This window comes from Amblyraja radiata, chromosome 13 (assembly GCF_010909765.2).
Source record: "Amblyraja radiata isolate CabotCenter1 chromosome 13, sAmbRad1.1.pri, whole genome shotgun sequence".
Lineage (NCBI taxonomy): Eukaryota > Metazoa > Chordata > Chondrichthyes > Rajiformes > Rajidae > Amblyraja > Amblyraja radiata.
The window spans coordinates 23,719,726-23,977,009 of NC_045968.1; the positions used below are offsets into that span (position 1 = coordinate 23,719,726).

The 257,284-nt window shown below is 41.0% G+C and overlaps 4 protein-coding genes across 11 annotated transcripts; 3 read left to right on the forward strand and 1 right to left on the reverse strand.

The window, feature by feature from the left end:
* The first annotated feature begins 627 nt into the window (after positions 1–627).
* srprb (SRP receptor subunit beta) lies at positions 628–14,804 on the forward strand. Of its 2 annotated transcripts, none has more exons than XM_033031428.1 (7): positions 628–791; positions 2,547–2,641; positions 3,702–3,779; positions 6,934–7,016; positions 10,394–10,530; positions 12,444–12,498; positions 14,287–14,804. In XM_033031428.1, exons 1-7 carry the CDS (start codon positions 674–676, stop codon positions 14,501–14,503), a joined length of 783 nt encoding a protein of 260 aa, XP_032887319.1. In that variant the 5' UTR covers positions 628–673; the 3' UTR covers positions 14,504–14,804. The 2 variants fall into 2 exon arrangements, with proteins under 2 accessions (XP_032887319.1, XP_032887320.1); XM_033031429.1 differs by lacking the exon at positions 628–791 and adding an exon at positions 925–1,012.
* Positions 14,805–16,250: 1,446 nt separating this feature from the next.
* On the forward strand, positions 16,251–142,505 carry dgkd (diacylglycerol kinase delta). Of its 5 annotated transcripts, none has more exons than XM_033031423.1 (30): positions 16,251–16,439; positions 44,503–44,613; positions 51,212–51,292; positions 82,874–82,978; positions 86,679–86,811; positions 87,587–87,693; positions 93,064–93,189; positions 94,784–94,886; positions 97,086–97,248; positions 100,901–101,009; positions 102,158–102,297; positions 103,134–103,218; positions 104,153–104,247; positions 105,285–105,384; positions 106,605–106,869; positions 108,206–108,358; positions 109,866–109,994; positions 110,538–110,646; positions 112,060–112,170; positions 113,642–113,738; positions 115,991–116,098; positions 116,288–116,401; positions 117,843–117,977; positions 120,360–120,514; positions 123,152–123,263; positions 126,505–126,597; positions 128,710–128,829; positions 129,217–129,334; positions 131,632–131,762; positions 138,027–142,505. In XM_033031423.1, exons 1-30 carry the CDS (start codon positions 16,266–16,268, stop codon positions 138,114–138,116), a joined length of 3,672 nt encoding a protein of 1,223 aa, XP_032887314.1. In that variant the 5' UTR covers positions 16,251–16,265; the 3' UTR covers positions 138,117–142,505. The 5 variants fall into 5 exon arrangements, with proteins under 5 accessions (XP_032887314.1, XP_032887315.1, XP_032887316.1 ...); XM_033031424.1 differs by having other exon boundaries at positions 110,538–110,637; XM_033031425.1 differs by lacking the exon at positions 131,632–131,762.
* Positions 142,506–147,941: 5,436 nt separating this feature from the next.
* LOC116980141 lies at positions 147,942–200,998 on the forward strand. The gene is made up of 20 exons (XM_033032252.1): positions 147,942–148,077; positions 151,738–151,783; positions 152,078–152,172; positions 152,706–152,866; positions 154,939–154,963; positions 158,147–158,260; positions 160,965–161,105; positions 161,371–161,462; positions 170,175–170,292; positions 171,209–171,756; positions 172,436–172,513; positions 183,814–183,862; positions 185,533–185,610; positions 186,938–187,098; positions 189,204–189,228; positions 190,306–190,419; positions 192,009–192,143; positions 193,459–193,646; positions 194,679–194,796; positions 199,713–200,998. Exons 3-20 carry the CDS (start codon positions 152,106–152,108, stop codon positions 200,258–200,260), a joined length of 2,760 nt encoding a protein of 919 aa, XP_032888143.1. The 5' UTR covers positions 147,942–148,077; positions 151,738–151,783; positions 152,078–152,105; the 3' UTR covers positions 200,261–200,998.
* Positions 200,999–202,213: 1,215 nt separating this feature from the next.
* Positions 202,214–247,352, reverse strand: iws1 (interacts with SUPT6H, CTD assembly factor 1). Of its 3 annotated transcripts, none has more exons than XM_033031431.1 (16): positions 247,174–247,352; positions 235,309–235,424; positions 233,415–233,766; positions 229,108–229,170; positions 228,220–228,841; positions 222,299–222,365; positions 218,170–218,282; positions 217,471–217,621; positions 215,963–216,045; positions 215,055–215,184; positions 213,983–214,100; positions 211,930–212,041; positions 207,344–207,406; positions 205,792–205,848; positions 205,453–205,564; positions 202,214–203,000 (listed from the first exon to the last, which is right to left on the reverse strand). In XM_033031431.1, exons 1-16 carry the CDS (start codon positions 247,208–247,210, stop codon positions 202,875–202,877), a joined length of 2,322 nt encoding a protein of 773 aa, XP_032887322.1. In that variant the 5' UTR covers positions 247,211–247,352; the 3' UTR covers positions 202,214–202,874. The 3 variants fall into 3 exon arrangements, with proteins under 3 accessions (XP_032887322.1, XP_032887321.1, XP_032887323.1); XM_033031430.1 differs by having other exon boundaries at positions 235,309–235,427; XM_033031432.1 differs by lacking the exon at positions 207,344–207,406 and having other exon boundaries at positions 235,309–235,427.
* Between the last annotated feature and the right edge of the window lie 9,932 nt (positions 247,353–257,284).

Consider the following 257,284-nt stretch of genomic DNA (forward strand, 5'->3'; position numbering starts at 1 on the left):
AAGCGGAGGTTGGGCGATCGTTTCGCCGAACACCTCCGCTCAGTCCGCAATAACCTACCTGAACTCCCGGTGGCTCAGCACTTCAACTCCCCCTCCCATTCCCAATCCGACCTCTCTGTCCTGGGTCTCCTCCATTGCCAGAGTGAGCAACAGCGGAAATTGGAGGAACAGCACCTCATATTCCGTCTGGGGACCTTGCGTCCGGATGGCATTAACATTGAATTCTCCCAATTTTGCTAGCCCTTGCTGTCTCCTCCCCTTCCTTAACCCTCTAGCTGTCTCCTCCCACCCTCCCATCCGCCCGCCCTCGGGCTCCTCCTCCTCCTCCCCTTTTCCTTCCTTCTCCCCCCCTCCACCCCCCATCAGTCTGAAGAAGGGTTTCGGCCCGAAACGTCGCCTATTTCCCTCGCTCCATAGATGCTGCTGCACCCGCTGAGTTTCCCCAGCAATTTTGTGTACCTCGATATTCCAGCATCTGCAGTTCCTTTTTGAACACAGTACACTTCCCGGCGTGCCGTGCGGGCCAGTACACTTCCCGGCGTGCCGCGCGGGCCAGTACACTTCCCGGCGTGCCGCGCGGGCCAGTACACTTCCCGGCGTGCCGCGCGGGCCAGTATACTTCCCGGCGTGCCGCGCTCCTGCGAGCAAAGATCCGGCGGGAGCGAGCGGGAAGATGGCGGGCGCTTCGGTGCAGCTGTACATGGAATCACTCTGGGAGGAGCTGAAGGAGTATCAGGAGCCGAGCGCGCTCGGGATCGGCGTGGCCGTAGTGGCGGTGCTGCTCACCATAGGTGAGGCTGGGAAAGCGGCGCTGGCGGCCGGATCCGGGTGGACGAAGCCGCTCTCCGTGCTGCCGACGTGTCGCTCAGGCTGCACCTGGAGCCGGGTCCTGACCCGCCCCCGCCCGTCACAGCCATGTGTGAACTTCATTAAGCTGCTCCTCCGAGTCCACTAGTGTTTGGGGATTTGCTGTTATCGATGAGGCCAGTGTGGGATCCGCCGGCTGTTGCAGGTGTGGCGGTCGGGGTTGGAGACAACGTGCCCATCCTTACTTGACACTCTTTGCTTGAACACTGGGCCACCCCGTCCAGTAATTTGTTCTGTCTCAGGCTAGGAATTCTCACGTGGGTATGGATGTTAGATTTGTTGACGCCTGTGATAAGTTTTCCACGTTTCAGAATTACACGCTTGCCTGGCCAGAAATGAGGGCAGAATGCATATCGTATGACTACAGGGTTGGATGTAGAAATTGACATAAGGTCCATAGTATTAGGTGTTTCGGTGAATGAGGTGACAATGACACGGGGCTTGACTATCAAGTAGACACCTACGCAAGCTTCACTCAGTGGAGGTGATGAAGGCTGGACTGTTTCCCAGTTATCCTGTAGATGAGCTCCGCTGTAAAATAATATGACAGTGAGAACTATTTGTAATATTGTCTAGGAAAGAACTGCTGGTGTAAATCGAAGATGGTCACAAAATGCTAGAGAAACTCAGTGGGAAAGGCAACATCTCTGGAGAGAAGGAATGGGTGATGTTTCTTCAAACTCTCTTTATTTTGGAGTGTGTTTTAGCTGCTGCTGCTGCTCCAATCTGGTGTTGCACCTTAATTTGAATTAACTACTAAATTATTAGAGGAGCAACTGTCAAAATTGTTAAACTGATCCCGTTTATTTAGGTGACTTAAAAATCCTGGGAAAAGAAAGTCTTGCAGAAGGTAAACATTTTGTATGACTTTAAGATAACCTAAAGATAGTTGCATCCAACAGAGTGTCATTGCAATATGAAAGCGTGTCAATGTTCAATAAATACTTATAAAATATCTGATGAGTTTAATTGTTCATTGGGGGATAAACCCCGGCAACAATTATTTACTCCCAGTTCAGCAGGTGGAATGGAATATTACGCATCCACCTGAGAGGACAAAGATCAGCCTCATCTAAAAGACGTGGTAACACAGCCACATTGGTGCACCAGTGTGTTTCTGTGTCTGAAGTAATGCACATGTGCTAACTGCCAGGCCATTGACAGATATATGTAAAGAAACTGGTAGTTTTTCTGGTATTCTGGTCAGTATTTCACACAGAAGTGACACATTTTCTTGATAAGTACTGGTGTCAGAAGTTATAGGGAGAAGGCAGGAGAATGGTGTTAGGAGGGAGAGATAGATTAGCCATGATTGAATGATGGAGTTGACTTGATGGGCCTAATGACCTAATTCTACTCCGAACACTTATGATCTTTGCTGTATTTACACAGAGCAGTAAACCTTCATGTAGCTAGGATGATATGCCACTTGGCAAAGTGTGGATCTTGCACGATGAAATAAATGTGCTCAGCTGTGGTGGGATAGAAAATTGTTTTCCTTCCAGCCAAAGATTGATAAAGCCATAGGAAGCAAATGGAGCTAAATAGAGCTTTAAATATCAGCAGCTAAAGAATAACAAAACAGTACTAGTCTTGGGATTAGAAGCTGCAGGATAGATGTCAAAAATCAGATATGTTCAAGTTAAGATTATTGATCTATATTTATGCTTTTGTTGCAGTTATTTTCATTCTGCTACGGAGCAGAAAGAGTAGTCGCAGAGCAGTGCTTCTGACTGGTTTGTGTGATTCCGGGAAGACTCTCCTATGCTGCAGGGTAAGTCTCAGAATCTACGAGAAAATTGTGCCTGATGCATTGCTTTCTTGATGAAGTACCTTTCCTAATTGAGATTATCATAATTTTCCTAATCATGCATTTCCTAACAACTTTGGGGGGGGGGGGGGGGGGGGGGAGTGGATAGTACACTGTCATTTAGGTTAATTTTGCATAGATTGTTTATTTTCTTCACGAGTGATTCTATTTGATAAGGACAGTCGTGCTTTAGCCTCTAATGTGCAGTATTATTGGTTGAAAATTAATTGTATTGGATCAGTATGGATTTCTATTGAATATGGCATCCCTGAGTATAGTTTGTAAACATTTGCTTAAAACAATATTTAAATCTTGAGGGAAGCCTACATTTAGGGTGTAGGAAGGAATTGCAAATGCTGGTATACACCGAAGATAGAAACAAAATGATGGAGTAACTTTGCGGGACAGATAGCATCTCTGGAATAGATGGCGTTTCGGGTCGAGACCTTCAGACAGGGGAGAGGGAGACATCGAGATATGGAAGGGTAAAGTGTGAAATCGACAGATCGAAGGGGACAATGCTCAAAGAAAATGTAGAATGGTTCATTGTTTACTGAGGGAAGGTGACAATGAGGCATGTAAACTGTAAAATTTAATCAGGAGGACAGTGAAACTAGTCGGAGAACTAGGATGGAGGACGAAAGGAGAGAGGGAAAACAAGAGTTACTTGAAGTTAGAGGAATGAAATTCATGCCTCTGGGTTTGATGCTGATTATTTGGGGGAAATTCCAGTGTTACATTATATTCCCATCATCTGTGGCTTTATTTTTTGATATTCACACAAAGTAGGTTTTGTACTGTATAATGTTTATATTTTGGTATTTTAGTTATTTTTTCAGTAGTATATTGGCTCATCATCAGAGTAAATGGCAGACTGTTAACTCACTACTATAATGTCCAGTATAATTATTAATGAAAATGTTTGGAATATGTTTAACAGATGCATATAGTACAAAAAGTCTAACCTTTTTACATAAACAAAAAATGACCATCCAACCTCTAATATACTTGTTTCTGATTGCAGCTACTGTCAGGGAAGTTTAAAATGACACATACATCTATCACCAGTAACTCTGCATTGTACAAAGTTAAAGGTGACAAGGTAGGTATGTAATACTGATTTACCTGCATATGTTGTAGTACTCTACTTGCCATCATGATGGCATCCTAAACCATGCCTGATTCCAAAATAAGAGGGAAACATAGAATATGGTACCATTCTTCCCTGTAATACACACTGGGCATATTTCAACGGTTTCAAAGGTATTTTATTGTCACGTGTACCAATTAAGGTACAATGATATTTGTATTACCATACAGCCATATTTAATTTAAAAAAGCAACAAAACACACAACTACATAAGTTATCCTGGTGGCGGCGCGACTCGTTGCAACGGCTCCTACAGCCTGTCTGTCTTTTTTTTATTTTTTGTCTAGTTAAATGTAGTGTTTGGTGTTTTTTAAATACTGGTTTTTAAATGTGTATATGTGGGGGGCGGGGGGGGGAGGGGGAAACCGTTTAAAATCTCTTCCCTGTCCGGGAGACCCGACCTTTTCCCTGTCGGGTCTCCGTTGTCGTTGGGGCCTAGCACCGTGGAGCGGCCTCCAACCTGAACGACCCGGGGGCTCGGGAGACTGCGGAGGTGCGGACTACTCACCATCGTGGGGCTGGCCGGCCGCGGAACGTGGGGAGCGGTGGTGACTCGCTGCTGCGACTCGACTCCTGGGGCTCGGAGGCTCCAGCAACGCAGCCGCAGGTCCGGTGGACTGGGACATCGGGAGCTCGTGGGTCCGGGGGGAGAGAGAGACCGCTTCCCGGAGCCCCCGCAACGCGACTTCTCCAGCCCGTGTCGCGGGGTTTGGATCGACCCGGAGCGGGGAAGTACATCACCCGTCACGGCTTCGTGTCCGTGGGACATTACAGCGCCCGCCGGGGGCTCCAACTTCGAGACTTCTAGACCGGGAGCGGGGCCGTAAATCGCCCGGCACGGCCTAAAATGGCCGTGGGACTTATCATCGCCCGCCTGGGGCTTGGACATCGGGAGAGACATGGAGAGCAGGGGAGAGAAAAGACTTTTGCCTTCCATCACAGTGGGTTCACTGTGATGGATGTTTGTGTGAACTTAATTGTGTGTATGTCTGTAGGACATTGTTTTTGTTTGTATGGCTGTGGAAACAAAATTTCGTTTGAGTCTCACTGGGGCTCAAATGACAATAAATTTGTATTGTATTGTATTGTATTGTTAACATAAATATCCATCGCAGCAGATTCCTCACTGATGGAAGGCAATAAAGTCTAATCTTCTTCCCTCATTTTTCTCCCGTGGTTCGGCTAGTCGAACCATCCGTCGGGGCGATCGAAGCTCCCGAGTCGGGGTGGTCGAAGTTCCAGCGGCTTGGAGCTCCCGAAGTCAGTCTCTAACCAGAGACTGCGAGCTCCACGATATTGAAGTCCGCAGGCTCCTGCGGTTGGAGCTCCAAGGTCGATCCCTGGCAAAGGGATCGGGAGTTCCACGATGGTAAGTCCCGCAGGCTCCCACGGTTGGAGCTCCCGAAGTCGGTCTCCAGCAAAGGCTGCCAACTCCTCGATGTTAAGCAGCAGTGCGGACGGAGATACGATACGGGAAAAAATCGCATCTCTGTTGAGGTAAGAGATTTTTAAAACGTTTTCCCCAATTCCCCATAAAACAAGCTAAAGAATATTAAAACAAACATTTAACACATACTAAACAACAGAGAAGGAAGGGACAGACAGACTGTTGGCGAGGCAACCATTGCTGGCACCACCCGGTGGTATTCGGTGAAATTTTGGCTGAATAGTGGACAGAAAGGAATGATTGTAAAGAATGTTTCTCATTTGAATAAAATTAACACTATAATATATTTTTTACTCAACCATAATTATTTCAAAAATTGTGTTTAATTTATTGCACATTTTCATTTCTAAGTTCAAAAGGGAATGTGTAAATCTTTTATGGATTTTGAGTGTGTTGTCAAAGAAAAGCTTACATTTTTCTGATGCGTGTCTTGTCTCTTGCGATGCTTTGCAGTCATTAATCGCTCAATTATGTCACTTCATAAGTAGTCAAAACACCAGCCATTTCACACACTTTAAGATTCCAACAAATGTGATAAAGGTCATTTTATTCCCTTGTTCTGGGAGGATTATAAGCAGAGGAAAGGCTAATTTTCCTTATCCATGCAACACAGTAGGTTCATTAATATTTACCTAGAATTGGAGGGTATGAATCTGTTTTAACATCTCATCCGAAAGCTGCCGATTCTAGTTCCTTCAATTATTGCTAAAATTGGACGTTTCAAGGTCCTAATTTTTAGAGCATTTATCTCTCAGTGCGCTGTGGGTTTCGTGTGTGTGGACAAATCAGTAGGATATTTTCAATGTCCAATGGAGTACATGAATGACTATTTATAAACCTTCCTTAGATTGCATAGACTTTGTAATATACTTTAAATAATGTTAGTCAAATCTATATTCCCAATGTATATATTTACAATGGTACGAGACAGCCATAAAAATTTGGAACATTTCCACTGTTCTGTTCTTCATAATTTCCACCTATCTTTACTAATGCCAACACCACCCTTTCTTATATCTTCGCTGATACCTACATCCCTTATATAGCACCATCCTATTCAACTGCAGATGATGCAGCACATATTCTTTTACATGCTTTCTTTCCACCAGCATGTTCTCCAAATGCTCTTTCCACAGAAGCAAGGATGTGCGTGTCCTTTCCATTAAAAATCCTTAATTTCCTGTTCATAATGTCCAACGGCTATTACATTATTACTAGGATCTTTTAGTATTTTTCCTTTGGTGTTTCAGATAATGACTTCCTATTTGTAGTTCTTCAAGACCAATCTTTTGCTTCATTACATTCTATTATAATCCTTATTGTCTTACGATTTCAGAAGGTAACGGATCTTATCTATTAATCTTTCTCTGTCTCATCTCTACACCTTAACACTCGATTATCCTGAACTTTTCCCAGTTCTGGTAAAATCTCATCGGCTTGCATTCTACTTCTTTCTCCAGAAACATTGCCCATCATGTGATATTTCTTGCAATTTTTGCAAAATTGTATTACTAATGTATTACTAATTAGGTTTAAAAAAATTTGCAATCTAACCCAACTGATTTTGAACATTATGTATTTCAAGATTAGTTAAGGTAGCAAACTAACTAGTTCCTCGAGGGACTGAGGAAACTGCTGAATTTCTGGCTCTTTTCACAGGCCCCTGCCGTTACTTTACACGATCTTCCTGGTCACGAGAGTCTGCGTCATCAATATTTGGAGAAACACAAGAACGATGCCAGGTGAAACATTGTATGCCACCATTAGCTTTCTGTTTCTTCAATGTGAATTTAGATCTAGCATTTGCGACCTCTCGAGCGCAGTGTATGGTTTGCGTGAGAGCAGATTAACTTCATGGACCAACAGTTCACAAGAAGACCGGGTTTAGAGAATTGTCTGCTGATGAGCATTATTGTTGTTCAATTGGTGCAGTATTCTGTCTTTGGCACCAACTATATTATTTTACACTGCAAGGGCACATGAAAGGTTCTTTGGGAGTTGCTAGCTTTGAGGGCGTGGAGGTAGGGATATGGAATGTAGACTACTTGGGATTTTTGGATAAGAATAGGATCAACTCTAATTTCATAATTTCTGTCAGGCCTAATATTATAACTGTTAGGTGAACGATAAAGAACTCCCACCATTGCTTTTGGCCTTTTGCCATTTCTTGGGTAACCCCAAACAGAATCTAATTCTACATTTTGTGCCACCTGAAGATAGTTTCTCACCATTGTACTAATCTTATCTCTTATTTATATTGCTAACCCACCTTTGTTTTTAATTTTCTTGTGCTTCCAAAATGTCACATCTTTGAATGTCACAGCTTTGGCCCCCCTGTAAATATGTATGTGACAATTAGATCAAGCTTATTCTCTTGCATCTTTTACATTAGTTGAATGATTATCAGAGCTGCCAAGTAGTACGAATTTTCTGTATTTTGTACGGAAATGCGTTAAGAATACTGATGTACGAATTTGCGTTGTTAAATACGGATTTTTTAAAAATCTGACCATAGATAATCTAACAACGAGTCACCGCTGTACCGGCCGAGGTTCTGTGGGCAGGTGGGAACAACTGAGATTGGCCCGACTTCCTGTTTCATTAACATACCACTCGCCAATGGAAAAGTAATAACCTGGTGAAATTGACTTAAGATCTTGCTGCTTAATAAACGCAAGGATATAAAAAGTCATACTGTACCTCTAGAAATTATAGCAGATTAAATCTATTAGTATTTTAAATTTCAAGATCTGGATGATTTTTGTAAGTGTTAATCTACCACGGTGCTTGGGGTTAAGAGGCTGGAAACTCTCTCTCTCTCTCTCTCTCTCTCTCTCTCTCTCTCTCCCTCTGTCCCCTCTCTCTTTCCCTCCCCTCTCCTTCTCTCGCTGTCTCTCTTTTGCTCTCTCCCTCCCACTCCCCATCTCTCTCACTCCCTCTCTCTAACCCTCTTACCTTGGCATTCCTGAAATCATTTGTCGTTTTGCAAAGAAAACTGCATCTTCAGTTCCTTCCTATAGAAGAAGAACCTGGCCCGAAACAACTCCTAATCCATTCCCTCCACAGATGTCGCCTAGCCCGCTGAGTTCCTCCGGCACTCTGTGTTTTTTATTTAACTCTGAAATTAAAGATAGACACAAAAAGCTGGAGTAAGTCAGCGGGACAGGCAGCGACTCTGGAGAGAAGGAATGCGTGATGTTTCGGGTCGAGACCCTTCTTCAGATAATCACAAGTACTCTCACCGACGAGAGTTCAGTTCAGCACTTCACTGCCTATCCCGCTCCAGGTTTAAACAGAGTGCTGTCAGTTTAACGAGTGGGAATTTAAACAAAGAGCTGTTGGCTGCAGCACTATGGGTTCTAAATGTAGCGTTACCAGCTGGAGCGCTATGGGCTTTACACATAACGCTAGGGGCTTTATACATAGCGCTATGGGTCACAGACCTCGGGAAAATTATCGTATAATAATGAGTCTTTGGAGTTCTTTCTCAATAGAAGATGAGCCTTTGATTATTTTTCAGGCAGTGGTAGAATTCTAGATGAGCCTAGTGGTGAAAGGTTACCAGCGGCATTGCAGTAACATTGGGATTGGCTTTGATTTTACAGAACAGTAGTTGGGCTCAAGGGGGAGAGGGTGAAGAGGGGAGAGGGAGGGAGAAAAAAAGGAAGGGAAGAGAGTGGGAGGGAGGGGGAGAGAGGGGAAGGGATAGAGAAGGAGCGAGAGAGGGAGGCTTCCAAAATGGCTTCTACATCATCAACTGGTGCTAAAAGCAGGAAGCAGCCATTCAAACAGCAGTATACAAAGAAACAGAAACTTATAAAATAGGTGCAGGAGTAGGCCATTCGGCCCTTCGAGTCTGCACCGCCATTCAATATGATCATGGCTGATCATCCAACTCAGTATCCCATACCTGCCCTCTCTCCATACCCCCTGATCCCTTTAGCCACAAGGGCCACATCAAACTCCCTCTTAAATCTAGTAAATGAACTGGCCTCAACTACCTTCTGTGACAGAGAATTCCACAGATTCACCACTCTCTGTGTGAAAAATGTTTTTCTCATCTCGGTCCTAAAAGTCTTCCCTCTTATCCTTAAACTGTGACCCCTTGTTCTGGACTTCCCCAACATCGGGAATAATCTTCCTGCATCTAGCCTGTCCAACCACTTAAGAATTTTGTAAGTTTCTATAAGATCCCCCTCAATCTTCTAAATTCTAGCGTGTACAAGCCGAGTCTATCCAGTTTTGTAAAGAAATGGCAGTGAATGCACTGTCAAGTAAGGTGCGTAGAAGACGTCAATTGGTAGCAAAGTTATGCATTCTTGTACTCTTACATGGGTATGACCGCACATGAAAAAACAGCATTTTTTCCAGTAAAATGGCACTGTGCAAAAATACTGATTTCCTCAGCAAAATACTAATTTTCAGGTACTTTAATACTGAAATATTCTGACAAAACTTGGCAGTTCTGGATTATGTTGCAAAGACTTTGAGCATTTGGATATAGCACCTTTCACTTTGCCATTTCAATATTACCATGACCCTGCTTGCTACTTGCCCTTGTTCCTGCTGACTCTATTTTGGTTACTTTTGGTTCCACTTCCTACCTCTATTCCTTCCTGAATTCTGTTTGAGATTCCCATATCCCTACCTCCACCCCCTCAAACTTAGCAACTCCAAAAAAAAAACTTCCATGAGCCCTTGCATTGGTCAATGATATAGTTGGTGTTGAAGGTTTGCCAAATTGCAGTCAATACCGGTCCCGTCCATTTTTCTTTAATCAATGTTTCCAATGCAAGTTTGCATTGGTTTCAAGACATTACTTAACTAAAATATTGGTATGTAAGCTGATTGATATGTTGATTGATCATTGACCATTTTACTTGAAGCATTAGAAATATTGTTTGGAGGCATTAGTGAGCCACTTGATTTATCTTTTGTGCTGTGTTATTTGTGAATGAAAGCATAGAATTTAATTTGATTCCTACTATTTATTTCTGGTATTAAATATGTAAGTAGCCGAAGAACGGCAAAAATAAAGTAGGATTCTACCATTTGGAAAAGAGCCTAAACTGCTGAGAATGAGTGAGTGTGGGCATAATTCAGTGTTCTTTTCACACAGAGCTATTGTCTTTGTAGTGGACAGCGTGTCGTTTCAAAAAGAAGTGAAGGATGTTGCTGAATTCCTCTACATGTTGCTAACTGATGCAGTGCTTGTGAAGAATGCACCTCCATTTCTAATAGCTTGTAACAAGCAAGGTGAGTTGATATTTGTCCTATTCAAAAGATTCCATTCTGAATGTTCCCTAAAATGCTTTCTTCACTTACAACTTGTCAGTGCTTCAGATGTGAACGTTGCTTTCTGCACTAGTTTTGTGGTTGGGAGGTCTTGAATCCCAACCCGTCAGTAGGACTGCAAAGGTAATTCTATACTTACATGAAGGTTCAGCCTGCAAGGTATCGTTAAATCTGAAATGCATCTTGTATCTTCCATTTGGAACATATTAAAAATTGAAACCTGACTAGCCAAATAATGTCAACATGGATGTTGCAAGGTGAATCAAGCAGAATTATCTACCTGTGATCCCATACCATTGACACTTACTTGTGTTGGATGCTGAGGGCTGACAAGATAACCACTGGAGGTGTCGGGCAACTGGCATTGAGGCCTTGGCATTGCCTTCTGGATCAGGAGGGCTCCCACCTGACAAATCCACCACACATTGATTGGAGCAATGGGAGTGTGTCTCTGCTTTTCAGTAGTCTTCAAAATGACATGGAGTTCTTTCAGTAATTAACGTTTTAAAGTATTAAAATGATGGTAATTAAAATAGCCGTTAGCTTTCCATGTTTTGTCCCATTTAATCTGGTGTGGTTTTGTTTAGTGACTCAGCATGAAATTAGGCCCTTCAGCCCATCAAGTCTGTGCGGACCATCGATTACCAGTTCTGTTAACCCACTTTCTCACATTGGGGGCAATTTACAATGAACCTACAAAGTAGCCCATTTTTAGTATGTGTGAGAAAGATCACTTAGAGGAAACATGCGCGATCACAGGGCGAACATGCTAACTCCCACACAGACAGTACCTGAGGTCAGGATCAAACCCTGTTCTCTGGTGCTGTGAGGCAGCAGTTCCACCTGCTTCGCCACTATGGGATCTGAAATCCCTATTCAGATAAATGGGATTGCAGCTCCGTTGCTGTTCCCACTGAGATGGATGGGGAAAACGGATGCCCGCAGTGATACTGGAGAATCCCAGCGTGATTGGGATCTTGAATCCCAATGGAATGGACAAATAATAGTCGGTGGCTCAGCACATCAGAGGCACCCTGCGGCAAAGATACTAGAGGAGCTCCTCTTGTATCTTTGTTCTGCGGGTCACTGAAATTTGAGTGGCAGGGATAGCGATCCATTGGGTAGAATTCTGGGTATATGATCTTAAATTGCAAGCAATTGCAACTGCAATTCCTAGCAGTTACTATGTCAATGTTTTAAGTAATTTTCATCAAAATCCCAAACCAGCAAATGGCGTGTATGTAGAACCCTTTTAAGTAACTGCTGTCAATTGTAACATGTTCTGGTACATTTGCACATTCAATCAGGAGAAAGATGGAATATTGTCTTGTGGTTCATGCACCAATGGATTTCCTTGTACACTCATAGGATCATAGGAGATGGGGGTAGAATTAGGCCATTCGGCCCGTCCACCATTCAATCATGGCTGACCTGTCTCTCCCTCCTAACCCCATTCTCCTGCCTTTTCCCCATAACCTCTGACACCCGTACTAATCAAAAATCTATCTATCTCTGCCTTAAATATATCAACTGACTTTGCCTCCGCAGCCATCTGGGCATAAAGTTCCACAGATTCACCATCTTCTGACTAAAGAAATTCCTCATCTCCTTCATAAAATAATGTCCTTTTATTCTGAGGCTATAACCTATAGTCCTAGATTCTCCCATTAGTGGAAACATCCTTTCCACATGCATTCTTTCCAATCCTTTCATTATTCTGTACGTTTCAATGAGGTCCCCCCCTCATTCTTCTTAACTCAAGCGAATATAGGCTCAATGCCGTCAAACGCTCATGTTAACCAACTCATTCCTCGGATCATTCTTGTAAACCAGTAGAATTAAAATTTAAATTTTGTCCTTCTATTGAATTCCAGATGTGACTATGGCCAAATCTGCAAAATTAATTCAACACCAACTGGAAAAGGAGCTGTAAGTATTGTCTTCTCGCAGGCGCGATGTTGGAATAAAAAACGGTAAAAGACCATGTGTGATTTCAGAGTTCTGAAGGTACTACATATTCAGTGTACTGCTATGCTACAAATATTATCAGATTTATAGAATTAATTACAGTCTATGAAAGTAAGCATGCAGGTACTGCAGGCAGTGAAGAAAGCGAATGGTATGTTAGCCTTTGTAACAAGAGGAATCGAATATAGGAGCAAAGAGGACCTTCTGCAGTTGTACAGAGCCCTAGTGAGACCACACCTGGAGTATTGTGTGCAGTTTTGGTCCCCTAATTTGAGGAAGCACATTCTTGCTGTTGAAGGAGTGCAGCGTAGGTTTACAAGGTTAATACCCGGGATGGTGGGACTGTCATACGCTGAGAGAATGGAGCAGCTGGGCTTGTACACTCTGGAGTTTAGAAGGATGAGAGGGTATCTCATTGAAACATATAAGATTGTTAATGGTTTGGACACGCTAGAGGCAGGAAACATGTTCCCGATGTTGGGGGAGTCCAGAACCAGGGGCCACAGTTTAAGAATAAGGAGTAATAAGGGCTCTGTAAATTGGCCCTGGTGTGTAGGGAGTGATTTTCTCACAGTGGTGAGTCTGTGGAATTCTCTGCCTCAGAGGGCGGTGGAAGCAGGTTCTCTGGATGCTTTCAAGAGAGCTAGATTGGGCTCTTAAAAATAGCGGAGTCATGGAATATGGGGAGAAGGCAGGAACAGGGTACTGATCGGGGATGATCAGCCATGATCACATTGAATGGCCTACTCCTGCACCTATTGTCTATAATAACGGGTCCAGTTGAATACAATTGTGGCGTTCCCCTGGGACTTGCTTTTCTGTTTACATCGCTAGCTTAGGTTCCAGAAGATATATATTTCATCATCTAATTTTATATGCTGTATTTTAATTATACTTCTGAAGTTGGTATCTAAGTTGTTTTCTATATCTAGGCTGTGAATAATGTTTGTATGGTGAAAACATGTCACCCGTTCCATATAACTTTAAGTGATTTGCATTTGATGTTATACAGAACAAGTGAAATGCATTCAATAAGAATACGTAAAAGCACAAGAAAACACAGAGGGCAGGACACTCAAGCCGTAAACCATGTTGACTAGGTTTAATTGGATTAAACTCTCAATGACTAGTTATTTCTTTCTTATTATAGATCTCGGCAACATAACTTAAAGTTGCAGTTTCTTGCTATTTTTGCAACCCTCACTTTGTGAACAAGGGCATTGTGTATAGAGATGGCCAATCTGTTGATACCACCCTCGCCCTTGGATTTTTGATTAATGTAATTTCATGGATTTACTATCTGCAGTTACCTGGATGCAGACCATTGGGTACTGGTGACTTGTCTGCCTTCAATCCTAATAGTTTTTATAATTTATTTTTCCTATCGAGTTCCTCTTTATAATTGGGCTACATTTTGCCTGTGTTATTAAATAGAAGCATCAACATACATTATCTTCAACTTTGCCTCTTGCTGAAGGAATGAACAAGTTTTACTGTAGTGTGACTCGGCATATGCTCAACCTTTCAATCAAATGCAAAATTGTTGTTTTCTGAAATTCTTAAAAATTATATAATGTTTAACTTAACACAATTGAGGACGATCTGTAGAAGTCTGATGTCCAATATTTGTGCTTAGTTGGTTCACAGCTGTCCTGTGAGGAGGGTTAAATGAACTAATGTTTGCTTAGCCTTTTTATTGGCCATCAATTTTTATTATAATATTCAGAACATTTTTTTTTTCTCTCACAGAAACACTCTGCGGACAATTCGCTCTGGTGCACCCAAGGCCTTGGATGGATCTGGCATTGCTGGCTCGGTACCCTTAGGACGGAAGGGCAAAGAATATGACTTTTCCCAGGGACCGATGAAGATCGAGTTTGCAGAGTGCAGTGTGAGAGGGAACAAAGGAGATGAAGGCGAGGCAGACATTAGCGTTTTAGAAACATGGCTTGTTAAAGTAGCATGAAAGAATGTCAAAGGGAACGTGACATGCTGTCTGTGAAGACCATGGATACTTAATGTTGACCTGTAAAAGTACTGAGATTGTACAATCCAGAAGTCATACTTTTGATGCTGAGGGTTTGGGGAAAAAAGCAGATATTGGCTGTGTGGTGCTTGCTGTGTATGTCTACCTTGAGTTGATCATACTGATATTTCCTACATTTAGGAATATTGATGTTATCCGTGCTTTTGTATTGCTTGTTGTTAACTTGCCAACAACTCGTCTTGTTCATTTGTAAGCAAATAAAATAATGGATATAAACTGACCTTCATGGCAATGCATGCGTTCTGTCGGGATAATTTTATTTTGGAAAATGATTTATCACGTTGGTCAGGCAGCATCTGTGGAGGGACAGATGATGCTTCAGGTCAATATCCATCAGACTGGGAGTAGAGGGAAGAAAAAATGGTGATGGAGCAAAGCCTTGAAAGTGATAGGTAGATACATGTGAGAGGTGAAAAGGAGACGAAGGTATTGATAAGGTGTGAAACATGAAATCGAAGGAAGGGATATGTGTGAAAGGGAATGGGAGAGGGGTTAAAAGGAAATGTGGGATTTGGGGATCGGAAATGAGTATAAGGGAAGAAGGAGCAAAGAGTGGGTGAAATGGGTATGGAGTGGGGTAGGTATGGGGCAAAAAGAGAGTATTACCTTAAATAGGAGAATTCAAAGTTCAAATTGATGGGTTCTCACCTACCCAAGTGGAATACGAGGTGCTGTTCTTCCAATTTCCAAGTGGATTCACTCTGGCAATGGAGGAGGCCAAGCACTGAAAGTCTGGGAAGAGTTAAAAGGGTTTGCGACTGGGAGCTCCAGCCTTCGCAGACAGCATGTATATGGAGAAGCAGTGTCCACCCCCCCCCCCATCTACACTTTGTCTTGCTGCTGTAAAGGAGGCCACAACAGGAGCACTGAATGCAATAGACAAGGTTGCAAGGGAAGCACATCTCACCTGGAAGAGCTGCCGGTGACTCTGGATTGAAGTGAGAGATACAGGTACACATGTTGCATCTCCCGTGGTTCCAGGGGGAAAGTGTCTGGGAAGGGGGTGGACAAGAATGAACAAAGAAGTTGTAAAGAATTCCTCTGCCACTTTTTTTTGAGCAAGATTCCAGCATCTGCGATATCTCGTGTTGCTATAATATACCACATTATGGGTTTTTTTCCCCCAAGCTGTAAACAACTTGGAAAATGTTTGCAGTAAAACTGAGTGAATGCAAAGTTTTGTTCATTCAAATTAATATTCACTTGCTGTTGCGCACTAGACTGCCTGGTTAGAGTGTGGACTGATTCTTTGGTTAATCTTAAATTCACTTCATTTAGAAACCAAATAAATAACTAATATAAAGAATTGTATATCTTCTGAATACCCTCACTTACAATTGGCATTGAACTTGACTCGCAATGTCCGGTGCCTGGATCGCCCTGTGCTAGTCGTCTGAGAGTCACCCCGTTATTACCCGGCGGGGGGGTTAAGACTTTATACCGCAGGAGCTCATCTCCTTTGAGGGCGAGTCACGCTACCCTGGCGGCGGGTCGGGTTGCTGTGGGTTTGCAGCGCTCCTCCTGGCGGCGGGTCGAGGTACCGCAGGCTCCGGCGCTCCCCCCCGTCGGCGAGTCCTGGTACCGCAGGCTCCGGCGCTCCCCCCGTCGGTGGGTCGAGGTACCGCAGGCTCCGGCGCGCCCCCTGGCGACTGCGTTCAGCCGAGGCCCGGTTGCTGCGGTAATGATGGCGGCTCGGGAAGCTCAGGCCGCCGGGTCTGTGTGCGAGTTGGGGGCTCGGGAGCGGCTCGCCAGCGGGAGTACGGTGGGAGACGAGTCGTCCGACAGCGAAGCCGAGCACGAATCCGCGCAGAAACTGATCCGCAAGGTGTCGACCTCGGGCCAGATCCGCAGCAAGGTGAGGGTGAGGCCGGGGTCGGGGCAGCGGGAGAGGAGGCGCGGCCGGGACCCCTGCACTGCAGCCGATGCCGGGCAGGCCACACGCCCGCCTCAGCCTCGAGTGGAGTATCTCCGGGAGCTGAGCTGGAGGTGCAGCCGATGATAAGAGCAGCAGAAACCTGTTGCCAAGCACTGCCCGACCCCTCTGATCCCAGGGAATAGCCGGCCCCTGCCCCCTTGATCCAAAGCCTTGGGCACAAACCCTGGGAACAACCGACCCCTGAGTACAAACCCTGGAACAACCGACCCCTGAGTACAAACCCTGGAACAACCGCTCTATGGGCACAAACCCTGGGAACAACCGCTCCCTGAGTACAAACCCTGGGAACAACCGCTCCATAGGCACCAACCCTGGGAACAAGCGACCCCTGAATCCAAATCGCAGGGCATAACCAGCCCGTGTGTACAAATCCAAGGGTATTGCCAACCCCTGGGTCTAGTCCGGGGAACACGCACCCCTGCGCCCAATTCATGGGAGAAATCAGTCCAATTCCACGAATGACCATGGAATTGTTCATTCCCAGAGACGAACGGGTTCATCTGTACTTTCCTTAGATTAAATCCCTGGAATTTGTCCAATTTCTAAGAATCATCATTGTCTGGGTTCAATCTCTGGACAAGACCTGTGCCTGGCTCAAAAACCTGCTAATAATCAGCCCCTGGGTCTATTCCTTGAGTATTACATGTCTTTAGACCCAGTCTTTGTGAACGATATATCCTGGGGCAGAAGTGTCTAGATCCAATACCTTGGAATATTTTTTCCCCCATTTAAATCTCCAGATGAGAACTTTTCTCTGAGTCTTTTTCAGAAAACAATTTCACATATGTCCCTATGTCCTGCAGTAGTGGCTTTCCTTAAATGTTACTGTGCATCGTTTCATCAGGTGGACAATCTGTGGGAAACCATTGTCGGGATTTCATGATGTTAACTGTTTATTGGATAGGACTGTGATATTGCCGGAGATTGACTTCTTTCAATGTTAATCCGTGGTGGTTGACCTGACTTATTGAAGAGTGATGGAGTCTTTGATCAGCTGTCACTGGTCAACCTTCTTGTGTGTATGTGACAGGAAAATTGGCTGGGTGTCCTCCCGAAAGGTCCATTCAAACCGCAGTTTTCAAAATGTTATTATGAATTTAGCATGTTGTCTTTTTCTTCAAATGAATTGATTTCCCTTCCACTTCTGGGCGATGGGGAAGATTAGAGTAGCTAAGGAAACGAGAGTGTGCTGGGAATCGAAAATGTTGAGGCCCATCAATGGGGTATAGGCTTGATGTACTGGTTAGACTTCTCTGCCTGTCTTCTTCTTATGTTTCAAGATAATGTCAAGGACCACAACTTCATGTTAAGGTTGAGTGAGAAAGCAGTGTAGATCAGGGTTAGATCTGTCTTCCAAACATTATATTTCATGTTTTATTCAAGTCCACTTAAGAGCTGAAATAATTCTTAAAATATTCATATCACAGGGCATGTTTAAAGGTGAGCAAGTACACAGGTAGTTCTGCTATAATGTGATAGGTGTTATATGCAAGGAGTGCTCATGTTGTAGAGCATCAGTTGTAAGAATAATTGTGTCAATAGGGGGAAAGGGTGGCACAAGAGTTTCTGATTCTGACTAGCAAACTTATTTTTCTCCCCAAAAGGACACAAAGTGCTGCAGTAACCCTGACTTCTTATGACTCAGAGTCAGAAGAAAGATTTCAATCCAAAACGTCACCTATCCATCTTCTCCCGAGATGCTGCTTGACCTGCTCAGTTGCTCCAGCACTTTGTGTCCTTTTGTGTTTTGACCAGCATCAGCAGTTCTTTGTTTCTAAGTTATTTTTCTCTGTAGGATTTACAAATACAAAGTTTTTTTTAAATAACTATGTTTATTTTTGTTACTGCAAGCTAAAAATAGTAAAGGCCTCATGTTACATTGTTTAATAGAGAAATATTGTGCAAGTGTCAATAGAAACCATTGCTTGTCAATTCCAATAGCTCCCGGCAGTGAAAGTGACAGACAGTCTTGAGGGACAGTGGTTTCTGATTACATCCATTGGGCGGTTACGTGCAAACTTTTTTTAGACAGCATTTTTTTATACTTGTCAGTTTCCAAAATAACTTATGCAGTTCTCTAGTTCCCAATCGAAATCTCGTGATTAAAAAATCAACGGTTCAATGGTTTCTTTATTATCTGTACCATGGTACCGTGAAATACTTTTTTTGCATTCAGCCCACGTAATACAAATACTTGTCCCTAAATCATCGATCGCCTTATATCCAATTGTAGAAATGTACATTAGCAAAACTACCTGTCTGAAGCAGTGAGAAGAAGGGTGCCAACCCAAAACCTCCTCTATGTGCTATACTCTTTGGAATAGAAGGATCAGAAAAATGAGAAAACCATTGAAAGGACACTAAGTACTGTAGTAATTCAGCAGACACAAAATGCTGGAGTAACTCAGCGTGTCAGGCAGCATCTCTGGAGAGAAGGAATGGGTGACGTTTCGGGTCAAGACCTTTATTCAGTCTGAAGAAGGGTCTCGACCCGAAACGTCAACCATTCGTTCTCTCCAGAGATGCTGCCTGACTCGCTGAGTTACTCCAGCATTTTGTGTCTACCTTCGATTTAAACCAGCATCTGCAATTGTTTCCTACACACGTAGTAATTCAGTCTGAAGAAGGGTTTCGACCCGAAATGTTGCCTATTTCCTTCGCTCCATAGATGCTGCCTCACCCGCTGAGTTTCTCCAGCATTTTTGTCTACCTTAGTAATTCAGCAGGTCAGGCAGCATCTTTGGGGAACATGGATAGGTGACGTTTTCGAGTCCCGATCTGAACTGTCACTTATCTATGTTGTCCAGAGGTGCTGCCTGACCCGCTAAGTTACTCCAGCACCTTGTGTCCTTATGTGTAAACCAGCATCTACTGTTTCTACCTGTATATACATCCATTTACTTTCTAAACAACATGTACAATGTACGAGATATTACATTTGTTATTAAGAGAGGTGGGTAGGTGTGATTCAATAACATCATGTGGAATAGAGGCCCCCCTTTGTGATTCCAGGATGACTATTATTAATCAGCATGGATTTAAAGCTCAATCCTTGCTGATGTCAATGGCAGAGGTAAAACTGAAATGTTAAGACAAAACAGTACTATATCTCATCCCTGATAGAAACTGTCTCCAAATCCTAACGCGTTCATGGCTGAGTGGAACCAAGATGCTACTGTTGTACAGATCACAGCATTTCAGTGCTTCGGAATATCAATAGTGCTACAAATGTTAGGTCAATTTTCTCTCCCAGGTGTGAAGGAGGGTCGACTATCTCAGCTCTACACCAGCCAGTTTTGGAGGTTATCCAGTCGCGTGTCTGATATTCATTGTACATTTGGTCCACCAGCCACTCAGTCTATTTGAAGTGGACTAGCTCCAACTTCTAGCCAGGGCGACAAACCTGATAAATTGGTGTTAACATTGAACTTATTATTATAGCTCAAATGATCCAGACATTGCAATCCTCAATTCCTCTGTACTCTACGCCTAATCATTAGTATCGCAGCAACAACACTTGCCCAACTCTCCTTCCCCCTTGGAGAAATCACCCAATGCGCCCTTTCTTTGACGGATTCCCAACGGGTCTTCATAAAGATTTAGACAAGATGTCCCACATAACAAGTTACTCTGATATGTGTAGGAAGGAACTGCAGATTAGACCGAAGATAGATACAAAATGCTGGAGTAACTCAGCTAGTCAGGCAGCATCTCCAGAGAGAAGGAATGGTTCTGAAGAAGGGTCTCAACCCAAAAAATCACCCATTCCGCCTCTCCAGAGATGCTGCCTGTCCCGCTGAGTTACTCCAGCATTTTGTGTCTACTTATTCTGATAACTCTTCACAAAATTTCTCTGAACATATTGTGTGTGAGTGGACTCCCAAATTCTCCATGGGTAAGTATAATGGGGCAGTGTGGGAGTGGTGCGAAATATGTCACCTACAATGTCATATAAGGGCCAACTGTCCGTACATAAGCTTTGGCCTTGTGATCTAAGCCATGAATTTGGAAAGTAGATACTGCAGTAAGGAAATTTACAATAAACAGCAAATACGCTACAACAAACGAAAGAAACCAGCAGATTGTCCTTTTTCCTCACTGTAAAATTCTATTTGACTGGACCTCTGAAAGGTTGGTGAAGGCAGAAAACCTCATCACTTTTAAATGATGCTTGGGTGTGCAGTTGAAGGGCCATGGACGGTCCAGCGCTCTTCCTAACCACCTTGTCTCCATTGAAATATTTTCTGAAGCGCAGTCACTGTTACGGTGATAGAATGCAAGTGTGTAGAAACATCCTAATTTTACAACAAACACTGACCAGACCTTGGATGTCTTTGATAGCAACCCAACCATAAAAAAGCAACAGAATTTATGAGTAGCTTTTGTAATATTTAAGTATGATGAGCGGCAAAGTTGAAAGGAGATGTGCGGGGCAACATCTTTTACACAGAAGGTGGTGAATGCCTGGACATGCTGCCGGGGGTGGTGGTTGAGGCAAATACAATAGTGGCATTTAAGAAACTTAGGATAGTCATGTGGATGTGCAAAGAATGGAGGGATATGGATTGTGTGCAGGTAGACATGGTCTTGCCATCATGTTCGATATAGGCATCTTGGGCTGAGTGGCTGTACTGTTCTATGTTCTATTCATATTTGTGTGTGTTATCTGAGTCTCTGTGCCTGTGATGTTGTGGCAATTTTCACTGTACCAGTACTTCACCGTACAAATAACAATAAACGTACTTGACTTGAAAATTAGAAATACATTTAAGGGGTTTTGCTGAAACATTTCTGAAAATTTCCATATTTTCCTACAACATAGAAGGTGGCCATTCAGCCCATTAAGTCTGCTGGCTCACAGAGCAATCCCATTTTTCCATGAATTTTCCCTGTAACAAATTCTCCGCACAACGCATCTGCACTTGGGCCAATTTATATCGGACAATTGCCCAACTAACTCGGGTGTCTTGGGATGTGGGAGGAACCTGGGATATCTGGAGGTAACATACATGATTACAGAGATCCTGCAAACTTGACGTTGATAGCAGCAGGGGACAAGCACTGTGCTACTGTGTTCATAGGTTCATAAATCGTAGGAGCAGAAGTAGTCCATCGCGTCTATTCCACTCTTCAATCATGGTGGATGTATCTTTCCCTCTCAACCCAATTTTCCTGCCTTCTCCCCATAACCCGTGACACCCATGCTAATCAAGAATCTGTCATTCTCCACCTTAAAAACACCCAATGACTTTCCCTGCACAGATTCATCACCCTCTGACTAAAGAAGTTCCCCTTCATATCCTTTCTAAAGGTACTGCCTTTTAGTCTGAGACTGTGCTCTCTAGTCCTAGATTCTCCCACCAATGGAAACATCCTGTCCACATCCAATCTATCCAGACCTTTCACTATTCGGTATGTTTAAATGAGTGTCCCCTCATCCTTCTAATCTCCAGCGAGTACAGGCCCAGTAACCTCCTTGTAACCTCCTCTGGACCCTCTCCAACACCAGCACATCCTTCCCCAGATTAGGCAGCATGGTGGCACAGCGGTAGAGTTGCTGCCTTACGGCACCAGGGACATGGGTTTGATTCTGATTATGGGTGCTATCTGTACAGAGTTTGTACGTTCTCCCGTGACCGCTTGGGTTTTCTCCGGGTGCTCCAGTTTTCTCGCACATTCCAAAGAAGTACAAGGTTGTAGGTTAATTAACTTTGGTAATATTGTCCCTCATGTGTAGGATAGTTCTAGTGCACGAGGATCGCTGGTCGGTGTGGACTCAGGGGACCGAAGGACCTGTTTCCACACTGTATCTCTAAATTAAATTAAACTAAACTAATATGGGCCCAAAACACAATACTCCAAATGTGGTCTGACCATTGCTTTTTAAAGCCTCAGTATTACATCCTGTTTTTATATGCTAGTCCTATTGAAATAAAAGCGAATATCACATTTGCCTTCCTTACTACCAATTTGTGTGAGGTTATGAGAGGTTTAAGTAATAAAGAAAAAACTGGAGACATTTTTTAGCAGTAAGTTTACTCTAAACTGAGAGTTAGAAGTAAGTGTTCTTGTCATAAGAAGCATTGGTGTTGCTGCAGGTGATGCCTTTGGGATTTGGGATGTATGGAACTCGTTATCTGCCAAACGGTTTACATCAGCATGCACGCAGCAGGGAGTGTTATAATGGGGATTTCTCATCCGGTTATTGTTGAGAGACATGACCGAACAGTGATCCAAAAATGGAGCACGACTTTTAATATATAATGTGTTGTAGAGTTCAAAATTGCTAACTTATAATCATATGAACAAGCAACAATGTGTTAGTAATCAGTGCAACAACATATGGTATGAGAGTTTCATCTCCAATGGTCTTAAGAGACATTTAATTTATTTGGATGGATGTTCTTATTTTTTTCCACACATCCCCGACAGTGACCTTGTTTCGAGTTCAGTCTGTAGATCAGTTTTTAGAGAGATTGCTTGAGTTTGGTCAGTGTATACAGTTTTACCGAGACAGGCCTCAAAATATTCTTTTTTTTGTCCCATACTGATGTTAAGTATGAAAGTTAGTTTCCACAAGTGGTAATGTAATCCTCAGAAAGCAGACTAAAATAATTCTTCACTGCACAGGGAGGCCAAGGTTCCCTGCTCCAACTGATGACATGTGTAAAATATAGAGCCGTGTGGTTTAACCTAAATGAGCCCAACTTCCTGGTATTTCTCTGAAAATATTTAGTCTCTTGAGGGGTCGTGGCCAGCTATAAATAGCTCTCGCCGTCTGTTCTCACTAAGCATGCTGACTGATGCTGGCCAGATGGAATTCACCCACCAGAACACGCAGACAAACAACAAAACATTCCGTTTGCTGTATGTTTTTTTCCAGAGGTTTGTTTAATGATTTAAAAAATGTTACGCATGTATCACATCCTAACCTAAAGTTCAGATTTGAACTTGGGACCACACTGACTTGCCCTTACATCACCTCTTCTGTGTGTGCAACAATGTGGATGGGGGGGGACAGAGGGGACACTGAGGACTTAGGAGGTGAGATGGGTCTGGTTGTAGACCATTAAAGTTGGGACAAAGAAAATGACATGGAGGAGCAGGAAGAGTATCAACAGATGTGCGGGAAGAAGAGAGACGGTGGTGATTTCTGGCATCCAAAGTAGATGGGGCAGAGGGTCAGTGGGTGCAGATGGGAAAAGATTCAATGATGGGAGGAATCTGGTCTTTGAACAGTGTCCCACTCACTCCACACATTGTGATTTCTTCCTGGTCGTTTGGCAATCAACAATGGATGATCTTGGTGCCAGATATTAGAATTTGAGGAATGACCCTGTTTATTCCACACTAATCGCACTGTATTTGAGTTTAAATGTTACCATTCTTAGTTGGGCTGCACAGTGGGCTTAATCTTAGCCAGCATGTCCACAAAGAGAGGCCTTGTCTTTAGAGTCATAGAATCACGAAGCGTGGAAACGGGCCCTTCATCCCAACTTGCACACACCCACCAACATGTCCCATCTACAATAATCCCACCTGCTTGTGTTGAACCATATAACTCTAAACCTATCCTATCCATGTACCTGTCTAAATGTTTCATAAACGTTGGGTACCTGCCTTAACTACCATCACTGCAAATCTGAACTGCCAATTCTGCCCCTCCACCCGGTTCCTGCCATAACAGATCCCTCCTGCGTGCTCTCGGCCTCCCGTTTGACCTGCTGAATTTCTCACCGCACATCTTTCATCACTGTGATCATCTGTTCCTCCTTCCTGATGCCACCTGCCTCTGGCCTCGCTCAATCTGCTGAAACTTTCACCCATGCCTTTGAAACCTCCATACTTAACTCCTCTGACATCTCTGCCAGACATTCTGCCTCCACAAGAATCCTGAGCTCCCCTAGCGTTCTTCTGCCCCTTAGTGTGCCCTGTCCTGCCTTCGCCTCCTTGGTACCCAGTCTGCCATCAACTCATACTTTAAATATCCTCAATTCCCATCCTAATTTTGCTGTCCTTACATTAGCTAAGCTACATAAAATGCAAGTTGTTGTTGATATAATGTTTGTATGAGCACATCATACAAGTTGTTTCGCTGAATTCCCTAGGAATAAGTGAAATTTATTTTTACACAAAATCTCTGATTACTATTAGCAATGGATGCATGCATGCTCCATTAGGTGCATTGGCCTGTATTTTGATATGCATCATGTGCAATCAATCTTTTTTACTGATACCATTTGCATATTTATGTTACATGTTGTTTGAATATTAATACTGGATGACTTGATGTGTCATTTACTGTGACAAATTAGTTGTATGTTTGCACATGACATGGCAATTCTATACTTGTGATCTGTTTTGTTGCCTGTTCATTGATATGTGATATCCTCCAGTATATTGAAGCTGGATCCTTTTTCTTGATTGATACTTTATTATTTACTGTAAACTTACATCTGAAATGCCGTGTGATGTGACCTGTGCCACGGCATACAGTATATGTGACTTGCTACCTATGTATTTAAAGTGAGCAAAGTGAGCAAACAACAAAGTGCTTGGAGAACTCGGCAGTCCAGGCTGCATCCGTGGAGGGAAATTGCGACGTTCAAATGTATGAGTGTCAGAACCAGGTGAATTGATCATGGGGAACAAGGACATGGCAGGCCAATTGAATAACTATTTTGGTTCTGTCTTCACTAAGGAAGACTTAATTAATCTGCCGGAAATAGCAGGGGACCGGGGGTCAAATGGGATGGAGGAACTGAGTGAAATCCAGGTTAGCCAGGGAGTGGTGTTAGGTAAATTGAATGGATTAAAGGCCGATAAATCCCCTGGGCCAGATAGGCTGCATCCCAGAGTACTTAAGGAAGTAGCCCCAGAAATAGTGGATGCATTAGTGATAATTTTTCAAAACTCTTTAGATTCTGGAGTAGTTCCTGAGGATTGGAGGAGGGAGAGAGAAAACGGGGAATTACATATCAGTTAGTCTAACATCGGTAGTGGGGAAACTGCTAGAGTCAGTTATTAAAGATGGGATAGCAGCACATTTGGAAAGTGGTGAAATCATTGGACAAAGTCAGCATGGATTTATGAAAGGAAAATCATGTCTGACGAATCTTACAGAATTTTTCGAGGAGGTAACTAGTAGAGTGGATAAGGGAGAACCAGTGGATGTGTTATATCTGGACTTTCAGAAGGCTTTCGACAAGATCCCACATAAGAGATTAGTATACAAACTTAAAGCACACGGTATTGGTGGTTCAGTATTGATGTGGATAGAGAACGGCTGGCAGATAGGAAGCAAAGAGTAGGAGTTAATTGGTCCTTTTCAGAATGGCAGGCAGTGACTAGTGGGGTACCGCAAGGCTCAGTGCTGGGACCCCAGCTATTTACAATATATATTAATGATTTGGACGAGGGAATTGAATGCAACACCTCCAAGTTTGCGGATGACACAAAGCTGGGGGGCAGTGTTAGCTGTGAGGAGGATGCTAGGAGGCTGCAAGATGACTTGGATAGGCTGGGTGAGTGGGCAAATGCATGGCAGATGCAGTATAATGTAGATAAATGTGAGGTTATCCACTTTGGTGTCAAAAACAGGAAAGTAGACTATTACCTGAATGGTGGCCGATTAGGAAAAGGGGAGATGCAACGAGACCTGGGTGTCATGGTACACCAGTCATTGAAAGTAGGCATGCAGGTGCAGCAGGCAGTGAAGAAAGTGAATGGTATGTTAGTATTCATAGCAAAAGGATTTGAGTATAGGAGCAGGGAGATTCTACTCCAGTTGTGCAGGGTCTTGGTGAGACCACACCTGGAGTATTGCGTTCAGTTTTGGTCTCCTAATCTGAGGAAGGACATTCTTGCCATAGAGGGAGTACAGAGAAGGTTCACCAGACTGATTCCTGGGATGTCAGGACTTTCATATGAAGAAAGACTGGATAGACTCGGCTTGTACTCGCTAGAATTTAGAAGATTGAGGGGGGACCTTATAGAAACGTACAAAATTCTTAAGGGGTTGGACAGGTTATATGCAGGAAGATTGTTCCCGATGTTGGGGAAGTCCAGGACAAGGGGTCACAGTTTAAGGATAAAGGGGAAATCTTTTAGGACTGAGATGAGAAAAACATTTTTTACACAGAGAGTGGTGAATCTCTGGAACTTTCTGCCACAGAATGTAGTTGAGGCCAGTTCATTGGCTATATTTAAGAGGGAGTTAGATGTGGCCCTTGTGGCTAAAGGGATCAGGGGGTATGGAAAGAAAGCAGGTACAGGTTACTGAGTTGGATGATCAGCCATGATCATATTGAATGGCGGTGCAGCCTCGAAGGGCAGAATGGCCTACTCCTGCACCTATTTTCTATGTTTCTATGAAGAAGTGTCCCAATCCGAAACATCGTCTGTCCTGTCCCTTCCTCAGAGGCTGCCTGGACTGCTGAGTTCCACCAGCACATTGGTTTTAGTTTAAGATTACAGCATCTGCAGTGTCTTGTGTCACTATATATTTACATTTGGCATTCCACCTTTAAGTAACATTGTAATATTTTGTTGTGATATCTCATCTGTATATAACATCACTAAATATAGTTGATATTAATGATGCAGGTTATACATTAAAAAATAGATGATGCACAATCTTTTTATGAACGAGCATTTGCCATCTATGCAGATATAGGTAATGTGTTTTGACAATTAATGCGACATGCTGTCCTAATTTGTACATCTTAGCTTAGCATTCTATATTTTATGTCTTATGTTTATATGTGATGTGCTTTCTATATGTGATGCTCCTTCTTTCAACGTGAAATACATACTATTCATTTATTTACACTTGATGAGTTATCACTATATTTTACACAGGCATGCTGCCAATATGTTTATGCATGACTTGGGTCTGTATATTGACACAAGGATGTGGCGTCCATAAATTCACAAGTGACGTACATCTCTCTGTTTGCACAGGATATGCTAAAAGTAGATATTTATGCGCGATGTGGTATGAGCTATATGTTTTCATATGGCATTCCGATCTATGTTAACTTATGATGATCCATCAGTGTATTAGCACCATGAATTACTGTGGATAATTACATATAATGAAACCATCTGTGTGGCCTGTGACAATCCTTGAGCATGTGACTATTCATTCATCTATTTTAATGTGACTGCTTTTGTGTGCCTTGTGTCTAAGTAACATGCCTGTTTTCATGTTTCTCACTATTTCATTTCTTGCAATGCATAATAATATCTGCTCTTGCAGATGTTGTCAGTACTTTGTCAGTATTTACTCAGGGTATGTTATTTACTGGAATGAAGATTATTTGCCATGTATTCATGTATAAAATGGCACCTATTGTTATGGCTTCTGTATGTTTTCATATGAAATGCCATCGCTATTTACACTGGTGCTTGCATTATATTCTAAAAATATGATGTGCTATCTGTTCGACATATGAACAATTTATATTTGCATTCAATAATGTCATCTCCTGCACGATTGGTCTAATATATTTAATACATCTACACTTAATTTGGGTTGCTGTCCATAATTTACATGCCATATAGTTTCCTTCTATGCACTTTTATATAGAGGTTCTATCTGTATAGTTATGAACTTCTGACTATTCAGAAAATTAGTATTTGCCACATTTTGCAGTGCAGAATTTCCTTGATAGGTTTACTTGTTTTATGCTTCCATTGTATACATCTCTGCTCTCCAGAATATTGTGACTCTCTGGGTAATTTGCTAAGATTGTCCAAAAACCTCTTATTCCCAGTCTTCACAAACTGCTAAATAGAGTGTAAAAACTTATATGATGCAAAAATGTGCAAAGAATATTATGAGACTACAGTATGGTTACATTGAAGACCATGGTATGATCATCGAAAAAGGATTGATAATTCAAAATAGAGAGAGAATAGAATGCCATCTTGGTGATTGAAAGATACTGCATGGAAACAGGCCCTTCGGCCCATTAAGTCCAATTGATCACCCATTTCACACAAGTTGTATGTTATACCACTGTCATATCCACTCCCTACACACAATCAATCAATCAATCAATCAATCAACCTTTATTGTCATCTTGCAAGCAACAGTTGTACAGTGCAAAATGAAAAGACGTTTCCCAGGGAATAGCGGAGCATCGCACATGAAATTTAAAACATTTCACACATAATACTAAAAACAATCCAGTCCCTGATGGAACAGTATAAATAGTTAAAAGCAGGTAAAACACAACGTTAAAATACAATAAACCAATCATAAAATGTCCGGGGAAGCTGATTTGAGTGGCCAGTGCCAGTTATTAAAGTGGCCAGTGCCAGTTATTAAAGTGTCCGTGCCAGCCGCAGAATCAAGTGACTGTGAGTACAGAGTGACTGTTTAGCAGCCTCACAGCCTGTGGTAGGAAGCTGTTTAGCAGTCTTGTAGTCCAGGCTTTGATGCTTCGATATCTCTTGCCTGATGGCAGGAGATCCAGGTGTATGTGGAGGGGGTGCAGTTTGTCCTTAGCAATTCTCTGAGCTTTTTTCAGACAGCGGCTCTGGAACAGTTCTTGTACCGAGGGTAGGGAGACGCCAATGATCCTCTCTGCTCCCCTCACTACCCTCTGCAGAGCCTTCCTGTCCGAGCAGTTGCAGGTGGAGTACCACGTATTTATGCAGTACGTGAGTACAGACTCCACCGTACCCCTGTAGAAAGTCCTGAGGATGTTGGTGGGGAGTGAGGCCTGTTTTAGTTTCCTCAGGAAGTGCAGTCGCTGATGGGCCCGTTTGACGGTCCCAGTGGTGTTCCTGGACCAGGTGAGGCTGTCTGTAATTTGCACACCGAGGAACTTTATGCTCTCCACTCTCTCCACTGTAGTGCCACTGATGTTGAGGGGTGTATGCTTTGGCTGCGCCCTCCTGAAGTCGACAACCATCTCCTTCGTTTTGTCGACATTTAATTCTAGATTATTTTTGCCGCACCAGTCCACTAGTTGTTTTACTTCCTCCCTGTACATTGATTCGTCATCTCCGCTGATGAGTCCCACCATTGTTGTGTCATCCGCGAATTTTATGATCTTATTGTCCCTGAATCTGGCAGCACAGTCATGTGTGAGCAATGTGAACAACAGCGGGCTGAGCACACAGCCTTGAGGGGAGCCGGTGCTCAGCGTGATCGAGCCTGAAGTGTTCTTGCCAACACGGACTGACTCCGGTCTCTCTGTCAGAAAGTCCAAGATCCAGTGACACAGGGTGGTGTTGAGGCCCAGCAGGGTTAGTTTCTCCACAAGTCTCTGTGGGATGATGGTGTTAAACGCTGAGCTGAAGTCAATGTACAGGATTCTGGCGTATGTGTTTTTGTTTTCCAGATGCGTGAGTACTGTGTGCAGCGTGGTAGAGATGGCATCCTCTGTAGAACGGTTGGGGCGATAGGCAAACTGGAGGGGGTCTAACGATGAGGGGAGGCTGGCAGTAATGTGGGGTTTCACCAGGCGTTCAAAACACTTCATTATTATTGGGGTCAGGGCGACAGGGCGGTAGTCATTTAGGCAAGGAGCAATTTATACAGGCTAATTAACTTGTAAACTCCCATGTCTTTGGGATGTGGGAGAAGACCCACATGGTCACAGTGAGAATGTATAAACTCCATACAGACAGCATCCGGGGTCAGGATCGAACCTGGGTCTCTGGCAATGTGCATCAGCAATTTTTCTTGCTGTGGCACTGTGCAACCCTGATAGTTGCCCAGTATGTTATAACTTCTAAAACAATAATTCCATTGGTCTGAGCACACTATCTAATATGTGTGATTTTGCTGAAATAAAAACCACATTAAGTGTGAGCATTGTCTACGTTGGTGCTTGATTTGGCAGAGGGGGCGAATGGACACTTTAACCAACACACTCCGCACTCTACAGGCAGTTACAACATCCAGCATCTCCTCACCTGGGCTCTGTGTAATCCTCATTCAATCATCCTTCCAGTCTGTATTTAAATGAAGAATTAAATGGAAGCATTTCTGGAAAACAGTTAAATTGCTTCTTGGGTGGTTCACCTTGATCACTGAAATAGAAGGAACCTGATTGTATAGTTTAGTTTAGAGACACAGCACGGAAACAGGCCCTTCGGCCCACCGAGTCCCGCACATTTACACTATCTTACACACAGTAGGGACAATTTACACATACACCAAGCAACCAACATACCTGTATGTCTTTGGAGTGTGGGAGGAAGCCAAAGATTTCAGAGAAAACCCACGCGGTCACGAGGAGAACGTAAAACTCCGTACAGACAGCACCCGTAGTCGGGATCGAACCCGGGTCTCCAGCGCTGCAAGTGCTGTAAGGCAGCAACTCTGCCGCTGCGTACCACCGATTGGTTATTTGCACAGTAGCTCCAACTCTGCCGCAGACACCACATCACCTTGTACAGGGCAGCTGCTCACTCCAGATAGTTCAACTATGCTTCACTTTACAGCATCCCACTTAGATATGACATTGACAAGCAATTAACAACTGTTCGGCTAAAAGTGATTTGATATTTAATTTAAAAAGTAACTGGACTTAATAGCAAACAGATGGAAATGACTTACAAGTAAATTATGTTGTTTCTTCCTGTCCATCTCCAGGGGAGAAGCAGCTTGAAATAGAAGAGGCGACTCCTGAACAATATGTTCGGGGACACTTGTTCAGGAGTGGGACACTCTGCTATGCTGTAACATCAGGGCACTGAGACCCCTTACCTGAGACGCCTGTTATCAAAGGCGCTTGATCAAATTCCGAAAAAGATAAATTGGTTTGGTATTTTAGATACATAAAGGATTATGAAGGAATGGACATTTTTGAAGTAAACAACAAAATCAATTGCTTGCATGCTGAAAAGATTTCACAACCTTGTTTAATAAGAAATGGAAAATTTATGGAAAATATTGCTGTGTACACTGAGGTTGCCAACTTAAGGTTAAGACTGCTGTGAATAAAAGGTGAGATTTTAGATTGAGTGAGTACAGGGCAGACAGGAGAAGGTGAAATTGGAAGAAACAACTGAACGGAATGAGTCAATGACAGGCCGATATTTAATCCTAGTCTACAAATTGCCTTTGAGAATGTGCTGGTGAGCCACTGTGGTGTGTGTGGTGGAGAAAGTCCCACGGGACCGCGAGGTAAGATATTCTGGGATTTTGGCCCAGCAATGATATATTTCATGGAGAGGATGATGTGGGATTTGGTGGGTTCTTGCCCTCGCGCTGTTCATTTGAAGATTTCACTGCAGGACTGTGGCACAGAGCCGTAGCTAATGGAGCCTCACAGCTCCAGCAGCCTGAGAACATTTCTGAACTCAGGTGCTGGTGTTATGGAGTTTCCATGTTCTCCCTATGACTGCATGAGCTTCCCCCAGGTGAATCATAAAATCATAAAAATATAAGTTAGAAATTTCAGTCCTCCTCACGCACCAAGGCCATTCAATTTAGAATTCCTTCCAACATTCATTCCAAAGACAACATGGTGGCACAGCTGATATAGCTGCTGCCTCACAGCGCCAGAGATCCAGGTTCGATCCTAACTTTGGTGCTGTCCATGTGGAGTTTGCACATTCCCCTTGTGATCACGTGGGTTTCCTCTAGGTTCCCCGGTTTCCTCCCACATCGCAAAGACAAGCGGTTATTGGCCTCTGTAAATTGCCCCTGGTGTGTAGGGAGTGGATGGAAAAGTGATATAACATAGATCTAGTGTGACCGGTATGGACTCTGTGGGCCTAACGACTGTTTCCGTGTGGCCTCTGTCAACGATTCAGCCAATCATTGATTCAATGGCCTCATCCATGCCGACCGTGCTGCCTTTCTACACTAATCTCATTTGCCTGTCTTAGGCCTGTATCCCCCTTTGCCTTTTCGATCCAAGCACATTTTCAAATACTTTTAAACATAATTGGATCTGTCTCCACTACCTTCTCTGGCCACGTATTCCAGATATTTACCACACTCTTTGTAAAAAACATACCCCTCAGGTAATCTTTGCATTTCCCTCCCCACCTTAAACCTGTGACCTCAGGTTCTAGACTCCATGGCCAAGGGAAAAATATTATCTTTGCACGTCATCATTTTATAAGCCCCTATAGGGTCATCCCTCGGCCTTCTACGTTCCAGTGAGAATATAGTCAGGCCTATCCAATCTCTCCTTTTAACCAAAGCCCTCCATTCCAAGGTGAATCTCTTCTGCACTATCTCTGCTTCATGTAATGTGGTGACCAGAGCTCTCCACAATACTCAAAGTATGGTCTAAGCAATATTTTGTACAACTGCAACGGCACTCCCATTTTCCTTCCACATGCCAAAGATATGTAGGTTAACTGGCCACTGTAAATTTCCCCCAGTGTCTAGGTGCATGATAAAATGTGAGTGGAATTCAGGGGATTTTGGAGAATTAAATTGGATTAGTGAAGATTGGCGCTTGATGGTTGGCCTGGACTCGGTGGGCCAAAGGGTCAAATTCTGTGCTGCATGATTCTGTGATTCTCCAAACAGATGATGATTGTAGTGTCCCATGACATTGCTATTGCTCTGCTTACATTTCAAGAATTTATTATTTGAATATATTTTGTAATATTTGTTTTCCTGAGGTGGTGGTACAGAATGTATAACAAGCACAAACTTTTAAAATGGCAGGCTCATTGCACTGGTCTGGAAACTATCCTCCAAAATAGTAAATATTTATTTCAGAATGTTTTCCCTTACTTGAAGTTAAAAATGGGACTGTTGTTCCTCTACCACCACCGGGGAGAAGACGGCAGACTGGGCTAATTTTTAAGGATCTGAACATCATGGCTTACAGGGGCTCCTTGTGCAAAAAGATTCAATGGTTTTTGCAGCCATTTTCATTAAGCTGTCAGTAGGATCATGTGCCAAATGAAAGGTTTTTGTTCACCCTCACTGATGCTACCAATCACCTGATGAGAGACCACAGAAAGATGGTACAGCTGAAACTGGATTCATCGAAGTGTATACAAACCAGCATCCAAAACTGGTCCTCTGGCATGCCTTTTAGTCCCCAAATGTGGGAGAGGAAGTTGTGAATTTGTGACTAAACTTCCATTTCTTCAAGCTTTAAGACTATTACTCTCTATTCCTGAGGTTTTGTTGTTTCTCAGTTGGTTTATGACTTTCCAACTTTTTCTCCTTCAGGGACGGTGGCAAATGGTTAGGATTGCTTCCTGTGGGATAGAGTCAACAGTGATCAATTTGAGGATATAGCCATAGTTGATCAGTGCTTCAATATGTTATTTCTAGCAGGTCGTGAATACCAATCTGAAAAGTGTAAAGATGCCCTTGAAAAGAGTAAAGAATCTGTGAGCACCATGGTTATTAATGGATTGCTGAATTGCCTCTGCTCATTCTATTCAACATCAGGTTTATTGTTGGACCTCAGCCTTCATAGTCGAGTTAAATTAAGATTTCTGTTGGTTAGCGTGGGTCAAATGATTGACTGTGAGACACTGAAAGAGCCATCTTTGCAGGATCCTTGTCCTTCAACATTGTTTTTCAATTTGCATTGCATCCACTTGAGAAGCACATTCACCGCAGCTCAGCCATTGAGCTGAAATACACAGATGATTCTTGTGCATGGGCACGTTTGTAGACTGAGCTCCAGGTTATTGTCGACACATTCACTGAAACATCAAGTGAGAAATGTCCTTACACCACAAAATGAAAGTCCTCTACCAGAACTTCACCATCACCTTGAATGTGCCAACACAGCCTATAGCTGAGAAATGAGAGTTTGAAGATCAAAATCTTAAAAGGTGCAGCTTGTAGAACTGCTTCCTCACACCTCTAGGAAACGGGTTCATTCCTGGCTTCAGTTGCTGTGGTGTGGAGTTTGCAGCTTCTTCTTGTGTTTGGGATGCTCCAGTTTCCTCCCACATTCCAGATTGGTTGGTTTATTGGTAATTTTAAATCAAGGGTTGGGGAGGGATGAACAAATTGCATGTCAAATTAGTAAAGGAAGAGGATTGTTCTGTGAGCTGGCATAGCCTTGAAGGGCTGAAATGGCCTTTTATATCAAATGGATCCCTGCAGAAGTGATCCCTGCCCTAATGTGAGCTCTTGTTCTAGACTAGCTACATGGTGCATCAAAGAAATACCACCAAGGCTGACTGCACAACATCCTCCAAATTCACTGGTACGAAATGTGAGCCAATAAGCCTAGCATTGAAGTCCTAATCACACCGTCATTTCCTTTGGGCAGGTGCCATTAGTCCTGATATAGAGACTCAATGTCAACAGATGCTGCTTAACCACTGAAATTTGCCAGTAGTCTAGTTTTGCTCCAAATTTCATCGTCTGCAGTCTCATGAGTCTCAAACATCATTTGATGGCCTGACAACAGAGTCCCAAAACAGATCAAAAGCGAGTCTGCAGAAAGGTCCCGACCCAAAATGGGTCACTAGTCCATTCCCTCCCCAGATGCTGCCTGACCTGGTGAGTAAGTCCAGCACTTTGTGTTTTATCCGAAACATGAACTGTTCTGAGCTCTTATAGGCAAGTAGTTAACAGATGGACAGGGGAAACAATTCATGGATGTGTTCAAAGCCTTCTTAAAATATAGTAACTTCGCCACTGACTCCTGGAAATCCTTGGCTCACGGCTGCTCCGTATGGAGAAGGAGCTTTCAGGATAGAATTGAAAACTACAGAGACATACATCAGGAGCATATAGAAGCCCATCCTAAAAAGCAGTGGTAATGTAGCAGCTAGTCAATGTGCTCCTGTTCCTCCAGTGGCAGAGCTTGCAGTTATGACATGGTCTTTAATCGCCACCACACAACTGATTGGAGTGAACGCGTGTTACCCTCAAGAAAAGACACAGTGCTGGAATAGTTTGGCGGATCAGGCAGCATCTCGGGAGAACATGAATAGGCAATAATTCCGACACCAACCCTTCTTCAGACCAGAACATGTATAGGCGACGTTTGGGTGGCGACCCTTGTACAGGCTAGAACGTGAATAGGCAAAGTTTCAGGTAACATTTTGACTTGACCATCTGTTCTTCAGACTGGAATATGGATAGGCAATGTTTTGAGCCGGGACCTTTCTTCAAACTTTACCTAAGATGCTGCCTGACCCGCTGAGCTCCCCCAGCACTTTGTGTCTTCTTTTGTAACCCAGCATCTGCATTCCTTGTTCCTTCACTTTTGAGTTATCCTCAATCCTGTTTCTCGATATGTTTTTATGTGGGGGGGGGGGGGGAATATGGGGAAACTTTTTTTCAGTCACTTACCTCAACGGAGATGTGATATTTCTCCGTACCCCCCCCCTTTGCGGCCTAATAACTGGATTGGTGCGGCCTTTCCTGGAGACCAGCCCGGAGCTTCAAGCCGCAAGCACGACACGGACTTACCATCGCGGAGCGGGCGATCCTTTGCCGAGGATCGCTGTGGAAGTGTTCCAACAGTGGGGCGATTTTAACACCGTGAAGCCGCGGTCTCTGGTAAGAAAAGGCCGACTCGGGAGCTCCATGCGTGGAGTGTTCCGATTCGTCCCAACGCCGGAGCTTCCATCATCCCGTCTAGAGGGCTTGAACAGCGGATCGTCGGCAACGGCCCCGTTCAAAGGCACCGACCACCACGGGTGAACAAAGGAGGAAGATGACTGAACTTTATTGCCTTCCAACACAGTGAGGAATGTTGATTTCACTGTGGTGGATGTTTATGTTAAATTTATTTTGTATTGCGTTCTTTTTACTTTTATGGCTGTATGGTAACTCAAATATCACTACCTAAGGTGCATGTGACAATAAATGTGAACTTGATCCTGGAGGACTGCCTAAGAAGAAGGGAACAGGGTGAGTTTAGGTCTAGCATTCTATAACACCAGGGGGCAGCATGTTTACAGGTAAACTCCAAAAAGTGAAGCACGAGTGAATAGAAATGTATTGCCACGTTATAATGGAATAGGGTGTGGTCAATAAACCATCTACTGTATAGCAATCAAAGCATTAACAATGTTTGTAGATCTATTACTATACAACCTCAGTATTAATGTTTATTAGCTTGCAAAATGTTCTAAGAATATGATATGCTGGTCATGCACTGTGGTGAAACAATGGTGAGTGCAGGCCTGTCGATGTACAGCAGGCTGGGTTACTAATGGGTGCATCGTGGGAGGTAGGAAAGGCCAAGTGACCCCTCGTTTCTGATCATCTTGTCAAGTTGATCAGTGCTCATCCTGCATCTCAAAACTACATCCTTGGCTTTCCCCATATCTTTTGATTCATAGTATTCCTAGTTTGTCTTTGGTTTAAGTGGCTTCTGTAATTTACCATCAGTGTAGGTTAACGGCAAAACAAAAAGAAAATTGATGACTAGGTGTGAGTGGGAATTAATTAAAGGGCAATAAGGAAAGGGTCAATAGGACGAATGTGATTGCACCCTCGGAACAAGGAAAGACCGAGAGTGCCAAAAGGCCCCATTTTGTGTTTTTACAAGATAAGGATAATAACTTTACAACAATAGTGTTCAGTGCTGGCAGGTACAGAGTCTGTAGAACAGGTAGAAACAGTCTGACCTGGGGAGCTAAATATTAATTTGCACAAGTGTTTTTCACAATGACTTTTCATATAACACACTAAGTACCAGATTGATTTGTACTGATGACTGAGTGTTCTGGGTGCCATTAACTTACCACCTATGTTTGCATTTACCCTTCCTGTCAAATTGAAGAGTGGAAAATATATATTCCTGATGCTGGACTTATACAAATCCTATTCACATGCAGTTCATGAACTCCTAGGGCAGGCTCTGTGCGTTTAACTATTTAAAATAATGTTTTGCCTTTCAGACTATATGGTTTAGTATAATTCAATTTTCAGAATTGTGATTAATGTGCAAATGCAATAACACATTTGATTTTTTTTAAATAATTTCCTCTTCATGATTTTAGATTATTGTACCTGCGGTTTGGTCCCAAATATTATTGATTGGATGCAAAGTGGGAGGCCAGGGGTGGGACGAGGATGATTGTATCGTTGAAAGCTAAACCCTATCCCACAGAGCTAAAGCCAGAAAATCATTCACTCCTAACCACTTTGCCCATATGCTAAAGTCACTTTCTGTTGCAATCTTTGTTGAATCCATTTAAAGTTTTCTGCATCTTAAACATTTCTTCCAAATGAATTAAAACATTAAAGATAGACACAGAATGTTGAAGCAACTCAGCGTTACAGGCAGCATCTCTGGATAGAAGGAATGGGAGACATTTCAGATCGAGACCCTTCTTCAGGCTGAGATTAAAACATTATATCTCTCTGATCATTTTATGATTCACTATAACTGGATAGAAACATAGAAAATAGGTGCAGGAGTAGGTCATTCGGCCCTTCGAGTCTGCACCGCCATTCAATATGATCATGGCTGATTATCCAACTCAGTATCCTGTACCTGCCTTCTCTCCGTACCCCCTGATCCCTTTAGCCACAAAGGCCACATCTAACTCCCTCTTAAATATAGCCAATGAACTGGCTTCAACTACCTTCTGTGGCAGAGAATTCCACAGGTTCACCACTCTCTGTGTGAAAAATGTTTTTCTCATCTCAGTCCTAAAAGACTTCCTCCTTATCCTTAAACTGTGACCCCTTGTTCTGGACTTCCCCAACATCGGGAACAATCTTCCTGCATCTAGCTTGTCCAACCCCTTAAGAATTTTGTAAGTTTCTATAAGATCCCCCCTCAATCTTCTAAATTCTAGCGAGTACAAGCCGAGTCTATCCAGTCTTTCTTCATATGAAAGCCCTGCCATCCCAGGAATCAGTCTGGTGAACCTTCTATGTACTCCCTCTATGGCAAGAATGTCTTTCCTCAGATTAGGAGACCAAAACTGTACACAATACTCCAGGTGTGGTCTCACAAGGCCCTGTACAACTGCAGTAGAACCTCCCTGTCCTATACTCAAATCCTTTTGCTATGAATGCTAACATACCATTCACTTTCTTCACTGCCTGCTGCACCTGCATGCCTACTTTCAATGACTGGTGTACCATGATACCCAGGTCTCGTTGCATCTCCCCTTTTCCTAATCGTCCACCATTCAGATAATAGTCTACTTTCCTGTTCTTGCAACCAAAGTGGATAACCTCACATTTATCCACATTATACTGCATCTGCCATGCATTTTCCCACTCACCCAACCTATCCAAGTCACCTTGCAGCCTCCTAGCATCCTCCTCACAGCTAACACTGCCCCCCAGCTTCGGTCATCCGCAAACTTGGAGATGTTGCATTCAATTCCCTCATCCAAATCATGAATATATATTGTAAATAGCTGGGGTCCCAGCACTGAGCCTTGTGGTACCCCACTAGTCACTGCCTGCCATTCTGAAAAGGACCAGTTTACTCCTACTATTTGCTTCCTGTCTGTCAGCCAGTTCTCTATCCATGTCAATACTGAACCCCCAATACCGTGTGCTTTAAATTTGCATACTAATCTCTTATGTGGGACCTTGTCGAAAGCCTTCTGAAAGTCCAGATATAACACATCCACTGGTTCTCCCCTATCCACTCTACTAGTTACATCCTCGAAAAATTCTATAAGATTCGTCAGACATGATTTACCTTTCATAAATCTATGCTGCCTTTGTCCAATGATTTCACCACTTTCCAAATGTGCTGCTATCCCATCTTTAATAACTGACTCTAGCATTTTCCCCACTACCGATGTTAGACTAACTGGTCTGTAATTCCCCGTTTTCTCTCTCCCTCCCTTTTTAAAAAGTGGGGTTACATTAGCTATCCTCCAATCCTCAGGAACTACTCCAGAATCTAAAGAGTTTTGAAAAATTATCACTAATGCATCCACTATTTCTGGTGCTACTTCCTTAAGCACTCTGGGATGCCCTGGGGATTTATCGGCCTTTAATCCATTCAATTTACCTAACACCACTTCCTGACTAACCTGGATTTCACTCAGTTCGTCCATCTCATTTGACCCCCGGTCCCTTGCTATTTCCAGCAGATTATATATGTCTTCTTTAGTGAAGGCAGAACCAAAGTAGTTATTCAATTGGTCTGTGATGTCCTTGTTCCCCATGATCAATTCACCTGTTTCTGACTGCAAGGGACCTACATTTGTTTTAACTAATCTTTTTCTCTTCACATATCTATAAAATCATTTGCAATCAGATTATGAAAGAAAATTCCCTGCCACTTTTCTTTCATAATCTATTTTCCCCTTCCTAATTAAGCCAATTGTCCTCCTTTGCTGGACTCTGAATTTCTCCCAGTCCTCTGGTAGGCTGCTTTTTCTGCATAATTTGTACGCTTCATCTTTTGTTTTGATACTCAACCATAGTATGGTCACTCTTGCCCAAGGGGCCACGCACAACAAGACTGCTAACTAACCCTTCCTCATTACTCAATACCCAGTCTAGAATAGCCTGCTCTCTCGTTGGTTCCTATACGTGTTGGTTTAGAAAACTATCCCGCATACATTCCAAGAAATCCTCTTCCTCAGCACCCCAGCCAATTTGATTCACCCAATCTATATGTAGATTGAAGTCACCCATTATAACTGTTTTACCTTTGTTGCACACATTTCTAATTTCCTGTTTGATGCCATCCCCAACTCCACTACCACTGTTAGGTGGCCTGCACACAACCCCCACTAGCGTTTTCTGCCCCTTAGTGTTTCGCAGCTCTACCCATATCGATTCCACATCCTCCAAGCTAATGTCCTTCCTTTCTGTTGCGTTAATCTCCTCTCTAACCAGCATCGCTACCCCACCTACTTTTCCTTTCTGTCTATCCCTCCTGAATATCCCTGGATGTTCAGCTCCCAGCCTTGGTCACCCTGGAGCCATGTCTCCGTGATCCCAACTATATCATATTCATTAATAACTATCTGCACATTCAACTCATCCACCTTATTACGAATGCTCCTTGCATTGAGACACAAAGCCTTCAGGCTTGTTTTTACAACACTCTTACCCCTCATACAATTATGTTGAAAAGTGGCCCTTTTTGATTTTTGCCCTGGATTTGTCTGCCTGCTACTTTTACTTTTCACCTTGCTACCTATTGCTTTTACCCTCATTTTACACCCCTCTGTCTCTTTGCTCATGCTCCCATCCCCCTGCCACATTAGTTTAAATCCTCCCCGACAGTACTAGCAAACACTCCCCCAAGGACATTGGTTCCATTCCAGCCAGGTGCAGACCGTCCTGTTTGTACTGGTCCCACCTCCCCCAAAACTAGTTCCAATGCCCTGGAAATTTGAATCCCTCCCCCTTGCACCATTTTTCAAGCCACGTATTCATCTGCAATATCCTCCTATTTCTATTCTGACTAGCACGTGGCACTGGTAGTAATCCAGAGATTATTACCTTTGAGGTCCTACTTTTAAGTTTATCTCCTAGCACCCTAAATTCACCTTGTAGGATATCATCCCATTTTTTTACCTATATCATTGGTGCCAATGTGCACCCTCTCCCTCCAGAATTTTCTGCAGCCGCTCAGTGACATCCCTGACCCTTGCACCAGGGAGGCAACATACCATCCTGGAGTCTCGTTTGCGGCCGCAGAAACGCCTATCTATTCCCCTTACAATTGAATCCCCTATTACTATAACCCTTCCACTCTTTTTCCTCCCCTCCTGTGCCGCAGAGCCACCCACGGTGCCATGAACTTGGCTGCTGCTGCCTTTCCCTGATGAGCCATCTCCCCCAACAGTATCCAAAATGGTATATCTGTTTAGGAGGGAGATGACCGCAGGGGACTCCTGCACTACCTGTCTACTGCTACGCTGGATAGTGGCCACCCGTTCCCTTTCTGTCCGCTTAACTTTTACCGGCGGTGTGGCCAACTCACTGTACGTGCTATCCACGACTTTCTCAGCATCGTGGATGCTCCAGTATGAATCCAACCGCAGCTCCAATCGTTCAATGTGGTCTGCTGGACACAATTCCTGCACACGTAGTCACCACGGACACCGACCATATCCCTGATCTCCCACATGTTGCAGGATGAGCAAACCAAGGGGCCGATCTCAACTGACCTGCCTTACCCCCAAATTAAATCAACTCACTCACACTATAAAAATCTTAATCCTTTAAACTGTACCTTTACTAAAAAGCACTGTATCCTTAACTCACTGTACCCTTAACTCACTGAACCCTTAGCTCACTGTACCCTTAACTCACTGTATCCTTAACTCACTGAACCCTTAACTCACTGAACCCTTAGCTCACTGAACCCTTAATCAGAAAGCAGAAATACAAACCTGGGGTTGCTCCCAATCAGCTGCTCCCTCTAGTCCGCTTCCACCAATCAGCGGCTTCCTCCACACAACTTCCTTTGAAGTGTGATGGAACGTTGCAGAGTGGGTGCTCCTCCCGCTCCAACGGTTCCTGGGCCTCTGTGAAACAAAGCCCCAGGAGCTCGAATGTAAAGGACTTTCAAAAATTGTCTTCAGAACATAAAGAGACACATTGCCTTAAAAATAAATGTCCTGATCTGGGGTCTCAACGTGCATGGACAATTCCTTCCCATAGGTGCTGCTGGACCTGCTGAGCTCTTCCATCAGTTTGTTTTTTTGCTGAAGGTCTTCTTCTTCTTGCGTATGGCGTGCACAGCCTAAAGTTGTCGGACAACTTGTACTATTTGATCTTATTTGATTGTGCACGCCGGGTTGATTGCATTTGTCGAAACAGGGCGGACCTCGTGAAGGTTGCAATCTCGCACCCCTTGCTGAAGGTCAGTGGACCTGAATGGCATGTATCCTCACTATTGAAAGGAGATTGCACAAAGCCTATTTCCCCCAAGAAATTCACAAATAGAAATTATGCCAAGTGATAAGCATAAGTGATAAGTTTAAGGAATGTTCAAGAAAAGGGAACATGCCAGATAATCTTATCAGTTTTGTGTTAACGTTCAGAAGTCAAAGTACAGATTAGCATGACCTACTCAGAGACTGTATGAATTTGTTAAAGGTGTGTTATAGAAACATAGAAACATTATAAAAAAGTAGGTGCTGAAGTAGGCCATTCAGCCCTTCGAGCCAGCACCGCCATTCAGTATGATCATGGCTGTTCATCAGTACCCCGTTCTTGCTTTTTCCCCATATCCCTTGATTCCTTTAGCCTAAAGAGCTAAATCTATCTCTCTCTCTTGAAAACGTCCAGTGAATTGGCCTCCACTGCCTTCTTTGGCAGAGAATTCCATAGCTCGTGCTCGGGTTGGCGCCCGTTTCACACACAGAATATTCCATGAGCTTCGAGTGACGTCCAGGGGAGGGCCACACTTCCAGAACATTTTTTTAATGACTGGCTGATAGTCTAAATATCATATAAAAGAAAGGACGTGAAGGCTTTGGAGAGTTCATAGGAAAGTACCAGAAAAATGTCAGTGTTGAGAGATTAATTAAGAGACTGAAAAAATTGAGGTTATTTTCTTTAGAACTCAAAAGAGATTTCATGAAAATGTTCAAAGTCAGGAAGGATTTAAAGAAAATAAACTGTTTCTGATGGCTAATGGGCTGATAACTAGGAACATGCATTTCTGATCGGCATAAGAACTGGCACAATCATGAAAAAAAATCTAGTTTTTGATGCAACAAGTGGTTATAATTTGGAAGGCATTTGGATGACCTTGTCTCTTGAGTGATTGAAATCAATTTAATAGTAGCTTTAAAGGAAAATTAGATAAATATGTGATGATTTTTCTTTTACATGTTATGTAGTCCATAAACATTCAAAGATGATGGTAATTATATTCTTAAATCAATGTGTTTTAACTGAGCCATAGACTGGATTATGTAAATGCCAGAAGTTCTATAGCATCAGGCAATTATCAAATGTGCAAATATGTACCACTGACCCTAGTGAAACTTGGTCAATATGCACCCTACAGCATGATCTTTGATTGCAATAAAATATTTCTGTCTCTCCTCTGGTTCTGGACCCAGTATGAAAATCCCAAGAATTTTAATATTCTTTGGGGAAAAAAATCCTTGATTCACCTTGAATCATCTGAGAATTTGTCAAAGAAGATGTGACAACTTGTTACATGTGGAAAATGAATTAAACAACAATCAGGCTATGGTTCATATTCCAGTTCTAAATGATCATGAGCATTAGTTTAGCATCTGCCCATGTAGCCTCATCCAATAGTATTGAATGACCTCGGCTGCCAACTCAACTAACTTCTCAAAGTAGCAATAAACAAGAAGGAGATTAAGCAAAATTGCAGTCCCAAATCAGCCGTATGCAACCCACTTCATCTGCATTTTGTAAATACTCAACCATAACTTTCTGCTCTAAATTAATTTCAGTGTAATTTTCTTCCTGTCATCTGGTTTCCATTTTTGAAGAGAGTTTCCAGTGGGACATTTCTCGACCCGAAACGTCACCCGTTCCTTCTCTCCAGAGGTGCTGCCTGACCCGCTGAGTTACTCCAGCTTTTTGTGTCTTTCTTCACTTAACTGTTAGAATTTAACATGTTAGCTGGAGTAAAACGTTTAATATCTTTGTATGTGGGGGAAAGCTGGATTATTGCATGCAAAAAGACTCTTGAGAATTTGTTGATAAAACGTTTGTATGGAGCTTGAAAACAGGTATTGACTAGTCGGACCGCAGGTCTGTTTGTGTGGTGTGAACAATTGATAAACTGGAAAATGCTTACAATAGTATAAACCTGCACTCATGTAGCCCATTGGTGTTGTAAAAGTGATAGAAGTGGTTCACAGAAGATTGAATATGATGTAATATGAAACGGTTAACTGACCAAAAGCCTAGGCAAATAAGTAGGTTTTATATTATGGTTTGCTCAGCAGTGCCTCCAGCTTGAATGGTATTGCTTTATATAATGTGTGCATCTGTGGTTAGAGGTGGATAGTCGTTTGGGTTTTCTGTATTTGATTTGCATGTCCTGTGCTTTTAAAGCCTAGCACATTGCATAATTATGTAGGTTACCTCTATTTTCAGTTATAAATGCAGAGTTTTCAATCCCCACAGGCTATTATAAAAGAAGGACTTCTAATGAAACAGACAAGTTCATTTCAGCGATGGAAGAGAAGATACTTTAAGCTCCGCGGACGGATACTGTACTATGCAAAGAATTCCAAGGTAAAAATAAATGCTAAATTTTCATTTACGGTTTTATAGCAGCAGATGTGACATTATCCTATCCGAACTTTCCATGGTGTAGTTGACTGTGCGACACGGTTTCCCAAATAGTTTTTTTATTTTACACCATCTGTGATCTTTATGCCAAAATGTAAATGCTGGGAACCCTGGGATGGCGTGACTGTCATATGAGGAAAGATTGAAAAGACTAGGGTTGTATTCATTGGAGTTTAGAAGGATGAGGGGGCATCTTATAGAAACATATAAAATTATAAAAGGCCTGGACAAGCTAGATGCAGGAAAAATGTTTCCAATGTTGGGCGAATCCAGAACCAGGGGCCACAGTCTTAGAATAAAGGGGAGGCCATTTAAGACTGAGGTGAGAAAAAACGTTTTCACCCAGAGAGTTGTGAATTTGTGGAATTCCCTGCCACAGAGGGCAGTGGAGGCCAAATCACTGGATGGATTTAAGAGAGAGTTAGATAGAGCTCCAGAGGCTAGTGGAATCAAGGAATACGGGGAGAAGGCAGGCACGGGTTATTGATTGGGGACGATCAGCCATGATCGCAGAGAATGGCGATGCTGGCTCGAAGGGCTGAATGGCTTCCTCCTGCACCTATTTTCTATGTTACACAAAAATGCTGGAGAAACTCAGCGGGTGCAGCAGCATCTTTGGAGCGAAGGAAGTTGGCAACGTTTCGGGCTGAAACCCTTCTTCAGACTGATTTCCTTCGCTCCATAGATGCTGCTGAGTTTCTCCAGCATTATTGTGTACCTTCGATTTTCCAGCATCTGCAATAGCTACTTAAACACCTATTTTCTATGTTTCTAATGAAAGTAGGTCAGATGAGGGTTTTGAGGACTATTTTCAAAGAAGTAAAGCATTTTAAAATGTTTTGTTAAGTTTAGAGATACTTCGTTTCGAGTAGGTCAGGCTCAAACCCAGGTCTCTGGCACTGTGAGGCAGCAGCTTTACCAGCTGTGCTACTGTGTTGCCTTTGGAAGGAATATTGGAAAGAATTCTAAATTGAATGGCCTTTTCATTGGAAACATAATCATCAGTGATGAGGAAAATGGAATTGAATGAGTCAAAGGGATGGCAAGAGGAAGAGTTAATGTTTTTAAGATCTTTATACATGATGGTGAGAATTTTATGTTGATATTGTTGAGAGACCTATACCTAATGAGATCAACAAACAATTGGACGAATAAGCGGAGCCTTTTGTGGACAGAAAGTTTTGGTTTTGTTGGTTTACAGAAAACATAGATGTAGAATGGGATCCAAATCTATTACTTTCTTAGAATTTAAAACTGAATGTGATTTTTTTTTAACAAATTGTCAAAAGAAATGAATATTCCCTTTTGTGTGTTTTTTTTAATAACCCGCTGTATTTATGGCCAGATGATGGGGAAGTTAATTAACAAAGGGAAAATATAAGATCAAGGTCTTGGAATACCGGGTAAATTTAAAAGAAGAACCAATTTGGGTTTTTTCTTAAATTTCCTGCCTTTCCACTAATTGAGATGAAAAGCTACAAAGTTGAGAAAGCGGGCAGAACGCTATATTGAAATGCCTTTGAGAACATCCTTGGTACTGGGGAAGGTACAAGTGTTTAGGCTATATGGAGGGGGGAAAAGCAGTAATTGGAAATATTTAAGCAAAATGATAATGCTTGTTGGGAATAGGCAAAGATACGTGTTTTGGGAGGGAATCAAGTGAGTAGTAAGGATTTGTCAGGAGTGAGTAGGCATTTGGTAATGTTGAAAGGCTTTTATCAACAGAGAAAAATGGATGACGTTCTTAAAGGCCTTGGGATAATCATTCCTGCTTCTAATTCACATGGACTGAAGTAAAAGTCTAATGTTATTGAACCATCAAAACCTCTTAAGTTCATGTTTTTCAGAGAAACAGATACGGCAAGAATTAAATTTATATTAGGATCCAAATTGCACCCAGCACTTTAACCCCTCTCATAAAAATGAGTACGGTTGAGGTAAAGGCCCAGTATTAACTATCCTGCTGTCAAGGGATGGTTAATATTGAGGCCTACATCTTAAGCTTTGCTCATCAGATTTATTTGTGGTTATAGTCCATCTGTTTACTATATTTGTGCTGCTTTTAAATACATTCCCCAATCTTTTGTGAGTTTTTTCCCCCTCATCTTGCAAAAGTTATTGACTATTTATGGAATAAAACAGGAAACGATGGAAATGTTCAGCGTTAGATGACATTTGTGAAGAGAGAAACAGATTCAATATTTCCCGTCACTGATAAGTTGATGCGTATTGCCAAAGTATATTTGATTTCAATTTTTCAATTTCTTGGGTATTTTGCTTTGGGATTCTTGGTGGAGTCTTGTCAAGAGCCAGGTTTTGACAAGGAGATACTGTTGAAGGCATTAAAATACGGTTCAAGGCATTGGAAGGCATGAAATAATGTACAGGTCCTGATCATGCTCTCACCCTAAACACGGTACTTTCCATGAATTATCACTAGTTAGTGATCAGGAGTGCAGTCTTAAGGATGCCGAGACCATTTGTAATGAGTTTTAATTTCTAGTAGTTTCATTAAAGCCAAAAAGCACACAAAGTAGAAGATAATAATTTGATCTTGTATCGCTGATGTATTCCTGAAAGCCTGCTTTCTCCTTTTCCTCCTTCATTTGTGTTATTTTAATTGTCCTCTTCTTGGCATGCTTGGTTAGGGTTTAGCTGCAGTTCAATTCTCAAACTCTATAATCAATGTACAAAGTATTATAATTTTGTGAAAGCACATTACGAGTAGATTTCTTGGCTGAATGGTAGGAGCAGCTAACAAAACGGATTACTGCTCTAAACAAAATAAACTCACTCCACCAACATTGCTTCTCTCACTCCTAATCCTAATATGGTATAGTGCACAGTACGTTTTAATTCTCTTATATAATCCAATTTGTAGCGTGTTCAATAGCCTTCTTATTATTACTAAGTGACAGATTTGTTCTGAGCCACTGGTTCTGAAATGGTAATTCTTGGAGCGAACAGATTGTCCACATTGCCGCTATAGTTTGCAGTCATGAGAAATGTTTAAGAATGACACACACACTGGAAAATTATTTTCTGACTGTTTAGTGCCATCTACAAATTCACACGGTATAAATTTAGATTTCCAGCTCCTCGGGCCAAAGGCCTCAATAATTTGGCAGCTATCTAAAGACAAACAAAAATGTAATGTGCTCAAGCAGGAAGTGGTTAGAGGCACAGTGCTCTAGCTCAAATTTTCTTATTATTCCCAATCCAACATGTAGCAGAATAGCTCTCTTAATATATTAGTTGATACTATGATGATCTTTTGTTATATGAACATTATTATTTATTGTTATATCCAAAGGAACATGATTCTCCTTTCTCCCTAGGAGTGAAATTATAAGATGATATTGTACATTAAGCTCTCCTAATTAGATCTCCTGAAATGGGACAGAACTGCTTCCCATTTCACTCATAAATCTTTATAATTATTTTAGTTTTAATTCATTATAGAGATAGAGAAACAGGACCTTCAGCCCACCGAGTCCACGCTGACCATTGATCACTCGTTCACGCTTAATTCTATGTTATCCCACTTTCTCATTCACTCTCTACACATTACAGGTAAGTTACAGAGGCCAAGTAACCTACAAACCCACACAACTTTCAGATGTAGGAGAATGACCTGGAGGAAAATTCCACAGTGGATCTTGCAAAATCCACATAGACAGCACCCGAGGACAGGATCAATCCTGGAACTCTGCAGCAGCTCTACCAGCTGTGTGCCGCCCTCAGTGGGCTGGAGTTGGGTTCTACCTTTCATTAATCTTACTGTATTTTATCTTTGGATCATTGTACGGCTTAGTAATGTGACAAAAGATCAAATTTCCTCTCTCACCTCTCCAAAATAAGCCCCATCACTCTATTCCCACCTCATAGTGAAGAAGAAAATAAAAAGGAGTTTATCACTTTGAAAATCGATAAATCACTGGGGATAGATTACATTCAATGCTGTCAGAAGAAGTGAGAAAATTGCAGAGCGTTGACTACAGTTTTAATTCCTCCCTGGCATAAAAGAGTAATGCCAGAGAATTGGCGGACTCACAATTTTGTACATTTTTAGAAAAGGGAAAAACGGATTAAATTAATTACAGGGCAGTTAAACATCATTTTTGGATAGAATTATTAGTTTTCATTTGGACCGTATTAACCTTAATTTGGATAGGTATATCTTAAAGAAAGGCAGTCTTCATAGATTTGTAATGGGAATCGGACAAATGTGTTTGAATTCTTTGAGAAATGAACAAAGTTGACAAAAGCAGCGCATTCGATGCAGTCTGCATGACTTTTACAAGCTTTTTGACAAGGTCCCTCTAAAGTTAAACCCCATGGAAATGGCAGATTGGATCTAAATTTCTCAGTGACAAAAATTAACGGGTGATGGTTGATGAGTGTTATTTTTGTGACTGATAGACCTCAGTACTCAACGATTTTATTTTTGTCAGATAGTTCAGCCCTAAACTTATACGGTTTGATAAAGAACTTAGCAGATGATGCAAAAATTGACCATGCGAGTGGAAAGCTTTACAGCAGGAAGGACATGATAGTCTGGTCAGTTAGAAAGAAAAGTGCCAGTTAATGCATTTGGGGAGGTGCAACAAAGCAAGGGAATATACAATAAATGGGATCATAAAGGATGTGAAGGAACAGAGCAACCATGTAGTATATATCCACAGATAATTACAGGTTGCGAGTAGACAGGTCAAAAGGTGATTAAAAAGGATATAGGATTATTTCCTTTTTTAGTCAAAGCACAAAATATAAGAGCAGGGAAGATTTCCTGGAGATATATTCAGCCATCGTTAGGCTGCTCTGTTAAGCAGCTACTGCCCCATCTGTGGAAGGCTCAGCAACCCCCATATTATCCTCATTGAACATACAGAATCCAAGCGGAAGCAAGTCACCCTCAATCCTGTGCCTCTACAAATGTTGTGCTTTTATTAGCTCAGGATGTATCCCATCTGGACCTGGTGATTTACCTCTTAATTCTTCTTCATTTATTATCACAGTGGACAGGGCTGAGTTGGGGGGAGAGGGGGGGTAGTTATACAATTATGGGCTTCTTTTAGAGATATTAGGTGACTTTTAGCTTGATATAGTAGCTAATTCTACACGCAGAGATGATCGTCGAGAATGCTGCCTGGACTGAAATATAGCTATAAGGAAATAATAGATACGATAGTGTTTTGTTTTCTTTGCAACAGAGGGAGCTGAGGAAATGATTCATTGAAAATTATGAGGAAACTACACAGACTGATTGAGAAGGACCTATTTCCCTTAACTGAAGAGTCAAAAGCCAAAAGGCACAGATTTAATGTAATAGACAGAGGTTTGGGGGGGGGGAGTAGATTTATGGGGTTTTTATGATCCATTTAATGGATGGTATAGGTCTGAAACTCATTGCCTGAGAGGGTAGTAGAAGTAGAATGTGTATATGTTTTCGTATGTTTTCAGTTTATTTTTAGTTGTGTATATGTGTGTGGGGGGGGGGGGTGCAGGGAATTTTTAAACTTTTTAATTTCTTCCTTGAACTGAGACGCGACCTTTTCCTTGTCATGTCTCCGTTTCGCTGGGGCCTAACATTGTGGAGCGGCCTCCAACCGGAATCGACCTGGGGGCTCCAGTCGCGGTGCCTGCGGACTCACTTACTCACCTACCGTCGGACTCACTCACCATCATGGAGCTGGCTGACTCGGAGGCTGTGGTGGCACGGCGGCTGCGACTCGACTGCAGAGCTTCGGAGGCTTCGGCCGCAGGCCATGTGGACGGTTTAATCGGGAGCTCCAGGTCACTGGTGGGAGACTGATTTTCGGGAGCTCCCGCAATGGCAACTTTGCCTGTCCCGAATCGCGGGGTTTGAATCGGCAGTCGCAGGGTCTTACATCGCCCAGCGCGGCTTAACCGGCCGCGGGACTTACCATCGCCCGCCGGGGGCTTTAACATCAAGAGCCTCAATCGCCTCGACGCGGGAGAAGAACAAAGAACAGGGAAGAGATAAGACTTTTGCCTTCCATCACAGTGAGGAGGTGTTTGGAGATTCACTGTGATGGATGTTTGTGTGAAACTGTGATAGTTGTGTGATATGTTTATTTTAATGTTGTGACTGCAGGGAACAAAATTTTGTTCAAACCTCTGTTTGTTTGAATGACAATAAAGGCAATTTGTATTGTAATTTGTATTGTATTGTAGAAACCCTCGATGCTTTAGAACTGTGCTTGGATGTGAACAGCAGGGCTATCGAGTAAGTACTGGGAGGTGGGATTAGGTTGGGTAGTTCTTTTTCAACAGACACAATGGGCCTCCTGTGACGTAACATTTCTATGATTGATCACTGCGATGTAAGTTTCAGATAGGATCCTCCTATTGATCTCACTAATGGGAGTGTGGGGTCATCCCACACCATTAATCTCATTGCCAGGGGGTATGGGGCCAGTTTCACAGCTCGACCTTCTTTGATGTATTTCCGTCTATTTGCTTGGTCTCTTACGTACAGCACTGTGCTTTCAATAAGTCTTGTATTTTTTCCTTCCAGTCCATCATATTTGATGAGGTCGATTTAACAGATGCCAGTGTTGCAGAATCCAGCACCAAAAATGTTAACAACAGTTTTACAGTGAGTAGCCCTGAATTGAATGATATTTATCAAGAATCTTGTCCTATCTAATAATGTAACTGATTCGATTTTTTGCTAATAATAAGTACAAGTGGGATTGCTGCTTATCGAGGAGGTAGCTACAATAACTCCCATTTACATTGTGTTTTTAAGGAAGCAAGAATGTCCCAATGTACTTTTCATTCAACATCACAAAATTATATCATCGGCAGTTGTCATTTGTTTTAAGTGTAATGATTCCATTTGATTTTGCATCAACTGGGGATGTTCCATGCTACAGAGCAAACTGGTATTTGCTGAGTACCTATTATTATCCCAGGATGTCAATGCACATAATAGCCAGAGGAGTATTTCTGAAGTACAGCCGCTGTTGTAACTTCAGAACTAGTCTAATTTGTATGTAAAAGACACCCCATATGGGGATATAGATGAAGAATCAGTTAATTGTATGATGTTGGCCAAGGCATGTGTTGGCAAGAATTGCTGTTAATTAGGCCTGAATTATTTTCAGCTATAGATTTTAACTCCCTTTCTTGCTTTTTTTAATCATCCTGATCTATTAATTCCATTGTATAATGGAGTATTAAGTGTAAGTTAAGAATTCTGAACATCTGGCGCATAATGTTACATCTTAAGAGTTTGAGAGACTGGAGAAATCAGATGTTGTGAATTTGTATATTAAGCACAAAATGATGCAGAAGTTGGGTGCTGTGTTAGGATACAAGACGGTGCACTTCCAGGAATTAGGTGAAATGAGCTAACTTGTAGGGTCAAAAGTGTGCTGATGTCAGGTGAAGCAAACTATGATGTAGGAGCAAAGTGGTTGCAGAGCTGGATATGGAGTCTAATATGTAGACATGCAGTGATCTCAGTTCCTTCTTACACAAAATGCAGTGGCAGAAGTTAGATATAATGAACAGAATTGTGTGGATAGATTACAGAGAAATGAAAGAGCAAGGTCAAAGAAGAATTTGTGTTTTTTAACTTTGATTTATTGGGCTGAGTTTGTAATTTTTGTTTTGGCATTAAAGAGTGAGATCAATCTTCCTATTTCAAAAATATCTTTTTATTTAAAATAATAAAATGTACTGCTCCCAAGTAGAAAGAACCAGCTTGCAGGCTCCTCACACAGTACTAATCTGTTCCAGGAACATCAGGCATTAGTGGTGGAATTTCCTGTGTCAATAACTGCTACTCTCACAACTCTAACCTTGGGCAATAATCCTGATACAATGACACTACAAAACCAGCACATTCATCCTGGTGAGTGTTGGCAAGGATTGAATGCGAGCTACAATGATGGAAGGATGGTACACAAAATTGCTGGGGAAACTCAGCGGGTGCAGCAGCATCTATGGAGCGAAGGAAATAGGCGACGTTTCGGGCCGAAACCCTTCTTCAGACTGATGGGGGGTGGGGAAAGAAAGAAGGAAAAGGGGAGGAGGAGGAGGAGCCCGAGGGCTGGCGGATGGGAGGGTGGGAGGAGACAGCTAGAGGGTTAAGGAAGGGGAGGAGACAGCACGGGCTAGCCAAATTGGGAGAATTCAATGTTAATGCCATAAGGACGCAAGGTCCCCAGACGGAATATGAGGTGCTGTTCCTCCAATTTCCGCTGTTGCTCACTCTGGCAATGGAGGAGACCCAGGACAGAAAGGTCGGATTGGGAATGGGAGGGGGAGTTGAAGTGCTGAGCCACCGGGAGGTCAGGTAGGTTATTGCGGACTGAGCGGAGGTGTTCGGCGAAACGATCGCCCAACCTACGCTTGGTCTCACCGATGTAAATCAGCTGACATCTAGAGCAGCGGATGCAGTAGATGAGGTTGGAGGAGATACAGGTGAACCTTTGTCGCACCTGGAACGACTGCTTGGGACCTTGAATGGAGTCGAGGGGGGGAGGTGAAGGGACAGGTGTTGCATTTCTTGCGGTTGCAACGGAAAGTGCCTGGGGAGGGGGTGGTGCGGGAGGGAAGGGAAGAATTGACGAGGGAGTTGCGGAGGGAGCGGTCTTTGCGGAAGGCAGACATGGGGGGAGATGGGAAGATGTGGCGAGTGGTGGGGTCACGTCGAGTCTGGGTAAGGGTATGGTCGTACAGTTGGAGGGCAGGGGGGATCACAGAAGGTGTGCAGTTAGAGAGGAGGTTGTGAAACTGTCTCCGGAGAGAGGAGGAGAACTTCTTCAAAGTAGGCATACCTTGAGGAGATATCGCAGTGGAGTAGACAATGTGTTCAAAAGGGAACTGCAGATGCTGGAATATCGAAGGTACACAAAATTGCTGGGGAAACTCAGCGGGTGCAGCAGCATCTATGGAGCGAAGGAAATAGGCGACGTTCCGGGCCGAAACCCTTCTTCAGACTGATGGGGGGTGGGGAAAGAAAGAAGGAAAAGGGGAGGAGGAGGAGGAGGAGCCCGAGGGCGGGCGGATGTGAGGGTGGGAGGAGACAGCTAGAGGGTTAAGGAAGGGGAGGAGGCAGCACGGGCTAGCCAAATTGGGAGAATTCAATGTTAATGCCATAAGGACGCAAGGTCCCCAGACGGAATATGAGGTGCTGTTCCTCCAATTTCCGCTGTTGCTCACTCTGGCAATGGAGGAGACCCAGGACAGAGAGGTCGGATTGGGAATGGGAGGGGGAGTTGAAGTGCTGAGCCACCGGGAGGTCAGGTAGGTTATTGCGGACTGAGCGGAGGTGTTCGGCGAAACGATTGCCCAACCTACGCTTGGTCTCACCGATGTAAATCAGCTGACATCTAGAGCAGCGGATGCAGTAGATGAGGTTGGAGGAGATACAGGTGAACCTTTGTCGCACCTGGAACGACTGCTTGGGACCTTGAATGGAGTCGAGGGGGGAGGTGAAGGGACAGGTGGAAGGATGCTTGGCTGTGTTCTTCCTGGAAAATAGAAGGTCCTGCACAGGTAATGCAGCATAGTTGAGTCACAGGTCAGTCTCCTTGTACAAAGGGCATGATTATGGTAGAAACCCTCCAAAAATATAAATGTAAGGGAATGTGGGAACTCTGTGAAGGCCAGCACTTGGGGAGGCCGGCACGGTAGGCAAATACAAAAGTTTTCAAAAATGGAGGGTCCCTTACTCTGTCCTATTTGTCACTTTTCAGCGAGCAGCAATGTGCTATGTGAGGCATTCTACAATAATCCTGTTAAGGTTTCCAAGAGCAAAGGTAACGATGACAATGACTTTGATTTTGAGACTATTTTCAGACACTTGCGTTTGTTTGCTATTTGAGGTTTATCGAGCAAACTAACACAAGTGCAAGTACTTCTCTCAGAGTCAAATTCAAGGTCGCCCTCGCTCTCAAAAAGCTTTCTTCAAGACCACAAGTGATATATGAAATTTACGTGCTTAATTATTCATGTTATATTGCAGGAGTAGAGAATAGCTCTGCTGTCAAAGTGGATAAAGTTCAACAAATGCAACGTTTGCATTCACACCTGGAACACAACATTTGCATTCTCACCATTCACAGAGGATACATGCCTTCTAGACATCTCCTTAGTAATCTTCTGCCATCTGTCCAATGTTTTTTTATTTATTCAATTCTCATCTGATGAATATGAAACAATTTCTTTAAGGATTTCTTTTCACATTTCTGATTTTTTAGTTTTGAGGGAAAAGCTGCGATAACCACGAGAATGTGAGGACAGACATTCTGTTGGGGTCAGTTTATTTACGGATTTTTAGGCAGAGAGCTGTACAGCACTCTGCCTCTTGCTGCTGATGGGATGTGTCTGACTTTTAAAAGCAAGCCTTCATTGTTATTAAATGCTGGATCTTTGGTAACTGAACAGTGTCATCTGTAGTTCAAACCAGCATACTTGAAAATCTTGCTCAAAATTACTTTTGTATACTGCAGTATCTGCCATAAATTGGACGGATTTAGCACCAGAAAGCTTACAGCAAAATGTGCTTCCTTTATTAATGACTAGAGCCAGGATTTTACCATAAATGCAATGTGCCTTTTCATGCCTTTTTTGATGATTTCAGGAAGATAATGCCTTTTTCACACATTTTTTTGCCGTTTTAAAGTAACTTACAAGAACATTTACACCACCGGGCGAAACCTGGCTGTAAGTGGATGTAAGTGGTGATTGGAGAGGGGTGTGTGGGAAAGGGTCCAGTCTTTGCAGACTGGAGTCATACTTTAACTAGGTGTGAAGTGGTGATTGGGGAGGAGGAGTTGGGGTAGGGTCCAGTCTTTTCAAACTGGAGTCAAGCTGTGAGTAGTTGTGAAGTGTTGGTTGGGGATGGGGTGTGGGGCTACCAGGGTTAAGTTGTTGTTTATCGAACATGCAGTAGAACTCGTTCAGGTCATTGGTCAGCTGACGATTGTCCTAGGAACCGCGGTTTTTCCTCTTGTAGCTTGTGATTTCTTGCAAGCCCTTCCACACTGAAGAAGAGTCATTTGCTGAGAACTTGCTCCTCAACTTCTCAGAGTACCTTACCTCGGCAGCTCTCATTCCTCTTCTCAGCTTGTACTTGGCCTGCCTGTAGAGGTCTGCATCGCTGCTCCTGTAGGATCTACCCCTCCAAGCGTCAAAATGCCTAAAGTCAAGTCAACGTCTTGTAAAAAACTGAACGATTTGGTGAGAGTGTATGGGAGCAATATATTCTTTACAGACAACTGTGTGCTGTTTTGCAAAGCATGTGAGAGAGCAGTGAATCATGAGAAGAAATATTTCATCTCCCAGCATGTACAGACAGCTAAACACAAGTCGGCGGCAGAGAACTGAAGGTAGGTAAATACGCTTGTCTCCTCACATTTACTGCTGGCTCCAGTCATAAATCTGAGTTTTCGAGTGATCAGACAAGCAATACAAAGTTAAGTATTCAACCAAAACGCAATGAAAATAAAATCTATTTTATCTAAACATATTAGATTAAATGTATCCTAGAGACGGAAATTAGCTACTGATTGGCTACAATCTCGCATATTTACATGCAAATGTTCATTAATATGCACTGTCCCTATAAACAAATTATTATTATTATTATCCTTAAACCGAACAACTCAGATATATTCCAATCTTTGCGTGGATCAGTGACAAGACAGACCTGAATATTGGCATCATTGTCCAAACAAGTTGATAGATTGTAACCCAATTGATTCTGTACTATCCCCTTGAAAATATGATGGGTTTGTGCATTTCCTTTGTACTTCAGAGCAAACTGTGCCAGTTTACCCTCCTTACACAAATTGCTCTAGACTGACCAATTAGAATCCGCTTTGGCTGAAAAAGCATCTGTTAATGCCAGGAAGTCCACTTTGTAAATTGCTCAGATGACACAAATGTATGTGCCTTGAGTTATTGCCTGAGGCAGTCCCACTTCCTCTCATGCCAGAGGATTTTCATTAATTTTCACCACAAGGGGAACACAGGTTGTTTCTGCTGAGAAGTTCAGCATGCTTGCATTCTGAGCTCCTCCAGTCACCAGTCCAGTAAGATCAGAAGTCCTGCTGAATGTTTTTCTGAACAATGAGATATTGCGTGGTCTGCATTCCAATATCACTCTTTTTTTAAATTGCATCAGACGTGGTATTTAGACGTGGTCAATGCTTGGGAGATGGTGCCTTCCAACACGTTTGGAAGGCGTCTGCTTAAAAAGTAGCTGAGCAGCTGTCTTTGAGCACAATGCTCTGAATTAGTGTGCCTTTGCGCTGAGTTAACAGAAATGTTTGTGAGCCGTGGTTAAAAATAGATTTGAATTTATATCCAGGATATCAAGGATATAAATTCAGGATATCCCAAAGTATTTTGAAGTATAGCCATTGTTGTAATGCAGGAAAATATTTATGCATTCTTTTGATATAATTTTTATGCGACAGTTAGTCAAAAGAGAAAGATAATCATATATTAATTACACTTATAATTTTCATGACGATTTAATGCTAAGATGACTACTCTACTATATTTAAAGACTCATTTTTCTTTGAGTATGATTTAATTCCCAAGTATAACACTTGTCCTCTTTTGTGAAATGTTCACCATGTTCAAACACAACAACACTCATCTAGTTCCTTGTCATCATACAATTATGGATCTGACAGTGGTTGAATATTTCAAGAAAATGAATCAACACCAACGTTCATGACATCATAAAGACAAACAATGTGAAATTTAATTGATCTATTATAGCCTTTGATTCTCAGGTGCTTGAGGTCTACATCAGTTCCTGTGTTTCTTCCATCCCTCCCCTTGCTCTCCTTCCAATATTTTGGAGATTATTTCTGTTTCCCATTCTCGGAATCATCTCTAGTTGCACACAGTAATATCAAGAAGATAACTTAGAATTTTGGGGTGCTGCAGGTACATCTGGCATTATGTTGATTGTCCATTGTGCTATGTATGTTCATGACCCCTTTCACTCCCTGCACTTGAATTGATTTGCTTTCTTCTCCTGGGGAGGCAGACAGACAAAGTTAGGCATGTTTGTTAGGAAATTTAAAAAAAATAGTTAGAGGAATGGTAAGTGAATGAATCTTTGTTCATTATTTGTGCAGCCGCCATTCATGCTATGGTGATGATGCCTTACACTGCCACAGCCATGGAATACACATATTCCTGCCAGTGTGCAGCTGAATTGCCTTGACAGATGGGATTTAATTACTCATGTTCAGGTCACCAGGAAAATAAACAAGACCAGTTCTGACTTGAGGAAATCAACCAGGCTAGATAAATAGCCAGCCTGCCTCTGAAAAGTGTTTTACTTTGATTCCTGCTCTTTCCATCCTGTATCTTACACACTTCTGATATATCTAGCATATCATATCTTCTATATCATTTTGCTTCCTTTTCATGCGTCTCTCCTATTTTGTTGAGTTTCCACCCAGATTAATTAATTTGTCTCAACCTTGTTTCTCTGTCCTGTTGCTTATTCCATTTCCTGCTCTCCTCTGCTTCCTATTCCCTTATCCATCTTTTGTGCAGCTGCTGATAACTAGTGAATTTTTCTCCTTAACTTTCTGATATCGTAGTTCCTATTTCCTCTCAGATAGAATCAGTAATTTATTTATTTGCCCATTTCCTCCTATGTGTTTGTAAAATGCCTTTTTATCAAAAATAAAGACTTTACCTTTCCATGATCTCATCCTAGAGAAACTCATTCAGTCTGGCTGATTCAGGTCTTGCTGGTAGCAGGTTCCCTTTAACATTGCAACACCCTTACCAGTATGAACTATTTATTCTGCGCATGTGTGGAATTGAAATAGGCACTGTCACCTAAACCTTTTGCTATTACCTGTACATTCAAAACACTGCCTTCACAATTCTTTTTTTTTTACTACTTTTTAAAACAGACCACTAATCCTTGGTTACACAAAGTGAATGGAAATGGCATCTCATCCCCTCTTTAGTGGGAGAAATGACATTGGAAGAACAGTTCTAGTTGGACGTGGGAACAGTGAGAATTTTAGAATCATGGAATCAAGATGTATCACAGAAGCAGACACTTGGGACCACTTAGTCCATACCAATTATCAAGCACATACACAAATCTTACCGTAGCTCATTTTATTCTTCCAACGTTTCCATCATCTCCTCCCCCTTCATATTTTTACCTTGGGACAATTTACAGTGGCCAATTAACCTACCTAACCCACACATTTTTAGGATGTGGGAGGAAACCCATGAGATCACAGGGCCAATGTCCAAACTCCACACATTCAGAACTGACTACTCACCATCGTGGGGCTGGCCGGCCTCGGAACGTGGGGAGCGGTGGTGACTCGCTGCTGCGACTCGACTCCTGGGGCTCGGAGGCTCCAGCAACGCAGCCGCATGTCCGGTGGACTGGGACATCGGGAGCTCGCGGGTCCGGGGGGAGAGAGAGACCGCTTCCCGGAGCTCCCGCAACGCGACTTCTCCAGCCGGTGTCGCGGGGTTGGAACGACCCGGAGCGGGGTCATACATCGCCCCGCACGGCTTCATGGCCGTGGGACATTCCAGCGCCCGCCGGGGGCTCCAACCTTGTACTTTCAGACCGGGAGCGGGGCTGTAAATCGCCCCGCGCGGCCTAAAATGGCCGTGGGACTTATCATCGCCCGCCTGGGGCTTGGACATCGGGAGAGACATGGAGAACAGGGGAGAGAAAAGACTTTGCCTTCCATCACAGTGGGTTCACTGTGATGGTTGTTTGTGTGAATTTAATTGTGTGTATGTCTGTAGGACATTGTCTTTGTTTGTATGGCTGTGGAAACGAAATTTCGTTTGAGTCTCACTGTGGCTCATATTACAATAAATTTGTATTGTATTGCATTGTAAACTTTCGTCCCACATATCTTTCGTTATAGGGTGACCTATTTCATTTTCCCATTTGTATCTATATGGTTCGGTCGGTGGTACCTCGATGTTTAGTAGGGTGTTATAAATATAAGCTATTAGTCTTTCAGTATTAGGATGCTTGTTCAAACATTCATCAAGAATTTCTGATTCCCTACTCCTGTAGACTTGTGTATTAGATTTAACATAATCTCTAATTTGTAGATATCTGAAGAAATTATTTGAGTGCAGTCCATAATTCTGTTGTAATTCTTGAAATGAAAGAAAAGTGCCTTTCCCATAAAGATGTCCAATATTTTTGATTCCATAATTTTTCCATTGTGTGAAACCTTTGTCCATAAAGGATGATTTGAATGAAGGATTATTTACAATGGGAAGGCATAGTGGTATATTATTCAATTTTAAATCTTTTTTTATTTGTTTCCAAATTCGTATTCCACTATGTATTATGGGGTTTTCTTTATAGGTTTTTTTGTGTAGTTTTGTGGGGGCAAATATGATCGGACCTATTTCCAAAGGTAGACAGTCTTCCTTTTCCATCATTAACCAATCTGGTTGTCGGGAATTTTTTTGAAGGAACTTTATTCTGAATCAAATCCCTGCTGTTCCTGATCTGGGAATTTTATTTCTGACATTATTGAGAGAGCTTTACTCTTTGTCTGACTTGCGCTGTACCTCATAGAGTCCGTTGACTCACCAAATCTGTGTCAATCATCAAGCAAACATAATGCTGATCCTATACTAATTATTTTCATTTCTCTCTATGTTCCCATCATTTTGCTTTAGATTCTACCATACAACTATGTACTGTACTAAGGGCGATTTATTGTGGTCGATTAACAAAATCATTAATATATGAGAGGTAACCGGAGCAACAATAGGGAACAAATGGGGCCACACAGACAGCATTGGAGGTTAGAGTTGCTCCTGGGTCACAGGAACTGTAAGGCAGCAGCTTTACTACATATGCCACTGCTCCTTAGAGCAGTAGTTCCAGGGCTCTGTAATGATAGTGAATTTGTCTCTGGCCTGCCATTCTGTAAAACTTCCTGACCATAGTTATCTCATTGATTAGGGTCAAGAGTAGGGAAGTCCTTGGGTCAAGTTTATGCAGTCCCTTAGGCCAATGAAGTGGATGGATGACCTGAAAGCTGATTTTAGCCAGATAAGATACATCAGGCAGAGCAAGGTTACAAGATAGAGATTGTATAAACTGGATAAGAGTCAGCTCACCTGGCTTCATTTATTTTCCCATGTCAGCTTGCTCTGGTTTATTTTCCTGTGACTTTAATATAATTAAACGCATTACATTTGCCACAGTAATTGAGTTGTACAGTGACAGGCTAAACATAGCTACTGTGCAGTTACAACACTGCACATTCTCAATACCAATGGCACAGATAGAGTGGCACAAATGTTGGACAAGGATTCACTAAGTTCCAATTCTCCCAAATGATTCCCTGTATCATGGATTTAGCCTGTCTTTACCTTCAGAAGAAGGAAACAAGTAATGAAATCCAAATCCTGACAGGAAGTGAAAAGTCTTATTAACACTGCACTAGAGTAGGTGAACAGCCCTTTTTACTTCAAATGTCAGTCTTGTATTATCATGAAAATTAAAAAAATGCAGATGCTGAAAATTTGAAATAAAAGCAAAAGATGTAGACAAAACTCAGCGGGGCAGGCAACATCTGTGGAAAAATAAACTATTTTTCTTTCCTCAAATGTATGCCCTGCTGAGTTTTCTTTTCTTTTTGTATTTACTGAATTACTGTGAATCCTTTAAAGGGATAGAAGTCCCACTAAAGAAAGAAGATTGAGAGATGATAGGAATAACAATAAAATGCTGTGACAACTATGATTGGAATTTGACTACCGCTACCATTCTCTGCAGGTTAACTTTCAATGTCCTTGGACGAGGATTTCCTGCTGTTTATCCCACTGGACATGAACTCACTTCCTCATGTCATCCTGTTAGTGTTGACCAGACTGCTGTTTGAGACAAGGAACTTCAGATGAAGTCTATTTGCCTCAGGACAAAAAAGTGGATAGTAATGAATTATTTCTGAGATATTTAAACACAGTGTATACATGTAGCACAGATTCTAATAGACTAGATGCAATGGCACAAAATAATTGCCAATGGCACAAAATAATAAGAGGTAAATGTGTTATTTAAATGCAAATACAAAAATCCCAAATGAACTGAAATTCAAACTATTGCAGATGACAATAGTTTGTCATCTGCAATGAGCTGATTGCTATTGACTTGACAAAAAGCAGCATGTAGCCTAGAAAATACAAAAAATGGGATGAAGTTTTTGTATTTTAATATAAATCTGAAGGAAGCACATCACAGAAGTTAGTACTTGTACCTTTCAGAACTGATTTGCTGTGTTTCTGGTTTTTCTTTCATAATCCAAAATATCTTTCTCTTTTTTACATACTACTGTATAGCTGATGAGAGCTTTGTATTTAACAGCTCTTTCTTGTACTTGTTGTAAACCTGGACTGTTCTGATTGTCCCTTGGTACTGATCCCAGATTCTCTGGAGAGACTGCCACTTGGCTTCTTTTGCATGCTTTCAATAATTTATATAATCATACTCTTAAATGAGTATTGACAAGTCCAACTAAGGTTACTAAACAAAAAAGAAGAAAGAAAGTTGATTGTTTCAACATATAGCTCAGTAATTTTCGGCAGTCCAAAAAAAAAGATGCAGTTTAATTGTTTTAATCATTAGAGTAAATTTGGGAATTAAATAATAGGAGTTTAAATTTAATACATGCTGGACCCTAGTATTTTACCATCTCTTTAAAAAAAATAATCTTATTTTGATTGTCATTAAGAACCTCCTATATTTTAATGCCCCTTTGCAGAACTTCAATGACAGGCTGTAGACGTTATTTCCTTGCCAAAATAAATGATGAATAATCATCAGTTTTCAATTTTATGTGCTCTTATGAGGTCAGAGAAGATTTTCTCTCAAAGATAGACTTCTTACACAGTCACTTCGAGTTGAGGAGGACTATTCTTGCTCCAATATTTTAAGAAGTGGAAGATTTCAAAATTTCCCTCGATATGTGTGGACTTTGCACACCAACCTGCAAAAGGATTTACCAGAGTCGGGTCTTGGTTCAATGGCTTTGCTACACTAACTTATCACACGTTGTAGGCACATATGGACACACATAGACAATTACACACACAGTCGCACGCACATTCTAACTACTGACAGACAAAACATTGTGCACTTGACCAAGCTGTCTTCCACCAACGCCTGAGTCCTCACTAGGTTTGCTCTTAATTCTCTCCCACCCTCAGTTATGCTTTCTCAGCCCTTCTGTCTCTGCATCCTGTCTCCTTCTCAACCCTTAAGCCTCTTAACTCACCCTCTTCCTCAATAGTTGAGCCTTCCCATTAATTTTTAACCAGAAAACAGGATAAACATTTGAAATGGAGGTTGATATTGGACTTATCTAGCACAGAATCAGTTCAGTATAGGGTACATAGTATTTGATCTCTTTAAATGATACTAAATTATATTTAGTGGCTCTTATCAAGGATCCCTTTTCATCAATGATCAGGTGCACTATGTGATGTGCAGCCTAAATCACTAATATTGACATACAGATCCTTTAATCTTTTTCTTGCAAACAAGCATTTACTGTTTCAAAAAATTCTTCCTCCGTTTATATGCATGCTCTTTGTTCATTTTAGTTATCTTACTCAACAATTTATCAAATGGGAGTGTGATGACAAGATTTCTAAGTTAGCTATTATATTTGCAGTTCATGCTGATCTTAATCCAAGCCTCCCACGTGCAGCAAATTGATTGCACATTTTTTAGGATTGAGCTATAAATATATTGAAACTGAATCAGCCCATCCCGTATATCTGCAAATGTGTTCTACGACAGGCCAGAATATCTGCTTCACTTAGTTTTTTTTAAAGTTACGTACCCTGTCCAGCAATTTACAGAAACTCTCTCCCTTCCCCTCCCTCCTTCTTTGTCTCCCTCCCTCCTTCCATCCCTCTCTTCTTCCCCCTCCTTTCCCTCCCTCCTTCCATCCCTCCCTCCTTCTCCCCTCCTCCTCCTTAACCCTCACCCCCTTTGCCCTCACCCTCCCCTTCACCTTCTCTCACCCCCTCCTCCATCACCACCCTCACCCCATCCCCTCCCTCTGCCTCTTCTCCGCCCACTCCCCCTTTCTCTCGCCTCCGCCTCTCACTCAGCACACACACACACACACTGCCTACCTAAATGCTCGCCAACCTGCTTATTCTGTGAACATGCATTATGTATGCACTTCAAAAAATAGTTGTTTGATGCATTTTCGCTGCTCCATTGGAAGTATGCTGAGTAGATCATAATTTCCCTGATGTGTAAATTATGAAAATCAATAACATTTGTCGGTACCATAATGTTATGTTACAGTTGTCCAAGAAGTTGTTGAGGCCACATTTGGAGTATTGTGTTCAGTTTTGGTCCTTCTGCTACAAGGATGAGGGCAGGGAAGATTTGCAAGGATGTTGCCAGGACCTGAGGGCCTGAGCTATCGGGAGAGGTTGGGCAGTCTAAAACTTTATTCCTCAGAATGCAGGAGGATGAGGGCGATTTGTTAAAAGTATATAAGATCATGAAGGGAATAGATAGGGATGCACAGTCTTTTACCCAGAGTAGGGGAATCAAGAACCAAAACCACGTAGGTTTAAGGTGAGAGGGAAAAAGTGATAGAAACTTGAGCGGCAACTTCTTCCACACTGAGGGTGGTGGGCATATGGAATGAGTTGCCAGAGGAGGTTGTTGAGGCAGGTACTATAACAGCCTTTAGAAGATATTTGGAAAGATATAGGGATAGGAAAAGATTAGACGGATATCGGTCAAATGCAGGCAGGTGGGATTAGTGTAAATGCGTCGGCATGGGCAAGTTGGACCGAATGGCCTGTTTCCATGCATTATGACTCCATAATCAATTCTCATAAATACATAACATGAATTCAGTACTTGGAAGCTGCCTTACCAAAATGGACAACAGCAACAGTTCCACCACAGTTAAGGGGCTTATCCTCAGCCAGTGAAATTAAGTGTAAAATGTAGATGTAAATACGATATCATGTCTTTAGCTTATGGTATCATTGCTTGCTGAACAAGAAAGTGGTTGAATTTGGAAACATCAGCACCAGCACAGATCTTAGTTCAATGTAGCTTCCTTAAATTCTGAGTGCCACCGCTTTTAGCATAATAGGGAAAAAAAATTCTCTACATAGCAGGAATCCTTTTGTTGATTCTTCTGAAAGGTATTTTCAAACAAATGACAAGGTTCTATGAGTTTCTCACACAAGTTAGGTTTAAATTGTCCCACCATTTCCAGCAATGACAGTGTTAAAAAGTTGGAGGAGCAGTACAATTTGTCCTTTGGAGTTCTGAATGGGTCAGTTCCGCTGCAGGGCATTCCCTGTGGGCTCTGTACTATTTTAGTCTGTTTGTCTCCAACAGACCTTCCTCATTTCTGTGAAGGGTGTGGTTTAAAGATAGTCAGGAATTTGAAGTACCTCAGATCTTCCTGGTGCCACTGTTTGGAGCTCCACGGGAGTAGCTTTTCACCACAGGATTGGCTCTCCCACAGCAGGATGTGTGTATTAGTCACACAGTCAGAGCCACAGTCAAACAGGGTGTCGAAGGCATTAGAGTTCCCTAAGTGATGCAGGAACTTCTGCCACCTCGCTGTTTGTGTTGTATAACTGCCGCTGTATGATTACTGCTAAGTCTGAGGTGCACAAGGCGTTTACATTTCACATTTGTGAAAGGATTTCCTCCAGTAGTAGTATGACCTGAGTGCTGAGCTCTCTCAGATTTTAAACCCAGTCCATGATGGTGCATCCTGTGAAACATCAGCAGTAAGTGAAGCTTTGCATTTTTAACCACGAGATTTACTAACCCTTTAGGGGCTGAGTATTTACTTGATTCTTTCAAAATGTGTTCTTATGTGTTTCTTTCATTGCTCTTGGGCTGAAGTGTTTTTTCCTTGTCCGTCAAAAGATGAATGCTTAGAACTGGAGTTAGATAGTTACGATGACTCTTGACACTTGACTTGACGATGTGAAATATATAAACTGCTCCGAAAAGTTCTTTTCCTGCTGAAATTCCAGGTGCAATTCTTATAAAGATCCTAGCTTAAGATTAAAGTAAACGCTGCTTGGAGTTAATACAGGATGATTTATACTGAGCTGAGGGGATCCATTAAAGTTCAAAGATATTCATTTTGTTTTCCTCGTGCTCGAAATTTTACTTTTTGTGATTTTAAAACAACACCCTGCATCAGGTATGAACATATACCAGTCAAACCTTTGGTTCCCCTCTCCCAGTTTGAACCACAAATGTTACAGGGATTTCAACAAAATTAGAACAAGCGAGGCAACATTTTATTAACTGTAAGTATGGAAACTACTGGAAACACAATTCAGGATACTCTGTGTCAAACTTAAGATGTACAAATGAGATCTTTGGAACTAACGTCTTGGTGATTGCAGGTCTAAACTGCTGTTGCGATGTACTGATAGGGGTAGGATTCACAATATAATATTAAACAAGTGAATTTATTGGTGCAGGTCTGTCAATGTTTAACACTTTCTGAATTTCTGAAGAGTACAGATCTGTTACTGTACTGTAAAGTAGGAGTTTGTGACAGTATAATACTGCATTGAAGAAACTGATGGATCCAGGATTATAGTTCTGCTATAATTCGGAGAACAAAACAAAACAAAAATTCTGGAAATATTTTGTCTTTAGAGAGGGAATCAGCATTATCATTTCAGGGCAAATAACTTAATATCAGGCCAATCAATGTAGGAGAGACAGGTTTGTGTGGGACTGATTGAGGAAATCAAAGGGACAGGCAGCTAGAAGCTTTGGCTAACTGACTGGCATTCGTCCATTATGCTAATCTTGGTGTGAAAAATGGATTAACACTACCAGTCCTCCTCATTTGAAGCACAGGAATGTGTACTGGATCCCCTTACTCAGAATGTATATAACCAGCCCACCTAGTCCCAATCTGGAAGAACCATGCTGAGCCCGGATGCTTGGAAGCTTGTGTTGAATCAGAACCTCAAAACTTTTTTAGTTATGATTCAATTATGCTTTACTTTATTTTTCACATGTAGCTTGGTACAGTGAAATGGTTTGTTTTGCATACAAATCGTACAGCAGACCTCACCTGGGCAGCACACAAGAGTTGCCACGTGCCTGGCACCGACAAAGTTACAAAAGTCCACCGAACAGTCCTATCTTCTGCCTGCCGCCACATGTGGCAGCAGGCGGCCCCACGTCTGTTCCCCCCCATAGATTGTGGCTTACCTTGTCCAATGCCCCTTTATAATAGACAATAGGTGCAAGGAGTAGGCCATTCGGCCCTTTGAGTCAGCACCGCTATTCAATGTGATCATGGCTGATCATCCCCAATCAGTATCCCGTTCCTGCCTTCCCCCCATATCCCCTGACTCCGCTATTTTTAAGAGCCCTATCTAGCTCTCTCTTGAAAGCATCCAGAGAACATTGCCTCCACCGCCCTTTGAGGCAGAGAATTCCACGGACTCACCACTCTCTGTGAGAAAAATGTTGTCAAACAAGGTCTATCAGTCTTAGTTTTAAAATGTTTCATTCATCCATGGGCTTATTAACTTTTCATAGGAGGGAATTCCATACTTTCATCACCATTTTTATGTTTCTTAATGGCCTTGGTTGCAATTCAATGGCTGACACCTGGCCTCTGAACTAAAGAGGCTGTGAGCTCACTGCAGAGTAAAACTGAGTAGTCAGATGAAGAGGGGAAGTGGAATTGTTTTCCATTTTCGGCTATTAAGGTGGGAAACCTTTTTGAATTTATTTTAAGTATTGAAGGGAAAAGAGATTAAATTAATTTGCTGTTTTGATCCTGAGCTGGGAATTATGTCCGTTTTTAGTTGAGTTGCAGTGAATGCAAGGCGTGAATGGATGAAATTGGATACTTTGAGTTTGAATAGCCATGAACATAACACTATTAAGGCACTATCACACTGAAGTTCACATGAATATTGGCTGAGGAGCTGTCATTTACTATTTACTATTTTAAAACAAAGAAGCTGTTAATTGTTGACAGCAGTCAATTTGCGTACTCTGGCAGATTAACAGTTGCCTGCTAATTACATCGAGGGCAAGACCACAAAGGGCCCACTTTCTATTTTACTTATCTAATCAACCTAAACCTAATTGATGTTCCTGGAATTAATTAATTGTTTTAATGTTCAATTACTAATTAGTTTCTCTTCTTAAATTCATTTTGGGAAGTCGACTTATTAATTGGAAGCTAGTACAGGTATTGGTTTTGAAAATGACACAAAGAGACTGCTGCAATCTGGATTAGAAAAACAAACTGCTGGAGGAACTTTGCAGATCAGGTAGCAACTGTGGAGGCAAAGTAATCTGCAATGTTGTGATAGTCAAAGTCCTGATACAGGGGGTCTCAACCCAAATGTCAGCCTAAAATATCCCTTAGTTGCCTGAGTTGCTCCAGTAGTTTTGTTTTTGAAGTTTCCTTTTTTTTCTGAATTAGTAACCACTCCTTTTTACTGCCGGTCAAAATGCAAGCAGAAAATAACTAGATTTCTATTTTTATACATTTACTAAAATAGTTTTAACTGGCATTTTGTTTTACAATAAAACATGACATACTGGGTGTGCCAAAGGAATCTGATATGACAACTGGAGACTCTAGTCAGTTTAATCCTGGATCCTCAGTTATGTTGAGCTGTCTAGTTATTTGCTAGCAGGATAAGGCAAAGGTGGTGGATTGCTTTTCGTTATCAAGTAATTTGCAGGTAGACACAAAATGCTGGAGTAACTCAGCGGGACAGGCAGCATCTCTGGCGAGAATGAATGGGTAACGTTTCGGGTCGAGACCCTTCTTCAGACTGATTTGCAGGTGTGATTTTGGCCGGGTTTTGAGGATGTTCCTCTCCAACAGCAATGAGTAAAACTGGGTGCATTAGAAAGAATTGAAAAGCAATGTAAAAGAGAAGAATTCAATTGTAATAATTGGAAACCAAAAGCACAAAGTAGGAAAGAGTGCTTCAGAAGGTATTATAAGGAGGGAAAGGATGAGGAATTGGCGCTTCAATTAGATCATGAACTCAAGAAAGGGAGAAGGTGAAACAACTTAATGAAGTGATGAAACCAAGAAACAAAGCTTCAAAAAGAATTGGGGAAGCAGCATGAGAGACACTAAGACACTAACGTGAAGAGTGCTAAAAATTGCACTTGCATGAAATACGAAACATAACAAAAAAGCTGGAAACGCTCAACAGAGACTTCAAAATAAGATGGAAGGGAAAATAGAGAGCAGGAAATGTGTCTTTAAACAGAACTGGGAAAACAGCAGTAAATGGAAGGAAAAGGGCTTACAAATATAAACTTTAGATATGAAAAAAACAGAGGAAAAACAAAAATACATATTGGACCAGAGCATTAAATGGTAAAAAGGAAGAAAAAATAAATTCTGACTAGTCTATGATAGAATCATAAATAGAAAATGACAAAAATACAGTATAGAAAATAATAAACTAAGTGAGAAATACAGCCAAGATGTAGCAGGATTCAGAACAGTGTGTGACATGAAGGGCAAGTAAATTGAGATTTTACCTTTAAATAGCTCACATGAGAAACCAGCTACAGGTATCACTTACACGGGTTTTAAACAGGAAGTAGTCGTGTATGTATGGAATGCAAAATGTAATGATTTTAATTCATAAATTATTTGTCTGGATTGAAATATGGCCATTCAACAGGTGAATGAAACCAAGAACATAAATGAGTACAGTGACACCATGTTGCTTTGCACAAATGTGAAACTGCCACCAAAATCATTGAGTATGGGCTTTTCTGTGGAACCTTGATTAACACCCAAACTATTTTGATTATAGTCATAGTCATACAGCGTGCATCAACCCAACTAGCCCACACTGGCCAACATCTGTACTAGTCCCACCTGCCTGCATTTGGCCCATATCCCTCCAAACATGTCCTGTCCATGTACCCATCTAATTGTTTCTTAAACATTGCGATAGTCCCTGCCTCAACGACCTCCTCTGACAGTTCGTTCCATACATACATTTTTTAATCTTACATCATTTTTTAAATCTTACTTAAAAAGCCTGCAGTTCCTTGTATAGAGTTGTTTAAATTTAGATTATGCAATGATTTAACATGTTAATGATTTGATTGTGTAATTTTGAAGGTGCATTTGGCATGCACGTTGTGGCAATCAGAATGTGTAGGGCTCATCAAAACATGTTCACTTCAAACAATAAATTAAAGCAAAAATCAATATAAAGAATTAAGACAAATAGCTTGACTTGTTCCTCCGGGCTAAAGGTTGTAATATTATAGTACATATCAAGCTGTATTTGATCAAGTTTGAGTTTTTAAAAATGCACGTCCATACCACTTTAAGGCAATTTAACGACACAAACCAAACAAGAACCACAGAGATAGGAAGCTCCGGTGCTCCCAAAATTAAAGTTAATAAAGCAATTCCATGTGAACTCCTATCAGCATTTACTTTCTTTGCCCTGGCATAATTTGGCTAATGTAGTTTCTCTCCAAGATAATGTTTCTTTAAGCTGCACAGGCTTAGGTTTATAACACTGTAGCCATGGGAAATAGATCATGTGGCACTCGTTTATATTAACATTTTCACGTAAATCAAGTTAACCCAATGTAGATTAACCAACCATTTCTAGGTGAAAACTTGAACCTGAATTTATGAAGACTTCTTTGGGAGTTAGCAAAGGTTTGGCATATGTTTCGGGGTATACACCATGAATCGTCTTTTGGGCTAATTTCATGCTTTCCTCCCTGGAATTTTGAATGGATATTAATGCAGGTTTAGCAGATGAAGAAAGGGTGAAATTTAATTTCTGGTTATCTTTCTTTTTCTTTATCTCAGTTACATCTGGTCTCTTTTTGGTCATTATTTTCCCTACCCATTTGTACATTTCAGTTCTCAGCTTATCTCCATTCGTTATTTAGGCCCCACACATATATAAAGCATTCCTACCTTTCTGTGACGTGTCAGAAGTAACCCAGAAGGAGGATTGCATTATTTTGTTCATTTATCTGGTGTGGTGGTATTTTTGGAATGAGGTTGTTCAAGAATACTATTGACCATGACAGTTTTTTAGGTATTAGTTTTCAAACAGAGCTAATTTTTAAACTTATTTTAACAACCATACAGGCACAGGTTCATCTCTTTGTATATTGCAAGAGCATATTGAAAACATAACTTTTTTTCAGTTCCTGAGACTATATTTTCTAAGTTAAATGCCAGGTAATAATGGATTTAAAATATGAAGCCTTAATATATTGTGCAAAAGGGAAGGACAGAAAAGGCTTGATTCGACCGTGTGAATTAGATTGTGTCCGTTTTCAGCCTTAATGTCCAATTTTGTAGAAATCAAGATAATAAGGCATGTTGTCAAAGATGCATCATAAAAATGAGGCGTTAGATTAAAAGGAAGAAAATAGATGAGGCTTAGGGTATTACTTTGAGCCTATGCCTACATATTAAAAAAAATAAAATCCTTTGTAACAAGTGGCAAATCTCTGGAGTAACTAAAGGAAAAGCAATAAAAGGTGAAAATATTGCATATGCAGACTTGTGAAATAGACTTTGTTATAACAGAGAACGGGTTTGAGTACAAACTATTCAAAACTGAAAGATTCGGGATATTTTAACAGTCAGGAAAAGGCAGGTGAAAATATATGTTTAAATATTAAAAATATACACACTAAGCTTTTATTACAACACACTGAGCTTTTCTTTTCTCTCTCTCGTTTATCATATCATACTATGTTTGCATATTATTTTGTACTGCAGCAAGTAAGAATTTCATTGTTCTATGTGGGACATATGACAATAAAACACTCTTGACGCTTGACGCTTGACTTGAAATATAACTGATACAGAAATAGACAAGGCAAGATATTAATGCAATGAAAACTTGGAGAGAAAAGTTAAGACAATAAAGAATGGAAGGAATTTTAGATAAAGATGATGACGATTTGGGATTCAGCTATGAAACAAGGCAGTTTTAGAAAGAAAGTTGTGTTACTTTTAGTGAAATAATTGTTCAAAAAAAGTGCTGATTGCTTTCAGCAAAAACTTAGGTTTACTTTGGAGCCCCATGGAAATGTAATAAATTATAAAAAATTTAATAAGAAATTTCTTATAGGAGAGGAAGATGGAGAGACAGAAAGTGAACTGAAGGCACAACTGCCACTGGTAGTGGTATCAAAGTGGGACGTACACAAAAGGACAGAGTTAAAGGGAAGCAGTTCTCCAAGGTTTATTACCTAAGGAAAAATGACACATTGTGCTCAGGTATTTTGTGAGCTTAGTTGAAGCATCATAAGCAGTCTGTTATACAGGGAAGTATTAGAATGGGTTATACTGATAAACCATACAGACCCTCTGGCTCTTCTGGTATTCAATAACATCGGAACTGGTTTCACCTGTATTGTTCAGGCTGTGCCCATTCCTAACATTGACTGGTTATCGCACAATATCAGACCTGTATTGTTGCAGAAGTTATTTGTTTTTTGTTGAGGCTAAAACGATGTATAATAAATCCAGGGCTGAGAGAGTTAAATCACAAGAACACGTTGCATTAACTTGTGTTCAGTTGAATTTAGAAGAATGGTGATAGGATGAGATGTTTAAATAACAAAAAGATTTGATAGCATAACTGCAAACAAACAATTTCCTCCAGTGAGGGAATCAGAATGAGAGGAAATCTTAAATTACAGCAAAATCATTTAGAAGGATAATTAGCAAGTACTTTTTCTAGAGGCACTGAAATAGAATTCTAAAATAGATATAGGCCATAGATGTTGATGAGATAATTTAGGTTTACAGGACTGAGATTGATAGATTCTCTTAAGAGAAGGATGTCAAAGATTATGAAATAAAGGTAGATTGTTTTGTACAAAAGTTGTTACGATCGTGAATGCACTGGGTGAAAGAATGTCAGAAGAAAATTCAATGGTAACTTTCAAAAGAGAATTTGATGAAATATTTGAGGATTAAATTACAAAGGCGCAGGAAAAGAGCATGATGGTGTAATTAATTCTCAAGGAGTTATGACCAGCAATGTATGGTGTCTTGTGCTCTAACATTGTGCGATTCCAAGGTGGGAAAATGATAATGCATTACAGGTGACCTATTAAGGCAAAGGAGGCTCAAAGGACTCAATAATTTGCTCACTATAATAGAACAGTACATCATGATTAACCTACTGTTAACAAACCCAGAATCAAAAATAAATGAGAAACTACCTCAGAGCCAAGGTTGAGTCCAGTGCGTTGAATTACGGGGTTTGGTTTTATCTGTGCTTTCGATTCATTTGATTCTTGCTTTCTATTCAAAAGAGAAACCGTCAGAGGTAAAGGGTGATAAGAACAGGGTATTTGATGTGTTTACTAATCATTTATTCGGACCGCAGCACAGCATTGATTCCCATCAATTCTCACTGGTTTCAACCAAGTAGGAATGCAGTATTGCATTATTGCTCTCATACATACCTCTGTGAACTAAATTAAAGCACACTGTCATCCGTACTTTTTCAGCTCTAGTTATAAGGTTGATGATCAGCTAGTGAATGTTTGGACTATACTTGGCTATACAGCCAAGCTTTAAGGCAGACAGCTTTTGAACAGTTAGTTATTCAGGTGTGAGTGTATTTTGATCTGAATTGTGCTTCATTTTGGACCTGAGCTGGTCTCTGTGTTGGAGGTGACTTTTGGATCTGGTATTAGAGTGTAATTTGGGGAAATGTGAGATTATCCTCAACAGTAGGAAGAATAGAACATAGAACATTGTTTTAAAGGAAATAAACCACATATTGTTCCTATACAGAGGGATATCTTTGTACTTTTTCATGATTCAGTTTTTCTGATCTGGATGTCATAGGTAAGGCCAATATTTATCACCCATCCCATTTGCTTTTGAGCTGATGGTGCACTAACTGTTTGAACCTTTATGATCTTTCTATTGGAGGTACTCCCAAAGTATTGTTAGCTTGGCAGTTCCAGGATTTAGACCCATTGAGAATGAAGGACAGGAGAGATATATTTGCAAATCAGGATGTTGAGTGACTTAGAGGAGAATCTGTAGGCGAGGGTATTCTTATATGCCTTTTGATCTTCCGCTACTTGTTGGTATAGACTACAGGATTGAAGATATTATTAGTAATCTCAGCAAATATCTTCAATGCGATTTGTAGGCATTAGGCTCTTAAACGTTTATGCGCTGATAATACAGGGAATCCATGTATACAGTGATGTATGAGGAACAAAGTGATTCACGTCACGCTTCTTGAGAAATTCTGGAACTTGTCTCATTCAGGCAAGTGGAAAGTATTCTTTAGTGCTTCTGACTGATGATGGAAAGATTTAGGAATGTCAGGAGGTGACTCACTTTCTGCAGGAAACCACATGAAACTTTAAAAGTTAACATAGAGCTGCATCAACTATTTAGAAATGTTGGCCTTTATTGCATAGAGAATGGAATAGAAAAGTGGGAAAGTATGACCAAACATGGTATTGATAAAATGCGCACCGAGTTATTATGTAGAATTTTGATCTCCTTGCTGAGAGAGGAATATACTTGCATTGGAACTAGTTCAGAGAAGATTCTTGAAGTTGATTCCTGTGATGAATGGGTTGTTGTATAGGAAATTGTTGAGTAGGTGGGCCCATGTTTGTTCCTTAAAAAAGATTCAAGGAGACTTGATGAGGGAGATGGTGTGCAAATGTTTCCCCAATGAGGGAATATAGATCTTAGGGTATGTAGTTTCAGTTTAATAGGTTGCTCATTTAAGAAAGTGATGAAGATCTGACTTCTTCTCTGACTTTCCTGTGGGGTTAGGATTGTATGGTAACAGGTAGAATCTATAATGTTAGATTGATTGCTCTGAAAAACATTTGAATGGAAAACGTGAGTATATTCATTTATGGTGTGATTTTGGATGTGGTTTGTTGGAGGATGTAAGCAAAAGAAGATACAGATAAGTGGCTCGCAGTCACACGTATACTTACCGGTGTCATGCTAAATATAACTTTTGCACTGATATAATCTTTAGGTCAGTGATCAAACTTACTTCCGATATGAAGAAATATCCTTTCCACTTGGTTAAGTATACTAAATGTGACCATGATTCAAGCTATAAGCTGTGAATGTTAAAAACCGCTAATGGGGCTTTCTCACGGGACGACTTGACGCAAGATGTAACCAGAGTGAAGTGGTCGTGGTCTAGCACGATATCACACGATATAACGGGGGTAGATAAAGAGTTCCCACGGGTACTCGGCATTTCTGTTATTTGTGCGAGCGACTTGTCCGTCTCCCGAGCTTTCCCGTTAAATCTTGAATGAACATTGTGAACTGTGAAGTGTTGTTAAATCATCACGTGGCACAAATGATGTCACTTTTTTTTTCACACACTATAAATATCCTCCCTTGGTTGAATTGGCTCATTTGGAGACATGCCTGTACTAAGTAGTTTCGAGTACAGGATGGTGGTGTTTTTCATTGACGCGCTGTATGCAGCAGCCCTCTATGTGAATCGAGGACGCTTGCGTGAAGGCAGAAGGGTGAGATTAATTAAAAAGAGAATTAAGAGGAAGTCTCACTGGGTGAAGCCCATCTTTCAACGGAGACCTCTATTTGGACAATATGATAAACTGCTTAATGTGCTGTGCGAAGAGGATAAAAGTGCATTCACAAACTTTGTCAGAATTTCACCCGAGCTTGTAAATACAGATAGCCTTTTTTAAGACAAGCATTACAAGTGAAAATTGCCTGCCCTCATGCATAATTTATTTTATGGCTCTTGGAGACATGATTCCAACTTCAAACACAGAGCGTGTAAAAGCTGTCTGCGACTTTTTTACTTTGCAGCTGCAGGGCACAGACACACTTATAAGAGAAGTTTAAGTTAACTGCAAAAACAGCACTTTTACATCAATAGCAATGTATGTTTTTAAATCATGGATAACATTAAATGGTTTTTCTGTTGATGTACTAATATATCGTTATATATACTCACATGAGCACCCGGGATACTCCGCAGCCTTCGTCTCCAGCAGGTTCCGTTTTTTCTCCCTGTTTCTGTAATCCTCTCTGGATTTATCGTAAAGAATTTCGTTGAATTGGTACCATTCTACAAGTTCCCCTCTTGTTCCCTGGTGAAGTTATATGGCCTTACCTTCTGCCATCTTCCCTTTATATACGCGTCTGTTGAGGCTATTCCTACAACGGCTACTGGGGAGGCAATCTGAAATCCACCTTGCTCACCCTCTCCCTGCTCCAAGGAGCCCACAGGCAGTGTTATCTGTGGCATCTCCTGTTGCCTCTCCACCTGTCTCTCTTGCTGCGTCTCCTCCTCATTCTCCTGCATGGCAAAAACCTTTCTGACATGCTTTACCCCCTTTCTTTGAGCTTTTCTGGGAGCCATCTCTGCAAGTGTTCCAGTGAAAAAGATTCTCCAACAATGACAATGAGATGGGACGTCCTCGATGGACACATGTTCCATTGGCGATATTGAGACCACCTTTTTTACTCACCTTCTGTCCCCTCTGTCCAGCTTCCGGGTTCACCGTTCGCAGGAGTTCCCACGGTAAACGCAAGAGTTATTACGGATATCGCACTGGCCACTACGTCCATATAATGTTTCAATGTTCAACCACAAGTGTACAAGTCACTCTTGGAGAAATTCAAGCTTGCTTGAATTTTCTCCCGAGTCAACAAGTTACACGAGTACCTGCCGTTAGCGCCACGGTGGTCCACGGTGGTCCACAAATGCCGTACGGTTATCGTACGAGGTTCCCACGATGTTCAACTCTGGTTACCTCTTGCGTCAAGTCGCCCCGTGAGAAAGCCTCTTGAGAAAGCCCCATTAGCGTGCAAAGAGAGAAATAACATTATGAAAATGTTAGCATTGACAACTCATTGAGGTGCTCTGCAGATTCTGCCAGCTTTCGCCACAGGGTCTAGGGATCCTTTTTAACCTGGCACAGTTGATTAAGTTATAGTAAAACAGAACTGCTGGAAGAACTCATCCAGTCAACCAGCAGCTGTGGAAGGATAAACCAACTAACATGTCAGGTCAAAGACCTTTCATCAGAACTTGATTTTCATTGCTGATTATGTTATTGAGAATGGATAGAATATTGTGCAAGAACAACAAGGGCATATTACCCTTCCAACAAAAAAAGCAGATTTCTGAAAATAAGTGGTCAGAGAGTATCTATGGAGGATGAAGCAGAGTTAAACTTCCGGGTAATGACCACTTGTCAAAACTGCTGGATGTTGGAGGTGTACAAGGTTTTATATGTATGCAGGGGCAGAGAAATGGAATGGGTCAATACAAAAGGTCTATAGAGTCATAAAGCATGGAAATAGGCTCTTCATGCCAACTTGTCCATACTGACCAAAATGTCTCTATAGGCTCGTTCCATTTACCTGCATGTGGCCCATATATCTTTAAATTTTTCTGTCAAGTTTCTCTGGTCAAGTATTTCAAATATTGTAGTTCTGCCTGCCTTTACATCTTTGCCAGCTTTTCCATATACCTACTACCATCTGTGAAAACAATTAGCCCTTGGGTTTCTTTTACATTTTTTCCTCTCTTATCTTAAATCTATATCCTCCAGTTTTAGACTCGTCTATCCTGGAAAATAGACTGACCATCCCCCTGCCACTCATGATTTCATGTACCTCCAGAAGGTCATCCCCTAGCCTTTTAAGCTCCAGGGAAAAAATACCACATCCTATCCAGCCTTTCTTTATAACTCAAGCCCTTCGCCCCTCCCCCAATCCCAGTAACATCTGCATGAATCTTTTCTGCACCTTTTCCGGCGTAATGGCACCCTTCCAATAGCTGGGCGACTAGAAATGTCATGGTATGCCACCACTACCACCCTCTGTCTCCTTCCACCAAGCCAATTGTATATCTCACCCTGGATGCTATGTGATCCAGACTAGACAACCATCAAGCCACTCAAAGGCCTTGTTAGAGTTCTTAATGGGATGGAAGACATTTGTTTTTAGTTTTAGCAATACAGAATGGAAACAAACATACAAAAGAAAATTAGATAAGCGCACAAAACATATAAACTTATGTGCAAGTCAGATGATGTTACGAGACAAAAGGAAGCAGGAATGAGCTAAAGAAATGAAAGATATGTTTGGAGGAGCCGCAGATTAGAACAGCAAAATTATTACTATATCTGCTATTAATAAAAGAGCAGTGATTATGATCCAAAATTATTGAGAGCATTGCGTCTGGAAGTTAGTTGTAAGTTGCCTAATCAAGATGTGAAGTACTAGAATTTCTATTAGCTTTTTAGGGTGGAACAGTTGGTAGAGTTGCTGCCTTACAGCGCCAGAAACACGGGTCTGATCCTGCTACGGGTGCTGTCTATAAGGAGTTTGTACATTCTCCCTGTGATCATATGGGTTTTCTTCAGTTTCCTCCCGTGCAGGTTTGTAGATTAATTAGGTTCTGTAAATTGTCCCTTATGTGTAAGATGGAATTGGTGTACAGGTTGGTCGACGCAGACTCGGACTGAAGGATCTGTTTCCACGCTGTATCTCTAAACTAAACTAAACTTTTATTGGACAGGACCGAATGTGTTTGGAAGAAATTGAAAGGACCAGCAATGCCTGTAGAATTGAGATAATTTGTAAAACAATCACCTATCCTGGATTGTTCTGCACACTGTTAAGGTTGAACAAAAGTAGTGTATATGGATTTTCATAAGACATTTGATAGAGTGGCACACAATAGGCTGTTGACACATTAATACTCAAGGGATTAGAATTGACATAATTGCACGGGGGCATGGATCAATAGATTGTAAATGGGGAGAAATTGAATAAATTGTATATTTTGGATAGGGAAAATGGCACATGTAAAAGTTCAGCAATATTAGCAGATGGAACAGTGCTTTCATAATGTTATAAGGGGAGGGGAGGAAACACTTGTTCTTGTCTTGGTTAATGTTAGGATAGTAAATGACCTTTAATATCATTGTCATGTTATTTTTACACTTTGCTGAAAGTTAGATCATCCCATTTGCCATCTATCTCTCACCCGCCTTTTAATTACAAGCACAGTATTTGCCTTTCCACAATATTGATGAGTGCCAGGTTCAGCAGGTAATCATTCTGCGCACTGAAGAATGGATGAATTACACTGAACAATGATCTATGGAGAAGGTCATATAATCTGTCTTCACGGTTGCTTATAGAATTATTTTGTTTCATAATTGATTGACCTGGATACTCTGGGTAATCTATACATAACTAAAACTCGGATCTTGTGCTCTTCCAGTTTGCGGGGTTTTTCTATTTGTGCAAAAACGGGACGCAATAACACAGCAATTTTTGCCCCTTTACTCACCATTCTCCAGTGCTGCGAGTGCAACAAGTTTTGTTCCGATCGATGGTATATTGTAAAAGTTATTGATGGTATATTGTAAAAGCACTGAGCCCCACGATCTACCGGCTGGCTAGGGATACCGCGGTTTCCAGGACAGGCACCGCAACGTCATACGGAGAGAGGGAGCGCCGCAGCCTGGCCCACAGCACGGGGGGGGGGGGGGGGTGTGGAGAGAAGATGGAGGGAGGGGGGGAGAGGGATGAGGGAGGGGGGAAGAGAGGGATGAGGAAGAGAGAGGGATGAGGAGGGGGAGAGAGGGATGAGGGTGGGAGGGGGAGAGAGGGATGAGGGAGGGAAGAGGAGAGAGGGATGAGGGTGGGAGGGGGAGAGAGGGGTGACAGGGAGAGGGGAGAGAGGAATGAGGTAGGGGGGAGAGAGAAGGAGGGAGGGGGAAAGAGTGGGAGGGAGTTGGGTAGAGGGGTAGTGGAATGCAGGGGGGTAGGGAGGGGGGTAGAAGGGGTCCGTAGTGATGGGTAGAGGGGGTAGAAGGGGACAGGGAGGGGTGGATTTGAATGGAGAGGGATAGGTGTGAGTGGTGGAATATTGTGTTGGGGGAACGGATTGCGTTGAGGGAACGGGTGAGTGGTGGAATATTGTGTTGGGGAACAGGTTGCGTTGGGGGACCAGGCCTCCCGTGTGACAGGGACCCTACAGGTCCCACATAGTCTAGTATCTCTTAAATGTGCTCTCTTTTGGAATGAAGCATTATCAATCTAACCATCCCAAAATAAATTTTAAAATGGCATCCAGCATTACTATATCAATCATCTAGGAGGAAGCCTGGATTAGAAACATTTTTTAGATATTAGAAAAATATTAGTTGTTCTATCTTGAATTGCTTAAAATGTCTCTTATTGGCTGATAATTTGAGCAAACTGTTAAAAAATTTGTCTGAAGAAGGGTCTCGAACCGAACGTCACCCATTCCTTCTCCAGAGATGCTGCCTGTCCCGCTGAGTTACTCCAGCATTTTGTGTCTACCATAAAATTCACTTCTCTCCCCCTGAGGCCCAAACTGAGCCAGAGGTTCCAGAAATGCTCATGGTCACACTCAGCTTGAGGTCACTCAACTGTACAATAAAAATCTTGTCAGAACTTGATCACTGAATGATGGAGGCTACCTGACATTGCAAAAGCTAAGAGATTCTAGCTTCCATTTGTGTGACAGGAGATGGATCTTGCTGGCTCAACAGCATTTCCCATCGGTCACTCTGGTACTACCCAGCCAGGGACATTGTCATCCTCCCTGCCCCTTACTAAGTTTTTTTTTTGTCTCTCCTTCTCAGTTCTAATCAAGAGCTGTCAATCTGAAAAGTTCACTCTTTCTACCACACCTTTCCCCTGACCAACTGAGTATTTCCACCATTTTTGGTTCTTAATTTAGGTTTCCAACATCTGCAGTCCAGTTGTATTTTAATCTTTAAGTCCCATTTTATTACTGTCCTTGGTTTGTTACTTCTGTTTGCAACATTATTTACGAGGATGTTGCCAGTACTAGAGGGTCTGAACTGTAGGGAGAGGTTGTGTAGGCTGGGACTCCATTCCCTGGAGCGCAGGAGGATGAGAGTTGATCTTATAGAGGTGTGTAAAATCATGAGAGGAATAGATCGGGTAGATGCACAGAGTCTCTTGCCCAGAGTAGGTGAATCGAGGACCAGAGGACATAGGTTTAAGGAGAAGGGGAAAACATTTAATAGGAACCTGAGGGGTAACTTTTTCACACAAAGAGTGGTGGGTGTAAACCAAGCTGCCAAAGGCTGGGACTATCCCAACGTTTAAGAAGCAGTTAGACAGGCACATGGATTGGACAGGTTTGGAGGGATATGGACCAAACGGAGGCAGTTGGAACTAGTGTAGCTGGGACATGTTGGCCGATTTGGGCAAGTTGGGCTGAAGGGCTGTATCACTGTTCCACACTGTATCACTCTATGACTCTTCTGTATTTCTATCTATGCTCTTAGTTCATTGCCTTCGTATTTGCAAGAATCCTTATACTGAAGCAGTAAAACAATGAAATGGTACCAAACTTATTGTTTGGTTTCTTCAGTTCAGCTTTCGTATCTTCTGTTTTCCATAATTATAGGATTAATGTAGGATTAGTGTAAATGGATGATTGACTAAATAGGCCGAAGGGCCTGTTTCCCTGCTGCATCTCTCTATGACTACCTATGACACTCAGAGTTAAGGCACAGTCGACTAAGTTTTAGATGGGGGTTTTTTGCGTAGTAGAAATACTGAATCCAGTCAGTCGTTCTACTAGGTAACAAAGCCATTGATAAGGACTGAACAGCAGATGAGCTGATGTAAAGATTGGGGGTCAAGATAGAAATTGGTGTTCTTACATACATGCAGGTATAAGATCTGCCACTCAACTTAAGGTCACATATGGCACCAACATGTGCAAGCTGTCTGATTTAGTTTTAAATACTATAGTTGCTAAGGAGAGGAGTGGATCCTGGACAAGGATTGTAATATAGTTGTTTAGTAGTTTACTTGGTATATTTGTTTTGTCTTGTACTATGGTGGTGGGATCTGTTTTGTTTTATGGTGTTGTAAATACTATTTTAATGTTTGAATAAATATTTTTGATTTTTAAAAAAAGGAGAGGAATGGAATCAGTAGCAGAGGAACGCAGTATGTGGTGGAGACCTCAGACAGGTTTCTTGATATTTAATTGGAGATTTTTGCACATCCTGTACTGAATGTCACTCACTTGTTCACGATTTTTTGAGTTGGTAAGGCAAGGCTGGATTTGCATACAGAAACTGGTGCAATACTTTTTCCATCAAGTAGAAACATGGCATGTTTATGAAAAATAATGAGGGACCTAATGATAGATCCTTTGTAAAAAATACCAGTGGTCGAGGCAAAGCATGTGTGCTTCTGGTTATCCTCTGTCAACAGTAGAATAAATAAGAAAAGAAACAGGCAATTGCAGAACCATTTACCTGGAAGACTATTGGACTAAGGGATAGTTGGGCAGAGCCTGTCAGTGCAATGGAAAGGTTAGCAGACGCTGACAGTATGAGCAAGAGGTGAGTCGTGCTTAAGTCTGAGTGAGATGTTAGCACAATCAGTATGAGAAGACCACAGACATTACTACATAGTTCATTCTGGGAAAAGTTTTGTCAGAGATGATTGTTGGAATTCACACCGTGCAGGATTAACTGCTGGAGCTCCAGCTAATTCCTCAAATAGTTTCATTAGTATATTTGAAAGCCTTCCCTATTTTTGTGAAATGCTGAAATCCCAAACAGATGTTGGCGGTGATTTATTTTTAACTTGCTCTATTTTTGGATGTTTTGATTATGGCAAAGACTTTTAGTGAGAACATTTCTCCTAGTCCAGAACACATTGGCTGTTGGTTGAAAATAGCCGTACTGACACCAAACCCAAATTATTCCATTTGTCAAGAATAAGCATAACAATGAATGCCAATGGGCTGCTCTTCCTTGACCAAGACCAATCTTATATTCCCTTGTCATTTAGCCATTTCAGTCGCTAACTGAGCAAACAAACAGGGATCCAGCTCGATCTTCCTCTCGAGGTGCTGCACTGGAAGCCTTTTGTATGGAGCTATTCTGCTGGCATTTAAAGACTAATTGTTCATGCTCATATAGTGAAATGTAAGCAGACGATTGCATTACAATCAAAAATTGAATGTTATGCATCTTTTACAGTTTGTAGCCTGTTTTTGCACTAATACCAATATCACCCCCAAGATAATTGAAATGTACTATTTGCTTTTGCAGATAATTACTCCTTTCCGAAAGTTAATTTTGTGTGCTGAAAACCGTAAGGAAATGGAAGACTGGATTGCAGTAATGAAAATGATCCAAAACAGGGATCATTTTGAGGTGAGATGGCTCAAAGCCTGGCAGTTTCAACACCTTCAGGCATTTGTGTATATGAATCAGTAATTTGCAAATGAGTTACCTACTGAGTACTGGGCAGTTACAGGAGAGGAGAGGTAAACTGAAAGGTTTAAAACCTGAAAGAAGAATTTAAACAGTGTTGTGGATTGTAATACCTGATTTCTGTGAAAGCCTTCAAACGTTTCAGGAGAATAGATTGCTCCATATAGAAAAGTGTTTTCTGTAACCAGGCATCATTGCATCCTCTATTCGCTCCTTTTGTATTTTTGTATTGGCAATCTAATGTGCCTATCATGCCCTCAACAAAGACTCAAAGGAGGACTTGTCACCCTTCATACAGCAGATCAAGAGGCAACTGCTTGGCTAAAGGACTTTGCATTCGCTAAATAAAAATAAATGTGCCTATTGTATCTTCCTTTTCCTAGAATGATGATTCCGAATTAGCAACATTATACTTTTATAAATTTGTTTCTGAAATTAGCTGGCATTAGAAAGGCAATGTTTATTATCTATCAGCAAACTGCCTTGAAACTGTTTGCTGGGATGGTAGTAAGAATTTGCATTGTTAGCAATACATATTGGTGAAATCAGATATAGATGGCACTTTGCCTTCCTGGTAGGATGTTTGTGAACATATTGGTTTTTATGACAGTTAATGCCATGCACACATAAAAGAGAAGCTATTTAAAGATTTATTAAATTTGTTGCCACAACTTTCCTGAACCTTAGTTCTACGTACAGCATTTAAATGTGGAGTCAGTTGAAATGACCCTGCCTCTACCATAAGTGCAATAATTAAATATGTAACTCCGGTGGCTTGCTAGGACTCAGTTAAGGCAGTTGAATCTTCAATGTCAAAGGTAAATAGCTGTTTTTTGTGTGTTGTAAACATAAGAGTGGTCAGCACATCCATTCAAGAACTGTTTATGGGGACTGTTTTATTTCAAGGTATAATCTATATGTTGTGTAAATAGTGTTTTTTTTAAATTGCACAGGTATTTCTATTGGAAACTAAACAACAGGGATGTTTGTGATGTGTCAAGCTTTGCCCCATATTCTTTGAAATATTTGTAATCTTTGCTCTCATTTTTAAAGGACCTTCTTTTTCTTATCCTTTCCAGCTGCCTGAGATAGATAGCTTTCCCAGGACATGCTGCAATCAATGTTTATCTTTTTCTCCTCACCCACCATTAATGTATTGTCTGAGGCTGGGCTGCAGATCCTCCAATAATTTCTCCAGGTGACTATTTGCCATATGTGGAGCTAGGCATGAAAAGAAGCATTGAGCAAATTGAAATCCCAGTGTGAACTAATAAGTGCACATTCAAAGTTTCCATGAACATTAATATTAATAAAGCAACAAGAATAAAATGTTTACATGTGGAGGATATGAGATGGGATAACAGTGAGATGGTTAACCAAAGGTACAATAGGTTTGAGATTGAGAGGTAGTTTTGACAAGTTCCGAAGTCCCAAAGATTGTTGCTTCTGTTAGGAAAATTGTTTTCCAATTGAAAATCCAGGTCTGATTAACAGAAGCAAGCTGATCTTCTCAACTAAATTCCATCCTTTCCATTGCTGACTTCCCAAGCAACGAAGCCCAGTGTTTTTTTCTCAATCTTGAGTCTAAATTCATTGACCAATGGTTAGTTGATTTATCTCCTTTTTGAATAAAGGTAATCTTGATTGCCTTCTAATTCACGTATATTACATAGCAGGTTTTGGGGAAGTTAAATGTAATTAATTTATACTTTACTGATTTTTTTTCAAATACACTTGTTTCACTTGTTAACAGTTTAGGATCTTTTGTAATCCCATTTTGCCTATCACTTTTCCAGACTTCCCTGATTTTCTGTTACTGTGTGGCACATCTAGACATGAATTTTGAAATTCCATCTTAGTCTTATGCCCTACTGTTGTCCTACTTCTGAATGCACCTCCATCTATAATTATCAATCCAGTGTTGTCTTTTATTTGTCATGTTGCTTCCTATGCTGTTAAATTTAAATGACTTAGTAAAAGTGCTCTCTTCTACTTGTCTAATACTCCAACGTATTTACAAAACAGAAATTGGCCATTCAACTCAAGAGGTCCATGCCAGTGCACCACATTGGATTCTTCCTACCCTTCTTTATCAAAAGCCTTCAACATATCCTTCTACCCCTTTCATCCAGCTTTCCCTTAAGTTTATCCCTGTTATGAGATGCATCTATTCCTTGTAGTAGCATGTTTCTGTATGCTAACCAATTTCTGTATAAAAAGATTGCTCATTCCTGTCTGTGCAGAGCTATTGCCACATTGTTTTAATCTGGGTATTAATTCCATTGCAATATAATCACAAGGATATCCGCTACATCTCTTTCCAACATTTTGTTATTTTCCTTCCTTTATTCTACCTGTCTGATTACATCCAGTTAGAATCCTTCCAGTCATCCGAAAAATGTATTTCAATAGTGGTTCCACCACCCTCCCCATCAGAACTGTTTTTTTGTTTTTTTTTTGCTTCTTTCTAAAATCACATTCTATTTTGTTGGGCTCTCACCGTTGCCTGGAGTGCAGGCAGATCTCTGTGATGTTTACCATCTCATTTCCTTTTGCTGGATCTTCTGCCTTTCATTTGTGACAGGTCTGGGATTGGCATGAAAACAATTTTCCTCCTTTTGTTCTCAAATGCTACTCCCTTAACCTCCACTGACACTTAATTTCTCAAACTTTCTGTGTAGGATTTCCAGCCTGCATTGTTGTGCTTGATTAATTTCCATATTGGTCATTAGTTGTGGCTTTTTCCATGAGTTTCTCGATCTCCTTATGAATGCTAGGTTTCTCACTCTGCAAGGTGAGGCACCATTTGAAACTCATAACACAGTTAAATAAGCAGTTAAATGTGTCTTCCTCTAATCGACTGCATGACGTGTCCATTTTTGAGAACTGTACTCTGTCACGGTAAATGTGCTCATGATGTTGCTCATAATTGCCCCTTTCCTGTTTTACTTCTTAACTATTGTGTAAGCATAGTATGCTCACAAGAGACTATTCTGCCAGTTTCTGTCTAATCTTTATTTAATCGAGTGAAACGATTGAATCCGACAGAGGAATACATTTTTGAAAGCCTATTTGCAGTAAGTTCATTGAAATCTCATAAACATAATGGTTGAGTTCTGATAAAATTTGACCACATTCTACGATTCATCACATCTGCTCTCACCATCCCAATCTGCCCACAAGCTACAATCAGCTGTTGATTCCTTTGGACAACAGTTTAGACATTCAAATCCTGATTGAAGAATTAACCAGCATTGTTATACAGTTGAGATGATGAACCTGGACAAAATTGCATTGTGGTTCATTTAACCAGTATATTTCAGAACTGTGGTTACATTCACAGCTTTGGAGCAAAGAACAAAATGGTGCTTCTGCATTTTCCTCATGTGTCGCAAATGGACTATGGCCATCACCAGATCATTTAGGTCAAACTATACATAAACTGGCAGTTAAGAAATGCTGACTTTACATTGGAAAGATATCCAAAATGGCGTACAACTGAGCACATTTTCCATTGTTTGATAACTGCTCCTACCAAATCCACGATTATTTTTGCCTTAATTGGATCCAACAGAGTGACAGCAAGAAATTCTTTAGTAATATCTGCTAAATATTTGTATACGTTTTTTTCTCTGAGCAGTCAACCCAATACAGTATGGACCATTTCTCAGGAATGCACAACTGGTATGCTTGCTCGCACGCACGGCCTACTTATTGCAACGTCTGCCGAGAAGCTCTGTCCGGTGTCACATCTCATGGATTGTCCTGCGAAGGTAAGTGGATGATATAAAAATGATGTCTCAGTTCATTCATTCACACTGTCTATCTTGCTATTCCTAATACTTGCTGACATGAAGTCTCTAAAGGTTATACTACTTCTAATGTGTCTTGTTAACAACACCACCCTTTCCTGTTTCAGTCCTCTTCTTGCCCCAGCTTATCCTGTTAACAATACTAAATGTGCTATTTTCAGCACTCTCCTTGTGCCACCAGTCCTATTGAGGACAATCAAAGTTGCTATACATTTTAATTACTGCAAAAATACAAAGATCGAGTAGGTATAATCTCATTATTGGTGAGCTTTGGTTTTGTGCAATACTTTGCACGTTGGATTTTTGCAGTTCATCCCACAAGGAGGAATAGAATGTTGATCTGGAGCGTATTGGTTATATTCTTTCTAATTGAAAGAAATTTGCTTTTTATCTGCAGATCTTGGCAGATTTCCCCTCATTAGGAGAGATGCTTTATTGATTTAGAAAATGTGAGGTAATTGACACTTCCGCCTTGGAAGTCCTTATGGGAATGGATTAGTATTTGCTTGACTTTGGGTTTTGAGCACTTGCATTTAGTGCATGTCTCCTTTCATAGCTTTTTCTCCCATCTCTCCATGAAAACATTAGTACTTGTCCTTGTGGCTATCCAACATACATATAGACACACAAATGTAACACACATGTGTACATACAGAATAGCTGATGATGATTCTTTCTATCACTCTCTCTCACTCTCTCTTCCTCTCACATGTGTCCTTTCCTTTCTGGTTCACAGTATGTAAGTTCAAAGCTCACAAACGCTGTGCTGTGAGAGCCACCAACAACTGCAAGTGGACAACGCTGGCCTCAATTGCCAAAGATATAATTGAAGATGAAGATGGGGTATGTTGTGAATGGGAGACAAATAAATGCTGATAACATGAAAAACTGAGCAAATGCTGATCAAGGTCTGGAAATCATTCACTGCTTTTGAAGGATTTAACATTATTGTGATGTTGATATTGAGTGTTCAAATCCTTTTATAGTTGATGTCCAGACCAATGAGGATTGAATTTAAAATGTTGCATTAAATTATTTACATCAAACTTGTAAAAGATTACCAAGGACAAAGATAGCAGTAGGCACTAAATGTTTACCATGAGGAATGTAGACCAGGACAGCAAGTGATTACCAAAAGAATATGGCACTGAGTGCTGAGCAGTTGCTGGAGGAAAGAGCACAGCAATATACAGCAAGCAGTTACTTTGAAAGATGGGACTGGGCTGTGATAACTTATGAAGCAGAACAAAGTACTTGTCTTCAAGTGGTTTCCAGTGGGAAATCATGCCTCCAAAAAAGAATAATGTGTTGGACTGCTGCAGAACTTGGGCGGCACAGTGGCCCAGTGGTAGAGTTGCTGCCTTACAGCACCAGGGACACGGGTTCGATCCTGACTACGGGTGCTGTCTGTACGGAGTTTTACTTTCTCCCTGTGATCGCATGAATTTTCTCGGGGAGCTCCAGTTTCCTCCCTTGCTCCAAGCTTGTAGGTTAATAGGCTTTGGTAAAAATTGTAAATTATCCCTAGTGTGTAGGATAGTGCTAATGTACAGGGTGAATGCAGGTTGGCACGGACTTGGTGGGCCAAAGGACCTGTTTACACGCTATACCTCTAAAGTCTAAAAGCTTAAAAATTGAACTCTCTTTGAAAATCCCAATAGCTGAGTTTTGAATATTGGAGCTCCACCCAATGGTAGAGCTTGGTGAAGACAAACATTTTTTCTAGTTTAGTAAGATGTTTATGACAGAAGAAAAAAATGAACTATCCTCTCACAACCTCAGAATATTTAAAAGCCCTTGAAGATCAAGTAAATACTTTAGTAGGAGAGTCATTGTTGTAACATAAGCAATGGTGTAAATGGCCCAATTGTTCATAGCAAAGTGTCTTGAGGGACAAATATTTTCCGGAACATCAGGAGAATTCCCAAATAATTCTTCAAGTTGTGCTTTTGGGGTTTTTTAACATCAAACCGAATAAGCAGCTTTTGTGTTTTAAATATTATCTAAATCATAACACCTCACAATGCAGCACTCCATCACTATAGCACTGATATGTCAGCCGAGATTATATCCTCCAGTGTTCTCAATAGCATTTGTACTGACAGGATCTCACCAGATGCTTCAATTGAATTAAGGAGGATATTAATTTACATTGATGCTTTTACAAGCATTGAATTATTTCCCTGTTCCGTTCATTCAGTTTTTTTTGACAGTGCCAGAGGAAGTCTTTGCCAATGTTGCAATTATGAGATGGCAATATGTTTCATCCTTTGCTTCCATTAAAGGTTACTTGCTCACCTACGTACGTTGAACTTTGCAATTTTTTACACTTTCTTTTATTTTCATTGCTGTAGCTGAGTGAATAGTTGAGGCAGTGAAGCCATTTCTGGCTGTATGCCAGTCATCTATGCTGGGGTCTGTTCTGCTTAATTGCTCACCACTGTACAAATCACCACGTAAACCTTTTAACAATATCCATTGATTTTATTTGCTGCATAGACCTGATGCCTTTATGTTGAGAGCTGCACTGGTTCATATTACTTCAGTGTTTGTAGACTTAATTGCATCATTTAATTGAGATCTCTACAAATCTTTTAGCTTGGATCTGTGCTTAACTCTTGCACGACAAATCAAAAGTCGTTTATGCAGAGATTGGTACAGGTCCTAAGATGCTGGGATTTCTGCTGGCCCTTTTGTGTCAACAATTCTGCAGCATTTAATTGAGTTCATAGTTGGGATCGTATCCGGTCCCTTATGCAGGAATCTATGCATCTTTTAGTTCATCTGAATTAGTTCTATGAAGCTGGCAGCTTCTTCCTGCATTGCTGCTGTGTACTTTAACTAGGATAAATGCTGAAAATCAATTGGTGTCTTTGCTGGTTCATTGGCTCAGTCTGTACCGGTTCTTTGGCTGGTGACTGTGCTGGTCCTTTTAATCTGGGTCCGTTGTAGTTCTCCTCACCGGTTTTGTGATATTTTTAAGCCTGGGTCCGTGGTAGTCCTTTTAGCTTGTGTCTGCAGTAATTTCTTTTTAAACCTTGGTCTGCAATGATTTATTTATTTTTGCCTTTGTGCTGGTCCTTTTAGACTGAATATGTGCTGGTCCTTTTAGCCTGGGTCTGTGCTGGTCCTTTTGAGTCATGGTGTATGCTAGTCATTTAGTGGGTGACTGTGCTAGTCCATTAGCTGGGATATATGCTAGTCATTTAGTCCAGTTGGGTGCTAGTTATTGATTTCTTTCACTCAGATCTGTGCCCGTTTCTTGACAGTTACAATTGTAGGAAAATAGGAAGTTCTCTAGTATACTTTATAAAGTATACTAGTGATTCTATCAATGAGAAGAAGCAAATGGTAGGTTGAATAATTGTTATTTGTTATTGTTAAGAAAGCTCAATATACCATCCAGGATATCCTGGAAAAAAGAAACACGACCAAAGACTCATCAAGATTACTGTAACTAATAGAAGCACGAAACAGAATCTTATGATGCTATTGGCCCTGTCACACGGTACAAGTTCATTCCAAGAGCTCTTCCCAGTTTTAAAAAAAAATCCAACTCGTGGTAAGCACGGAGAATGAACGTAGCGGGTACGTCGGAGCTCGGGGACGTCTCTTAGCAGCTCGTAACGCTAACGGCAGGTACTCGGGAAGACTCGCTAATGGCAGGTAAGTTCGGGAAGACTCGTGAAGATTTTTCAACATGTTGAAAAATGTCCACGATTCAAGATTCAAGACAGTTTGTCATGTGTCCCTGATAGGACAATGAAATTCTTGCTTTGCTTCAGCACAACAGAACATAGTAGGCATTGACAACAAAACAGATCAGTGTGTCCATATGCCATTATATAAATATATACACACATGAATAAATAAACTGATGAAGTGCAGTAACAGATAATGGGCTATTAATGTTCAGAGTTTTGACCAAGCCAAGTTTAATAGCCTGATGGCTGTGGGGAAGTAGCTATTCCTGAACCTGGTTCGAGAGCCCCGAGTACCGACGAGCTGCCATTACTGTAAATCTCTGAGTTCGAATCGGGGCAAACTCGGGAGAGCTCTTGGAATGAACTCGTACTATGCGATAGGGCCATAAACGTTTCAAATCCCATTCCAAGATTTTAAGTGTAGTTGAGAACGTTGCAGGTGCTCTGCCTATAATTCAGGAACTGTTAATTTACATTGAAAAATTGGCATGTCATCTAGTTATTTAAAAGAGGTAAAATAAGTAAATCAGGGAATTACAGACTAGTTATCAGTACTTTTGTAGGTTGGAAATGTCTTGGGACTATTATAGTCCCCAGAAATAATGTAAAGGGACTGTCCCACTTTCACTACCTAATTCACGACGTTTTTTACTCGTGGACATTTTTCATCATGCTAGAAAAAACACCCTGACCTACTTGATGCCACGAGTACCTACAACTAGCATCACGGCCGGCTACGACCTACCTACGACCTCCTACGACCTCGTGATGACCATGCTGCGAGTATGAGTCAAGGGCAAACTCGGCAGAGGTCGTGAATTAGGTTGTGAAAGTGGGACAGGCCCTTTAGTTTGACACATTGAAAAATGTAAGTTTGTCAGAAAGCCAGGGCAATTTTATAAAGAATAGGACATGGCTGTTGAAGCTGATTGAATTTTTCAAGAAGTGATAAAGGGAGTGGGCAGGGATTTGCTGTGGATGTTACTTATCTGAACATGAGAAACTTCATCAAATGCCTTCTATAGAGACTGTTAACTTTAGTTAATGCTCACAGAAATTAAAGGAAATTATTAACCTGTACAGAAAATTACTATCTAAATAGATAAAAGTAGAGATAATTGGCAGGCCACATAGATTAGCAAACACATAGATTGATAGGATATGACAAGTGATACACTGCAAAGATTTTGGTTGAACTTTCATTAATTCACCATATTTATAAACATCTTAGATGATAAAATAGAATATGTGTGTAAATTACCAAAGCAGTGTGGATACAAGCATTAAATTATAAAAGTTCAGTGAGTTTTAATGCATTAACAGGTAAAGCAGTGGGAAATGAGTTTTAAGATAAAAATGTGAGGTCATCCACTTTGAATCTAAAATCAGAGTGCTTTCTATCTTGTGATAAACCAAAAGTAGTGGAAGTTTAGAGCGAAGTTGATATCCATTGATCATTAAAATTCAATGAGGCGATAAGAAATTAAAAGCTATCGTGTGCTCACCTTTAAATCTACAAGACTGGATTACAAGTGCATAGAAGTACAGGTACTGCTACAGCTACAAAAATCTGTGGTTAATTTTGTTTAGAGATACAGCATAAAAATAGGTCCTTCGGCCCACTGAGTCCACATCAACCATCGATAACCGTTTACACTACTTCTAGTTATCCCAATTTCTCATTCATGCCTAACACACTCGGGACAATTTACAGAGGCCAATTAACCTACAAATCTGCACATCTTTAGGATGTGGGAAGAAACCGGAGCACCAGAAGGAAACCCACGCAGACACATAGAGTATGAACACACAGATGGTACCGAGGTCAGGATCGAACCCAGGTCTCTAGCGCTGTGAGGCAGTAGCTGTGCCATTGTGCTGATCCTAGTTAATCCATAGGCAGAGTCTGTAAGCAGATCTACTAACCCACATATCTTGGGGAAAAATATGTATTCATTTTGGGGAGAATGCAGCATTGGTTTATTAGAATTATACCTTATACTATTTGCAGTTTACAACTTTAAATGTTAATTTGAGTACAGTCTCCAGGTATTAAGGTACTGAGGTGAACAGAAAGGAAAATGGAAATTATTTTAGTTGGCTGGGATGTCAAGAATGATATGACAAAATTAGAATTGAAAATTTGATTTCTTCTACACACGACATCTAAGGCTTAGTTAATTGTTAATTTAAAATCTGGATTTTGATTATTATAAGGATACTCTATTACTTCACATATCTGCAAAGATCTGATGGAATTCACCACTGACTTGAGAAATTAAATAATAATTTAATAGGTCTGGGCTGGTTTCCGCTCTGTTTTTAAATACTCTTGATATGAGCTGAACCCTTTAGTTAAGATTTCTATGATTCATTTTTGATGGGATCTGTTCCAGCTGTTTTTCAATCAGGTTATGTCTGTGCTACTGTGGTAGTTTGATTTGTGTTCTATTTTTGCTACATAGCTGTCATTGGCAGTTATTTTGTATCGTGATTCTGTTTTATTTAGGTCTCAATGCCACACCAGTGGTTAGAAGGTAACTTGCCTGTCAGTGCAAAATGTACTGTCTGTGACAAGACGTGTGGAAGTGTGTTGCGCCTGCAGGATTGGCGATGCCTGTGGTGTAAGGCGATGGTGAGTATGTCATTTTACTATGTTGTAAATCAGAGCAAGATCCTAATACCTTTGCAATTAATTACATTTCCTGTTGATTTCTTACATTTGGAGTTAAGTGAGCCCAGTAGAGGCTTTATATTTTAAAGCCTAACAAATTGAAGAGATAAAAATAGGATTTTTACTTTTAATCTGTGAACATTTCATTTGCCATTTGTCTGATAGAAATTAGTTCCCCTCTCTTACCTCTGCTCCCTAGCTACACAAATTTCTCTTAATCCAACCAGTTGTCTTCATAAACTTAGCTTCCATTTGCGTTGAATTCTCATTGCCCTTCCTTATGCCAGCTCACCAATCGCTATCTTTGCTCTACTGACCCTCCCTGCTCCTTGTCTCCCCACCCCAAATGTGTCTTATTATAGTCCCAACTATTTAAGTCTTAAGGACCTGTCCCATTGTACGAGGTAATTCAAGAGTTCTCCCGAGCTTCCCCTGATTCGAACTCGGAGAATTACGGTAATAGCCGTTCGTAGATACTCAGGGCTCTCTGGGTACCTACGAACCATTTTCGTAGGAACCCATGGACATTTATCACAGTGTTGAAAAAAACTTCACGAGTTTCTGCGTTTCCCGAGTACCTGCCATTAGCATTACGAGCCGCTACGAGACATCCACGAGCTCCGACGTAGCCGCTACGTACATTCTACGTACTTACCACGAGTTTGATTTTTTTTTAACTTGGGAGGGCTTTTGAATTACCTTGTACAGTGGGACAGGCCCTTAAGTTAGTTAATTTAGCCTTGATGAACTACATAATCAATATCAATCAATCTGGTTGCAGATTTTACCTGCCTCAGACCCAGTGTCCTAAATACAGTAATGAAACAGTGCCTTGTTTAGCAGGAAATAGGCTTGTAGTTGGGATACTGAAATGTTTGTACTGTACACTTGAAAATGTGCTTTTAATATTCATTTAATTTTATACATAACAATATGTACATGATGTACATGTTGACATCTTGTAGTTGATTTCAAATTGACCAGGTGTATTTGAAATTTTCAAAGTATTTAGGTTGTTGAATTAACTTGTGTCTTGGTTGCCTCAGTATACAGGGAAAGTGAATTAAGAAATCATCCTGGTTAAATTGGAATTTTGCAGGTGGCAATTGCGTGCACGCATTATGAATGTCCTCCCTTACGTTTGCAGAGTAAAGCACGCTTTATGAGAAAGCTTTCAGGTGGCACAGTGTCGCAGCTGGTAGAGCACCAGAAACTTGAGTTCAGTTGTGACCTCGGGTGCTGTCAGTCCGGAGTTTGCATGTTCTTCCTGTGATCCTCTGGATCTGCCGGTTTCTTACCACATCCCAAAGATGTGCGGGTTTGTAGGTCAATTGGCCTAGACAAATTGTCCCTGGTATGTAGGGAGTGAGAAAGTGGGATAACATGGAACCAGTCAACGGGTGATAGATGGTCGCCGTGGACTCGGTGACCTGAAGGTCCTGTTTCAATGCTGTATCTCTAAATCAGTGTTCTATTTACTTCTCGTGTGTTCATATACACTCCACCTGTGTGGAGCATTGATTGCTAATTTCTATGTAATATTCATTATCTACAGGTGCACACAGCTTGTAAAGACATGCTTTCCATCAAATGTCCTTTGGGGCAGTGTAAAGTTTCTGTTATTCCTCCAACTGCACTCAACAGTATAGACTCTGATGGTGAGTTGTAGTCCTTATCTCTAGTTGCTGTTCAAAGAGCTGATTGTCTATATGCATAGTGCTAACTAAAGCTAATAAATAGCATAAAATCAATATAAGACTTATAATGATAAATATTTGACCATAAGGTTTCCTGGAACTGTACATGGTTGAGAAATTATTTGTGATTATAGCAATGGATGACATATTTGAGTGCAAGTCAGAAAGACCTTGTGAAGCTATGCAAAACTGTTTTTGGACTGCATGAAAGAGAGTTTATAGCTGACTGTTGTCTTGTGGGAGTAAATAAGAGAGAGTTTAGGATAGTTTGTGATTAGGTTTGAGCAGTTGAGGGTATGACTGTAACTGAGTCTGGAAAAAGATCAATCGTGGTTGTGAGAAATTATTTGGAGACAGTTTGTGAGTTTGTGAGTGACTGTGAGAGTGTGAATGGCTCTGAGTCTGCAGACATTTGCAGATACTTGAAAAAAAAAGAATGAGTATCTGTTAGAAGATCTGGGAGCGTATCTGAATAGCTTTGCATGGGCGAGAGGGGATGGCTTGTAAAATATGATGCTATAACTATGGTTAAGGATGCTGTGGCAATCCATAACTCTTCCACTCTTGCAATGTCCAGCTTATTGCTGTCAACTGAGTGGAGCAACAGGTACAGTGCATTCAGAGCGTATTCAGACCACTTTTCCACATTTTGTTAAGTTACAGCCTTATTCTAAAATGGATTAAATTCTTTTTTTTAAATCATCAATCTACACACAATACCCCATCATAAATAAATTGAAAACAGGTGTTTAGAAATGTTTGCAAAGTAATTAAAAATAAATAACTGGAATATCACATGTACATAAGTATTCAGACCCTTTACTCAATACTTTGTTGAAGGACCTTTGGCAGCAATTACAACCCCAAGTCTTCTTGTGTATGACGTAACAAGCTTGGCACACCTGTATTTGGGTCATTTCGGCCATTCTTCTCTGCAGATCCTCTCAATCTCAGTCAGGTTGGATGGGGAGCGTCAATGCCCAGTTATTTTCAGGTCTCTCCAGAGATGTTCGATCGGTTTCAAGTCCAGGCTCTGAATGGGCGACTCAAGGACATTCACAAACTTGTCACGAAGCCACTCCTGCGTTGTCTTGGCTGTGTGCTTAGGGTCGTTGTCCTGTTGGAAGGTGAACTTCCGCCCCAGTGTGAGGTCCAGAACGCTCTGGAGCAGGTTTTCATCAAGGATCTCTCTGTACTTTGCTCCATTCATGTTTCCCTCGATCCTGAATAGTCTCCCAGTTCCTGCCACTGAAAAACATCCCCACAGCATGATGCTGCCATCACCATGCTTCACCATAGGTATGGTATTGGCCAGGTGATGAGCTTTTCCTGGTTTCCTCCAGACGTGACACTTGGCATTCAGGCCAAAGAGTTCAATCTTGGTTTCATCAGACCAGAGAATCTTGTTTCTCATGCCTTTTGGCAAACTCCAAGTGGGCTGTCATGTGTCTTTTACTGTGGAGTGGCTTCCGTCTGACCACTGTACCATAAAGGCCTGATTGGTGGAGTGTTGCAGATTTAGTTGTCCTTCTGGAAGGTTCTCCCATCTCCACAAAGGAACTCTGTCAGAGTGACCATCGGATTCAATTTAATTTACCACTGGTGGACTCCAATTAAGTTGTAGAAACATCTCAAGGATAATCAATGGAAACAGGATGAACCTAAACTCAATTTTGAGTGTCATAGCAAAGGGTCTGAATACTGATGTAAATGTGATATTTCAGTTATTTCTTTTGAATTACTTTGCAAAAATTTCTAAACACCTGTTTTCACTTCTTCATTCTCAGGTATTGTGTGTAGATTGATGATAAAAAAAAAAAGAATTTAATCCATTTCAAAATAAGGCTTTAACGTAACAAAATGTGAAAAAAGTGAAGGGGTCTGAATACTTTCTGAACGCATTGTATCTGCTCGGATGACAAATACATACATGCCCTTCATGCTACATTTATTAACAATAACATCTAACTTTACAAGGTGGAAAAAGTAACAGTAATCCAGAGTTACAAGTTAAACAGTGTTAGAGATATTAGGAACCAGAGCGGCAGGGATGGAAGGTTGAAGGGTTATGGTCATGAAAATGCTATAAGCGCCTCTTTGAGTGAGTAACCTGGAGCACAACTAATTCAGTAACATTCTGTTCACAATACTGTTCTCTAGGATTTTGGAAAGCAACATGCCCACCATCCTGTACGAGTCCCCTTCTGGTCTTTGTGAATTCGAAGAGTGGAGATAATCAAGGGGTGAAGTTCTTGAGGAGATTCAAGCAGTTACTGAACCCGGCTCAGGTGTTTGACTTGATGAATGGAGGCCCACATCTTGGGTAGGAGGTGCTTCAAGTTTCCTCAGTGCGCATATCTTTGCAGTTCATATTTAATAAGTATCGGCTCATTTTCGAGCAAAAAAACGCAGATGCCAGGAATCTGAAACAAAAGCGAAATGCTGACAAAGAACATCAGTGGGGAGAGAAAGAAAGTTAATGTTTTGAGTCAAGGATCATTTGTCAGAGCTAGAAAAGTGAGAGGACAAGCATGTTTCGAGTTGTGGAAAGGGAAGGTAGAGAGAACTGAGGGAATGTATGTGATACATTACAGGTAATAGTTTTTTTTAAACTAGCTGATGGAACAAAATAATAGATAAATTGAAAGACAACAAATTGGCACAGAAGAATATTTGCTAGTAAAAGGGATTTATCTGTAATTGTTAAACTCAATATAAAACTGGGGATTATAAGAATTTGTGGAAAGCTGGAGCAACAATCCCCACTGAAACAGCACCTCATCTTCCAACTTCAACCCTCAGAACTTAATATTACACTTAACAATGTAAGATCAACCTTTTTTTTTAACCCCACAGATGTGGCGGCCCTTCTTGTGTCCATTTACCATTTTGGTTTGTCTGTGTCATTTTGTTCCAACTGCCAATTGTTAAAGTGATTATTTATTTGATAACTCTTTCCTGCACCCAATTAAATACGTTATTTTACTTCTCTCAACCTTACCCTCCCTGCAACTTTGAAAAAACATGCATGTTTCCACACTTTCCCTGTTCTATTGAAAAATCCTTGTCCCAAAATGTCAAATCTTTTCCCCGCCCCACCTATAAATGCCTAGCTTACTGAATATTTCCAGCTTTGTCTCTTTTTATTTGGTTGAATTGAAAGGTGCATTTTATTAGAACAATAGCAGAATTGCTGTCAAATGGATTGGAATGGTGGAGGATGGGGTAAGGTGATAGGTGAAGATGGGTGGTGCAATGATGCATGTTGGTTTTTGGTTTAGGAAGGGAAAGATCGTTTAAACTTCCCATTTCTCTTTACCATCCAGTGAATTTTGCACTAAAGTCTTCATAAATCATGACTGAATGGATCCTTAATATGTGACACTCCCTTTGCCTTGGTGTTCTCACTGCCTTATTTAAATCAAGGCCATGGTGACAAACTGATGTGTTTTTGCTGAATCTATATCCAACAAGACCTTAAACCATCAGAGCCATGGTGTTAATTGTTCATAACAGTTGTTTATAACATGCTTGCAGGAGCCACAACATAGCTGTACAGGCTATCCCTGGGTAACAAAAGGGTTCCATTTTTACACGCATCCATAAATCAATTTTGTCCATAAGCTCGAAAATACCTAAAAATCACTTAATATAGTAACCAAACCTTCACAGTTTTGTAATGAATGGCGTCAAAAGCACATTAAACTGATATGGACGACAGATTACTAAAAATGGAAAGAGAGATCAAGCGTGTGTACCTACGTCAGACTTCTGAATTTAATAATGTTATGGGAGTTCATTCATATGTACGGATGTATATAAGTGGGGCGTTTGTAATCCAGGGATGGCCTGTAGATGTATGAATTATTATTGAGATGCAGGAATTCCAATATTAAAATTGTAGTTATTGTATGTGTAGGCATTATAGTAGTTTGAATTATGGGTGTATAAAATATTTTGATTGGAGATGAGTTCAAATATTTAGAAATTTTGGATACGTGAAAACTTTCTGTTGTAGCACATTGATTTCTTGTTATCCATTTGTGGCTGATTTGTTTCTTAGTAAATAAATTGCTACTCCATTGAGGACGGGGACAATATGTACAATGTTTCTTCATAATGATTCAAAGCAAGGAGATGATCTAAATGGAGAGAAATTCTTGAATGCAATAACTACACTATGATTTGATTCAAGTTGAAGAAAGGGGATGTTGACGACAACAAATTAAACAACAGTGACATAAATTATTTATTAAATTAAAAATTGAGAAATTGAGTCACAAGTTAGCTGGAAGTATTCAAACAGAATATTGACAAGGCAAATAAGCAAAATACTAAGCAGGAAATTGGGATGATATTGTGTTTCTTGTGAAGGACTTTTGGGACACTTTCAATGTTATGCCATTCTTATAAAGCCATACAACGAAGAAATAGGTGCCAATAGGTGCTCATTCTGCCATATCAACCATCAATTATTGATTTTGTAATTATATTTTTGAGCACTTCTGCGTCTATGTGATTAAGTGGTCATTCAGGTAGTTAAATATTGTGAAAGTACCTGCTTCAGTGTGAAAAAAAGTTATTCCTCAAATCCTCGCTGAACCTCTGACCTCTTATCCTAAAAATATGCTTTCTAATTTTCAATATATCTGTCGTGAGGAAATGTCTCCTGTTATGTACCCTGCTTGCGCCTTTCATAATTGAACATATCTCTATTGTTTCCCTCCTCAGCTTCCTCTAGGGAGAACAAACCCAACCTCTGCAGCCTTTCATAAGTGAAATGTCATGGTGAATGCCCACTGCACCCTCTCCAATGCAATCATATTATTTGTAGAGTATGATGACCAAAAGTCTATACAGTACTCCAGTTGTGGCCTAACCAATGTTTTATAAAGTTTCCCCAGAATCACCCTGCTATAACATTCTATGCCTTTAGCCAATAAAATGCCCCAAATGCCTGCTTCGCCACCTTATTTACATGTGCGTCCACTTTAAGGGTTCTTTGGTCTTGTACACCCAAGCTCCCTCTGTTCCTCAGTACACCGTAAGGCATATCATTCATTGTGTAAGTCCTAACTTTATTAGTCTTCCCAAAACCCATCATCTTAGGTATGTCAGAATTAAATTCCATCTTCCATTCCTTTGTCCATCTTACCAATTGATCAATATCATCCTGTAGTTGATGACTACCCCTGCACTCTTAACATTTTTTGTGTCATATGCAAAGGAAAACGAACAGGGATGTTTTCATGGATTCATGTCATGCAGCACAGAAACAGGTCATTCAGCCCACTGGGTCTTGACCGACTATCTGCAGTAATAATTTTTTCTCTCACAAATCCATTAACTCCCCTCCACATTCTCTGCCCCCCAGCACCTCATTTTCCTGCCACCACCTACATTTAGGCCATTTATAATGGGCAGTTAGCCTGTGTATCATCAAATCTTCAGCATGTGGCAAGAGAACGTAGTCAAAGAGACGTGGAAACTCCCACAGACTGCACCAAGATCAGAATCGATCCTTCTCTGGAGACCTAAGGCACCAGGATTAACCACAACGTCATTCTGAGAGTTTACTACTTTTTTGGATTGTGCCATCACTGTGCTAGAACAATAAAGGTGGATGAATGAAAACAAATGAAGTTGAGGTATTGTTGGAAAAAGTGAAGACAGTGACCAAGGGGTACAAGCAAACATAATAGGAACATGAAATGAACTTGAACAAGTTTTGGAGAGAGAGTTAGATTTAGCTCTCAGGGTTATGGGAATCAAGGGATATGGGGTAAAACCCAGAACAGGGTACTGATCTTGGATGATTAGCCATGATCATATTGCATGGTGGTGCTGGCTCGAAGGGTCGAATGGACTACTCCTGCACATATTTTCTATGTTTCTATATCTTGTCATTTCCTACATGTGGTTTCAAATGGAATAGAATATCTAATATTTCATTTAAATGCTGCTTTCATTTTCAGTTTGCGATTATTCCAGAAGTTTGATACATTTCGCATCCTTGTGTGTGGCGGAGATGGGAGTGTTGGATGGGTGCTGTCTGAAATCGATAGCCTCAATCTCCACAAACAGGTACTGCCTTATTATATATGGCTTATTGGAAAAATATCCACTGTCTCGTTTGATTTGAGCGCAATGATTTGATTTGAGAGGCGCAATGGCAATCTGTATTGGTTGTTGTTCATGGTCCCAGCTTTGTAAATTCAGAACAAGAAAATGTGGATCAGCCATTGTATGCATCTTCACACTCTTATTAGAGTATGTCTGGCTTATCTGGTTATTCTATCTTTAGGTCAATCTGTCCAGATCCATTCTGATTATATATCTGACAATACCAACATTGAATCAACTAACCTCTCGCATATAAAAATCTATATTTATGGTATGAGAGATTGTTTTTGAGGATGGTATGGGCAAAAGTTTGAGACACAGGAGGCTGTGTTTGCCGTTCACTCCATCCTGCAACAAACTATTCAGGCTAGTCTTGCTCGTCTCCTGATGAACAAGTAGCTGATATCCCAACTCGAACATAACAAATTATCTGGAGCCGACAGTATCTTATTTGAAATCCTAAAACACGACTATACAGAGGTACTTTCACAAATCCACAATCTTATCACCCACATCTGAGAACAGGATATACCAGTTGCTGTAATTGGGACCATCTTAAAGTTCAACTGGATAATTAGAGAGGAGTCTCCCTGTTTTCTGTGAAAGAGAAATCATCCACGACTGTCTTCTCTAAATTATAATCTTCACTCTGTAAATTACTGATTATCGAGTCTGTCTATGCCCCTCATAATTTTGTAAACCTCCATAAAGTCCCCTCAGTCTCTTTTGTTCCAATGAGAATACAACCAGATTATCCAATCTCACTTTACAACTACAGCCCTCCAGTCCAGACAATACTCAGGTGAATCTTTCCTACATTCTCTATTGCCACAAAATCCTCTGATACTGTATATAATACTCCCAGTGGTAGTCGAAGCAATGATTTGTATGTCCGAACTATTATATTCTTGCCGCAGCCTATGAAGGTCGTATAGTACAAACATTTGAGAGAGATATGGTTCAGGAGGTTATATTCCAAAGTTGAACACAGTTTAAGGAAGAAGATTGCGTTTCATAATGGCTTAAAGGCGATATGTTTTAGGATGAGATGTTTCTAGAAATTGATGTTAGGTCTATTTTCTTTTTTAATAACTTTAAACATTCTTCAGTGCCAGATGGGAGTACTACCTTTGGGCACAGGGAATGACTTAGCACGAGTGCTGGGATGGGGATCAGCCTGTGATGATGACACGCAACTTCCACAAATCCTGGAGAAACTGGAACGAGCAAGTACAAAAATGCTGGATCGGTGAGAGGAACATTTGAGAATGCACTGGCTATCCTTTCTATTAATAAATCAGAGATACGGCTATATCCCTCTATACTGATTTCATTCATGTACACAATTGTTACATAAGGAATTTGCCACCTTTAATCTTTGGAGAACTAAGCGGTCAGGGTTCCTGCTTCTAATTACAATTCCCAATCTCGGCTGCTAAGTCAAGTCACCTGCTGAAATTCTAGGCTTGGGCGTTTGTTTATGTTTGTTGAATTGCTAACTCAAAACGTGGCATTAACAAGGAAGAGAGGATATAAGGAAACCCATCCATAAGCAGTGAAAATTTGTGATGGAACCAAAAATGGTTAGTGATTGAGAAAAGATAAAATTGTTAACTGACCTAATAACTAAACATCACTACATACTGTGCATATTGCTGAGACAATAGCATGTATTACCAACTCTTGGAAGTTAATAAATGAGCCAGTTCAGGGAATGAGGGCCGAGCAACTCGGAAACAGCAGAGAGCAGGTAACAGGAAGTTCTGCATATGGTAGAAGCTATTCACTGTGGATGCACATTACTAACTCTGGTTAGTTGGAAATATTTGGAAGGGAATTCAGTGGGATTGGGATAATGCTGGAACATTGTGAAGGAGGATAATGCTGCAGCCATAGAGGGTTAATAGTACGTGTAGTGGTGGAAAGGGAATGGTGCATGCTGAGGAAAGGAGTAGAGGTGCCAGGCATAAGGTGAATGACTAAAAGTGCGTTAATGAGCATGGCATGTAACTAAAGATAGTGGACTGTCTTTCAGAAAATGAAAAACCAGTAAAGAATGACTAACCGTTATCTTCATTTTTACAGATGGGGTATCATGGTTTATGAAACAAAACTCCCTCGGCATCTCTCCCCTTCAATAGGAACAGAAGATTTCTGTGATGATTTAGAGGTAAAGAGTTGCACAGTATGAGAGAAAAACAAAATAGAGTCGAATTTTATCCTCGGTCACATGCTGCACATTGTACTGCCCTTCTGAAGTTTAGTTCAGTTTAGAGATACGGCGTGGAAACAAGCCATTCGGCATGAGTCCGCACCAACGATTGATCCCCGTGCATTAACACTATCCTACACACTAGGGACAATTTACAATTTTTGCTGAAGCCTACAAACCTGAATGGCTTTGGGATGTAGGAGGAAACCCTAGAGCACCCGGAGAAACCCCATGCGGTCACGGGGAGAAAGAACTCCGTACAAACAGCACCCGTAGTCAGGATCGAACCCGCATCTCTGACACTGTAAGGCAGCAACCCTGCCACTGTGCTACGGAGCCACCCCTTAATTCAGTTTCATCGATTTCATTAGTTGAAAACAATGGTTATCTAATGAATTCATCACCCGCCTGGTGAGGAAGTGGTAATCCTTCAAACATAGCATATTGTACACATTATAATATTAAACATTATAGTGCGACTAAGGGGAAGTGTTCATAGATATAACCTCGCCATGGGGCACAGATGTTTGCAGATTTTAGCAAGTTCCATCTTGGCTTTTAAATCTAAGTTCTGTGTCATGTCTGCATGTAGCTCAAATCACAATTCCTTTGCAATGATAATTTTTAACAAATGGTAAAAAAAAAATGACAAGAGTAAGGGATGATTTGATGGGTGTTCCAATGGTAAAAGATAGAAATCAAACATGATCATATTGAGTAACACGTTAATCTCATTGAAGGTTTGATTGCCCAGGTTGTATTCTAGAGTCCCCCCTCCCCCCCCCCCCCATTAGTCCCAGGCAAGATAAACAATAGCCCTCTTATTTTGTTGAAGTGGTGTCGGGTAAATTGTAAGAGCAGCTGATTTACTTATCATTCCAATTTTGCTCAGGTGCAGCAGATTTCATCTTATGAGGATTCAGTTGCAGCACATTTGTCCAAAATCCTGACATCAGATCAGCATTCGGTGGTAATATCATCAGCAAAGTGAGTATCTTGTAACAAGAAGAACTTGGAATATGCCAGCTCATGACTTTTACCAATCTGAATTACTTCAAATACTCCCTCCTCCACCCTTATTACTTTATCCAGCTGCCTCCTCTTCTACTGATCCCATTCTAAATGTAGACCAAAGTATAAAGTGGCTTTTTTCCCTCAAATCAGAATAGCAGCCACTGTTCTGAGCATTGAAACAGCTGCTGTCATAATTTGAATCAAATATCATTTGACCAGTGGAAGCAAAATTGCAGTGCATGACTACTCTGGCATTAAGAACAGTTTAGCTTTCTCAAACTTATCAACAAAAATCAGATGAAATGCGATGAAAGCGAAAGATATAATCAAGTTATATTGTAATAAATATAGTTGTGCTGTAACTTCTTGGTCTTTATTGACCAGGAATGCGATTTCTGGCCCCAAAGAGCACTCCCAGCAGTTACTCTAATTCAATGATAGTTAGTTACCTAAGGTGTCAAAATGTAAAACTTTAACCATGAGATAAAAAATAATAATTATTGATTCATTGCAGTTTTATCGCACTGCTAAATAGTAATTGGCCTTTGTTTGTGATTATTTTGAATTCGGAGTGGCCCTATCAACACAACGAAGGACTAAGCAGACTTTGTACCGCAAAGCACATAGTTTCAGGGGGATTTGAGTTCTTAAGTTCAGTTCAGTGCTCAGTGGCCAGAATGGATGGGCACCACTGAAGTGAAGTGTCCGTCATGGCTCAGGGGGCTCAAGGACAATTGCTGTCTCAGAACCATACATTACAGAACTTGGACTGAACATTACAGAGGTGTGCAATGGAGTATATATATGTTTTTAATTAAAATGCATTAATCACAATAATTTACTGCAATGAATTGGCAGTGCTGATAGTTTAATGGCTTTATTAGCCATTGCAAATCAGTGGACTAAAATAAATATAGAGGCTATTTAGTGTTATACCTAGCAGAGGAAAATGTACCAGGTGCGTGATTGAATAATATCATGTACTTTGTTAACCCATTTTCTCCTTACAGAGTGCTTTGTGAAACAGTTAAAGATTTTGTGGCCCGGGTTGGGAAGGCATATGAAAGGACAACAGAGAACAGGGAAGAATCTGAGACCATGGCAAGAAAGGTATGCAGGAAGACAAGTGCTGTAGGCTACTGTTGGCTTCTGATTCATGTTCCATTTTTTAGTCACTCTGACATTTATTGGCGTACATTTCTACAGTTTCTAGTATTCACTGTGTACATTAACAACTGTTCAATTCCTTGTGCATGGGACCACTAGGTGTGAGACCCATTTAACTGAACAGAATACACTTTTTAATCTCATACTCCGCACATTTCTTGCTGATCTGGATTCCTTTATGCAATGAAACTCTGATAATCAACTATTCCACTGGTTGAAAATACCATTGATACGGCATTAGGCTCGCCAAGACCAGATTCCTGTGCTCCCCCTAATCTACTCTGGGTTCCTTTAAACTCCCCTGATTCTATTTCCAACATTTCCTTGAAATCACCGGGGTCCTGTTTCCAGCACTTCCTTGAAATTCATTGGGCTCATTGCAAAATTTATTAGGGTCCAATTCAAATATTGACCATTGCTTTGCCTCCACAGATGCTGCTTGACCTGCTGAGTTCCTCCAGTAGTTTGTCCTTTAATGATAAAAACCTATATCATCTGTATCACTGATTTCCCCCTGACATCCTTCTGCTGACTTTGCACGTTAATGGAGCTTCTTCAGAATCAGCTTTTACCTTTCTTTAGCAGCGGGATAGTGGCCAAATTGAATAAGTAGGCTATAGATTGCACGAATTGGATATGTAATGTGGACTATAAAATGGCAACTGGAATTTCATTCACAAAACTGGGAGTATGCCACAAGCAAGAAAGTATGAAGTAAATATGAGGATGTTGAATGGTATGTAGGAACATACATACCTAGGACTAGGATGCTGTCTTATCTCTACGTTAGCCTCCCAGCAGTTGTTTGTAGATCTTTATGTAATTAGTTTTTTTTGCTCTATCATTAGAAATGATAAATGTTTTGCTATATTTTCTGCGCGATCATATCCTTGAGCACCCATGCTCAGTTTTGTTTTTAATATACTCCTCAACAGTCAACTACTAATGCTTAAGAAGTCTGAAGAAGGGTCTCGACCCGAAACGTCACCCATTCCTTCTCTCCAGAGGTGCTGCCTGTCTCGCTGAGTTACTCCAGCATTTTGTGTCTAACTCCTAATGCTTGCTTTAAACCATAAATCAATATTTTGCATCCATCCTTCCACGATCATAGTTTATTGCCAGAATAGGAGGACTGACTTATTTATGTTATCTCTTAACTACAGTGCTCTGTCCTTAATGAAAAACTGGACTCGCTGCTCAAAACACTCAGTGACGAATCTCAGGCAATATCCTCTCTACCAAACCCACCGCCAACAATTGCAGAGGAGCAGGAAGATGGCGAGACAGCCAACATCATGTGCGACATTGCCGATGAAAGACCAGCCTGCTCACCCAGGCCACAGATCTTCCGGCCCAGGGAGCAATTAATGTTGCGGGCAAATAGTTTGAAAAAAGCAATACGACAGATCATAGAACATGCCGAAAAAGGTGAGAAATCAACAGCAGCTCACTCTGTAATTGTGCAATATCTACAGGCATTAGGCATTCTGATCAGTTCATACAAAGGTATCATACCACTTTGTACACAAACATCAGGCTTCAGTTCCATTGAATTAAAGATTAGCAGCAACCAAACTGAGATATGATTCACTCTTCCTTTCATGGCTGAAACATTACTTTCTGAATATTTGATTGCATTTTGCACTACAATTGCAACCAGTTTGTATTCATGGTTTATATGATTTTCCAGTTTGAAGCATGAAATTCAACTGGACATTTCTTGCTGTGTCGTAAACCTGTGACCTCCATATGATTTCTGCGCTGTGATATCTCTGTGTCCTGCTGGGGAGTTTGGATCATGTTGTCCTGAGGATGCCCTTTGTTGGGTATTTCTAGGATAGTTTTAATCCTGTAGCCATCAACCTTGTAGGATGTGAATGGCCCAAGGGTTTAATTAAGTAAAGAAAATGTTTAATTGGGTCCTTGGGCCGCTTCACATCCCCATTACACCAATCACACAATTCTCAAATCAGGTGTCCATCTTCCCTTAAGTGCATGGTGAGTCTCCAGTCCATACCCCATTCCAATCCACAATTAATATCATGCTCTATTATACAGCCAATTTCTGATTCACTTCAGCAAATGCTACTTTATAACTCTCACCTGCCCACATTGTGCGAGTCAATTAAGGTGGCACTTTTCGAAGGATCTCTTCCCTCCAGTCCGGACGCCAGGGCCAATCTCTTGAAGGTGATGATTGGACAGGAAAACTGGTGGCAAACTTTCAAGTTTCAAAACTTTCAAACCTTCAAGTCCAGAAATTTTGCAATGCCTATTATCATGCAACCAAAATCTTGCAATTATATTTTAATGTGATTGAGCATCTAAAATGACCACTGTTCCACTGCATGAACAGCAAATACTGTAATTTCTGTATGTGCAAAGATGATGTTTATTTAATTTCTGCAGAAATTTGACTTGTAGACAATAGACAATAGGTGCAGGAGTAGGCCATTTGGCCCTTCGAGCCAGCACCGCCATTCAATGTGATCATGGCTGATCATCCCCAATCAGTACCCCGTTCCTGCCTTCTCCCCATATCCCCTGACTCCACTATTTTTAAGAGCCCTATCTAGCCCTCTGAGGCAGAGAATTCCACAGACTTGTTGTACCAACAAATGTATTAAATATAGCAGTATGCCATCAATTATTAATGTATCTTTATTTTGGATGAGATGCACATTTGAGAGAAGAAAGCTATTATGAAGCTAACCTATATTGAATAAGTTCATAAACATGATCCTATTATTTTTGCATTATTCAGCTGTTGATGAACAGAACGCACAGACACAAGACCAAGAAGGTTATAACTTTGGTGTTTGCTCTGAAGAAGAAGGAAAAGACACCCAAAACGAAGACAAAATCTCTCTGCACTCCTCATATAGCACCAACATTAAAGGAAGGGTCAACAGGAAAGGTATCAAACTTCTGATAAGTAATTACCTATGATGAAGTAGTATAAGGAGTGCACAACATAGACGCAGCTGAGGTTGGCGTGCCCATGGATGGTGCGTAAGGAATTCTGGGTTTTCAAGAGAATAGTGGAGGGAAATGGAGAAAGATAGCAGTAGAGAAAAAAGATAGATGCAAAATGCTGGAGCAACTCAGCGGGACAGACAGCATCTCTGGATAGAAGGATACATGAATGGACGACGTCACCCATACCTTCTATCCAGACCTATCCAGAAATGTTGTATGTCCCACTGAGTTACTCCAGCATTTTGTGTCTATCTTCGGTGTAAACCAACGTCTGCAGCTACTTCCTACCCAGTAAAGAAAAAATGTTGTGGAAGGACCAAGGGAAAAGAAGATGGGGCTAGAGTGAGATTGACGGTTATTATAAAAAGCTTGTGAGAAAGAGCAAAGGTGTGTTTATAAGAAAATAAAATTGATTAGCAATTGAGGATGGCACTAAAAGAGGTGAGTGAAATGAATGGAAATAGCACAGAAACAACAATTAACTAAGTTGTTTATCAAGATTGTCACTGATTAAGGTTTAGGATAAGGTCAAAGCTGGAAGATACTTTATGTTAATGGTAATGGAGAAGGCGACAGGATTACACACTGCAAAAATATTAAAGGTGCCATTGAGCAAGGCTGAGCAAAAATGAATTTATTGCACTTGGTGCATTGACCAAGTACTGCAAGCTGAAGATCAAAGTTTCAGGCAAGGATGCCATCTACTGGGGACAGGGGAGAATGTCAATAATCAAAACGTGGTTCAAGGTTCATGCTCCATGGAGTAAAGGGACATGAACTGAAGTCATGAGGCAAGGACAATGTCATTCATTGTCTGGGGCCTGCAGTAATACCAACTAAGGTCTGAGGGTAGGAATTGCACCGACTGAAGTTTGTAAAATAACAATAATGGATGGGATTTATATAGCGCCTTTCTAATTGGCACTTTCTAATGGCACTTGAGTATTAGATGCAAACAATGTTGAACAATGCAAACAATGTTGAGTTCTAGGAATGACATTGTCGAATATCCAATGGAAAAAGTGGCAATGATCTTTGATTGTTGCATCTGGCTTTTAGAGTAAAGAATTTTAAACAGTAAATATCCGGAAATTTAGTCAAACGGTAAAAATAAAACCTTGTTTTATACAGACGATTCAGGAACTCAAAGCAGCAAACTCAGCGATTGTTTTTATTTCTCGAGCCTGCCGAGAAAGGTGCCTGTTTTTCGAAATGAATTGAATATGAGCTCTTAAAATAAAGCAACGTACAAACATATATGTCATTTTTCATTGAGTTGCAGAAGTTAGCTGGTTTGAGGTCTTATTGTAGTCCCATCCATAAAGGGATTCTTCCAAATTTTAAATCATTTTTTTTGGATATATCTTAAGTGTAAATGGATGTATTCTGACCAAGCAATAGTCAGCAAAATGTAGATGAAGACCAATATGCTGTCCTTATTGCAGTGCCAAAGTCTCCATGTGAGAGGAGGATCAGTAAAGGAAATCTGTCCATTGGGAGTTCCTCTTCACTTCCCACTCCAACAGGAAATCGAGACAATTTGCCAATGTTAAACTCCAAGATTCTTTATCCAAGTAAGTGATTTTATAAAACTGAAATCTGATATGCCACAGGGACCTCTTGTGGTTGCCCAGTGAGATCACATCAGCAATGCTAATCAATGCAGATTTAAAGGAGAGATCTAAACTGCAGTCAAATATTACAGATTACTTCAACAAATTATGGAGGATAACCAGAAATAAGTACCACATTGAGGATCTCTCAACTGTAACATAGAATTTGAACTAGATATTCTAACTTTCTGAGTTTTAACTTGAATTGTTGGAGCATGGATTGTTCTGATCCTGCTGTTACTCTCTCACAATAATCTGCAAATTATTTTGTCTTTTGACTTTCCTCTCTCAATTCAATACCTGACATCACCATCTGGGACATCATGTGTCACAAAGCGTGGGGGGGGGGGGGGGGGGGCAGGGGGGATGAGGATCTGAATGCTGCTTTCATACTGGACTCAACAATGTTAACTCGGGGGACACCTTTTATTCAGGTGGGGGTGTGGCTGATTCCACTTTGTGCTGCACCTTGTCACTGACTCTGTCCTGTACACCTCCCTTCAGGTTTACGAGCTGGATTAGCTGCTTCCTTGGCTGGAGGATCTGTCATCAGCAAAATGTTATTTGTCCATGCTGACTCTGTAAACTCGGAACCTGATGCTCTGTATGTACTGTAAGATGCTGCAGTTTTTTGTTTATCCTCAAATTACTTCCCCCTGTGTTTGGCATACCATTTCAAATGGCTTGATCTGTTTTCAAAAGTTTCACAGTGTAATTCCAGAATCTGTTTTTATGAATTTTCTTTGTGCCATTCAAGATGAGGATTATTAATCACTTCTTTACAGCTGATGCAAGTACCACTTACTTACAGGTCATACATTGTATTGAGCAGTTTCAAACAATTTTAATCTTCCTTTAAAATGTCCCAACAAACATTCCCAGGTCAAATGCAGTGTGTGTTATACTGAGAATTAAAACACCTCCATGCTGTTTTATTGATGCTCCCACATTAGGCATAATGTGGATTAGATACCGGATAAAGCATTCGCCACTCTCCCATCAAGTGCTCATTGGAAAGTTGCAGTTGAGATTACGTAAAGCGTATAATTCATCAGACTTTCTCAGATCTGGTACAGCAAGTGTTATCTGCAGAATACACTGATCCATTGTGTGTGGGCACACAGTCTGGAATAAGTAGTGAAGAGTGGTGAGGCGAGGTAGATAGAGAGGAGTTAATTGCCGGTGAATCAGTACCCAGGTCACTTCCAGCACTTTCATGAAAGCAAAAGCAATTGGTAAGAAAGTCTCCTTAGCTAATACAAAGTTGATGGAGTGAGAGTGGGAGTACTGCAAGTTTGAGAATGAATTGCACACTCTTCTGATCTGCATGAAGGATAGAGGCAAAAAGTGGAGCTGAGGATCTCTCATGTAGGCATCGGAAAGTGTAGACATTAATGGTCACACCAGGATGGTATTTATCCAGATTTTATGGCCAGATACAGGAATGATGGCCACAACCAGGGAGCAGCCAGTGCACCCATTATCTCATCAGCAGAAGTGTCTATCAAAGAAAAAGGGAGAACATGTTATTAAAAAAAAATAAAGAAACTGTAGAAAAAAATCTATAGTCATCTCCGATAATCCTTTTGTACAGACGGCAATGTAGATTTGTACCGCAAATTCTTCTTGCTCACTCCATAAATTAAATTTAACTTAGTTGTATGGATTATTTTATGTTTTAGTTTTATATTCCTTCCTAAAATGTATTCCTGTTCATGACTCAAGTTTCAAGTGTTGATTCTGTTTCCTGAAACCCATTATTCATTACCCCTATTCTCAATTTTTGTCCCTCCCAGGGTCAGGGCTGGGTCCTCCCAGGGTCAAGGTTGGGTCCTCCCAGGGTCGGGTTTGGGTCCTCCCAGGGTCCGGGCCGGGTCCTCCCAGGGTCCGGGCCGGGTCCTCCCAGGGTCAGGGTCAGGTCCTCCCAGCTGGTGAATATACCTTTGCAAGGTGAAATAAACTGAAATATTTTACCTGTGCAATCTTATTGATAATAAAACTAAGTTTGATTTATTTTGTTCTTTAGAAATGGGTACATGGAAAAATGTGTCATGAACAATTACTTTGGGATTGGATTGGATGCAAAAATATCCCTAGATTTCAACAACAAACGTGACGAACATCCAGAAAAATGCAGGTGAGTAAACTGAGATTCAGTTGGTCCTCCCGCTGGTTTATTATTGTCACGTGCAACGAGATACAGTGAAAAACTTTTGTTTGTGCATCAAATTAAACATAAGTACAATCAAGCCATGTAAATGTATCGCAGGTAGGGCAAAAAGAAAAACCAAGATACAGAATATTCTTTAAAAATACTATAACAGTACAGTTACAGAGTGAAGTCCAACGTTTCCAATGAGGTAGGCTGGAGGTCTATGCTTATGGAAGAACCATTCTGTCTGATAATAAAGGGGAATAAGCTGTTCCTGAATCTGATTGTACACGCTTTCAAGATTTTGCGTCTTCTGCTCAATGGGAGAGAAGAGAAGATGGAATGATCAGGATGAAAATGGTCTTTGATTATTTTGCCACCATTCCTGAGGCACCGTAAAGTATACGTAGTTGATGATGTTGAGGTGAGGTTGATACGTTTGCTGGACTGGGCTACATCCATAATTCTGCAATTTCTTGCAGTCTTGGGCAGAGCTATTCCCAAACCAAGCTGTGATGCAACCCAATAGTATACATTCTACACTACATCTGTATATGTTACTAAAAGTTATAGGACAACATTTTGAACTTCCTCAGTAGAGGCATTGGTGTGCTTAGTTTCAATGCGGTTTCAATGTTGGTCATATTTATGCCTTTGAACTTGAAGTGCTCTTTGATGCTGATTGGGGCATAGTGTGTGGTCCACCATGCTTCCTGGACTAAATAACTAGCTTCTTTGTCTTCCTGACATTGGGGGAGAAATTGCTGTCTTGACACCATCTTACTAAGCTCTCTACCTTCTTCCTGTACTCCGTCTCGTCAATATTCATGATATGGTCCTCTTCCGTCTACTGCAAAGTTGTAAATGGACATAGAGCATAATATAGCTGCACAGTCTTGGGTGTAACAGGGAGTATAGTACAGTCTGAGAACGCATCCTTGCGGAGCACTGTTGAAAGCTGCTCATTTAGTTTACTTTCTCCACGCTTCATGTTCCATGACATTGAAGGAGATAATTGTTAACATCAGGTGAAGAGCAAAATGACAGAAGTCATTGCAGTTCACATTGCACTTCACATTGTGCAGAAGTGAAAATCTCTATGCTGCTGATCATACTTAACCCACCAACTTTCATTATCGCCAATTTAATTTATGGTTGAATTTCCCTCCTCCTCTACTTTCTTTCCTTATTATTTTTATCTCATTGTTCCATATGTTTATTCTCTTCTTCAGTTACCTTCTCATTCCTGGTAGTGCACTCTGTCCTGAACCTTAATCATAGACTGGGTCAATTTTACTCCTACTCTGTATTCACAAGTGACAGACAACAATCCTCAGATTTAGTTTCGACCAGTCCAGAATCGACTGGGACGTCATTATGACTCAGAGTGATGAAATTTGTTATTTGTTGTTAGTGTCTTATGAATTGTATTTAACTTTTTATAGTTTATTCTCAGGAGTCGGACAAAAAATATGATGTGGTATGGGGTTCTTGGAACCAAGGAGCTGCTACACAGAACGTACAAAAACCTGGAGCAGAAAGTGCTATTAGAGGTAGGCATCCTGTTCACTTCCACAGTTTCTAGACCATCTGCCTGTCTCTGGCCAACGTTTTAAGTAATTTGTTTTGGTTTTTCCCTGCATCACATGTTAGAGCTGAGGAATGAATCTTTCACCAGGCTGCCTTGAGTGAAATACAGGGGTCAGATGCAGTAAAGCTCAGACTGCCCTATCCCATGTATGCTGTGCATGGCGACTTTGTCCATGTTGATACCCGGAGTATTGTGAGTTCAAGACCCAATTCATGGACAAACAATGCTACACCAGTATAATATTTCAGATATTCAACTAAGTCCCGAGCTGCCTATTGTGGTAGCCGTAAAATATCCCCCAGTATTAATGGATGAAGAACAAGACATTTTCGGGTATTCTAGCTAACTTTTTTCCTTCAAAAACAGTGTCCTTCTGTGTAAAAAAATAAACTGAGGTTTCTGTCCCTCTGGTAAAAGATGCATGAGAGACATAGCCCTGGTGAGCTTAGAGGGGGCATGGGAAACACAGCCCCGGATCATTTAAAAGGAGCGTGGAAAGCACAGCCCGAATTAATAAGTGGAGAATGGGAGAAATTCTGAATGTTTAAAAGCAGCACAAGAGATAGAGATAAATTCTCTGGGGAAAGAGAACCCCAGTTATTAAAAGAAGCAAGGGAGATGGACTGCCATTAATGTTAAGGTTAACATAGAAAAAGAGAAAATAGGTGCAGGAGGAGGCCATTCGGCCCTTCGAGCCAGCACCACCATTCATTGTGATCATGGCTGATCGTCCCCAATCAATAACCCGTACCTACATTCTCCCCATATCCCTTGATTCCGCTAGCCCTTAGAGCTCTATCTAATTGGTAAAAACAGTCCTGTTGAGTAAAAGAAGTACAGAAATCCCAATGAATTTAAGAAAGCATTTGGTTTAAATAAAGTCATGGAATTAAAACATGTTATTTGGTAAAGAATAGGGTACAATAGGGAAGCATTGAAAAAGAAAAAAATAGATACAGAAATGATGAAAAGCACCATAGAAGAAATAGAAAGATTATAAACAAAGCCAGTCCAAGGGAGAATAGAGGAGGGGGGGTGGGGGGTCAAAGAAAGGTTTAGAGTGCACAACATAAATGTAAGAAGCATATTAAACATGTTTTGTGGGTTGCATGTGCAATTAACCATGTTGTGTTATGAAGCTGTGGTAAAACAGCCACAGCTAAAGGCAGGAATGTTTTTCAAATATCTCTAAGTAACTGGTGGTCCAAAATGATAGTGCAGAAAAGACAGAGGAGGATTAATGAGACTATTGCAGGGGATATTCTGGAATAATAAAAGACAGAATATGATCGGCTGGAGGTGTGATGAGAATACAGGGACTATAGTGGAGCAAATCTGCTGGGAAATTGCAGAGATATGCAATTGAGTATTTATAACATGTCTGAGTTTTTTGATGAAGTAACATAGACAGTCAATGAGGGCAATGAGGTTGTTATGGTATATATGGACCCAAAAAACATTTGATAAAGTGGTGCGTGATAGGCTTGTCGTCAAGATTGAAGACCACAGAAGAGGATGGAACAGCATGGATAGGAAATTGGCAAAGTAACAAGAAACAGTAATAGTAAAAGATTGTTCCTCAGACTCGTCCTCAGCAATGTACAATACAGATCCTCAGGTGTCGCTGCTGGCATCACAGCTTTTCTTATTATACATTAATGATTTGTACTTAAGTGTGCAGAGTACTGTTTCCAAGTTGCAAATGACACAAAACCTGAAGGTGAAGTGATCTGTGAGGAAGATAGCAGTGGACTTCAAGAAGTTCGCACCAAGCTGGTTGAAATGGACAGATAGATGGCATTTAATGCCTAGAAATGTGGCGTTACATTTTGCTTGACAAAAGAAGGGGTATAACAAAGTAAAGACACAATTTAAAAGTGGATACGAGAATAAAGAGATCTGTGAATAATTCTTTGCACAATTCTTTGTAAGTCACAAAGCAGGTTGACAAAGTATTTTAAACAAGGTATACATGTTTCTTGTCTTTATGTATAGTGCTGCAAAACATCATAGCAAAAACAATCATGATTAACCTTTTTAAGCATTGGTTTGGCTGCAACAGGCTTATTGTGTCCCTGTGTATATTATGATTGATTATATTCAATGACCTCAGACATTTTGTTTTGCTTTACTCCTGTTATTAATGCTGATCTGGACCATTTGATGGCGGCTATATTTCAGTATTGAACTTTTCTGTTTTATTCTATAATGCAGTGTGATGGACAGCGCATTCTCCTGCCTAGCCTGCAGGGTATTGCAGTGCTAAACATCCCCAGCTATGCTGGTGGTACCAACTTTTGGGGTGGAACCAAGGAAGACGATGTAAGTACAATTAAGAGCCAATGATGGTATATAAAAATAAAGGGGATTGCACATGGAGTATTCCTTTTGATATATAGTAGACAGAACGCACAGAGCCATGGTACTCATCCCTGCACAGCAATGCTTAATACTGCAATCTCATGTGCAATCATATAATTGCTGACCTAACCCTTGCTCTTCACTCTGCAGATATTCACAGCCCCTTCTTTTGATGATAAGATATTGGAAGTAGTGGCTGTATTTGGAAGCATGCAAATGGCAGTTTCACGAGTCATCAATTTACAACATCATCGAATTACTCAAGTAAGAAGGGTCACCCTGCATGTTTTATTTTATTCTCTGCTTGTTTACTTCCTCGTCCACTCAACCAGATTGAGTCAATTCTCCTCCATATTAACCTTTATTGCCATGCCAAGGATATTTGTTCCCACTTTGTTTAAGTGATCTATTCTGCACAGATTATTCTTGGTCTCAGTGTCGTCGTAACCTCCTGCACCTTCTCTCCAGTAATAGATTAAACTCATATTTCTTGTTATTCCCGTACCACTGAACATAAAATACTGAAAATAATGGCAAGATTATTGTTAAGCCTTGCTCTTCAGTCTTTTTCATGACACTTAATATTCTTTTGGGATGTCATCCCATGTTATATCATTTGTTACATTATGAACGATCTGACACTTGCCTCCCCTTTCAATTGTTCACTCTCCACTAATATCCTAACCTATGTGACAAATTTCGGATCAGCAAATTCAATACTTTTATTTCATAGTATCTCAAAAGACACAGAAAAAGATTAAATCAAAGATTAACTGATCATACAGTTGATATAACATTACTCAAACTGACTAACTCAGATTGTCGCACAAATAAAAAACCAAATGTTCTTGCTGAATTCTCTGTTACAATTTGAAATGACACTCCATGCAAGGGATTAAACTGAAAGAATAAAACAACCATTGCTATAAATATGAAAGCAAATCAAAAATGCCTTGGAAAATCAAATTCAGTAAATGGAATAATCAGTTGATTGGAAACAAAAAGTGAAATATCCATTTAATTTTGGGATTATTGTAAAATTCTGCTGATTCACCAATTTTCAGGGAAAGAAACCTGCTACTACCATCTGTTTTGGCACATGTATATTTAAACCTGAAGAAGGGTTTCAACCTGAAACATCGCCCATTCCTTCTCTCCAGAGATGCTGCCTCACCCACTGAGTTACTCCAGTATTTGTGTCTACCTTCGATTTAAACCAGCATCTGCTGTTCTTTCTTTCACATTTAGATCCACATGCCATGGTTAACCCTATGGTACTGTAAACTGGTGTTACTGAAACAAAGCAGCCTTTTAAGGGAAGATGCCATACCACCACTGCTTGGGTCAACTAGATATGAGCAAAAATCAGCCTTGTTGACCTTACCTACAGCCTGAGAACAAATAAGCAAAAAACAAAATTGTATAACTGAGCCAGGAATTTAATATTCAGCAAGCTAAAACAGTGAACTCTTTCAGAGGTTGTGTACTTAGTTTTGTTTTCATCTTAAACACTGCACAATTATCAATCCCGTAGAAATAGGTTATTTGTTTTGATTCAACAAAGGAATAAATTGGTTGAAAATATTTGACTTCTTTCTTGTTATGTGGAATAGAGATGGTGAGAGCAAATGTTAGAACAGTGGATTCTTCCACAGCTCTTTTTATGCCCTGTTTAACCTTGATTCATTTTCTTCCCCACCCCTAGTGCCGTTCAGTAAAGATTACAATCCTCGGTGATGAAGGAGTCCCGGTACAAGTGGATGGGGAAGCTTGGATCCAACCCCCTGGCTACATCAAAATCATTCACAAGAATCGTGCACAGATGTTGACTAGAGACCGGGTAGGTTATAGCTTGAAGACTGGTTGAGCACACAATATGTACAGATTTCTTCTTGATTTTAAGCAAGGAAAGCCAAAGTAAATTCCAGAGAGGCCAACTTTGAAAAATAGTTTTTATTGTACACTTTAAAATTCTACATTGGCAGTAAATGTCAACTATGCAGAAATTACACTTTCATTAATTTGTTTTAAGAATATTGTACATGGATTACAAACAGCTACTGACAATTTCCTTTACTTTGTTAGTGGCATTACACAGAAATCTGGTAGAAAGTATATATTAAATAATAATTTGTTTTTCATTCTCATAAATTTGCTATTCCTTAGAGGATGTAACAAACACGGTGGATTAAGGACAAATAGTAAATATAGTGTATTTGGATTGCCAGAATGGGTTATTCCACAAAATTAAAGACTGACACGTTAATAGCAATCTGTAACTGTTGAGGTGCCATAATAATTAGTCTGGGGTCTGAACTATATATAATCCAGATTAATGATTTGAGTAAAGGTACCTAGTGTAATATAGCCAAGTTTGCTGATGATAAAAGATTACCAACTTGTAAGATGTACACAAAGACCCTGCATTGTTACTTAGGTAGTTCAAGTGAGTAGGTAAGGAATTGGCAGATGGAGTATAATGTGATAAATGTGAGGTTATCTACTTTGGAAGGAAGAATGTAAAACACATCATTATTTACATGGAATGAAAATAAAAACTGTTTCAGGACAAAGGAATCTAGAAGTCCGAAGCAACATGAAGCAAAAAGAGTTAGCATGTAGGTACAGAAATTGATTAAGAAGGCTGATGGAACATTAACTTTTATTGCAAAGGATGTGGAGTCTAAAACAAGGAAAGTTTGAAATAACTTTACAGGACATTGAGACTGCACATGGAATATTGCCTACAGTTCTGCTCTCCATATTTAAGGAAGAATGTAACTGTAAAGGAGACAGTGCATAGAATATTCACTAGATTGATTCCAGGTAGGAAGGGTTGACATATTGGAAAAAAAAAAGGTTGGGACTGTGCATAGGAGGATAGAAGAATGGGAAGTGTACCTATTGAAATAGAAGATTCTGAAGGGGATTGACATTGTGACCCTGGGGGTATGTTTCTCTTGTGGGGAACTATACGTTTGGACCTCAAGGGGTCCAAATGACAATAAATTGAATTGTATTGTATTGTATTGTAAACTATGGAGCATAGTTCCTGAATAATGACTCGCCCATTTAAATTGGAGTTGAGGAGGTATTTTTTCTTTCCAAGAGCATTAATCTTTGGAATTTAAAAATCATACAGTTGCTGAGGCAGTCAGAGAATATATGCCGGGCAAAAGTTGATAGACATTTAAACAGCAAGGGGTCAAGAGATGCGAAGAAGGATGATGGCAAAAATAGCAAGATTGTCAAGATTGTACACCTTATAAATTGGTGAAGCGGGCTCAGTTAGTCAATTTGCCTATTATTCCTGTTCTTATGTAACTGCTGTCTATGATACCATGCATCGCTTTACTGATGATTGAGAATGAACTGACTGGGAGATAATTAGCCAATTAGATTTGCCTTTTATTTTGAATAGTATATGAGCAATTTTCCTCTTGGTTGGATAAATGATCGCATTGTAACTGTACTGGAATAGCTTGGCTGGAGCACAGTCAATTATGGAGCAGGGATCATTAGTGTTAGAGGTTGGCTGTTGTCTGGTCCCATAGCTGTATCCACTTGATATCATGTGGAATAAATCAAATTGACTGAAAACTGCCTTCCATGTTGGCGGGGAGCCCAGAAAGAAACCAGATGGACCACTCACTTAGCATTTCTCTCTGAACATGATTACGAATGCGTCAGCCTTGTCATGCACTTTCCTGCTAGGACTTACTATCATTGATGATGCATTTGTTTTTGGAGAATTCTTTCATTTGTTGTTTAATTGATCACACCATTGATGACCAGAGCTATGATATGGTATGTTGCTTGCGGAATCGTTTAGCCCTACCTGTTGCAAATTGCATATGTATGCAATGATTCGCCAGCTCCATAACAAACATGGACAGATTTCAATGAACAGCTTCTCTTAATTGAAATGATATGTTTAATTGCCTGTTATTTTAGTCATTTTGTAATAGTTATGGCATAACAAGAAAGTTTCCTAACATGTAACAGTGGCAGAAGGTTTACTGAACATATTGCCTTTCTCAAGAAATACTACACTGGAGGAAATTATACTGCATCTTAATCGTGTGATGTCACACCTTTGCTTCCTGAAACTCCAAGGTGAAAAGAGATGGAATGGCATTAAATTCCAGTGCAGTCAAAGTTTGAGTGTGGATGGGTGATTTGTCATCAATCTTGAGTGTGCTTGTGTTTGCCCCTCCCACAGGCTTTTGAGAATACACTGAAGTCTTGGGAAGATAAGCAAAAATGTGAACTGCCTCGTCCATCATCACAGCACGCCTTGCAACCCGAGACAGTTTCAGAAGAGGAAGCTGCCGAGATCAATCAGTTTGGCCGAGCGGCTGGAACGCTCATCCATCAGTAAGTGGCTCAAAGAACATTTGCCTAATTTTCCCCTACTACACATCATCCTTCAGCTGAGACAGCAGGACAGGCCAAGCTGCAGATATCCTGGGAGTGAGCTCTGCAATTGTGCCAGAAGACTGGACAGATTCCAACCCTAAACCTTGAATAGGCTTCCTGTGTGAAGAGAGTTGTTCATCAACATTAAAATATTAAAGGGGGAAAGTTTACTGTCTAATCGCTGCTAACATTTATTTCCAACATAAATGTTGAGACAGTGTACTGTGCAAGAGAAACTTCAGAGCTGCAAGCAGCAAATTGCAATGTTCATTGTGGTGAACGATTGTCAGAGGATGTAATGTGCAGGATAAAAGCTAACATCCATCTGCTAAATGCAATGTGACACTAAACTTTAGGGGGATGTATAAGTTGCTTCTCTTTTGCGTGTGTAACAAACTATAAGTTAGCCGGAAATGGATCGGAGGTGCAAGTTACCTGTTACATGATTTAAAAAGTGGCTACTTGTTATACACAGAGTTACATAGAAAATAGGTGCAGGAGTAGGCCATTCAGCCTTTCGGGCCAGATCATGGTTGATCATCCAAAATCAGTACCCCGTTCCTTCTTTTTCTCCATATCCCTTGATTCCGTTAGCCCTAAGATTTAAATCTAACTTTCTCTTGAAAACGTCCAGCGAATTGGCCATTGCCTTCTGTGGCAGAGAATTCCACAGATTCACAACTCTCTGGGTGAAAAGGTTTTTCCTCATCTCAGTCCTAAATGACCTACCCCTTATTTTTAAACTGGGTCTGAACTCCCTCAACATCAGGACCATTTTTCCTGCATCTAGCCTGTCCAATCCCTTAAGAATTTTGTATGTTTCTGTAAGATCCCCTCTTATCCTTCTAAACTCCAGTGAATACAAATCCAATCGACCTATTCTTTCATCATATGTCATTCCCACCATCCCGAGAATTGACCCGGTGTACCTACGCTGCACTCCCTCAATAGCATGAATGTCCTTCCTCAAATTAGGAGACCAAAACAGCACACACTACTCCAGGTGCGGTCTCACCAGGGCCTTGTGCAACTGCAGTAGGACCTTGCTCCTAAACTCAAATCCACTCGCAATGAAGGGTAATATGCCAGTAGCTTTCTTCATTGCCTGCTGAACCTGCATGCTTCCTTTCAGTGATAATTGTACAAGGACATCCAGGTCTCATTGCACCTCCCCTTTTCCTAATCTGACCATTCAGATAATAATCTGCCTTCCTGTTCTTGCCACCAAAGTGGATAACCTCACATTTATCCATAATGCACGGCATCTGCCATGCATCTGCCAACTCACGCAACCTATCCAAGTCACTCCGCAGCCTCTTAGCATCCTTCTCGCAGCTCACGCTGCCACCCAGCTTTGTGTCATCCGTAAACATGGAGATGTTACATTTAATTCCCTCGTCTAAATTGTTAATATATATTGTAAATAACTGAGGTTCCAGCACTGAGACTTGCGACACCCCACTAAGCACTTCTGTGGGACCATGTCAAAGGCTTTTAAGTGCTCTAATTATGCACACTAATCTCTTGTGTGGGACCATGTCAAACGCTTTTTGAAAGTCCAGATACACCACATCCACTGGCTCTCCCTTATCCATTCTACTTGTTACATCCTCAAAGAATTACAGAAGATTATTCAAGCATGACTTCCCCTTCATACCTTTGACCGATCCTGTCACTGCTTTCCAAATGCGCTGCTATTACATCTTTAATAAGCGACTCAAGCATCTTCCACACTACCGATGTAAGGCTAAGTGGTCTATAATTCCCCATTTTCTCTCTCCCTCCTTTCTTAAAAAGAGGGGTTACATTGTCTACCCTCCAGTCCAGGAACTGATTTAGAGTTTATAGAACATTGGAAAATAATCACCATTGCATCCACGATTTCCAGGCCCACCTCCTTGAGTATTCTGAGATGCAGACCATCAGGCCCTGGGGATTTGTCAGCCTTCAGTCCCAACAGTTTACCAACACCATTTCCTGACTAATGTGGATTCCCGTCAGTTCCTCCCTCCTACTAGATCCTCTGTCCCCTGGTAGTTCAGTGCCATAAACTGTTCAATGCAGTAAAACAGGCTATATTGTGCAGGTGTGAGGTCATAGTCATGGAGCTATGATCACAGAAACAGACCCTTTCGCCCAACTGATCTATGCTAATCAAGTATTAAATGCATGTATTTCACTGCTATAAGCTATGTATTTTAAAGAACGGGGTTAGTGGTGTAAGTTGTATGTCACATGGAGAAACTAATATTCTCATCTAATATTATTGTCATATATATCGCTGGACCTCAATGGTTAGGCAATGCCAAGCTTCTTCTTTTGATTCCTGGTATAGTTCAATTGAGTGTCCGATGAGGTTTTGGCTTTGACTGATTCACAACGAAACTGGCCAGTTCATAATTTACTCTCCTGATATGTCTTCATGAAGGAGCAACATTTGCTTCCCCAACAGTGCGCTGTCCTGTTTGATTTGTCTCCCATCAACCTTCTGCATTGGGTTTTTGTCTTCCTTTTTGCTATAGTTCTGAGAGCTATTGTTCCCCGTCGTTTATTTTTGTTCCCTACAATGACCTTCCACCTGCTCTGTCTCTCCAGGATTCGGGAGACAGCACAGCTTCATCATACCATGGAACAAGAGCTTGCACATGCGGTAAATGCCAGTGCCAAATCAATGGATAAAGTTTATGCAAAGTCAAAAACAACGGAGGTAAGAAATGGTAATAATAACTGTGGGCTGTGCAGCCAGCTAGACTGGAGGAGCCATCCAGATCTATAGTCAGGCCAGCTACAACAAATATAAGGATGTGAATGTTGTTATGTTCTTTACTGGTTTTCCAGTGACATTCATAGCTGGGCCAGAGTTGTCATTGATATACAGAGTTGCTATAGGCTATATTACAATTTGCTGAGCTGCTTCCACTACCAACACTCTTTACCAAGGAGCACTGCTCAAAATTGATTGCAGCTAAGAAATGGAAGATTAAGCAGCGATAGAATGTAGGATTTGAATGATATTTTCCATTGGTGGTGAACTATACAAAAAATCAGAACCAAGCTATTCATGATCAGTTAGGAGAGCAGAGGACTGGATTTTAAGGGACTGTTGGAATACTGGAGTATGATGGTTCAGGTTGGCGTTTCAGGTCATAGTCTGGTAGCTTCTTTTTGATAGATGCACATATACCAAAAGATCACACTAGGCTTTGGTTTTTCAACATCACTCCCAGGTGAAACAATGTATAGGCTATAACTTGCCCTCGGTCCCAGGAGATCCAAGGACAATCAGCAAGAAAGCAGTAGTCAGAAGAAGAAGGCAGAGAAAGCTAAAAAACACGCACAATTCACACCTTGATCTGAAGTATGTAACTTTGGAACACAGCAACTTGGTACTGAGATATCTACACTATTAAACTCCATGCCGATGCTTTCCATTCGAGAGTTTAACTGTAGACACGAGAGACTGCAGATTGTGGAATCTGGAGCAAAGGAATAAACTGCTGGACAAGCTGAGCGGGTCAAGCCGCATCAGTGGAGACAAAGGGATTGTTGACATTTTGAGTTGCGACACTGCATCAGGACTGAGAGCACAGTGGAAAGATAGCTACTTTGCCTCCACAATGCTGCTTGACCCACTGAGTTCTCCTATGAGTTTTCTTGTTCTATATTTCATGTTTTTATCTGGAGCATTTTAGTGAGAGAGCTACACTTACTACTATCATCCACTTAGGGGGGAAATACAACTATGCTGAGGAGAAGAGGGAAAAGCGCAGATACACAAAAGGGACCCTATTGCCATTGGGCTAGAAGTTGTCACAGTTTGCAAAAACCCTACTTCAGAAAACCTGTTGCAATTTGTCTCTGCATCCTGGCTATTTATTAAGTGTAAGATACTGACCAATATTAATTCAAGGCATCTACACAGGTTTTGAGCAACTTGCCCAATAAATCTAGCCAATAAAGCATTCCGACCCACCGAGTCTGTGCTGACCAGCAATCCCTGCACACTAACGATCCTACACTGTAGGGACAATTTACAATTTTACCAAGACAATAAGCCTACAAACCTGTATGTCTTTGGAGTGTGGGTGGAAACTGGAGCTCCCGGAGAAAACCTGCGCAGGTCATGGGAAGAACGTACAAACTCCGTACAAAACATCACCCTTATCAGGATCGAACCGGGGTCTCTGGTGCTGTAAGACAGCAACTCTTCCACTGCAACATTGTGTAGTTCAGTAACCCAATTACCTGGGCTTTGTAGACTAGCCTAGTTATAAAGAGCCATTCAGTTGGTATATGGAAGAGTAACCTATACTGCCTACATTCTGCCTGCAATGAGAGTTGCTCATCTATGATGATAACTTTAGCTGGTGTCAACTGGAGCCCTAACCCCAATAGAGTCAATTCAATAACTTCACCCAGGTGTAGAAATCCCTAGAAAAAAACATACCATTTGATCTCTACAACTCCCTCCAGCCTTACATTGAAGCTCATTAACATAACCTCTGCATCCTCCTATTTCCCATCTCATCTGGTCTTCAAATCTATATTACTAAAAATCTGATCTTGACCACTTCCTGTTGTTCTGTATATTGATTTTTGAAAAAACACTGCCACTTACGGCTGTGATTTTTGGCCATCTTACTCGGAGTCCCCCTCTGCTGCGCAGGACAAGATGATTTTTCCCATTGATGAAAAATTAAAGGAGTTATTAGTGTGTAAAAAATATTGAGATTCTCTCTCCTGAAAGCCACGCCCCTTCCGGAGGGACTATAGAACCCGGAAGTGTTGAGTGCCTCAGTCAGTCTCTGCAAGATGGGGGGGAGCGAGAGGGTCACGTCTCCCAGTCTGAACTGTGAATAACACTGAACACATGTCTACTAAACTGTGAGTGGTTTTACTGACCTGTCAGTGCCCTTAATGTGGTTTGAAAATATAGTTTGGAAATGCTAAAGCTATGTTGCCTTTGGTTTGGAAATGCTAAAGCTGTGTTGCCTTTGGTTTGGAAATGCTAAAACTGTTGCCTTTGGTTTGGAAATGCTAAAGCTGTGTTGCCTTTGGTTTGGAAATGCTAAAACTGTGTTGCCTAATTAAAGTTGCCTTGCCTAATTAAAGTTCCCTTGCCTAATTAACGTTGCCTTGCCTAATTAACGTTGCCTTGCCTAATTAAAGTTGCCTTGCCTAATTAAAGTTACCTTGCCTTCTATATAATTAAAGGTCTAATCTTGACCACTTCCTGTTTGCGCTTTATATTGATTTTAGAAAAAACGCTACCACGTACGGCTGTGATTTTTGTCCATCTTATTCAGAGTCCCCCTCCACTCATCAGGTGCTATTTTTCCCATCGATGAAAAATAAAAGAGTTATTAGTGTTTTAAAAATGTTGTAATTCTCTCTCCTGTCAATCATGCCATGAAGGCCACGCCCTTTCTGGTGGGAGTGGGGGAGGGACTATGAAACCCAGAAGTGTGGGTGTGGCTCAGTCTCTGCAAGATGGAGGAGGGAGAGGTCACGACTCGCTGTCTTTAGTCGCCTTGCACCCTGCTTGAAATGAAATTTCAAGGAATAGCCGTGAGTCAACTGCCAGCCCACCAGCCTTGAGTGAGTGAGCTGCCAGCTCAACAGGCTTGAGTGACTGAGCCGCCAGCCCAAGAATCTATTCGCCCACAATGTCCATACTAGCCCTCTGGAAACCAGTCCCTTCAGCCCACAACACCCATACTAGCGCTCCAGAAAGCCCCCCCCCCCCTCCTGTGAAGAGCATTAAAACATTTACTTCATAAAGGATAGTTTATAAGTGCAAGCTGTTCCTGACTGATTGAAAGATTCCTTAACTTCACTGTCAATTGCAGGTAACGTAAGATGTAATGTGCGCCAGCGATGATTATGCCACTGAGCAGATCTCGAGACGCAAAATGGATTTAAACTTATCTTGTCTTCGTTTCCTAAAGGGTTTGAGTTGCAGTCTGGTGATGGAAATGGTGAACAATGGCAAAGCCCTGCACAATGAGACCGAGCTGCTGCTGGCAGGCAAAATGTCACTGGTAAGGAATGACCCAAATTGAAGGAAATAATGGGTTCTAGTACATAAATGTAGAATAATTAAGTGAATCAAAAGTTAAATGAAATGTTTCAATGGTTAAAATAAGTTACCGACTGATGCTATAGGAAGATTCAAATGATCTACATATCAAATAGCACAGCTGCCGATTTAAGGACTGGAGTCTAATTAAAGTGCAGAGATGGTGTATATATATATATAGAATAGTGGAAACGCTGGAGTAAATTACAAGCTGGAAAATATTCATGAGCTTTGTTCTATAAAAAGAATAATATATAATTAAGTGAGTGCAGGCTGGATCAAGGTTTGGAAGGTTCTGCATATAAGTAACAGATACGTTGGGAATAAGCAACTGTTTAAATTAAACAATTTCACAAGAAACATATGAATTATGTTAAATATACTGCAATGCAAATGGGTGAGGGTGAGCTTTTCTGCAGTTGCAAGGCAATATATAAAAAGAAGCTTTAATATCAACAACATTTGTGTGTAATTAAATGTTTCAACATTTAAAATTATGTGAATCTATGATCTCAAAAGAATCATATTCTGAGTGTGCAACAGTATTTAGTAATCACTTTATGATTCCTGATATCAGCTGTTGCATATGGAAAGAATTATTGCATTTATCTAATTTTTATAATTGCTCAAGAGAGTGCATATCCTTTTATATGTATATGTTTGTAGTTGTTAGTATATTCCTACTGATGCTCCTTACATTGTCAGGTTCATCACAGATGATACTTGCTGGTTTACCAGCCCTCTAATACTATTTCCAGATCATCTTCATTTGATACTGGGCACTGAGAGAGGGCAAGGAATTCAACTCAAGACAATCATTACCAAGACTAGATTTTCTAGGTATAAATGCCATAAAATCACTGTCCTGAGTTGTTGAATAGAAAATAATTAAAAGCAAGAATGCAGCGTAATTTTCCCCTTGGGACACAAAGTGCTGGAGTAATACAGCGGGCCAAACTGCCTCTCGGAAGAATATGGGTAAGTTCTCCAGCGATGCTGTCTGACCTGCTGAGTTACTCCAGCACTTTGTGTCCTTTTGTGTAAACCAGCATCTGCATTCCTTGTTTCTAATTTTCTCATTACCTGATCATTGCATGAAGGAACAATGTGAAGGCTTTGGAGAGGCTACAAAAGAAATTCTCCAGGATGTAACTGCATTAGAGTGTATTTGCTGTAAGGAGAGCTTGGACAAACTTGGATTATTTTCTCTAAAACGTCAGCGGTTGAGGGGCGATATGAAAGAAGCATATGAAATTATGAGAGTTATAGATAGGGTAAATAGTCAGTCTTTTTCCCAGAGTGGAAATGCTAAATATTAGAGAGCGTGGATTTAAGGTGAGAGGAGGAAGTTTAAAAAAGATTTGCAAGGCATCTTGTTTGTTTCATAAAGAGTGGTAGATGGCTGGAACCCACCAGAGGATGATGTTCTAGAGAAGGCAGAGGAAGCAAATATGACAGCAGTGTTTAAGAAGCATTTAGACAAGCACTTGAACAGGCAGGGAATGGTGGGATATAAACTTTGTGGAGGCAGATGTTTAAATTGGCATTGCCATTGACAGAGATATTATGGGATGAAAGGCCTGTTCCTGTGCCATACTATTCTATTTTCTGTTAATTACAATTAATGACTGAAATTAATGAAAATTAATTAACCTCAGATGTTTAAATTCATTTTTATTTTTCAACATTACGGAGACTTTTTAAGTAACTGGTGCGTTTCTAAGAGATAACATGTTGTATAAACAGGGGTTGATAGTGTATTACTAATTCATACAAGATTGGATTGCTTACAGACTCTGTAAACAGCTACTGTTTGGTAGCCATTTCACATACATACAGACAGCTGGGCTTTCAGATTTGGCTAGCCTGAAGCACTCCCTGGTGATGACACTGAAACCCAGAAGCTAAAATCATTGTTCAATCATTTCTGATCATAAAACAATTCAAAAAAGAGAGAAAATGTATTGAGTAGAAAAAAAAAACATTTGCAACCCCATGTTTAAGGCTAGCATTTGTTTTTGTTTAGTGATTATTACTGAGCATGCTGCTGTATGCTTTCCTTTTCTGGGTGCAGCAGTTGGATCCCCCTCAGAAGGACGAGCTCACTGGAGCTCTGGCTAATGTGGACCTTCAGCTTCGTAAACTGGCAGAAATCCCCTGGCTGTGTCAGCTCATCGAACCAAGTGATGATGAGGTAGGCTCAGAAGCAAACAAAGAATTTTACTTAATGATTGATTTTTAGAATACTGTATGTTCAGTCGAAAACCCATGTTGTTTCTTTGCTAATTAATTTTCCTCCTGAAGATGCCAGGTGACGTTTTATGAAAGCTCCTTGTGACCTCAAACGAGCATAAGTAATCCAAAAGTCTAGCAAAGTCTGGTTCCTACAAATGCATGAAAGGGTTTGGTGGTGTGAGTCAAAGACTGGTATGCTATGAGCAAGGCCAAATCTTGTTTACACATTTGATCTGCTTCCCACTTGATCCTGATGTCAAAGGCATGAGTGTGAGTGGGATATTTTTTACTGTGTGTCTTATAAACTGAAAGTTATCACTGCTTTTTTCTTCCTGTGCCTTTCCAGGGCCAGTTGTTGGAATATTCCAAACGCACTCGTAGTGCCAAGTTCCGCCTTGTGTCAAAGATAAAAAAAGAGAAAAATAACAAGAATAAGGAAACCAGAGGGAATATGGGTTTGCCAGGTGTGTATGTGGACTTTGACTCTCCATCATTTGTGTGTGTTTTATCGTTATCCAGGTTTGCCTATGTGTCTTCATTCAAGTCAGGAGTGATACAAGTTCACAGTACGATCTGTAGTGATGGTAACAGCTTTGATATGCGGAAGGCATTTTTCATAGCCATTTTAATGTTAGCTATCTGGCTCGGGCTAAACGCATTCAAAGAAATCAGTGCCCTCCTATATCTATCTTTCTCATAATTTGATGCCTCATAGAGACATTATTGATTGTTTTGATAATGGGCCACTAGGTAGAATTCCCAATGATATCCTTGTAAATTGGTCTGCATTCATCATCCATTGAAATACTGGGAAAACAGTTCAGGAGCAGAAAGCATGCCATGCCATTGCAGGATTTGCATTAGAAGTAAGTAGTCCCTGTTTTATTAGATCTATCACTATGATTTTTGTTTTAATATAATATGCTGCCAGGTGTGAGCTATTTTATCTGATCTTATCTTGCTAACCATGTCATGTCATGTCTCAGGGAAAGGAACTATCCACTAGAAAGTCACAGAGTCATTTCTTCCATTGGTCAAATGTATTTCTATTAAGAATATTAAATTGCAAATGAGCATGAGTTGGATGAAATAGCTAAGCTGTTCCAGATGTATTTTTTGGTGGAGCAACTTTCAGAATGCAGTGTGATCTTCATGGAGGAACTTAATTTTTTTAAAGAAGATTAATTTTCTCCCCAAAAAGCAAAACTTTAAAGCCTGAATTTTAATTACGATTGAGGGGTCAGCTGTGAGGCAGACAGAGAGATTAGGCCTCAGCTCCGCTAATCCTGGCCTCAAGGTTGGCTGTAGAGAACTATTTGCTATTCAGCTCAGAATTAACCATACAAATGGAGATTGCTGGTTATTCTGAGCATTTACCCCAGCCTGGCTTTTTTTTCACTTTATCAGAATTTTTTTTTTGCACCTGATCGATGCAGCATTGTCTATCTAATATAAAAACAGTGAGTTCAGAATATTAAATTTAAACACTGCAAGAAATGATAAGCTGTTCTGATTAAGTAGCTGTCTTACCTGTTTGTAGACACTAACGTATTGTACAATTAATTGAGGACATGCTCCAGGTTAGTTTTAAATGGAACCCACATCAATATAAACTGCAAGGTTTCCTGCACAAGAAATTATAGTATTGTTTGGACATAGAATCTTACTTTGAGTAATAACTATAGATGGTATCTAACTTGGGTAAACTGCATCCTGGCTCAAATTATATCTGGGTTAATTTTGCACTTTCCTACCAGCAGTCACTGAATACAAACTGACTTTAAGCCATTGCCATGGAGTTGAGCAGAAGGTTCTGGGAGCAACTTAACAAGGCGTGCAACACATTCAGGGTGAAATCACACAGGCTGGATATGGGGTGGAGATGAATGGACACAACCAAATTACCGACACAACCAAATTACTTTTCTCCTTCCTGTTTCTCTTCTCCCTCAAAAGTTAACATTTGTGTGCAGATTCCAAAGGTCCTAGTTATCCGCTGAAATTTCATTCAGGTGATCATTCTTCATCTATAGAATCAAGTCCAAACCCAGTTCTTTCTTCAGACACTTCTTCATTCGGACTCTCATAGGCCCGATGAAACAGGAACACAAAGCAGCTTCCTCCACTATTTCCAACCAATACTTGGTGGATAGCCCAGGTAAAATAATTAAAAACCGTAGCAGGATAGGCATCAGCTAACTTTGAATAGATCATCAGTGATACATGGGATGTCGTTGCTTACTGTACCTAAGTATTTCAGATGATTTTTTTAATGTCAACACTATTTTCTTTGTCCAGCAGGGTTTTCCATTGCTGGAGTTAGATTGACATTGCGTAGGTAGTGGTAGAAGCAGATATAATAGTGGCGTAGAAGAGGTTTTTAGATAGTCACGTGGAAGTGCAAGGAATAGAGGAGTATGAATCATGTGCCGGCAGATGAGATCAGTTAGCTAGGCATCATGTTCGGCTGAAATATTGTGGGCCCAAGGGTCCATTCCTGTTCCCTGCTAAAATGTTTTAAAACATTTGATGTTGTAGCTTGGAGCTTTAAAAGCATGTATTTCATTTCAACAGCTGTGTCGATCACCAGGTTGCATTGCATGTTCACTGATTCACTGAATCCTCTTGAAATTCCTCTTAACTCTGCACTCTCTGAAATTTCTGTGGGCCTCTTCATTGCTAGCAGGTGATGGTTGTGCATTTCTCTTTGCCTTTGGGATTGTGGGTACTGAAGGTGGCACTGCTCTTGGCTTTCCCACAGTGCATCAGTGGGGTACTGAGGAGGTGGCGGCCTGGTTAGAGCATCTTAGCCTGTTCGAATACAGAGACATCTTCATCGGACACGACATCCGTGGCTCAGAGCTCTTGCATCTGGAGAGGCGAGATCTGAAGGTACTGCAAGTGACATTCTCACTTCTGCATGAATGACAAGCTAGTGTGGCCTGGCCTTGTCAGTATCGTCTTTCTGCATTAATTTCCTGGGTGGGCTGAGATCACATCAGTTGGAAGGAATTTTGAATTTATTACTCCTAAAGGAGTTTGTAAAGCATACTTAAAAGAATGGACAATAGAATTGCATTTATGAAAATTACCAGAACAGTTCATACACTATAATTTTTTACATCCCAAAATATTTTAGATCCTGCAGGGGACAAATAAAATGTTTAGGTTGGGAGTGAAATTTGGATCCAGCCAGTTCACTTTTGAACAATTAAGAATTAGCAACGAGGTGAGACAAGAGATAGCAGAAATTATAATCTTAAGGAAAATTATCAAAATTTCCTTTGTGGGTTGACAATCTGATGTGATGTCAGTTGCTGCCGAGCTTTGTGGGTATTTCAAACACTTTTTTTCCCTTTCATTTTTTGTGTAAGATTTCTCAATCTTAAACTTTTCAGGGTAATCATTGTCTAATCTGAAATATCTGGGAAACTTTGCAGTAAAGTATATTTGTAAAAATAACGCTTTATTTGATGCTGGATGTTTTACCACATAGATTCAGAGTCATACAGCAAAGAAGCAGACCCTTCATTCCAACTGATCCATGCTAACTAAGATGCCTATCAACGTTTATCCCATTTGGCCCGTATCCTTCAAAACCTTTCCTAACCATGTAACTGTCCAAATGTAATTTAAACATTGCAATTGTACCTGCCTCTACTGCTTCCTCTGGCAGCTTGTTCCATACAACCACTACATTCTGTGTCAAAACTTTTGCCTCTCAATCGCTGTTAAATATTTCCTCTCTTACCTTAAACCTATGCCCTCTGGTTTTAGATTCCCCGACCCTGCAAAAAAAGACAGTATCTACCATATCTATGTCCCTCTTAATTTTATAAACCTCTATATAAGGTTACTCCTCAGTGGTAGAGCTACTGCCTCACAGCGCCAGTGACCCGGTTCGATCCTGAGCATGGAGTTCACCCTTTGACCCTGTGGGTTTTCTCCAGGTGCTCTGGTATCCTCCCACATTCCAAAGACGTGCAGGTTTGTCAATAATTGGCTTCTGTAAATTGCCTCTAGTGTGTAGGATATGAAAGTGGGATAACATATAACGTGTGCAGGTGATCAATGGTCGGTGTGGACCAAAGGGCCTGTTTCCATGCTGTATCTCTTTAAAAATAAAACAGTCCCAGCCTCCCTAAACTCTCCTTATAACTTAAGCACTCCAATCCTGGCAACATTATGTGAATCTTAAGAAGGCTGCTTACTGTGTGGCAGCCAGAAGTGAACACAGTATTGCCAGCTCAGCTGAATCAACGATTTGTACTACTGTACTGTTCAAGTTGCAACCCAACAGAAACCCAGCATGTTTAATGTATATATTTTTGCATGCTTTTCCTGTGCACAGTAGCAGCTTTCTGTCAAGAATCTTGAGCAACATTTTTATATAACATGTTTGTATTTCTCAATATATCTGCCTGTTACATTTAGAACATGAATTATAATGGTCCTTCTTTTAATTTCATCCTCACCGATCTAGATTTTGCAGTTGGATTCATCCATGACAGTATTAGTAGGAATAACCACAACATATTTATGTGGAGACAAACTCTTATATCCATATTCAGAAGAAGCATTCTTCCACGAGGTGCTGCACTATGCACCAGGGAATAAATTCAGAACAAATCTGGCAGTTATAAACAGATCATCAATGGTGTGTTATGAGCCTTCAGTAAATTTGGAATTGTATTTGACAACATTCTGAAACTTTGTTTGACCAATTTTTGACGAATCTTCATTGGTCAAATTCCCAAGGAAGATGGCAGGCCAAATGTAGTTTGATGAGAAATCCAGTCGGTCATGCATGGAGCTACGCTGAGCCTTTGGTGAAGCTGCAGCATAGAACTTTATGTGTTAAAAATAATGAAAGCAACAGGATGTAAGTAAAACCTAAGTGATCCCATTACAAATGGATCAGATCAAAGATTGGTGATCCCTTGGTTCCAGTTTGTATATTGTGGAGGAATTAACTAACTCACAAAGGAGACCATGAATATAGAGTTCACACGCTTTCACCCATGTCTCAATTGGATGATCCATTTCTGGTTCTCACCACCTCACAAGCCACTATTTGCCACTTTAATTCACCCTACAAGATAACAAAAATTGGTTGGGCATATCAAATACAGTAAAAACCATGGGGCTTGAGTACATTGCAGAAGACATGCACTCAAAAGCAGATGTATTCCAGATGTTTCTGTGCAGCCAGACTGCCATCTGACAATGTGCAAAAAAATGCCTACATATATCCAGCCTGCATGGAGGAGGGCAGGTCCTGTTTGACAAGCTACTGCCCCATCAATCTGCTTTCAAATATCTGGCAGATGATGGGAAGCCATCGGACACCATTTATTCGCTGCAATCCACTTTGTAGGTGCTCAGTTTGCAAGGTCTCCCAGCTCCCAGCCTTAGTCCACACATTAAAAAAGCTGAAATCCAGAAGGATGTTGAGAGAAGCTATCCATGAAATCGAGACAGAATATGACAAAGTGTGCCACCAGGAGCCAGTGGGAACCAAGGGGAAAACACTTCAATGATTGGAATCATATTTAAACAAAGGGAGAAGATTGTAGTCGTGGGAAACCTATCACTTTAGGCACTGATAATATAGCAAGAGTTCCAAGTCAATGTCCAAGGTCCAGCCTTCCTAAGTTGCCTTCCCTATCATCATGTCAGAAGTGGGATGTTTGCGAATGGTTCATTCAGAATACCTCTAATATTGAAATACCTGCATGCTGCTAATCTAAGTATCATTGGCAGATGTGCTGTTAGGTGGCAAGTAATATTTGCACCATTCAAATACTAAGCAATAAGCATTTCCAGCAAGAGACCATCTTAACTACTTTCCAAGTGACATTTGGTGACGTTGCGATCACCAAATCTCGAATCACTAACGTCTGGAAACTTGCTAGGGAAGTAGGTCGGGACCTGGCTGATTAAATGAAGACAAGAACATGGAAGACTGCAATTCTAAGAATATTCAACATGCAAACTTAACATTCGGGTTTGGTAGGCACTCAGTCAGCCATCCTGAACGTCATCGTTTCCACCATTGACACACCCTGTCTGCACTGTTTACCATTACAAAATACATTGTAGAAACCCACCGAGGCTTCATTAGTATAAATTTAGAACCCACATTCTCTGACACTTGGAAGAACAAGGGCAGAAGTAGGAATACCACCATTAGCAATTTTTTTCTCCAAGTCATACACCCAGGTAACTTTGAAATGCCAAAGCATCACCATTCTGGAATAACTTATCTAAGCTCTGTGATTGTACCATCATCACATGAACTGCATAGGATCAAGATAATAGCTGTCAAAAGATGTTGAAGATCATTACATGATTGTGGTTTTTCTGCCAGATATGTTTTGGAAAGCCCTCTCTTTTCTCCAGGTGCTTCAGGTTAATCTTCAAGCTTCAATTATATTTTTTCAAGAATTGCAAACCGTACCATTTGCCACTTGAAGGCCTGAAAGAAAAATTAATATTAAATTCCCACACAAAGTCACCATCACTCCCATTCACAAACCAAAAGCAGATGTACAATTATGAAAAAGATTTGACCTTCACCATTTCATCTGGGATGTCACAATGCCCAGCTAATCCTTTTCAGTGAACTTAGTCGGGAACATTACATTCAGAATATGAGAAATATGAACAGGCCAGTGTTTTAGCTTCACCTAATTCTCGAAGCAAGCTGAGAAAGTGATGCATTACAAGCTGATCTTGTAGGAATTACTGGCTATATAGGGGTTATATGCAAAATGTGCCAGCATTTGCCAGAAGAAAAAAGCCCCAGTAGTATCCACACTTAGTACATGTGACATGTCCGTCGTGCAATAAGACTCTGCATGAGCGGGATATTGCTTTTCACTAGCAAAATACAAGTTCTACACTAATGGAAAGGCACTGTTTACTAACAAGATGCCCAGTATATACTGCAACTACATGATCACATACTGTGTGTACATTGTAGTTAAACATTTTCCAACTGGACTTTCATAGGGCCAGAAACTGAATATTTTGACAGTGACCTGCATTGACTTGTGCAATTCTGCAGGTGAGGCAACCACTGCTCTCTTTAATCTAAATTCCCCCATTACCACCCATATCAAAAGCATGCTTTATTTCAGGAGAAAGAAGCAAGTCCATAATTGAGCTGTGTTAAAGGAGAGCATCATGGTATAACCAGATCTGGGAGCATCATATTCGACTGGGAAAACTCAATAGAAAATTTACGTGCTTGCATCTTCTCCAAAGAACAGGCTGATCAGAGAAGTACTTTATTAATTGGTCTGAGTGTAATGACTAGTTGGTGAGGACTTGCAAATTATGTACCAGTGATATACAGTGGCTTGCAAAAGTATTCATACCCCTTGAACTTTTCCACATTTTGTCACGTTACAACCACAAACGTAAATGTATTTTATTGGGATTTTATGTGATAGACCAACACAAAGTGGCGCATAATTGTGAAGTGGAAGGAAAATGATACATGGTTTTCAATTTTTTTTACAAATTAAAAACTGAAAAATGTGGCATGCAAAAGTATTCACCCCCCTTTACTCTGATACCCCTAAATAAAATCCAGTGCAACCAATTGCCTTCAGGTCACCTAATTAGTAAATAGAGTCCACTTGTGTGTAATCTAATCTCAGTATAAATACAGCTGTTCTGTGAAGGCCTCAGAGGTTTGTTAGAGAACATTAGTCAACAAACAGCATCATGAAGCCCAAGGAACACACCAGACAGGTCAGGGATAAAGTTGTGGAGAAGTTTAAAGCAGGGTTAGGTTATTAAAAAATATCCCAAGCTTTGAACATCTCACAGAGCACTGTTCAATCCATCATCCGAAAATGGAAAGAGTATGGCACAACTGCAAACTTACCAAGACATGGCCGTCCACCTAAACTGACAGGCCGGGCAAGGAGAGCATTGATCAGAGAAGCAGCCAAGAGGCCCATGGTAACTCTGGAGGAGCTGCAGAGATCCACAGCTCAGGTGGGAGAATCTGTCCACAGGACAACTATTAGTCGTGCACTCCACAAATCGGGCCTTTATGGAAGAGTGGCAAGAAGAAAGTCATTGTTGAAAAAAAGCCATAAGAAGTCCTGTTTGCAGTTTGCCACAAGCCATGTGGGGGACACAGCAAACATGTGGAGGAAGGTGCTCTGGTCAGATGAGACCAACATTGAAGTTTTTGGCCTAAATGCAAAACGCTATGTGTGGCGGAAAACTAACACTGCACATCACCCTGAACACACCATCCCCACTGTGAAACATGGTGGTGGCAGCATCATGCTGTGGGGATGCTTTTCTTCAGCAGGGACAGGGAAGCTGGTCAGAGTTGATGGGTGGAGCCAAATACAGGGCAATCTTGGAACCTGTTAGAGTCTGCAAAAGACTTGAGACTAGGGCGGAGGTTCACCTTCCAGCAGGACAACGACCCTAAACATACAGCCAGAGCTACAATGGAATGGTTTAGATCAAAGCATATTCATGTGTTAGAATGGCCCAGTCAAAGTCCAGACCTAAATCCAATTGAGAATCTCTGGCAAGACTTGAAAATTGCTGTTCACAGACGCTCTGCATCCAATCTGACTGAGCTTGAGCTATTTTGCAAAGAAGAATGGGCATAAATTTCAGTCTCTAGATGTGCAAAGCTGGTAGAGACATACCCCAAAAAGACTTGCAGCTGTAATTGCAGTGAAAGGTGGTTCTACAAAGTATTGACTCAGGGGGGGGGCTGAATACTTTTGCACGCCACACTTTTCAGTTTTTTATTTGTAAAAAAATTTGAAAACCATGTATCATTTTCCTTCCACTTCACAATTATGCACCACTTTGTGTTGGTCTATCACAGAAAATCCCAATAAAATACATTTACGTTTGTGGTTGTAACGTGACAAAATGTGGAAAAGTTCAAGGGGTATGAATACTTTTGCAAGCCACTGTATATGTGGTCTACCAGAGTGAAAGGCACTGCATTGCATTCAGACACCTTGGAGCATTATTCTATCCATTTAAACCTCTTTCCTTTGCAGGTTATTTTCATTTCCTGATCTAGATTCTCATTGGTATTATTACAGTATTTATCAAATTATCATAGCACTATTAAACATCTGTCTTCTATCCTGTGTTTGGCAGGACTTGGGGATAACAAGAGTGGGTCACATGAAGCGGATCCTACATGGGATCAAGGAGTTGAGCCGGAATACACCTGTCAGCGAAGTATGATGTACGTGTTCAGCTCTTGTGTATACAGAGCTACCTAAGCCTCCAGCACGTTGAATAGAGGATGAGAGCGGCTAGCCTTTGGCCGTACGCGTTTGCCTCGCCTTCAGTTAATTAGAAAGTGTGGCTTTGGAGAATCTAACCAATATCGAAGTTATAAGGGACTTCGTACTCAATCTCACGGCCAAAGGAAAATGTGAGCAAGGTTTAAGCAATCAAAATAATGCTGGATTCAAGGTTTAAAAAAACGTCAACTCGAAATGGAAGTTACCTCAAGCACGGTATCCATGGCAACGAGTTGGGATTATTACTCGTCAAGTTAGCTCGGAGTAAAATTGTGTGTGATTGGTGTAAAATTCAGTAGTGATCCCAATGAAGTGGGATTATGCCTCTTCGACAAAGGAATGTTCTGCACAACAGTGACCTAACCTCAAAAACTCCTTTACGAAAGGGACGAAGCATCTCTTTCATTTAAAAACAATATATGGCCTAATGAAACTGTAACTGTGGATTGTGTGGGGCCCTACATCATTTTCAGAACCTGGAATCTGTAAGGAGGCCTTTTACAGAACATCAACTTGAAGAAACTGGGAATGCTATGACAGTGTCTCCCTGTACAGGTTGCCTTCAAAGCTCCTGCCATTAATGCGTTGTTTTCTATTGCCTAAACGAAAAAAAAACCATATGTGAACTTTAGAGTATAATTATGTAGGAGCTTGGGTACATGCTCATACTCCCAACAGTGGAGCTTTAAGTGCAACACTGCCAACAGGCATCTTCTAGGCCCAGCCTTACTCTTTGGAACGCACCCTGGATTATATCATTCTGGAGTATTAAAGATATATGAGAATCAGTTCTGGTATGTCTGGGAAGTAAAGAAATCAGTCCTGGGGTGACTGGAACGCGTGAGACTAATTTCAGAAGTGTTTGCAATGTGTGAGAGTCATTTCAGAAGCATTTGGGATGTATGAGAATGTCCTTAAAAAGAATAGTACTTTTTACAACAATTTTGACACTCAAGATGCCAAAAAGCATAGAGCCCATAATTCTGAGGTATTATTTTTTTTATATTGAAAACCGCAATAGCAACATCCCACAAATAGACATTGATAATAACCACATAAAAAATATTAGTCATGTCTATGGAGCATAAATGTCCACTATCTACTCCATATAAAGTTATGGAATTGTTATCCAATTATGAGGGCACACTTGGTTTTCATCTCATTTGAAATATACCCTCTCTGATAGTGCAGCAGTCTTAGTATGGTCAGAGTGCAATCTACTGAGCCACAGTTGATACCTGGAGAGTATGGAATGTGGTAGAGTGAATGCTAAATCATGTGATGTATGAGAGTGAATCCTGGAATGTGTGAGAGTGAATTAAGCAGAGATTTTATTATGTGCAGTCATGGACTGGCTGTTGTCCTGTCTCCGTGGCGAAGCTAATAAAGCTGTTGCTGTACAGTGCCAGAGACCGGGGTTCAATCCTGACCTCAAGTGTTGTTTATTCTCTCTGTGACCCTGTGAGTTTCTTCCAGGTGTGCGGTTGAGTAAATTGACCATAGTTACAGATGTGATAGAATCTGGATGGGAGTTGATGAGAAAGTGAATATTTTTTTCTTAAATGGGATTAATATATGATAAGTGTAAGTGGATAGTTGAAGTCGTTGCTATATCACTGTGAGTCATCTTCACACCCTGTACATCCCATAGGGTTGTAATTCTTTTGCCAATTAAAAAATCATTGTGATTTGGAAGAAAACAAGTTGACCAAGCTGATAGGTTGACCTAAGTTGTAGATCATAATGCAATTCCTTCAAGACTTGTTTGCCAATGCCTTTTTTATGTTTGATCTACTGGTTTTGCACATCCCTTGAAGAATGCTTAGAAGAATGAAGCCGATAAAGGCCTGATTTCAGGATCAATGAGACATTGTACACAATTCAATTAACTGCTGGTCTTCCTGACCTATTCTCTATCTTTCTCTTTAACAAGTATTTACTTAGCATCTAATTCTCTATCCATGTTTTTGGTCTCTACCTAGTATCATGTTTCTATGAATTGATATTCATTCATATGCAGGCATGCCTTTCATGCACCTTGCCTAATTTTTCCTGCCATACAGCCATGTTGTAAATGCAAGTTGAATTCTTGAATGGTACCTCCCTTTAGCCTTGTCCAGCATAAGCATTCCCAGCACACCAATCTCTGTCCCATACCCTGGTCTGTTTAAACTAGTAATCATTACGATTACAGCAATTTAGCTCCTCTTGTGCATAGATATTTTTGCTATAGTGCATTACTCAGAACTGAACGTAGATCTAGACCCCCATAGTTTACTGACTCTCCGGGTGCTCTGATTTCCTCCCCATTATCCCAAAGGCATATTGATAGGCTAATTGGCAATTATAAACTATTCCTTATGGTGAATAAATGACAAAATAATCAGAGCAGTCGATGAATATATGAAACTGAATAAATTGCAGGGACACAGGGAAATAAGGAGAGGATGAATGGGATAGTTCCATTGGGAGCAGACAGACAGCAGATGGACCGAATGGCCTGTTATGTAAAAATTAGGAATATTGGCAGGGTGGAAGGGGTAGTTCACAAGTCATCTGGGGAAAGGTAACTTTTATGTGTTAACACAGGCTGTTGTTGAAAACAAATAGTAACATTTATTTCCCTGATGTATTTTTAAATGCCCTTTTAAAAGATGGTCATAGAGTCTTAGAATCATGCAGCAATGAAGCAGGCTCTTTGGCCCAACTTTTACATGCAGACAAAAATACCACATCTAAGCTAGTCCCATTTGCCCATGTTTGGTCCATATCTTTTAGTTCCATTTAGTTTTTTATTGTCCTATCCACAATGGTGTTGAAGGTCAACCTATTTTTCCTGTTTTTGGAGAATCCATGTTGACCACTTTCAGCCCAAAGCAAGAGATAAATCTTGAGGAAAACACAAATGTATATCGGAGACATTGGAGAAATTGAGGTAGTGTTATGGAGAGGAAGGCTTAATTGAAGTATAATAGTGTTACTACAGCAACAAGTAAAACAAATAAGTCCAGTAATGGAGGTTTATTGACTATTAAATGAAGATATTGGGTTGCTTTCTTCTCCATGATCCTGCCCAAAATAACATGGGATAGCAATAAAGAGTGAGACGGAATCTGATAGACGTGAAATTATGTCACGTAATTTCATTCATAATTATATGAATTATGTCAACTATTCTCAAATTTCATCTCTCAGTGGCCACTATTAGCTGCCGTTATCCATCACATGCAGATTATGGTGGGCATGTTAGATACCAGGATCGCTGGAATTTCTTTGAATCTATATGTCATCCTCAATGAGACAGAACTGAAGGCTTGACAAAAGTTCTATAATGGCCTTGACTTTCCTCAAGGCAAAGCAACCTCATCTTCTCTGTCCTCCAATTACTTCCAATTGAGTTACTTTTTGCGAAGCACATTGCATTTATTTGTGGGCAAGAGCTCATTATACATATCAAGTAAACCACAAACCTATAAAATTATTTGAGATCAGGGAAATGTGAAGAGCAATACCTCTACTAGAGAGGAGGAAATAAAAGATCTTCTATTAGCAAGAAGAGTTAAAAAGGAAAATGAAGAAACATGGTACTTTAATCAAGTGAGAGAGATACGCAAAGTATCAACCAACTTGTTTTGAGACCTTAAATTTTGGTGCAGTGGAACCTGTGGAGTTACTCCCTATGTCTGGAAAAGACATTGGTAGTTACGTTTCACAACAAACTATTGACATTTATAGTGACTAGAGCTCCATTTAGTGGAATACTGTGGGTTTCTGTCGAAAACAGTCCGCAAATCCCTTTGAAAGAAATAGTCTCTCTGAGACTTTAGAGAGAGAGATTTTTGCTCTTTTTCTTTAAAGATAGATCATAGCTTTATTCAAAATACTTGACTAATGGTTGCAACATTATGTTTAAAAGTATAATAGATCTGTTTAATGGGAGATTATGGTTCCCTATTTGAAAGTATTGGTGGCACTGTTTGAAGAGAGCTGCTCCACAGTGTTAATATTTCTAGGTTGGCCTAATGATTATTGTAATCAGAATTATCTGACTGCTCGCAAGAGACAAGGTTTCACTGCACCCACTGACTCATCAAGTCATAGTTCCTTGTTACTAACCTTGTTCTCCCTTAGGAGAGCAGAAAGTGCATTGTCTTTTTTGGTTCTATCTTTTGCCTTGTCATGAGGTCGACATATTGTATTTATTCTTAATTTATATATAAATATGGCTGTGACTATTTTTGTACATATTAATTGTCAATCAATGTACATATTTTGTGTAAATACAGTGGGATTGGATCCAATCTTCCAGTAAAATGTTTTTTTCTTATGTTCCTGTTGCTTCGAATTTTTTGCAAGTTTTGTATGGTACGTTGTGATAAGTGAATATCTACCCCATGCTTCTTTTTTTGTTATTTGAAATACATTTTGGCAGGAACTACATTGGAAAGGTAACCAGGAATCCATGTGTCACCTGTTGCAGAGTCACCATGCAAGAATATATTGTTTCATTCCAATATTTGAAAGAGAATGCTAACCGATAATGCTACTCCACTCATTCAACCCTGCACTCACACACACGATCAACCATTCCTGAGCTTACACACTTATTGCCCCTCTACTCACTACCGATGTCGTCCAGGATCTCTCTGGTCTGTGAGCTGTTTGGTGTCGAATGTCTTTCTCAGGTTGAAATCTGAAGAACAAGTTTATTCTCGCTGACATGTAAACTGAAAGATAACTAATCAACCCTGCAAAGTTAATAAAAAGACAACAAATCTTTTACCTTGGAGTATGGTCCAAAGCAGAAACAAAATATGTTCTTAATTGATGTGAAGTCCAAGCAAGATGTAACTGATCTTAAACTGAAAGTCAAGTTGGGACAGTAGTGAGGAGCTTAAATTTCCATTTGATTATCTTGATTCTTTCCTCTGAAATGAAAGTGCTTCACATTAAAAGATCAATTAAGATTGCCTTATTCAAGAACTTAAGGGACAGTCTGGGTGTAATGATTCAAGCAGGTTTCAAGGATTCGGATCAATGATGGAGAAAGAACACTTTAACCATATAAAATTAAAAATGAAATATTTATTAAAATGAACAGCAACAAAACAACCAAACAGTGAGTTGGACGCCTTTTTACTGCGCTGGGAACTTCTTTGACAACGTCCTGGCCTGGCGAACTTCAAGGTTTTGGCACCGTTCATTCTGTATTCCAGTCCAAGATGAAGCTCATGCAATGTATGCATTTATATGTGGCTAGAAATTTATATTGAAGCTGTCCCACATCTACAGTTAACTTTATGTTCTTAATCTAGGTATGGGAACGGGGGATTATTTAGTCAACTTAAATCTTAGATGTCTCTGGGAAGAAAATGTTGTCTTGTCATTGAGGTGTCATGTTCTGAGATCTCATGAATTACTGGTTTTTCTCAATGAACAAAATTATTTTCCTAAGCACCTAATTGTCTAGGCGATGTAACTATTAGAACAGAGTGCAGTAATAGATAGTTAGGTAGCTCTCAGGTATGCAATCTTTTGTATCATTGTCCAATGGACATTTGGAGATAATTGCAACAATCTGGCAAGAAGGAGACATTGGAGATGATAAATTTTTAAATCATTAACAGGACTGGATGCAGGCCCTACCATTTCCTCAGTACCAAAGTTGTGGCTTGCTTATTTCCTCTTTATCTCAACCTACCTGGATAGAGTGGATGTGGAGAGGATGCTTCCACTAGTGGGAGTGGCTAGGATCAGAGGACACAGCATCAGAATAAATGGACGTACCTTTAAAAAGATTTCTTTAATTTAGAGGGTGGTTGATCTGTGGAATTCATTGTCATAGATGGCATTGTGTATTTTTTAAATGGAGATTGACAGGTTCTTGATTAGCAAGGTGTTCAAAAAGGAACTGCAGATGCTGGAATATCGAAGGTACACAAAATTGCTGGGGAAACTCAGCGGGTGCAGCAGCATCTTTGGAGCGAAGGAAATAGGCGACGTTTCGGGCCGAAACCCTTCTTCAGACTGATGGGGGGGTGGAGAAGGAAGGAAAAGGGGAGGAGGAGGAGGAGCCCGAGGGCGGGCGGATGGGAGGGTGGGAGGAGACAGCTAGAGGGTTAAGGAAGGGGAGGAGACAGCAAGGGCAAGCAAAATTGGGAGAATTCAATGTTAATGCCATCCGGACGCAAGGTCCCCAGACGGAATATGAGGTGCTGTTCCTCCAATTTCCGCTGTTGCTCACTCTGGCAATGGAGGAGACCCAGGACAGAGAGGTCGGATTGGGAATGGCAGGGGGAGTTGAAGTGCTGAGCCACCGGGAGTTCAGGTAGGTTATTGCGGACTGAGCGGAGGTGTTCGGCGAAACGATCGCCCAACCTACGCTTAGTCTCCCCGATGTAAATCAGCTGACATCTAGAGCAGCGGATGCAGTAGATGAGGTTGGAGGAGATACAGGTGAACCTTTGTCGCACCTGGAACGACTGCTTGGATCCTTGAATGGAGTCGAGGGGGGAGGTGAAGGGACAGGTGTTGCATTTCTTGCGGTTGCAACGGAAAGTGCCCGGGGAGGGGGTCGTGCGGGAGGGAAGGGAAGAATTGACGAGGGAGTTGCGGAGGGAGCGGTCTTTGCTGAAGGCAGACATGGGGGGAGATGGGAAGATGTGGCGAGTGGTGGGGTCACGTTGGAGGTGGCGGAAATGGCGGAGGATTATGTGTTGTATTTGCCGGCTGGTGGGGTGAAAGGTGAGGACCAGAGGGACTCTGCCCTTGTTGCGTGTGCAGGGATGGGGAGAGAGAGCAGTGTTACGGGGTATGGATGAGACCCTGGTGTGAGCCTAATCTATGGTGGCGGAGGGGAATCCCCGTTCCCTGAAGAACGAGGACATTTCCGATGCCCTGGTATGGAATGTCTCATCCTGGGAACAGATGCGGCGTAGGCGGAGGAATTGGGAGTAGGGGATGGAGTCTTTACAGGGGGCAGGGTGGGAAGACGTGTAGTCCTAACAAGGGCAGAGTCCCTCTGGTCCTCACCTTTCACCCCACCAGCCGGCAAATACAACACATAATCCTCCGCCATTTCCGCCACCTTCAACGTGACCCCACCACTCGCCACATCTTCCCATCTCCCCCCAGTTTCCCCAACAATTTTGTGTACCTTCTTGATTAGCAAGGCTGGCCAAGGCTATGGGGAGAAGGAAGGAGAATGGATTTGAGGGGAAAAAATAGATCACCCATGAGTAAATGGTGGAGTGGATTCGATGGGCCAAATGGTCTAATTCTGCTCTTATGACTTATAAACTTACATGTTTTTCATCTGGTGTCAATTTAATCTTAGCAATTAGCAGATCATAAAGTACACATCTGTGCATAGTCTCATCAGAAAAAATAATGTTCTGTTTTTCTATTTCTTTAAATATCATAATTTCTTTAAATTTGTCATTCATGAGCCCCTCTCTCCCACCTATGGCAATATCTCTAGACACAATGCACAGTGATGGAGTAACTCAGGGAGTCAGGCAGCATATCGGGAGGGGCTGAATAGGTAACATTATAGGTAGGGACCTTTCCTGATTCTGAAGAAGGCTCATGACCTGAAACACCGCCGTGTGATACTGCCTGACCCGCTGAGTTACTGCAGCACTTTGTGTTTTGCACATTATTCCAGCATCTGCAGTTCCTTGTGTCTCTCTTTATCTCTGAACACCCCTTATTTAGTTTTGTACCTGTGCTTATTAAAAAAGTATTCAAATTCAAATCGGCCTTAGCCAAAGTAGAAATGACCAACAACAATAAATAATTTCCACCAGCTTTCTCTTTATTTGTGTATAGGTGAGCGACACAAAAAGTTCAATTAGAATACTTGAGCATTGCTCAACAATACCAAACCCTTTTTCATTTCAAAGTGTCCATTCTGTTTTATGAAACCTAACATTTTACTGCGGAATGGCTACATACTTATTCATTTGCCAATTGTAAGCATATTGGTTAGGGTGGCATTGATGGCCATCCCTAATAAGTCACATACTAGGCAATTTCAAGGACAAATGAGTGTAAACCACATTGCCATGGGTCTTCAGGCCGAGACCAAGGATAATACTTTTCCTTCCATGAAGAACACAAAAATAAACCAGGTTTAATAATAACCTGCAGGTTCATTGTCAGTATTACTGATCCTCCAGATTTGTTAAATTGCGTAAATGTAACTTCCCCATCTATGAAATGGTAAGTATGAAATAGTTAATAACCCAGACTTCTGAATGCAAGACTAATTACTTACTTAGTAGACTGCCATACCCCACAATCTTTAACATCCCTTTCTACATACTTGAATCGTGGTGATATTTGCACCCTTAATTTCTAGTTTTTGAATGATGCGTCAAATGATCTAAGTAACATTTGATTTTGGGGAAACCAAAATGTATAAAAATACTCTTTAATAAAATCTGACAATGTGCACTTTAACTACATGAGATTTTTCCTCTTACAAATCTCAAATTGTGGAGTACAGAGACAAATAAATAAATGATGGGTCTTTGTCTCAAACATTATGGAGGGCACTGTAAGTGTTCAAATTACTTTATTTCAATGTTTTTTAATCAGTTATTTCTGTTTTTTAGGGTGATTTGCATTTTTTTAATTAAATATATTTAAATAGCTGTAAGAGTCCCTATCAGAGAAATTGAAAAACAGCTCAAATGTATTTGACAGCTATCTAGCTGTGAAAGCCCCTCATATCATTCTGTACCTCAGAGGTGGCTAGCATGAGACTTTGCCCCTCAGAGTTCACTCCACCTAGGCGGAGACTTCCTGGCTGTGGAGAGTTATCTTGTCCACCTCCGCGTGACTAGGTGAGTCTATCGCAAGTTTGAGTAACAAAATGGGTCCAGGAAGATGCAGACCTGTGGATACCTGGTAACAGACACTTTTTTAAATCAGGAATGAAGGACGAGTTATAAAGAGAAATTGGATAGATTGGGCCTTTTTGCCACTGGAGGCTGAGGGGTGACCTTGGAGAGATTTGTAAAATCATGACAGAAGTAGGTAAGTGAATAGTCACAGTCTGTTTCCCAGGTGGGTGAGTCTAAAACCCAAGAACAAATTTAAAGTTGAAGAGGAAAGATTTTAAGGGAGTTTGGGTGGCAATTTTTTGCACAGAATGTGGTGTACATGGGGATTGAGCTTCCAGTGAAAGTGGTAAAAGTGGGTACAATTATAATGTTTAAAAGATATTTGGACGGGTACGTGGATAAGAAAGGTTTTGAGGGATGTGGGCTGAACACAGGCAAATGGGACTAAACCATGTCGATAACCTAGTTGGGTCAAAAGGCCTGTTTCTGTGCTGTATAATATGACTATAATGCCGCTGCTCTCTCTTGTCCCCCAATTCTATTTTGTACTCAGCACAGAGAAATGCGGTGGATGTAGGACACAAAGATAGCGGTGAGCAGGGAACCAAGTACACGTCTCAGGAATGGGCCCAACACAAAATATCTCCTGTCTGCCCCTTCCGCAGATGCTGCCTGAGTTCCTCCAGAACTTTGTGTTTTGTTCATGTGTTAGCCATGGTGTCAGGTGAAGTGCTCACCACGAGAAGATACTTCCATTGATGAATCTTTAAAATACCGACCGTATTCCCCCTTACTCTCCCCATGTTGTGCCCCGTGAGCATCAGAATGTGTCGAACCACAAATTATGCTCAAACTAGTGTGCGGATTTGTCAGCCATCGTTTATTTACCCATGGATTCTGAGAGCTCTCTGGTAAATATTTGAAGTTACTCATTAACTGAGACTTTCTGCCATTTGATTGTGTTTGGTATTTTAAATGCAGAGAGCTACCTAAAAATCGTGTGATGAAAAGTATTGCATCTGGAATTTTGTGGACAAAATATATTTGAAGGTACTGCACCATATAGTAGACCAGCCTTTCTTTCAATTTCTATTTTAAAGAAAACAGATCTTTATATCGTCAATGCTGATCTCTGTGGTCTGTGCGTAAGGTCAGTGCTGATCCCTGAGTTTCTATGGTGGGTCAGTGCTAATCCCCAACCTCTGGTGGGGATCTGTTTTGATCCCTGGCCTCTGCAATGAGTCTATGCTTTTCCTGGATGGTGCAGTGGATCCATGCTAATTGTTTAGTTTTATGGTGATTTGATGTTGGTTGCTGTGTTTTCCGGTGAGTTATTGTTGGTTCCTTGGTTGTGTGGTGGTTTAGTCTTGGTTCCTGGGTTTTGCGGTGGGTTAGTGTTTTGTTCCTGGGTTTTCTGGTGGGTTAGTGTTGGTTCCAGGGTTTGCAGTTGATCCGTGTTATTTCCTGGGTTTTGTGGTGGGTCAGTGTTGGTTCCCAGGTTTGTAGTGTGTCAATGTTGGTGTCTGGGTTTTGTTTAGGGTCATTACTGACCTGTGCAATGGATTGGAACTGTTCTCAGATCACCTCAATAATTGTTACACTTCCTTGTCCTGTACCATGTCTCAGATGCTAGTGGGCTGCTTTATGATGTATTGGTGATGTACCCTGATCTGTGGACTGGGCACTGATGTTCCTTGGTTTTACTAACACTGCTTAGAGGATTCCTGTGTGTATGATCACTAATAATCCCTGACTTGTACATTTAGTCAGTGATGGTCTTCAGCATCTGTTACGGTTCACTGATATTCCCTGACCTGTAAGCCATGTCACTGATAGTCCCTCACCTATCATTTACGTCTCTGATATCCACGGTATAGTATCTTAAGTAACAACCTTTGGCATTTGTGCTGGATCACCATTTGTTCCCTGATAGATGAGTTGGGTTGCTTATGTTTACTGGCCTGTGTTCTGGGTCACTGATTATCCCATTTGCATTTTGGGCATCTGATGATCTCTCGCCTTTATGCTGGGTCTGCACAGATTTTGCAGCGGTTGAGAAAGTACCTGAAGAGTATTCTAAGGAAGAAAAGAAAATATTTTTGAGATAGTTATAAATACATTTTGTCTAATCTGAATGGGCAATAAGTATTTGTTCCTGTCTTGTGAAACATACATGTATATTACCCTTGGATTTCTTATGATTTTCTGTTGCTCAGCAGTAGCACCGAATATTAAAAGAAATGCATGTTACCAAAATGCAAGTGATTAAAAAGAATGCAGGGTAAGACATCTACTTCTGATGCCTGATACCATGCATCAGTATATAATATTTTAATTTACTGATGCAAGTCAGCATGCTCTGTTGAATGCGAGCACACAGCCAATTGGACATTATACCTCACAGGAGACCAAGCTGATAATGTAATACCTCACATAATATTGGGCCATAATGCAACCTATTCTATATTTTTTTATTTTACTGTACATTTATTTTTGAATCATTATATTTTTAATTTTTGTTTGTTGTAATGTCTGACGTGCTGATAATGCTTCTGCAAGTAAGAATTCCATGGTTCAAGTTCATATCCAGTGCATATGACAAATAAGCACTCTTGACTATAATGTATTCAACTCAAATCAAGGGCAATGGTCCCGTTTCCGGAACATCGCTGACCTCCAGTGAGACTCTGTTGTGTGGTCAATATGATCAATATCAGTGTTAGGGCAGCCAAACACCGAAGATAATTAAATACAATAAAGGTAACAAACGGAACCAATTACCGGGCAGTGCAGTAGCATTTCTTGACCATTAGGCTTCAATCAGTAAGAATAAGCTACAAAACATCCTCCATGATAATTCCCAACACCAATGCTCTGTAAGGATGCGTTCTCAGCCCCTTACCATACTCCCTATACTGATACTGTGTACCCAAATGGCACCACCGTGGTAGGCTGGATCTTGAACAATGTTTAGTTGGAGTACAGAAAGGAGACAGTGCTTAGTAATACGGTGTCTGCATATTTCTCTGTGACTATAACACTATATTGTGCATTCCATTAATTTTTCTCTTTGATTGTACTACACATGGCATGATTTGACTGAATAGCACGCAAAAATAAAAAGTTTCCACTGAATCTTGCTTGATACATGTGACAATAAACCAATACCAAAAACTGAAGCAAGATACCGAGACAGTTGAGGATGGATTTTCATGTTTCAAGAATGTTGAGGATATCAAGGAACTGCAAAAAGATGAATTGTTAACAAGAACATAACACACAAGAAACACAAGAGACTGCAGATACTGGAATCTAGAGCAAAAACAATGCACTGGCAAAACTCGGTGGGTCAAGGAAAAGTTTGGGGGGGTGGGTAATTGTTAACGTTTCAGGTCAAGACCCTGAATCAGGACCGAAAGTGGAGAGGGAAGGTAGCTAACATAAACCAGAGTGGGGAGGTAGGGCGGAGGATGGGTGAGACGGGCCAGTAAGTGATAAGTGGACCAAGAAGAAATAACGAATGATGAGCGAATCCGCGAATGCGAGATAGAAGCAAGTGGTGGATAAATGAAAACAGACGAGGGAGTGGGAGCCAGTTCTGGTGGGGAAGGGGAAGGGTAAGGCGGAGACAGGCTGGAAGTTTTGAGTAGGAAGAAACTGCAGACGTTGGTTTAAACCGGTTAGGTACAAAAAGCTGGCATAACTCAGCGGGACAGGTAGGATCTCTGGAGAGAAGGAATGGGTGACGTTCGTGTCGAGTCCCTTCTTCAGACTCAAGAAGGGTCTCGATCCGAAACATCTCCCATTCTCACCAGAGATGCTGCCTGCACTTCTGAGTTACTCCAGCTTTTTGCGTCTATCTCTGGAGGTATTGAACAGGGATGCAAATGCTACAAGTGCTGGAATCTTATAAGTAAGAAAGTTGTTAATGGCAGCCAGAGGGAGAGAGGATTCAGTGTGTGAAGAGTGAGTGTAGCAGATGGATGAAACCAAGGGGAAAGGGGTCAAACATGGGTGATGGAATGCTAGGGGTTGGGGGGGGGGGTGGGGGGAGGGGGGATAGTAAAGGAAACAGAAATGGGAGAACCAGAGGTAGATTGGTGGGAATGTGAGTGAATACGGGTAACGGTTATCAGAAATTGGGTAAGACCAAACGTAAAACAAGATGAATAACACCTATGAATATTGTGCCAGGGTAGTCTGCAATCCAATGGTAAGAATATGCATTTAATCTACAGCAACAGATCAGAATATGACCAATGAAATATTTTTTCTCTTTTAAAGGGGGCTTCTAAAGTATCGTGTTCAGTCTTGATTCCATGAGCAGATTCCTCCTGTTATCTCTCAAGATAGAATAAGCATGCTGTATCTGGTGCCGAAAAACACTGCAGTCTGAAGCCAGGGCTTCTGATGAAATCTGATAAAGATCTTCTCGTACTGCATATATCATCCCCATGGAACAGACCCATCAGCCATGATGCATAGGCCAAACATAACGCCGACTGAAACTAATTCCTTCTGCCTGCACGTGTTTCACCCCTGCATATTTATGTTCTCAGTAATCTTCAAACAATTAGAGTAGAAATTAGGAATAAAAAATAAGCACACAAGACTGGTTTAGTTCAAGAATGATTCACGATTTATTTGATCAATGTTGGCAGGATTTGTTTGGTGGATTTGACTATTAATTGATGTTATCTGCCTTTGTAGTGAAGTGAGGGTGGAAACCTGTACGTTTGGAGTGAAGAATCCTCAGGTAAGCTTGTCATGGTGCTGAGGTAAGCAGCTTTACAGCAGTTACTTCCGTAAAATATTAAAGTACAACCGAGAATTGGCCTCTAAATGGTCCAGAAAGCTACTGGGTTCAAATACGATGAGGAATGGTGTATGTGATTCTCAAGTTCAGTGAATGAATTTTTTAAAGTAGAGAATTTTACAAGGCAAAGGACACAGAAGAAAAGGATTCATTCGTTGTAAGATTGAATAACGAGGACTGTTATGTGGTCAATTGCTTTCTGATTGGATCTGGGATGTTCCTTTCCCATTGCAGGTGAGGGTTTGAATATCGTGACTACACAATGGTGAAGGCTTGTTGTTGCTTGACATTTCTCATGGTTATTTTTATGGAGGTATCCAGCTACTCAGGTCAGTATGAGAATCAAATTATTATGCTGGGGATAATAAAGAGATACTCTTAACCCTGACATGGGTTCATGTTGTAGATGACACTTCCCTTGGTACAGAGGCAGCCTTTCTTGGTACAGATAATTCACCACAATACAAATGGTACTCAGTCCAGAGTACTTGAAATCTTACCAAGCTCCTTCATAACTTTGCAGCCTCCTCCAGACCAACAATCCCCTGAGATCTCTTGTGTTCCACTAATTCTGCCATCTTCTGAATTGCCAGTTTTAATCACTCCTTCATTTGCAGCCACTTCACTTCAGCCGCTTGAATCTCCTCCCTGTGTAGATTATATCCTTTGTTGAGGAGGCAACATACCCAGGAACCGAAGGCACACTATCCTGATATAGTGATACGCCATCCTGGTTTGGATCAAGCACTGCCCTGGCGTAGACAATGTACTCTCTTGGCATCCATGCCACGTTTCATGGCACTGGTGGCAGGCTATCCCGTCAACAGTAAAAATGACCATAATTTCTTATGTTACATTTCAGTATTTTTACCAGAAAGAGAAGCCACTGAAGTCTTGAGAATTAGGAAACGGGCTAATTATTACTTTGAAGAATTCAAGGCTGGAAATTTAGAAAGAGAGTGTAATGAAGAAAAATGTGACTTTGAGGAGGTAAAAGAGATCTTCCCGACAACAGATGAGGCTGTAAGTATCCTGCAGTCAATCAGCTCAGCATGCTGGTTCCCTCAGTAAAGCTATTGTACTTTTATATACACTGAGGAGAGCATTTCCATCCCTTGAATCTCTTTGCTCTTCATTTAATATGCATAGAATGATTGTACAACGCCAAAGGTTTAGGTATATTATTGTCACATGTACTCGAGTACAGTGAAAAGGTTTGTTTTGTATGCTAACTAATCAAATCAGATAATACCATACATAAATACAATCAACCCAAACTCAAAGTACAATAGGCAGAGTGAAGAGACAGATACAGAGTGCAGGATATAGTTCTCAGCATTGTAATGCAACGGTTCCCGAGACAAAGCCCAGTTTCCGCAAGGAGATAGAGGATAATCAGATTGTATCTTAACTTATGGAAGGACCATTCAGATGCCTGGTAACTGAGGGAAAGAAGCTGTTTCTAAGTTTGGTGGTGCATGCTTCAAGCTTCTATGGTGCATCTACAGTATCTACAGTATACATGGTGCATCTATGTAAGAATCATTGGAGACATGCCAACTTTCTTCAGTCTCCTGAGGGAGTAGAGGTATTGGTGTGCCTTCTTCAATGTCACTTCAACGTGGTTGGTCCATGATAGATTGTTGGTAATTACACCAAGGAACTTGAAGCGCTCAATCATTTCCACTTCAGCACCATTGATGCTGACTGGGGCATGTACTTCACCATACTTCCTAATGTTGATAACTAAATTAATCTTGTGAAAGATGGATGGAAAAGTTATTGTTCTGACTCCATGTTACTAAGTTCCACATCTCCGCCTCATCTTTGTTCATGATTTCCACTGCCACAGTTGTCTTCCGCAACCTTAAATAGTTGGTGGTGTTGTATGAGTGGTATTGGCATTAAATATAAGAATATCTAAACTTGCCTCTCTCGTGCACTCCTTCTGTCCATCCCACACCTCTGTTATGTAACGAGTTACTTAATCTCAGGTAGAAATAGTTGTCCTACAGTTGCTCTCAACTTTATGAGTTACTCGAGTTTCTGCTGTTGATCATACTTAGGACTTTCCTGAGAATTGTTTGGATAGTGGGGATCAGCTGAAAGGCCTTACCTGTGGAGCAATCCTTCCAACACATTGTGTAAAGCAGAAAATCCAAACCTTCCATATTTGTGAGTTAAAGTAAATAGGCACCTTGGAGACTGACTGCATTATCATGGAGACACTGCAGATGTTTTTACAAAAAAAAGACACAAAGTGCTGGAGTAATTCAGCAGGTCAGACAACATCTATGGAGAACACAGATATAGTGACGTTTTGGGTCAAGATAATTCTTCAGGTCTGAAGAAGAGTCCCGACCTGAAATGTCGCCTGTCTGTGTTCTCCAGAGATGCTGCCTGACCTGTTGAACTACTCCAGCACTTTGAGCCAATTCTTACATTATCATGGAGCCTGCATGTGGTAAACCTTTGACATGTAGACCATGTTGCAGTTACATTAATCATAACCATAATTACATCTGCCGATGGAGAACCTCTATTGTAACAGTCCTCACGGTTACTTTGCAATGTTTGAATTGTTCTAAATCATGTTCTAAATGAAGTTCCCCATATTGTTCTAAATCATAGACTAAATTCTCAGGAATGTGATTTGAGGATATGAATAAATGTTCATGCTGGTTTAATCAACACCAACATTATCAGCAGGACCAAGAAATTTCAACATGGTGAAGGGACCAAAGCCTCAGGAAAATAAATAGAGGGATATAGAGAAAAGTTGGATTGGTGAGTTTGGCAAGAAAGTGGGTTAGTGGGATTGGGAAATCTGCAGAGGAAGAGTGTTTGAGGAAAAAAATGATTAATTCAATGATTGTGTGAAATGGTGAAATGGTGGTAAAGCGAGAATAATTTTTTTAAAGAAAATAGGCTTTTTTCACAGTGTGCTTTGGGTAGGATTTTGCTATCACATTGTTTTGTTCTAGTTACAATGAAGTAGAAAGCTTTCTACTTCATTGTATTAGCGCAGGATGTGAGATTTATCGTATTCTATTTTTTTGCTAAGTCATCTAATCAATTGTATATCTTTTTCACAGTTAATATTTTGGAATCAACATGTTGGTGAGTAAAACACTTTCTCATATGCTGTAGAAAAAGAAGGAAAAAAAAGATAAACACCAGTAAAGCAATGTTAATTTTCAATATTTACACCCAGGTATTATGATTATTGATATTTTCTTCAAGATGCTTGACAGGAGATTCAGAGTTCGATTTACCAGTCCACCAGGGACTTTCCATGCTATATTGTTTCCAGCAGATTAGCATGTGAGGAATCAGTATTAAACAATATCCATATGGGGAACTTAATTGTCAGGCAATTTCAGTATTTAATTATTTTACTTTTTAAATTACTTTTTAAAAGTCTGCCTGGAGTGAAATTAAAGTACTTTGATAATCAATATAATAAATCATACTTATGAAGTCAGTTCAACTGTTCTGTGTCAAATTAGTGAAGATTTTCATAAATGCATTCCATTCCCATTACTTATGTGATGCAATGTTTTTACCTGTTTTGTATTCTGAGAACATGAGGAATTATAGTAAAGCCTTTGAACATATTGTGTATTCAGAGAGACCATTACTGATCTTCTGCTTTATCTCCACCTTCCTGCAATGTCACCATAAGTTGTGAGTCCCTTAGTATCCCAAAATATAATATAAAATATACTGATCTCCGTTGTGAATATGTCAATGAATCAAATTATGAATTTATCAAAGAATCAAATATCAAATAAGGAGCTCTAGTTTAGAAAATTTCCCAGTGTACTACTTCTACCTGCCCCTTTTCAGTGTATCATCTGTCAGATTAGCTCTTGGCCCATCCATGTGTTTCCTGAGAAATGAATTTGGTTACTGAATGATTTTTTTTTTCAAAAGGAAGTGCTTGATGATTAAGTTTCAAAGTAGTTTATTAAAGGGTGGTATTCACTATGTTCAAATGGATGTTTTAAATCATATGTGAATGCTTAAGGGAAGAGTTCCTCTCTCTCAGTAACTAATCAATTTAATCCATGATTTGTTGCCATGAATGAAAAAACCTCGCTTTTAATAGGTTTATTCTTACTTGTTAAAGGCCTGAGAATCAGTCTGAAGTCTGCTGCAGTGAGGATCAGTGTTCATATCTTTAGCAATACCCTGGGGTTAAGGACATAATGGTAAGGGTTGGACTAAGTAATCAGTTCATGAAATTATTATAGGACCACTGAGAGTTTAGGCACAGGGTGCAAGAGGTAAAGTTTTGTGCTTCTCCAATATGGGTGTCATTGAAGTTTAATAAAGTAAAACTACATGATTTGCAGGAAATATCAACTTATAATTGTTTATTCCTCCCAACCTGACACCCTTGTAAAATGGTGTGGAATTAAGTGGAAAATGTACCACCCAACCACCCATTAGTGTGCTGGACTAACTGGTTATTCATCCACAATGCTCATGGACTTTTCATGATTCAGACATCAAGTTACTGATTCCATCAGAAGTTTAACTCAGCTTCGTGCTTCCAAAATCAGGACGTTTGGGACTAACTCCTCCACCTGAACAAGATCGTCATTACTAAATTGCCAACTGTAGTTCTAGTGTTGCATTCAAAACAGAAGTCCTAGATACAAGCCCCATCTTAAATCAAGATGGACACAACAGCACAGTACCGAGAAAGTGTGCTGACTTGGATGGGAGAGGCGAGCGCACCATCTGCCATCTCTGGCAGGCACAAAAGATCCCATGTTACTATTTTGAAGAGCGGGGGATTTATCCAAGGTGCCTTAACCTATACTCGAGTCTCACACTTTAAGCTCTTGGTACATCCAATATTTCATCAATTTTACAAAAGACAAGAGGAATTATTTTTTTTGCATCTCAGTCCACTCTCAAGTTTACAAAGTTAAATTAATTGTGAACTCAAGCAATTAAAATTGGGCCTTTCCTGACCCTACTTTCCAAAGGAACTTCCCAGCTATTGTGATCTTTTATGTCTGATTAAGAGGACAGGGAGAGTCTTAATTTGATATGGAATGTGAGGACTTGGAACTCTGGATGCAGAGCTCATTCAGTACCACTTCAAAATGACAGTCTATGCAACTGGAATCTCATTAACCTGCACGTTTCTGACGCCGTGCAAAAAAAAAAATTACCTCTGAGTTAAGGCTAACAGTGAAGTTATACATAGATTATTCCCTGACAATCCAGTTTCATAGTCCATAGAGTCTTATGGCATGGAAAAAGGCCCTTCGCCCAATTTGCCCACACCGGCCAACATGACCCATCTACACAAGTCTCATCTGCCTGCATTTGGCCATTATCCCTCTAAGCCTGTCCTATTCATGTACCTGTCTAAATGTTTCTTAAACATTGCAATAGTACCTGCCTCAATTACCTCCTCCAACACCTCAGCTTCCGATTAAGTCTTTCTGCCCTCACCTTAAACCTATGTCCCCTGGTTGTCGATTCCCCTACTCTGGGCACTGTATGTCTACCCAATCTATTCCTCTCATGATTTTGTACACCTCTATAAGATCACCCCTCATCCTGCTGCTCTCCAAGGAATAAAATCCCAGCCTGCTCAACCTCTCCCTATAGCTCAGCTCGTGGCAACATCCTCGTAAATCGTCTCTGCACCCTTTCCAGCTTGACAACATCTTTCCTATGACATGGAGCCCAGAACTGAACACAATATTCTAAATGCGGCCTCATCAACGTCTTAAGCAACTGCAACATGACCTCCCAACGTCTATACTCAATGCTCTAACTGATGGAAGGCCAATGTGCCAGTGATACCACTTTCAATTAAAACTTCTCATAAAATGTAAGATCATTAGGCATATTTTTATCCTAATATTTTGATAATGACGTCCTTTGGGGATTAGAGAGAAAACAATCAAAACAGTCAGAAGGCTCACATACTGAGCCTCACTGTGAATTATTACTCAGTATTGAAATATCAGTATAAAAATCTCCTTCAATTTAACATTTACCACAAGTCATCCCTTGTGACCCCTAGCAATGCAATAATGTAAGCAGGTTTATATTACAAAAAAATGTCAACATGTCCTATTCTTTATAAATATTCTCCTTCATCAGGGCTGTATTTGAATTTAAGAGAGCAACCTCCATATTCATGAAATATCTACCCATATCTGAAGCCCTATCACATTTAAGAAAGGCTTACGAAGAATGGTTCATGATGTCTATTAGAATAGTTCATATTTATCAAGAAACTCTGTGATTCAGTAATAATGTTCGTCATAGATGGTGACCAGTGTAAGGATAATCCATGCGTCAACAATGGAACCTGCCAGGATTTGGTTGGGGGCTATAGATGTCATTGTCCTGCAGAATTAGATGGGCCACAATGTCAATATGGTAATGTTGAATTTCTTTTCATTTGAAATCAATTCCTTGTTTTTTGTGCTCAACTAAATTAAACAATTGCAATGATTTCTTTAATGAGAGCAGAGCAAGGGTTCTCAACCTGGGGTAAATTTTGCCGACCCAGGGGGTAAATTTGTTGATTCTGGATTTGTACATATTTTGTCTCATTGATTGACTGTGTTTTGGTTCTGGTATCTGTTCATCATTAATGTTCATAAATAAGTGAAATAACATTGTTATGTGCTATTAAAGTTGCCAGGGGTAAACGGGACAAAAAAGGTTGGGAACCCCTGGCATAGAGCATGCAAGGAGTCACAATCAGAGTTTTAATATCTCACGGTAGACAAAATTGCTGGAGAAACTCAGCGGGTGAGGCAGCATCTATGGAGCGAAGGAAATAGGCAACGCTTAGGGTCGAAACCCTTCTTCAGAGATTTTTTATATCTGTAAAATGCAAAACTCCTTTACCTAGAGAGGAGGTGGAGAGTATGTAGGGGGAGTGAAACATCAAGAATATGGGAATTGACTGCAGCAATGGAAGGAGATTTACATCTTGGGCCTATGAGCAACCAACCTTGCTCCTCCTGACCCACAGATTGGGCAATGTCACCAATAACATGGCCACCCCAAGTGAACCTTAACTCTCAATGTTCTCCAGCGGACTGCCAAATGTTAAAGTCTAGAAGTCCCCAAACAGTGCCTCTTCTAAGCCAAGGGTGTGACTAAGCAGAACTTCCTTTTGGGTTGTCAATCCTGGTGAATCCATCTCAAATTCAGAAGTGATGCTGTTTAAACATACATTAAGCATGAGCACACATATACATGCCTATGAGCACAACCAAATCAATTGATTCAAGAGAGTCAAGAGTGTTTTATTGTCATCTGTCCCAAACAGAACAATGAAATTCTTACTTACAGCAGCTCAACAGAATGTGTAAACATAATACTTTGTAAACAATATAATTTTTTTTAAATCTCGCTATCTATATATATATAGAAATGTGTATAAATATACATATATATAATCTGGACGTTACAGTTTTCAGGCTCCTTTATCTTCTTCCCGATGACAGGAGTAAAATGAGTGTGACCAGAGTGGTATGGGTTTCTGATGATGCTGACTGTCTTTGAGGCAGCGACTTCTGTAAATCCCTTCAATGATAGGACTTCAGTACCCGCGATGGACTGGGCAGTGTTCACCACTTTTTGCAGTCTTCGCTCCTGGATGCTCAAGTTGCCAAACCAGACCATGATGCAACCAGTCCTGTACTGTGCACCTGTAGAAGTTCAAGAGAGTACTCTGACATACCGGTTCTCCGCAATCTTCTCAGAAAGTAGAGGCGTTGATGTGCTTTCTTTATAATTGCATCAGTGTACTGGGTCCAGGAAAAATCTTCAGAGATTGACTCTCTCCACCATCGTCCCATCGATATAAACAGGTTTGTAAGTCCTCATCATTCCTCTTCCAATGTCCACAATCAGTTCCTTGGTTTTTCTGACATTGACAGACAGGTTGTTGTGCTGGCAACATTTGCTTAGTCGATCGACCTCAATTCTATACTCTGACTCGTCATCTGTAATTTCTCCAACAACGGTGCACATTTGAAGATGGAGTTCGCACTCTGTGTGGCTACACAGTCGTGAATATAGAGTGAGTAGAGCAAGGGGGTAAGCACATAGCCTTGAGGTGTACCTGTGCTGATGGTTATCGAGGAAGAAGATTTGCTGCCATTTCATACCAGCTGTGGTCTGTTGATGAAGTCAAGGATCCAGGTGCAGAGGGATGTGCAGAAACCCAGTTCCGTGACTTTGGTAACCAGCTTGGAGAGGATGATGGTATTGAATGCCAAGCTGTAGACTACAAACACCAGCCTGACGTAAATGTTTTTATTGTCCACTGTCCTGTGCAGAGTGGAGAGCCAATGAGATTGCATCCTCCGTTGACCTGTTGTGGCAGGAGGCAAATTATAATGTGTCAAGGTTCTTGTTGAGGTAGGAGTTGATATGCGCCATAACCAACCTTTCAAAGTTATTTCCAACATGATTTTTGTGAACCAATCAAAAATATGAGGTCCCAATCACTTCACCCTTGTCTTCCCTTACATAGTGGGTCCTTTTGCCAATATGAATCGATGTATTGATAGCTTCTAGATAATGTATAATGAAACTTTAGGTATGAATCTGCACTCCTGTAGTCCTGCTTCATACTGGCACACTTGCAACAGGAAATGAGAAAACCAATATTTAATTAAAAGATGAAATTGATGTAGGCACCTGCTGTATGACAGAGTTCCTGATATTCTTTCTTGGGTGATAAAAACTCTTCACTTGCACCAGAGTTATCTGTGACATCACTGTGGCAACACTCTAAAGGAACTGCAATTAATTTTTAAAAATGTAGACAGATTCATATATGTTATTCATCATACGTAAGTTTTTATGCCTCGCATAGAAATATCGACTTAAAAAATATAGAGAATTTGTTAAAAGAAGTCCAAAGTGCTGCAATTGTCCCATAGCTCAAAATAAACTCAATAATGTATATGTGTTGCATGGCATAATCCTGTTATATCTTTGGTGTACGCTTTGCTGAGGTTATTTTCAGTTTGTTTGTTCGTTCAGCTCTGTTTCTTAGTCTAATCAATCTAGAATCATTCTTCGGAAAAAAAATAATTTCAGCACTTTGTGATTTCAGAGCTGGTGGCAACAAACTGCACAGATCACTATGGTCACTGTGCACATTACTGCCGGGAACTTCCAGAGATCAATAGGCGAAAATGCTCATGTGTGAATGACTACATACTGAGTGACAACGGGTACTCCTGCGCACCTCAAGGTGAGGAAATTGCCAACCTAAAGATAATATTTTTCTTGATTCAGGAGCGACACTAAATGATATCAGATCAATAATGTAAAACGTGTGGTTGCTGGGTTGCCAACTGTAAATTACCCATTGTGTGGGTGGGTGAAAGGAGAATCATCAGGAGTTGGGGGGCACATGGGGGAAATTCCCTTACTGGAGAATAAGCAGAGGAATGGACTCATGGGGACACTGCATCCCTTGTGCATTACATTGATATGTATTCCAATGTATGTTGCAGGACAGTATACTTGTGGACTAATCAAAGATGACGGACTAGATCTTCGGATCGTAGGAGGGAGTATTATGAAGAAAGGAAGAAGCCCTTGGCAGGTGAGCTGTTTTATTGTAGTGACCCTATCTAAGTATTCGGTGTACAGAAAACGAAATATTGGTGCTGCCTCTGTAGATTCCTTTTTTCAGCCAATATTTCTTTCATGGGTGTGTTCCGATCTTTATAAAAGGTCCAAATATAATATTTAAATGAAAGCAGGTGATTTTTCCTGCCTCGGCAGAACCTAGAATTAGAAAGTGTTTCGAATGGTGTTCTTGGTTTTGTAATGATATGCTATGCAATCTATTTGCATTTTTAGCTACGTTCTCAACTTGTCCTACTGACGTCAAGAATTTATCTACATATGGGCCACAGGCTCCATGTTCCTGAACTGCTTTTCAGATTAGATCTCAGTATGTTTAAGCTAAATGTTGAAGGATAAGAGATAAGTGGTGTGCCAAAGATGGTAAACGTGTTTAGGAAGGGGATGATGATAAAAAGTAATGAGAAAGATCAGGAAAGCATAGAATCAGCATTGAATTCCACATCACAAAGGAACACACTCAGATTGTGCTGGTGCTCTGAAAGAACAACCAGTTAGTGCTGAATATAGACGAAATGTTCTGGAGTAAATTAACGGGTCAGGCAGCATCTCTGGAGAAAAGAGATGAGTGATGTTTCAGGTCAGGACCTTCTTCAAACTGCAAAGGATGGGTGAGGTTTCAGATTGAGACCCCAAAGAAGAGATGCTGCCTGATCTGCTTAGTTACTCCAGTCGATCTTCAGTAAATACCAGCAGCTGTGGTTCCTTTCTACAAACCAGTTAGTGCTATTCCTTTGTGCTTTCCCTGTAAATATTTTCCTTTTTAAGTAAGAAGTTATTTTTAATCTGTATCCCCAGTAATAGCTGTGTGCATAATGAGCTGCGTTAGTATTAATAATCATGCAGCATAGGCTCAAGTCATCTTGGACTCCTTGCCGCTGGATCTTTGTTCTCCTCAGCTTTGCTCTTTCAAGGCTGTGTGGTGGTTGGTGTGCAACAGCAATCTGACTCTTAAAGAAATCATGCACAAGGACCAGCCACTCCTCAATGTGAAATTTAAGATGTGGGATCTCGGGACTTTAATAGACAGAGCCAACAGTGAGAGAGGAAGCTGAAGGCTGCAGGCTACTGCAGCTTAAGAACTCAGATGCTTTGGTGTTGACACAAGTGAGTCACAATGAACATGAGATGTCCAGCACAGAGAACAAACACTGGATATTCCATTTTCTGGAAGAGCAACCCAGAAGATGGATTATAATAAAACTGAACTGCAGATGCTGGTTTATACCAAAGATAGTCACAAGATGCTGGAATAACTCAGCGGGTCAGGCAGCATCTCTGGAGAACATGGATAGGTGACATTTTGGGTTTGGACCCTTTTTTCAGATTGATTGGGTGGGTAGAAAAAATTGCTTCCAGTTCCCATCAGTCTGAAGAAAGGTCCCAACCTGAAATGTCACCTATCCCAATTTCTTCCGATATGCTGCCTGACCCATAAAGTTAAGCCTGGATCCCACTAGGCGATGTTCTAGGAGACTGTCATTCACTGTTGCGGTGTGACGCCAGCAAAATGGCTTTTTTTATGTTGATACATTCGACAATGTCCACGGCATGCTACTACCTAGCCTACGACAAGCTACAACAAGTTATGTCAACCAGTGGCACAATTCCTCGCGACTTGGGACGTCCACCTGGGATCATATGGTTTATGTGCACACTTCTAACATGTCCTCCAATTTCTACCAAGTACTACCTGGTGCCACACACTTCAACTACTGTTCTCACCTCCCATGTGTTTGCTTTGTAAGGGGGGCTGAGAACACAAACCTGATCATGTGTATTGAACCTACATTCTTTTTGCTTCCACCATAATGACATTTCTGATCAGATTGTTTGCGTTCAACCTAAGGAGATACGTTAGGTAAAACCAAACTCGGTCAAGTTCTGAGCCTTCTTTTCATGTGAAGTTCAGCTGGCATATACCCAGTGGTAGATTGTGGCATAGTACGATATTTCAGTGAGAGACTAGCTAGCCGCTGTGACATATTGAATTTTGAATTTCATTCAAGAACTTGTTTCTTGAGAGCTCCTTTGATTATCCTGACTGACTTTTCGGCTGTGCCATTAGATGCCGGATGGTAAGTTGGCACTAAGGTATGCTTGATACCATTTAGCTTCATGAAAGTTTAGAACAGTGCAGCGCGAAATTGGGTGCCGTTGTCAGAGACAAGCTCTTCAGGTAATCCAAGAAACACAAAAATAGACCGCAATGCATCTATTGTTCTCAACACCTCAATCCACTTTGAATGACTATCTATCAAAAGAAAATTATTATTCCCGTGTTCACAAAAATCCACATGAATCCTCTGAAAAAGTCTAGTAGACCAAGACCATGTTTGCAAAGGGGTTTGGGCAGGCCTACTTCGACAACTCTGACAGGTGCTACATTTGCTTGCCATTGCTTCTATGTCATTGTCCAATCCTGGCCAATACATGCAGCCGCTGGCTGTAGACTTCAATCTTTTCCTTCACTGGTTGTAGTCCATGTTGATCAACTTTCAAACCAAGGTACACTACTTCGGACTTTAAGAATGCACATTTGCTTCTTTTCAACGTTACATTATGAGTATCAAGCTGTTTCAACAGTTTCTTCTCCATCTTCTTCTGCTTGTTACTGCACAACCGCCAACAGCTGGCCTATCTCGTGCAGTTCACTGAGTATCTCCAGATTCTCCTCTTCAGTAGCAGTTGCAATCAGCAAGTCATCTTGATTGGTCAAACAATGTGATATTCCTTGCAGAATCTTGTCCATTGTAGCTTGGAAGATTTTTGGTGCTGACTTCACACCATAGGGCAGTTTTGTGTAGGAATACAGCCCCATGTGTGTGTTTATCGTACTAGGCTCATACTATCAACATGTAGCTGAGTATATGCATGTGACAGATCTATCTTAGAAAATACCTTGGAACCAGCAAGTTCAGCGTATAAATCTTGTGAGGAGAATATTGAGTTGATACTGTTCATCATCTACTGCCTGGTTGATGGTCACTTTGTAGTCTCCACACAATCTCACTGTGTTGTCCGCTTTCGGAACCACTACTATTGGAGTAGCCCAATCACTGCGATCTGTTTTAACCAGTACACCGTTTTGTTCCAAAGTTTTGATTTTAGCTTCCACTTTACTTTTCAGCGAATATGGTACTGGTCGCGGTCTCCAGTAGACAGGTTCCACATCGGCTCGAATCCTGATGTGTGCTTGCTCACCCTTGATGCCATCGTAGCTGTCATTGAACACAGCATGATGTTTCTGCAACAACTGATACAGTTGTGTTTACACTTCGACTTGGAATACAGATTCCCAGTCCAGTTTCAGTAGGCGGAACCAATTCTTGCCCATCAACGGTGGCCTATTGATATAACGTGCGACAACTGTTGGCAACTTCAAAGTCTTGCCTTTGTGTTGTACATCACAAACGGTCTCTCCACGTCTCCAACACTTCTCCAGAGTACGTTTTCAGCTGAAATTTTGTTTCTGTGATAGGCATATTGGTAAACTTGGATTCATAGGTGTCTTTGCTTATAATTGTGCAATCAGCAGCAGTGTCAATACACTTAGTAATGTATTGATTATCTCTCATTGACCTTTGTCTGAAAGTCTTCCTTTCCAGAACCACTGTTCATACTAAAGGTGCCGTCCAGTCCAAGTTCATTACTCTCGGAGAGTTCTTTGAGGTTGTGAATACCACGCGTTTGGTTTTGTTAAGCCTTGTGCTTTGTCCTGGGATGGTGCTCTACATGCTGGTGCAACATGACCTTTCTTTTGACAGTTGTAGCACTTAGAGTCCTTGAACTGGCAATTATTTGTTTTGTGTTGACCATTGCATCGATAGCACATACAGTGAATTCAGAAAGTATTCAGACCCCTTCCACATTTTGTTACGTTACAGCCTTATTCTAAAATGGATCAAATTCATTTTTTTATCATTAATCTACACACAATACCCCATAATAAAAAAACAAAAACAGGTGTTTAGAAATTTTTGCAAAGTAATTAAAAAGAAATAACTGAAATATCACATTTACATAAGTATTCAGACCCTTTACTCAGTGCTTTGTTGAGGTCCCTTTGGCAGCGATTACAGCCTCAAGTCTTGGCACACCTGTATTTGGGTAACTTCTCCCATTCTTTTCTGGGGAGCGTCGATGCACAGCTATTTTCAGGTCCCCCCAGAGATGTTCGATCGGGTTCAAGTCCAAGCTCTGGCTGGGCCACTCAAGGCCATTCACAGACTTGTCACGAAGCCACTCCTGCGGTGTCTTGGCTGTGTGCTTAGGGTTGTTGTCCTGTTGGAAGATGAACCTCCGCCCAAGTCTGAGGTCCAGAACACTCACAAGCAGGTTTTCTTCAAGGATCTCTCTGTACTTTGCTCCGTTCATCTTTCCCTCAATCCTGATTAGTCTCTCAGTTCTTGTCACTGAAAACCACCCACACAGCATAATGCTGCCACCACCATGTTTCACCGTAGGTATGGTATTGGCCAAGTGATGAGCGGTGCCTGGTTTTCTCCAGATGTGACGCTTGGTATTCAGGCCAAAGAGTACAATCTTGGTTTCATCAGACCAGAGAATCTTGTTCCTCATGCCTTTTGGCAAACTCCAAGCGGGCTGTCATGTGCCTTTTACTGAGGAGTGGCTTCCGTCTGGCATCTCTATCATAAAGGCCTGATTGGTGGAGTGCTGCCGATATAGTTGTCCTTCTGGAAGGTTCGTCCATCTCCACAGAGGAACTCTTGATTGCTCGGTTTGACCGGGTGGCCAGCTCTATTAAGAGTCCTGGTGGTTCCAAAGTTCTTCCATTTAAGAATGACGGAGGCCACTGTGCTCTTCGGGACCTGCAATGCTGCAGAAATTGTTTTAGACCATTCCCCAGATCTGTGTCTCGACACAATCCTGTCTCGGAGGTCTACGGACAATTCCATCGTCTTCATGGCTTGGTTTTTGCTCTGACATGCACTGTCAACTGTGGGACCTTATGTAGACAAGTGTGTGCCTTTCCAAATCATGTCCAATCATTTACCACTGGTGGACTCCAATCAAGTTGTAGAAAGGATAATCAATGGAAATAGGATGAATCTAAGCTCAATTTTGAGTGACATAACGAAGGGCCTGAATACTTATGTACATGCAATACTTCAGTTATTTCTTTTTAATTACTTTGCAAAAATTTCTAAACACCTGTTTTCACTTCTTCATTCTGGGGTATTGTGTGTAGATTGCTGATAAAAAAATAATGAGTTTAATCCATTTTAAAATAAGGCTTCAACGTAACAAAACGTGGAAAAAGTGAAGGCGTCGGAATACTTTCTGAATGCACTGTATCTGCGCTTTTCCCAGACCTTTAGTGTGAAGGCCTTTTCCCTGTCTTGTCATGCTTGTGTTTTGGAACTGCCTTTTGACTGTTGACTGTCTAGATGCTAGATGCAGGAAGATTGTTCCCGATGTTGGGGAAGTCCAGGACAAGGGGTCACAGCTTAAGGATAAGGGGGAAATCCTTTAAGACCGAGATGAGAAAAAAAATTTTCACACAGAGAGTGGTAAATCTCTGGAACTCTCTGCCACAGAGGGTAGTTGAGGCCAGTTCATTGGCTATATTTAAGAGGGAGTTAGATGTGGCCCTTGTGGCTAAAGGGATCAGGGGGTATGGAGAGAAGGCATGAACAGGATACTGAGTTGGATGATCAGCCATGATCATATTGAATGGCGGTGCAGACTCGAAGGGCCGAATGGCCTACTCCTGCACCTATTTTCTATGTATCTATGTATCTATGACTGTGCCAGCATGTGTTGGTCGATACTCATGTGCACTTTGAGATGCCATCTCCATGACCAAAGCATTTTTGCATGCCAAATCAAAGGTAAGGGCTGGTGTGTTCAGTAATTTTTATTTTACAAATTTATCACGCAAAGCTTGATCCAGAAATGTTTGGAAAATGCAGCGTGGAGCCAACTTCTTCAATGAGATAATGTACACCCACAGTCTCACCAGACTTCTGGATTCTTGTGTGAAATTTGTAACTTTCTGCAATCTCTATGGGCTTAGGGTTAAAGTGAGCATCAAGTTAGAAAGAACAGTCTCAAATGAAACATTCCTTGCTTTCTCTGGAGTTTCATGAACTACAGGACCATAGAATGGATTTCTTTCGTTCCTGGATGACCTTGTTTTGTGCTCTAACCTGCACTTGATAATCATCCTCTGTTTATTCAGCTCCAATAATATAATTAAAAGACATTTCCATTCGCTCACAGTATGAGGTAAAGGTTTCTTGTCGAACACGGTTCTTGTCGAATATCCATAGTCGGCCTATGTATCCCAAGGACGCCATCTTGCTAAGTAGACACAACATAAATATAGCCTGACAAACTCATCTATATTACTAAAAGTCTGTTCTTGACAGGTTTTGGCATTCTGTGCTGCGATTTCCGAGAGAACGCCGCCACCTACGGCCGTCATTTTTGGCCACCTTGCTCAGAGCCCCCCTCCGCCGTATGTGTGCTGAGGATTTTTCCCGTCGATGAAAAATGACAGAGATATTAATGATTTTACAAAATTCCCCATTCTCTCCGCTGGTGGCAGGGGGGAGGGACTATAAAACCAGGAAGTGGTGTGCCCCAATCAGTCTCTTCAAGATGGAGGAAGGCAGAGGGTCATGTTTCTCTGAGCTGTGAATAACACTGAACACATGTCTCCTCAAATGTAAGTGCCCTTAGTGGTTCTAAAACGCTTGCAGAATGTGTCTATTGGTTCTAAAATGTTTGCAAAAAGTGTCTCTTTTGGTTCTACAATGCTTGCAGAATGTGTCTCTTTTGGTTCTAAAATGTTTTTTAGGTTCTCCGTCCCCTCTCCTCTCCCCCTCCTCCCCTCTCCTCTCCCTCCCCCCTCTCCTCTCTTCCCCCCCTCTCCTCTTCCCCCCCCCCTCTCCTCTCTCCCCCCCCCCTCTCCTCTCTCCCCCCTTCTCCTCTCTCCTCTCTCCCCCTCTCCTCTCTCCCCCCTCCTCTCTCCCCCCCCTCCTCTCTCCCCCCTCTCCTCTCTCCCCCTCCTCTCCCCCCCCCTCCTCTCTCCCCCCCCCTCTCTCCCCCCCCTCTCCTCTCTCTCCCCCTCTCCTCTCCCCCTCCCTCCGCTCCCCCCCTTTCCTCCCCTCTCCCCCCCCTTTCCTCTCCCCCCTCTCCTCTCCCCTCTCCTCCCCCCCTCCTCTCCTCCCCCCTCCTCTCCCCCTCCTCTCCGCTCCCCCCTCTACTCTCTCCTCTCCTCTCTCCACTCCCCCCCTCTCCTCTCCCCTCTCCTCTCCTCTCCTCTCCTCTCTTCCTCTCCTCTCTCCCCCCTCTCCTCTCCCCTCTTTTCTCCCCCCCTCCCCTCCATCCTCTCCCCCACCATTCCTTCCCTAAACCCCCTCCCTCCACACACCCTACCCCCTTCCCTCCCTCCTCCCCCCGTCTCCTCCCCCCCTCTCCTCCCCCCTATCCTCCCCCCTCTCCTCCCCCCCCCTCCCCCTCAACCCCCTCTCAGCACCCCCTCTCTCTCCCCCACCCTCCCTCTTCTCCTCTCCACCCCCCTCTCCCTCTTGCCCCTCTCTGTGTGTCTCTGTCTCTCTCTCTGTCTCTGCCCCTTCTCTCTCTGCCCTCACTCTCTACCCCCGCCCCCCCCCCCCCCCACTCCCCCTCTCTAGGTGTGACTGCAAGTTGGGGGCTATGCGTCAGTAGATAGGGTGGTTATGGGGTAAAAGGAGCAAATTAATAATATTAATATAATATCAAGGGGGGTGATTAGCGTGAGTGCGGGGGGGGGATAGTTAGTGTGTGTGACGCTGCATGCCGCCTCCCCCCCCCACAACCGCACGTTGGGGGAACAGACCCAACGGGTCTGCACTTGGTCTAGTATATATATATATATATATATATATATATATATACACACGCACTGCACTTTTTCTTCTTCTCGTTTCTTACATTTTGTATATATATATAATATATATATACTGTGTGTGTGTGTGTGTACATATAATATATATATATATATATATATATATACACATTAGTACACATGAAAAACAAACAATAATAGTGCAAAAAGACAAAACCAATGCTCCCAAGTCTATGAAGTTCAGAGCTGATTGGAGGCAATAGTGTTTACTAGCCTGATAGTGGGTGCAATCTGGAACATACTGCCTGAGAAGGTGGAACATTTATAAAGTATCTGGACAATCGTTAATCGCCAAGGTGTCGTAAGCTACAGTCCTAGTGTGGGTAAATGGGATTACTACAGGTAAGTACTTGATGGTTGGCATGGATATGAATCAGAAGGAAACATCGCAGAAACAGGAAACACCACGTTTGGCTGAAGGATCTCTATCTTTGCCAAATGACTCTATAACTCTATATGCAGACCAGCAACATCTTCCTTCTTATCTCCCCCACTCAGAGGGAGCAAAACTGAATATTTATATCAGCCATATGTGCTCTGTCATTGGAACAGTGAAATGTCAGAAGTAAATCCTTGAGGCATCCTGCTTGTACAGGACCCTATAGGTTGAGCTGCCTTTACCAGGCTTAGAGTGAAGTACATTCCTTTATAGGACTGTTTAGGCAGATTTATTGGTTGCAGATTGTGAATAATCTATGTATGTGGAGTCGTATCTAATGTTTATGAGGCTGCTTTGTCTTTTGCTGACAGGTTCTCCTGATGAATGCAAGTGGGCACTTCATATGTGGAGGAGTTCTCATTGATCGATTTTGGATATTGACAGCTGCTCATTGCGTTGACAAAGGAAAGCGATTTAGAGTAATTCTTGGTACGGGAAACTCAGTCATGCTTCCTGTAGCAATACAGTTGCCCGCTGCCTGATGCAAAATGTGCTTCTCACCTTAAGGCTCACTATTTCTAGTACCTACAGGGAGTTGCATCCTACCACTTGTCTGCCCAGATTTGCCTTACTCAGTTTTTATTCCTCATCAAGATGTTTTCTGTTGGCAGGGTTATCCAAAGACAATGTGCAGCTTTAGATGTATGCTGACAATGTAACAGCTTTCTCTAACCCATAAGCAATACACAACATTACCTTCATCTCTATCTGTGGCCGTGCTTTTAGCTCTTGAAATTTGCTAACTCAACTCCCCCATCTTCTTTCCGGCCTCTATTGAAACCAGGATATCTAATGTGAAACACCTAAAACCATAATGTAAATTTTATTCATTACTAGACCATGTCACAGAGAGTGGGTCAGGTCTACAGAGGGTAAAGAGGTGATATTGGGTTTACCATTCTTCTGCTTTATTCCCTTCATACTTCACCTGTAGAAACAGGAAGGAGGCAACAGTTCTTAAAATCTGTCAGCGGGACTGCAGTAAGACTCTCTTTAGATTACATTGTCTATGGGAAGCCTGGCACTACCCAACAGAAGTAAGGAGACATAAGATCAGGTCAGGTACTCGTGACAAAGGACCCTTGTGTCTTTGAACTATAGGTCTACTACTGTTAACTCCCAGCGCAAGGCTCCACTGATAACAAATTTCAGATAACAAATGCAACCAGATTTGAGAAAGTAGAAGCACACTTCTTTTGCTTTGAAGGATGGCGTCATTTGGGAACTGGGGGGGGGGGAAATTAGCTCTGTAGCAGTGTTGTTCTTTTCATTGCCATTAATAGTTTGCAGAGGAGGCGGCATAACTTTAAGTGCCCAAATGACATTATTTCCATCTCTGTTTCAGGTAAGCATAACAGAACGGTCTTAGAAAAATCGGAGGATCATATCGTCATACGTACCGTGTACATCCATCCTCACTTCAATCGTAGCGCCATGGACAATGACATTGCTCTCCTCCAATTATCCGAGGCTGCAATCTTCTCTAACCACATCCTGCCAGTTTGCTTGCCCTTCCAAATGATGGCAGAGGAAAAACTACTTATTCCAAACACCGAAGTGTCGGTCACAGGTTGGGGAGCTATGGATGAAAATGATGACAGAATCCGCCCTAGTACTCTATTATTCATCAATGTCATGTTGGTTTCCCATGACAAGTGCAAGGAGAAACTAGGAAATAATCTTACAGGCAATATGATCTGTGCAGGAGACCCGAGTTTCAAAAAAGATGCTTGTAAAGGTGATAGCGGTGGGCCGATGGTTGTTGAAACCAATGGAACAAGGTTTCTGGTGGGACTGGTCAGCTGGGGAGAAGGATGTGGCCGTTTCCAACGATTTGGAGTTTACACAAAAGTATCCAATTACCTAGACTGGATAGAAAACGTAATTAAAAACTAATTATTTTCAGGTCTACTCTACTTAGATTGATGGATTTGAAGGTCAAAGAGATTTTTCTAATCTCTACCCAATTCACCTGCAATTGTAATAAATAATATTCGACAAATATTTCAAGCTTTTAATATTTCAAGTGAGGTGTGAAATACTGTGAATTAATCTGTGAAGAATAAATGTGTTCAATAATCAAATAAGGCTCGAGCATAATGACTAATGTCAATAGTTTGGAAAGAATAGTAACTTATCCTTACCGAATAAATAAGTGAACAGTTTCGATCTTTTACCTTGCTTGCTTTCTTAGCCAGTGTATTCCATGGTTTTTCCCCCATATTCCAAAATGTAAAAGTTGAAAGTGATGACTGAATCATTTTAAGTAAATCAGATCTTCCCGGGGTTCTGTCAATATGGTACACCATATTGGTGCACTATATAATATTCAGCAAGATTATAAGTTTCTCTTTCTAATTATCCATTATTGAATTCTTAATTTTAATTCTGCCTTCAGCAGGGTCTCTTAGTCGAGGCTAATGGGGCCCAAGAGAGGGGAAAGAAATGCAACAAGACCATTACTTGCCTCCTTCATTATTTCACCAACAACTAGTTCAGAATGGATTTAGTATGAAACAAGGAACCGACTTTCTTTCAAAATTGAATCTTGATTTCCTTGGTATATTTTCAGAGTATCGCAAATCGCAAAGTAATTCCTGAAAATAATAAACCATGTGGCGAATGTGCAGAGCAAGAATGGTTACAAGAAGTATTGTTAGGACAAGCAAAATAGTATGGTCTGTCTCCCATTGAGGAAAATGACATTTTTCTTCACACAAGGACCAACTGCTTCTACGGAACTAGTTTACATTAAACATGGACAAAATAGAGCACATAACAGTCATCCTGTTCAGAGACAAAACTGTTCTCAGTAACAATCAATTCATGAATATACATTGTAAGATTTCATTACCTACATTGCATTCTTCTAAAGAAATAAACCTGCCTCATACAGGTGCTGTACTTTTGGCTGTGAATAATGGATAATTCATTTCAGCTGTATTATTTAGTAGACACAAGCCCTCTCTGGATTGTGACATGTTCTGTTCCTGAGAACTGTTCATAACCCAAATTAGTTTACAAATCAAAAATACAGCCACAAACCAATTTTCCACATTGCAGAAGATGCCTGCCTGAGGTGGGATGTCGCAATGAAATAGCATGGAAAAATATTTCAAAATCTCGTTTTGCCATTGATAATAATAAAGCTGATATCAATGGTACAGTGGTGCAGCGGTGGAGTTGCTGCTTTACAGCGCCAGAGGCCCGGGTTCAATCCTAACTATGGGTGCTGCCTGTACGGAGTTTGCACGTTCTTCCTGTGACCTGCGTGGGTTTTCCCCGGGATCTCTGGTTTCTTAATTGGTTTGGCATTTTCCTGAGAATACCTCGAGCTAATAATTATGTAACTTTAAAATGTTTTACTGCAGATGAAGTTTTAAATGCTCTTGACGGATTTAAAAGCTCTCTAGATAGGATTTGTAAATTGGACATCAAAGTGTAAACTAGAATGTAGTGTAGAAGAGCAACAATCTTTGCTTGGCCCATAGCGTTACATCGGTACAGGGGGAAATCTTTGCATGTGGATGCGTTTGCAACTTTTCTGCCCTGTCTGCCTTTTAAAGAAAGAAAATGCTGTCGCTGTTTTAAGCAATAACCGGAAACCCAAACCAAAGAGCACTACATTTAGAATAACACAACCAGCTTCGCCATGCTACAACATGAAGAATGTCTAGACACTGGAAAGGATATGGAAGAGTTTCACTAAAATATATGGCCATCATTGCAAGGCTTTGAATAAAGGCACAGAAACTTTGGGATCTTCATTAGAATAATGGTGAGAAAGATTTGTAGTTTCTACTGGTCAGCAGATTAGAGAACTGGTCAATTAGAGGACTGGATCTTTCCTATAACAGGGAAAAGTTAAGAGAATATTTGATAACAGTCATAATTCCGTTCCCATTTCCACCAGCCTTCCAGGAAGTGACTTCCAAATCGCAACTAATTTAAGCAAAACAAAAATTCCTCCATGCACCTTTCCTCCAAAAATTATAATACCAGTCATTAAATCAATCTCCAATGGAACACTTCTTCCTATTTACCCACATTTAAACCAGTCATGTGCTTTTACATTTCTGCCAAATCTGTTCGCAGCCTCCTTGGTTCCAAAGAAAACAAGCCCAGCTTCTACTGTTTAACCCTGTAGCTGAAATCCCTCTTCCCTGAAACCATTGGAACTGATTGTTGGTCCTTTCTCATCACCTCCACAGGGAGGATGTTGTTGGCTAAGAAAGGAAAGATTGGCCAGATTTGGGGGGTTTATTTTGAAACCGAGGTGGCTAAAGGGAAATATTTAATTTGGGTACATAATATTATAAGATGAACAGAAGGAGCATTAACAATCTAACCGTGTACACGGCATTCCATTTCTCAATATTTCAAAACAAAATCACCTGTTCATTATCAAATCTATCTCTGCAGGAGCTTACTATGTACACATTGATGGATATGGTTCCTGCTTACAACAGTGACTACATTTCAAAATAATTGTAATTGGCTTTAAGTTACTGTGGAGCAATATGTAGAGGAAATAAAGAATACCACAGCAAAGCACGCATTCCTTTCAAGTATATGCTTCATTGAAGTGTTGATTCTCAATTATTTCAGTCCATCTTGGTAGCTAAGATGCTTTATACTGGAAATTGACATTAGATTCTCCTCTGCACCCTTTTCAATGTCACTACATAATCATCATGTGAAAAAGCCAAAACTAGATTCCAACTTGGGTTTGTACTAGGATGAAATGTTATGCCTATATAAGTGACGTTCCTTATATGTATGTATGTGTGTGTATATACATATATGTATATATATATATCACCAACCTGCTTGAAATAACGATATAGTAGAAATATAATATTCAGCAGATCACTGTATCAGTGAAGAGAGAAACGGACTAAATGCTTCAAGTCAATGATCTTTCATCAGAACTGGATGTTGTCCACAGAATGATTGTCTGGTACTCACCAGTAACTTTGGCTTCATCGCCAATTTGAATTTTACCAGGTCCAGACCTCTTCACATCCTTAGTCCAAATCTGGACCAAAGAGCAGAGTTGTAGAGGTGAAGTGAGAGGGGTTGCCCTTGTCATCAAGCCAGCATTTGGCCCGGTTTGCCATCACGGCCCTCTGGGAAAACTGACATTAATTAACAACAAAGAAAAAAAATATTGGTTTAATATCTCACACGATTGAAGGTGGTTATTGAAATCAATCATCCTGGTCTCAGCAAAACACTGCAGAAATTCCTCCAATTTTCCTAGCAACATCGTCTTGCATTTTAAAACTTACATGGTTTCCTTTGATTCAAATGATCCAACACATTGTTTGAAATATTTCCTTTAAAACCCCGTCCTGCGGGAACGGCTTGCGGCAGCTGGTGTCAAAGTGCTTTCATTGTTGGTAGGTGCTGTCCTTTCACATGGACTGCTTACAGCTTGGTGCTCGGGTTCAGAGTGCCCAGTCACCTATGGCTTGTGTGGGAAAATGACCCTCACCCTTCCGTCTCCATCGGCCAGTGATGTGATGGACGCGGGGGTCTGGACCAATCGCTGAAAAACTCTATGTTGTACAGGACAGATTCTTGGTGAATTTTCTCACAAGATTTTTTGCAAGTAACTACAAGGTCACAGGTTAATGAAAAATGGATAAAGTTTCAAACATATTCCAATTTATCCCATTAATTTTCATCCTGCAGTTAGTTCATTTATCCTACTCTGCCTGATAGACAAGAGGCTTGGTTGTAACAATCTGATTTGCCTCCTTTCCTACAGGTGACCTTATAATCAATGCCAAATGAATATGCTTTAAATAACTGTGTTAAATCTAAGGCTCACAGTAAGAATTGCCAAGTGGCGATTACAAATTGTCTCTAGTTGTGGTTTTTTTCAAAATTACCAAAGGTATGTGTTTTAATATAAAATTACCAGTCACTTTTACATCAGGGTTATTGCCACAGAAATCTGGATCTAGAGTTTTATTTGCCAGTGTCTAACAAGGCCGAGTTCATAGACTTTTCAGTTCTTTGGTAAATTATTGTTGAGTTGTTGTGTTAAACTGGACGCAAGATGATAATTAACCTTAATCCAAATATTGACTGATACTATCTCATATGTACAAAATTGGAGCATGTTTCTAATGAATGAAAGCTGTTTTTTTCCTCTTCAAATGTTGGCTGATATTATCAAGTTCCTTCCACTCTGATACCATCCCCCCCCCCCCCCTCCCCCCTTTCAAGTTATAAGAGTAGAATTAGGCCATTTGGCCCATCAAGTCTACTCCGCCATCCATTCATGGCTGATCTCCGCGTCCGATTCCCAGTTTCCTGCCTTCTCCCCATAACCCTTCACACCCGTTCAAATCAGGAATTTATCTATCTCTGCCTTAAAAATATCCACTGACTTGGCCTCCAAATCCCTCTGTGGCAATGAGTTCCATAGATTAACTACCCTCTAACTGAAGAAGTTCCTCCTCACCTCCTTTTTAAAAGAGCGCCCTTTAATTCTGAGGCTATGACCTCTGGTGCTAGACTCGTGGAAATATCCTTTCCATATCCATTCTATCTATGCCTTTCATTATTCTGTAAGTTTCAATGAGGTCCCCCTTCAACCTTATAAACCCCAGCGAGTAGAGGCTTAGATCTGTCAAACGCTCATCACATCCTTACATCTTTGCAGACATCACTTCTTTATCAAAGCTCTCTCCAATGACACCATGGTTTCAATATCCCTTTAAAATGCCTCCATCAACTTGCTTTTTCTCCCCAAGATCCTTGAACCTGTGCCTTCCTAAACCTGTGCCTGCTTGCAAGCTGTTTGTGTTTGAACCCATACAATCAGATTTCCACCAGTGATAAACCTCTAAACAAAGATACAAAGGGCAATGGTGAACCATTCTCTACATTCTCCTTGACCTAACTACAACCTTTGATAAATTAGGTCATTCTCCAATATCTTTTCTTTGTGATCCATTAGAGACCAGTTCCTTCTCTTGGTTTTATCTCTATGCTTATGTCTCCCCACTGTACTCCCCAGAAATCCACCATTCCACCCTTCTACCTCTCATCCACATCTGCCAGCTCCAAATGTTTTGGGAATGAGTTGTCATCAGCAACCCCAAATATTTTACCATATTTTTCTGGAAAGGCTTTAACACAGACATGCATTAACATATTATTCTTGGGCATCCCAATGAATTGGGTGCATTGTTGAATTGCATTACTCAATTTCAGCTCAGCCATACCAAGATATATTTTGGAATTGTCGACAGTTCAAAGGGCATTAAAAATCGACTTTAATGCAGCAATGATGGTTGGAAGATTCAGTAACTTGTTGCTGCATGTTGTGTTGGGTTGTAAAAGTCCACGTAACATCATATTCCCTGAGCCATCGAGAGTCATAGAGTCATGGAGTAATATAACGTGGAAACAGGGCCATCGGCCCATCGGCCCAACTTGCCTACAATGACCAACATGTCTCATCCATACTGGTCCCAACTGCCTCCATTTGGCCCATTTCCCTCTCAACCTGTCCTACACATGTACCCATCTAATTGTTTCTTAAATGTTGCGATAGTCCCTGCCTCAACTACCTCCTCTGGCAGCTCATTCCATACACCGCCACCCTTTGTGTTAAAAGCAACTCCTTTTAGCTCCAAAGGATTTGGGAAACATGTTCCCGATGTTGGGGGAGTCCAGAACTAGGGGCCACAGTTTAAGAATAAGGGGTAAGCCATTTAGAATGGAGATGAGGAAATACTTTTTCACACAGAGGGTAGTGAGTCTGTGGAATTCTCGGCCTCAGATAGTGGTGGAGGCTGGTTCTCTGGATGCTTTCAAGAGAGTTAGATAGACCTCTTAAAGATAGCGGAGTCAAGGGATATGGGGATAAGGCAGGAACGGGGTTTTGGAATTTGATTATACCCGCGAATAAGGTCAACCTTCGAGAAGAAGGTTGAGCCTTCCAGATGGGCCGAGAAATCCTGGATGTTCGGGACTGGATACCGATCGGCTGTGGTTACCGCGTTCAAACGCCTGTAATCACTGCAAGGTCTCCAACCCCCGGACGTTAGGGACCAGGTAGGAGTCAGCGCTGAACTAACGCGCAAAAGCAAAACCGCGCGAAAACAAGCAGCCCCTCCCGAGTCATGTGACCGCTACTTCTGAACGCAGGTTTTGATACCTGCGTGCGCCAGTAGGTGCCGTTATAATACCATTTTAGTAAGCAGCTACAAAAGTGGCACCGCATCTGGCTCTGTTGAACAGCAGTGAAGTTTAGGAGAGTAATAGTGATCGTGGACTCTATAGTCAGTGGTACAGGCAGGCATTTCTGCAGCAGTAAGCAAGACTCCAGGCTTGTTTTGTTGCCTCCCTGGTGCCGGGTTAAGGATATCTCTGACAGGCACAGGATATTCTGAGAGGGAAAGGTGACCAGGTCATGGATCATATTGGTAACAATGATATTGGTCGGAAAGGAGGTGAGGTCCTGCAAATACATTTTAAGGAGTTGAGTAGTAGGTAAAAAGCGGTCCACCAGGGTTGTAACCTCAGAACTACTAGCCATGCCACATAGTGCAGTTCAATGTGTAGCTGAGGAACTGGTGCAGGAGGGAGGTTCTCCAAATCATTGGGCTTGAATGCTGTCTGACCCATTTAGTTACTCCAGTCTGAAGAAGGGTTTCGGCCCGAAACGTTGCCTATTTCTTTCGCTCCATAGATGCTGCTGCACCCGCTGAGTTTCTCCAGCATTTTTGTGTACCTTTGATTTTCCAGCATCTGCGGCTCCTTCTTGAACACTAGTTACTCCAGCTGTTTGTGTCTACTTTTGATTTAAACCAGCATCTGCAGTTCCTTCCAACACAAAGAGTGTAGTAATGCAGGAGTCACCTGTGCAATGCATAGATATCCCAATCTCTCCTGCGTGTATGCTCTCCAGTTTATACTACCTTCTTTTCTCCTACCAAAAGAGAAGGGAGGGGGGGACTCGAATCAAACAGGCAGCTTACACTACAACTGGGGAACCAATATCCTCACAGGGAAGTTTGATGGTGCTACTCAGGAGAATTTAAACTAGGACAGGGTATATGGATGGGAAAGGAATGGAGGGTTATGGTCTGAGCGCAGGTATATGGGACTAGGGGAGATTATGTGTTCGGCACGGACTAGAAGGGTCGAGATGGCCTGTTTCCGTGCTGTAATTGTTATATGGTTATATGGTTATATTTGAATTTAAATTGTATAGGGCAGCACAGTGGCACAGCTGGTAAAGCTGCTGCCTCAGAGCGCCAGAGATCCAGGTTCGATCCAGTTGACCAGACTATACACATTACCTGGACTTTGCAACATTAGTAACACATTACACAGGCAAAGGAGCTAACTTGCTTCTTAATGGCCACATTATTTCACCCTATCAGAGGAATTCCCTTTGTTCCACCTATCATGCTCCCCCATCTTCTCTGCTACCTAGACTAATACCTGAATCGGGGGGGGGGGGGGTATGTGGACTGGACTTTGGACTTTTTCCTGCGTAAACAGCGCCAAAATATGGTGACTGTGCATTTGCGGGTTGCGCAAACGAATGTCACTCACCATTGCTCATTGAACCATTATAATTTCTCTCTTCCTTGGCATTAATGAGGAGTCCGGGACCTGATAACTTGATTTTTTTTAAACGCTTTTGTTTTCACAGGTGCTACCTGACCCATGGAGATTTTCCAGCAGTTACTGTTTGTAGTTCTGCTGTTCTGTGCCCTGTCTAATGAAGCTAGCTTTCCCATACACTGCCTTTACCGCCTTATCTACTTGTACTGCCACCTTCAGGCATCTATGGGTCTGTGCATGGAGATCCCTTTGTTCATTTGAAATGTAACTTTACAAACCTTTTGGTAGGAGAAAAGAAGGTAGTATAAACTGGAGAGCATACACGCAGGAGAGATTGGGATATCTATGCATTGTACAGGTGACTCCTGCAATACTACACTATCTGTGTTGGAAGGAACTGCAGATGCTGGTTTAAACCAAAAGTAGACACAAACAGCTGGAGTAACTAAATGGGTCAGACAGCATCTCTGGAGAAAAGGAATAGGTGATGTTTCGGGTATGAAGAAGGGTCTCAACGCAAAACGTCACCTATTCCTTTCCTACTTTCCTTCGTTTCTTTAGAGATAGAGCATGGAAACAGACCCTTCGGCCCACTGAGTCTGTGCCGACCAGTGACCACCCCATACACTAGCAGTATCCTACACACTGAGGACAGTTTACAAGTTTAGCGAAGACCATTAACCTACAAGCCTGTACATCTTTGGAATGTGGCAGAAAACCAGAGCACCCAGAGAAAACCCACACAGTCACAGGGAGAAGGTACAAACTTAGTACAGACAGCACCTGTATTCAGGATCAAACCCGGGTCTCTGGTGCTGTAACGCAGTAACTCTACCGCTGCGCCACTGTGCCTACTGTGTGAGCTGCTGGGAGTTTTTAGTGTTCCTAGATAGCGGTCCTTATCATTGTTCCCTGGATGTGTCATCTATGCACGCGTCAAGAAACGCAAGGTGAAAAAAATTAAGTGTTGATTTATTTGCTTTTTATTCACATAAATTCCTTGATGGTGGATTTTATTCTTTATCTCAAATTCTTGGGTGGTGATTAGTGACACAGCAGGTAGAGCTGCTGCCTCACAACGCCAGGGACCCAGGTTCAATCCTAACCTTGGGTGCAGTCTGTGTGAAATCTGCACGTTTTCCCTGTGACTGCATGGGTTTCCTCCAGGTGCCCTAGTTTCCTTCCACATTGCAAAGACGTTTCACATAGAGAGTGGTGGGTGTATGGAACGAGCTACCAGAGGAGGTAGATGAGGCTGGTACTATGACAATGTTTAAAAGACATTTGGACAGGAACACAGATAGAAAAGGTTTAGAGGGAGATGGGCCAAACGCGGGCAGATGGGACTAGTGTATCTTGAACGGGGTGGGCAAGTCAGGCCGAAGGGCCTGTTTCTATCTGTATGACCATAACATGCGGGTTTGTGTTAATTGGCCTCTGTAAGTTGACCGTAGTCTGTCTGGAGTTGATGAGAAAGTGAAATAACATAGAACTAGTGGGAACGGCTGATCAATGGTCGGTGTGGACTCAGTGGGACAAGGGCCGTGTTTCATGCTGTATCTTTGAGTGTAAAAAGTCTGAGTGTAAAAGCTTGTTAAAATGTTTAAAAGGACATATGACATCCTGTGAAGTACAAGACCAAAGAAATCTTGGTTTTGAGTGTTAATCACGAATTCTGCCATAATATACAGAGATAGGGCATACAGAACAATACTGCACAGGAATAGGTCCTTTGGCCCAACATTTCTGTGCCTACTTCAATGAGCTCATTTTGCCTGATCCTTCTGACCTTATAGCTTTGGCCTCGAATATTTGACTATTCCCACCATCAGATAAGTGATTTTCCCTGCCTACCCTATCTATGCCTCACATCATTTTATAAATTTCTACCAGGTCCACCTCCAATGCTCGGGAGAAAACAATTCAAGTTTGCCCAACCTTTCCTTATACCTAAACCAGTTCTGGTGACAGTTCTGGTGACATAATTTAGGAATGAGGTGAAAACTTTGGAGAGGGTACAGAAGAAATTCACTGAAAATATTCCAGGAACGTAGGAATTTAGCTACATGAATAGGCTGAAGAAGTCGGATTTGATCTCCTTAGATCAAAGAGATTACGAGCAGATCTCATTGAGATACTTAAAATCAAGGAAGTGGTGAAGAATTAGGGAGCATGGAATTAATTTGACATGCAAGAATAACAAAAGTGTCACCGCCGTAGAGTTGTGCCAGAGACCCGGGTTCAATCCTGACTGTGCAGACTGTACGGAGTGTGCATGTTCTCCCTGTGACCGAGTGGGTTTTCTCCAGGTGCTCCAGTTTCCTTCCACACTCCAAAGACATGAAGGTTTGTAGGTTAATTGGCTTTGGTAAAATTGTAAATTGTCCCTGGTGTGTAGGGTAGTGCTAGTGTACAATGTGATCACTGGTCAGCACAGACTCGGTAGGCCAAGGGGCCTGTTTCCGTGCTGTATCTCTCAAGTCTAAAGTCTAAAAGTGAAGAAAGATTTTTAGTTTAACACAGCGAACCTGGATAGCAGAGACAGAGGGAATAGGGGAGACAGCTTCAGTTGTAGCATTCAGAAGGGAATGGGATGTTTGTGAAAATATATGGGGGATGGCATGAGATGGATTGTTCTTACATATACCTCGCCAGGCTGAACGGCTTCCTATCGTGGTCTGTTATCTGATTGTGAAGTAATGCATTTGGGGAAGACATACAAGAAAGGGATCATAGAAACATAGAAAATAGGTGCAGGAGTAGGCCATTCGGCCCTTCGAGCCTGCACCGCCATTCAATATGATCATGGCTGATCATCCAACTCAGTATCCTGTACCTGCCTTCTCTCCATACCCCCTGATCCCTTTAGCCACAAGACCACATCTAACTCCCGCTTAAATATAGCAAATGAACTGGCCTCAACTACCTTCTGTGGCAGAGAATTCCACAGATTCACCACTCTCTGTGTGAAAAATGTTTTTCTCATCTTGGTCCTAAAAGACTTCCCCCTTATCCTTAAACTGTGACCCCTTGTTCTGGACTTCCCCAACATCGGGAACAATCTTTCTGCATCTAGCCTGTCCAACCCCTTAAGAATTTTGTGGGTGAAATGTGAGAGGTTCAGATGTTGGCATAAATACCCACCAATCTCTGAAGGTGGTTGGATGGTTAAGGTAATTAAGAAGACACTTGGAGTACATTTTCTTCTTTTTAACTAACGCAGAGAATCTGGAAATGTGCAATTCTGGTCACCACACTAATAACTTTGTGACTATGCTTGTGAGGGTTGAGGGGATATTTTGTTTTGTTTAGTTCAGTTTATTAGTTTATTGAAAAACCTTTGTTTGTGTGCTATCGAGTCAAAAGAAAGACTTTACATGAATACAATCAAGTTGTCCACAGTGCACGGTAAAAGGATAAAGGGTACAACATTTAATGCAGGAAATAACATTGAAAGATACCCAGGAACTGGTAAGAGGACAGTTTGGAGATGCCGGGGCTGTTTCCTGAAGTACAGAGGAAGCTGAAAATAAATATATTTATAATGTGACACATTATAAGAAGCCATGAAAAAATGAATAGAAAGGACCTATTCCTCCGAGTAGAGGCATTAATACTGGGATGATTTCAGTTAACTGCAAAACAATTGGAAGTGAATGAAGCATGCACATGTTCAGCCACATGGCAATGTAGGATTAGTATTTTATGATACTTTAAAACATCATAATCTATAAACCTGCAGATCCCAAGACAGGCGATGAGCCTTTTTCCAATAGCCCCAAAACATTGGACTGAATAACCTGGAGATACAAGAGACTGCAGATGCTGGAATCTTGAGTAAAACACAAAGTGTTGGAGTAAATCAGCAGGTCAGGTAGTATCTGTGGAGGGAATGGATAGATGATGTTTCGGGTCAGGACCCTTCTTCCGACTCTAGAAGGGTCCCGACAACAATGCATCGCCTATCCATTCCCTCCACAGATACTGCCTGGACTGAATAACCTCCTGTTCTGTGAATGGTTAAAGTTTTAGTGATCAACTCAAACCAGAAATAAAATCTCAGCCGCATTGAGCATCAGTGAAAATATTATAGTTTTACTTAATTACTTAAGAGGCTATAAATATTGGAATTTTAAGCAAAAGGAAATTAAATGGAGGAACTTAGCGAATCAGGCAACTGTGGAGAGAAATGGACAGAAAAGGTTTGGGGTCGGGACCCTTCCTGTGCACTGAATCGTTGAGTTCCTCCAGCAGATTGCCATTTGCTCACCGTTTAGGTCTGCTATCTGGTCAAAGGAAAAAACAGGAATTCTAACTGATTGATTAGCTGAGTCAATATTTGGGATAAGTTAGTTAACAACCAGTAGAAAGAATTGGAATTTAGCAGAGGGACAAGGACACGGTAAGTGAATAATAGCTTAAACTATTATATGAACAACCTAGTTATAATATTAATAATTTAACCAAAGAATTCAATTACATTTTTACATTCAACATGCAACACAGTTAATATTTTCTTTCAGAGTATGAATTCTGAAATAACTTTTATGTTTTTATAACAGCGGGGAGATTTACAATGTAAACTTCAGGGACTTTTCCTAATTTTATGAATCACTTGTTTGTTGGGGACAGGAAACGTAAGGAGTTCCCATTTTACAGAGAGCTTTCAATGTCAAAGAATCATTTAAAACTTTTGTTCCTCTTTGTGTCTATGTTGAGCGTTTGACCATTTTCTGTTCTACCCATGGTGGTATGATAGAGGGACTACTTAGAGAGTTTGGGGATTTGCTTGTTTACTCCCTCCATTTAACGACCAATTCCATTTTTTAAAAACCTCGCTTTCCAATGTCATACAGAGAAAGTTTATTATGATTCATTTCTTCCTTTATATTTCGCCTTTTTTTCCATTGACTTTTAAATTGAAAGGTGAGGAGGTGATAAAAGATCAGGAGCAATCAGAGACATTTAGATGTTGTCCAGAAACTCTATTCCAAGATCTGTGTCATGGGCAGTGTCTCTACTAAAATCTCTACAAGAGTGTTACAGGGAGTCAGAAGAAAAATTAGTCAATTGATCATCAAAGTTTTCTTTGTTATTCTAAAGAGAAACCCGCTGATTGATAATTATTTGTCCGGTCATATCAGTCAAAAATGGTCTGCTGGCAGATGCAGGGAAGCTGCAGGACAGTGGGTTTAAGTGCAATTCTAGAGTTTGAAATGTGTTTTAGTTTCTGGCAAGTCAGATATTCACTAGCATGGGGATGAGTGTGTGGGATGTACTGGCAACAATTTAGGTAAGACTTGGGAAAAGGCAGCTAGCATAGATCTGGCAATATATTACCAGGAGTTACCTTTACTGGTATTTTTCTGAATATCTTTCTGATTAAGGGAGGCTCTAAGAAAGGACTCAAAATGTAGACAGTAGACAATAGCTGCAGGAGTAGGCCATTCGGCCCTTCGAGCCAGCACCGCCATTCAATGTGATCATGGCTGATCAGTACCCCGTTCCTGCCTTCTCGCCATATCCCCTGACTCAACTATCTTTAAGAGTCCTATCTAGCTCTCTCTTGAAAGTATCCAGAGAACCAGCCTCCACCGCCCTCCGAGGCAGAGAATTTCGCAGACTCACAACTCTCTGTGTGAAAAGGTGTTTCCTCATCTCCGTTCCAAATGGCTTAGAACGTAGATGTAATCGTAAACTTTTTGTAAAGCTTTACTTACACTGAACAGTTTGATTTATCAAGAGGTAGTATTAAAGTATTTGTTACTGTATTCCCAGTGCTCAATAATAACTTGTTTTTGAAAGTTGGAGTACAAAAAGCAACTGTATGTTGTACCCTCTGACAGTTATGATTATGAAATGGGTCATAGGTTGATAATTGGGTTGAAGCATCAGCCTTTGTTCCTTGTAAATTACTGTTTCCAAGTTCACATCAAAAACACATCAAAACGAAATATCAGCAAGAGAGTGGTTTACAGGGTCATCGTTTGTGGATTGCAGTTCAGAGGAACCAAGGAGGTTCATCACAAGGCTGATTCTGTTTTCTGACCTTGCTTTCTCTTACCCAGACAGACCTGAAAATGCTGGGATGTTATTGGTGTTTGGCACCACTGATGCTGGTCTGCTACATCGTTAGTGTTGAGAGCTCAGGTAGGTGCAAGATCTTACTCGCTCGGCTTTAAATTCCCATATTCACATATTGTGTTCAGAAATAGTTGCTGTTTCCCAAAGAGAAAATTGCCAGATATCGTTAATGAATTTTCTTTTTGTCCATAATGTGGAACTACTGATCTTGACATCATGTTGGTATGGTTTCTTGAATGGGAGTAGAAACACCTAATGGACTAATCTTTTGTGAAGTTAAAGAACACAAACAAATGAAGTCCATTTCAGCCAGGAGCCATCTGCTTGATGTTTAATGGTTGTGACCTTCTGAATTAGCTGCTTTAAGGATGACCTACCTTTTCAAGTTGCTGCCCTTATGGAACCAATCCATCTATCTTGTTTACTGATGTCTTCTATGATTTACTAAAAAAATAATATCCTTGATCTTCAACCCCGTTCCATCAAATATCTATCCAGTTTTAATTTAAACCTTCCACGTTATCTACATTCCATTGCCCATCAAATAGTCAATTTTCACTGCTTCAAACCTGTTATCTAAGCAGAACTAGGCTTGAAAAGGGGAAAGTTTAAGAAATAGTGGGATGGTTTCCAGGCAGACCCTGATATGCACCAACATCCTACAACTAAGAGTAGGGATTTACATGGGAATCCTCCTCAAGTTGGAGAAACATCAGGTTGAAAACAAAGATAAATATATTTTTATTATTTTTGAGGCTTCAGACCTGGAGATTTACAGGCTGCTGATTGCAAATTCCAATGTTCAGTACAAGTGTCTCCAGTAAGATGACCGGGCAAGTTTAATAGCCCAGCTTACTAAATTCATGGGCAGAGCAAGCATGAATGCAGCAAGCTACTTTGACCACCAGATACTGGATGTGGAACCTTCCATTTGTAAAGTAACTTCTGATATTAGCAGAAAAACCTGCCATCTGTTGAACCCAATACAAACTGGCATAAATTATCCCAAGCCCTTGAAAACAAATCCACATTGTCATCAACTGAGAGGCAAACATACACAATTACGATTTGTGGTCTCATCACAGAATAGTTTAAAGGCACAGAGAAGATCTGGGCCCTGTGAATTTGTTTTGAACTCACTTCTTGGGAGGGAAACGGTGAGGAGATTATATTCTCCTCTATTTATCTTCAACCTTAGATAACAGGCCATATTTTATCTGCAGGCAATATGCATTATACAATGAATCTTGCTCTGTGTTTCTTAAAGTTTGGATTTCGAGCAGTGCTGGAACCAGCTTGCATTAACCAATGTGATCTTAACCTTGACATGTCAACCCCTCCCCAAACTCTCCTCCCCACCCCCCACCCCCCACCCAACACAACATTTTTATAGTGTTTATCCAGAAGAATGAAGCAACAAGGGTGCTGAAAATTCAGAAACGTGCAAACTGGCTCTGGGAAGAGCTTAAGCCGGGATCTCTGGAGAGAGAATGCTATGAGGAATCATGTTCATTTGAGGAAGCACAAGAAATTTATAAATCCAGAGAGAGAACTGTAAGCATATTTACTCTGATTAATGCATGTGGGTTATGTGCACACAACTGCAAACTTGTTGTTTTGTCTGTGTCCATGTGCTTCTGTGGGCATACATCATGCATGTCTATGTGTACAGGACTGATTTCGGATGTAATTCTACACATGAAATGTGCTTGCAGGAGGATTAAGATATGCAATAAAGGTCTCTAAACTATTTCTGTAAGACTTTCAGAACTTGCTTACTCATAGAAGACAGAGAAGGTTGTGTTGGAAGGGTTATTTTCTGGCTGGACATCTGTGACCAACAGAGTTCCAAAGGGATCTGTACTGGGAAGTATGTTCCTTCTGATATATAACTAGGTGATATGCATATGGTAGTATAGAGAGAATATGATAAATAACTACATTACATTTGCTATCCTTTTAATCAATGACAACCTAAGGAATTCTGGAAGATCAAAACCAATGCATTTATCTCAGTCTGAAGAAGGGTCTCGACCCGAAATGCCACCCATTCCTTCTCTCCAGAGATGTCCCGCTGAGTTACTCCAGCATTTTGTGTCTACCTTCAATGCATTTACAATCTCTGTAAAACAAATATCAAAATGCACGAGACTAAGCCATCAGATTAAAGGGATGTTCGTTTTTCTTCTCATTAATCTCTCCAATAGCTTTGCTTAACTAACATTCATATTTTTATGATCATCCCCCATATCATTTGTGATATGATTTCAGAATGTAATTCACTGAGACATAGGCTTTGCACTTAGTGCTGATAAATAGGATTAACAAAACGTAACTTCTGGGAACTTATTAACCTATCTTATGGTCTTTTTGATTTTCTAGGAGATTTTTAATCTTCTAGGAAATTATACGTTTCCTTCATATAAATCAATTCAATAAACTTATTTTGCATTGTGATTTCTTGCCTCTAGTCCTATCCATCACCCCCATCCTTTCTAATCAGGATAATTCCATTCCACTTTTCCTTTTCCATTTTGTTTCTTTTTTTGGGGGGAATATTTACAGTACTTCCCAACTCTGGTCCCTCTGTCACGACTATTCTTTCTGGAGTATTAATTCTTCCATCTTGTTGTAAATGTTTCACACATTCAGGCACATCATATTTAGTTTTAACCATTTTCCACATCTCACTGATATAGTCATAAGTGCCGTATAACCATTAAGCTCCTCCTTCCTTTCAGGCCCACTTTGATTACTTTTACCAAATTATAACTCTCCAGCTTCTTTAGATTGAACTCAGTTAACTGTCCTGATTCTGTCATCAATCACATCTTCCACCATCACCTTTCATCTTACTACCTTACTAGAAACATAGAAAATAGGTGCAGGAGTAGGCCATTCGGCCCTTCGAGCCTGCACCGCCATTCAATATGATCATGGCTGATCATCCAACTCAGTATCCTGTACCTGCCTTCTCTCCATACCCCCTGATCCCTTTAGCCACAAGGGCCACATCTAACTCCCTCTTAAATATAGCCAATGAACTGGCCTCAACTACCTTCTGTGGCAGAGAATTCCAGAGATTCACCACTCTCTGTGGAAAAAAATATTTTCTCATCTCGGTCCTAAAAGACTTCCCCCTTATCCTTAAACTGTGACCCCTTGTTCTGGACTTCCCCAACATCGGGAATAATCTTCCTGCATCTAGCCTGTCCAACCCCTTAAGAATTTTGTAAGTTTCTATAAGATCCCCCCTCAATCTTCTAAATTCTAGCGAGTACAAGCCGAGTCTATCCAGTCTTTCTTCATATGAAAGTCCTCTTTCATATGAACTTTCATATGATAGTTACTCTTAGGTTTTCAAATGCACTTCAGAAGGAGTTGACTTTACAGGTAGTCTCATGAAAATATTTTCTTAGTCATTCATTTACAATCAAGCCTGTTGTATTTCATACTCACTTTAACAGGATTAGTAAACCAAAAATGATGGCCTCCTCATTTGACACGTGGCTAAGAACTTTAACAAAATGTAACAATAAAATGGAAACACAAGAGGATTAATTAATATGCAGTTAACAGTTCTGCAGGGGCGAGTGAAGTGCTGGTTGGTTAATAACTCCCACTAATAGAATGTTTACACTTTTCTTTGTTTTAAACAGATGGAGTTTTGGTTTCGCTACAAAAGTAAGTAATGCTGTATCACCTTGGAATTAAATGATTCATTCCCATGGTACAATTTCCTATATTGTGTGAAACTCAGTCTAAATGAAGTCTATGAAAGAGTATCACCTATCAGTGCTCCTGTCCAGTTATCTATGCTGCCTATCAGACCTAGTACCACAGCAGACTTTACTATCCATTAAAGATGCATAGAGGCTCTTGATTAACTCCTCAGGAACCACAGTATATGGCTAGATCTCATGGCGATATCATTCATAAATGCCATGCACTAACCAGTCATTTATCATTGTGAAGTTCAAGATTTCATAATTTTATAATCATAAAGATGTTTGCAATCGAACATATTGACCTTCATCTGTTAAACTATTAATGCTTCAGACAATGTATTTTGATTGCGGTCTTCATTGAATTAACAAAGTTTGCATGGATAGTTATTCAATTGTAAAACAATTTTCATGATTTTTCCTGTGAAGTAGTTGCATGTTATTCCTACCACTAGAAGATGCAGGTTGAGAATTAACAGACCAAAAATGTGAATTGGTCGGGAGAGGGAATTACATTTCTTGCAGGAATGGTAAATATGCAATGAATGCTGATCAATCCAAGGGACATTTATTTAATTCTTCCCAAAATTAATCCCATTATCAAGAATCCTGGAGGATTATTATTCTACAAGAGGACAGCGCAGTGACTCAGCTATTAGAGCCCGCTGCCTCACAGTGACAGATATGCCAGTTCAATTCTAACTTCAGGTTCTGAATGTGTGGAAGCTGCACGTTCCTTCTGTGACCACATGGGTTTCCTCTGGGTGCCGTAGTTTCCTCCTCCACCCCTAATACATCCAGGCTGTTAGGTTAATTGTCCAGTGTAAATTGCTCCGAGAATGTACGTGAATTGTATAATCTTGGAGTAGTTGAAAGGAATAAAAATTGGGATTAAAGTAGAAATGAGTGGTTGATGGTCAGTTTAACATAGTTGGCTGAAGGGTCTGATCCCATACTGAATAAATCAGTGAAATTCTTGCTAAACAGATTCTTCAACTGTTTCCCTGAATGCTTTTTTTTTCTCGGTCACTCCTAGATTTTGATCCTTGTCAATCAAATCCATGCCTAAATGGCGGTTTGTGCAGGCTTGACAGCTACCAATACATATGTCTCTGCCACCCCTTGTGGAAAGGAGCCAATTGTGAAATAGGTTAGTGGTTGCTACGGATAATGTGCATCAACCTCATGTGTGTCAACAGCCATACATGTGTCATTACAGTGTACATGTGAGCGCGCATGTGCTTGTTTGAATGATTGCTTTTTATATTCATATGGGTGATCAATATCTAGCCAATTTGGTTTGTACTTCACATGGTCATTAGACACCATGCAGAAGACAAAGATAAAAGTGATGTGCCCCATTGTTTTTGCCAGATGACTCAATTGAATCCACATATGTGACTATATTATACTTTCTATAGGGTTTCATGTTTATTTAAGGTCAGAAGGTAGAACTTGTACAAGCCAACATGGCAGTGTGCACTTAATGTTAGAATAAATAAGTGTTAGATCTTCTTCTTATCGAGTCCACACACAAAATAATGTTGTTGTTCAGCCAGAGCTGAACACACTTCTCGGCATCTGCATACAATGATGTTTGTCTTGTGCATGGTGATGGAAAGATTGGTGAAAACAGGGCCGCGACGTGAACCCTCTTTCCGTGACCCTAAGAGTGTAGATGAGCGAGTGGGAGTACTTTTTCCAATGTTTCCTCCTCTATCTGGGTGACATTCTTTTTTAATTTTTTTAATTGAATAATGCACGATTGGTGAGATTTTCTTGGTCATACTCCATCATTTGACTTATCATTATATGAATTCTATATTTAGAGATGTCACAAGGCAGCTTCAATGCATGGATGGTTGCCATGCACTAGGAGGAACATACTCGTGAAGTTCCCACTCCTATTGCAGCTCCTTTCCCCACTGCCATGATTTGTATTTGCAGCAGTGTCAGTCGACACTATATGAAAATTAAAAGAACTCTGCAGATGCTGGAATTCTGAAATGAAAACAAAATGCTGCAGTTCAGGCAGCACCCCATTAAATCTCCGCAATCTTTTTTGCTTCAAGTAAAACAACTGCAGCTTATTTATTCCCTGCATGTAATGAATTCCCATATCCTTGCCACCATTCAATATACCTTCTATGAACTTTATATCCTTTCTAACTTGTGATGTCACGAAGTTGGCATAATACTCATAATGGTTTTTTAAAGGTAATCCAGGAATGCTTTCATGCTCTGTGCTTCTGTGAAGCCTTCTCAACTTATTTTTGCCATCTTCACAGGTGCTCATACACTCAAGATTTTGTACCCTGTTTAAAATTATACCATTGGTTTACATTGCCTCTTCTCCCTATTGAAATGTAATATTTTATGCATTTATGCATTGTTAATTTGCCATGTATCTGGTTCTTCTACAAGTCTATCCATGTCCTCCTTACACCTGTTATTATCCGTTTCAGTTTCCTCCATCTCCAAGTTTTGCATTAACTTTGTAATTCTGTCCTGCACGTTAAAGCCAAAATATTTATAAAAATCAGTAGTTCTAAAATTAGCCAAGAGACACCAATGCACATTTCCCTTTAGTCTGAAAGACTATCCACTCATCATTACTCTCTGCCTCCTTCCCATTGTCAGTTTGTCCATTAATCATTTGGGACTCTCTGACTCCGTAGTCACAATCGAATCCTCATAGAGAAATTATGTTTTCCTTACGTTTGTCATTTGTTAATTCAGGGAACTTGGATTGTGAATATAAGAATGGCTACTGTCAGCAATACTGTAGCATCAGCAGGAGAACACAAATGCCAGAGTGCTCCTGCGGAGAAGGTTATCGACTAAATGAAGATCAACAGACCTGTTCCATAATCGGTACTGATTAGATTTTTTCCCTATCTCATATTTATATCGCTGTTTTTGTATCGCTATTACTGACAGAACCAATATATTTATCTATTCCCAAATTTTCCTTGAATTGAATGTTTTTCTTTTTTTTAAACTCTGCATAACGTATGAATACATTACACATACAAACTCAGTAAAACTGATAGTTATTTCCTGATGGACAAATATAGCCCCAAGTCTCGTTCCTGTGGGGAACATGGTAGCTTCAGAGGTAAAACACAGCGCACATTATCACAGGTCACCACTCAGTCTGTGGCAGATTCCCATGCCCCAAGTTGAGGGTTGGTGTCCTGAGGCCTTCATCCAACCACCTGGGCCGCAACTTTAGTCTTGTACTGATCAACGCTGCAATGGCAGTACCTGTACTCAAATTCCAGGGTTTTAATCGGTTTCCATTGATTCAGTAAGTCCTGCTGAAGATGCGCAGATGCTGTGCACACACATCCTTGAATTAAATGACTTGTTAGACCACTTCAAAGGCAAGTTAATAGTCGATGAAGTTGATAGCTCTGGAGTTACATATATACCGGCACACAGGCAGATTTCAAGGCCATGATTTGCATCTCAGCTGGGTGTCCCAAAATCTTTAAGAGCATTAATAATGGGATTTGGATATGAGCTTTTGGTTAAGAAATGTTAGCATAAATATTCGATTATAGCAAAAATAGGTAATCTTGCATCAAAAATATATTTTGCAGTTGTCCAGCCAAATGGTAATTTTGGATTAAGCACTAACTAATTCATCTAAGCACATAAGCAAATGTAATGGGAAAATGGCGTATGTGATATCAGCATCAACATGTAAGGCATAATTTTCTAGTTGCAACTTGGTAGAGGTTTTCATATCAGTGTGTAAAGATTGGGATCGGAAATCTAAGGATGTGAAACTACCATCATTAATGCAGCGATCATATACAGTAATTAGTTGTCCTCACTTTGGTGTGGCTGTGAGTTCACTGGATATATGAATAGCCAAATATGATCTATGTTTAATGGAATGTGATGGTTTCCATACTTCTCAAAACTGGAAATAATAGTCAGGAAGCCCAATCTATGCCAGTTTTTAAAATCAGACCCTTAGTGGCAGGAGAAATTCCCCCTTGTGGCACACTACACCCATGCGGTCAGCTGTGAAAACATTTTAATCCTTAACCATTTTAGTTGATCAGATATGAATCTGTCTCTGCTCATTTATTTAGATTAAACTTCTGGATAATACTTAACTAGTTTATCTGCACATTCTTCATATTCCTTTGAATTTGTTACTTTCCTCTAAACCCAGAGCCATACCCATGCGGGAGAATGCCACTGTATGGATTACAAACCCGCGGAATTGATGAGGAAGAATATTCCCTCAATGATACAGATACAGACTTTGATTACTTAACAAAGTTAAATTACAGTGATCCAGAAGCTCGGAAACGAATTATAGGTGGAACCATTTGCCGACGAGGTCTCTGTCCTTGGCAGGTGAGGCGTGCTTCATGCTTCAACCCAGAGGTTCCTGGGCTGCGGAACTGTGTTTGTTAGCAACGTATTGTGGAGATTTAATTGGAATATTTGAAGTCTGGCTATATTTTGCAATACCTAAGTGATATATTTTCCAGAAGTCGGCAATCAAAGAACCCTAATAACCACTTATGCCCTAGCTCTCCCGCTGCATGTGCAGCATGTGGTTCAGGAGTGGTATTTTGAAACTTTCCCCTTTAAACCTGCCTCTGACCTTAAATTTTTGGCCTCCAGCCTTTGCATTTCCACCAAAGGATAAAGGTTCTGTTTATCGATGCCTCTCATTATTTTATATATTTCTATCAGGTCTCCCCTCAACCTCCAGTGTTCCAGAGAAACAGTACAAGTTTGTTCATCCTTTGAGCTAGTTTCCTCTAATCCAGACAGCATTCTGGTAACGTCTTCTGTAACCTCGCTGTAATGGGGTGTCCAGAACTATACACATTAATCCAAATGTAGCTTAATCAAAGTTTTATAATGTTGCAGCATGACTTCCTGATTCTTATCCTCACTGTCCCAACTGATGAAGCCAAGCTTACCATTTGCCTTCTTTACCACTCTATCTACTTGGACCCCAAGATCCCTCAGTACATCAATGCTGTTAATGTTTATGCCATTAACCATATACTTTCCCCTTGCTGTTGATCTTCCAAAGTGCAACACCTCACACTTGTTCGCATTAAACTCCATCCGCTATTTCTCCACCCGCATCTGTAATTGATCTTTCTCCTTTGACAGTCTTCCTCATTGTCTGCAACTCAACCAATTTAGGTGTTGCTTGCAAACTTACTAGACCAATAACATTTTGCCATCGCCTTTAATTTAGGATATTTGTGAAACAGAAACAACTAATTACCAACCCTACGTAATCTAAAATGTAATAATAAATCAGCCTTAACCTTCACAGATGTACTGCAAAGAAAGGGCCTAAACTGGGCACTATCTCTAACAATAACACAGATCTGAGGTATTACTTCGCTTGCTTTTTTTAAGGTATTGATACATAGCATGAATGGCTTTGGATTCTGTGGCGGGACTTTAATTAACAGTCGTTGGGTTATAACTGCTGCTCATTGCTTTGAAACAATACGGCCACACTCAATTACAGCAGGTAAGATGCAGCAATGTTTTTAAAATACCGCTTTAACCATCAAAAATAAATCTGCAATTGCCGTAAATCTGGCATGTTTGTCACACTGATGTAGCAGTAGCTCTTCCCTTTTGGAGATATTAATTTTAGGAAAACACCTTCTTCAGTTTAAAATAATTTGATATCCATTCCTAAAAGTTTTGGGTTAGTAATGTTTAACTTTATGATTTCATTGCTTCATTAAGTGACATTAAGTTAAAACAAACAAACATAAAAAGACAACAAAAATATGCCTAAATATTGAAACCTTGGTGCGTTAAATAGTGACATTTGTATAACACCACGTCCAGTTGAAACCTCCACAAAAGCTGTGAAATAGTATGAAACTGCATTGGAAGCAACGCTAGTGGAGGTACACATGATCTAAAATGGAATCTGCGTGGAACAGTTGAAATTGCTTGAATTCAAAGAAATAAAAGACTGCAGATGCTGGAATCTTGAGGCAAAAATAAAATGCAGGAGGAACTCAGCAAGTCACGCAGCATCTGTGGAGGGAATGGAACATCATCTGTTCATTTCTCTCTATATATGCTGCCTACCTTGCTGAGTTCCTCAAGCACTTTGTTTGTTGATCTTTGGTTTGTTCACCTCATAGACTGTCACAAAAAAAGCTGCCTAAAAAGCTGCAATGAGAAAGAAAAGTGTGGGAGAGAGGGGTACAAAGTGATCTCCTGCATGTTTGGGGACTCCCCAAGTGATGATCTGCCCCAATCAAGTTGTGTTGCAACTGCATCCACATCACTCTGAGGCGGAGGTCACTCAAGGAGCAGATTGCTGCTTGCAGCTCTTGCATGAACATAATTGAATGTTAAAATATCCTGACTATTAAAAGCCGAGACTGATAGGTATTGTGAGCAAAACATCAGACTATACAAGTTCTTCAATGTATACCTCATTGTTAGTGCCTATGTGCACAAATCTTTTCTGCAGAGCAGACAAAAGGTCATAGGCTGCACCCAAAAGATCTAATTTATGCTAGCAATGGAGAAAACAAAGTATGAAAGTTGAGGCATCACTATCTGCATAATTAATCCCCTGTAAACAGCGAGCTATGGAAGCTTGAAAGTGCCAGGGCCAATTTCACAGTGAGCATGATTTCACTGGCAAATTATAGCTAGTGTAATTGAAGCTGGGTAAAGTTACTTTGTGTGATTTACACATGAAAATCTGTTTGAAAACTGATCCAATTTCTAGGTGATGGCATTTTGAAAAATAAATGTTGAATTCTACCAGGTCTAATTTTGGAAATGTGCACACGTTTTCCTGCAGTCATAAGGGTCCCAGCCCGAAATTTCACCAATCCATCTTCTCCAGGGATGCTGTCTGACCCGCTGAGTTATTCCTGCACTTTGTATCTTTTACTTTAGTCTGAGCTATTCCTTTTTTTTAAACTAGATCGGGAACAGTACGTTTACAATGGTTCTATCTCTTCATTTTGATTTTTTCTCTTTCTCCATTTTCTTTCTCCTTCCTTCAGTTGTGTAAATTGACATTCCGATTGTATCTTTCCACTTCACCATAGTCATAGAGTCATAGTGAGTGATACAGTGTGGAAACAGGCCCTTCGGCCCAACATGTCCCAGCTACACTAGTCCCACCTGCCTGTGCTTGGTCCATATCCCTCCAAACCTGTCCTAACCTATCTGTTTCTTAAACGTTGGTATAGTCCTAGCCTCAACTACCTCAGGCAGCTTGTTCCATACACCCACCACCCTTTGTGTGAAAAAGTTACTCCTTAAATTCCTATCAAATCTTTTCCCCTTAACCTTGAACCTACAGTGCCCGCCATAATGTTTGGGACCAAGACCCTTAATTTATTTATTTGCCTATATATTCCACAATTTGAGATTTGTAATAGAAAAAAAATCACATGTGGTTAAAGTGCACATTGTCAGATTTTAATAAAGGCCATTTTTATACATTTTGGTTTCACCATGTAGAAATTACAGCAGTGTTTTAGTCCCCCATTTCAGGGCACCATAATGTTTGGGACATAGCAATGTCATGTAAATGAAAGTAGTCATGTTTAGTATTTTATTGCATATCCTTTGCATGCAATAACTGCTTGAAGTCTGCGATTCATGGACATCACCAGTTGCTGGGTGTCTTCTCTGGTGATGCTCTGCCAGGCCTGTATTGTAGCCATCTTTGGCTTATGCTTGTTTTGGGGGCTAGTCCCCTTCAGTTTTCTATTTAGCATATAAAAGGCATGTTCAATTGGGTTCATATCAGGTGATTGACTTGGCCACTCAAGAATCGACCATTTTCTAGCTTTGAAAAACTCCTTTGTTGCTTTAGCAGTATGTTTGGGATCAATGTCTTGTTATAGAATGAACCGCCGGCCGATGAGTTTTGACGCATTTGTTTGAACTTGAGCAGATAGGATGTGACTATACACTTCAGAATTCATTATGCTACTACCATCAACAAACCAGAGACCACACACAAATGTGACCTTTGCGACAGAGACTGTCACTCCCGCATTGGTCTCTTCAGCCACAAGCAACGCTACTCTAGCCGAGGTTTGGAGCAAGCAGCCAACAACTAGGATGCCTCACCCATGGTCAGTCATGCCCGAGTGGGGGCCTACTACTACCATTAGTAGTTGTATCATCAATTAAGATGCGAGCCAGTACCTTCAGCAGCCATACGTGCCCAGGCCATAACACCCCCACCACCGTGTTTCACAGATGACGTGGTATGCTTTGGATCTTGGGCAGTTCCTTCTCTCCTCCATACTTTGCTCTTGCCATCACTCTAGTATAAATTAATCTTCATCTCATCTGTCCACAAGACCAGAACTGTGGTTGCTCTTTTAAGTACTTCTTGGCAAACTGTAACCTGGCCATCCTATTTTTGCAGCTAACCTGTGGTTTGCATCTTGCAGTGTAGCCTCTGTATTTTTGTTCATGAAGCCTTCTACGAACATTTTCAAATCCACACCTTACTCCTGAAGAGTGTTTCTGATCTGTCGGACTGGTGTTTGGGGATTTTTTTTTATTATAGAGAATTCTTCAATCATCAGCTGTGGAGGTCTTCCTTGGCCTGCCAGTCCCTTTGCAATTAGTAAGCTCACCAGTGCTCTCTTTCTTCTTAATGATGTTCCAAACAGTTGATTTTGGTCAGCCTAATGTTTGGCTGATGTCTCTAGCAGTTTTATTCCTATTTCTCAGTCTCATAATGGCTTCTTTGACTTTAATTGGCACAACTTTGGTCCTCATGTTGATAAACAGCAATAAAAGTTTCCAAAGAGCTCTCTTATACCTGCATTAAGGAGGCAGTTAAACACACCCGAGCAATTACAAATACCTGTGAAGCCATGTGTCCAAAACATTATGGTGCCCTGAAATGTGGATGGGGGGTGGGGGGGCTATGTATAGACACAGCTGTTATTTCTACATGGTGAAACCAAAATGTATAAAAATGGCCTTTAAAAAAATCTGACAATGTGCACTTTAACCAAATGTGATTTTTTTCTATAACAAATCTCAAATTGTGGAGTACTGAGGCAAATAAATAAATGATGGGTCTTTGTACCAAACATTATCGAGGGCACTGTAGATGCCTATTTAATCTGCTGCCACTGCAATGCATTTCAGATGATAAAAAAACGGAATTTAAATGACAGAAACTGGTTCTGACCCTTTGCTCTGGTCCTCGATTGCATCTACCCGATCTATTCCTCTCATGATCATGATCCCTCATCCTCCTGCGCTCCAAGGAATAGAGACCTAGCCTACTCAACCTCTCCCTATAGCTCACACCATCTAGTCCTGGTAACATCCTCGTAAATCTTCTCTGACCATTTCTAGCTTGACAAAACCTTTACTATAACATGGTGCCCAGAACTGAACACAATATTCCAAAAGGCAGTCTTACTGCACAACTGCAACAAGACCTCCCAACTTCTATACACAATACTCTGACTGATGAAGGCCAATGTGCCAAAATTGTATTAGCATTGTCTTAGTATTGAAAAGTTCAATCTCTCTCTCTCTCTCTGGCAACTTTTGGTCATTCTCTCACTCCCCTCTGTCCCCTCCAATATTCCTTTCTCAGCTCGTGTTATCTTTTTTCCTCTACGTTTCTCTCTTCACTTTTGACACCCTTCATTTAAAGACAAAATACTATGGGTGTTGCAAATCTGACAGTTGAAGAATCAGGTTTGGCAGCAGCTAAGGAGAGAGAAATAGAGGTCAGTGAATTTTCATCAGAAAAGTCAGACAGAAACTATTTTTAAGATTTATTTTTTTAAATGTTGCCTGTATTTCAGCATTTACTGTTTTCAGATCTCCTTCACCTGTAGGTTTGTTTTTGATTTTCAGAAATTGATTTAATTTCAATCAACAAATAATTTGCTGAGGACCCTCAGCGAGTCGAACAGCATCTATGGGGTAAAAGGAATTGTCCAATTTTCAGGTTGAAGCCCTGCATCTGGACTGAGAGTGGAGATGGCCAGTAATAGAGTGAGAGTAGTGAGACAGGAGACAAAGGTGATTGAACCAGTTTCAAAAAAACTGAAATGTCGACCATTCCTTCCCCACCCCAGCAATGGTACTCACCCCCCTGCATTCCTCCAGCTGATTGTTTGTTTCCAGCATCTGCAGACTCCTATATCTCAATTTTATTTTGATAATACCTTTGCTTCAGATTAAATTGCAGTCTATTATAGTATAAAAGAGACCATCTAGCCAATTGTTTCCAGGAGTGATCTAATTAGTCCTAGTCATCTTTTGTTTCCTCTTAGTATATTTCAGAAAGGAAGTAGATGCCTATTTAATTTGCTTCCACTAAATATTCAATGCGTTTCGGATTATAAAAAAACGGAATTTAAATGACAGAAACTGGTTCTGACCCTTTGCTCTTAATTTTCCTAGGTGAATTTGATACACTTCGAACAGAGAAATGGGAGCAAAAGGTTTTAGTGGAGATGTTTCTGACACACCCTCAATATGACCCAGTGATATATGACAATGATATTGCCCTTTTGTATTTGAATCAATCTGTGAATTTTACTTTTACTGTTGCTCCAATTTGTCTGCCGAATCACAACCTGGGCCAGCTCCTCCTGCAACATGGGAAAGCAGGAATGGTAAGTGGCTGGGGAGTAACCCGGGAAAAAGGTACGGCATCCCGATTCTTGAGGCGAGTCCAGCTTCCATATGTTGATCAGACGCCTTGCGTAGCATCAACAAATTTGACAATTACAGACAATATGTTCTGTGCTGGGTACACAGATGAGTATAAGGATTCCTGTAGAGGGGACAGTGGGGGACCGTATGCAGTTTTGTATCGGGAGACGTGGTATCTGCTTGGCGTGGTTAGTTGGGGTGAAGGCTGTGGCAAAAGTGAAAGATATGGGATATACACCAGGGTGCCAGGTTACCTATCATGGATACATAATTTGTTACTGTTCAGCAACTGATACACAGTGGATTTTTAACCATCACCATGACATCAGAAAAAGGATGATGTTTGATAAGTTCTGGTCAAGAAAAAAAGTCATCGCAACATGGTAGCAGGTCTCTGAACTAATTGTTAAAGAAGCAAATCCAAAATATTTTCACTGAAATACAAATTAACCTACCACAGAAGTTTCAGCCTAGAATAGCCACCATCTATTAATCCAGCACCTTCATTATACAAAAGTCAGATGAAATAAGCAACAACTACAAAACAATGCCAAATGTCTAATAATATTTTAGTTGTATTTTTGTCTGTTGGAATCTTCCACGTCAACTTCCTGTCATTTCATTTTTAGGTTAGTCTGCATTCAAACAATAGTTCTAACATTTTGTCAGCTCACATTTGAACATCCCAACCTACTGTTGACATGGTTTGAACCAGGAAGCCAACGCACAGTAGCCATTTCGCGTAGTCAGAAGTCCCAGCAATAAATTCAAACTTAGTCTCCAAGCACGTGTTCCAAATGCTTTAGCTACTCCATTCGCTCCATGCAGCCGCACCTTAAATGTTCTTGCATGGGATAGCAGTAAGTGACAACCCTCATCCAAAGCATCTACTAAATGGTCTTTAGCATGTAATATATTGTTAACAAGGTTTAAAAATACACTCGTTACTGTAATTAGCTTTCTGACATATGTAAAATCTTACATATTTTCAAATTGTTAAGATAATAAACCTGTTAAACAGACACTTAAAAATTGTGCTTATTATCTACATATATATATATATATTTTATTTTAGCTCATTTCAATTGTGAAAGAACGTATCTGTATTCCTCCATTCAAAGCTCAATGGGCAGATTTCCATCCTAAACTTTTTTCACTGTGCTTCTTGGAAGAGTAAAGCACAGAACATGATGCCAAATTAAACTGATATCATTTGCCTGTACATAACCCATTATCTCTATTTCTGCACTTCCATGTGCCTATTTAAATGCCTCTTAATCACCACTTTTGTATCTGCCTCCACTACCATCTCAGGCAATACATTACAGGCCCCCAGTACCACCCACCTCTCTATGTAAAAAAAACTGGCCCCACACATCTCTATTAAACATTCCCCCTCTCACCTTATAACTATGCCCACTAGTGTTGAACGATTCCACCCTGGGAAAAAGTTTCCGACTGTCCACCCTATCTATGCCTTCTACCTAATCTCTGCCTGTAGCTGAAACTCTCAAATCCAGGCAGCATTTTGGTAAACCTCCTCTGAACCCTTTCCACTTCTTTCCTGTAATAGGGCGACCAGAATTACGCTATACTCCAAATGCGACCTAACCAAAGTCCTTTTGAGCTACATCATGACTTCAATGCCCCTAGCAATAAAAGCAACCGTACCATATGCCTTCTTTAACACCTTATCTACTTGTGCTGCCATCTTCAGTATGCTCTGAACTTGGACTCCAAGATCTCTCTGTACATCAATGCTATTATGGGTCTTGCCATTAACTGTATACTTTCCCCTTACCTTCAACCTTACAAAGTGCAACATCTCACACTTGCTCAGCTTCTATCCAATTCCTCCCCATCCTATCGTTCCCTAACACTGTACCTTTCTTGCTTTCAAAAGTCAAAATGATATCCTTCTAATTTAATTTTTAATAAAGACACCAATTTCTTTCTCTTTATCTTGGAGAATTTGTCTCACATTATTCCTTACAGCTTCCTACAAAAGAACAGCATTCTTTGACAGACGCTAGGAAGGCAATAATAAAAAATTGTCACGTCTCAGGTAACCAAAGACGTCATGATAGTTCTCCTCAGCTTCTACTCCTAAAATTAATGAGAATACATGTCAGGATTTTATTAAGATAACTTTCTGATTAGGCAATTTTCAAACACCACACCAATAACTGAGCTAGCGTGTAAGGGGAGTGATGTCTACAACTAACCATCAACTCCTGAGAAGTGCAAACCTTTACAAAGAGGAATTTATTTGTTTAAAAAATACAGCATGTGTCTACAATCACATATTTCATCACAATCTATGTTTGCTCAAGACAATCAGCCCAACCTTTAACAAAGATACCCACTGACAGGCCTACCCAGTTAATGAGAGCTTACTGAAAGATTTAAAGACCAGCACGATTCGATATGTGTCGATCTCGCAGAGATAGCACACACTTCAAGCCATAAATCCAAACACAGCACACGTTTACATTTAATGAAGTTCTTTTTTTACCGCTGCTCTCCACTTAATTAGACAACTTGGCTTACTGCCAGACAGCTGTGTTCATCCTCTACTGGGCGCCTTGTAATTTTGTAAAGACTTTATTCAACTTCTATACATGCAGTCTTCAGTGAAATAAACTCATCCGCTCAACATGTAGACTGGGTTCTTCAAATATGCTGTGGTCAGAAACGGTGACTGGATATCTGGAGCTCGGACATGACAGGTACCTTTAGTTCACCATTTCAAGACTTTAAAAAAAAACACTTGAAAAGAATGTTTGAAGACAGAAGAGAGCAGAGGAGGTATATCAATTCCACTGGGCCGGACGGTAGGAGCGCACAATTGTGTATGTAAGCTGTTGTATTACATTCGCCAGATCCAGGTTACTGATAAGCAAACAATCACAGAGGCATGCGATTGCCTTCAATGCTGATTTTTACTGCTCGAGACGATTTGGTCATTTTCTTGATGTCTTGAAATCGCCGCATTTGTTTGTCAAGACGATTCAATGTTTTCTTCACTGCTCCCTGAGGGGACAAGACAGAGACTGGTAAATATACGTTAACACTGCACAAGTACAGTATTGCCACATAATACTCGCGACAATGGACACAAAATGCTGGAGTAACTCAGCTGGTCAGGCAGCATCTCTGGAGAAAAGGAATAGGTGACATTTCGGGTCAAGACCCTTCTTCAGACCGAATACACTCGACACCTTGTAATAAGAGAATTTTGCCCGAATAGCCCCTGACCCATAGCGCTGTGCACATGGCGCTATTTTTAAAGCCCATAGCGCTGTGGCTGGTAGCGCTATATTTAAAGCCCACACGCTGCAGCTGGTAGCGCTATATTTAAACCCCATAGCGCTGCAGCTGACAGCGCTTTGTTTGAAGCTCCATAGGCTAAGCCGATGGCGCTCTGCTTAAATCTTTGCGCGCCAATCAGCAGCGCTGTGTGTATTAACTTTACGTGCCAAGTCAGCGGCCAGCAGCTGTGTGTGTATTGCTTTACGTGCCAAGTCTGCAGCTGATAGCGCTTTGTTTCCAAAGGGCGGGGTACTTGCTCGGATGCAGGCCCCTGCCATTGGTTGTACACAACTTGGCTTGGCAATTGTACTGCCTATGACTACAAGAAACTGCAGACTTGTGGTGCAGCCCAGCCTATCACACAAAACAGCCTCCCCCCCCCACCCCATTGACATGTATATTACCTCAAAAACAGCAAACATAATCAAGAGAACCAATTACACCCTGGTCATTCCCTCTTCTCCCCCTATGCCGTCAGGCAAATGATAGAGAAAACTTGAAAGCGCGTACTCCCAGATTCAGGAACAGCTTCTCCCCTGCTGTTATCAGGTAATTGAATGGTCTGCCAGTAAGCCAAGGGTGTAGTCCCGATCTTCCAATCTACCACAATGTAGCCCTAGCACATTTTTTTCAAATTTGCCCTCTCTGTAGTTGCAACACTACTCAGCACATAGCTTGTTTTTCTGTTTCCACTACCTGTTGTATTTGTGTATGGTTTGATTGCACTCACATATGGTATGATTTGGCAGAGTAGTATGCAAAACAAAGTTTTCCACAATTCCTTGGTACACAAGACAATAATAATCCAATAATAATCAAATTCTACCATCATCTGTAATGTCTGGGGATCAGATTTTCTGACCTGCTATTTCCCCAAATGCAGTTGCAACATACAACTCTCAAGAAACATAACCAAGCTCAGCATTCACTGAACAAAATGCTGCGATGGTCAAATGACAGGATCCGGCACATGACAATCATGCAACGTCCAGTGTTTCACAGATAAATAACTCTTGGCGAAGTATAGTTGACTCTCAACTGCCTATTTAGAGTAGGGAGTAGAATCATACTAACCTTCATGCAAAAAAAATAGCAGAACATTTTCAACAAGGCTTCTTTATTAATCAGCTGGGACAAAGTGGAGATTTAAAATATATATACATTTGGATCAACTTCCATTTAATTGTCCTATTTGCCTTGTCATGTATTCTGGGCAAATCACTCCACTCCACCCCCATTCTGGAGTTACAAACCATACCATGAATGGCTTGGACATACTCAGTCTGTGCCTTCCCACTGTGCAGCAGTCCAGTTGCCGAAGAGTCCTCGTGGATCTGGACTGTACACATGGCAGGTATCTAATGACAGAAAGGCCTTGAATTTCTGGCTCAGCCACTCTACAACTTGTACAGTGGCCAACTGGAATCAAATAACATCATAGACACATCGGCAACTTGGACAGTTTTATATTGAAACTATTAGAGATAGATTTGGCATTGTCAGACAATTATTAACTGCAAGACCTATTTATATACATCACCAAAGCACCTAGTACCGCGACTGACAATGTTTATATGCTCAGCATGTGGGTGGTCACCTGACCTACCAAAACAACATTTATTCCAGGGTTACCTCTAAATGAAGAAGCTTCCTATTCTGTAATCAACCCTAGCAGACAAGTATTGAACAAAAAGTTGATCAGATTGTTCTTTCCTTCTCGAGTTGAGTTTGGTTTATTATCATGTGTACTGAGGTACAGTGAAAAGCTTTTGTTGCCTGCTAACCCGTCAGCGAAAAGACAACAAAAGAATGTTTAGTTTAGAGATACAGCATGGAAACAGGCCCTTCCGCACCGACCAGCGATCCCCGCACACTAACACTATCCTACACACACACTATTTACATTTATACCAAGCCAATCAACCTATAAACCTGTACGTCTTTGGAGTGTGGGAGGAAACTGAAGATTCTCGGAGAAAATCCACGCAGGTCACAGGAAGAACATACAAACTATTGTGCAGACAGCACCTGTAGTCAGGATCGAAACCGGGTCTCTGGCGCTGTAAGGCAGCACCTCTACCACTGCACCACAGTGCCGGCCCATAACATGTTTTGTACATATTTTGTTAAACTACAATCTCACCGCCAATCCAAGTCACTCTTCCTTACTCACCCTGCTCGCCTCTATTTCTACATTCCACTTTGGTCTAACAACATAGTCCCGATTTGATGGCAGTGGCACTCTGGCTCTTGTACAGAATCCTGGATCACCAGGTCGAAGTGCCCTGAAGTTGAAAGATACAAATGACAGCTTAGTGAAGTATTTAAAACGATCTGAATATTTGATAGTGATTTATACTGAACTCTTTAAAATACTTTCAATCTATATTCTCTCCCCTTTCAGTTATTTAAAAAACCGCGATTATATAAAGAATGATGGACGTGTGATAGTCCTAAATTCCAGCTTTTTGCATCAGTGCTGAAGCTCCACTTTGACTTCTTAATCACTTACTTTTCCTCTCCTGTCAACACCTTATCCAGATCTCTGCGAGGGGTCTGCCCACCAGAACTACGAAAGAATGAAACAGAGTTGTTTAATTTCTTGCATGGCATGCAAATGTACTTACAGGCCTGATGAAGATACTTGCACTACTTTCAGGGAAACCAGCATAAATTAACAATCTCTATAACCTCCATCTGCATAGATAGGATTTCAAGATTTGCAACAGCTGAAGTTACACTATAGCAAAACCAGTGTTTGGGATAATTAATATTATTCAGATAATTTTCAACTTGAACATTTATGAAAAACTCTAGTAAAGGAGAAAAAAGTAGATGCTTGCATTCTCATTCCTGAACCTAAAAATTAATCATACTTTCCTCTTAGTGACCTAATTACAGTTGGTAGACCTGCACATTTCACACCTTACTTGATTTATTGTTGTCTTTCATCACCTTTAAAAAACACATTGCCTTCCCTTAGAGAGAGAAAAAACATAGTACAGAAACTCCATGGATCAAGCAGCATCTGTGGGGGGGAAAATAAATTATCTACACTTTGGGGACTCAAGATCCTGTATCAGGACAGAGAGTGGAGGGAAAACAGCTGGCATTAAGAGAGGGGATGAGAGGGTGAGACAAGGGCCAGCAAGTGAGCAGAGGATGGGGGTGGTGGATGATGTGCAGTTGAAAGCAGGTGGGGAGGGGAAGGTGTGGAGTTGGGAGACAGAGGCAAGGGATTGATGGATGGAAGCAAACAAGGAAATAAAAGGGCAGATGGAGCCAGATGTGAGGAGGATGAAGGTGGAGGTTGAATGTCCACATATTAACAATAGAAAAACAGCAACAGAAAGGCTTAGAGTGATGCAATCAGATAAATAAGAAATGTGTTAGAAGGAGTTATTAGGGGAGAGGTTATAGGCAGATGGAACAAGGTAGGACATCAAAATGGGTTATAGGATTGGGGGACGGGGAGGTGGTGGTGGGGGGGGGGGGGGGTGGTGGGGTGCTTGAAGGACAATATGGGAAAGAAAATATGAATGGATTACAAAAGGTGGATCAGAAGGAGAGAGGGGGAGGAGCAATGGAGGCAAGGGTTACCTGAAATTGGAAAATTCAACATTCAACAATACCCAAGGGGAATACGAGGCGTTGTCCAAATAAAACCTGGTTTCCTACACCGGCAATGTGGTATCTTATCACAAAGCGTTGACTATTTATTGATATTGACCAGGAATATCACAACAAAATTATGAAAACCAATCAAAATTGGGTTCCATAGCCAAGCCAATTTCAGAATATAGTCAGTGTCATAGTGAACTATAGCCTGGCTGGCTCTGGAGCAGGAACTAGCCTGAATGTTCACTTACAGATATTAACTATATAGAGAAGATTTTCCCAAGGATTTAACCACAGGCAATAAAAGAGGAACTAGATTCTTCAGAACAGTTCAATTAAAAAAAAATCCATTAATAAACTGGAAACCTGGAATGTTATTTAACAAGCAGTAAACCCATAAAGTTTTTGAAATGACAAAAAAGTACTAAAATCACTAAATTGGAAACCTGGGGTAGCGTCCTTGATCAATGGAGAAGGCATCGGCTTCGTTGTCATCACTCTCTTCGTACCTAGCATTTTTTTTATAAATGGAATGAATGAGGCAGAGTTTAAGGGACAGGGTGGGCAGCCACATCGGAGAAAAAGAACAGATTGCAAATGTTACGGAAATTCCGCAAGATGGGTATTCACAGTAAACAATGAAAAAGGCAGAGTGGAGACAGAAAGACAAACTGGAAATAGATAATCAGGTGAAAGAAACCGTGCAAGAATTAGTACAAACTCAGAACTGGACCGGATAAGTTTAGTGAAATGATATGGAGTGAGGAGTGATGTGTGTCCATCATGGATTCCTTATTAGTCTGGCAGCTGAGCAGACCTGTTCTCTTCATTTCATTAGGGGGTTGGCTGTAATTGCAAGCTAGTCTTTCCATTTTAACAAGCCAACCCCCAATAAATTTGGTTCTTAAGAACAATCTCATATGATTAAAGTCAATGCAGATGATCACACATTTCCCATTGCTTTAGGAAAATAACGTGCTCACCATTAATTAATTCCCAACACCAGGACCTTGTGCAGCAAACATCATTTAACACATTGTGAAAGTGCTTTAGACCCAACAGTGGAGATTTAATGCAACAATACAAAAACTTTTGCAATTATAGCTATAAAAATGAAAAGATAAAGAATCGTCAAATAACCACCTAGGCACCAACATTTCAATTGAAACTATAACCACAGTCGTGATGTTTACCTGCCACGGTGAAATTTGGCGAGGTGTTACATTCTTTACATTCACCTGCAGTAGAACTTTCCACCAGTGTTATTCCAGAAAACACCGAGTTACATACAGAAGGTAAATCCTCCATTCTTTGAAAGATATTCAATCTTATCATATTAATAGGATTGCTGACACAGAGGAGGAAGTGGAAGATATAAAAGGCACTGTGTCTTTATTGGGAATGGGGAGACTTGTGCAAAACTTATTTTCATTAATCTTTTTTCACTAATAATGGTTTGAGACACAATGTTTCTTTTATGAAATTTCCCATCTTGACTGTCTGGTGATTTCCTAATCTACGCAACAACAACATTCTGACCTCTGTTTTTTTTTTGCTTGGAAAGCTAAAGCTAGAATACCCAATGGTAAATCATCATTGGAGGAACATATCTCGCTGCGATCTCGCTGGCTCTCCACTCCGCTCTGGACCACTTGGACAACAGAAACTCATATGTCAGGCTGTTATTCATCGATTACAGCTCGGCATTTAATACAATCATCCCCTCCAAACTCTCAGATCTGGGTCTCTGCGCATCCCTGTGCAATTGGATCCTCGACTTCCTCATTCAAAGCCCACAGACTGTTCGAATTGGTGGAAATGTGTCAGCCTCGATAACAATCAGCACGGGAGCACCTCAAGGCTGCGTGCTCAGCCCCCTGCTGTACTCACTCTATACTCATGACTGCGTAGCCGGTCATAGTGTGAACTCCATCATCAAGTTCGCTGATGACATCATTGATGGGGCCAAGTCAGAGTATAGAGGTGAGATCGACCGACTGACCTAATGGTGCCAGCACAATAACCTGGTCCTCAACACCAGCAAAACCAAGGAACTGATTGTGGACTTTGGAAGGGGTAGGATGGGGACCCACAGTCCCGCTTATATCAACGGGTCGATGGTGGAGAGGATCAAGAGCTACAAATTCCTGGGCGTGCATATTTATGAAGATCTCTCCTGGTCCGAGAACACTGATGCAATTATAAAGAAAACACATCAACGCCTCTACTTCCTGAGAAGATTACGGAGAGTCGGGATGTCAAGGAGGACTCTCTCTAACTTCTACAGGTGCACAGTGGAGAGCATGCTGACCGGTTGCATCGTGGCTTGGTTCGGCAACATGAGCGCCCAGGAGCAGAAAAGACTACAAAAAGTAGTAAACACTGTCCAGTCCACCATTGGCTCTGACCTCCCTTCCATCGAGATCTATCGCAGTCGCTGCCTCAAAAAGGCTGGCAGCATCATCAAGGACCCACACCATCCTGGCCACACACTCATCTCCCCTCTACCTTCAGGTAGAAGGTACAGGAGCCTGAAGACTGCAGCGTCCAGGTTCAGGAATAGCTGCTTCCCCACAGCCATCAGGCTATTAAACCCAACTGAAACAAATCTCTGAACATTAATAGACCATTGTCTGTTTATTTGCACTTAATCTGCTTATTTATTGATGTGTGTATATATTTATATAATGGTATATGGACTCACTGATATGTTCTGTATTCATGCCTACTATATTCTGTTGTGCTGAAGCAAAGCAAGAATTTCATTGTCCTATCTGGGACACATGACAAACTCTCTCGACTCTTGATATCAGTCCAAGATGAGAATGTAAATAAGGGATTGATGGAGAACATCTTCGATTTAGGAAGGAACCCATAACAAGGTAGGCTTTGAATAATAAACCATATTCATTTAACTCCAACATTATAGGAATTACTGCATCTTGGTCTTGCTTCTTAACTATTTGCAGCAAATAAACAAATTGGGAAGGACAAGGCAATAGTGTGATTAGCATTGGCTTGTTCCCAACAACTGGCACAAAATGTTGTTGATTTCAATGTATCTATGATACTGTGAAATTGCAGTGCACAGTAGTGTCCAGATCCGGCAGTTGAAGCCTTTTGGATTTTCACATCTAGACAACCAATAACTGAAGACAGGTTCTTAAATTTACTAACCAGTAGAATAACAGAACCTTTCTGTCAAATGGAAAAAACTGTTGAATTTGACTCAGAATGAAGTTGTTACAATGCAAGATGGAAAGGCCAGAGCAGGAAAATCTTTAGATGAGACGATGTTGAGGATAATTTTACTCCATTTTGTCAGCAATTCCTATTTTTATGTAGATCCTGAACACGCACGGGAAGTTGAGCACATAATAAACCGCGATCTAATGACAATTAATCACATTCTAACCCTAGATAGATAAAAATGCTGGAGACATTCAGTGGGTGAGGCAGCATCTATGGAGCGAAGGAATAGGTGACGTTTCGGGTGTAAACTACCCAAGCGATTGGTAGTTGGGTAGTTTACACCCCAGCGGTATGAACATTGACTTCTCCAATTTCAGGTAGTACTTGCTTTCTCCCTCTTTCCCCTCCCCTTCCCAGCTCTCCCACAGCCCACTGTCTCCGCCTTTTCCTTTCTTCCTCCCGCCCCCATCAGTCTTCTTCTTCTTTCGTGTGGCGTGCACAGCCTAAAGTTGTTGGAAAACTTGTTCTATTTGATCTTCCGTTTGTGCACGTCGAGTTGATTGCATTAGTCGAAACAAGGCGGACCACGTGAAGGATGCAATCTTCCACCTCCCACATCAGTCTGAAGAAGGGTCTCGACCCCAAACCTATTCCTTCGCTCCATAGTTGCTGCCTCACCCGCTGAGTTTCTCCAGCATTCTTAACTACCTTCGATTTTTCCAGCATCTGCAGTTCCTTCTTAAACATTCTAACCCAAAGTCATTCAAAGCAATAGTAGAAGCTGATCCCCACCTCTCCAACCCCCAGCTCAGTCTGGGATTCCAGGCAAGGTCCCTATAGTTGTCATCTCATCAGTCTGGCCTGGAAACAAAAACTAACGTTGGAACCGATCGCACCAGGTCCACCTGCATAACCATATAACAATTACAGCATGGAAACAGGCCATCTCGGCCCTACAAGTCCGTGCCGAACAACTTTTTTCCCTTAGTCCCACCTGCCTGCACTCATACCATAACCCTCCATTCCCTTCTCATCCATATGCCTATCCAATTTATTTTTAAATACCAACGAACCTGCCTCCACCACTTCCACTGTAAGCTCATTCCACACCGCTACCACTCTCTGAGTAAAGTAGTTCCCCCTCATGTTATCCCTAAACTTCTGTCCCTTAATTCTGAAGTCATGTCCTCTTGTTTGAATCTTCCCTTTTCTCAAAGGGAAAAGCTGATCCACATCAACTCTGTCTATCCCTCTCATAATTTTAAAGACCTCTATCAAGTCCCCCCTTAACCTTCTGCGCTCCAGAGAATAAAGACCTAAATGCATACCATACTATAATAGGCTTTATATTCTGGCTGCACTGTGATTATGATCTGGCTGCACTGTGCACCAGACCACAGAGTAGGAAGCAATTTAAACTTATTCATCTACTAGATGATTAAACTTGAGATGAGGTAACAAGATTACTTTTCTCTGAGAACTTGCGAGATTATCAAGCTTTCAACTTTCATTCTTATTTTGGACAATGCCCATTCTCTTTGACACTGCTGAATTCAACAGTCCTGTTATGTATGGACGGGTAGATTTTGGAGAGCTTACAGGTTGGTTTTTAGAAATAAAATTCTGCTCACACATTGATTGTAATCTTTTCCTCCCTGTCAACCTGACCAACTGTGATCATTTTCTGCTGGTGTATCAACAGCAGTTTGACACCAGTCACTTTTGTATGAATTAAACATATTCTGGATTGATGCCAGATGGAGAAAAGAGGTCCCATTCACTAGAAACCTATAGGACAGATGTATGGCATATCCTCTAATTACAATTCATTGTCAAGTACCTGCTCAGACGTCGACGGGTTGGCATCTGGTCAAGGTCTCTCTGCTCTCGTTCCTCTCGAGTCATTCCTTTATAATTTGATGTCAAGCCAAAAATGGGTCTCGACCACTCATCTGGGAGAAAAACCAAATAGTTGTACAATTAGAAAGCCAGAAAATTAAGAGCTTTTCGCTCAGATTTCAATAATCCTCAAAGTGAAACCTTCTGGAAAAGAGAACAGTAACACAGAGCAAGGACACTTCTTGTCTCAGTGCCAATTCTGCCTGCTGGTGCTGCCAAACTCAGAATGCTGGCCCATTGACTGATTACATGGAAGGGCAACAGTGGGAAGTGAGCAACGAGGGAAACAAAACCTCAGCAAAGTCTAGTGATTTTCAGAGTAGATTGATAATGATCCTTGCAAATAAAACATGGGCTTCAACATTGGCAATAATATTAAGGGATATATCAGGATAATGAATCCTTCCTATGTTTGGTAAAACTGAAAATTCAACCTTGCAGGTCCCAATGGGTAATTCGATCGCTCAAAAACACACGCAGAGTCAAAACCATTTCTGAATTACATACATAGAATCCTCTGGTCCCTGCACAACAACATGAAGATACTTTCGCACGAAGAATTGTACTCTGATCGAAGGGTTCTTCGGATAAATAGTGTAACCATCTGGGTTTTCTTTGAAGAACAGTAATGGGACAGTTAAAACTGCTTCCTATGATAATTTTTCCTTATTATCCATTCCACGCTGAGAAACCCATTAGTTTCAGCACTAAAAGCCTCTTGTCCATCATTGCTATTTCAAAGGAATTCGTGGAACCATCAATCTTTATAAGAACTGGTGCTACTGGCAGAGTTGCAAGCACTGACAAAATAAGGTCATGGCAGTCGGAGGGTTCCAGGTACTGCCGAAACGGAGATCACAGCACCTTGTGGTTCCCAGCACAGTTCTAGCTACCCTTTAATCACTCAAGAACAAATTTGAAGAACCTAGAGCAAGGCTTCTGTTTCAAAGGGAAATTCGGAACTGTTTAGTTATTTGTTCGCTGTGGTTCATCTGTGACTCGCCCAACTGTTTTCTAACCCATATTTCCCCATTTATTATATGAATGATGCAGATTCGTCAGGATGGATGTCGGGGAGGTTATATAGGGACAGATGCAGTGATGCAAGAAAGTGCAGCAACTTATTTAGTTTCCACCAGCATGTCCTCGAGAATTTTGCAGATGTGCTATAGGAAGTATTCTTACTGGATGCATCCAGCCTGGTATAGCCAACGGCTCTGCTCTTGACTGTCTGGATCTGCAGTGTGGTGAATACAATCCAAAACACTGGATGGATTTAAGAGAGAGTTAGATAGAGCTCCAGGGGCTAGTTGAATCAAGGGATATGGGGAGAAGGCAGGTTATTGACTTGGGATGATCGGCCATGATCACAATGAATGGCCAAATGGCCTCCTCCTGCACCTATTTTCTATGTTTCTAATCCAGTCTGTCACAGGCTCAATACTTCCTTCAATTCAATCCATCTTCATGGTGCATAGTATCAGAATGCCTGCCACCCTGGCCATTCCCTTTTCTACCTTTTTAGAGGAGATACAGAAGCTTGAAAGCTTAGACATCCGGACTTAAAAACAGTTCCTCTCCACCGCCAACAGACTCCTGAACCAATCACCTCTTTCATACTTCCCGGCTAGAAGTACTGCTTCTTTTTCTTTATCACTCTTACTGTTAACTTTAGCTCAATCGGTTATTCCATTACTGTGCTTTAATTTTTCTTTGCACTGATCTGAATTGCACTGATCTGGATCTTGCAGCATTCTGCTGATTTGCACGTCATTGTATTTATTATTTACAGTAATTTATTATTACTGTATATGTGCTGTGTATTCTGTGAGCTTCAAGTAAATAAGGAATTCCATTACATCCTGGTGTATATATGGCAATAAATTACTGAAAACTGACGTGCTGGGGGATAACCAGCTCCATTGGATTATATCACAACACATGTTGTAAAATAAGGAGAAAAATTAAGAAAGTAAGAATGAAGACAAACATACTGATGAGCTTTCCTGCAAGTTCCTTGTTAAATCTATTTTCCTTGGGATGTTTATACAAGTACATCACACAACGCCCAATCCCACTGTGCTTCAGAGTCTCCTGACTCACACTGGGCAACTGCAAGCAAAAACATAGTCAATTACATTCAAAATGCGAAGGCAAGTTTAGGAGATAACTCCATTGAGTATTGTATTCAGTACTAGTCACCACACCACCACGAAAGGGACAAGGGTACTGCATGAGAATGTTACCAAGACTGGGCACGTTATGAATATTGACAATGTTGTGAACATTTTCTTTAGAATAGAGACTGAGACTTGCAGCACACATGATCCTGCAATCTGTAGCCTGAAGAATGGTATCGACCTGAAACATCACCCATTCCTTCTATCCAAAGATGCTGCCTGGCCCGCTGAGTTACTCCAGCAATATGTGTCTATTTACCCTGCAATATTCAGTGTTTTCAGAGAGCAACGCGAGGAGGAAAATAATTGTGCACCCACCGCTTCATTTTATTTTTCTACATCGGGATGCAATTGGCATAATAGTTTCACAGTACCAATCTCTGAAGAAAGTAGTGAAGACATTTAGTCCAGCAGTTGATTTGTTAAATCTTAGGCAAATATGAACAGGCATGGAGGTGATTCTCAACTTGACTTTTTGACCTGCAGGTACCAAACTCAAATGTCTGTTCACCTGTCAGCCTGGTGAGACCAGTACAAACGTGGGTGTATCTGTAACTGCATTTAAAGAGGGGTTAGTGGATTTTCTTACAGAAGATGAATTAAGATGTATCACATCCTGGACAAGGTTTTCTGGCGGTTTGGGTAATTAAAGAAAAAATATAAATGAGGAAGGTTTTCACTTGAAGGAGTGCTATGTTGGATGATTGCAATCTTAACAAACATTTCCTTATTAAGCTTTAGAAAATGTGAAGATGTACAGTGGGGTGATGGGTTATGGGTGGAGGAGAAAAATCTGTTCAAAAATAATTGAAATGTTAATTACAGATGTTAAAACAAGCGTTTAAAATCCTATGCTGACGTCATAGGGCTATGCACACCTGCTTACCTCCTGTAGTATCTTTAGTAACTCCTGGCGGATCTTGAGATGTGGCAAACTCTTGTCTGGTAATGGGGTGAGCCATTCCTTTATAGCCGACATCACCCCACTGTCAATAAAAGTGTCCTTCAAATCCTGTCTGCAAGAATTGATAGGAAACTCAGCATCAACAGGAAAAAATAAGACAATTTAGCCACGATTATTCTCAAAATATTTCCGTCAAACGAGACACACATTACTTTAATTCTCCTAGGCCAAGAGGTTTTCACAATCCTTTAAACATGTGGCCATCTCAGTATCCCGAGCAACTCCATGTCTTTTCTCTGCACATCACCTGAGAGTGATTCATGCAAATTTTGTTTTTATTGATATTTTCTATTACAGGATTATTAAAATCTCAAAGTGTTTTAATCTGTATACAGGTGCCTCCCGATTTGCGATGCTTCGACTTGTGATATTTCGACTCTACGATTGGCAACCGCTCGGCAATGGTAGCGAGCCACACGTCACTTCCGGTCACGTGATCGCAATGTATTACGACTATGCGAGAAATGACATAAAGCGTAATCTAAGTGAAGGTGAGGTGTTGCAGTTTGGGAGGTTGAATGCAAGGGGAAGGTATAGTTGATGGCAAGAACCTTAACAGCATTGATGTACAGAACAATCCTGTGGTCTCACTCAGGAAGTCATGTTGCAGCTTTATAAAATTTAGATTAGGATATACTTGGAATATTTTGTGTAGTTCTATTCACCCCTTTATAGGAAGAATGTAGACGATTTTGACAGGGTGCAGAAGAGGTTTACCAGGATGCTGTCTGGATTAGTTTAACCTTGCACCATGCTCAGCACAGAAACTGAAGACTGAAGGGCTTGTCCATGCTGTATTGTTCTATGTTCTAATAGGAATTACTACTTACTTTTTCAAATGCATTACGACTGTCGGGAGAAGGGTCAGTTTTTTCAAAGCTGGCTTCTTTTGGCCATTGAGTTGCCTATCTTCCTGCCAAGACAAACATAGCACAGAGTCTGGAAAGATACAAGTAATTGGATCTGATCCATAGCAATCACATCATATTGTCGCACAGCACAGAAACAGATCCTTCAGACTACCACGTCTGTTGTAGTTATCTACACTAGTCTCATTTACTTGCATTGCATCTGTAGACTTCTGTTCTTTGGCAATTCAGGTACTTGATTGCATGGTTCTTAAATCCCCCAAGAGTCTTGGCCTCCACCACTTCATCAGACAGTGTGTCGAGACTATAACCACACTTCTATGAAAAAGTTCACTCACAGAACCCTCTGAACCTCCTATTTCCCATCATTCACCCACACCTTTGGCACTCCAACCATGGGGGAAAAAAGACTATCTACCCCTTCTATCCCCCTCGTAATTTTATATACTTCTGACAGGTGACCCCCTCAGACTTCTCCGCTCTAATTTGGTTTTACTCGTTTTTGCCCACCTGAAACATTGAGCCCTTCTTTCAACTGTGTTTCTTTGATGAGAAATTAGACAATTCTGAATGAGATACACCCAAGTTGAAACTGTTAAAACTAGTTTCTATTTGCTACACTAATTCATCTATCTTTCCTTTGCTATTTCTATGGTTTCCAACATGTTCATACTACCATCATAGCTCGAGCTCCTTTCCTTTCCATTAAATAATGAAAACTACAAAACAATAATCGAGTAATTCGATCACTGTATTACAGTTCACTGCCCCTACACTACAGGCAAATGATCCTGCAACAAAAACAGAAAATCTAGAAACACTTAAACCAAGGGTCTTTGAACTGAAACACTAATTCTGTTTCACTTTGCACAGATGCTGCCTTACCTGCGAGTGTTGAATATTTTAAACATTTTCTACTTGTTTTAGTTTTCCAGCATTTGAAGTTATTTTTAGATGCTTATTTAGCATCATCCTGTTCCCTATTCTTTCATCAGAGGTACAGTGTTTTCAGCACTAGATTTTGCGATATATTCCACTCGCATTCCACTCACTTTGATTTGGTTTGTTGCTGATTACTCCCATTCAACCGAGTTATCCATAATCCAATGAACTATGCTTGCTAATCACTTGGTTGACATCAGTGGAATATATTACAAAATCTAATGTTAAAATATTCTATTCGTTCAAAAGATGAATAAGGGACAGGATGATGCTGACATCCCAACATCCAAATGATGGGATATTAGGAGCTATTACTATCAAATCTTCACAATCCAACAGTATGATGGAAGCAAATTTAATGGAAAACACAGGAGGAGGAGGAGTTGAGGCCAGGGTTAACTAGTCATTACATTGAATGGCTGGGCATACTTGAGAGAAAAGGTGGCCTTTGTCTCCTCCTATTTTGAGTACTTTGACTAATTACTCAAGCCCCATCTAGCCTCACTGTCAGTAACCAGTTGACTTACCTCTGCTGCTTCGTTCATTTTGGTGATCATAGCACTAACCACATCATCCGCATCGCTGATGAAAGTGCCACCATCCCGATTTCGCCGCCGCCTCCGGTTTTGATCTTTCTTCTTCTGTAACATCATCTCAAAATCAGAAACAAAGTCTGAACTGCAACAAAAACAAACTCATCAACAAATAAAAGATTACCTTACACATGATACAGTAGATAGAGAACATCAACCAAGTATGATTCTATAAAAATTCCAGTAACACAAGGATAGGGCTGCATATTCCTTGACCACATGGAACTCCCCCAGGGATAATACAGCTTGTAATTTCACATTTTAATTATCTGTGAAGCCCAAAGTCTGTAGATCAGGCCATCTGAACTATAACTCTCTGCCCGATGCACATGATCATCCTAAATGTGCCATAGTGAATTTATAGGTCAAGGTTCTTGAATCTGGTTAGTTGTTAATTCACCATTTTTCTAACGTGTTCACATTCTACCATGCCTAAAATTTCTGACGTGTTTTTTTCTATTCTGGTGTGCTGGGATTCAATTCAGCATTTTTGCCAAACAAGGTGCTTTTAGAACGTATAATTTCTGGATCACTACAACAATAAACGTTCTTTCCAAAAATCACAACAATCACAAAACAGCAGAAAGGGGCAATACGGAATAAACTCAATTTTGACATAATGCATCTACTTACTCTAACCCTTTTCCTCTAACTTCACTGTCTGAGTCCGACTCTTCAGCAACCATTTTCTTCCTCTCTGCCTCCTGTGCAGCTTTTTCACCATCTAGGTCTTCTTGGTTAAAACCCTGCGAGGAAAGATACAGTTTAGTTATGGATTACAGTTCCAGAAGATAGCTGGATGAAGATTGCTTGAATCAAGCCGTTTCTTTATTGTCTTTTAAATAAACCCTATTCTATACTAAAGCTTGGTGGGCCCAAGTGTACTATAGTGTATATAACTATAGTATTATGAATGCAATTAAAATGATCTTCCGCAACAAGTTAAGCTTAATCTGGAAAAAATGAACAACACGCAAGCTCAATCTTAAAAATGTATTTGGAAAAATATGACGAAGTGCATTGCAACTTTAAATGTTAGTATAGCCAATATCTAATCTTCTGAGAGCCATTACTAATCAGATGGGCTGGACTTCAAATAGCATACTTACCTGGAGCTATTTAATTTTATATACTGCATGCCCTCTGGGTCAAAACTCCTGGGTCAAGCTATTGTTACCAAGTATATACCACGTACCAAGCACTTCCAAGTCAGAGAAGGCATGGGGTACAAATAGCAGCCTTTAGATTGCTTCATTAAACATACCAGCCCGCACAGTTTACACCAACGAGCTAATGGTCACAGATCAAATAGAGCTTGATTGACTTTATTTCCTTTGCTGGAAGAAAACTTGCCCTATCCAGTAGGGAGAACACAATTATAACAATTTTGTTGAAAGCGTTTTTGACCATTGGGTCATGCCACCGTTACTAATCCTGGAATATCTCATTTATTTTCTTGGGTTCAGAACTGTTAGTAAATCTCAATATGGTTCCCTTTTGGGCTTTTTTTAGCTTGCACCTACACCACCAACTTCTAATCATGTAACGGTAAAACCCATGCATTTATGTAACAACGCCACTTGCAAAGCGAACAGACTAAAGCATCTTTCATGTTCTTCTCCAATCTGCCAATAGATAAGTTAATCATTTTGAGAGAAGAGGGCAGTATTAAATCAGACATCAACAAACAAATTAGTTATATTTAAGTCTCACATTAATCAAACGAGCCAGAATTCTTTTATCACAAATACAAAATAAGCACATTATGTTTTCCATTTTAAAGGACTTAATTTTTATTGTTCCATCTTAATAAATTAAATTAATTAATAGTCTTCCTCTCTCGGTTTTGTTGACACTTTTAAATCAGGAAATCAGTTTCAGTTTAGTTTATTGTCACGTGTACCTAGGTACAGTGAAAAGCTTTTGTTGCATGCTAACCAGTCAGCAGAAAGACAATATATGAAAGAAAATCTATCTATTTACAGTGTGTAAATACATGAGGCAATAACGTTTAATCCGTTTAATAGCATTCAATCCATTCCACATCTCCTTACTATTTAAAGGTGTGTTCCTTCTTATTGCATTAAATATATCCAGTCTGGGGGAAGAGGGAAAGCAACTTCCATAATGATTCCCTGCTCAGCAATTCAGGTCAACAAAATAAACTGCACTCCAACACTCCCCACCTCCCAAGAGTAGAATCTTGGCAGTTACCTCATGCCGAGCTTAAGTGAATAAGGTCATCCCAATAATAGAAGCAGATGCTTGCAGGAATTTTGAAAACAGATAATTAGCCATTGTCCACAGTCATTGTGGAATACAACTCGAATGCCAGGCTTGTTATTGTTTAAAAAAACTCTGCCATGTGGCTGTGGAGAGAATTTTAAAGTTACTTGAATGTGCCATAGATTAAAAACACACCATTTATAAAAAATGTATTTCCAAATATTCTATGGCAACACTAACAATTCTGAAAATATGACAGTTACAATGCCTTCTATTGTGTACATGAGGTCAAATTCATTTTACATTTACTAGGGAGCTACTACTGGCCTGCTGAAGTGGTCTTTATTGCTTTACTGAGATCTGCTGTATGGTCGGAGGAAAAAAAATCTTTCGACGGTCCAATTCTTTGACTATCCCTGACAACCAGGAATATCCCAGTTCCTCAATCAACACAACCAAAATACCTATCACTGGTTTAAGTGGAAATTGATGGACGCATAACACACCCATTTCTCACACTATTTCCCCTCCCCCCCCCCAAACAACTCCCCCCCCCCCTCCCACCTATTCCCCCTCCCCCTTTCCACCTATATCCCTCACTCTTGCTTTACATATCACTCTTCTTATCCGACACTCTGTCTGCTTTATCCCCATTTTGTCTTCTTTCCGCACTTCTGCCAACATAAAGCACCCCCCCCCCCACCTGTATTGAACTATGACTTGCCAAGCTTTGTCCCACCCCCAACTCTTTTCTAGCTTTCTCTCCCCTACTACCATCAGTCTGAGGAAGAGTCGAGATCCAAAATGTCACCTATTGACATCCTCCGGAGATGCTGCCCGACCTGTTGAGTTACTGCAGTACTTTGTGTTCTAAGCAACATTCCAGCATCTGCCGTTCCTTGTCTCTACACCAACCATTTGTTGCATGCATCCGTAAAGCCACGGGCTGACTTAAAATGTGATTGTGAAGCAATGCAACATTTTCCAATTATGTGAGGGGCGCTAAAAGGGCAGTAAATTACTCAATTCTGTTTATTAGGGAACGCAAAATAGGACTACAGGATTGGAGAATTTAGTCTGCAAGGGACAAAAACAAATCCAAAAAGGATTAAGATATAATCATTAACAGACGTGTTAATTTTATAATTATTTAGCTAAGAGCTATTGCAGATATGATGAGCCAAATAGACTTCTTGCAAGCATTGTAAGAGTAAGCATCTGCGATCCAAATTAGCATAAAATAAAATTTAAATTACAAAGATATGGTGATGGTTGGAACTAAGTTATACTTAGTGATGTACAAAATGAACACTATGAACACATAGATGGCATATTACTGCATTATTTTTTAGACGAATCATGAGAATTGGTTATGTGCTTTGAAACATCTGATCATTAGCTTTTAGTCGTCCGGTGCTAGACCACTGGCACTTGGAAAACCAAATCTCTGCCCAAATAACAGACCGAGAATATATTTAATACTAAAGGACTCGGCATCTATGTCGAATCAACAGGCCCAGAAACATGTATCCTTGGCCATTAATAAACAATAGAGTCATTGGTCTGGCTGGGAAGCAGGTGCAAGAGGATTATAAAACCATTTAATGCGGTTACTTTCATTCTAAAAAGGAAAAATGGATAGATTGAGTATATGCAGATTCATTAGACCAATGCCCCAGGGAAGAAAATTATTGGAAAATCTCTGATGGATGGGGGAAAATGTTGCTCAGAAAAGCACAGATTGATAAGGAAAAGTTGATATAGATTTGTTGAGGAGGTAAAAAAGAGGGATGATGATGGTATTGCATTTGATGTAGCCCATATGGTAGAATGATCGAAATCTAAAAGCCTGTGGGATCCCAAGGGGTGTAATAAGGTGGATCTAAATTGCCTCTGTGACAGGAAGTAAAGGTTAATGGTTGACAAACTTTCAAAAGGTTTAATCTTGGTATATAAAATGATAAGATGCTTGGAACAAATGGACAGGAAGTATTTTTTCTCTTGATTACAAATACAAAAGCAACAGATGTATAGCTTTGAGATTATATGGGATTTTTGAGGAATGACGGAATTGTTTCTAATTTGAAGATTTCTGGGTGTTTGGTCTTACCTTTATTACATTTTAAACAGGACCAGCATTCAATTTTCCATAATTTAAAGATAGAGACTACCTTGTAAAGATAGGAACCACCAAAGATAAAGACTACCTTGTAACTGATGCCTGAAGATGTTTTTATGGTCGACAAGGGCATGGTAGGCCGAAATGAAACTTGTATGACATTTTGAGATTGCTTGGTTGACACAAAATATCAGATTGAAAATGCTGCAAGGAGGTATTTAGCATTAAAACATACATTTTGCTTCTGTCGTTTTATTCACACCTTCCCCAGAAAGAGTGTATACATGATTTTCAAAAATTATTTTACAGAGTTTAATGTTTTGTTGGAAGTTTACAACAATAAGCAGGGCTTTTAAAAAAAATCTGTGATACTAAATCAGCTAAACCTGAGTGCTTACAGACAAACACTATACGTACTGTAAACTCTTCCCCTTCATCATCCGATTCACCAAAAATGTCAGCTATCAAGTTTCCAACACCAGTCCTGTTTAGAGGAAGCAGAGGAAAACATTACCAGGAAACTTGTAGACATTTTTCCAAATAACTGGAGATATCATCTATATGCAAGGGACTATTCTCACATTTCTCCTGTGCCTCACTATAAGTTGTAACATCACTGAGCAGTGGCACTTAACCTGTCATGCCAATGAAGATCTCTTTACACCAATATCTCCAATAGACATTAATCTCCACTATAATTTAGGACAACTGCAACTCTATACACATATTTGCTCTGGGCTGGGGGTAGAGCCAGAGGGGAAAAAAGAGGAGTGTTGAAACAAGGAACTGCAGATGCTGGTTTATACCAAAGTTAGACACAAAGTACTGGAGTAACTCAGCAGATTAGGCAGCAACTCTGGGGAAAAAAAGGATGGGTGACGTTTGGGGTCGGGTTCTGAAGAAGGGTCCCCATCCCTTTTCTCCAGACATACTGCGTTTCTTCAGCACTTCGTGTCTATCTTTAAAAGAGAGGAAGGGTTGGGGGGTATTACTTGAAAGAGGAGAATTTAATGTTCATACCATTGGTTGCAAGCTACCCAAGCGGAATATGAAGTGCCAGTTGGGGCTGCCTCCTGCACCCATGCAGAACTTGTTGATTTCATCAACTTTACTACAAACTACAAATTCACTTGGACCACATCGGACGTCCCCATCCCTTTTTTCGATCTCTCCGTCTCTATCATAGGGGACAAACTATTGACTGACACATACTCATTGATTCCCACAGCTACCTTGACTACACATCCTGCCACCCTGCCTCTTGTAAGGACGCCATCTCTTACTCTCAATTTTTCTGTTGTGGCCACATCTTCTCTCAAGATGAGGCTTTCCATTCCAGGATATCCAAGATATCCCCTTCATTCAATAAACGTGGCTCTCCCCCACTATTGTAGAATTAAGCCCTCACTTGTGTCTTCTATATGTCCCGCAGTTCTGTTCCTGCTCCCCCTCCCCTCAGAAGGAACAAGGATAGATTTCCCCTGGTCCTTACCTTCAACCCCTCTGCATCCAACACATTCTCTGACTTTTTCGCCATCTTCAATTTGAATCCTACCACCAGTTACATCTTCCCATCCCCACCCTTTTCCGCAGAGACCACTCCCTCTGCAATTCTTTCGATCTCTCATCCCTTCCCATCCAACCTGTTCTCTCCTCATGCACTTGCTCTGCAACTGCAGGAGCTGCAACACGTACTAACACATGTTCTCTAACTTTCATCAATGAACCCCAGCAGTCCTTTCAATTGAGGCAAAGGTTCACCTCTTTCAACCTCATCTAATATACGTGATAGTCCCAACAAGGCCTCCTGTAAAGGAGACCATGTTGGGGGCAGTGAATGTTTCAAAGGAAGCCACGTTGGGAGCCCCAAAATATTGCACCGAACATTTGTGTTCTGTCCGCCAAGGAGCTTCCAGTTGCTAACCATGTTAACTCCCGTTCCTGTATTGATACTTCTGTCCTTGGCCTCCTCCATTGCCAGAGTGAGGTCACACACAAAATGGAAGAACAGCACCTCATAGTCCGCTTAGACAAGTTACAACCCAATGGTCTGAGCAATTAATTTTCTAATTTCAAGTAATAACAGCCCCACCTCTTATTTGTCCTCTGCCCCCAAATAGCAGTTCACCATACATTTGACATTTGGGGAAATATGTTTTTTGCTTATTGACTATGAGGCAGTTTTGAGATACTTTAGTTTAGTTTAGGTTATATATTTTGTGCAGTACCCCGGCACACTTACACTATCCTACACACACTAGGAACAATTTATAATTATTCAAGCCAATTAGCCTAAAAACCTGTACATTTTGGAGTGTGGGAGGAAACCAGAGATCATGGAGAAAACCTACGCAGGTCATGGAGAGAACGTACAAACTCCGCACTGACAAGCACCCGTAGTCAGGAACGAACCCGGGTCTCTGGCACTGTAAGGCAGCAACTCTACTGCAAAGTAATGGTGCTGCGGTACAAAATTCTTTCAAATGTAAAATTCCTTCAAATACATATTCAATAATCCCTCAGTTTATTCCAATATTATTAATGGCCATAGAAATATATTTGTACATAAAATAAATATATCCACAGGACGAGGCTATTCCATTGCTCTTTACGGGGAAAATGGGTTCCCTTCTGGAACTGATGACCTGAAAAGCTCGACACAGAGGGGCAGAGACTGGTCGGGGGTCTACAGACAAGCGTAGGGATATCACCCCAGGGGTTACATGGGTGGCAAGGTTATTTTATCTAAAGATTGGTGCAAACACTACTAGGTATGGCACTAATGAATGGGTTGATGCTGAGTATTTCAGAAGAGTTTTTGCACAGTTTTTGTTTTGTATATATTTTTATTCTGAAAAAAGTTTATTTTTTCGAAGGATAAAACAAATCTAGGACGAGGCTATCCCATTGCATTTTGGGGGGAAATTGCTTTCCCTTCTGTCCCACCTTTTCAAGTACTAAATTCTTCTTTCAGGTGAATCAACAGTTATTTGCACTTTTATTTGCAGTTTCTTATTGGAATTGACAACATTTCCATTTAATTGAGAATATTAGAAAATTGAATAGAAATTTACATCTACAAAAAGATAAATGGTGTTTCAAATTAATAGCTGTCTATCAGAACTGAAGAATGTAAGAGTTTTTTTTGTGCAAGTATAGAGGCAGGAAGAATAGGGAGAACACAGAAAAACAAACAACAAAGTGCTGGATGAACTCAGTGGGTCAGGTAGCATCCGTAGAGGGAATGGACTGACAATGTTTAGGATTGGGACCCTTCTTCAGATTGATGGAATGGTGGGAAGTTGATGTGGATCCGATTCAGACTGAGTGGAGAGAACATGTAGGGGATTTAAACAAATACTTTGACTTTAAGACTATGCAGAAATCTTCTGGTGGACAACAGGTCTAGAATAAATAAGAAAAAGGGGTAATTTTTAATCTTTTGCATATGTTGTTAAGCTAGAAAGGGTGCAGAGAAGATTTACAAGGATGCTGCCAGGACTCGAGGATCTGAGCTATAGAGAGAGGTTGAGCAGGCTTATTCCTTAGAATGCAGGATGATGGTGTGATCTTCTAGAGCCACATCCCTTAAATAAGCAGAGAATGCAAAATATTTTAGAAACATAGAAAAATAGATGCAGGAGTAGGCCATTTGACCATTCAATATGATCATGGCTGATCATCCAAAATTAGTACCCCGTTCCTGCTTTTTCCCCATACTCTTTGATTCCTTTAGCCCTAAGAGCTGGATCTAACTCGTTTGAAAACATCTAGTGAATTGGCCTCCACTGCCTTCTGTGGCAGAGAATTCCACTGATTACCAATTCTCTGCGTGAAAATGTTTTTCCTCATCTCAGTCCTAAATGGCCTACCCCTTACTCTTAAACTGTGAACCCTGGTTCTGGACTCTCCCAACTTCTATTGTGCTTAGTATATTTGAAGCATTATCTGTGACGATGCATAGAATCTGGTCTTTCAAAATTTCTTCCACTGAGTTCTGGATCTCATGTCCTAATGCCTAATGGTGTCCTAATGCCTGAGTTACTACTACATTGTTTTCATCAACAAATCTAGCATTGATTGCAAAATAGTTAACTCTGTGACGAGTGGTGGAATCCATTTTAATGAACATGAAGAGTTTTTTTGAGGTCTCTCGTTTGGCCAATTTTTAAACTCGTGTTCCCTTCTGTACCCTTCGCTTTACAACCTAATCAATGTGTGGTACCAAAAATCTGGCTAAAGTCGGAATCAGTTTATCACATTTGCAAAATTATATCACTAAGGTCTATAACTTTAGTATATTTGATGTTTGCGGCTTCATATCAAGCCATAGATCCACACAAATCTATTACACAGCTCATATGCGCTAATAAATCAGAATATACACATTTTCTGTCAGCCCAGATTAAACTTACTCTGAATTAACACCACCTGCTTCTACATTATACTTCTTTAACAACATTCATAGTTAAAAATACAAATTTCTGAACTTTACGTCAACAATGAGCAAAGAGGTCTAATTTTAGCTCTCTGTCCACGAGAATCCCCTTTGTGTCTATCTCCTTTGATTCTATCTGTGCAATTTCTCACTTGCAACAGATAGGACAAAAGGAGATTAAATGGCAGCACACATTCTAAAATCTGGCAAACCAGTGTAAAGGAACCTATCGCTCTAATACACAGTGCAATGAGAGTAGCATAGACTTTTCATGGACTTTTACATTTCATGGAGGAATATGGCTTTTTGTATATATAATATTTCCAGTGCAATAGTTTTACGATTACGGCAAATTAGTAACTAGATATACTGCAATGACTTAATGGAAAGCTACATAACAATCACTTTATTAAGCAGAGGAGAGCTTGTCCTGTTATGTGAAAGTTAATAGATCACACATCTATTACTTCAGAACCAGGAGAGAGAATTGAATGGAACTATGACATATTTTTTACCATAAATGTAATGCTATATGTAAATAGTAAGTCTTTGATGAACAATCCACATCTTGAAATATTACATAGGTGTTTAAAATAATAACAACAGAAACAACATAAAAGGTGGTGTGGGAGAAACAAGATGGATATCTCTGGAGAAACTTAAAAGCTGGTTAATAATAGGACAATTTGATATACTCCTCACATGGGAAGTTTGAACGGTTTTCGTGCAACAGTTATGATAACGAAAGAAGGCATGAGCCAAATACAAAAGAGGCTGTTCTATGAGCTGTTCCACGCAAGTATTGACTTTTTGGTCCAAAAATAGAGGATGAGAAACATTAAGCAAACAAAATGCAAATAGTATCAAAACAGTGCGATACGGATTCAATTATTGAGTTAAGAAAATTATATAGAATAATAAATACCTCAAACTTCATTTGTACAATCTAATTGAGAGGTTCATATCAAATTCTAAAAGCATTAAAATACAGCAGAATGTTTCAGATAATGATTTACCACAGATGAGGATTATTTTTTCGCTTATTGAGTTACCTCACAAACAACCAGGAAATAAAATCTCCTTATAGGCAAAACAACGATGCGTGAAGTGTTTCTTCTGATACCAGACATATTTCTTCCATACTTTTATACTGGTTTATCTATACCCACCAGTACTTCAACCTTGTAATAAACAGTGATAACATTCTATCCTGGAGGTACACTGAATCAGGCACGTGCCGTCAGGGTAGGCATGGTAGGCAGTGCCTACCCAGACTAAAATTATAAAAGGGTAATTATTAAATATAAATAGTAAATATTTCCAATTAATTTACTATTGAATATTTCCAATTAATTTACTATTGGCAACTTAATGCACAAAATTACATGCATAATTTATTAAATGGTTTTATTTTCATGATTTAATCGATCTCTCAGGTAGGCATAATTTCCCCATGCCTTGTGTACAAATAATGTGGTAAGATTTCTTTGCGCTATATGTTTTTAAATATTTTATTAAGAGATAAGGCTTTTGAAGAGAAATTACTTTATAAAAGTCAACTGGCTGCCTACCGGAGAGGAGACCAATCTACGCATGCGCGGTTTTTAAGATTTTTAAAAATCGACTGACTGCCTACCTTGAGTAATTACTCACGGTACGTGCCTGACTGGAATACATCTGTAGCGTTACTCCTCAGTACTGCACACTAGTGTTATATGGCAGGGGGACTGAGCACTGGATTAAGGTACTCAGTACATTTTGATGAACCATAAAGAAAACTATGAAGAGTCCATCAAGATTTGCTGATACCATACAAAATATTCTTGGATGGAGAGTTGGGGAAACACTGCCATGCATCTACAATACTCACACCCTGTATTTAGAAGCACTTTTCACTTACTCATCGTCAGATTCACTGTCAGTGCCAAATAGACCAGACTCGGCTTTTGGGGAGGGCTGTTTATTCTCTTCATCACTATCAGATAAGATGGCCTTAGACTCTTGTTTTCCAGGTGCAGCATCACTGTCTGAATCCTCACCAGCAGAAAGAATGCGTTTCTTCTTAGCAACGATATCACTGACCGAGTTTGAGTCTTCATCCTCTGACACAACGGGTTTTTCCTTTGGAGCAGTGTCACTCTCTGAACCATCATCATCGGAGAAGACCCGCTTTTTTCTCACACCTATATTGCTATCAGAATCTTCAGCATCAGAAACAACCTGCTTTTTCACACGAGCGTTTGAGTCACTGTCGGAGTCGTCATCGTCAGACGATATGGGCTTGGCTTTTGAGACATCCACACTGCTGTCAGAATCATCATCATCTGAAACAACCCTCTTCACTGGGGCAACATCAGCTTCGCTGTCTGATTCCTGGCCTTGTGGGGTAGCCCGCTTTCTTTTTAAATCACCAGCATCACTACCTGATTCCTCCTTATCTGAGTCAATGACACTTTTCTTGGTGGGAGCAAAGTCACTGTCCGAATCCTCACTGTCCGACATTATACGAGTTTTCTTAGCAGCTGTGGGGGAAAAAAGAACATCTCATTTAGATCTATCCTACAGATTGCATCAGCTTGTAATGCTTCCAAAACCCTTCCCAAAACACTTATTTGTACTAGGTGTTGGAAATGTGTTTTGATAGTCCAACCACACATCCTTCATGCAACAGTGTCAGGCTGATTTCTCATCTTGAGGCAGTGAAGGATAGCTTTACATAACACTTTTAGATCAATGCTTATTTAAAATAAAACACATTACAGCTGCCCAATTCCTCCTGGATACTTACATTTATTCTGTACTTCTTTTTCCTCATCCTCACTATCAGATAGGACTGGTTTCTTCCTCTTTGCTGAAATAAAATAACAATATATTAGGAAATCAATTTAACTTTAGAATTGGTTTGTATTCAGACCATTTCCCCTAACACACCTTTGCCAGCTCTCTGGAAGTAACTTGTAAGATCCACTTCCCTCTGTCGTTCATTATTCTGCTATGAAATCCTTTGGTGAAGGCTTCACTGATAACAGAATGTTTAAATCTAACAGTTGGTCAGCATGTAGATTTACGCAGTAAGATTCTACCAATAGTATGTCGACGTCAACAAGGGAATTGACACCATAGACGGTGACACCATAAAATCAGAAGGGAAAAAAAAATCCATCTAGACTAGCTGTTCTTCAAAACAATTCCATTGGAGGGGAAGATGGGAGGGCATTAAGAAAATCAGATGGCATTGATGGCCAAGTGAGAAAATAGGTTACTTTACTTTAGGCAAAGGATCGGCAACCGACAGCCCCCAGGCCAAATGCAGCCCGTAACCCAAAATCATCCCGCCCGCAGGCCGATTTTTCTCCCCGTAATCATCTGGCCCGCAGGCCGCCAAGCTCTGGCTATACCGCATCCTGCGCAAAGCCGCTGGCACGTGAACACGTTTAAGAAAGAACTGCAGATACTGGAAAAATCCTGGCCCTTATGCAGAACAAGGTTGCCGATCCCTGTTTTAGGCATTAGCGATCCACTGTGGCAGCAGGCCCTGCAGCCCACCGAGTCCCTGCAGATCAGCAATCAACCTGTGCAGTAACACTATCCTACACACTAGGGACAATTTACAATTTTGCCAAAGCCAATTAACCTACAAACCCGTATTTTTTGGGATGCGTGAGTGATCTGGAGCACCTGGATAAAAAAACTGCAGTCACACGGAGAACATGCAAACTCCATAGACAGCACCCGTAGTTTGGATCGAACCTGGTCTCCGGCGGTACAAGGCTGCAACGCTACCACTGCGCCACTGTACCATTATATCGGAGTAAGTGAGATTATGGGATTGGCGGGATTTCTCTGAGAGCTGGCATAGAATTAATGGCCTTCAACATCCATGAGGAAATGTGAAATCCTTGTTGGAACTTGATCAATAACAGGAATGGCTTATGGATACTGACTTGTGTAAGAAGGAACTGCAAATGCTGGTTTAAACCGAAGATTATCCATTAACAGTTATGCTCAAAAGAAAATTGACAGAACATTGTCTGAGTGAAGTACCGGATGGCAGCAAATGTTATTGGATTTATTGACCAATTATAAGATATTAGGGAAATCAGCAGCCATTGTTTCTGCTTCATTCATAATGTTAATTATGGGGGAGGGGTGGGGAGAGAAGATTTCGTTCTTTAGAAATTACTTGAGAGTCAATTAGTTCCTTTGATTGGTTTCATTGCAAAGAAGTATTGGCTATTCCTCAAGCATGAGTTATAGCATTGATGTTTCCGGAATAGAGAACATTTCAATCAAAGCCAGTTGTCTTTTACGATATCCACATACACACTTGCTATAAGATGCATAGGATTGTGATCAAGAACGCCTAGATCCATCAATGATTCTAATAGTCATTATTCCCGTCCTGCCCAAGATCTGTCAGTACAGAGTATATTGACCGAAGATTATTCTTGTCTGGAATTCAGTATCAAATCCTATGTTCATTCACAAATGAATAACAACTACTCCTTACATGAAATTAGATTGTTTTAGATTGTATTCAATGCACCAGTTTAACAATTTAAAAAAACTACTTTCAAGAGAATTTTAATATATAGGGAAAGCTTGAGGAAATCTGTGGGACAGAACAAATGTAAATCTGCCCTGTGTCGTCCCACCTGGACTCATACCCATTTCTCCCCTCCCCTTCCTTTGACCACAATTCTTACCTCTTCTATCCTGATCTAACACCTCATGCAGGACAGAACGCCACAGGAGAACCTTCTTCCTTGTGGCTATCAAACTTTACAACTCCTCCCCTTACTTTTGTGGGGTAGACCGAGAATAAGACTCCCCCCCCTCAATCTTTGCACATCCCCAAAGCTGTACCACATGTCACTTTATTTGTATGTTTCAGATACTTTGTATTTTTAATGACTTGGCAAATTAATTTCCCTCCTGAGATAAATAAAGTTCTATTGTATTGTATCGTATTGTCTTTTTTCATCTCTGGCATTGTCCAACCATCCGCCTATCAAGAAACCTAGCTCATCTGTCTCCACCTATCACTTGCCAGACATTGTCCCCCCCCCCGCCCCCATCACCACCAACACATTCAGTCTGAAGGGCCCCGACCCGAAACATTGCTTATCAATGTTTTTCAGAGATGATCGTTTGGCGGAAACCAAACACAGATTGGGTGATCGTTTTGCGGTACACCTTCGCTCAGCCCGCCTGAACCTACCTGATCTCCCGGGTGCTGGACACTTTAATTCTCCTTCCCATTCATATACAGACATTTCTGTCCTAGGTCTCCTCCATTGTCAGAATGAGGCCAAATGCAAATTGGAGGAACAGCATCTCATGTTTCGCTTGGGTAGCTTACAGCCCAGTGGAATGAATATTGATTTCTCTCCAGCTTTTTTTGTCTATGCTGCCTGACCTGCTGAGTATTCCAGCATAGTGTATTTTTTGCAGTAGCAGTTAATCCCCAATTAACCAACAACAACTTCATGCTCCAAAGTATTTGAGGGACCTCGCACAAGAACAAGCTGCAAGGAATTTCACATTTTCACCCCAAAACTTTAAGTTCAAGTTCAAGTGAGTTTATTGTCATGTGTCCCTGTATAGGACAATGAAATTCTTGCTTTGCTTCAGCACACTTGCAACTCAAGTCCCAAATGAGACGACATCAGCACCTGAAATCATGGGTGAAAGAGTACCTTCAGACCTTTTGCTGTTGTCCACTTTATTCCAATCTCAGCCGGGCTGAGCACCAAACTCTCAAAGCACTGATTATCATCACAGTATGAACCAATGCAAGCAGCATTTCATGCCAGGCTAATATACTGGCCCTATCTTTAATTTTCAAACCCACTGTGAAAATGATATTGTCCTCTGAACTTAATACATGTAAAGCTGCAGCTGAACTGCAGACATTTTAAAATAAAGGGAATGTCATTGTGTCACACAAGCGAGCACTCTTCTGGTAGGCCCACTACTCAATCATGGAGCACATCAGGTGAAGCCCACTGCTATCCTCACTGACCACAACAAAATCTCTTACTAAACAGTTATTAGGCTTGGCAATGAGCATATTCATCCCTCTCTAATGTGGGGATACAAATCAAATATCATACCTTATCAGTAAGACTCAGCAGGTCACAACTTAAACTACCTTAACCAACAGAGACCCAGGGGCAAAATAAAATATTCAAACACAAAACCTGTGTTGACACGAATTCAGGCTGGTCAACAAACTTCTGAAAGTAAATTGCAGGATACAAGGGATGGTCCTTGAGATCTGCGCTGGAACTTTGCATTTCTGAAATGCATAAATGTTCAAGAATCACAATTTGCAATAAATTAACATGGGGGGGGGACGTCAAGGACTATAGACTTAGGAAAAGCAGAATTAACTTTGAAAAACATCTACTGAGCAGAGAAATTCAATACTGACAAATGTTAACTATTACATACTGAGCAGAGAAATTCAATACTGATAAATGTTAACTATTACATACTACAAGTAAAATTTAAATTTGCATGTATTCTATTTATGTGATAGAATTTTTAGCATGATTACTATATTACGTTATTTTTTCCTGCAATTAATAAATGTAACAGAATATTAGATTAAACCATCAAGTAAAATGAGTTCAGATAATGCAGACTAATTTGTTTAAGTTTAGTTTAGTTTAGAGATACAGCGCAGAAACAGGCCCTTCGAACCACCGGGTCCCCGCCGACCAGCGATACCCACATAATACCCTACACCTACTCGGGACAATTTTTATTTTTACATTTTACCAAGCCAATTAACCTACAAACTTGTACATCTTTGGAGTTTGGGAGGAAACAGAAGATCTCAGAGAAAACCCACGCAGGCCATGGAACGAACGTACAAACTCCGTACAGACAGCACCCGTAGTCAGGATCGAACCCGGGTCTCCAGCACTGCATTCGCTATAAGGCAGCAACTCTACCACTGCATCACTGTGCATCACACACAAGATATAATTTAGGTTATCAAGACATGAAGAAGACATTCAGGATGTCCTGAAGAAGAAAAATGTTATCTCCATTCTCAACATTTATTTAAACAATAGCAGCAAGTACCTGTTTTCTCATTCTCTTCCTGCTCATCATCACTGTTGGAAGACCTGAGGGGGGCAGGACTATCATTTTCACTGCCTCCTCTGCTCTCATGATGTTCAGGTGATGCTCTAACATCCTTTTCACTGTCTGTGTCATTAATTTGATCGTGGTTTTCTTCACGCTCCCCTCCATTATCTTCATTTGTGAAGTGATTCTCTTTATCACTACCTGCTTCATCATCTGATGGTTCAACACTGCAAACTTTCTTGGGTTTTTCACTCTCAGAATCTGTGCTCACGTTATTTTCTTCTCTGCTTTGTGGGCGGCCAGGACTGTCTTCCGCATCGCTCTGATCTTCCTTGTGGCTTTCATCCTGAAATATAAGTAAAACAAAAATTTGCACTAACTGGGGAGGTAGATTCCGGAGATTGTGGGGGCAAATATTGAATGGGATTAAAGTAATGTTAGTGTAAAACATTGGTGCAGAATCAATGGACCTATTTCCGTGCTGTATCTCTCTATGACATGGTCAGAACTTGATGTGCGATGAGACAAGAATATCAGACTTTTTTTTGTATAAAATAGAAGATGGTAACATTATAAACTGGTGCTTTAACAACAAATAAACTGAAGATGGGCAATGCTTTGAATGTGGTGATAGGCCCTGGCAAAGATCAAACAAAAAATATGAACTGACAGATGCAGAGCCATGGTCTCCAAATTATAGAAGCCAGAGTTTATGCTGGGGCCACCCTGTCCAATGATTAACTGGGGGAAAATGTGTCTCGTCCATGCAAATACGCTCAAATTACAAAAGCAGTTTAGCAGGAACAGGGTGCAAGTCTTGCACGCAGAAGTTTGAAAAAGTGTGGAGATTGGAGAAAAAAAAATGGAGAAGAACACATCGAGAGCCAAGATCTAGGTCCCAAAAGGAGTAGGCTTAACATACAAGGCAAATGGGGACAGGGCAGCCAAACAGTAGAAACACATACAAAAGAGCTCATCTTGATTTACCAATAAGTTCATGAGGTCATCACAACTACTTGTAGAAATGACCATGGGGAAAATAAACTATAAGTTGTCCTTATTCTCCAGTATACATTCTTCACCCAAAACCAGCCACTGCAAGGTCAAAGAATAGTCAAAGTAGTCTAGATAAAGTTTGAGAGGTATGGCTAAACAAAGTTGCATGCCAGATCCGCTCGTTGTAATCTCAATGTCAATCTGATCACTCTGCTAGGACTTTGGTTAGGTTACATTTGGAGTTTTGTATGCATTCTGGTCTCCACAATACAAGAAGGTGTGACGGCTTTGGAAAGGGAGCAGAAGAGGTTTACCAGAATAATGTCTGGATTAGAGGGTATTAGCTATAAGAAGAGGTTGGAGCGAATCGCACTGGATCTCTGGAATGCAAGACGTTGAGCGGACACCTGATAAAAATATATAAAATTAAAAATAGGATACACAGTCACAGTCTTTTTCCGATGGAAATATTAACGAATAGAGGACATAGCTTTAAGGTAAGAGGAGCAACGTTTAAGGGAGATGCATGGCAAGTTTTGTTTTTACATAGAGGGTGGGGGCCTGGAACACGCTGCTCGGGGTGGTGGTGGAGGCAGATATGATAATGGTGTTTAAGAGGCTTTTGGATGAACATGGATGTGCATAGAATAGAGGAATATGTATCATATGCAGGCAGATTATATTAGTTTATCTTAGCATCATGTTCAGCACAGACATTGTGGACCGAATGACGTGCTGTGCTGTACTATTATATGAAATGCAGAACTGGCACAAGCGGCTGAGTAGTCAGTTCATGCTTCTAATTCGTGCATTTGTAAGTTCAAGTGTAAGTGTGAAGATGATGTTGGTGCTGGAGCAGGGAGGTATAAGACTAGGATGGCAAGTCTCTCACCTCACTGTGATGCCCTGCACTGCTGGCTTCAGATGCTGCACACTGTTCAGTTGAGTCTTCCGGATCGTCTGAGCCTGAATTGTGTTCATCCTGTACTGGCGTTGCTCCACCGTCATCTACTGAAAATAAAATAAGTCATTGGCATTGCAGCACACTACTACCCAACTGGATATAACCAAAACTACTCTGTTAGTTGCATAGCCATTTTAGGATGCCCTGATGCACAAATATCATTATTTTACTGATATATTGATCATCTGAAAAATAAACCAGCCCTTGCTAATCAAATAGTACTGTGGTCCCAAGATAATTACAAAACAAAGAACTTCTTGCACTTTAAATAATATTATGGCATCCTTACGTAGGCAAATGAGGATTGTTGTTTAATACAGCACTGTTAACTGTCTAGACCTTGCAGGCTAGGCAAATATTTTTTGAGAAGATGGAAGCAAGCAGCCTCTTTGAACTGTCGCAGCTTTCATGGTAAGGTATTCCCAGTGCTGTTCATTAAAAGCTCCACCCAAGGATTTGCCCTTGCAACAATTAAATACAGGCAATATATTTCCAAACAGAACATAATGAATAGAAGCAGGAATATAACTTTTATTGCCACTCAATGGCAATTGATTATCAAAGCATTGATTGCCCTGTAATGTAAATATCAATGTCAAACTTGAATGTACAGGGCCCTCCATAATGTTTGGGCACTGTACAACATAATATTGCCTCTATACTCCATAATTTGAGATTTGTAATAGAAAAAAATCACATGGGGTTAAAGTGCACATTGTCAGATTTTATTAAAGGCCATTTTTATTCATTTTGGTTTCACCATGTAGAAATTACAGCTGTGTTTTTTCAAGTTCTTACCTTCCCGGAGCGGATCCCTTGTCTAGGATCGTTCCCACCGTGGCCTGCGGACTTACCATCAAGGGCTCGCAGTCTCGGGAGAGGCTAGTCGGGAGCTCCAACGCCGCAGAAGGTTCAACCAGCCCCGACGCGAGGTTCGACCGCCCGGCGCGGGGGAGCTGATAACCCCCCGATGCAGGAGCTGAACGCCTCGACGCGGAGGGCCCGAACACCGCCGGCTACGGGAGTTAAGACCGTCCCGTCAACGGAGGCTCGAGGCCCCCGACCGAGGAAGAAAAAAGGAAGGCCTTGAACTTTATTTCGCCTTCCATCACAGTGAGGAATGTGTAGGAGTCACTGTGGTGGATGTTCACGTTAAAACGTGTTTTTGAGTCTGTTGCTTTTAATTGTATGACTGACCTGGCCAGTGAAATTCCTCGTATGTTGCAAAACATATTTGGCGAATAAAATCTGATTCCGATTCTGATTAAGAAGAGAGCACTGGTGAGCTTACTAATCGCAAAGGGACTGGCAGGCCAAGGAAGACCTCCACAGCTGATGAATTAAGAAATCTCTCTATAATAAAGAAAAATCCCCAAACACGCGTCCGACAGATCAGAAACACTCTTCAGAAGTCAGGTGTGGATTTGTCAATGACCACTGTCCGCAGAAGACCATGAACAGAAATACACAGGCTACACTGTAAGATACAAACCACTGGTTAGCCGCAAAAATAGGATGGCCAGGTTACAGTTTGCAAAGAAGTACTAAAAATAGCAACCACAGTTCTGGAAAAAAGTCTTGTGGACAGATGATGCGAAGATTAACATATCAGAGTGATGGCAAGAGCAAAGTATGGAGGAGAGAAGGAACTGCCCAAGATCCAAAGCATACCAGCTCATCTGTGAAACACGGTGGCGGGGGTGTTATGGCTTGGGCATGTATGGCTGCTAAAGGTACTGGCTCACTTATTTTCATTGATGATGCAACTGCTGATGGTAGTAGCATAATGAATTTTGAAGTGTATAGACACATCCTATCAGCTCGAGTTCAAACAAATGCCTCAAAACTCATTGGCCGGCAGTTCATTCTACAGAAAGACAATTCGGCCCTTTGAGCCAGCACCGCCATTCACTGTGATCATGGCTGACCATCCACAATCTGTACCCCATTCCTGCCTTCATCCATATCCCTTGACTCTGCTGTCTTTAAGAGCTCTATCTAACTCTCTTGAAAGCATCCAGAGAATTGGCCACCACTGCCTTCTGAGGCAGAGAATTCCACAGATTCACAACTCTATGGGTGAAAACGTTTCTCCTCAACTCTGTTCTAAATGGCCTACCCCTTATTCTTACACTGGGGCCCCTGGTTCTGAACTCACCCAACATCGGGAACATATTTCGTGCCTCTAGCGTGTCCAATCCCTTAATAATCTTGTTTACCTGGTGTGGTCTCACTCGGGCCCTGTACAACTGCAGAAGGGCCTTTTTGCTCCTATACTCAACTCCTCGTGTTATGAAGGCCAACATGCCATTAGCTTTCTTCACTGCCTGCTGTAACTGTATGCTTACTTTCATTGACTGATGAACAAGGACCCCCAGATTGTGTTGTACTGCCCCTTTTTCCAACTTGACACCATTTAGATAATAATCTGCCTTCCTGTTTTTGCTACCAAAGTGATAACCTCACATTTATTCACACTAAACTGCAACTGCCATGCATCTGCCCATTCATCCAACCCGTCCAAGTTACCCTGCATTCTCATAGCATCCTCCTCACAGTTCACATTGCCACCCAGCTTTGTGTCATCTACAAATTTGCTAATGTTACTTGTAATCCCTTCATCTAAATCATTAGTATATATTGTAAATAGTTGCGGTCCCAGCACCGAGCCTTGCGGTACCCCACTAGTCACTGCCTGCCATACTGAAAGGGACCCATTAATTCCTACTTTTCATTTCCTGTCTGCCAACCAATTTTCTATCCACGCTACCATGTGCCCTAATTTTGCCCACTAAACCCCTATGTGGGACCTTATCAAATGCTTTCTGAATGTCAGGGAAACTACATCCACTGGCTCTCCCTTATCCATTATCCTGGTTACATCGTCAAAAAATTCCAGAAGATTAGTCAAGCATGATTTCCTCTTCATAAATCCATGCTGACTCGGACCGATCCTGCTACTGCTGCCCAAATGTGCCGCTATTTCATCTTTTATTATTGACTCCAGCATCTTCCCCACCACCGATGTCAGGCTTCGCTCCTTTTTCCTTCGCTCCATAGATGCTGCTGCACCCGCTGAGTTTCTCCAGCATTTTTGTGTACCACCGATGTCAGGCTAACTGGTCTATAATTTCCTGTTTTCTCTCAGCTGCTCTTCTTAAACTGGGATAACATTAGTTACCCTCCAATCCACAGGAACTGATCCTGAATCTATAGAATATTGGAAAATGATCACCAATGCGTCCACGATTTCTAGAGCCACCTTAAGTACCCTGGGATGCAGACCATCAGGCCCTGGGAATGTATCAGCCTTCAGTCCCATCAGTCTACCCAACACTATTTCCTGCCTAATGTGGATTTCCTTCATTCCTGCGTCACCCCAGATCCTCTGGCTAGTACATCAGGAAGATTGTTCAAAAGGGAACTGCAGATGCTGGAATATCGAAGGTACACAAAATTGCTGGGGAAACTCAGCGGGTGCAGCAGCATCTATGGAGTGAAGGAAATAGGCGACGTTTCGGGCCGAAACCCTTCTTCAGACTGCAGCCCTTCTTCAGACTGCAGTTACAGGAAGATTGTTTGGATCCTTAGTGAAGACGGATCTAAAGTACCTGTTCAACTCATCTACCATTTCCTAGTTCCCCATAATAAATTCACCCAATTTCTAACTGAGCCTCAAGCTCATCCACTTTATTCCTTATACTTCGTGCATTCATATATAATACTTTTAATCCATTGCTCACCTCACCTTTCACATCGATTCCTATTTAACGTGGCCATACTCTCTTATCCCTTCGTGAGCGTTCTGTCCCGTTAATTCTGGCGTCTTTCTTAACTTTTCCTATACTCTTTTTCGCTTTAACTCCATCCTTGTATTTCCAATTTGTCTTTCACCCCCCCCACTCTATTTAGTGGTGATCCGAAACATACCGTTAAAGCAACAAAGGAGTTTTTCAAAGCAAAAATTGGTCAATTCTTGAGTGGCCAAGTCAATCACCCAATCTGAACCCAATTGAGCATGCCTTTTATATGCTGAAGAGAAAACTGAAGGATACTAACCCCTAAAACCAGCATAAACTAAAAATGGCTGCAATACAAGCCTGGCAGAGAATCACCAGAGAAGACACCCAGCAACTGGTGATGTCCGTGAATCGCAGACTTCAAGCAGTCATTGAATGCAAAGGATATGTAACAAAATACTAAACATGACTACTTTCAATTACATGACATTGCAGTGTCCCAAACATTACGGTGCCCTGAAATGGGGGACTAGGTATAAACACTGCTGTAATTTCTACATGGTGAAACCAAAATGTACAAAAATGGCCTTTAATAAAATCTGACAATGTGCACTTTAAACACGATTGATTTTTTTTCTATTACAAAACTCTAATTGTGGAATACAGAGGCAAATAAATAAATTATTGGTCTTTGTCCCAAACATTATGGAGGGCACTGTAATTAAGCACCTTAGTATCCACACCCCGCAAGGCTTGGTGCTGGGACCCCAGTTATTTACTATATATATTACTATATATATTAACGATTTAGACGAAGGAATTAAATGTGGCATCTCCAAGTTTGTGGATGACACAAAGCTGGGTGGCAGTGTGAGCTGCGACGAGGATGCTATGAGGCTGCAGGGTGACTAGGATAGGTTGGGTGAGTGGGCAGATGCATGGCAGATACAGTATAATGTGGATAAATGTGAGGTTATCCACTTTGGGGGCAAGAACAGAAAGGCAGATTATTATCTGAATGGTGTCACATTAGGAAAAGGGGAGGTGCTACAAGACCTGGGTGTGCTTATATATCAGTCACTGAAAGTAAGCCTGCAGGTACAGCAGGCAGTGAAGAAAGCTAATGGCATGTTGGCCTTCATTGCGAGAGGATTTGAATTTAGGAGCAAGGAGGTCCTACTGCTGTTGTACAGGACCCTGGGCAGTCGCTGCGGAGGGCAGAAAGGGGTGAAGATGTGGCCAGTAGTGGGATCCCGTTGGAGGTGGCAAAAATGTTGGAGGATTATAGGCTGTATGCGATGGCTGATGGGGTGGAAGATGAGGACAATAGGGACTCTGTCCTTGTTACGAATGGAAGGAGGGGAGTAAGAGCAGAGCTGCGAGATATCGAGGAGACCCTAGTGAGAGCCTCATCTATAATTAACCCCCGTTTCCAAAAGAATTAGGACATCTCCGATGCCCTGGTATGGAACACCTCATCCTGGGTGCAGATGCGGCATAGACGGAGGAATTGGGAGTAGGCGATAGTCTTTAAAGGAAGCAGGGTGGGAAGTGTAGTCAAGATACCAGGTGAGGCAGAGGTTCACTTGCACCTCCTCCCACCTCATCTACTCTATCCGCTGTTCCAGGTGTCAACTTCTCTAGTAGGCCCCCCTCGGTCATGACTGACCATTGGTGATGCATCCTAGTTGTTGGCTGCTTGCTCCAAACCTCGGCTAGAGCAGCGTCTCTACATCGGCGAGATCAAGCGCAGGCCCGGCGATCGTTTCACTGAACACCTCCGCTCAGTCCGTCTTAACCTAACTGATCTCCCGGTGGCTCAGCACTTCAACTCCCCCTCCCATTCCCAATCTGACCTTTCTGTCCTGGGCCTCCTCCATTATCAGAGTGAGGTCCAGCACAAATTGAAGGAATAGCACCTCATATTTCGCTTGGGTAGTTATAGACCGCCAAATGGGGAGCGAGAATTGGAAGAGCAAATATGTAAGGAGATTGCAGATATTAGTAGTAAGCACAAGGTAGTGATTGTGGGAGATTTCAATTTTCCACACATAGACTGGGAAACACATTCTGTAAATGGGCTGGATGGGTTGGAGTTTGTAAAATGTGTGCAGGATAGTTTTTTGCAGCAATACATAGAAGTACCTACTAGAGAAGGGGCGGTGCTGGACCTCCTGTTAGGAAATGAGACGGGTCAGGTGGCAGAGGTATGCGTTGGGGAACAGTTCGGGACCAGTGATCACAATACCATTAGTTTCAACATAATTATGGAGAGGGTCAGAACCGGACCTAGGGTTGTGATTTTTGATTGGAGAAAGGCTAACTTTGAGGAGATGCGAAAGGATTTAAAAGGAGTAAATTGGGACATTTTGTTTTATGGGAAAGATGTGGAAGAGAAATGGGGTACATTTAAAGGGGAAATGTTAAGAGTACAGAATCTTTATGTCCCTGTTCGGTTGAAAGGAAATAGTAAAAATTGGAAAGAGCCATGGTTTTCAAGGGAAATTGGACACTTGGTTCGGAAAAAAGAGGGAGATCTACAATAATTATAGGCAGCATGGGGTAAATGAAGTGCTTGAGGAGTATAAAGAATGTAAAAAGAATCTTAAGAAAGAAATTAGAAAAGCTAAAAGAAGATATGAGGTTGCTTTGGCAAGTAAGGTGAAAGTAAATCCAAAGGGTTTCTACAGCTATATTAATAGCAAAAGGATAACGAGGGATAAAATTGGGCCATTAGAGAGTCAAAGTGGACAGCTATCTGCAGAGCCAAAAGAGATGGGGGAGATATTGAACAATTTATTTTCTTCGGTATTCACCAAGGAGAAGGATATTGAATTATGTGAGGTAAGGTAAACAAATAGAGTAGCTATGGAAACTATGAGATTCAAAGAAGAGGAAGTACTGACACTTTTGAGAAATATAAAAGTGGATAAGTCTCCAGGTCCGGACAGGATATTCCCTAGGACATTGAGGGAAGTTAGTGTAGAAATAGCAGGGGCTATGACAGAAATATTTCAAATGTCATTAGAAACGGGAATAGTACCGGAGGATTGGCGTATAGCGCATGTTGTTCCATTGTTTTAAAAAGGGGTCTAAGAGTAAACCTAGCAATTATAGACCTGTTAGTTTGACGTCAGTGGTGGGCAAATTAATGGAAAGGATACTTAGAGATAATATATATAAACATCTGGATAAACAGGGTCTGATTAGGAACAGTCAACATGGATTTGTGCCTGGAAGGTCATGTTTGACTAATCTTCTTGAATTTTTTGAAGAGGTTACTCGGGAAATTGATGAGGGTAAAGCAGTGGATGTTGTATATATGGACTTCAGTAAGGCCTTTGACAAGGTTCCTCATGGAAGGTTGGTTAAGAAGGTTCAATGGTTGGGTATTAATGGTGGAGTAGCAAGATGGATTCAACAGTGGCTGAATGGGAGATGCCAGAGAGTAATGGTGCATGGATGTTTGTCAGGTTGGACGCCAGTGACTAGTGGGGTGCCTCAGGGATCTGTGTTGGGTCCACTGTTGTTTGTCATGTACATCAATGATCTGGATGATGGTGTGGTAAATTGGATTAGTAAGTATGCAGATGATACTAAGATAGGGGGGGTTGTGGATAATGAAGTAGATTTTCAAAGTCTACAGAGAGATTTATGCGTTGGAAGAGTGGACTGAAAGATGGCAGATGGAGTTTAATGCTGATAAGTGTGAGGTGCTACATCTTGGCAGGACAAATCAAAATAGGACGTACATGGTAAATGGTAGGGAATTGAAGAATGCAGGTGAACAGAGGGATCTGGGAATAACTGTGCACAATTCCCTGAAAGTGGAATCTCATGTAGATAGGGTGGTAAAGAAAGCTTTTGGTGTGCTGGCCTTTATAAATCAGAGCATTGAGTATAGAAGTTGGGATGTAATGTTAAAATTGTACAAGGCATTGGTGAGGCCAATTCTGGAGTATGGGGTACAAGTTTGGTCGCCTAATTATAGGAAGGATGTCAACAAAATAGAGAGAGTACAGAGGAGATTTACTAGAATGTTGCCTGGGTTTCAGCAACTAAGTTACAGAGAAAGGTTGAACAAGTTAGGGCTTTATTCTTTGGAGCGCATAAGGTTAAGGGGGGACTTGATAGAGGTCTTTAAAATGATGAGAGGGATAGACAGAGTTGACGTGGATAAGCTTTTCCCACTGAGAGTAGGGAAGATTCAAACAAGGGGACATGACTTGAGAATTAAGGGACAGAAGTTTAGGGGTAACATGAGGGGGAACTTCTTTACTCCGAGAGTGGTGGCTGTGTGGAATGAGCTTCCAGGGAAGGTGGTGGAGGCAGGTTCGTTTTTATAATTTAAAAATAAATTGGATAGTTATATGGACGGGAAAGGAATGGAGGGTTATGGTCTGAGCGCAGGTATATGGGACTAGGGGAGAATACGTGTTCGGCACGGACTAGAAGGGTCGAGATGGCCTGTTTCCGTGCTGTAATTGTTATATGGTTATATGGTATGAACATTGACTTCTTTAACTTCACATAGGCCTTGCTTTCTCTCTCCATCCCCTTCCCAGTTCTCCCACTAGTCTTACTGTCTCCGCCTACATTCTATCTTTGTGTCGCACCCTCCCCTGACATCAATCTGAAGAAGGATCTCGACCCGAAAAGTCGCCCATTCCTTCTCTCCAGAGATGCTGCCTCACCCGCTGAGTTACTCTAGAATTTTGTGGCTTCCTTCGATTTAAACCAGCATCTGCAGTTCTTTCTGAGACAACAAATGAGATGGATTGAGTATATCTTTATTATTCTATTAAAATTATATCCAATAAACGTAGAGCCAAAAAAACAAGCTTGGATTGAAATGACAAACAGCCAACTAAGAAATGTATATCATATTGCACAAACTATAATAGAACATGACAGAGAAAATGCAAAGGGAATGCAATAAGCTTAGACGCAGATGTAAAGGGATATGAACATCATCCCAAATGCTCTACATATTCACATACTGAAATAACATAGAGGTCATCACTATTGTACGAACACATTACCGATTAACTTCCTTCCATAAGAAAATGAACTACAATCACTCCACCTGGAGTTATTCATTTCAAAGTAAGTAAAAACGATAGTTCTCAACAAAGATCACTATCATTCACAATTATCCAAATTATCCTCCGTTTGCAATTGACAATCACAATATGGAACACATCGTAATTTAAAAATATTACTGAAACGATAAAATCTAAATGAATTTCCCCACAGTCCCTCCAAAGTACAGGCTGCCACTGACCTATGGACAACATACAAACAAGCTCCAGTAACTTTAAATCTAAAAGTTTGGCATACATACATTTATTCATTCCTATGAACGGCAGAATTATTTGCTCTCTCTCCACTTTTAGTAATTGTTCTTTTCTATCGGTCTTATGTGTTTTTCATGGCAAAAATTATAATACTATTGAAGTATGGTTACAATATCAAGTGATTTCTGTCTATTTCCATTATGATGTCTGTAAAGATGGAACCCAGTCATTACTCAGAGTGGCCAAAACAAAATCTTGTATCTATCGTGGGTATTGACCTCCCCACCGTCGAAGGGATCTACAGGAAGTGGTGCCTCAAGAAGGCAGCTAATACAGTTAAATATCCATACCACCCTGGCATCCTCTCAAGTCTCTGTACCATCAGTGATATGGTACAGGAGCCTGAGAACTGTTATCTCCAGCTTCAAGATCAGCTTCTTCCCTTCAACCATAAGGCGCTTAAAACACCCAAACCTAACCACAACCGTGCCTCAACACCAAACCACTATGGATCTGTATAAGGTTGTACTATGTACTTTCCCTGCAAAGGTTCTGTGTTTGTACACTGTCCCTTCACTGGTCAATTAACAGATATAGTCATAGTGCATAGAAAGGGGGCCTCTAGCCCAACACAATCATGCTGACTAAGGTGCTACATCTAAGATATTCCCATTTTCCTGTGATTAGCCCATATCCCCCAAAACATTTCCAATCCATGTACCTGTCCAAATTTTTTTTAAGTGTTGTTATTGTATCTAACTCATCTAATTCCTTAGGCAGATTGTTTCATATTTCTACCATCTTCTGTATGAATAATGTGTCCATCGGGCTCCTATTAAATCTTTCCCCTCTCACATTAATCCTATGCCTTCAAGTTCTTGATTCCCCCAATCTTGAGAAAATAATTTGTGCATTCACCCTATCTATTACCCTCGTTATTTTATATACCTCCATAAGATCACCCCTTAGCCTCTCCACTCCATAATAAAATCTTAGCCTGTCCAACCTCTTCATATACCTTAGTTATGGCAATGTATTGTAAATCTTCTCTGCCTTTTGCGCTTAATGGCAACATTTTTTTTTGGATGAGCAAAACTGAACACAATACTCCGTGCAGCCTCCCCAATATCTTGTACAACTGTAACATAACATTCCAACTTCTATACTTAATTCCCTAACTGATGAAGGCCAATGTGTCAAAAGCCTTCACCACCCTATGTACCAGTGATGCTAATTTCAGGGAACTATGTACTTGCATTCCTACGTGCTGCTGGTCTACAACACTCCCCAGGGAACTACCATTCAGAGTGAAAGTTTTGCCCTGGTTTGATTCCCAAATACAAAACCTCACACTTATCGGAATTAAACTTCCTTGGACCATTTGCCCAGTTGATCAAGATCACACTGCAATTAGTTTTTAGCTTTAGTTTCGAGATACAGCACGGAAACCGGCTCTTCGGCCCACCATCCCGCACCGACCAGCGATCCCTGCACATTAAGTGGTCCAAAATCTGAATCCCAGCACCTGCACCAACTCCTCAGCTATGCTTTCAACTGTGCTAGCTTCCTATTCTTACCCTCACTAGCATGTTGCACAGGACTAATCCAGAGATCACTGCCCTTGATGTCCTGCATTTTAACCTTTTGCCTAACTCCCTGTATTCACTCTGCAGGATCTCACCCATTTTCCTACCTGTGTCATTTGTGCCAATGCGCACGATTTCTTGCTGCTGCCCTTTCCCCTTGAAAATGTTCTGCAGCCCCTCCAAGACATCCTGGACACTGTCACCAGGTAAGCAACACACCATCCTGGTGTTATGTTGGTGCCACAGAATCTCCAATCTGTCCAGGTAACTAATGCATCTCCTATCACTATTACCCTGTCTGACCTCACCCTACCCAACTGTGCATCATGAACCAGACCAGCTGCCACACACCTGATCTGTTCTCTTCTGAACAGTCACCCCACCCCAAAAGTGTCCAAATGGGAGGTAGACACAAAATGCTGGATTGGAGTAACTCAGCAGGACAGGCAGCATCTCTGGAGAGTGCTGAAGAAGGGTCTCGACCCAAAACGTCACCCATTCCTTCTTTCTAGGGATGCTGCCTGACCCGCTGAGTTACTTCAGCATTTTGTGTCTACCTTCGATTTAAGCCAGCATCTGCAGTTCTTTCCTACACACAGTAATGGGCATACTTGTTTCTGAGGGAAATGGCCACAGGGGATTCCTGCATGCTCTTTCAGAAAGATATGTTTTCAGATGTCTGGACATCAGACTCCAAAATCTAAATCCCGAGTATCTTCCTTTATTGATTTATCTTAAATTTAGATACAGAAAACATGCTTCGAATCATCCGTTCTACTGTTCATGTGACTTGCTTGGCTAATTTCAGTTCTGAATGTGTTGCAATGTCGTAAATACACATTGCTGATGACTAAAGCAAAAAAACAAACTGTTGGAGGAACTGTGGGGAGGGTTAAGCAGCATCCATGAAGGCAAAGGGATGGTTACTTTTCAGACTGAATTCCTCCAGCAGGTTTGTTTTGCTCAAGATTGCAGCATCTACAGTATGTCGTGTCTCTGTTGCTGGCGGGTGAAGTGCTTGTGCCCTGGTGGGATCAGTGAGAACTCCATCGGGCCAACACAAGCGCTGCTTGCGGGGATGTGTCTGAGCCAGGAGCCGAGGCCAAGGTCCCGCCACCCCCCAGTGATCTATCCATCCATCCATCCCCCGCCACCACTCAACTCTCTTACCCTCTCCGTCTGGGTAGTACTCATCCTCCAAGTCCATGTCCGCGGGCAGGTGTCAGCCCGCTTTAATCAGTCCCCACACACCCTTAACCCGCTGTGTATTTGCAAAATGGTAACCGCTTCTCCGGCCCACACTCGCCGACATACTGCGCACGCGTGTGGGTTCGGAGGTCACGGAGCACGTGACTGAAGCTGGTCGCCGATTGTCAAACGCGAGCATGCGCAGAAGCATCACGTGTAGAGTTCTAGAGCAAAGATTGTCCTAGAGCGCTCCAGGATCTTTGCTACAGAGGACAGACACACCTGTGGTGGTTGTTTGTAATAGAGTCTTACAGTCTGGAAGCATGCCCTTCGGCCAACTTGCACACCCACACCAGCCAACACCCCCCATCCACGTTAGTCCCACCTGGCCCATGTCCATCTAAACCTGTCCTATCCATGTACCTCTGATAGTACCTGCCTCAACTGTCTCTTCCGGCAGATCGTTCCATACACCCACCATCATTGTGTGAAAAAGTTACCCCTCAGTTCCTATTAAATCTTCCCCCCCCCCCCTCATCTCCTCTGGTTCTTGATCCCCCCCCCCACTCTGGGCAAGAGGACTATGCGTTACCAATTTAATCCCAATGATTTTATCTGCTTCTCGAATGTAAGGGTACAATGCTGACCCTTTTTGCCGTTGGACACGTTGGGACTCGTGTCTGACAAGGGGAGGGATATCACCCCAGGGTACGGTCACGGTGGCAGGGCGGTCACGGTGGCACAGCGGTAGAGTTGCTGCCTTACAGCAAAATACAGCGCCAGAGACCCGGGTTCGATCCCGCCTACGGGTGCTGTCTGTATGGAGTTTGTACGTTCTCCCCATGATCTGCGGGGGTTTTCTCCGAGATCTTTGGTTTCCTCCACACTCCAAAGACGTACAGGTTTGTTTGTAGGTTAATTGGCTTGATAAAAATGTAAAATTCTCCAAGTTGGCAATATGCCCTGCAGACTACAAAATTCAGAAGGTTCAGAAGGGTATTTTATCAAAGGATTGCTGCCAACATTACTAGGTATGGACACTAATGAATAACCCCCCCAACATCGGGAACATGTTTCCTGCCTCTAGCGTGTCCAAACCCTTAATAATCTTATATGTTTCAATAAGAAACCCTCTCATCCTTCTAAACTCCAGAGTATACACGTCCAGCCGCTCACATTCTCCCAGCATATGACAGTTCCGCCATCCCGGGAATTAACCTGTAAACCTACGCTGCACTCCCTCAATAGCAAGAATGTCCTTCCTCAAATTACGGACCAAAGCTGCACACAATAGTCCAGGTATGGTCTCTACTAGGGCCCTATACAACTGCAGAGGGATCTCTTTGCTCCTATACTCAACTCCTCTTGTTAGGAAGGCCAACATGCCATTCGCTTTCTTCACTGCTTGCTGTACTTATGACTGCACACCTGTACATGGTACTAACACCATCATCAAGTATGCAGATGATACAACGGTGATTGGCCTCTCAGCAACAACGATGAGTCGGCCTACAGGGAGGAGGTCCAGCACTTAGCAGCATGGTGCGCTGACAACAACCTGGCCCTTAACTCCAAGAAGACCAAGGAGCTCATTGTAGACTTCAGGAAGTCCAGGGGCGGCACGCACACCCCCATCCACATTAACGGGACGGAGGTGGAACGTGTTTCTAGCTTCAGGTTCCTGGGAGTCAACATCTCCGATGACCTCTCTTGGACCCACAATACCTCAACTCTGATCAAGAAGGCTCACCAGCGTCTCTTCTTCCTGAGGAGACTGAAGAAGGTCCATCTGTCTCCTCAGATCCTGGTGAACTTCTACCGCTGCACCATCGAGAGCATCCTTACCAACTGCATCACAGTATGGTATGGCAACTGCTCTGTCTCGACCGGAAGGCATTGCAGAGGGTGGTGAAAATTGCCCAACGCATCACCGGTTCCTCGCTCCCCTCCATTGAGTCTGTCCCAAAGCAAGCGTTGTCTGCGGAGGGCGCTCAGCATCGCCAAGGACTGCTCTCACCCCAACATGGACTGTTTACCCTCCTACCATCCGGGAGGCGCTACAGGTCTCTCCGTTGCGAACCAGCAGGTCCAGGAACAGCTTCTTCCGGCGGCTGTCACTCTACTCAACAACGTAACTCGGTGACTGCCAATCACCCCCCCACCCCCCGGACACTATTATCACTTATTATTATTTATTTAAATCATTTGCTATGTCGCTCTTCCAGGGAGATGCTAAATGCATTTCGTTGTCTCTGTACTGTACACTGACAATGACAATTAAAATGAATCTGAATCTGAATCTGAACCGGACTTGCATGCTTACTGCACTATACTCACTATACGGAACATAACAGAAACACAAAGTGCGGATGAACTCAGTGGGTCAGGTAGCATCTGTAGAGGGAATGGACTGACAATGGTTAGGATTGGGACCCTTGTTCAGATTGATGGACATTGATGTGGATCCCATTCAGACTGAGAGGAGAGAACGTATAAGGGAAATGAAACAAATACTTTCACTTTGACTTCAAGACTATACAGAGATCTTCTGGAGGACTACAGGTCTAGAATAATTTTTAAAAAAGGTAATTTTTAATCTTTTGCATATGTAGTTAAGCTAGAAAGGGTTCAGAGAAGATTTACAAGGATGTTGCCAGGACTTGAGGGTCTGAGATATAGAGAGAGGCTGAGCAGGCTTGGACTTTATTCCTTTGAGTGGGGCATGATGGGACGATCTAAAGAGCCACAACCCTAAATCAAGCAGATAATGCAAAATATATATAAACTTAGAAAAATAGGTGCAGGGTAGGCCATTCGGCCCTTCGAGCCATCACCGCCATTCAATATGATCATGGCTGATCATCTAAAATCAGTACCCCATTCTTGCTTTCTCCTAATATCCCTTGATTCCTTTAGCCCTAAGAGCTGCAGTGCCCTCCATAATGTTTGGGACAAAGACCCATCATTTATTTATTTGCCTCTGTACTCCACAATTTGAGATTTTTAATAGAAGAAAAATCACATGTGGTTAAAATGCACATTGTCAGATTTTAATAAAGGCCATTTTTATACATTTTGGTTTCACCATGTAGAAATTACAGCAGTATTTATACATAGCCCCAATTAAGGTGCAACCCGTCCCTTTGTACATGTCACCCCTGCCCCAGAAGAGATCCCAGTGATCTAGAACTCTAAATCCCTGCTCCTGACCAGCTCCTCAGCCACACATTCAGATCTCCCTGTTCCTACCTTCACTAGCACGAGGTAATGGAAGCAACCCAGAGATAACCACCTAGAAGTTCTGCTTTTCAGCCTCCCACTTCGTTCTCTACACTCACGTTGCAGAACCTCCTTCCTCTTCTTACCCATGTCATTTTTGTGCCTACATGCACAACTACCTCTGGCCGTTCACCTTCCCTCTCGAGAATGTTCTTAAGTCGGCCTGAGACATCTTGGACCCTGGCACCAGGGAGGCAACACACTTTCCTCGAGTCTTGCCTGTCGCTACAGAATCTCCTGTCCGCACCTCTGATAATGGAGTCACCCACCACTATGGCTCTGCCTGACTTCGGTCTCGCCGGTCGAGCCTCAGCACCAGGATTGGAGTCACACACCTGTCCGCCGCTTGGACTGGAACGTCGTCTGCCCAAGATGGTGTCCTGTTTTCAAGAGGAGTTTTCTATTTCTGAAGAGGGTACAGTAGTATTCAGTGGGCACAATAATATATTGCAGTGCCCACACAGAAAACAAATTAGAATCAACTTTTATTCATCTCTTTTATTATGTGGGAATATCTGTAATTGCAGGATAGTTGCTAAATATTCTTTAAACAAGATCATTTTATCATCTCTAAACAACCGATTTATTTATTGCTGGTAATGCACAATACAATCATTATTAAAACATTATTGCAATGATTAATGATTATTTATGCAGCCTGTTATAATATAATACCTCTTTATGAAGAATTGACATGCAGAATGAATTATTCCTGAAATAAGTCTAATAAATTCTAATAAAATAAAAAATTTAAAAAAAAATAAAGTCTGCCGGTATTCCATGGCAAAGATCTGTTTGCGGTACTTGGTCAACTTTCTGTCCTTCCTTCAGAGTATCCTCACTGGTCTTGAGATGTATAACATGCTTCAAAGCTTTGTTCTAAGAGAACTGCTTTTGGGAGAGATGTGAGATGGAAAGAAAAAGGCGTATAAAATCATGAGAGGAATAGATCGGGTACCCAAATGTACCAGAGTAGGTGAATCGAAGAACAAAGGACATAGGTTTAAGGTGAAGTAACTTTTTCACATGAAGGGTGGTGGGTGTATGGAACAAGTTGCCAGAGGAGGGAGTTGAGGCATGGACTATCCAACATTTAAGAAACAGTTAAACAGATACATGGATAGGACATGTTTGGAGGGATATGGACCAAACGCGGTTAGGTGGGACTAGAGTAGCTAGGACATGTTGGCCAGTTTGGGCAAGTTGGGCCGAAGGGCTTGTTTCCACACTGTATCACTCTATGGCTCCCAGAAACGTGTTCAGTTGAGTATGACACAAATTGCTGTAACCTTTGCATAAATGTTGAAAATAGCCCATAAAGCCATTGAGGTAAAACTCCATTAATCCAGAACTGTTAGGACTCTCAGAGGAGCTGGACTATCAGATTTTCTTTATTATTGGATACACTCATATAATACATCAGCACACTTTAATTCACTTTTTTTTTTAATGCTATGTAGTTGTGTAATAAGTTTTCCAATGAATCTGGTAAGTTAACAAGGAGTGTGCTAAATGGGGACTTGGTGAGTTTGTGGGAGCATTAGAATCAGGACTGCAAAGTGTTTTAAGGGAATATGGGATTTAAAAAAAGCCCAAGTGAATTTGATGCTAAAACATCAGAATACTTCAACAACAGGATGGTGGATTTTTATTGTATTCATCAATTTAAAATTATGCCATTGTATGTTGTTATACAACTTGGACCTGCCAACCTGGACATTATTGTGCAGCCTTTCATCTATGTAATCTTCCATCCTTAATCTTCCAATTTGTCTTCCTAGCTATTTGTTCAGTCTGAGCTCAACAATAAACATCCTCACTGAGCTTTGTTCTATCTTCTTGCCATATACAAGATGACATCCTTGCAACATTACTCATCTCTCTTGCTGGTGCAAATGCAGAACCATCATTTCCACTGGGACTTTGGTCCCATCACCATCCGAGTGAGGTTCACGGCAAGGTCAATGCGGCGCAGGCTCCTCCCTGAGTTTATAGGACATGATTAAGGAAACAAAGCCTCAGTGTCTCGTTTCCTTTGCAATGGTTTTCTATGTTAAAATCAATACTACATTAATAAGGAGAGATTTCTCACAGTAACAAAATAAGATAAACAAGGTAAAACAATGTTAAATGAGCAAAGATTAATGATATAACTGAATACATCTGTGGATTCCAAGGGTTTCTCTGATCAAACTATTCTAGAATTGTTAGGCAATGTATCAGCTGTTTGATATCAGCTCAATGCAGCTTCCCTTTGAAGGACTGTGTATAGGGCAGATAATACATTCTAAATACAGTTCAATCATGGTTTGTTTTTATCAAGAGCTGCAGTCATTTGCCACACCAGTTGAAACATGTTTGGTTTGTTCTTTTTCAATATAGGTGGACCTATGCCAGGACAAAACAAAAGATTAAGGTTAGAATACACCATTCTCAATTTACAATGATAACCACAATTTGTGCTGATCAAGAAGATTAGTGAGGCCAAATATGCTCACCCTCGCATTTTCAGTTTATCTGATTTTATTCAGTATTTTTAGGATTTCTGCAGCATTTTGCTTTGAAAATTATCAGGACAAACCGTGAATCAAATATTATCCATTCACATATTGCAATTGGATGGTGTGGGTGTCAGGCTTTATCTTGTTACACCATGGTATTGGCTCTTCATAAGGTCACATTCCAGGAGTGGGTGAGTCAGTAGGATGGAGTATTGCCCTATCCAGGAAGGTTTACAAAATATTTGAATCAAATACCAACAAATTTCTATTAATCTCATCAATTAATTTGTATTCACTTTTGCTGCATCTTTTAATGCTTTTTCTCTCCTTTTGCTATTCAGTAAACCCTTGTTAAAATGGACAAGGGGGGGGGGGGGTGGTAGGGTGGAGAGAGTGGAATGGTGTCCGTTATTGCCGATTGTCCGCTCTAACCGAGTAAGGTATTATCATTGTATAAGTAGTAGAGACAAACAACTGCAGTTGCTGGTTAATACACAAAAGGACACAAAGTGCTGCAGTAACTCAGCAGGTCAGGCAGCATCTCTGCCATATAATTCAGCCTGACAGCTGTTACCTTCCGATTCTGATGTCACAACCGTCCAAGTTTAATCACTGTTAGAGCCCTCCTGGAATTTTTCCCCCAAAACTTTGCACCATTAGTCTCCAGTTTTTCTTTGTGACACTACTTAAAATATACTTCTTTAACCACAGGTCTTGGAAACAGGTCCTTCAGCCCAACTCATCCATGCGGACCAAGATGCCCATCTAACCTAGGCTCACTTACCCTCATTTGTCCCATCTCCCTCAAATCCTTTCCTACTCTAATCCTTTCTCAGCAAATTCCTCTGTCGTCTAGTTCCATATACCTACCGCCCTCTGTGTGAAAAGGTTGCCCCTCAGGTTCCTATCGAATCTCTCCCCTCTCATTTTAAACTATGAACTCTTGTTCTTGATTTCCCCCATCTCGGGAAAAAGACATGGTGCATTCAACCTATCTATTCGTCTCATGATTTTATACACTTCTAAAAGATTACCCCTCAGCCACTTGCGGTCCATGGAATAAAGTCCAAGCCAGTCCATTTTCTCCCTAAAGCTCAGGTCCTCAAGCCCAGGCAATATCCTTGTAAATCTTCGCTGTACATATTCCAACTTAATGGCACTTTTCCAGAACACATGTTTCCAGGTGCAGCCTCAGCAACATCTTGCAAAACTGTAACATAAAATCGCAACATCTATGCTCAATTCCCTGATTGATGAATCCCAACATGACTTCATCACCACTCTATCTACATGTGAGGTTACTTTCAGGGAACTATGTACTTGTACTCCTGGATCCCACTGCTCTACAACTACTCTCCACAGGCCCTACCATTCACTGCCCTTGTATGACTTTCCAAATTGCAACACCTCACACTCATCTGAATTAAACTCCATTTACCATTCCTCAGTTCACTTGCTCAGGTGATCAAGATCCCTTGTAATTCTTAATAACTATCTTCACTGTCAATAACACCTGCCTCATGTAGCTTGTGTTCAGATTTCATTACATTCCTGTAAATCACCTTGTATGCTTGCTGTGTTAAAACATAGTCTACAATTATTTTTTTCCCTTCAAGTACTTATTCAGTTTCTTCTGAAATAGTTGGTATCTACAGGTTTGCTTCAAGGGTCACCTGAGGTAAAGCATCTAATGTTCTAATAACCTTCTGCAAGAAATAGATTATTTTCTATTAGGTTTTTTCTTGTATTGAAAATTGACAGGTAATTCACTAGTGCACTATTTATACTCTAAAAAGCTTTCAAAACTGGAACTCTCCATTTGATAAATGTTATCTTTCTCTATCTCAGACAACAGTTTCCAAACATCTGGCCTTCTCTCCATTATTCATTTCATTTTTTTATTTCTGAATAATTTTCTTTCTGGTTATGCTTTACTTTTGACCATTATGCTAACTGTTTAATGTCCTCCATTGCAAATCTGCTGCATTCTTACAATAGATTGCCTTTTTGCTGATTTTGATACTAGCATTTAGTCTTTCTGCTCCATCAGATACCAGATAAGGTAACATTTATCCCATCACGCAAGCCTTGATCATTCAATACCACTGCATCAATCTGCATTCATGGTCAATTAGAGTGAGCAGCAACTTTCTTGTTTTGAATAAATTCAGAATCCAAGTACATACAGTCCTTTGTTTTCCTGTTATGGTGCCTAAGATATTATTACAGCAGGGAATGAAAAGGAAATTGGAGACATAATAGCAGTGTTTTATTGGGTACCATCAGATTTGTTTCTTAGCCCTTAACCAAGGACTTAGCTGCCTGATTCTTGTCTGTTTTTCTCTGTTCAAAGATGGTAAGTAAGATGGCAGTCAGGGAAATTTGGTCCCATCACCATTAGGACCTTCTGCAATGACCTGTTCAGTGTCAGTGTTCAGAGGTTTGGGTGGATAATGTATGACACACTGTCAGATCGGCTACCAGGTACATTTTACTATCTCTTATTGCTAAACCTGCACGATTTTGCACATCGCACCTTTCTGCTCGGATCAGGTCAGCTTCTCGACGGAGAAGGCCTCCATTAATGTATGAGGCTGGGGCTCTCAGCCAAGGGCCGGGGTAATTTTGCAGAGCCCACTGCAAGATGCCATCAATTGAGCCCTGTGACAAAAATCAAAGAACAAAGTTACGAATATCAGTTTGGATGTGCACACCTAACCACATGGTCATGCCAACCAATGTCTGAACAAGGACAATCAATGTCAGTACTTGGGCAAAGTGGATGACAGGAGGCCATGCACAAGATAAGATCATACTGGGTATAATCTACATGCCATTCAAGATATAATAGTGACTGCTTGTCTTATGCAAGGCAGGCTAATATTGCACTTGAAGTGTGAAGTATATGCTCTTAACATATGTTTTTAAAATAATCTTTCAGTTAGCACAAACAAAAACGATATATAAGCAGAATTCCAGAATAAAGGTTGTCAAGGGTTACAGGGAGAAGGCAGGAGAACGGGGTTGAGAAGGAAAATAGATCAGCCATGATCGAATGGCAGAATTCTGCTCCTATGTCTTCTGGTCTTATGGGCTAATGTGCACCATGTGCAGAGTTTTATTACTGAAAGTGTGAGCCCATAGAAAAGTATGTGGTAGAATCAGGAGCTGCATGAAAGAGAATTAAAAAAGCAAAAGAATGACATAGAATGAATGAGAAAGTGAAAAAGGAATCTCAGTACAGTGACTTTTTTCCACAAGTATTTCCTCAATGAGGGTCAGCATTAGCCACTGACTAAACCTTTGCTCCCTCTCATTTACCTTCAGCATCATCAAAACAATCAGAATACCTCATTCTCATACTGTCCATTATTGTCCAATAAGATGTTGTGTGTACTGTTGTTCTCTCAGGCAGTTCCCTCTAAATAAGTTCAATTAATTTCACATTAGCTGGATATATTGTAGCCTATGTAAATTCAATCACATAATGTGAAAGGATAGTGTTTGATCCATCCAGGCACAGTTTGATACACTGTTAACCAGCACCAGAGTTTGAAAGGGCATTGGCTTGGTCCATCAAACTACTCTTTCCTGAATTATGAATGCACATTGTTAAACCCCCTGCCATTCTGCAGTTGTTTCTTTTGTAGTTCACCTAAGCTCACCTCTCTGAGAATTGAATCTAAATCTTCCTTGTTGAGGAGGTGCTCGTTAACAAATGAATCCATTTCTGGTTCTTGTTCAACACCATCTGAAGTAAAAAGAAAAATCATGAGACTGAATGTTAAACTTGGTAGCCAAAAATGATGCTTCAGTGCAATTGCAGGTCTGATGTGGACGTAAATGTGGTCAAACTTCCACTACCGCTCATTATTTCCATTTTACCATGTAAAATCTATTAGAATCAATGCTATTCAACAGCAATTTAGATTCTAAATAATCTATAAAATGTTTAAATAGAAGATACTCGGTATTTTAATATAGCAATGGCACGGTTAAAACAGCAGAAAGTGAGTTCATCACCATTTCAATATAGGAAGCACAGCAACCATTCCTCTCATAGGATAAGACAAATGAAGAACTGCAGATGCTGGTCTATATTAAAGATAGACACAAAGTGCTGAAGTAACTCTGAGGGTTGGGCAGCATCTCCGGAGAAAAAGGATTGGTGACATTTTGGGTCGGGACCCTACTACAGACTGAAAATACGGGATGGTGCTGGAGGGGTGAAAAATTTCACACCTACCCTCGCAAACAATGAGCCTACCAGGCCACCTCCCTGTCTCAGGTCATTTGTTGCTGACCCTGATTGG

What these genes read in the sequence shown, in the direction of transcription:
- LOC116980141 (XM_033032252.1), top strand. Translation starts at nt 152,106, where the DNA reads ATGGTGAAGGCTTGTTGTTGCTTGACATTTCTCATGGTTATTTTTATG. An exon ending in ATTTTGGAATCAACATGTTG is followed by an intron (nt 154,964 to 158,146) that starts GTGAGTAAAACA and finishes TGTTCGTCATAG; the next exon opens with ATGGTGACCAGTGTAAGGAT. An exon ending in AAGGAAGAAGCCCTTGGCAG is followed by an intron (nt 161,463 to 170,174) that starts GTGAGCTGTTTT and finishes TTTTGCTGACAG; the next exon opens with GTTCTCCTGATGAATGCAAG.
- dgkd (XM_033031423.1), top strand. Translation starts at nt 16,266, where the DNA reads ATGATGGCGGCTCGGGAAGCTCAGGCCGCCGGGTCTGTGTGCGAGTTG. An exon ending in GCCTGTGGTGTAAGGCGATG is followed by an intron (nt 93,190 to 94,783) that starts GTGAGTATGTCA and finishes CATTATCTACAG; the next exon opens with GTGCACACAGCTTGTAAAGA. An exon ending in AGATGTTGACTAGAGACCGG is followed by an intron (nt 117,978 to 120,359) that starts GTAGGTTATAGC and finishes CCCCTCCCACAG; the next exon opens with GCTTTTGAGAATACACTGAA.
- iws1 (XM_033031430.1), bottom strand. Translation starts at nt 247,210, where the DNA reads ATGGACTTGGAGGATGAGTACTACCCAGACGGAGAGG. An exon ending in GTACTACCCAGACGGAGAGG is followed by an intron (nt 235,428 to 247,173) that starts GTAAGAGAGTTG and finishes TTTTATTTTCAG; the next exon opens with TAGATGACGGTGGAGCAACG. An exon ending in GTCGTAATGCATTTGAAAAA is followed by an intron (nt 215,185 to 215,962) that starts GTAAGTAGTAAT and finishes CAATTCTTGCAG; the next exon opens with ACAGGATTTGAAGGACACTT.
- srprb (XM_033031428.1), top strand. Translation starts at nt 674, where the DNA reads ATGGCGGGCGCTTCGGTGCAGCTGTACATGGAATCACTCTGGGAGGAG. An exon ending in ACAAAGTTAAAGGTGACAAG is followed by an intron (nt 3,780 to 6,933) that starts GTAGGTATGTAA and finishes CTCTTTTCACAG; the next exon opens with GCCCCTGCCGTTACTTTACA. An exon ending in AATAGCTTGTAACAAGCAAG is followed by an intron (nt 10,531 to 12,443) that starts GTGAGTTGATAT and finishes ATTGAATTCCAG; the next exon opens with ATGTGACTATGGCCAAATCT.